At 36.2% G+C, this 280,493-nt stretch overlaps 34 protein-coding genes, 1 long non-coding RNA gene, 3 other non-coding genes and 2 pseudogenes across 54 annotated transcripts; 20 read left to right on the forward strand and 20 right to left on the reverse strand.

Annotated features, from left to right (window-relative positions):
- The first annotated feature begins 12,165 nt into the window (after positions 1 to 12,165).
- Positions 12,166 to 13,092, forward strand: LOC121237494 (MYB-like transcription factor ETC1). The gene is made up of 3 exons (XM_041134241.1): positions 12,166 to 12,497; positions 12,781 to 12,871; positions 12,964 to 13,092. Exons 1-3 carry the CDS (start codon positions 12,431 to 12,433, stop codon positions 13,049 to 13,051), a joined length of 246 nt encoding a protein of 81 aa, XP_040990175.1. The 5' UTR covers positions 12,166 to 12,430; the 3' UTR covers positions 13,052 to 13,092.
- A 10,199-nt stretch (positions 13,093 to 23,291) lies between these two features.
- On the forward strand, positions 23,292 to 25,691 carry LOC121237483 (thiamine thiazole synthase, chloroplastic). The gene is made up of 3 exons (XM_041134220.1): positions 23,292 to 23,980; positions 24,207 to 24,695; positions 25,371 to 25,691. The coding sequence occupies exons 1-3, from the start codon at positions 23,555 to 23,557 to the stop codon at positions 25,530 to 25,532; spliced, it is 1,077 nt and encodes a 358-aa protein (XP_040990154.1). The 5' UTR covers positions 23,292 to 23,554; the 3' UTR covers positions 25,533 to 25,691.
- Positions 25,692 to 31,110: 5,419 nt separating this feature from the next.
- Positions 31,111 to 36,439, forward strand: LOC121237485 (DDRGK domain-containing protein 1). 3 transcript variants are annotated; one of them, XM_041134227.1, is made up of 9 exons: positions 31,111 to 31,307; positions 32,072 to 32,202; positions 32,351 to 32,456; positions 33,719 to 33,825; positions 34,522 to 34,623; positions 34,711 to 34,872; positions 34,951 to 35,007; positions 35,286 to 35,322; positions 36,156 to 36,439. In XM_041134227.1, exons 2-9 carry the CDS (start codon positions 32,086 to 32,088, stop codon positions 36,359 to 36,361), a joined length of 894 nt encoding a protein of 297 aa, XP_040990161.1. In that variant the 5' UTR covers positions 31,111 to 31,307; positions 32,072 to 32,085; the 3' UTR covers positions 36,362 to 36,439. The 3 variants fall into 3 exon arrangements, with proteins under 3 accessions (XP_040990161.1, XP_040990160.1, XP_040990162.1); XM_041134226.1 differs by having other exon boundaries at positions 31,111 to 31,293; XM_041134228.1 differs by having other exon boundaries at positions 31,111 to 31,275; positions 32,069 to 32,202.
- Positions 36,440 to 37,249: 810 nt separating this feature from the next.
- LOC121237477 lies at positions 37,250 to 47,179 on the reverse strand (annotated as a pseudogene).
- Positions 47,180 to 53,801: 6,622 nt separating this feature from the next.
- LOC121237489 (early nodulin-like protein 1) lies at positions 53,802 to 55,072 on the forward strand. The gene is made up of 2 exons (XM_041134235.1): positions 53,802 to 54,111; positions 54,418 to 55,072. The coding sequence occupies exons 1-2, from the start codon at positions 53,886 to 53,888 to the stop codon at positions 54,834 to 54,836; spliced, it is 645 nt and encodes a 214-aa protein (XP_040990169.1). The 5' UTR covers positions 53,802 to 53,885; the 3' UTR covers positions 54,837 to 55,072.
- An 835-nt stretch (positions 55,073 to 55,907) lies between these two features.
- Positions 55,908 to 55,978, forward strand: TRNAG-CCC. Its single transcript has one exon. It is a non-coding gene; the product is annotated as a tRNA-Gly (tRNA).
- A 1,310-nt stretch (positions 55,979 to 57,288) lies between these two features.
- On the reverse strand, positions 57,289 to 58,443 carry LOC121237490 (vascular-related unknown protein 4-like). Its single transcript, XM_041134236.1, has 2 exons — positions 57,928 to 58,443; positions 57,289 to 57,599 (listed from the first exon to the last, which is right to left on the reverse strand). Exons 1-2 carry the CDS (start codon positions 58,297 to 58,299, stop codon positions 57,444 to 57,446), a joined length of 528 nt encoding a protein of 175 aa, XP_040990170.1. The 5' UTR covers positions 58,300 to 58,443; the 3' UTR covers positions 57,289 to 57,443.
- Positions 58,444 to 67,021: 8,578 nt separating this feature from the next.
- Positions 67,022 to 73,163, forward strand: LOC121237473 (homeobox-leucine zipper protein MERISTEM L1-like). The gene is made up of 10 exons (XM_041134208.1): positions 67,022 to 67,434; positions 67,584 to 67,674; positions 68,177 to 68,713; positions 68,862 to 68,966; positions 70,368 to 70,568; positions 70,666 to 70,837; positions 70,984 to 71,261; positions 71,866 to 71,961; positions 72,107 to 72,470; positions 72,896 to 73,163. The coding sequence occupies exons 1-9, from the start codon at positions 67,289 to 67,291 to the stop codon at positions 72,446 to 72,448; spliced, it is 1,968 nt and encodes a 655-aa protein (XP_040990142.1). The 5' UTR covers positions 67,022 to 67,288; the 3' UTR covers positions 72,449 to 72,470; positions 72,896 to 73,163.
- A 2,179-nt stretch (positions 73,164 to 75,342) lies between these two features.
- On the forward strand, positions 75,343 to 79,164 carry LOC121237482 (glucose-6-phosphate/phosphate translocator 1, chloroplastic). Its single transcript, XM_041134219.1, has 5 exons — positions 75,343 to 76,139; positions 76,685 to 76,910; positions 77,568 to 77,790; positions 78,481 to 78,694; positions 78,830 to 79,164. The coding sequence occupies exons 1-5, from the start codon at positions 75,645 to 75,647 to the stop codon at positions 78,839 to 78,841; spliced, it is 1,170 nt and encodes a 389-aa protein (XP_040990153.1). The 5' UTR covers positions 75,343 to 75,644; the 3' UTR covers positions 78,842 to 79,164.
- A 163-nt stretch (positions 79,165 to 79,327) lies between these two features.
- On the reverse strand, positions 79,328 to 91,050 carry LOC121237478 (tryptophan synthase beta chain 1). 2 transcript variants are annotated; one of them, XM_041134213.1, is made up of 7 exons: positions 90,867 to 91,050; positions 89,115 to 89,118; positions 82,842 to 83,203; positions 81,513 to 81,869; positions 80,883 to 81,325; positions 80,695 to 80,789; positions 79,328 to 79,780 (listed from the first exon to the last, which is right to left on the reverse strand). In XM_041134213.1, exons 3-7 carry the CDS (start codon positions 83,154 to 83,156, stop codon positions 79,605 to 79,607), a joined length of 1,386 nt encoding a protein of 461 aa, XP_040990147.1. In that variant the 5' UTR covers positions 83,157 to 83,203; positions 89,115 to 89,118; positions 90,867 to 91,050; the 3' UTR covers positions 79,328 to 79,604. The 2 variants fall into 2 exon arrangements, with proteins under 2 accessions (XP_040990147.1, XP_040990148.1); XM_041134214.1 differs by lacking the exon at positions 89,115 to 89,118 and having other exon boundaries at positions 82,842 to 83,211.
- Positions 91,051 to 92,385: 1,335 nt separating this feature from the next.
- Positions 92,386 to 97,327, forward strand: LOC121237471 (microtubule-associated protein TORTIFOLIA1). The gene is given in 9 exon segments (XM_041134206.1): positions 92,386 to 92,893; positions 92,896 to 93,260; positions 93,734 to 93,925; positions 94,481 to 94,580; positions 94,677 to 94,738; positions 94,740 to 95,025; positions 95,028 to 95,395; positions 95,473 to 96,360; positions 96,873 to 97,327. Coding segments are annotated over 9 exon segments (2,787 nt in total). The 5' UTR covers positions 92,386 to 92,565; the 3' UTR covers positions 97,071 to 97,327.
- A 193-nt stretch (positions 97,328 to 97,520) lies between these two features.
- LOC121237468 (DNA polymerase I A, chloroplastic/mitochondrial-like) lies at positions 97,521 to 109,999 on the reverse strand. Of its 2 annotated transcripts, none has more exons than XM_041134205.1 (13): positions 109,927 to 109,999; positions 109,658 to 109,896; positions 108,200 to 109,013; positions 107,836 to 108,027; positions 106,914 to 107,593; positions 106,266 to 106,725; positions 100,493 to 100,588; positions 100,091 to 100,183; positions 99,817 to 100,011; positions 99,204 to 99,296; positions 98,895 to 99,107; positions 98,334 to 98,423; positions 97,521 to 98,044 (listed from the first exon to the last, which is right to left on the reverse strand). In XM_041134205.1, the coding sequence occupies exons 2-13, from the start codon at positions 109,801 to 109,803 to the stop codon at positions 97,883 to 97,885; spliced, it is 3,234 nt and encodes a 1,077-aa protein (XP_040990139.1). In that variant the 5' UTR covers positions 109,804 to 109,896; positions 109,927 to 109,999; the 3' UTR covers positions 97,521 to 97,882. The 2 variants fall into 2 exon arrangements, with proteins under 2 accessions (XP_040990139.1, XP_040990138.1); XM_041134204.1 differs by having other exon boundaries at positions 109,595 to 109,896.
- Positions 110,000 to 111,832: 1,833 nt separating this feature from the next.
- LOC121237480 (probable serine/threonine-protein kinase PBL23) lies at positions 111,833 to 115,177 on the reverse strand. Its single transcript, XM_041134217.1, has 5 exons — positions 114,815 to 115,177; positions 113,834 to 114,015; positions 113,534 to 113,723; positions 112,635 to 113,026; positions 111,833 to 112,368 (listed from the first exon to the last, which is right to left on the reverse strand). Exons 1-5 carry the CDS (start codon positions 114,924 to 114,926, stop codon positions 112,006 to 112,008), a joined length of 1,239 nt encoding a protein of 412 aa, XP_040990151.1. The 5' UTR covers positions 114,927 to 115,177; the 3' UTR covers positions 111,833 to 112,005.
- Positions 115,178 to 116,117: 940 nt separating this feature from the next.
- On the reverse strand, positions 116,118 to 119,141 carry LOC121236702. The gene has a single exon (XM_041133132.1). The coding sequence runs from the start codon at positions 118,620 to 118,622 to the stop codon at positions 116,118 to 116,120; it is 2,505 nt and encodes an 834-aa protein (XP_040989066.1). The 5' UTR covers positions 118,623 to 119,141.
- A 1,761-nt stretch (positions 119,142 to 120,902) lies between these two features.
- On the reverse strand, positions 120,903 to 120,981 carry LOC121238017. Its single transcript, XR_005935062.1, has one exon. It is a non-coding gene; the product is annotated as a small nucleolar RNA R21 (small nucleolar RNA).
- A 483-nt stretch (positions 120,982 to 121,464) lies between these two features.
- On the reverse strand, positions 121,465 to 121,544 carry LOC121238018. Its single transcript, XR_005935063.1, has one exon. It is a non-coding gene; the product is annotated as a small nucleolar RNA R21 (small nucleolar RNA).
- A 7,113-nt stretch (positions 121,545 to 128,657) lies between these two features.
- LOC121237491 lies at positions 128,658 to 131,527 on the forward strand. The gene is made up of 2 exons (XM_041134237.1): positions 128,658 to 128,915; positions 131,005 to 131,527. Exons 1-2 carry the CDS (start codon positions 128,756 to 128,758, stop codon positions 131,286 to 131,288), a joined length of 444 nt encoding a protein of 147 aa, XP_040990171.1. The 5' UTR covers positions 128,658 to 128,755; the 3' UTR covers positions 131,289 to 131,527.
- A 1,811-nt stretch (positions 131,528 to 133,338) lies between these two features.
- LOC121237475 (probable folate-biopterin transporter 4) lies at positions 133,339 to 137,148 on the forward strand. Its single transcript, XM_041134211.1, has 7 exons — positions 133,339 to 133,553; positions 133,989 to 134,116; positions 134,479 to 134,700; positions 135,117 to 135,575; positions 135,941 to 136,138; positions 136,223 to 136,360; positions 136,631 to 137,148. The coding sequence occupies exons 1-7, from the start codon at positions 133,473 to 133,475 to the stop codon at positions 136,890 to 136,892; spliced, it is 1,488 nt and encodes a 495-aa protein (XP_040990145.1). The 5' UTR covers positions 133,339 to 133,472; the 3' UTR covers positions 136,893 to 137,148.
- A 2,463-nt stretch (positions 137,149 to 139,611) lies between these two features.
- LOC121237487 (vacuolar protein sorting-associated protein 22 homolog 1) lies at positions 139,612 to 142,798 on the forward strand. 3 transcript variants are annotated; one of them, XM_041134232.1, is made up of 7 exons: positions 139,612 to 139,832; positions 139,957 to 140,067; positions 140,309 to 140,444; positions 140,889 to 141,043; positions 141,558 to 141,665; positions 142,374 to 142,463; positions 142,553 to 142,798. In XM_041134232.1, exons 1-7 carry the CDS (start codon positions 139,782 to 139,784, stop codon positions 142,649 to 142,651), a joined length of 750 nt encoding a protein of 249 aa, XP_040990166.1. In that variant the 5' UTR covers positions 139,612 to 139,781; the 3' UTR covers positions 142,652 to 142,798. The 3 variants fall into 3 exon arrangements, with proteins under 3 accessions (XP_040990166.1, XP_040990167.1, XP_040990168.1); XM_041134233.1 differs by having other exon boundaries at positions 142,557 to 142,798; XM_041134234.1 differs by lacking the exon at positions 139,957 to 140,067.
- Positions 142,799 to 146,889: 4,091 nt separating this feature from the next.
- Positions 146,890 to 152,467, forward strand: LOC121237474. The gene is made up of 7 exons (XM_041134210.1): positions 146,890 to 147,472; positions 148,305 to 148,445; positions 148,547 to 148,912; positions 150,002 to 150,247; positions 150,988 to 151,080; positions 151,439 to 151,639; positions 151,982 to 152,467. Exons 1-7 carry the CDS (start codon positions 147,146 to 147,148, stop codon positions 152,195 to 152,197), a joined length of 1,590 nt encoding a protein of 529 aa, XP_040990144.1. The 5' UTR covers positions 146,890 to 147,145; the 3' UTR covers positions 152,198 to 152,467.
- A 1,649-nt stretch (positions 152,468 to 154,116) lies between these two features.
- On the reverse strand, positions 154,117 to 156,665 carry LOC121237492 (protein FATTY ACID EXPORT 6). Its single transcript, XM_041134239.1, has 3 exons — positions 156,343 to 156,665; positions 154,954 to 155,041; positions 154,117 to 154,368 (listed from the first exon to the last, which is right to left on the reverse strand). Exons 1-3 carry the CDS (start codon positions 156,539 to 156,541, stop codon positions 154,296 to 154,298), a joined length of 360 nt encoding a protein of 119 aa, XP_040990173.1. The 5' UTR covers positions 156,542 to 156,665; the 3' UTR covers positions 154,117 to 154,295.
- A 193-nt stretch (positions 156,666 to 156,858) lies between these two features.
- Positions 156,859 to 158,675, forward strand: LOC121237476. The gene has a single exon (XM_041134212.1). The coding sequence runs from the start codon at positions 156,898 to 156,900 to the stop codon at positions 158,356 to 158,358; it is 1,461 nt and encodes a 486-aa protein (XP_040990146.1). The 5' UTR covers positions 156,859 to 156,897; the 3' UTR covers positions 158,359 to 158,675.
- Positions 158,676 to 159,074: 399 nt separating this feature from the next.
- On the forward strand, positions 159,075 to 169,157 carry LOC121237481 (polyadenylate-binding protein RBP45C-like). The gene is given in 8 exon segments (XM_041134218.1): positions 159,075 to 159,411; positions 159,414 to 159,523; positions 160,144 to 160,618; positions 162,324 to 162,379; positions 162,456 to 162,586; positions 162,707 to 162,803; positions 162,899 to 163,063; positions 168,831 to 169,157. Coding segments are annotated over 8 exon segments (1,230 nt in total). The 5' UTR covers positions 159,075 to 159,218; the 3' UTR covers positions 168,834 to 169,157.
- Positions 169,158 to 170,458: 1,301 nt separating this feature from the next.
- LOC121237472 (DEAD-box ATP-dependent RNA helicase 32) lies at positions 170,459 to 176,120 on the reverse strand. Its single transcript, XM_041134207.1, is given in 9 exon segments — positions 170,459 to 170,975; positions 171,502 to 171,659; positions 171,998 to 172,419; positions 172,629 to 172,784; positions 172,911 to 173,102; positions 174,139 to 174,462; positions 174,608 to 174,883; positions 175,617 to 175,843; positions 175,846 to 176,120. Coding segments are annotated over 9 exon segments (2,220 nt in total). The 5' UTR covers positions 175,985 to 176,120; the 3' UTR covers positions 170,459 to 170,649.
- Positions 176,121 to 177,190: 1,070 nt separating this feature from the next.
- On the reverse strand, positions 177,191 to 181,309 carry LOC121237484 (1-acyl-sn-glycerol-3-phosphate acyltransferase-like). Of its 4 annotated transcripts, none has more exons than XM_041134222.1 (6): positions 181,104 to 181,300; positions 180,253 to 180,591; positions 178,790 to 178,939; positions 178,197 to 178,295; positions 178,027 to 178,119; positions 177,191 to 177,670 (listed from the first exon to the last, which is right to left on the reverse strand). In XM_041134222.1, the coding sequence occupies exons 2-6, from the start codon at positions 180,571 to 180,573 to the stop codon at positions 177,437 to 177,439; spliced, it is 897 nt and encodes a 298-aa protein (XP_040990156.1). In that variant the 5' UTR covers positions 180,574 to 180,591; positions 181,104 to 181,300; the 3' UTR covers positions 177,191 to 177,436. The 4 variants fall into 4 exon arrangements, with proteins under 4 accessions (XP_040990156.1, XP_040990155.1, XP_040990157.1 ...); XM_041134221.1 differs by having other exon boundaries at positions 180,683 to 181,298; XM_041134223.1 differs by having other exon boundaries at positions 181,162 to 181,276.
- Positions 181,310 to 181,973: 664 nt separating this feature from the next.
- Positions 181,974 to 186,185, reverse strand: LOC121236438. Of its 2 annotated transcripts, none has more exons than XM_041132866.1 (5): positions 185,763 to 186,185; positions 184,158 to 184,884; positions 183,658 to 184,060; positions 182,993 to 183,055; positions 181,974 to 182,249 (listed from the first exon to the last, which is right to left on the reverse strand). In XM_041132866.1, the coding sequence occupies exons 1-5, from the start codon at positions 186,097 to 186,099 to the stop codon at positions 182,187 to 182,189; spliced, it is 1,593 nt and encodes a 530-aa protein (XP_040988800.1). In that variant the 5' UTR covers positions 186,100 to 186,185; the 3' UTR covers positions 181,974 to 182,186. The 2 variants fall into 2 exon arrangements, with proteins under 2 accessions (XP_040988800.1, XP_040988801.1); XM_041132867.1 differs by having other exon boundaries at positions 184,158 to 184,864; positions 185,763 to 186,126.
- Positions 186,186 to 190,547: 4,362 nt separating this feature from the next.
- Positions 190,548 to 191,421, reverse strand: LOC121236903. Its single transcript, XM_041133412.1, has one exon. The coding sequence runs from the start codon at positions 191,248 to 191,250 to the stop codon at positions 190,858 to 190,860; it is 393 nt and encodes a 130-aa protein (XP_040989346.1). The 5' UTR covers positions 191,251 to 191,421; the 3' UTR covers positions 190,548 to 190,857.
- A 12,068-nt stretch (positions 191,422 to 203,489) lies between these two features.
- Positions 203,490 to 207,452, forward strand: LOC121236904. The gene is made up of 3 exons (XM_041133413.1): positions 203,490 to 204,146; positions 204,809 to 204,937; positions 205,504 to 207,452. Exons 1-3 carry the CDS (start codon positions 203,712 to 203,714, stop codon positions 207,067 to 207,069), a joined length of 2,130 nt encoding a protein of 709 aa, XP_040989347.1. The 5' UTR covers positions 203,490 to 203,711; the 3' UTR covers positions 207,070 to 207,452.
- LOC121236905 (OVARIAN TUMOR DOMAIN-containing deubiquitinating enzyme 2-like) lies at positions 207,441 to 210,205 on the reverse strand. 2 transcript variants are annotated; one of them, XM_041133414.1, is made up of 9 exons: positions 209,963 to 210,205; positions 209,362 to 209,443; positions 209,217 to 209,262; positions 208,624 to 208,732; positions 208,300 to 208,391; positions 208,138 to 208,200; positions 207,891 to 208,006; positions 207,676 to 207,751; positions 207,441 to 207,565 (listed from the first exon to the last, which is right to left on the reverse strand). In XM_041133414.1, the coding sequence occupies exons 2-9, from the start codon at positions 209,424 to 209,426 to the stop codon at positions 207,509 to 207,511; spliced, it is 624 nt and encodes a 207-aa protein (XP_040989348.1). In that variant the 5' UTR covers positions 209,427 to 209,443; positions 209,963 to 210,205; the 3' UTR covers positions 207,441 to 207,508. The 2 variants fall into 2 exon arrangements, with proteins under 2 accessions (XP_040989348.1, XP_040989349.1); XM_041133415.1 differs by lacking the exon at positions 209,963 to 210,205 and adding an exon at positions 209,845 to 209,871.
- On the forward strand, positions 209,685 to 210,132 carry LOC121236906. Its single transcript, XR_005934837.1, has 2 exons — positions 209,685 to 209,848; positions 209,907 to 210,132. It is a non-coding gene; the product is annotated as an uncharacterized LOC121236906 (long non-coding RNA).
- A 1,357-nt stretch (positions 210,206 to 211,562) lies between the features above and the next one.
- Positions 211,563 to 214,553, reverse strand: LOC121236907 (reactive Intermediate Deaminase A, chloroplastic-like). Its single transcript, XM_041133417.1, has 6 exons — positions 214,232 to 214,553; positions 213,294 to 213,409; positions 213,131 to 213,175; positions 212,488 to 212,561; positions 212,345 to 212,394; positions 211,563 to 211,943 (listed from the first exon to the last, which is right to left on the reverse strand). The coding sequence occupies exons 1-6, from the start codon at positions 214,419 to 214,421 to the stop codon at positions 211,849 to 211,851; spliced, it is 570 nt and encodes a 189-aa protein (XP_040989351.1). The 5' UTR covers positions 214,422 to 214,553; the 3' UTR covers positions 211,563 to 211,848.
- Positions 214,554 to 217,032: 2,479 nt separating this feature from the next.
- Positions 217,033 to 219,170, reverse strand: LOC121237185 (NEP1-interacting protein-like 1). The gene is made up of 5 exons (XM_041133804.1): positions 218,645 to 219,170; positions 218,032 to 218,183; positions 217,786 to 217,869; positions 217,522 to 217,686; positions 217,033 to 217,310 (listed from the first exon to the last, which is right to left on the reverse strand). Exons 1-5 carry the CDS (start codon positions 218,808 to 218,810, stop codon positions 217,167 to 217,169), a joined length of 711 nt encoding a protein of 236 aa, XP_040989738.1. The 5' UTR covers positions 218,811 to 219,170; the 3' UTR covers positions 217,033 to 217,166.
- A 2,997-nt stretch (positions 219,171 to 222,167) lies between these two features.
- Positions 222,168 to 227,626, forward strand: LOC121237184 (calcium-dependent protein kinase 2-like). Its single transcript, XM_041133803.1, has 8 exons — positions 222,168 to 223,371; positions 224,505 to 224,648; positions 224,746 to 224,898; positions 225,752 to 225,867; positions 226,078 to 226,245; positions 226,325 to 226,452; positions 226,944 to 227,043; positions 227,126 to 227,626. Exons 1-8 carry the CDS (start codon positions 222,630 to 222,632, stop codon positions 227,198 to 227,200), a joined length of 1,626 nt encoding a protein of 541 aa, XP_040989737.1. The 5' UTR covers positions 222,168 to 222,629; the 3' UTR covers positions 227,201 to 227,626.
- Positions 227,627 to 227,776: 150 nt separating this feature from the next.
- LOC121237822 (AUGMIN subunit 4) lies at positions 227,777 to 232,537 on the reverse strand. The gene is made up of 13 exons (XM_041134711.1): positions 232,241 to 232,537; positions 232,010 to 232,057; positions 231,776 to 231,892; positions 230,776 to 231,117; positions 230,434 to 230,533; positions 230,000 to 230,045; positions 229,632 to 229,725; positions 229,442 to 229,513; positions 229,264 to 229,322; positions 228,823 to 228,891; positions 228,695 to 228,746; positions 228,121 to 228,198; positions 227,777 to 228,052 (listed from the first exon to the last, which is right to left on the reverse strand). The coding sequence occupies exons 1-13, from the start codon at positions 232,379 to 232,381 to the stop codon at positions 227,975 to 227,977; spliced, it is 1,296 nt and encodes a 431-aa protein (XP_040990645.1). The 5' UTR covers positions 232,382 to 232,537; the 3' UTR covers positions 227,777 to 227,974.
- A 102-nt stretch (positions 232,538 to 232,639) lies between these two features.
- On the forward strand, positions 232,640 to 238,503 carry LOC121237823 (annotated as a pseudogene).
- Positions 238,504 to 242,904: 4,401 nt separating this feature from the next.
- LOC121236405 (transcription initiation factor TFIID subunit 11-like) lies at positions 242,905 to 244,222 on the forward strand. Of its 2 annotated transcripts, XM_041132831.1 has the most exons (3): positions 242,905 to 242,985; positions 243,113 to 243,171; positions 243,353 to 244,222. In XM_041132831.1, exon 3 carries the CDS (start codon positions 243,363 to 243,365, stop codon positions 243,942 to 243,944), a length of 582 nt encoding a protein of 193 aa, XP_040988765.1. In that variant the 5' UTR covers positions 242,905 to 242,985; positions 243,113 to 243,171; positions 243,353 to 243,362; the 3' UTR covers positions 243,945 to 244,222. The 2 variants fall into 2 exon arrangements, with proteins under 2 accessions (XP_040988765.1, XP_040988764.1); XM_041132830.1 differs by lacking the exon at positions 242,905 to 242,985 and having other exon boundaries at positions 242,992 to 243,171.
- A 1,160-nt stretch (positions 244,223 to 245,382) lies between these two features.
- On the forward strand, positions 245,383 to 245,860 carry LOC121236703 (50S ribosomal protein L7/L12-like). Its single transcript, XM_041133133.1, has 2 exons — positions 245,383 to 245,706; positions 245,852 to 245,860. The coding sequence occupies exons 1-2, from the start codon at positions 245,383 to 245,385 to the stop codon at positions 245,858 to 245,860; spliced, it is 333 nt and encodes a 110-aa protein (XP_040989067.1).
- A 1,374-nt stretch (positions 245,861 to 247,234) lies between these two features.
- Positions 247,235 to 250,943, reverse strand: LOC121237973. 5 transcript variants are annotated; one of them, XM_041134907.1, is made up of 4 exons: positions 250,770 to 250,943; positions 248,632 to 248,872; positions 248,463 to 248,547; positions 247,235 to 247,580 (listed from the first exon to the last, which is right to left on the reverse strand). In XM_041134907.1, exons 2-4 carry the CDS (start codon positions 248,766 to 248,768, stop codon positions 247,404 to 247,406), a joined length of 399 nt encoding a protein of 132 aa, XP_040990841.1. In that variant the 5' UTR covers positions 248,769 to 248,872; positions 250,770 to 250,943; the 3' UTR covers positions 247,235 to 247,403. The 5 variants fall into 5 exon arrangements, 3 of the variants coding, with proteins under 3 accessions (XP_040990841.1, XP_040990843.1, XP_040990842.1); XR_005935022.1 differs by lacking the exon at positions 250,770 to 250,943 and having other exon boundaries at positions 248,667 to 249,223; XR_005935021.1 differs by lacking the exon at positions 250,770 to 250,943 and having other exon boundaries at positions 248,626 to 249,223.
- A 6,578-nt stretch (positions 250,944 to 257,521) lies between these two features.
- LOC121237956 (3-ketoacyl-CoA synthase 2-like) lies at positions 257,522 to 259,745 on the reverse strand. The gene is made up of 2 exons (XM_041134892.1): positions 258,917 to 259,745; positions 257,522 to 258,423 (listed from the first exon to the last, which is right to left on the reverse strand). Exons 1-2 carry the CDS (start codon positions 259,643 to 259,645, stop codon positions 257,629 to 257,631), a joined length of 1,524 nt encoding a protein of 507 aa, XP_040990826.1. The 5' UTR covers positions 259,646 to 259,745; the 3' UTR covers positions 257,522 to 257,628.
- Positions 259,746 to 271,023: 11,278 nt separating this feature from the next.
- On the reverse strand, positions 271,024 to 273,260 carry LOC121236420 (3-ketoacyl-CoA synthase 2-like). The gene is made up of 2 exons (XM_041132844.1): positions 272,293 to 273,260; positions 271,024 to 272,044 (listed from the first exon to the last, which is right to left on the reverse strand). Exons 1-2 carry the CDS (start codon positions 273,016 to 273,018, stop codon positions 271,280 to 271,282), a joined length of 1,491 nt encoding a protein of 496 aa, XP_040988778.1. The 5' UTR covers positions 273,019 to 273,260; the 3' UTR covers positions 271,024 to 271,279.
- Positions 273,261 to 280,493: the final 7,233 nt, after the last annotated feature.

Genomic DNA, 280,493 nt, shown 5'->3' on the forward strand with positions numbered 1-280,493 from the left:
GGCTTGGTTTGTATGTGGTGACTTTAATGAGATAATTTCATAGGATGAAAAATAAAGGGCAGACCTCGTGAGGCTCATATGGAAAAATTCATAAATGCAATGGAAATTGGTGAATTGTATGATATGGGATGGAAAGGCTCAAAATATACTTGGAATAATAAGTATAATGATGACACCTTTACAAAAGAAAGATTGGACAGGAGAGTTGCTAATATGGGTTGGTTTAGCTATTTCTAGAAGGTGAAAGTGGAAGGGTTAGTGGCAAGGAGTTCAGATCATAGACATTTACTGTTTTCATGCTATCAGGATTATCATAGAAGGGGCTTTCATAACAGATATTTTAAATATGAAGTTAGCTGGTGGCCTAAGGAAGAATGCAAGAAAGTTGTCGATGATGAATGAAATAAATGCGCTTTATCTATCAAAACCTTTGAGGGATGTGCAAGAGAGTCTAAAACATTGTAGATCTGCCTTAATTACCTGGAGCAAACAACATTGTACTAATACAGAGAAGGAAATAAATGAGAAATCTGAGCTATTAAAACAGTTGCAAGATGATGAAGGGGCAACACAATATTGAGGTCATATAGAATTTGCAAAGGGAGTTGGGGCTATTATCATAGAAGGAAGATCTTAAAGCCAAAAGGTATCGATATCAACATGGAGATAGAAACACTTGTTTCTTCCATTCTTGTGCCACACAATGAAAGAAGATGAAACTTATTAAAAAATCAGGGATTCTGAGAGTCGAACAATGATTGAAGAGGTAGACATAGCAAGAGCTTTCAAGAATCACTTTCTAGCTATCTAAACTTCTTCAAAGCCAAGTGTAGTAGAGATAGAAACATGTCTTCAATCCATTGACAAAAGGGTGACAAATGAAACATAAATCTGGAGTTGTATTTTCTTCTACTGATGTTTATGGAGCCTCGATACAAATGGGGCCTTACAAATCTCGAGGAATAGATGGCTTTGGAGCTAGATTTTACCAAGAGCATTGGAACACTGTCAAGTCTAAGGTATGCATGGTTGTCCTTGATTAGGTTACGTTTAGATAGTGAGAATACTTGAGAAGTGTTAAGAATGTTTGTGAATAGTTATGAATAGAGATTGGAGTGGGTTTGTGGGTCTCATTGAGAGTATTTTGTGTTGTTTGGATGTATGAAATATGTTGAGTTGTTGACTTTTGGATAGATAGTTGAAAAATGTGTGGGTCCCATCAATGATTGATTTTTTTTTAATGATGATGAAATGATGATTTTATTTATATATAATAGTGATAAATATTTTAGTGATTTTATTTATTTTTTATATATAATAATGATAAATATTATAGTGATTTTATTTTTTATTTATATATAATAGTGATAAATATTATAGTGATTTTTTTTTCTTTCCTCACTCACTCACTCACACACACACACACACACACACACACTCTCTCTCTCTCTCTCTCCTCTGGCCCGATTCTCCCCCACGCCCGAATCTCCTTCAGCCCAGCTTGGGGCCGCCATGAGCCGCCCAGCCTCACCTTCACCACTGGCGACTTGTTAGACCTCCACATCAAGTTGTCTCTAGAGATGCTGCACATGCCCTAGTCATGGTGGGGACATGCACCTTGGCTAGCCCACAAGCATGCCTTGGCTCGTGGGGTGACACTCACGGGGCGCCCAGCATGCATGCATGTTTTGGTCCGCGCAATGGCACACACGGAGCGCCCAGCATGCAGGCCAGCGAGGTTAGTGAGCACCTGCCCATGCACGCAGGCATGCGTTGTGCGCTCAACACTACGCCGCATGCCCATGCACGCCGCGTGCTCATGCGCGTTCCAGTGCACAGGCCCATGCGCAAGCTGATGGGCCGCATGGCCTTGCGCGCGCCCATGTGCCGCAAGGCCATGAGCAGCACAGCCAGCCCACCCAACGTGCGCGCGCGCACGCACAACTCCTGCCGCACGCTAGTGAGGTTAGTGGCATGCCCCACAGGCATGCCATCCAGCGCACGGCTCCAGCCCGTGCCTTGCAAGCTAGGCCAGTGGCATGCCCACCAGGCATGCCATCCAGCACATGGCTCCAGCCTATGCCTTGCAGCCTCAATGCCCAAGCCACTAGCTAGGGCCATGCAGAATCAACGCCTAGGCCACCAGCCTAGGCCATGCAACGCACACACATGGCTCACCATCAACAAGCCATGCCGCACCACCTAGCCATGGACCAGCCCGGAGACCACTATGCACCAACCTAGCCCACCATGGGTCCATGCATGCCACGACCAAGCTTGGTCTATGCCACTATCATGTTTATTTATTTAATTTTATTTATATATTTTCAATGGACCTATTTGGGGTTTCCAAATTGTATTGCTTATAAATAGGACTCCATTCATTTGCCTTAGAATATTTTGGCAAATTTTCTAGAAGGAAGACTATTGTTTGAGAGATCATAAATGGTGCATTTGCACTTGAACTTTTTAGGTGAAATTCGTGAATCCCAAAGAGAGGATTACACATTGCAATTCATTGAATATGTCTAATTCATTTATCTTATTTTCTTGCAACTTGGTGCAATCTGTGAATCCAAGTTGTGTTTATTAATATAAGAAGTTTATTCAATTCTTATGCAATTCGTGAATCAAGTGTTGAATTATTTCTTTTGTTCATTCAAGTTCTTAAGTTTAATGCTTTTGTTCTTGAGTATTCTTCATTGTGTTCTTGGTGTTCATCATATTTTTACTCTTCCAAATCCAATAAACCCTAGAAGTCGACCAACCATAGTGTTTGCCAACATTCCATAATTGTTTTGCCTCATCATCTTTGCCTTGGCCGAGCACCCATCCAATTTGAATTCAAAATCAAATTTCGGCACTTCCTTGTCTTACTTGAATTTGACCTAGCCGTTCACTACACTTGCCATAATTAGTGTTCCTACATTTTAGGAACCCTAGTTGACCAAATCCCTTACCCTAGCCGGCCATACACTTCCAATATTGAGTTCCAAGATTTTAGGAAACTTTCCTAAAATCACTTAACACCAAACTCGTCCAACCCTAGCCACCCCCTTCCAAACCCTAAACCTAAACCCTAGCCGTCCATCACTATCTTCCCAAACCCTAAACCTAAACCCTAAGTGGCGCCAACCCTAATTGTCCTCCATTGCCGTGCGCCCCTCTCCACCATTGTAGCCATACATCAATTCAAACCTAAACACCTAACCTCATCATGCCTAAGTGGTCATCTTGACCACCATTGTTCGAGAATCAAGCAAGAGAGGAACGAGCTTTCGGTCATCTCAAGGAGATCCTAGGCGTGGAGATCATAGTGTTTAGGGACTTGACCGAGGTCCCTAACATGACTCGACCGAGGTCCCTAACACGACTCCCCCTCACGCCGGCGACCAAGCCAGCCACCACCGATCTCTCTCATGTGCAGCTCTCTCTTTCTCCCCTGCGGTAACCCAACCGAAATGGGTTTCACCCATTTCTGTCCACTTGCGCCGTTGTAAGCTACCACCCAGGCCACCGCACCTCCACCACCTCTTGCAGACCCAGCCACCATGAACCTCCATCTCCCTCTCCGTCGCACACTGGCATTCGCACGCGACTTTGTTCAAACTACTTCAAACGTGTTTGGAGACTTTGTTCAACACAGTGGCAAGAGATTTTGTTCAAACTACTTCAAACGTGTTTGGCATGTGAAGTCTCCTCATCCGTACGAAAATATTTGGAAAGTGTTGAGAAGTGTTCGTTACCCAAACACAACCTTAATCACACCCATATAACTCTTATTCCAAACCTTAATACTCATTTGTCTGTAAATGATTATAGATCTATTTCGCTTTGTAATGTCTTATATAAACTTATAGCAAAAGTTTTACCGTATAGGCTTAAATGTATACTGTCTGATATTATTTATAGCAGTCAAAGTGCATTTGTACCAGGGAGATCCATTACAAATAATGTAATGGTGGCTTATGAGGTCCTACATTCAATAAAATCAATGAAAAAAGGAAGTACTAGTAGCTTGGCCTTAAAACTTGACATGTCTAAGGCTCATGACAAAATTGAGTGGTAGTTTCTAGAAGCCAAGATGAGAAAGTTGGTGAAAAGTGGGTCAAATTGGTGATGTAGTGTCTGGAATTAGTATCTTATTATGTATTGGTTAATGAAAAACATGGACAGAAGTTTACTCTAACAAAAGGATTGAGGCAAAGGGACCCATTGTCTCCTTACCTCTTCTTCTTATGTGTTGAAGGAGTGAGTTCCCTATTGAGTAAAGCTAAACAAAGTAGAGATATGAGAGGAGCAACAACACTTAAGGGAGGTACTAAGATCACTCATTTGCTATTTGTATATGATTGTGTGACTGTGTGATTTTTAGTAGAGCAAAGCTGGAAGATTGGAAGAAAATTCAAGAAGTACTTCAGTAGTTTGAAAAAGCTTCTGGACAAGTGCTAAATTGATATAAGACATCTATTCTATTTAACTCTAATTCAAATGAACTTATTCAAATACAAATTATTCAAGATGCTGGAGCTATTATGTGTGGTGATTATGGTAAATATCTAGGTCTGCCAACTATGGTTGGAAGGTCTAAATATAATACATTCAAGGGGTCAAGGAGAATATACGGAAGAAGACTAACAGCTGGAAGAACATTTTTATATCCAGGAAAGAGAATCTGATTAAGGCAGTTCTCCAGTCTATTCTTACCTACACAATGCATATATTTTTTTCTCTCAAAGAGAATGTGCAAGGAGATTAATACTTTATTATTAAAGTTTTGGTGGAACAATAAGAGAGAAGGGAAATGGCCCTAGAAGAGTTGAGAAAAAATGGATGAAACAAAGAATATGGGAGGAATGTGGTTTGGATATGTTGAGTATTTCAATAGGGTTATGTTAGCTAAACAAGGTTGGAGATTGTTGTAAGAACCAAATTCTTTGGTAGCTACAATTTTTAAGAAAAAATACTATAGAAATTCTCAAATTTTAAAGGCAAAACTTGGGCATTTTACATCTTTTATTCGGAGAAGTGTGTTGTCAACTCAGAAACTATTAAAATAAAGAATGATTTGGAGAGTTGGTAATGGAAATGACATATCCATTCAAGGTCACAAGTGGTTTCCATAGTCAACTTCTTTCAAAGTTAAGTCCATTGTAAAGATGTTGGATGGAAATTTGAAAGTAAGGGACTTGGTGATTGAGGAATTTAACTACTGGAATGAAAAGCTTATATATGAGATTTTTTAAAGAGATGAAGCAATTCAAATATGTAGTATTCCATTGAGCGTAAAAGGGTCAGGGGATAGGCAATTTGGAGTTACACGAAGGAAGGAAATTTACTATTAGAACTGCATATCATTTGGAGAGAAGTAAGGAAAGAAATATGGAGAATCTTCTAGTAGACAAACATAGAAATATATTTGGGAGAAGATCTGGAAGCTGACCCTACCTGGCACAGTAAAATAGTTTCTTTGTAAGTCTTTAAACTTTATTCTTCCTATGATGCAAAAGTTGTATCAGAAGAAGATTTTGGGAGATGTTAAATATCCAATATGTTGCAGGGAAGAGGAAACAATTCTGCATGTCCTATGGTCTTGTCCTACAACAAGTGATGTGTGGGTAGAGAATCAAAGTCCAGTTCATAAGTGGTGTAGTAGTGAACTGAAGTTTATTCATCTATGGGAAAGGATGCATATAAGCTTCCATCAGGAAAAATTAGAAGAACTAGCAGTCATTTTTAAAGGAATTTAGACTAGAAGAAATAAAGCCATATTTGATAACAAATTTGACAGCTCAGGTAAAATAATACAAGGTGTCTTATCTAATTTTGAAAAATCTTGAGAAACACAGAGGCTAAAAGGTGGGCAACATAATAGGCGAGGCTCAAGCAAAATAGAAACTATTGATTTCCACCTGCTGAAGACTTTACTAAAATCAATTTTGATGCAGCATTGGATGTTGCACATCAGAAAATGGGAATAGGTATAATTGCAAGAAATTACAAGAGAGAGAGATCCTGATTTCTTTGTGTGCTGCTAAGAAATTTATAGGCCAACCTGTTCTTGTTGAATATTTTGCTTTCTAGAGGGCACTGGAGCTTTGTAGAGAGCTTGATGTAAAAGATGTAAATTTTTAGGGTGATGCTCAAACGGTGGTCAAGGCTTAGGGGTGTAACTGGTTTGCTATGGGTCTAGTTTTGAGATTATTTTAGAATCGAACCGCTAGACACTAGTTTTGAGAATTGAAGAACTGATACCTGACCGATTCACTCCCACTTCCGATTTTACCGCTTCGGTGTGGTTTTCACGATTTTTTCGATGAACTAGTAAGGTTGGGCGCTTAGGAGGTCAAGCTTGGAACAACAAACCTATAAATTTTAAAAAAAAAATGTCTACATATAAAAAAAATATGCAAAAAAAAAATAAGAATTACAGTAAATCTATTATAGTATACATACATTGTTTATAAGAATCATATTATCAGATATGTTAGTGATAATATGATAGTTATATAAAATTAAAATTTATATATTATATCAAATGTAATAATAAGATTTATAAGATTAACTTTTATTTTATGTTGTATCAAATGTTAAATTAATTTTATGTTATTAGATTATTAAACATGAATTTTAAGATTTTAAAATGTAATATTATATTAATTAGAAATTTAGTATATAATATATATAATATAAATAAATCATATAAGAACTTATTTATATATAATAAAGATAATATATATATGAATCAGTCCGATCCAATTTTAAAAAAATCAAAACTGGAACTGGAGAGGTTTGGAATCGATTTTGAAAAAATGAAACTGGTACCGAACCAAACTAGTTTTACACCAGTCCGGTTCGATTCGGTTCGTGCTGGTTTATCAGTTTTTATTCTCAACCCTATGCACGAGATAGTGATGACAAATGGTCATGGATAGGTATGGTCATAGATAGGTCAGCTGATGGATGACATAAGACATGTTTTCTCTCAAAGATTAAATTGGGATGCTCAATCGTCTACAAAGAAAGAAACAATGTGGCTCATAATTTGTCCAAGAGGGCTTTATAGTTAGAATGAGAGCAATGTTAAATTGAGGATAGACTAATTGAATTTTTTTCACTTGTAATGAAAGATGTGGCTTGTAATGATTAATTCTTTTATTGTTAATGAATGAAAAGGAGGGGTCCGAATTTTAAAAATAAATAAATGAATATACAGTAAAAAAAAAGTATAGTAAAAAATGCATTGGAAAAAAAATGCACAGAAAAATTAGAAAAAAGGGAAAAAAAAAAGCACAAAAAAAGCATAAAAAAATGCACAAAAAAAAGACAGAAAAAGAATGCATAGATATAATGATTAATTTTTTTATTGTTAATGAATGAAAGGAGTTGTTCTGGTTTTTAAAAATAAGTAAATGAATGCACAGTTAAAAAATGTACAGTAAAAAAGCACAGGAAAAAAGATGGACACAAAAAACGCACCCAAAAGAAACGCACAAAAAGAAACGCACAGAAAAAACGCACTAAAAAGAAACGCACAAAAAAACGCACCAACAAGAAACGCACAGACAAAACGCATAAGAAAACGCATATAAAAAACGCACCAAAAAGAAACGCACAAAAAGGCACCAAGAAGAAACGCACAGGACAAAGGCACAAAAAAGAAACGCACAGAAAAAACGCACCAAAAAGAAACGCACAAAAAAACGACAAAAAAGAAACGCAAAGAAAAAACGCACAAAAAAGAAACGCACAGAAAAAACGCATAAAAAAAGGCACAAAAAATAAACGCACAAAAAAGCACAAAAAATAAATGCACAAAAAAAACGTACATAAAAAACGCACGAAAAAAACGCACAGTAAAAAAGCATAAAAAAAACGTATAGTAAAAAAAGTATATATAGTAAAATACATATGGACAGTTAAAAATACGCACGAACAGAAAAATGTACGCGACATTTTTTTTTTTTTTTGAGAACCAAAGAACTTCATTCATTATGAAGAAAATGTAAATGCAATACAAAGCACAAAACTAACAATCAGATTTAACAAACAAATACATCAATCCCGTAGGATAAGTTCAGCATCAACATCCAAACTGGCTTTAATAAAATCTGCAGGGTAGTGCCACCATTGAATAGTGCTCTCCACCACTCGTGCATGCCTAGCCAATTTGTGTGCTATCTCATTTCCCTGCCGTCCAACATGTAAAACATCATAAGATTAGAATTGAGATAACAGCAATTTTATCTCCCTAATAATAGGACTGTAGCTAAACTCTTCAATAGAGTTTGACTGAATGGCCTCAACTACAATAAGTGAATCTCCCTCCAAGATCAAGTGAGATATACCCAAGTGGGAAACAAATTGAAGGGCCCGTAAAGCTGCCATAGCTTCAACATCCTCTACCAATAGGATACCTTCTTCCATTCTAGACATGGCCATAATCAGCCCTCCGTTGTCATCCCTTAATACAGCACCCACGCCAGATCTGACTTCCTGGTAGAAGATTGCTCCGTCAAAGTTTAACTTCAGCTGCCCAAAAGGAGGAGGTTGCCAACACAACCGAGTTTCAAGCTGTACCACTAGCATGCATTGCCGAACCAATAGAAAACAATCAACAAAGGAAAAGCACCCCTTCACAACATCAGTGACTGTTTCTAAAGAATTCTGGAAAATCTTTAGATTCCTAAACTTCCAAACACCCCAGGAAACAATAGCAAAGCAAGAAATAGCATCGGGATCATGTAAGTCCAGAATAGCCTCAACCAAGTTGTCAATCCGAAAAAAGGAATTCAACATATGAAGATATTTGCCAAAATATTTCCCCCACACACTTGCACTACTGGGACATTTACAAAGAGAGTGATACACATCCTCACGAGCAACATGGCATAACTCACACAGATCAGAATCAACTATTCTACGATAGTGCAACTGATTTTTTGTGGGTAAGCCATTAGTACATGCTTTCCACAAAAAATGCTTGACTTTATTTGAGAGATTTAAATGCCAAATGTTTTTCCAAAACCCTTTATGCAGGCCTACAAGGGAGCTACTTACAGCAGCAGCATTACTTCTCAGCTGAAGCACTGAATGGTAGGCAGACTTCACACTAAACTGCCCATTACGCTTGCAACCCCACACCATTTTATCAACAGGCCAATGAAAAAATAAAGAAATGTTAAGGGACATTAAAGTTTGTACGGACATTAACAATTTTGATAAATTTCACTCATTTTTTAATCAATTCAACGTTCTTAATTTTCTTAATCGGAGTGTAAATTATCAGAATTAGATAACTAAATTAAGGTACTGCAAATTAACAATTTTGTAATTTGCAACATAAATGAAAAAAAATCGACAATTAAGGGATGTAAACTAAAAAATTAAAATAAATGAAAATAGGATGACAGACTTACAAAATAAATAAATAAAATATTGTAGAAAATCGTTAGTTACAAATAGAAACCAACAAGTCGGCATGCATGCCTGTCATCACAATTATAAATGTTACTCAGTCTTAACATAACATGGTTGGAACGATAAATATTATTAATATATCTACTACATCAATCATTTAAACATATAATATCAATTTAATTGGCTGTCACATCATATGTACGTGTTCCATGAACATTACATTTATGATGTTGTTAAGGGTATAATGTTTTGTACATATCCAAAATCCTGATAAGCATATATATGCAAACTGTGACAAAGGGACTTCTTGTACATATCTTGGACTTTCTTTGTGTCTTTAACAAAAAAAGTGATGAGATGCCTAATTTCTTGTCTTATATATCGTCGTATGCTCAATTATTATTATATATATATATAATATATGAATTTTGTTACGTATAAGTAAGTTTACGTATCAATCTGTATATTAATATTATTATCTTCATATTCTAAATTCAAATTAACATTGTTTTCAATAAAATTTATTTTTTGACTAATTATATTGAATAGATACGTATATTAATATGTAGAATCGCTTATAATTAAATTTTCTGATAATATATTTAGTAAAAAGAACAATGACAAAAGCTTAGCCATCCAAGGGTAGTTAGCAGCTGATCTTGCTCCAATTGTTCTTCATATAGAATTATATATTGATTAAGTTTGCGTTGGGATAGTAAGATATTTTTAGATAATTTATAAATAATATTAAAAAAATAATGATAGAACGATAAATAGTAATAAAATATAAATAAAAAATAAAAATAAAATATTCTGAAAATATCTTAATAACCAAATTAGGCTCTAAAATAAAATACCACTAATTCTAATTTTTCTTGGGATCAGATCATATATATATATATGTATTAGTTTATGAAACGACGTGCCAAATGTTCAACTACCTATTTTGATTTTAATAGTTTGCTTTAAACGCATGCTTCATCTTGGCCCCATTTTTTGCAGGGACAAAAAAGATTGTGCCATAAAGTTGAGTATTTTAGGATCGTAATATATTCTATTTGAATAATGTTATTATGTGGTTTTATTTTATCTCTTATTTTTATTGTTTATATATCTTTTTTTAAATTTTTTTTTTATTTATTGATTAAGAAAATGACTATTAATATTTTTATTTTTTTAAATATTTAAATATGTTAAAAAATTTTAAAAATAAAAAATAAAAAATAAAATTTATAGTAATAGACACGCCCAACTATTGAGGGAGACACCAACATTACCCATTATATATTGACCATCCAACATGAGACATAATGATGGCCCCAAGAAGTCAAGGTCACTGCACTACATGTCATCTTTGACCCCTATTGTGTCCTGCCTGCATGTTTTTTCCAAGGCATTAATTTGTCCCGGATTATCGATTTCTCTCATACCTAATTGTTTTGTGTGGGCATAATTATTTTGTGATGATTGGGGAACACATAAATACAGACAGTTACTTTGACATATATTTTTTTTACGTATTTTGCTGATTTAATTAGTTAAAATAGTTAATTTATATTAAATAATAATAATACAGCTAATCATATTAATATAATGCATAAAAATAATTATATATAAAATTTTTGATAAAAGAATATGGAATGACAGTTCATGTAATGATCAGTACACTGCAAGCATGAATGATCAACTTTTGAAAAATCTCTTTTAAGTACATTAAACTATCATATAAACAACAAAAGAGATGATTACGTAATCTGTTTGTGATGTAAATTCAAATCAAATTGAAATGCCCAATAGAAAATAAAAATAAAAAATAAAAGTTGAAATACCGAATAAAAAAATAATAATACACGTATAATTATTTTTACAATCATGTTTTCAAACGGATGCCCAAAACCGTCTCTCCTAAAAAGCACACAAAATTGAATTTAGATATTGGATCATGTGTGCATGTATATGATCATGTGTCCTTAAATTTACAATTGTGCCTAAGGGTTTAAGATTATTAGTTCGGACCAGAAAAACCAATCCGACTGGACCAAATCAATAGTCTTATTGGTCGATTTTGAAGTGTGGTTTTTTTTAATTGGACTGAGACTGACTGAATGTGTATATATTTTTTTAAATATTATATAGTAATTATATAAATTAATTATGTAATTTTCATCCAATAGACCACCATTGATTATATATATAATTAAATTATTTAATATTCATTTACCATATATAAAATCTTAAAGAGAATCAGAGATCACTTAATATTAATTTTTCTAATTTAATTAATTTTTTGTATTCATTTTTTTGTCAAAAAAAAGAAAAATAGGAAAAATATATTTATGGACCAAATAGACAAACCAAACCGATAGCAATTGATTACAGTCGGGCAAAAATAATGGATCAAAATTTCCAATCCATGACCTCTTCCGAACCGAACTAAACTTCCTTCATGCTTTTAGTGTTTGGTTCTAATCACGGTTTTCCTCCATCATAAGTGAGGGCTATCAATTAAAAAAAAAAAAAAAAAGACTAGACCGATTGCATCCTTGGTCTTTCCACACATAGATGATAGAACTTTCAAAATTCAAACACAATCACGGTACCCTTGACATTCCCCTAGGGACATTGGAATATTGTTTCTTTTCTTGCATGCTATTTATATAATATATGTGTTGTGTGAATTTTTAATAATTTACTATTAATTTTCCCCAAACGCACCATCCCTTCCAACTAACTTTCTACTCCCTATTCTGATATTATCTTCTTTCTCACCATCCGTTCTTCACCGCATCTCTCTCTCTCTCTCTCTCTTTCTCTGATCTCGTGGGAATGTTCTTTCTTTTTCAGTATTTAAGCGCCTCCATTTATACATGACCTACATCCCCTTTCATAGCTTGATGATCTTCTTAATACAATTACTTGATCAGGTGTCCAGCTTATAATTATATATATATAAGTTCTCTCATCATCTGCATATTTTTCTCTCTGCTCGATCGATCAGTACGTATAAAATATGGCTGATTTGGATCATTCTAGTTCCAGTACTACTGATGATCAAACTACTTTGAACTCTGAAGGTAATCCCCAGTACTTCCAATCATGTCAATAATTTCCACTTTTTTTAGGTAATAAAATTCAAGGTAGCATACGCAGTACTGCGCATGTACCGTACGTAACCCTTCAACCTTGTTTTTTTTCCAGTGATATGTGTGATCTTAAGTTTATCATCCATTGATGATGATCAGTTGATTCCTTAATTTTCAATCTTATCTCTGATGGAAGTTTAATTTATTTTGGGAACCAAATATGCTTCTTCCTGTACGTACGTGTTTGCTCTGTTAAAACTTTGTATATTTGATGCAGATAATAACGTTAATAATCGCGAGGCAAAGCTTCGATTCTCTGAAGATGAGGAGACACTTATTGTAATAATGTTTAATCTTGTTGGTGAGAGGTACATGGCCATCTCTCTCTCTTCTCTCTCTCTCATTGTTTATCAATCTTTTGTTGACCTAGCTAGCTAATGCGTGAGATTTAAAAAAGCAGATGGTCTCTAATTGCTGGGAGAATCCCCGGAAGAACAGCGGAGGAAATTGAGAAATACTGGAATTCAAGATACTCCACAAGCGAATGATCGATCAAGTACTACTTATGCTTATAAATTACAAAGAAAAATAAAAGAAAAGAAAAGTGTGATCATGGAAATTTGGATGGCATTTGGAAGTTTGGTGTTTAGGTATGCATGCATGGTACTTCTCATGATTGAACTAAGTATGGATGTAATATATATATATATATATATATATATATATATATATAAATATATATAAATATTGGTCTCCGATCGAATTAACGTGGGTGTTTATAAACGCATGGGAGTTTATGCCCTAATATATGCAAATAACATGAGTTAACTAAACTTGGAAGTTGGCAATTAATGCGAGTGAAAAAATGTTTTCCTATTTCCCGTCCCAAATCTTTTGAGGCAAAAGTAAAACCCTCGTGTGGAAAATTGATACAGCAAAATGATGGATGATAAAACTTCTTGGAGGATATTTGGGCCGTGGGGCCTAAGATGGAACAAAAAACATTAACCAAGTGAGCTAAAGGGGCTTTTGAGGCCCATCATAAATAATGAAAGATGCAAAGGCCCAAAAGGGAGTTCAAATCATGTCGACTCTTGAGCTCTATCCGACTCGTAGAATTACCCATTTTCGACCCACCGGCCTCGTCGAGATGAATATATTTAACCTGTTTTCTGGGAGTATAATGGTAAAGACACAGATGATTTTTATAATTACGGGAATGTTGGTGATTGTATGAACATAGAAATGATCAATTTCAATCTAGACCTATGACTATATATGCATTTAATGTTCTAACAAAATTCACCTTGTCCTTTAATTTTTAGATTTTTAATATAGGTGCATTTAATATAGATTTCTTTATTCCAATCTTTTAAATCCACAGACCATTCGGAAAATTAAATTGATACTATACGAACAAGATTTTTAGATATTATCAATAAAGGTAATATAATATATTTTCTAAGAATTGATTGGATTACTTATGCAAAACCTCTTATTACTTTAGCAAATATAATCCTATCCCAAATTTTTCCTATTTCTATACGAGTTTTCTTCTCTTTTTTGTATATTTCTCTTTCGTCCTTATCTTTTTTCTTACTTTCTTTTGTCTTTTCCTTTGTATGATCCGAAATTCATAATTTATTCTTTTCCAAAATCAAATTTATAAAATTTATTTTCATTAGATCTAGGATATCAAAAGAAAAGAGAGGAGATTAATTGTCTACTCTATCCAAAACAAGGGCAGAATGTACATTTGCTTGAAACAGTTCCAAAATAATTATTTTATGCCTTTGAGCTCGTATAGAGCCTTTTATTATATATTGATGAAAATCTGGTTGTTGTGAATAATGTATCAAAGCTATATCTTCAGCTTGATTAGAATTATCAGTCTCTTTTTCACTAGTATGATCGGTATTATTTGGACTATTAGTAAAAATTACAACACGTTTGGCTTTTCGCGAACGAATTTGATAATTCTTTGCCCCACTTTCTTCAGTTGCTACTTCCCATTGTTCCAATTTGTCGATTAATTTATATAACCATCAAATAAATTTTTTATTTATTTCTTTTATTCCAATATATTTTTTGCTAATTGTTTTATCCTTAGTATTAGTTAAAATTGCAATTTAATCAATGGATGCCATTCAGAATTAAATTCTTATACAGATAGCAATAAATAATGTGAGATCCAGATCATCTGTATATCTATATTTAATTTACTCATTGTTTTAAGATACAGTTAGGGTATTTGTTATTTCCTTTTTCAATGTAAGACACCTTGATTTTTTTTTAAGGAAAATTGTCATTATTCATTTATCAAATAAACTTATATCCATGGCCGGATACATTCTAGCATGTCTCCATATCAAACATAACATCATAAATCAAAATAATGTATTTAGAGCTCTATCAGTACATTATTTCCTTTTGTGACTAGTTTGGTCTTCACTATTACTGATACTCTCTACAGACAAATGTCTAAAAAAAAAAAAAATACTTTCTGCTTAAACAGAGACTCAACTTTACCTTTTATAGAAAGAGATGACTCAACCTCTATATATAAACATTTGAGAGATGAAATCTTTTTTTTTAATTAACAACAAGGAAACAAAAAATTAAAGAAAGCAGTAAAATAGATGTGAAAAGGAAGGATTACAGTTTGGACCAACTCCAGTAGATTTCAGAATCTGTGACGGCCGGTGAAGGCAACACACTTGTCTCTTTTCAATCATAAAAGTCATTTCTGAAAGGTTTGGTGGCGACGAGTCCTGGATTTGGCGTGTGTGTCGAGAAGAGTTGTTGAAAAGGGTGGCGAATAAGGACTACGCGCAGATGTGGGCGGCGTGTGAGAACCACAGGCGGTGATTTTTGCAAAATCACCACTTTCCTCCAAATGATTTTCGACCTATAAATTTGCTTGTGCTGCACGTGTCTCTCAAGAGTTACCGAAAAACTCTAGATCTATCTTTTTTGGCCTTGAAGAGAGCAAAATCAAACAAGCAAATAAAATCTTGATAGACAAAATGGGTGAATGGGAGAAGGAGGGAAGGAGAGAGAGGATGAGGAGTTGGAAGTCGAGGCCTCCTCTCCATTCGGTGAAAATCAGATCTGGAGTTTTTAATTTTTTACAAGATAGAGGGGTGGGGGAGGGGGCACTTCTCTAGGGTTTTCTCCAAATATACTTGACAGATGTATCGTAAGACACCCTGATTTTAATAAAACTTCAGGATTAGTTCATTCAATAATATCCTAGTTCTCACTAGGATAAGGTGATAATTTGGGGATAACAAACTGCAAAGCAAAGTTACCAACAAATATCAGATGAATGTGTTTGTCCCAAATTCTATTCCATACATTATGTCCCTTTCAATTATTTTTGTGCTTTTTTTTTTTTTTTTTTTTTCCATAGCATAACAACAAAGATATTTATATTTTGATAATCACCCAGAGCGTGAAAAAAAGGAAAAACCCCACCATTGATTAGTCCTGGCCTGCTGTCCTTGTCACGAATGGCAGTACTCATAGCTAACATGCATACACGGATCTACCAATTTATAACCCCACCATTTATTTCTACAACAAGCTGGCGTAATTTCTCCAAAATATTTTTGCTTTTATAATATAAGTAACATTAAATATAATGAAAGAATCAATATAATGATATATATATATATATAAATTAAAAAAAGAAATAATAGTTGTAGTCTTGAGTACGCAAGCGCCGTACAATCACTTTAAAAAAAATAAATAAATACGACACTCATAAAAAAAATAATAGTTTTTTAATAATAGATCCTACTCTTTTTTAAAGTGATTACACGGTACTTGTATACTCCACGACTGCATGTAGCATTATTTAAAAAAAAAAAAACTAAAACAAGTCGAGCAATCTAATGATACCGAAGAAGAAAGCAGAAATGAAATGCAAGAAAAATATTTAGTAAAATGCCTCAAACAGACTCAAAGTCATTTTTCGATTTCAATTATTCCTCCCCCTGGATCAAATTTTACAATCTCATTTTTCTTGATTTTTACATTTGCAATCTTTTTCCCCTCAATCAACTTTTACATTAACATAACATTTGGAGCTTACATTCATGACCGGATATATTCTAGAATGTCTCCATATCAAACACAATATCATAAATCAAAATAATGTATTTAAAACTCTACCATTACACTATTTTCTTTTGTGATTGGTTTGATTTTCACTATTACTGATACTCTCTACAGACAAATATCCAAGAGACAAAACTTTCTGCTTAAACAGAAACTCAACCTCACCATTCATAGAAAGAAATGACTCAACCTCTACAGATAAACATTTGAGAGATGAACTCTTTTTTTATTTTATTTTAATTAACAATAAGGAGTAAGATAGATGCGAAAAAGAATGGATTACAGTTTGGACCAACTCTGGTAGAGAATCTGTGACGGTTGGTGAAGGCAACACACTTGTCTATTTTCAATCACAAAGATCATATCTGAAAGGTTATAGAACAATAGGTACTGCAATAGAATTTCAATGAATAGATTTTCCCGCACTTTCATTGATAGAAGATTTACAATTTATACAGAATAATAGACAAGCTATTTTTAGGAACTAAGTAACGGTAATGCTGAAATCAAGTTGCTGTTATAATATACAACTAAGGAAATAAAATCATCTTTAATACAAAACTTATGACAGAATATTGAGCATGATTTTAGGCTAGTCATGTGTTGTTTCTGTTTTGAATGGAGTCCACGCATGTTTCCCTTATACGCCCCCGCAAGATTGTGCTTCCATCGGCAAGACCAATCTTGTTATGTAACTATTGCGTGCGCTGTTTTGACAAGGGCTTTGTTAACAGATCAGCCAATTGATCTTGAGTATGAACATGTTGAACTTGGAGACTTCCTTTTTGCACTAAGTCACGCACAAAGTGAAGATCGATTTGAATATGTTTCATGCGCGAGTGATTGACTGGGTTAAAGCTAAGATGGGTGGCTCCAAGATTATCACATAGCAGTAGAGGAGGTCTATTGACTGAAAATGCTAGTTCTTTGAAGAGAGTGGACAACCACATTGTCTCGGAAGCCGCATTAGCTAGCGCCCGGTATTCAGCTTCTGTTGTGGATCGTGCAACAGCTCTTTGTTTCTTTGAGCTCCAAGAAATAGGATTAGGGCCCAAAAAGGTAATATATGCAGAGGTGGATGTGCGATCATCCACATTTCCAGTCCAATCGGCATCGGAATATGTCTTCAAAACAGGAGATGCAGCTTTGTGAATCTGAATACCATAGAAGATGGTTTGTTTTAAGTAGCGAAGAAGTCTCTTTGTTGCTGTCCAGTGATTTGTAGTCGGCTTGTGCATAAATTGAGAAAGTTTATTGACTGCAAATGAGATGTCTGGACGTGTGAGAGAGAGATATTGAAGGCTGCCAATAATGCGACGAAACTCTGAGCTGTCCACAGCAGCAGTACCATCAACCAATTTAAGTGATTGAGTGGTAGAGAGAGGTGTTGAGACATCCTTTGCACCACTCATACTGGTATTAGCTAAAAGCTCACGAACATATTTATGTTGTGAGAGAAATAACCCAGCCCGAGTAGGAATTACTTCAATCCCCCAAAAAAATGAAGGGAACCCATATCCTTGAGAGAAAACATGTCACCCAGCTGTTTGATGATGCTGTCTACAAGGATTCTATTATTTCCGGTAATAACAAGATCATCAACATAAACCAGGAAATAACAGAGATTTGAGCCATGATTGTAAATAAAAAAAGAGGAATCAGATTTGGAACTATGAAATCCCAGCTGAAGAATAGCACTTTTTAGTGCTGTGTACCAGGCCCGTGGGGCCTGTTTAAGCCCGTAAATAACATTTTTCAACCTGCAAACATGGTGAGGTTTGCACAAATCTTTGAACCTTGGGGGTTGTGCCATAAAAACTGTTTCAGTTAAGTCACCATTTAGAAAGGCATTATTAACATCCATTTGTCTCAAATCCCATCCATTCATGACTGCAATAGATAGCACAGCCCTAATAGTTGCTGGTTTAACAACAGGGCTAAAGGTTTCTTTGTAATCAACACCAGGACGTTGATTGTAACCCTTGGCAACTAGACGAGCCTTAAATCTGTCCACTGACCCATCGGCTTTCCTTTTGACACGGAAAACCCACTTACAGCCCACTGGTTTACAGTTCAAAGGGGGTAAAATAAGATTCCAAGTCCCATGTTTCATTAAAGCCGTGAGTTCATTGGACATGGCCTCACGCCAGTGAGGTTGAGACACGGCTTGGCTCACACTCGTTGGTTCTATGATCTGGGGAAGAGGATATTTGGACACTGTATGGATCTGTTTGGGTTTGAAAATTTGATTTATGGATCTTGTGGTCATGGTATGAGTGCGTTGGGAAGGATTATTGGGTTGATGAGGGTTTGTGACAATCGGGTTGGGGGAAAAAAAATTTGGACCGAGAATGGGTTCGACGCATGCATCAGCAGAGTGTGGCGGCAGATTTAGTGGAGATGCAGTCCTATTTTCTTCTAAGTGAAGATTCGGATGAGTGGTAGTGGAAGCAAGATTTTGCAATGAATTGTGAAATGAAGGACTAGAGGATCCGAAATTACCTGAGGAGGACGCAACAATGGCAGGGGGACCTTCCAGAGGTGACGAGGATGGTGGTGCGCCGGGCTCCATTGATGGAATGCCTTCAAGCTGCTGGGTACCGAAAAGGGGAATTAGGGATTGGAGGAGTTCTGGGTATTGTTGGGCGGGCACGGATGACACGGGTGGATGAAGTGAGGAGAGGTGCTGGGTTTCATCGAATAGCACGTGCCGTGAGAAAAAAAAAATTTTTGTTTGAGGTTCAAAGCACTTATATGCGTTTTGGGTTGGTGAATAGCCAAGAAAAAGACAGGCTTTTGATTTGGGCTGCATTTTATTTGAATTATAGGCTCGGGTGAGGGGATAGCAAATATAGCCAAATTTTTTTAATTTTAAATAATTTGGTGTTTGACCAAAAAGAACCTCAAAGGGGGATTTTTCTTGAAGGAGAGGCGTGGGTTGTCGATTTATGAGGTAAGAAGCTGTTTGAAAGGCATAGGGCCAATACGAAAGATCAAGATTTGCATCATGAAGAAGAGTAAGGCCCGTTTCAACAAGATGTCGGTGACGACGTTCAGAAACACCATTTTGTTGTGGGGTATGGGGAGCCGTGGTGTAGTGAGTTATACCATGAAGCGAGAGGTATGATTTTAAAGCAATAAACTCACCACCATTGTCGGAGTATAATGATTTGATTGATTTTTGAAAGCGATTTTCAACAAATTTTTTGAAGTGCGGAAAAATAGTAGAGACACCGGATTTAGTGGCCATTGGATAAAACCATATATATTTTGTATAATGATCAACAAATATAAGGTAATATCTGGAGCCATCAATTCCAGTATAACTAGCGGGACCCCACACATCGGTGTAGATAAGTTCAAGTGGCTCATGACTTTGGAGACTAGTGACACGAAATGGTTGTTGATGGGCTTTATTAATAGAACAGGAAGAACATAATGACGACAAATTTTTATTGGATGAAGTAGGAAGAGAAAAATTCTTAACAAGATGGTGGACAATTTTAAGAGAAGGATGCCCAAGACGCTTGTGCCATCCATCAATAGAAGTCCGTTCATGCACATTAGCAACTTTTTTTGACGACACCATTGAGTCCGGGAAGGTGTAGATGCCATTGTTACATGCTCCTTTTAGTAGAATCGCCCCCGTGATCTTGTCCTTCACAAGAAAATAGAAAGGGTGAAATTTAACAAAGACATTATTTTGTTTAGTGAAATGATGAACGGAAATTAAATTTTTGCAAAGGTTAGGAACACAAAGGGTATCACGCAATGTCTGTGATGAGGAGATTGTAAGGTCAAAGAACCAATGTGTGAGACTGCCAAACCTGAACCATCACCAAGAAGGACTTCATCAGTACCATCATACTCAGAATGAAGAGATAAATTGGAGAGATCACCCGGGATATTATGAGAAGCAGCCGAATCAAGCAACCAATTTTTATCCTTTCCATTTGAGGTTGTGGCACAATTGATAGAGACATTCTGTGAATGAAATTGTGGACAGGATTTGGCAATGTGACCCAACTGATCACAAAGTTGGCATTTGGGCTGGTAGCGCCGATTTGAGTGATTGGGCCTGCCAGAATTTGTGTTGGAGCGACGTCCATCACGCTAGGCGCCATGTCCTGGGCTGGATCCGCGAGGCCCACGAGAAAAATCATTTCTCTTGGAGGACCACGATGGGTTTCCCCCTTGTGTGGACTGCTTCGTCTTCGTGAAATTGGCGGAAGCGACCAGGTGCTGCGTTGCAGCTTCCGAGCGTCTCAGATACGCTTCATGGCCAACCAGCAGATCGTGTAGTGCTTCAAAGGCGAGAGATGATTCTCGGGCTCAGATCGGTGCTGCGATTTCCCGAAAATCTGGACCTAAGCCATTTAATACATAAAGAGTTAGGTCATCATCCGAAATTGGATGATCAATAATGGCTATTTCATCAGCCAAGGCCTTCACCGCATGGAGATATTCCGTGATTGACCGATTTTCACGCTGGATTAAGGTGAGTTCCTCCTTTAACTGCATAGCACGAGTGCGTGAGCGACTAGCATATAAATTATTGAGCTTTTTCCAAGCTTCATGGGAGGTTTTTGCCGTAGCAATGAGTGGGGTGATCGACGAGGCTGTAAAGGCTAGAAGGGCACTTAGGATAAATTTATCCTGTCGGATCCAATGGATCTTGCGCAGCTCATTAGCAGCGGTGCCAGCCGAAGTAGGGCACCGAAGGGTGCCTTCGGCATAATCTAGTAAATCATAACCAATAAGGAGTGCTTCAAATTGAGCACGTCATTGAGAAAAGGTGGAGGGAGTCAACTTTTCATTGATTTGGGCAGTGATGTTAAGAGCAATGAGAGGTTTTTCTGCTGCGGAAGGAGGTTGGGTATTGAGGTTGAAGTTTGGGTTTTGATCAGAGGAGGAAGACATGGTGGTAACTCGGATCGGTGACTCGTTTGATGTTGGCTGCTCTGATACCATATAGAACAATAGGTACTGCAATAGAATTTCAATGAATAGATTTTCCCGCACTTTCATTGATAGAAGATTTACAATTTATACAGAATAATAGACAAGCTATTTTTAGGAACTAAGTAACGGTAATGCTGAAATCAAGTTGCTGTTATAATATACAACTAAGGAAATAAAATCATCTTTAATACAAAACTTATGACAGAATATTGAGCATGATTTTAGGCTAGTCATGTGCTGTTTCTATTTTGAATGGAGTCCACGCATGCTTCCCTTATAAAGGTCTGGTGGTGGCGAGTCCAGTGATCTAACGTATGTGTCGAGTCCAGTGATCTGACGCATGTGTCGAGAAGAGCTGTTGAAAGGAGTGGCACCTGAGGACCAAGCGCAGATGTGGATAGCGTGTGAGAACCACGCACGGTGATTTTCGTAAAACTACAACTTTCCTTCAAATGATTTCCGACCTATGAATTTGCTTGTGCCACACGTATTTCTCGAGAGTTGTCAAAAAATTATACATCTGTCTTTTTTGGCCTTGAAGAAAGTAAAATAAAACTAAATAAAATAAACTTTTATAGATAAAATAGATAAATGATAGAAGGAAGGAGAGAGAGGAAGTCGAGACCTCCTCTCCCTTCAACAAAAATCAGATTTGGACAAGTAAATGACCCAAACACTTGTCCATAACATGATATTAGAGTTGGCAATTACAAACAAAGGAGCAAGTGGCCTGACCAATGACATGCAATTTCTTGATGACATGCTTTGAAATGCAAGTAATTTCCAAATGGGAATTTATATGAGTTTGACATTGATTAGTCCTAGCCCGCTGTCCAAGTCACAAATGGCAATACTCATAGCTAACATGCATACACGGATCCACCAATTTATAACCCCACCATTTATTTCTACAACAAGCTGGCGTAATTTCTCCAAAATATTTATGCTTTTGTAATATAAGTAACATTAAATATAATGAAAGAATCAATATATTGATATATATATATTAAAAAGAGAAATGATAAATTACAATTTTGAGAACGTAAACGCTAATCACTTTTAAAAAAATAAATAAATATGAGATTTATATAAAAAAAAAATTTTAATAATAGATCTTATTTTTTTTTAAAATGACTATATCACACTTACATACTTCATAACTATACCTAGTATTTATGAAACCACGTCTACACAAAATGATGTCCAAATTAAATACTGGTAATTGAAATGATCGGAAAAAATAAAATTAGTGTCGTACGCTGAGGCCGCAAACTTCATGTAAAGAAAAACAAAACGAGTGAAAAAATGATAGTTTGTCTATTCTATTTGTCTCATTATTTTGATATCATTTTAATTTTTTTTCTTATTAGTTAAGAAAATGGCTATTAATATTTTGATATTTTTTTATATTTTAAAAAAATATTTTAAAATAATAAAAAAATATAAATAAAAAAGTTGAAAAAAAAAATTAAATTAACGATAAGATGGAACGATAACTCTCAGCGGCAGCACCGCTCAAATGAGTATGGGAGTCAATCACTGTCCATTCTCAGCCATCTATTAAACTGTGAAGGTTTTCACGAAATTGGTAAGTAATTATTTTCGAAAAATCTAATTAGACAATACTATATACAAAATGAGAAAAAAGTCTGTAATTTTTACCATTTTTGAAAGCGCAGATCAGCACTGAACAGTGAACACACACTCTCTCTCTCAGTCAGCCATCATGGCTGCCACTTGTCTTGCTAAGCTAAACCATTCTAGACCGTTCATATCATATCTCCTTTTCACGTGTCACCTCCTTCACTTTTCTGATATTTGTCTAACTAATCAGTCCTATTCCTCCGCCACCATAAATACTCTCCTACCCAAATCCATTCCTCCTCATCGCTTTGTACGTCTTCTTTTCTATACCTAGTCCAAGACTCCCAACAAAGCTAAACGCCTTGTCTCTGAGGGCTGATCAAATGGCAACCATGGCCTCCACCCTCACCTCCAAACCCCAGAGACTCCCTCTCTTTGAAAGCTACTCCTCCTCCTCGTTCTATGGTACCCCTCTTGCCCCACCTTCCAGCTTCCGCGTCCAGCCCGTCAAGTCCGGCACTCACCCCCCCATTTCCATGTCTGCCTCTGCGTCGCCGCCTTACGATCTGAAGGCTTTCAAGTTCGACCCCATTAGGGAGTCAATCGTCTCACGTGAGATGACCCGGCGGTACATGATGGACATGATCACCTACGCCGACACTGATGTGGTCGTAGTGGGTGCGGGCTCGGCTGGGCTGTCGTGTGCCTACGAGCTCAGCAAGAACCCGTCCGTACAGGTCGCCATCATCGAGCAGTCCGTTAGCCCCGGCGGCGGTGCGTGGCTGGGGGGCCAGCTCTTCTCGGCCATGGTAAGTAATATGAAATCATATTATATAGGATAGACGTTGGCTGGAATGGCTGATTTTTTTTTTCCTTACATTTATTTATTTATTTATTTTGAAAAAATTAAGAGAAATTCCAAAAACTATATAAGCAAATTCACATGAATATTGCACAAATCGAAGCTACATCCCCAAAATACGTTGCGAAAGATTTTCAACTCTCGTAGTAAACTAACTAAATCTAAATACATAGGTCGTGCGCAAACCAGCGCATCTCTTCCTAGACGAGCTCGGCATCGAATACGACGAGCAAGACAACTACGTGGTGATCAAACACGCAGCTCTCTTCACCTCCACCATCATGAGCAAGCTCTTGGCCCGCCCCAACGTGAAGCTCTTCAACGCGGTGGCGGCCGAGGACTTGATCGTGAAGGGAGGGAGAGTTGGTGGAGTGGTGACCAACTGGGCCCTGGTGTCGATGAACCATGACACCCAATCGTGCATGGATCCCAACGTCATGGAGTCCAAGGTGGTGGTGAGCTCCTGCGGCCACGACGGGCCGTTCGGGGCCACCGGGGTCAAAAGGCTCAGGAGTATTGGAATGATCGATAGTGTGCCCGGGATGAAGGCGCTTGACATGAATACCGCAGAGGATGCTATTGTGAGGCTCACTAGGGAGATTGTGCCTGGAATGATTGTTACTGGGATGGAAGTTGCTGAGATCGATGGATCCCCAAGAATGGTAATTTTTTTATGTTTTTGTTTTTCTTTCATTGGTGTTCAGTATGTCATATATATATGCTTTAGATTTCATGTGTCTTTCCAATCTACCATTTATCATCACTGATCACCTTAGGATCATCTTTCTTTGTTCACGGACACCAGAATTTTCATTATGGAATACGTGCTAAGATATGAAAATAATGACACTGGTACTCTGTATGACAACCTCAATCATAGAGGTAGTGGTGGTCCCAATTAAAGAGAAAGATCACTGATGTTTTCTTCGTAGGATTATCTTTCCCTTTGCTTTTTTTTTTTCCCCCTTTCTTTTTAGTTAGTGTTCAAGCCACTTCTATGCGAAACTCTAGAAAATTGAATGCTAGCATTATAATTCTTGGAACAGATAACAATATGGTCATTTTTTTTTGGGGCTCATCTCTCTCTAGTAATGCTATGAACTTTTCTTGTCATATATGTTGGTCTGTTTTGTCCTTTTGTCAGTGTAAATGACTGAGTTACTCTTAAAGATAAGAACAAAGAATTTTGAAAGGGAATGGTCCCTCAAAGCTTTTTCCTCAAAAAATGACAAAAGAAAAAGCAAAAAGACACTCGTTACCAGTTAAAGTGATGAACTAATGATTACAAAAGAGTCCTGATAAACTAATTTGTAATTTCGTTTGTTTTGGAAATACAGGGGCCCACCTTTGGAGCCATGATGATATCGGGGCAGAAGGCAGCACATCTGGCCTTGAAGTCGCTGGGACTTCCCAATGCTCTTGATGGGTCATACGTTGGAAGCATCCACCCGGAGCTGATTCTGGCTGCTGCAGAATCTGCAGAAATTGCCGACGCTTAGATCGAGTTCAGCTTTGTCAATGGAAAGGAAGGATTGCCGGAAATAATATGTAGTTGATAGGAATGAGTGGTGGTACTTTGTGGTTGATGGTTGGTTGTATGTGATTATGCGTTGAGTTTCGTTAATAATGAAATGAAGAAACGAGGTGTGTTTGTCTGATCTTCTCTCTTTTTGGGAACTTGGAAGTGAACATGCTTGCTATCATTTACCATTTAGTTTTTGTCACATCTTTCTTGATTTCTCTACCCTCAATTATATTCTCTCTCCGTGTGCAAGCAAGCATCTTCTAAAAAATTGCAAACATTGTTTCTATAGCACATGGCCATCAAAGGAACATGATAACTCTACAAAGCCGGCTATCTGATGTCGAGAGAAATTTTGGTCATCATCTATGGTTTTATCAATGGCTGAAATCACCTATATGAGGGTGACGATCGAACCACGATTGGGTTGGTTCATCGTGAAAACTTCTTGTCAAAACTGCTGATCTATACCTTTTAACTTACCAAATTGGCCACAGGTTGCCTTCTTCTATTTCCGTCGAGCAATCCATGAGTTTAGTCTTCCGGCAACGAGCTATCCACTTTAGTCATCATAAATAATTCAAATTTTTTAATAATATTTTATTCAACTTTCATCTAATTCCGGAGTCTTAATGAACTGTGGCATGCATTGCAATTTGCAGTTGACAGGTTTTTTCCTATGTAGTGGCATCTGCAGATACAAAACGATCCCAACCCAAGGAAGTGCACGTTTGTACATGCCAAGAGGGACCATGAAACAAAATTTGGGTGTCTAATGGCTCAACTCAATTAACTAAGCCTAAATTGAAACTAATTGGGATCAATTACTTGGACCAATATCACATACAACTTGTATATCTTTATCCTGTTTTCCTTTCTTACTTGAGAAAAACCAGCTTTCAGTTGTCCTGTGACTCTGTGGTCCACATGAGCATTTAACCTTAACCAAAGCAATCATCATCCTGTGACTCTGTGGTCCACATGAGCATTTAACCTTAACCAAAGCAATCATCATTGTTAAGGGGAATGCTAAACCTTTGTTGAAGATAGAAAATAAACCTTATCTTCGATTTCAAATCAGGAAAGTGTTGGAAGAGATATTAGTAGCAATAAAAAGAGATCAGGAAGAAATCACCAAGGCTAGCAGAAGTCATGAATACAATTGCCATACATGTGACGCGTATGTACGTGTTGCAACAGGTTCTTAGTAGTCCTGTGACTCTGTTTTCTCCATCTAGCCAAACATATTTAAAAAGTTAGTGGAGGAGATCATTACCCTATTTAAAAAAGTTAAAAGTCACTTCTTATCAGCACATTTCTTTTGATATTGATTGATTTTTCTCTGCGAGGTGCATTTCTCTTGTTGAGGAATATAATGTTTTTTTTTGGTTTTAGGGTGACTCTCTGGTGTCATGGGTGATAGAGGAAAATACAAATATAATCCCCCAAGAGAAAATGAAAGTTATTACTGACTATATTAAGTAGGGGTGAAAACCGATCATATTAGTGCGGTAAAATTGAAACCACACCGACATGTTTTTCAGGGGGTGATACCGACCGAAACCGGCCGATGAAGGGGGTAAAACTGGCCGGCGTAGTTTCGACTGGTTACCCTCGGTTCATCGGTGTCCCCGTCGGTTTCACTCCTATAAAAAAGATTTCATAAATCTTAGATCTCACAACAGATATAAGCAAATCTCACAACAAATAATCAAATATCACAACAAAAAATAGAAAAATGAATCAGAGAGGGAGGTAGCCCTTCATCGACCTTTTGTGCGTGTGTCGTCCTATTAGAGCTAAGAGGGAGATGAGAGAGCTGAGAGCTTGAAAGGGAGATTGCAACAGAGAGAGAGAGAGATGAGAGATCTAAGAGGGAGAGAGAGAGAGAGAGAGAGAGAGAGAGAGAGAGATGAGAGGGAAACATCGCAGTGAAAATGATAGAGGGAAAGGGGGGTTGAGGGTTAGGGTTAAAGCCCTAATCCAAAACGGTGTTGTTTGGTGTATTAAACCAAACGACGTCGTTTCATTTTTTTTTTAAAAATCCTGTATTTAAAGTGATGCTGTTTCATTTACTAAAGTGAAATGACGTCATTTTATACACGTATAATATAAATATATATATATATATAATTGATTGGTTTGCTGATTTGAATCAGGTTCAAATTGGAACCGAATCGGCCGATGTCGATTGAAGCCTATTTCTACTGTCGGCCGACCGGTTCTCTACTGGTTTCAATCGGTTCTGTACTTTGGCAGCCAATCTACATCGGTCCTGGTCGGTTTTAACGGTTTTTATACACCCCTAATATTAAGCGTCGGGAGAGGGTTAGCATCTCACATCTTGCTAGTAAGTCCAAGGGCTGGGCTCCGACTCCGACGGAGTCGGAGTGCTCGTTTTCGACCTCCGACAAGAGTCGGAGCCAAATTGGAGTTCCGACTCCGACTCCGAATTGGAGTCAGAGTCCGACTCCGATCAGAGGTCGGAGCTCCGACATAAGATCGGAGCTCGACGTGAGCTCGACGTGGCGCTCGAGCGGAACTCTTTCAGAGAGGTTCGCTCGACTTCTGCTCGACATGTCGCTCGAGCGAACCTCTCTGGAAGAGGTTAGCTCGACTTCCGCTCGACATGTCGCTCGAGCAGAACTCTTCCAGAGAGGTTCGCTCGATTTCTGCTCGACATGTCGATCGAGCCAATGTTCAATACAACATGTGCTCGACTTGCGCTCGACACCTCGCTCGAGCGCAAGTGTACAGTAAAAAAAATTTCGGAGTCGGAATCGGAGCTTCTTGCTAGTAAGTCCAACATACGTTCAAAATGGAAAATTAGCATGATAGTGTTTGTGGACTTTGATTCCCTCAAGAGAACGTGGCTTCCGAACTCTTAAAACTCAAGTCGTATGGTGATGTTTCCATCACACATCATAACCTAATATGATGCTCAATGGCATTTCACTAACAATTTTCTTTTTCTATTTACCCGTTTCTATTTGGTTGTAATATAACTTGGATTTGAATTTCTTACCCGAACTCTAAGGTCTAGAGTGAAAGAAAGATAGATAGATAAAGTAAGTCTCATAACATCTATTGAGCACTAAATGTTATTTGAAAAACTCATTCGGATAACTCAATCAGATATGGCCTTTGAAGATTTTACAATATATGGAAAGAGAAATTCTTAGGACCGGTCCGGCTGATGTTACTCAAATAACAGCCTACTAATACTTAAGTGACACCTAATTTTTCCCCCACAGTTATCTTAAACAGCGCTATAGAAAATCCTTAACTCCCTTCTCCCCCACCTCGCGATCTCAGCCCCACCCAGCCCCTTCACATTCCTTTCCACACCCCTAACCTTCCTCTTTCCTTTCCAGTTCAACCATCAACCACTTTACTATCTACTTGTTCTTCATTGTATGGCAAACACTGTTACAAGTGAGAGCGAAAAAAACAGAGTCAACAAGGACTAGTTGAAAATCAAGAAAAAACTAACACTTGTAGACAGCACCAACAGCAAAAAAAAAAAAAAAAAAAAAAAAAAAAAAAAAAAAAAAAAAAAAAAAAAAAAAAAAAAAAAAAAAAAGTAATCTAAGAAAACCGACAAAAGATTTGCCAACAACTACATGAAAGTATCTGGAAAGATGAGAAAAGCCAAAGAGTGAAAACAAAAAAGACAAAGTCATACAGATAAGGGAGTAAGGATCATATTCAAAGCCCAAGAAAAACCCATGGTAGAGCATAACTGTCATTGCCGTGAGTCCCTTCAGAATACCAAGGATGTAATAGAAAGAACTTGTCAAAGTGCAGGCCTTTTCTTTTTTAGGCTCTAGTAATTGGTAATAAAAGATCCAAATACAAAAGGCAATGGACAGTCGATTGGCTTCGGACTGAGATGGTGGAACTGAGTTTGCGATTGGCTTCGGACTGAGATGGTGGAACTGAGTTTGCGATTGGGCAGCAGTGCAAAGAGAAGAAATAGGGGGCAGCGAGGAAGACGAAAGAGATGACAGGCTTGTGCGAAATCAAATATGTCCCTTGCAAAGATGATATTCTATGTAGTTGAGTGTATTAAAATTATTGTGTATTTTCTTACGTGGCAAGAGGGTAGAGGTGGGCTGCTTTTGGGCAATTAATAGCCCAACCGTTTAGAAGCGCCTCTCATATGGAAATAGTGGGAGCTAATTGGGCATGCACGTTGCAGACTTCCAAGTGTTTGAAGATTTTTTGGTTTGAGCATTTCTTCTTCTTATATATATATATATATAGATGTGATTAAGCCCTGGCCTTCGGTTGGTTCAATATATTTTATTAGTAAAGGGCAAGAAGATTTAGAAAAGTGATTCAAAATGTTTGGGCATGAAGCTTTTGTGGTTGAAGATTTGTGCATCCATGGTAAATGAGGAGGCTCTTGCAAATCTGAAGGGGTTGGCTCAAGTGGTGAAGGTATTGATTTTAAGGTATCACTCCCTTCAAGATTTAAGGTTTAGCACATCATGGGTATAAACAATCCTTTAGAGTCATACATTCTGATAAAAAGTCAGCGATTTAACCAGTTTTATATAAGAAAACTTTCGAGGATGTGGTATACGAGATCAGAATTTATTCTGTAGGAGTGAGTCTAAAAGACCTTACTTTCGAGAGGTTTTTCGACATAAAAAAAAAAAAAAATGAGGCTCTTACTTCATGCTTTCCTGGCCATTGTGGGAGCTTGACAGCCTTGACTACTTTAAACTAAGATGATTAAGGGTGCGTTTAGTTACCAAATTCATTTCAACTCATCATTACAACTTTTTCAAATTCCAATATAAAATATAATAAATAATTCAACTTTTTCAAATTTTAAAATAATAATAATATTAAAAAATAATATTCTAACAATATTTTATCATCATAACTCAACTCAACTCAACTCACTTCAACATCCACACACATTCTAAGTCATCTCATATTCTAACGAATTTTCTTTACTTGATGCAACTTAATAATTTGAAGAGTATTTTTAAGTTGCTGTACTTTTATGGATCCAAATCTGTTGCAGGTTGAATATAAGTTTACACGCCTGACTTATAAATGTTTGTTTTGGTAAACTTGCCATTGTTTGATTCCTGACTTAGATCCATTTTTCTTATCATTACGTAGGAGCATATAAATTTGTGTTTAAGACTTGAATTGACTATTGAGAACTAGAAGTATTATTAAGTTTATTATGTATGTATGTTTTTAAGATTTGTATTATTTTTATAAATAATTCTATGTATAATCGTAAAGTGTGTAAACATCGCGTAATTGTTTGAAAAAGAGTGAAATTCACTGTTAAAAATTAATTTTTTTCAAATGAGTCTCATATTTTATTTATTTTTTCAAAACGATTATACGACGATTGTATAATTTATAATTATAAATATATTTTCTTTATTTTTATTTTATAATAGTTATTATATATAGAATTTATTTATATAACGTCGATCTCGAAACAGTATATCAAAACGTAGCAATATCGAAATATTCCGTTTAAGTAACTCAACGGGAACGGAATTCAATACGTTGGCTACAAGTAGTTTAGGAGACGAATCTCTCCTACAAAGTGTAACGCATGAACTAAACAAACAACGTCGTTTCTACCCTGTTTTTCTCCTTCACAAGAATGGCTTACTGCAACAAGTTGTGCCTCTGAAATCGTCTAAAAAGCGTCCAGACCCGTCTTCACACTCTCCCTTTCCTTCTCGAAGAATTTCAAGGTACGCCAGCCAAGGTGCTCTTCGTTTAAATTTTCATGGGAATTCAGTGTTAAAATTTGGAACCCTACTTATCTGTTTGGTTCCCGAGAAAGCTCCGGTAAAGAAAATGAAATAGCAAAAAAAAAAAAAAAAAAAAAAATCAATTGATGTTTATGTTCCTTGTTGTCTTTATTCTCTGATTATTGGAAGGTACGCTCAAGCAGGCTGAAATGGTTGGAGTGATTGCGTTACCTTCAATTGAGCGAAGGCCCAAATTTTTTGAGACTTTAGAACGCTAATTTTGTTTCTTTTTCGTGCGTTTTTCTCAGAAAGCAAGCGGAACGCGAATTCTATCTAGCTCGAAACCATTTGCAAGTTCAATTTAGTTCATTCTGTAGCTTTAAAATCAGTCATCCAAATTTCTGTTGAAACCATTGAAATTGTGTTCCTTTTCTACGTCCATTGCGTCATCGCTTCCTTTGCAGAGTTGCTCATTCATGAAATGATTTATTCCAGTATTGGATCATGAAGTATGATATTTTTTATATAATAGGCTGTGTGAAATCACCACTTGTCCTAAAAGCTTAAGCCAATAGGAAGAGGTAGATTTTATTATTTTATATCTTAACAGGCTGTTGGGGACTATGAAATTAGTGTTGTTTGATGATGCTTATCTGATGGAATGTTGACTTGTTTTTCTCAGTTTGGGACATGGCATTTCTCTTTACTGGATAAAAGACCTTGTTAGATTTTTATGTGTTCGTCTATCAATAGGTTCACCATAATTTTCTAATGGCAGCTCGAGATTAAAAGATGGAAGAACTTTTTGTTGCCATTCTCTCTATGCTTCTTCTTGCTGCATTAATTCCTCTCTACCTATGGAAACGACGTCGGGATTCTCCATCGCGGGTTGAAAATGAAGAACATGAGGTCTGCATCCTCTTCTTCCTGTTGCCTTAACCTTCTTCTAGTGTGTGGGGTTCAATTTCTAAAAGGGACTAGTTATCTACAAAACTCTGATGTTCTCCTCTTCCACTCTTGGTTTTTATTTGATCTTTTAACCTACTATGAAGTTTAGGTTCCACGGAGGGAAACAGTTGTGCGTGCTACTGGTGCCCGTCGAATGCGTCGAAGACTGGCTGCTGGAGCCAGCACATCATCTGCACCAGCAGCAAGTGTTGAAGGTTTGTGAAGTGCTGTTTTTAGGCTTTTTATGTTATCTTTATTTCTGCAATTGATAAAAAGTTTATGCTTTTGGTTTTGTCTCTTTTTTTTGTTGTCAGTAAAACAAGGATTATATTGATATAAATAGACATAGCCCAAGTCCACTGGACATATACCAGAGCTTTGGTTTTGGCTCTGTTATGCAAAGTTTTCAAGTGTTTACTCTTGTGTAATTGGATAAATGGGTCAGATTGAATTTTGAGTTTAGTAAATACTCTACAGTAAAATGGGCAGTCAGGATATAGCATGTTTTGGTGATGGGCTGTAGGGAGGGATTGTGGGCATTACAGGGAAGGATAAAAAAAAGAAGTAAATGCAAATTCGTGAAGGTAAAGGTTGCAGAATATGGGGATTTGGGAATGACAGTTTAGATGATTGAATAAATCTACTTATCATCCCCTCACACCACACACCACACTTCTTTTAATTTTTTTTCCTTTTTCCCATAACAAATATGTGGTGTATGGATGATAAGTAGAACAACTCAATTAGTTTAACAAAAATAATAAAATCAAATAAAAATTAAATTATGTAAAGTGTGTGGTGTGGGGTGATGAGTAGCATCCCTCTTAGATGATTTTATATAGTCCACTGCAGAGAATGATTGGTCGTAAGATATCTCTTAAAATGTCTAACATGGGTTATATGTTCATGTGGAGGCTAGAAACTTGAGGTGAAGGAACTGCAGATCGATAAGTAATTGAGAAGATATATGGGCCTATCATGTAATGGAGATTGTGGCTGTAGATAGATTGAATTTTTCAAATCAACAAACTGTATGATAACTTCATAGAGTGTGGATCTGGAATGATTGCATTGGGTTGAGTTTCTGTGATCGTATACGCCCTGTGTACTTGGGCTTATGCCTATTTCTTTGAATAAAATTATTACTTATAAAAAAAAAAAATATATCTGTGATATGTACGACCTGAGAACATTTCAGGATGGTGTGGTCTCTTGGAAATAGTTTGCTAGTGTGCTGGTTAAAGCATCAACTTTCTCAGTTTATTAAGTTTACAGAGTTATATGTTAATCAGTTTTCTGTCTGTTTTGTCATATCTTTACATATATGCATCTATAAACTGTAAAGAGAATACATATATTGGACCTTTATGATCCTAGATGTGCTTCTAGGACCTGGTTTTGCTTTCTTTGACTACCTTTTGTAAGTTGGAAAACTGGTGTTGCATCAAGTGAAGTAAGTATTCATATGTAAACGCAGAAACTGTCGACGAAAGTGATGATGAAGCTGTTGTGGGTGAGAATTATGAGGCTAAAGCATCAAAGAAAAAAGAAAAGAAGCGGCAAGAGCGGGAAGCACAACGTCAGGTATGGTTAATCATCTTTGTTTTTTAAATAATGTGTTTACGGAACCCTAAGGGTTGGCTCAAGTGGTAAGGGCCTTGGTCTTGGTAGTATGCTCCCTCCAAATCTAAAGTTTGAATTCTCTTGCTGCAAACAATTTCTAGGGGATATCGGATTGGGGGAATTTTCCCTTGAATTATCCGAGGTGCTCTGGTGTGAAACTCCTTGCCGAGAGCCTGTGTGACCCCGGGATTAGTCAGGACTTTGTTCTTGGACGCCTAGTGCCAATAAAAAAAACAATGTGGTTATGGACTGATAAAAAAAAAAAACTAATGTAGTTACGGGTAAGGCACTGCTGCTAGCCATGACCACTTAACGTCAGATCAAATGAAAATCCAACGTTGGCATTACATTTAGAACAAGAATATCTATCGGTTCCCCTGATTTAGATCTAATGGAAAATGGAAAAAGGGGACATGTTATGGTTACTAAATAATTCTCAATTTACCTAACCAGTGAGAATCAGAAATGAAGGAAACTCTGGAAAAACATAGAATGCCCGTCTTGTAGAATTTTAATATCTTCAAGATCTATTTGAAGATTTTTGGTCCTTGGTTTATGAGAACTTTTGTGTTAAAAAAAAGTAACTTTTGTGTTTCAAATTTTGTTCTTGGATCTTTAGTATTTTGTTGTTCCATGTTCCATATGGTTGTTTTGAAGGTTGATCATGCTGCAAGAGATTCAAGGCAAACAAAACAAGACAGGTATGCTGAAATGCGGAGGAGGAAGGATGAGGAGCATGAAGCAAAGGAGCGTATGCTGGTTGGTGATCATTTCCTTTTTGTTGGATTTTAGTCTGTGCACACATGTGGGATTCCTTTGTTGAGGAATTTTTCCATGGTTCATTAGGAAGAAGAAGCAGAGGCTCGTAGGGCCAGGGAGGAGGAAGCTGCTGCATTAGAGTTTGAAAAGTGGAAAGGAGACTTTTCAGTTGATGCCGAAGGAACTACAGAGAACGAAGTGCAAGATGGAAATCAGGGCTTACTTTCCAATTTTGTGGAATACATAAAGGTGATTTTCAGTCCTGTGCCTAACAAACTTTTTTAATAATAGATTTTGCTTTCCAACTCGTTTAATGTGATCTTGCAGAACCACAAATGTGTTCCCTTAGAAGATCTTGCTTCAGAATTCAAGCTACGCACTCAGGTATTCCGTGTTCACCCTTTAACTTCCGTTCAACTTTTATTCTTCCAAATGCTATAATAAATAAGGTTTATACTTTATGGTAAGGATGAATTTATATTGGTTCAGTGTTTTGACAATTAGTACCCATTTTTTATTCTTTTAGAATGTATCTGGTATTTATTATCTGTCTGTGAACACAAGAGATTGGAATTATGAATTGTGGTTTGTATTGTCATATTGCTTTGTTTTATGTTTAATATAGGTCCTAATTTTTGCTTTATAACTTTGGTTGGGTGCAGGAATGTATCAATCGTATCAACTCCCTGGAAAGCATGGGTGTGTATATTTCCATTTCCTTTTAGTTTTGTTGCCTATCTTGTTTCAAACAGTCAAATGGAGCATTGTTGCAACGTTTCATAATTGAAGATATTTAAACTATTCTCTCATTTCAACATCTAAAAGAGTATGTCATGAAAAAACATATATCTAGACCCGTTTCAGAAATCTTCCGAGTCATCATTAAATTTTCTTTACTTCTAGTGATGCTGACTTGTACAATCATATTTTTTAACTGGAGCAATATTCAATATTCTCTTGTGTTTTACTTGTTCTCATTTGTTTGCTCCATATATTATTTATTTGTCGCTGACATAGTTGTAGTAATTTTCCTGTTCATAATATTGTGTTTCCATCCAGTATGTGTTATTGTCTTTACTGCTCTAAAGCATCTTCTCCTCGATTTTTTTGGAATTTGATGTTCAGATACGACTTCTAGTTCCACAATCCAGCTTTAATTTCACAAAAGATAACTCTTTTTTACACTCTTTCTGTATATATGCTATGTGAACATGTTGTTCCCATGAATGGATTGTTTGTGCACTTAGTTTTCCCTTTTTTTGGCACTCTGTTTTCTCCATCTAGTCAAACATATCACAACCCATTATCCTTAGATGATGAGAGCTTACCCATAAAAAAAAAAAAAAAAAAAAAAAAAAAAAAAAAAAAAAAAAAAAAAAAAAAAAACGAAGAATGCCAATTATCGCCTGCTAGTTATTAAAAAAGTTAAAAGCCACTTCTTATCAGCACGTCTCTTTTGATATTGATTGATTTTTATCTAGGAAGTGCAGTTCTCTTGTTGAGGAATATAATGTCGATTTTTTTTTTTTTAGGGCGACTCTCTGGTGTCATGGATGATAGAGGAAAATACATATACATCTCCCAAGAGGAAATGAAAGCTGTTGCTGACTATATTAAGCGTCATGGGAGGGTTAGCATCTCACATCTTGCTAGTAAGTCCAACCAGTTCATTGATTTGGAGCCAAAAGCCCAGTTTGTTGAGGAAATCTGCAGTGTCGAGGAGATTACTGCCTCTTGACTCTAGTGAATCTATGTCATTGGAATACACTAGTAAGAAACTGAATGCATAATGAAAAAGTAAAGAGTTTTTATTCCATTCTGTACATGAGTTCCACATCATAAGCTACCGACCTTCCGTTTTTTTTTCCCTCCCTGTGCAAAGAAATGCAACATATGTTCAAAATGGGAAATTAGCATGATAGTGTTTGTGGACTTTGATTCCCTCAAGAGAACGTGGCTCCCGAACTCTTAAAACTCAAGTCGTATGGTGATGTTTCCTTCACACATCATAACCGAATATGATGCTCAATGGCATTTCACACACAATTTTCTTTTTCTGTTTACCCGTTTCTATATGGTTGTAATATAACTTTGATTTGAATTTCCTACCCAAACTCTAAGGCCTAGAGTGGGAGAAAGATAGATAAAGTAAGTCTCATAACATCTATTGAGCACTAAATGTTGTCTGAAAAACTCATTCGGATAACTATAAATGATGTGAAATTCATTTTATGTATCCATTTCTCTTCATTTTACGCCTTAAAGTTCAAGTAGAACTCTCTAGTTTCATTTCGACAAGTTAATATTCCTGTACATAGTTACAATTCTCTTTCTAACTTTGCATCCTGACCTTCGGATTTATTGGACCGATGAAACGTTAGCCGTCTGATTGAAGCGGCTTGAATCAAGTGGTCTATGAGAACGCAATTCTTTTGTCAAAATCTCAACTTGACATATGATAAGAGATCCACTGGGCAGTGTATTGGTTCAATCCGGCCACGACTGGATATATCATGAACTCCTCAACAGAAATGCCCAAATAAATTCCAACTATCATTTAGAAGGATATATCCTACACCATAACGTACCCAAAGAAGGGGAAAAAAAGAAGAAAGAACAGAAGGGAGGAATCAATTTGATTTCATTTATATCGTGTATAAGCTTTCTTGTATGTTTGCAACTTGTTACAATCAATAGGTGCTTACAAAGTAAATAAAATTCGTATAAGAACTTTCAAAACATTGTTTCAGATTTACAAATCAATAGGTACACTCTTACTTTCTGTGGAAGATTTGCCGCTTCAGCAATCGTGCATATCTGTGAAGGAAACATCACCAGGATGAAAGAAACATCCTATTACTTCTTCATAGGCCAAAAAATCAATCGCTTTCTCTATAGCTATGTCTTCTTGGCCTGTAGTATCAATGAATGAACAGTGAGGTCAGGGGATAACAACCAGAAAGTTTAAAGTTACTTGTTCATGCAAAGAGGATTTTACCATCCACAGATTCATTTAACTTCACAGTTTGCAGAAAAGTGAAACCAAGTAGTAGAAACATGTAATGCAAATATCATACAACTGGTTGATCCGGCAAATACAGCAAAGTGGTTTCACTCCAGCATAATATTAGTAGTGAATAATGTTCAATAAAGTCATCAGCAGATAAAAAAAAAAGTTAGTTTACCATGAAGCTTATTTTTTTATCAGTACCATAAAACTTAAATGGTGCATGTTTCCTATTTCTTCCTACTTCAGCAAGAATTTTTAATGAAACCTCAAGATTTACAATAAAATTCCAAGAAAAGAATGTTACCTTTCTTAAATATTTCTTGTGGAGTTTCATTGCCCCAGTGCAAGCTCTTTTAGCATCTAGATTTCCAGTAATGTCATTCAATATCTAGAACAAGAGAAGACAAAAATGACTTAGAAAGTGCCGGCATGTGTCTACTAGACCTTGATAATTAGATGAATATAAGAGAAGGAAAAAAAATTGTAACTACTTCCGAGACTAAAGGTCATTAGGTAAATTTTACTGCTTGACACAATTGCAAATTTGCAACTAATAATAATAAAAACTTCAAGCTACTAATGCTCTTTTGTTTTTTGGCCTGGAGGGAGGGGGGCGGTTCAGAACTATTGAACCTAAGACCTATGCCAATCCTGCCCACCTCCTTACCACCAGGATTAACAAAATATTTTTAAACTTGTGTTCTCCACTTATTGGTAGAATTCCCATATAAAAATAACCAGAGCATATTGTCGACATTTGGAACATTGCAATTTATCAACTCATCAAGCAAACCTTGACAACATCGTCGAGGCCCCGAGCTTCTTGCAGTAGCTTTGAGCTCTTATCTTTTAAGACACTAGCAACAAGGAAAACAGAGATGGGGAGGGGGGCTTCTGAATTCTTCGATCCATTTTTCATATTTTCCCGTTCATACTTCCCACAGTGACGTATTGACTTCAGTTTTCCTTTAGATCCCTCGGCTTTTTCACTAGCTGACTCAGATTCTTCATACAAAGAGAACAAGCCGGGATCGTATTCCAGAGCCCACATCATCTGTTAAAAATTCAAACAACCAGACAATAACTATTAAAAAAGTACCAGACATATCTAATGCGTAATTACAGCAAGAGCTACAATAGACAAATGCATGGACAAAGATAAAGGAAAATGAACAAAATTGCAGAAAGAAAATTTGAAATAAGAAAAGGACACAAAAATCCTCTTATGCATTCTTGAGGCCAGTGGGAATATGCGATATGGAACACCCTGAGGTGACGGTATTCCTTTGATCAATTCCTTCTGCACCATCTGGCTTCCAACCTTTAAGGAATTACAGATCAGACAAACAATGGACTTGGCACTTCTTGAAGCCATAAAAAATATTAATTGTCATCCTGGGATTTGGAATACAATACTTTTTTTTTTGGGGTGTGGTGGGGGGGGGATGGTGTGTGTGCTTGCCCATAGGAGGGCCTAGGATATAAAATATTAGAAACAAAAATGAACTAAAACAGAACAATCGTGTTCTACCATCACATTATTGGACTTGTTCAAGTGAACTTAATGGATAAAACTTGAATCAGAAATATCAGAATAGGACTGAACAATTTACATAAGTTCCACAAAAATGGTGTGCCTCTGCATGAGTCACAGCTTAAAACTTAAATTTGAGGATGTAAAGCTTGATATTGAAGCAAAGAGCATTTGGATGCTCTGGATTGACAAGCAAATTGATGCTGCAGATAAATCACATCATAATAAATCCTCTATCAGGGAAAACTTCTGGATGCAATGTCTTGGCATTCATAAGCAAGGAACGGTCACATAAGATGAAAGATAAGTCTTTGATGGAATGTGCATGTGATATTTCTCTTAACAAAAAAGGAAAAAGATACAGTGGAAGTTGAATCTACCTCCCAAAGGTACAGAGAGTCGCAAAAAGAGAATTCTCTCCGGAACAAAACCATGAGCATCCGAAAAGCAAATAGATAATCACCTCCACCTAGTGTTTCTGTGCTCCCAGATCAAAAGAAAGGTTTTGCTGTTATTTTCTTTTCTTGAGAACTAAATCAAGGTATGTGAAAATCAAATGAAGATCATTGAGGGGAAATGGTTTCAACTATTGACTATAATCAGATATAGTAACTCTGTGAATAGTGATTTTGAGGCTGATGTTTGGCAGCAAATACCTGCTCAATGGTCTAGAATTCTTCAACCAAGCTTTTAGTATCAATATTTACTGATTGATAACATGGGTGAGTTACAGAAAAATTAACTGTTATATGCTCGGTAACATTGACGGGCAAAGCTTTGCAAACTGAAATATGACAGATTATGGGCTAGATATTTCTTTTAGATAAGTATTATAAGCTAAAAGATACACAGTATTAAGCAAATACCTAAATGCTGATGGAGTTTTGGATCTATAACTTGAGTAATTGCAGCCAAATTACTAAGTTGTGCCTCCACCCCAACAGAGCTATCAGTGCATCTGAAATTTCCCCGCTATAGATTTTCAAATATGAACACATATCGTAAGAAACTGGAATTAAATTTTTTGGAGCATAAAGATTAGTAAATAGACGGCAGATCTGAAAGAAGAATATTTAACCGATCATATAGAATGGAACATGTATGGTCACTTGTGAACTGAACACAAAATATATTCATGTAATATCCACAGGTAAAATTAGAGTGATCTTTCTTGCATATAGGCATTGGCAAGCCTCTATTGAATATGTGCAGTGTTAAGTTCCTGGGATAACTATGACTAAGCAAATAATGGAGCAAAGGCAAACATTAAGTCAATATTATAATTTTTTACAATATAAAAATTTATTATTAGGAAACGCAAAAGGCATAGCCCAATTACATAGGTTGTATACGTGTATCGCAAAAATTATTAGGAGATCAAATAATACTATAGAAACTAGTAACTAAAGAAGTACACTAATCAAAATGAAATATCATTGCCTATGAAATATTATAATCAAATGAAATATTATTATAATGAAAATTTATTAGGAGATCAAATAATACTATAGAAACTATTAACTAAGGAAGTACACTAATCAAAATGAAATATCATTGCCTATGAAATATTATAGGGGATAAAAAAAGTACCAATCTGCGCATCAAGCGTTCAAAGCACCAAAACGCATCTGCTTCATCTTCAAGAAGAATTATCATGGGCGAGCAAAGATCACTCATTCCTGTTCATCATTGTCATAAAGTATAGATGAAGCGACACTTTGTTGCAAACAGTAGATCCAACAGTGTAACAACACTAAAATAGATTATTATTCTTTTCTTACTAATTAGTGAAATCACCAAAACTCGTTGTTTCTTGAACCTTAGAAACACTAGTATAAAGGAATATATACACACAATGAATAATGGATATTGGGCAAGTATTAGGAGCCATAGTGTAACACTCCTGAATTAGGTTCATTACACAGGTTTAGAAACAATGACAAAAAGATTTATGGAAAATCTGAGGGAAAATTATTGTTTGGACATCCTTCTACCTGCTGATATTGAAAGAGGGAACTAAGGAGCTTCCTGGACCCAGCTACTGATAATTTCATGTCATGGAATGCCATGAGAGCATGGAGAAACATATAATTAAGACCCACAGTCCAATGGGCCTTAGCAGATCATCAGCACAAATAATTGATATTTCAACAATTTTTGCCCCTTTGTTTTCTCATTGAAATGTTATAAACAAACAAATAACCTATATGAGAACATTGCAAAAAATATGGTCAAAAAGTTAGCTTAGGTTTGAATCTCTGGGCGCCGTACAAGAAACCTAGGACCAAATCCTACCCACACTATGAGATGAGAACTTTAAGGGATGGGAAAGGGCTGTGTATCCAATATGCCCATCTGCTCACCAGTTCTTTGATAAGATAATATTTTATCAATAACTAAAGAGGGTGACACCCCTGGACATAGGAAGTATACAAGATCCATCTAACTAGCAAAGGGGAAAAGGGCCCATTTGCCCACCAATGAACCCACAAAGAGGGAAAAAATCAGAGTCAATTAGGCTAGATTTTGTTTTTGTTTTTGTTTTTTTTTTCATATGTAAGAACAATTAAGCTAGATATCTATACACTTTACACTAAAGAAAGGCCAGAGAAATGTCTCCATCCTTCATGTTGAATGCTTACCTCATAATTAAGTATTCATATATGATCTTTTTCTCTCTTTCTGGAGCAAGCTCATATTTGCTTAACACATGATCTACATGCTATAATCCCTTATTTTAAAGTTAAACAGCTGAGCGGGAAATCTGATGAAAGTGGGACCATGTAGATATAGTGGATAGAGCAGGTTTCCAACATACTAACGATAATTACATTATAGCAAGCCATTAGAAGGACATTAAACGCCCATTTGAATGACTCACCTTGACAGTAGCCGACATCTGTATCTATCCAGGCATAAACAGCGAGGATATCCCAAAGTTTTGACAAGTTTTCTTGCTTCTCATAAAACACCAATGTCCGGTCCGTCCGAATCACATCGAGACCTGAAACAGATATTCAACCAACAAGAAAAGGAAATTTACTAAATAAGCCTCTTCTTACAACAAAGTTATATAACTAAATAAATGCAAGTTTCAAATACACATTTGGCAATTGCTTCACACCAGCAGATAAATGAATGCTCCAACCTCAAGCAAGCAAGAATTGATGCAGTCAAGCAGAACAGACTGACTTGGACTAGGTGATTTGTGTGCTATCTTGAACAGCATTTTAATTTCACTCCCAAGTTATGGAACCAACCATACAAGAAAACCAAGATCAAATGCTCGATGATATAACCAAATTTGCATATCCTTACAAAATTGCTGAAACATACTAATTAGTAGATAACCACCACTCCATCAGAATCATGTGCACGTCACTTTTGAAAGAAAAAAAATGCATTTTAAGGAATGCTAACTGTATCGACAGTTCAAACTTTTTGTGTGCACTCACAATAGTGCTATTGTATTATTTGTGTACATTAGTATTTATGATGACAAACTTCAAAACATGGATAACAAGAGAGACTAGATTTTCTGAAACTTTAACTTTTCAGCATGCAACATATATCTTCAGACAAGCAAAATCAGCAACTGCAACACTCATCACAGGAAAAAGTAAGCAAGGCAAAGTAATCATAGCAGAAGTAATAGAATCAACTCAAAAAGATTTGGGAGAAAACTACAATTTTGACAATCTGGCAGGCAAGAGAGAGAGAGAGAGTTGAACACTACAAGATTCCAGGCTACTGGAATTTATGTTGAAACAACTTTGTATAGATGGTTTTTCTCTGAGATTGTGGCAAGGATTTTCAGATGACAATCTCAAGCCTCCAATGCACTCATCTAATTCTTGCCCATCTTCAATTGCAACGTGTAACAGAAGTGTGATATAATTAGTACTTTATACGCTAAACATCATGAAAATACTAGGGAAACCAGAGCTTTACATGAAAGTAGAAGTTGCCCTAATACTCATAAAAACATTGCCATAACAGAGAAAAAAAATGAGCTTTCTAGATAAGAGATACCACCAACCTATTTGATGTAGAGTAAGCATCCACTGGATCACTTTCTTATCCTTCAGTGGTTCCAAACTATTGACTGCATTTTCCCCTGAAATATCTGTGGTTTTAACACCAGCCCCACCATTCCCTTGAGTATGTAAAGCCAGTCCTTTGTCTGGGTTTGTTTCTAAAAGTACCAAAGGATCTTGAATGGGCTGACCATCTTCAGTGATTACCGGAGCTGTGATAAATCTACCACTTCCAACAACAGGAAAAATTTGGCGGCACTCTTCTTTCCACCTAACATATTGCATCCTGAAGAAGCAGGCAAGATTTATACTTTTTTTTTCTAAATATCAGCAGATAGTGCAGCAAAATTTGAACTCTAAAGGATAAAACTTATAGTGGATCCAAAAAGAACACATAATAATAAGAAGATGACTGCTATCGTGTTTTAATTAATGTTGTTATTTTTCTGCTGGCACAATAAGGCTAATAATAATCACACTGTACTTTTCACTTTAATCCGATTTTTTGGGGAGAATATAGGTTATCTTAAGCATAAATTGGTGTTAATCTGTTCCCATATATAGGAAAAAAGAACATATTGGCCATTTAGCTCATTAAAAGATGAGGATAATTAACTTGAGCAAAAGCAGTCATTTGAACTCTTGAAGTAACAACAAGAACCAAAATCTGTGCTAGCCATGGATTCCCGATGTGTTACCCATTATAAACCTGACTAGTGAATTTTTGTACTTCATGAGAGAGGAAAAACGTACTACCTTCGATGTTGCCGTCTCTGCTCTCGTTCATCAAATGTACTCTTAGGGTCGTAACAACCAAGTAAAAACTCCCATACTTCTCCTCTAATGGATGGATGGATTCCCTAATTTGGCAAATAAATAAAATAATATTTGCTAAGTATCATCCCTCCAGGTTGAATTCAGTACTCATAACATCTATCTCAAGTGGGATTAATTCATATATGACATATAATTAATATATCTTAAATAATATTGACATCACATGCGTATGGATCAGATGTTGGAATTTCTAGTGACAGTGGAATCAAAGAATAAATGTAGCCTAAAAACTATCTTTGAGATAATTAAGTTGAAAGATAGGAGAAATGCCAATAATATTTTGTTTAAAAACTATCCTTGAGATAATTAAGTTGAAAGATAGGAGAAATACCAATAATATTTTGTTACAATTTATCAGGTTATCTGAAACTTTTATGAAACATGGAAATTTATTCCTTTCCTTGTTATTGTCAACTTGTGCTCATATCTTCGTAAGACGTCTATCCTTATGAATTACGTATGCACCTTGTTCTAGTGAATGACTAGTAGTACAGCACAGCCGAATGCAAAACTTTATATTTATGACTTGACGAAGATTCCAATTAAAGTCTTTAAGAAGGACCAGGAGGTCAAAAAGGAAGCATAATTATCACAATGTGAACATCAAGTAATATATTAATTTAACTTCATGGTCTCGTTAGTTAAATGGCACATTGAACTAGTCTGCCAGATTATTGGATTCTTTATTTTTATTTTTTTATCAATAAACAAGAATTTTATTGACGATATTGACTCTGGATTCTTTATAGTCATGAGCGTGCAGTATTATTATCAAATATTCTAGGAGGAGCAACATAATTATTTGTTTACAAATAGTGCAATCTCATTCAAAAGCACATAGGAGTGCAATCCTAGTTCACAGGAAGCAACATTAGTTTTGAGGTGTTCATATTATTTTTCGGAAAGATCTTTGAATCAAATGCAATGTCCTTCATGAAGGGACTGCATTATGAGGAAGTGGCTACTCTGTAAGGGTCCGTAAGTTGTGTTGACAAAGTCAGTGAGTTAATTATCCAAGTCAACACTCAAATTCAATTTATAAGAACAAAGATTTGCAGGGCTTTCTCTAACTAAAGATATCAATATATCAAGAAACAAGAAGAGAGATTCAGATCAGATCTTGTTATCAACTCATACACCTTTGGCTAAACAACTCTTTTCTTGGAAAAGAAGTATATGGCAGATCAAGGCACCTTCAAGAGTGACTTTCTCTGTATGGACAGTAGCTCTAGGAACATCCTAGTGAATGATAGTGATGGATTGATGTTGTCTGTGTAAGAAAAGTGAGGAAACTATAAACCATTTGTTACTCCGCTGTGCAGTGGCTAGGGCTTTATCTCGATACTCACCACTCTTTGAGATGTATGGGCAATGCCCCAACAGGTGGTGAGCTAACAGCGGTGTAGGGACGAATATCAGACAAAACAATACCTGCTTTTCCTCCTTTGTAGAATTTCTAAATCTTTGTTGCCCTTCCCTTTCTAGCTAAAATCTAGATATTTTTATTTATCAAAAGATGTGTGTGTGTGTGTGTCAAGAGCGCTGCCCATGCTAGAACACAGTGCAAACTGATTTTCATACCATCAAATTGAACTTAATCGTGCATTTTGGCAGGTTGTGAACCATGAAGAGGCACTTACCCCACGATGGATTCGACTTAGAGTCTTGCCTATATCCAGATACCCTTCTGGAGAAAATGCAGCATGCCATTTCCTTACACTTAGTGTTTTACCTGCCTGCACAAGCAGATTAAAAGTAGACGGTTCAGCAATACAAATCGCATGCAACACAAAGGACGCATTATGAGTTGGGAATTTTATTCAACATGTATTCTCACTACTCAGGATGAGTTCATAAATATAGCTTTTTGATACATACAGCGCGTATTCATGGTATCAGGAAACATCACTAAATTTTTGGTAAGGAAGCAAAGAAATAGGAGAGATATATCATCAGATCTCCAATGCAGAGCATGAAGTACCAAGAATGGTAGACTTGTAACTGCATGTGACCACTTCTTTTATATTTATTTTCTAATGTTCGACTGTTCAGTTCTTACAAAGACCCTGTCATTTACACCAGCGATGAGCAAAAGAGAGAAAACTATAAAATATTCTCTAAATTGGAAGCAAGCAAGTTGTCCACATAACAGCACCGATTTTTTTACAAATTATAACGATACAGTATTTGCCCTCACAAGAGAATTTCTAATAAATTTGGATTCGCATACAATCTAATCTTTTTAATAAAAGCTTAATGAGATCAAGGTCGCCATCTGAACAATCCTTAACTACACTATCATAAAGATCTTCACCAGAGAGGAATTCACAATCTTCTTTCTTTTTCACTAATCTTCAATATAAACGAACAAATCTCTACCATGTATCTTCCCCTTATTTACTTGATGCCACGTATATGAATCATCAACAGGATAACTCGTTCAAATTACAACATAATGCACCCACTCCAAATTATGATCCGAATCAACGCTTAATCATAGTCTTCATGGAAAAACCAATACCATTTGCTTCGAAATGCATCACAGAATGTCTCGATTATTCAAAGAAAATATATCCAAATCAAGATAACGGGTATACAAAAATTCAAAAGAGTATCTAAAAACAAAAAAATATAAATCATAAAGAACCAATGGACCTTGATCTTGAAGCGTGTTTTGGGAACATCGGTGCACTCGGGGCGGACCTGGTAGAAAGAATCAGCAGGAGCTCCAGGGTCCCTCCACATTTCCAGAAAACCAAAAAGACAGAAACTCAAAGCACTTTCTCTGCTTTCGAAACCAAGAAATGCAACCACCACCAACACTTAAAATCAAGAAAACCCAGAAACGTTATTGCCGGACTCCTGAGTGGATGGTTCAAAGGGGAAGCGATCAGAAGCTGAAAATTAAAACAAAAAAGAACAAGAAACGGAAAATGTCCCTTTTTTGCTTTATAGTGTTGTAGTTTTTCCTTTAAATTTGGAATTGTGGGAGTCAGTTTGGTGGTGGTTTCGGACATGGACATTGCCATGGTGTATATTACTCTGTCAAAGGAGGGTTCGTGAGGTGTTTCCCCACCTCACAGACATCATGACTGACCGTTGACTGCGCTAATTATCGATCCTTCTCTCTCTCCCTAAAATGAAAAGATCACTTTTTTTTTTATCTATCCTATTATTTATTTTAGTAATAAATTCATCCAATGATTTGAAATTACTGAATATAAGTTTCACATTTTCGTGGGTTATATAAAAATTTTTATTTTACTTAAATTTAGCTGGATGGAACGAGTGGGTTGTAGGAGTGCGAAATGCACGTGGGACCGATGATCATTGGACTTGATTTTTAGCCGGCAATTTTGTTTATTAATTAGGAACAACAAAATGAAAGGAATCCCCAAGAATTTAGAAACAGATGGCTGGCTATATATGACTGTGTGCGCTTTTTTGGGTCAATCTCAGAGGTTGCCGGCTGTGTGTCAGTTGGGTTTTTGACGGTTACAAGTGGGCCTAGAAATGAGAGTCAGATTGCCTAGAATGAGAGCGACGTGTAAGTGCATCAGAAGTGAAAATAATTTTAAATTCATCTCAACTTATTATTATAATTTTTTTAAAATTTAAAATAATAATAATATTCAAAAATAATAATATTCTAATAATATTTTATCATCTCAACTCAACTCACTTCAACATCCAAACACAATCTTAACCAGAGATTTTATAAAACAAAATATTAGTATAATTAACGTAGATTTATATCATAAAATTGTAAAATTATTTATATTATAGAATAGATAAAATATATTATATAAAATCATGGATTTATGGATTTACTTTTATATATAATCTCTATTTATAATTGTAACATGAGTATATTATAAAAAAAAAAATTCTATTCATAAGCCTTATACACCATATTTTTTATTATTTTTTTTAATTTTTTTCTCTTACTAAATGTGTGGTATATGGATGATGAGCAAAATAATTCATTTGTTTTAAAAAGAATAAATTAAAAAAATAAAAGAAATTATGGTATGTGGTGTGTGAGGCTTATAAATAGCAAAACTCATCATAAAAATATACATTTCACACAACTAACTTAAACGATATACTAAGCTAATTCAACTATCTATCTTGACTATTTCCCCTTGATTTCCTTGAGTTTTTTTTTGGTTTTGCAGTAAAGATCACCAAGAGCCTTTTAATTACAACACCCTCAAGATTCCATTTGATTTGAATGGCATTCTCTCAAGATGTTCCTGCAGCTTCATCACGCATGAGTGCCACTTGCAGCTTGCAGTGTTGAAAGTGCCCAACGCCTAGCTACCAATTGTAGATTTGCAATGTAAGCTTAATAACGATTCTAAAATGTAGAATTAAACACTTAAAAGGAATCGAAAACTGAAATGTCCAATAAATCATACTTCAGGTCGTTATGCTTACTCACACTCTCTTATTGTTTCTCTCTCGTTTTGGCACTTCCAAAACTCTACTCATTCTATTTAGATGGTGTAAAATTGAAGGGGGTTGAGTGATTGAGTTTGGAGACCAAACCGGAGTATTTATGGCCAAGCTTCCATCCAACTTTCGGTGGCTACGTGCCAAGTGTTCCACAGCTTCAGTTGATCATGGGAAACATTCCAACTGCTCTATAAATGTGGTGGAGACTTGGAGAGATGTTGTGGACCACTTCAAGAGCTCCCAAGGAAAAAAGGGAGCTTGATACCCATTCGTGAACTTGTTCCCACGAATGGGTCTCCGTGAGAAACGGCTCCAGAGAGCTAACATTCTCCTACTTAGTTTACACTTATAATCTAATGTATCATCTTAAACCCATTGATAATCTGTATTAAGTAATAAATACAAGAATCATGGCGATACGTCCTCTAATGATGAGTATTACCTTCCATATTGTTGATGTCGTGTTTCGCAGCCCGAACAGTTCTGCAAAACCCAAGCTCCCAGGTACCTGCAACTAAGAAGAAAGTGAGGCTCCCGTGGCCTCCAAGATCGCTCCGATGCCTAAGTCAGTGGGTTGCTCTTTAGAAAAGGAAAACACAATTTAAAATAAAGAGTTACGTAGGTTGAATCGAGATCCTCCTGTAAGAAGGTTATCCCTATTTATACCTGAGTCGGGTCTATCAGTCGAGGGAGATCGTGGCGTGTCAAATGCCAGGCCTGCCACCACCCATTCTCTGTCGCCTTAGTGGAGGCTAGTCTGCGGCCTAACAAGAGATTGTGCCGTGTTCGTTGTCCTACATCTGCGCGGCCGCCACTTCTCTATCATGCCAGGAGATGTCAGATTGCGGGCGAGCAGTCCTTGGCTCGTGGGACGCTCCACTGTGCAGCAGATTTCCTGACATCGATCTAGATTGGCTAGTGCTTGGAATTCGAGACTCCATGGTCGGGTGCATGATGATGTTGTGCCCACCCAGCCCGGTAACTTGATTTCCTAATTTGCAGACCCCGATCTTTCCGGACCTTGAATTGACAGGCCCGGATAGACCGGGCCTGCGCTTACTTGACTTCCCGATCCTCTGGCCCTGAGTCCTTGGCTTCCCTGCTCGGGCCTGGGCTTCATGGTTCAGCCTTCCTAGGCTTGGGCTCTTCAGAAATGGGCATTGGCTTTCTTAGACATGGGCCTTCCGAGAGCGGGCCTTCTCTCACACATGTATTACTATGTATTTATTTCTTAAATATTATAATTTATGTGGTAACAATTTCTTAATGAATAAACCTTATGTTTATTCTTGGTCCTACATAGATGAATTTTCTCAAAATTAAATTAAGGTGCATATAAATATGAGAAAAACATCACAAAAATTAAGAATTTCATTAAAATAACATTGTCCATACAATGAAAAATTACATAATGAAACCAAGTTCCATATTCACTACATGATGCTTGAATTTTAATGATGGCATGCCCTTAGTCAAAGGATCAACGATCATTAACTTAGTGTTGACGTGCTCAATGACCATTTTCTTTTCTTTAACACATTTCCTTATGGCTAAATACTTAATGTCAATGTATTTACTTTGACTCCCACTTTTGTTGTTCTTAGCTATAAAAACAACAGCTGAATTGTTGCAATACATTTTCAATGGTCTAGAGATAGAATCCATAATTCTAAGTCCAGAAATGAAACTTTTAAGCTATACATCATGTGAAGTAGCTTCAAAATAGGAGACGAACTCAGCTTCCATAGTGAAAGTGGCAGTCAAGGTTTGCTTGACACTCATCCAAGATACAGCTCCACTGGCCATCATAAAAAAGTATTCTGATGTTGATTTACATGAATCAAGATAGCCAGCAAACTCAAAATCTGAGTAGCCAATTACTTCTAGATTGTCCATCCGTCTATAAATAAACATGTAGTCTTGGGTTCCTTGAAAGTACTTCATTACTTTCTTTGTAGCTCTCCAGTGGTCTAAACCTAGATCACTCTAATATCATCCCAACATTCCCACAGCAAATGCATTATCATGTCTTGTGCAGACCTGAACATATATTAGGCTTCCGACAGTAGAAGCATATGGAATGTTCTTCATTTGTTCCCTTTCAAAGTTGTTCTTTGGGCATTGATTGAAATTAAACCTATCACCCTTCACAATGAGAGCTATACTTGGTGAACAATCATTCACCCGAAATCTCTCTAAAACTTTATTAATATAGTTTTCTGAGACAGACTCAAGATGCCTCAGAATCTGTCTCTATGGATCTTAATGCCAATGACATAAGATGCCTCACTCATTTCCTTCATATCGAAATTTTTAGAGATGAATTGTTATACCTCATGCAGCAAATCCTTATCATTGGTTGCTAGTAAAATATCATTAACATATAAAATAAGAAACAAATTTTACTTCTACTGACATTCTGGTATATACATTGATCCATAATGTTTTCCACAAAACCGAATGAAGAAATTAAATTATGGAATTTCAAATATCATTGGCGGATACTTGTTTTAAGCCGTATATGGATTTTTTAAGCTTGCAAACAAATTGCTCACCATCACTAGAGGGGAATCCTTCAAGTTGTTTCATATAAATCCCATCTTCTAGATATCCATTAAGAGATGTCGTTTTCACATCCATTTATTACAACTCCAAGTCAAAATGGGTTACTAAAGCCAAAATAACGAGCAATGAATCTTTCTTAGATACATGAGAGAAAGTCTCCATGTAATCGATTCACTCAAAAACTATGTTCCTAGTTTGATCGCTACCACTGATCAAGTCATTTTCACGAAACTTTGCATTTCTTGATTCCACAATCCTAGTGATGTGAGATGGACAATAAAATCTGTAACATTTAGACCTTTCAACATATCCAATGAAATACCCACTAATGATCATTGGGTCTAGCTTCTTCTCTTGTGGATTATAAATTCTCACTTCAAACGGACATCCCTAAAAGCGCATATGCCGCAAACTCGGTTTTCAACATTTCCATAATTCAAATGACGTTTTAGGAACAATAGCCTTGGTTGGAACTCGGTTTAATATATACATTGTCGCCTTAAATGTTTCAGGCCACAAGGATTTAGGAAAATTGGAGCTGCTAAGTATACTTAGCACCATGTCCAATAATGTTCTGTTTCTTCTTTCTGCTACACCATTCTGGTCCAGTGAACTAAGCATGGTGTATTGGGTAACAATTCCATGCTCTTGAAGAAAATTTAAGAATGACCCAAGTGCTTATTCATCCTCTGTGTATCTACTATAATATTATCCACCTCTATTTGATCTTACGATCTTAATTTGCTAGCCGCATTATTTCTCTACTTCAGTCTTAAAGATTTTAAAGGCATTTAATGCTTCATTCTTATTATGAATCATGTAGAGATACATATATTGTAAGTAATTATCTATAAAAGAGATGAAGTATCTCTAACCATGTGAGTTCATGCCTAGACTATATATATCAATATATATGATCTTTAATATGTCCGAACTCCTATTAACACATTTTTTTGACTTGTTGGTCTGCTTTCTTTTTATGGAGTCCACACAAGTCTCAAAATCAATAAAATTCAGAGTATTAAGTACCCTGTATTCATTTACTAATCTTTTAATTCTTTCTATGAAAATATGACCTAATCTCCGGTGTCATAATTTGAGGAATCCTCATTAATAGTACATCTTTTAGTACCATTGTAAACATGCATTGAATCATAAGTGACATTGTTTTGTAAATTAATGCAGTAAAGACCATCAGACAAAGAATCCAAGAGTGATTATCATTCTCATAAGGTTTCTGCAAAGCACCATCAACAAAATAGAGTTTGTTTTTGGCAATAAGAGACATGGACATGGATCTGTTCCATGTGAGAACGTTTATCGCCAGTGAGGGGTTGGGAGATGAGCATCACACCAGGATGATCTCCACTCTAAAGATAATATGGATTCAAATAATCCACAGAAGAATGAACAACAGAAGGGTTAGGGTTTCATTTGATACCATAATAAGAGAAAAACCGATAGGGAAATCGAGAGAGGGGTTTGGAGAAAATTCTAGAATATCTTCATTGATTTGAATATGTATTTACACAAAGTGTTTATATAATAGGGTAAAAACTAACTAAAGCACATGCTAGCTTACAGTGCACGTGAGCGTAGATGATTTAAATAAAAACTTATACAATATATGATAATAGAGGCAGCCATTTTCAACTCTCAGCTTATCCTATATATCCTTCCTCCTTTTTGCCTTGCTATGAATAATAACTAAAGTCACCATCTTAAAGATCATTTATAGACGTGTACGACAAAAGATTAACCCATACGCATGAAGCCTACGTACGTACCATAAGGATCTAGGTCAACAGAACTATTCCCAATCCAACTGAAAATATTGCCAGATCGACATATTCCCAATTAATGCGGCATATATGCTTCTCACTTCTGTCTTCCTTAAATTTGTCTCTCATTATTCACCCTTCTTAGTTTGCCATACGTGGATGGATAAGGGTTAAACGCACGAAAAGGGCAGCTCATGAGCCATAAGGTCCTAGATTTATGTGGAAAGGCAATACAGATAGACATGCCACTAAGGCCGGCAAGGTGCATATATTCCACAGACGTTGCTTTTAGCACTTTTATATAAATTAACTCAGTGCATGATATATATATATATATATATATATATATATATTTCAATTAAGAAATTGGTTGGAACGTTAAAACGTGATCGGATGACATATAATCCATTACATGCCGGCCTTGGAGAGAAAAGAAAATGTGTAGTACTGCATATTGGATCATGTGGCATAAATTTGATTAACCCAAGCGTCAGTAGTAGAGAATAAGCTAGCTGATCATGATAGAAACTATATATATTTTTAGCAAAATCATAAGCTGTATATATATATATATAGCTGTTAATAAATTAATTGGGTACTCATGTCCTCTTCGATCTTTACAAATAAATAAATAAATAAATAGGCTGTAGCTCTTGAGCGAATTCCATGAAAGTGGTGCGAAGACAGCTGGGCTTTGCGTGGATGTTCTTCAGATATATGCAGTATTAAGCTTAACCGAGAGCACAAGACATGAATATTCCTGATAATGTTTACGCAAAGTATAAATCCATAGATTAAAAAGTGCCCCAGAACCATCTATCTATCACCATGCATGAACTGCACATATGCTTTGCACCAGAAGTTAAGATATCTAAAGAATAAGTAAAAGTTGCAAAAGCTTCTCTGACACAAATTGTAAAGTTCGACGCAACTTGGCCTACAAAAACCTCGATCCCCAAACCATTCCTGTCACCCCTTTAGCTCCACCTAAGTTTGAGATTTCAGTTTTTTGGCAAAAACAAAGTCATTTTGAGATTTGAATGCTTTTCTCTTTGACAATGGCTGACAACATTTTCCCTTCAAATAACAAAAAGAGAGCATTGCATGTTGCGGGCCTCGTTTGTCTCATGCTGTTGATGCAGATGGGAGATGCGACTCAGTTCAAAGTTGGAGGCTCCAAGGGCTGGACTGTTCCAACTGATCCTAATGAAGTCCACTATAATCAATGGGCAGAAAAAAACCGGTTTCAAATTGGAGACTCCCTACGTAAGTTGTTGTTCAATTCTAAGCTTCCTTCATTTTGAGAGTATTAAGCTCAATCCACAAGTAAAGTTAGATCAGCTTTAATCTTTGTTTAACTTCCTTCCGGCCGGGAACTTTTTTGCTAGCTGTCGAATCGATTATTCAGCATAATGAATAATCTTTATTCTTTAAAAGCTGCATAAATCGGTATAAGAACTGCATGCATGCATGATATCAAGATTAATTGCGGATAAAGAACAAATTTAGCATTTTATCAATTCTTTTAAATAACTTGCATTAAATTTAACAACTGTATTAATACACTTGCAGTGTTCGTGTATCCACCTGACCAAGACTCAGTGCTTCACGTAAAAGAGGAAGACTACATCAATTGCAACACTGAAGCTCCCATCGAAAAATTCTCCGATGGCAATACTGTCGTCAAGCTAAGCCAATCTGGGCCTTTCTACTTCGTAAGCGGCAACAAAGATCACTGTCTCAAAAATGAAAAATTCGTGGTGATTGTGCTGGCAGATAGAAGCAACCAAACAAGGACAGGTTCTCCAGCTCCAGCACCCGCCGGTGAAGAGTCTCCGTCGCCACCCGCCGGGACAGTGGAAATAAACCCCTCTCCAGCTCCTGTCAGTGAACCTCCTCCTCCAAGTGGAGCTTCTTCAATCTCAATTAGCTCTATCAGTTCCCTTGGAGCATTCACTGCTTCATCTCTTCTTCTATTATTCTCTGCATGAATATGTTTGCATAATTGAGTTGACTTTTTTTCCTCTTTTTTTTTTTTTTTTGTAATCTCCATTGATTTTCGTACAGACCTTGAGCTCAGTGATTTCAACTGGGTTTTCAAAGGTTGAATGGCTTGTTGTATAGTTGAGAAATAAGCTGACAGTGAAATGCTAGTTGGTGTGTTTGATAAAAGAACATTTGTACGTACATAAGGAAATAAATGGATTTGTACACTGTGAATGCTCAATTTGGAGTTTTGCATTTGTACATACATTTGATCAAGCTGCTGTGGGCTGTGTACTCTTACTCTTCAGTTAATTGACGGGATCCCCATGTTATCATCTCTGTTTTTAACTATTTGAAAAACAGAATGGGGAGTGAAGCCTCATAGACACAGTCAGATTCAAAGATGTTATGCAGTGAAACTTCATTATTTCGATCTGAATCATGATATCAAATACAACAAAGGAATATAATAAGAGATAAAAAGAGTCCACAAATTTATCTCCACAATGATAATTCTCAATGGTGGAGACCGCAAAACTTGAGCCAATTAGGCAGCAATGGAACAACTTCACTTCCAGAAAACCAGGCTAATAACAGCACAAAAACTACAATCTGTAAAAGAGGAAATCAAATTCAAACAAGAAGTATTACAGCTTGAAAGAGATTTTATAAAAGTAAATCCACAAACTGACATAGTTTGATATGATTTGTTAAATTGTAAAACTACTTTTATAATAAATTAAATTTAGCATATAATATAAAATCTTGTCAGTTTCTTTTGTCGAATCTTTTTATAGTTAAATCATTTTTCTTAACTAAATGTTCTGCTCCAAGGAAATCAGCAATAATTTAACAAGGAAGTTACTCAAGATTGTTGCTTGGAATACTCGAAAGTACAAAGGGTTTTTTAATATTTGTTAAAAGTTCGAGAACTTACCACCATCGATCAGTTTTGATGCTGAAAAAGCGAACAATTATAGGAGCGATCTCTGGCACGCTCTGCTCTTTACCTAGCCTGTAAAGATTTGTAAAAAACACCTTTAAAATCTAAAACCTAAGAGCGAAATCCTCAACAAGCGCATCTAGTGTAGTGGTATCATAGTACCCTCCCACGGTACTGACCGGGGTTCGATTCCCCGGATGCGCATTATTTTGTTTTCGTTCCTAATTTAAGTTATATTTTTTTTTTCTAACTTAGGTTAGGTTAGGTTTGAATGGTGAATTGAGTTGAGTTGAGTTGAAAATTAAAAATTAAATAAAATATTATTATTATTTTAAGATTTTAAAAAAATTAAATTATTTATTATATTTTATTTAGAAATTTTAAAAAATTATAATAATTATATAAGATGAATTGAGATTAACTCATTTGATTACACAGTTCAGATGAGATGAATGTTTTGTTGAAAGTTGAATAAAATATTTTTATAATAAAAATTTTTAATATTATTTTTATTTTAAGATTTGAAAAAGTTAAATTATTTAGTATATTTTATATAAAAATTTTAAAAAATTTAATAATTATATAAGATGAATTGAGCTTAACTCATATGATTACATAGTTCAGATGAGATAAATATTTTGTTGAAAGTTAAATAAAATATTTTTATAATAAAAATTTTTAATATTATTTTTATTTTAAAATTTAAAAAAGTTAAATTATTTAATATATTTTATATAAAAATTTAAAAAAATTATAATAATTATATAAAATAAAATAAGATGAGAGAGATTAATTTTATATAACCAAATCAGTATAAACTCAAATCTCAAATCTAAACAATTATTTTGTTTTCGTACCTAATTTGAGTTAATGCTGACCTGTACTGAACAGCCTAAACATTCGAAAATGCTTGGAAGTCCCCTTAACCTGTTTACTGTTTAGAGATAACAAAAAGTGCCGTTTTGTCTTTTTTAGACTGCCAAACATCGTATCCATCCTCCTAATTAATTTCGGAATTAAATCTTTTAAGTACAGTCTACTGATCATCTCTACCTTAAACAATTTTATATACGCCCGAAAAAAAAAGAGCTGTTTTGTCTCTTATAACATGAGTACTTGACCGAATCCTCGTGCCGGCCCAAAGCAGCTTGAAGAATATCTCTTTCTTTAATTTTTTTTTTTTCTTTTAAAATTAGATGTGGAGACGATAATATTTAGACTAGCAAGCTCTTGTGGTGATGCGTTGTTCGTATTGTAGGAAATGAGTTTGTTTTATTTCTGTATCATTTAATTATAATATATGAGTTTGTTTTATATAAAAAAACAGTTCTTAATTTCTGTTTTTGCATAGACAATCATCACAAGAAAAAACTTATCTCAATTATATATTTTTGATAAAAAATAATTATTTTCTATCAAAATGAGTAAATTATTATGATAAATAATCTTTTTCATAAAAAATCATTTGTCACCAATAATTATTTTTTTTACAGTGTAATTAATGGATCTCAAAATAAGTAATAATGTCACTCAATTTGATTACATACAACGTACAACATCTAGCTGATCAGCATGATATATGTATATATGCTTTTGTTCGTGCACAGATCAGATCACAGAGAGAGATGCATTGATATATATTGTACAGATCATCATGAGGAAACTGGAATCATCCAAAATAGTTCATTATCCTTGACAGAGGAGCTAAGCAAAGGCCCGGCCTCTTCTTCAATATTTCTGCGCAGTCGCAACAATCTCTTTCAACAAAACCCACTACTTCAGTTGATCTCTCATCTATCTTTACTGAAATGCGGACAGCTTTCTCCTGTTGAAAACAAATTACAAATTAAAGGACCAGCTAGCTAATTGTTAGGTAATGTACATGAAATCATTCATCACGGCCACGGGCCACCAAATTAAGAAGAAGAAGAAGAAGAAGAAGAAGAAGTTTTATTTTTTCCCGGAGAATTAATATGCGAGTATGAAATTAAAAGATTTATTCATGATCATATATATATATAGTACATATATACCTATTGAAATCCTGATAAATAATAATAATAATCATCGTTTATTAATTCTTATTCCCACTAAGATTAATAAAGAATTAATCTGACTATGAAAAAGAGAATATGAGATCAAACAAATCAGACCTCGGCCGGAGTGGTACTGTTCAAATTTGGAGAACTAGCAGTATCTTCTAAAGCATCGTGATCATCTACCAAAGCTCCTTTTGTTTTCCTCTTCTTGAAGCTCGATCTGTTGCTACTTTTAACCATAGACAAGCTTCCACCTTGTTCACTTCTATCAGACCTTTTTCCGGCCAAAGAATTATTAGCAGCATCAGAAACCAGAGAAGAGTTTTCAAAACCAGACGAGCAATAACTGTATTGTTCTCTGCTGTTTTTGACTGAGAAATCGTCCAAGTACATAGTCCAACCACTCTCCTCTGGAGATTCAGAGGCACTTCTTTGATCAGAACAAATGGAAGTACACTTGTTCATAGAGTTCGTTGAATTTTCCATCCAAAAAGCAATAGAAGATGGAAGAAAGGATGAATCATGAGGTTGTTTTGGAAGCCGGTTTGAGAGAGCCCTCTAATTAGGACGCATATATAGAGATAAATAAAATAACAAAGTATTGAGAATGTTGAAGCATATGATCCATTTAATTAGAATATTCTTGTGGGTCATATATAGGAAGTTGGGGAAGTTAAACTTAGATGCTAGAGAGAGAGAGAGAGAGAGAGAGAGAGAGGTTTGACATTTGCAGTACTTAAAAGTGATCGCTTTGGACCAGTTCTATGGTGATTTATTTGTTTGTCTCCTGAGATAATTTGTTACTCCTCCATTACATATTCCACTCGAGATCCGATGGTTTCAGTACAATGATTTAGCCGCCTAGGTTGCACAAAATGTATGATCTTCTTTTCCAACAAGGTTCCATTCTCCCTATTCAAAGATCATGACCTCTACTATATCTTCTTAATTGCGGCCTTCGAACCAAGGCTATATGTCATATATATATAGTTTTTGGCAATCTAATGAAACCCGTAAAGAGATATTATAAAAGTAAACTCACAATCTAACATAATTAATTCATATGATACGTTAAATTTAATTTATAATAAAATTAATTTTATAATTTAACGTATCACATAAAAGTATCAAGACAGTTTAAAAATTTATTTTTATAAAATCCTTTTGTAAGTAAAATTACCGGTTATCACCTTTCCATATCCCTTTTTTCTCTCTCTCAAAAGTCAAAAATATAAATCTTTCTCTTGTTGATTTGTCAGCCATGCCCCAAAGTACCCACCATTAATATATAATGGACAGTTCTACAAAGAGAGAGAGAGAGATAGGCGCAGTACCATTAAATATTGTTGACGATAAATGACAATAAAATATATTTTTTGAGTCAATTTATCGATTGGACCAGACAACTACTATTACTTTGTGGAATGAGACTATCTCTCAAACATTTAAGAAAAGTTTATAACTAGCTAGCCGCCCCACATTTCGTTCAAAAGGACGTGCATGTGGAAATTAGAAACTAATTAGCCACCCCTCCATTTTCTAGGAATCGGTCCTTTTCAGAACAAACTAATTGCATTTGGCCATCAAATATATAGGACGAATGGAATTCCATCTAATGTATTGATCAGACTATTGACTTCGATATATATATAGTCCGAACCAAAAGTTGGTTATGTCGATCATGATGGCCTGCTTATAAGCTAGCTTTAATTTGAAACCTACGTTTTTAATCAGTAGTACCTATATTTCGTATTTACTTTTAAATCACGTCAGTTTATAAGTTTATTTTTTTAATATTTATTTGTAGCTAAAACATTTCTCTTCTATTAATTCTCCTATATATTTCACACATGCATGTATCTCACTAGCTCAATTATATAAATATGTATATATACACATGTAAGTTCAAGAAACTATCCTTTAAATCTGGCCCGGACAATCACTCATTTTACAAATTTTATGCTACATTATTAATTAAGAAAAAAGTATACATGCAAATTAAGTATACCATCTTTGAGGCACTAATTTCTATATTCATTATTGACTTTGCAGCAGCTAGCAAGCGGAATGACATCAATTCTTAACCTGAAGATTTAGGCAGATTTGATTCTCATTAAAAAATAAATGTAAATCATGTCAAACAAGGCAGGCCTAATAATGCATGAGGTCAAGCATTTAATTCGCTCACGTATATCTAAGATATATGGATGTTAACCTAAAAAGTGGCCGGGTGCACGCCTTATCATATGCATGCTCCCTGGCCTGCATGCTCTATTTAAGTCATGATCAGAAATTCATAGTTTTTTTTTTTTTTTTGTGCGTTATAAGTTTCGTTATTAAAAATAAATAGAAGATAAACTGATAAAGCGGGGTTATATATATTATATATATATGGGACAATATCTCAGACTCTCAGTGTAGTTTCTAATTATTGGTTAATGATCGATATACGGAGAAGTGAATTGAGTTGACCACTTATATTAATATTAAGAAAAATCCCACGTTGGATTATATATAAATCTTTGAACTAAATAATAATAAAATATTATTATTTTTAATTTTTTTTCTTAAAATTATTATTATTATTTTATATATTTTATATATTTTACAATTAGCACCATGTGCTCAAAAATATAAATTCTATATATTTAAATATTACAAATTTCATATATCAAAATGCTCAATTTTATCAATAAATATTATTAACATGTACTAAAAAACACTTTGTTTGATCATTAACTTAATACAAATTTTATATATCAAAATCATTTTAATACAAATTCCATAAAGTTGATTTTAATAGATATATAGGAGAGAGAAAAAACATTAAAAATAATATTTGGAAAGTGAATAGTGCTTCTTCAACTATTCATAGTTTTGTAAAAATTTAAAGATGCATAAATCAATATAGATAAATTTAAAGATATATTATGCAACTCTGAAAATGAAAATAAAGATGAATAAGTCATTGATAGTGCTCTTTAATAGAGCCGGCTGCAAGCTAACGTATAGTACTATTAATACGTACGCATGATTTTTGTCATGGTTAGGGAAGACTCGAGAGGTATGGCTAGCTCTTTCAAGGTTCAATGTCATTATCTGCAGGGCTAAGAGCATTCTGCAAGAAATGGGACATTAATGGCATATAATTCATACACGTAAGCCTTAATTAGTGCTTGTCAATACATGGCATGATTAAGTGCGAAAGTTGCACGCAGACAATCATGAGTCTCCGAACTTCTAATTTTTGAATTGTTCATGATGATGATGATCAGAAGAAAACTGATGTTAATTTGAATAAGACCAATCTTTTAGACTAGCTTTGGCGCCCTTTAATTTAATTTCTTAGATTATAGCTTAATTTAAGATTGTTTACTTCCAATAATACGTACCAAAAAATTTTAATCTTAGGATCTTAATTACTCACTTTGTAAGGGGGTTTTTCCCCTCTCGGCCCACAAGGGGTCACTAGGAAGTAGGCCCGAGAGCCCAACCAAGACCAACGAGTCTCTCCTAAAAGGAGTCAGTGAGCCTCTGCAGAATACTCTGCTCATGAGTGAAACTCATCTCCGAAACAACTCATGCATGGGGAAAGTGGACTGTAGGGTTAGATGGGACTCGCCACCCTGACACCTTTCTGAGGGCACCCTACCCTCTTAAACCTGCACAGACAAGTGGACGGAAGATAGGGAGAACCCTTGATCTCCTGACAGCAAGCATGGATGAGCCTAACAGAGAATGTCCGCAGGGTAAAGCAAGTCAAGAAGTCATGCCGCATTAATGACGCTGCCCCAGAAGCCACACCGCATTAATGACGTCGCCCTAGAAGTCACGCTGCATTAATAGAATTTTTGACAAAGGAACAGTAGAAATGACATAAGTTCCTCAGAGTCAGGAACGGGTGATTCCTACTAGAAACTTAGTATAAAAGCCGATCCTCAGGTACGAAGAACTCTCTCTAATTCCTCTAAGTTTATGCACAAACTACTAAAGAGATATATTGACTTTAGCATCAGAGACTCACCGGCCATCATCAAGACCCCCTATTCTCCGTATTTGCTCAAGGGTGCAGGTGAAAATCCGAAAACCCGAGTTTTTGGAACCAGACCCAAAAGTGTGCAAAATACTACATTAACACATTTGCTTCACTAAGGTTTACAAATACATTGAAGAGAAATTAAAGAAAAGAAGAAGAAGAAGAAACTCTCACCTGGCTGCGCAGCTTCCTATATATGTTTTCATCATAATCAATACACGGAAATTCTTATCATGTAGGAAGAATTAACAGATCATAAAAACTTGAGGAGTATCTTTTTACATTAATAGGAAAAATGGCAAGATATATAATTTATCATAATAGTTTAGTATATTTTTTTGAGAATTAAATATGTCAATTACAATACATAGGTTTAGGTTCCACGTACTGCTAGCTCCGGCCTGACATGACATGAAAGATCGATACTGGAATAAGTCATGAATAACTTGGTCGAGAGTGATTTGAAAGTTTTGCATGCAAACCTTTAGGTAAAAGAGTGTGCTTTGAAGTTGTGCTCGTTTACATTGATAATCTGAGTCGATCAAATTAGGCGGTCAAATTTGGAGAGAGAAAAATAACATGATGCGGCCAGGCTCTTTAGGATTTAATACTACTAATATATATATATATATATATATATATAGATATAAATCTTGGAACGGGATCATATATTTTCATTTCTAGTGAAATATGCCAATTATATGTTGTCTTTTTTTTTTAAATATATTTGTGAATTTGATTCACAAACCATTATAGAAAACATGCATTAAATGGAATAAAACAACCCAAAAAAAAAAAAACAAAAATAATTAATGAAATCAATTCCACTGCATTCGAGTTTGGCCACATATAACTTATCCGCATTCAGGCCTACATATTAATTAATAAATAGATGCAGCTAATTTCCACCAGAGATTGAAAAAAAAGGCAATGGATGCAACAACTAAGAAATAAATATTCGATGACTTGCAGCTTGGTGTACGTATATACGTATACGTTGATGAATTGGGCCTCGGCTAGTACTTCAATGGTGCTTATAATAATTCATCATGCATGTGTTGGTATCTTCCTGATCGATCTCGTTATATATCATGTCACTGCATGTTTGGCTGCATGCTTATGGTACCTTCATATTGATTATTGCGCTAGCTATGCTTTTTGCTTAAAAGCCTTAATTTGTCATCGGCGGAGACCAGCAGTAATGGCTTTGGATATGAGATATGAAGATAAAAAATATTCAGTACCATGATCAATACGGTTTTTTTTTTTTTTTAATCTTTGTACTAAACTGAGTTTTGATCATCTTAAAGAATGTTTGAATTAAAAGAGGAACTTCAAACTTATTCTTGAAAAGATAAATCCAAGTAGCGCTAGTGCAATCATCAACAATTGTTAAAAAAAATTGTAACCTTCAATAGTAGGGATTGAAAAGAGACCCCAAACATTACAATGAACAAGGTCAAAAGGTGAGTCAGAGAGATTGTTATTATTTGGGAAATGCAACTTTCTTTGTTTGGCTAGTGGACAAACAATGCAAGGGTCATCAGACAACCAAATTAGGCACAATTTTATTCAAGAAATACATTTTTGAAATAGATGGATGTCCTAATCGATTATGCCAAAGGTGAAACAATGAACATTTAGACAAAGCAAAACAGGCATTTGATAACAAAGTAGCATTGTTATTACAATGTTTATTGTGAAAAAAAATAATGGCAAATGAGGGTTGAGAAAAGTCCCTAGTTGTTGCAAGATATAGAGTCCTCCTTGTTGTCTACCCACTCCAATCAACCTTGAGGTGGTCAGGTCCTGAATTAAGCAAATGTCAAAAGAAAAAAGACAACAAGTGAGAGATTTGGTGAGTTTACTAACAGAAATCAATTTAAAAGTAAAGGTAGGTACACAAAGAACATATTTAAGAACAAGATGTTCAAAAAGATGAATAGTGACAATATGTATAGCAAGAACACATTGACCATTTGGTAATCTGATAGAAGTGTTTAGAACAAGAATGACATTTGTAAAAGAATCAATTGAGGAGACCATATGGTCTGCAACCCTCGTATCAAGTATCCAACTAGAATTAAAAGGATTAAATGAAGTATGTCTATTAGAGTTAAAAACAAAATGTTTAGATGAAAAAATACCAGAAAAAGAATGAGCTACAACATTCATCACATGGCTAGAATCATTCATCACATACCAGAAAATGTTTAGAAGAAGCTACAACATTCATCACATGGCTAGAATCATCATACTTATGCTGAGGTCTGAGGATTGAGAGTGAGCATAGACAACAATTGCTAATATTATGCCTCAGTCAAGGAGAATGGAGATGCTGCTAAAGAATTATCACTAAGGATAACTTGGTTGGCCATGTACTACTGCCGCGGCTTTTGCTTGTACCCCGGAGGAAAACCATGGAGTTTGTAACTTTTCTCAACAATATGATCAGTTATTCCACAATACTTGCAAATTGGTCTATCTTTCTTAGAAAAGGTTTTACAGATCTCGAAGTATCAGAGTTAGCAACAAAAGTATGAGCATCAGCAAGATGAGGAGTAACAAAAATTTATCTCTGTTGCTCTTCCTGAAAAACAAGAGAAAAAATCTAGTTAATCAGTGGCAAGGGCTCCATCAACAAAATTTGAGTCCTAGTCAAAGCAAAAGATTCATTAAGTCCCATAAGGAACTGTAAAATACGCTCATGTTGAATATAAGAATTCAACATATTCACAGCACCACAAGAACACATAGGAATTGGTTTGTAATTAACCAATTCATCCCAAAGAGCCTCTAATCGAGTGAAATAAGCACTAACAGAAAGTTGTCCGAGACAAGGTCGAATTCGATTTCTGGATTTGAAAAATCTGAGATCCATTCTTTTGCGAGAATCGCTCCTTTAAATCGGTCCAAATCTTAAAAACAGTGGTAACATACAATACACTAGCAGCGATTTCAGAAGAAATTGAGTCAAGTAACCAAGAAATGACCATATTATTACAACGTAACCATGAAGAATTGGTGGAGTCTGGTTTAAGAATCGTACCATCCACAAACCCGAACTTATTTTTTGCAGAAAGGGCCATAGTCATCAAACGAGACTAGGTGTGATAGTTGTCTCCAAGCAAGAGTTCCGTGACCAAAACAATGCCAGGGTTATCGCTGGGTTGGAGGAAGAAGGGACTCGCAACATGATCTTGAGAAGAAGAAGAATTTAGAACAGCTGTTGCCATGAGGGAGAAGAGAAAAAGCAAACCCTAAAAAAAGTATGATACCATATCAAGAATAGGAAACTAGAAGGTTCTTGTATTGATGAATACCTAAACTACCCAAATGTCCAAGTGAGTAAAAATAAAACTAATACAATTATTTATACTAAGAGCTAAATAAACCAGCCAAAGTAAATACAAATGAAATGCAAAGTATAAAATAAAATACAAATACATGAAATGTAAAAAACTATTTTACATCTTAATAATTTCTTTTAGATTTCTCTGACAAATCATCTGGATTCTGGATGTCATGGAAACGAACGAAATTACATTATGTAACCGAACGCAAGAGAATGAATGAAAGCTGGGGGCAGAAGGAAAGAGGTAATAACCTTATACGTACGTCACATTTGAACAATATATATATATATATATATGATGGCCAATCTGAATCCATAATCATCCAAACTAAGCGTTTATTAGATAATTCTACCTTCTGTCCATCGTGCTACCTTGATGCTGTCCTTAGAGTACTAATTGCTTTTTGCAGGTAGCTGTATTTGTTGCAGTTTAATGTCCAGTACCGTGCTGCGTCCTCTTTTGCTCTTCTTCCCTAGCTCGGTACTGTAGCTCATGATAATTTTGCTGCATGTCATTTGATGCTGTCTATTGTACATTAATGTTCTGCTTGTTATCTTGATGGTTTAATTGATGCTGGTGCTCGATCAATGTGCTACATGCACCATCTTGTTGCAAGGCTTTATAAGTAAGGCGGTATATATTTTGTCTGGAAATGTTCTTTGTTGCCACATTCATCTGAACTTTCCCTTTTTGATGGTACTACTACTGCGCATGCTGACTGCTACTGGAGTTCCCTTTGAAGCTATTCTCAGTATATATCTGGCTTCTTTGGTCTAATGTTGGACGTTATATCAAAGAAATTTCTTCGACCGGTTTCCCTTTGATGATGCTGATTGCGTGGTCTGCTCTTGTTGTGACAGTTCATTAATGCCAACTCTTGATAGACTTTTGGAGCCTCTCTGCAGATGGAATACTCGGGGTATTTTTGGAGAATTTGCTGTGTATTGACTTAGGTTTGTACTCAGAAAAGTTCACTCAATATTTCTTTGTGTTTAGCAAAAACACTTTGGGTATTTTTGAGATCCCATTTTTGGTTAATGAGATTTGAATTACCCCCCAAAAAGAGAGAATTCTACAGCTATCTATTTGGCTCTTCTGAGGCAGTACTTATAGTTTTAGTCAAGGTTTAATTACCATATATTAAGATGATAATTAATTGATTCTTAACTACTCCAAAACTTTTCTTTTTTCTTTAAATGGCATTCCTTCGTCAAAATAATTATTCTATCAATAAAATTGGGGAATAAGTCATCTTTTAAAATAATATAATCAATTGGTTAACAATATTTTTTCGGCACAAAAAGCTTTATTTTGGAGGATCGACATTCATATATATATCAAATGAGAGATGCTACAGTAGTGCTACTCATCATCTCACACCACATACTATATATTTTAATATTATGTTTTTTATCAAATTCATGTATACTTAGATTTTGAATTGGGAATGTTCGAAATTAATATATTTGGTCTCGTGAAAGAGACCAAAAGGGGAAAAAAAAAACCAGACGCCTACGAAAATTCCTTGCTTTGAAATTAAAGGTATTATAATTATATATATATATATATAATATATATATACACACACATATGAAGCCCGCACTCTCACCAAGTAAAAGTGAGCGAGCGATAAAATCTTGGTCCTTGTACGACCCCCTAAAACCTACCAATCACGGAGAAGCAAACAGCCGCGTAGGGTCTCAGGTGCCTTTCACCTGGCAGTGCACTCAGCCCAACAAGTGCAAAACCCTGAGTACTCTTATAATTAAGTACTTCCATCAAATATTGCCAAACCCTCCTTGGTATGCACGAGAGAGAGAGAGAGAGATACGTTACAATATTGATCATTATCATCTGTATGAACAGAATCTAACCTGACTTTTTTTCTTGATTTTCTCTTTTTTTTGGAATTTTTTTGTGTTTATTCTTCATGTATTTTTTTTGGGTGTACTCTTGTCGATCATGTAATTGATCCTTTTTTTTTTTCTTTTCATTTCAAGTAGTTTATGTCGATGTTTTCAAGATAAGATTACAAATGATAATGCAGATTATACGTATTTCTACATGTTACAGCTAACTGAAAATGGATGGGTCTGGACTGTCTGGTAGTGATGATACCCGGAAGACCGATGACAATGACTCCATGAATGTTACGGAGCATGAGAACACTGATTCTGAGACGGATAGTGATAGTACCGACAGCAGTGCTCATGATCTTGAAGATTTGAAGTAGGTCTTTTACAATTTATGGAGATGGAGATCAACATCTTGCACGTGTTTAATTGATATATATTGTTGTGTGTGTTTTTTTAATGTTGCGGGCATCGTCTTATTGTAAATTATTTGATTCTAAAGGCTTTAGGGTTTTTGGTATACAGTGATGTGGAAGAGTCTCCACTAATTTCAAGAGAGAAGATCATGGAGGTTGAAGGCGGCCAATTAGGGTTTGAGCCTTATGAGATTTCAAAGGTAAATTGGGCTTATATATAATTATAACTAGCCTAAGCAGTCTTTAAAGAGAACCCTAAAACCAAAACCTCGATTTTATAAACATGGATCTACTGTAGAAGTCCCTTGAAACTAGTATATATTGGCATATTCCCAATGGGGAAAAACCCTAACCTGGAATTCTAATTAAGAACTGAAGATGATTAATCAGAAAAGAAGAAAATCAATATATGGTACCTTTTTCAGAATCGTTTTTATCTCTTGTTATAGGTCTGATTTCTTTCTCTGGCTCCCAGCTTTTGATCACTTTCCATGAAACTGTGGGCATGTATCATATATGGCGATCTTGTGTCTACAATTTGATATTCTCATGTTGCATATTGTTAACCTTTTTTCATTTTTTCCTGGTTTTTGGATTTGGTGCAGATTGTGGAATGTTAATTTCTGGATGTCTATCGATCACAAGTTCTTAATTAACATATTCATACTCTTTTTCTTTTATTTAAAGCTGCCCCAATTACAGGAAAATGGCAGCAGTTCACAAAACAATGAAGGTGCTGGCCGCTCCCCTCGACAATCACCTGATCATCAACATTACCACTCAGACTGTGGTTCAAACTCAAATGCTCACATTCAACGAGCAAGTGACCTTCTTATGGCAGTCTCAGTGTCTGCCGAGGAAAACAAGATGAAAATCACTGAGGTTGCTGTTTCAGCCATGGAAGAGTTAGCAAAAAAAGCCCTCGCTGGAGCACCTTTATGGCAGCTCCAAGAAGATGGAAAAACTGAGGTTCTGAGTGACTTAGAATACATGAGGGAATTCGGGCATATTGATGCCACATTGATGGATATAATGAAAATGGTTGAGGTCGGAGAACCCCAACGTCTGCCAATTAGTCTGGACACTAGTACCAATTCCGGGTCTTCGTTTGAAAGTGAATACAGGCCGATTTTGCCTCAGGAATTACTAGGACCAGAACCTCTGCACACTGAAGCTTCACGTAAAACTGGTCTTATTAGAGTAAATCCACTCAGCATTGTTGAATTGCTTATGGATTTGGTAGGTTTTAATTTGTTTTCTCCAGTACTTAAGTTTCATAGGTTTCATGATCAATATATCAAGCTCGTGTATAGCAGTACTATATATATGATCACCAGTGCCCCTGCATGCATATATATAATTCTTTCCCTTGTTTGATAATTATCAGAAACAGTGGTCATCGGTGTTTGCCAATATCGTTTCCAAAGCAGTGATACTTGGAGTCTTATTCTCAAAAGGAATGGAAGGGAACTATGATGGAACGCTACAAGTGGTAACATAAATCTTTTCCCCATTTCAAATGCTTGCATGCATACATAATACATGTATATATATATATATATATATATATATGTATGTATGTATATATATATATATATATATATATATGCAGATCACTACGAGTACTAAATTATGGAGACAGAATCCGTACTTATATACATGACTGCATTTTATAAAATTAAGTCTGTAAAAAAGATTATTATATATATATAGTAGTACTATTGAATTGAGATCTAATATTAGATATATTTGATAAGAGAAATGATATTTACAGTTATAAGGTATCCAAATTTCATACATTTCTTTTAAAAAAAATTGAATAAACCTAAAATCCACACAAAAAAATCATTTTTTAACGTTGGACTCCACTTTTTTTTTTTTCAGAATAAATGCACTAATCAGTTTGCACACCCTAATATTTATCTAGCATTACTCGTTTGATAATTTATAGGTTCTCATACTATGAAAAAAAATGAAAACTGATCAATAAATTTAATGTTGATCGATCTTCTTATATATTACGTACACTCATGCATACTCGATTGTTATGAACTCACTAGGTAGAACTCATTCTTGAAAACTAACTTACAAGAGAATGGTGTCTAGGAGCTTATAAACCACCAATCAATCTCATACTTAGTTGATGTAGGATTGTAACAGCCACCACACTCCACAACTGACGTTTACGGCGGTCTCAGCGTTCACACGGGCTAGCTGTGCGTTAGGTCTTTCCTAGCCTCGGGCGAACATTGTCATGCCGGCATCACCTCTCGTGCCGCACGATTGCAACCATGCCAACATGGACTGTATACGTGAGGTGGTTCTGATACCATTTGTTATGAACCTACTATATTAAACTCACTTTTGAAAACCGACTTACAAGAGAATGATACCTAGAAGCTTATAAACCGTCAACTAATCTCATACTTAGTTGATGTGTTATCGTAACATCGATGTTCTAATAAAGTTCATGACATATCTTGTGCACGCGCACACAGTACATATACATACTCTAACGAAGAAATATCAGCTATATATATATCAACCACTTTATATATAGGCAAGGCGAAGGCGAAACAGAATCTTTACATATATATATGTATGTATGTTCATGTATGTATCAACCGGCTGTTGATGGGAGAGGACATCAATTTTGTATCAGCCATTATCATTATAATTGTTTTCTTATCTTGAAAAGATCGACATCAACCATGCACTTGGAATGTAAAGATTTTTATATACCTTCATTTTTTCTTTCACTCTTGTTAAACTCATTTGCCCACATAATTATGGTTCTTTGTCAATATTAATTTAGCGAAAGCTTTCATTTACCATAATTAGTTTTTAAGAAGATTCAACAGTACTGATAAAAATATTTTTTTTTTCCACACAGATGACAGCGGAATTTCATCTTCCATCTCCACTTGTTCCAGTTCGAAAGAGTTATTTTGCAAGGTACTGTAAACAGCTATATCCTGGAACCTGGGGAGTCGTTGATGTCTCTGTGGAAAACCTATTCCCTACTCCCTCAATAAGATTTAAAAGAAGACCATCAGGCTGCTTAATTACAGAAACGCGAAATGGATTCTCTAAGGTGGGATCACTTTCGTTATATATCTAGCTAGCTAGTTTGGTTCAGTAGCATTCAATGATCTTTTGCTGAGATTTTGATCATGATCTATAAATATTAGGTTATATGGGTTGAACATGTGCAAGTGGACAATGTAGCGGTGCCCAACATTTTTCAGCCACTAGTCACATCTGGTTTTGCATTTGGTGCAACACGTTGGGTTAACACTATTGCTCGACAATATGAACGGTTTGCAGCCCTAATGGCTAGAAGCACCCCAGCTGATTCTGGCGGTAAAAAGCATATATATACACTTTGTTCCTTGCACATGCATCTGTCCATGATTTTAAATCTCCTAATTAATATACTTTACTAATTTATAAGGAGGTTTAAACAATTTAATGATCAAGCTGGCTATTAATTAATTCTTATTGGACAGTACTAATACCACAAGCTGGGAGAACAAGTCTGGTGAAGCTGTCTGAGAGAATGATGAGAAACTTTTGTGCTGATATTAGTGCTTCCACAACAAACATTTGGACGCCATTACGTGTACTTCCTGGTGCTGATCAAGATGTGAGGATCATGACCAAATTCAACGTAGATGATCCTGGAAAGCCTCCTGGTGCTTCGGTTGCTTTTGCTACTTCCATCTGGCTTCCTGGCTCGCCGAAGTTTTTGTTCAATTTCCTTCGTCATGAGAGTACTCGAAGCAAGGTATGCTCAGATTATTAACTAGCCTGTTAATGCCTAGCTACCTCTGGTTTATCATGTTCTCCCCTGCTTGAAATATTATATATGTTTTGGTTCTATGCATGCATGGGTGGAGGAATTTGTCAGTTAATATAATATTAATGGTAGAAACTCCTATGAATTACTTTCTTTAATCATGTGTATGCTTTGAGTACTCAAGAATTCATGGAGACAAAACGCTACCCAATCCCATGCTAATACTAAGTACTAGTAATGATATCTAGAATCCAATCACAAATTATACTAATTAGTATTATCCAATTTAATTATATACCAATGGTTAACTAGGCAGGCCATTAAAATAGCTTACAAGACTTGACTATTTTGTTAATTTAGCTACATGATCTATGCAGCATAAGCCATCATTTTTTATCACTATTGTGGTCTATTTACGTATATTATTATAAATTGCTCCCGAAACAATATTTATTTGTTTATATTTCTTTTCAATTAACATTGTTGCTGATTAATTACTCTGAGTAGTACTCATACACGAACTATAACTATCCTTTCTAACACTAACAATCAATATCATGTTTGTAATGCAAATGATCATATATATATATAGTGGGATATCCTTTCATATGGACACACAATCCGGGAGTTTGCATACGTCGTTAATGGAGAGAATCCAGGAAACCGCACTTCTATAATGCAAGTGATTGTAAGTTTCGCAGAATGAATTAGTCCCCCTTTTTCCTTAAATACCTAGCTACTAGATAATTAATATTCCAATGCACGTACGTACGTTTCAACCAAATTGAATATCCTTGCAGTTTTTCTGAATGTTTCTTAATTATTTGTACTAGTCGTCGCCTGTCCTGTATCTGCAAGAGAGCTACACAGACTCAACAGGCTCCTATGTAGTTTATGCACCACTCGATGCTTGCGCCATTTCTATGGTCTTAAGTGGTGGAAACCCAGATCATGTGGTTATCTTGCCCTCAGGGTTTGCTATACTCCCTGATAAGGCCACATTGGAAGGACAGGACAGTAGTGGGAGTCTTCTGAGTGTTGCTTTCCACATCATTGACCGTGCATCGATGGATGGTTATGTCCCTCCTGAATCAGCACATATCATGTTCAAAATCATCATGGAAACTATCGTCTCTATTAGGGCTGCTCTGACTTCAAATCTACCAAAAAATTGAGCTGCAGCTACAAATAATACTGGTAAGTTCTTAGTCAAAACTTTTCCATTTTCTGATCACTGTACACTCACGACTTGTAATATATATATATAATATCTGAATATTCTTTACTTGAGTTGTAGGGTTTTTTGTTGCCTAGCTAGATGTAATGCTAGGGTTTTGATGTCAAGGTTTGATCTGGTACTTTTTAAGTTTCTTCTTTCAAGGTTTGGATTTGATGCCAATATATATGGCTTCATTTTGTTCGAATATATATGACAAGATTCATCATCACATGGTACTTCTCACTTAATCATGTCCTCCTGATCTCTCCGCCTATTAACCCTACCTGCAAGATAATACGCTGAAACTGCACTACATACATGAGCAAGCTGTAGTTCAATCCCATCAATCTAGCTTACACCAGTTTGGCATTGTGTTTTAACGTCTGATCTGTTGTAGCTGCAGTTACGTACGAAGAACATGCTCGAAGTGGAGCAAACGACAGGAAATATATATGCGCATGCATCTTTTACCATTCCCTTAAGGAAAAGTAGAGGCCGGCCGGGAATATTATAATAATAATAATAATTAATAGCAGCTGATCGCTGCAATATTTAGATACTGAATTTATAGGCTGTTTCATCGATCTTTATAATTTCGTGTTGTATCTGTGTCATGCTGTATAATGCAGTGCTGTTTATGAAAGTACTGCACAAAGCTCGTACTCATGTAATATTTGTTCTAACTTTTATCGGTTTTATGATCTCTAGACTTTTGTGTCATGCTGTATGAAAAAACTCAAAAACGTACATGGCGTGGGTTGTCTCTTGGGCTACTCATTATAATTGTGGTATTTTTTAAGAATTATAGATCAGGCAAGTTAATTATTGCCTATAATAAAAGATTAAGGCTACGTTTGGATAGTGAGAATATCTGAGAAGTGTTGAGAATATTTGTGAATAGTAGTGAAAAAGTAATGAAAAAGTAATAATAGAATAATGAATAGTAAGTAAAAAGTAATGAATAGTAAAAAAATAGGTGAAAACTAATAATAAAGTAAAGAATAGTAGTGAGAGTACTTGAGGTACTCTTGGTATCCAAACGTAGCCTAAAGCATGCATATTGAGTTTTTTGCATATGCATGGAGGTTGACATATCATGTACTCGTTAGCATTCATATTTTGAGGCTATATATATATATATATATATCTGATCATTATTTCAACTTGTTGATATTATATATTTATATAGTAGCTTTTGAATATGTTATTTGCATATTTGTGAATTAACATATATATATATATATATAGTTCGATCGTATTGATCATAAACATCCGTTGATCTATAATATACATACAGCAGAATACAGGATGACTTGTCAATCTCGAATAATTGTCACTTTGTCCTTCTAAACATGACCCAATATTAGAGTCATGCATGTCGTTTGGCAAAACAAGAATTTTCATTTTTTTTTCATCATTTCTCAACTTTTCTTGTGACTAATTCATTCCTAAAACATTACACATATACAACAATTTTTTTTCATTTCAAGTTTTCAAATTTTCATTTAATCATTAGCTCTTTATTACTCAGATATAAAAATTAATATACATTTTACAAGTTTCAAAATAAATTAATAAAATATAAAAATCAATGCACGTAACTTTTTTAAACTTTAAAATAAAAAATATCTTAACAAATTATATTCAATCAACTTTTCAACTTTGTTTATTGTTCTTCACCAACTCAATACAATACTTAATTATTTAAAAAAAATATTTTTATTCAAATTTTTTCGCTCTTTCTTTATCAAAATCTAATATGAAACAATATCTCAAATATTCTTACCGCCCTCTTTATAGTATTTATTTTTATATTTTATTTATAAGCTAGAGAATTGCCCTCTTTATAGTATTTATTTTTGTCACCTCGATGGCCCGATGAGTCATTTAATTTTTATCTGTATTTTTGTCAACTCTGTCATAATTAGTATCACTAGTCAGAGATAGTAAAATTATTCACATCAGTTCATAGGATGTGCTGCGATTAAAAAAAATAAAAATAAAATAATAATATGAAGTGTACTGCAGTTATAGGTTGATACCTAAAATGATTCTTAGAGATATAAGATTCGAAAAATTATTGAATATAAATAATGTGAAATTCTTATTTTATAATAATTGAAATAATACTACAATTATTTATATATGTTAAAATTTAATTGCGTGTCATTCGTGTGTGCGGAAAAAGTATCCGCGTTACACTTGGGATTCGTTTATTTTTAAAGATAAGATGAAATGAGTTGAGATTAAAATTAAAAAATTAAATAAAATATTATTAGAATATATTTTTTAATATTATTTTTATTTTAAAATTTAAAAAAATTAAATTTTTTATTTTATTTTATATAAAATTTTAAAAAAATTATAATAATAAAATAAAATGAGATGAGATGAAATGATATGTTATCGAAAACAAACGACCCCTTAAGTGGCGAGACGGCATTTGTGTCTGCGACAGTTACCGACACTCTTTCAAATCTACGCACATAGCCCCAGCGTAGCCCTGCCTTGCAAACACCGACACACTGTCTCTTTCAACTTTAGAAAAAAGAGAGTTTGAGCTTTGATCCAGCACGTCGATGCCGAAAAGATCCGCCAGTCACATGAATATTGCCAACAGCCTTTGTCTCTGGACTGAGATTTCGGAGAAGAAATTCATTATTGGCTGGTTAATTTGGATATTATTATTTTAAAATTTTAAAAAAATATTATTTATTATATTTTATATAAAAATTTAAAAAATTATAATGATAAAATTGATATGAGATGGTCATATATTGATCAAAAAACTCACGCAACCAGAAACCATGAATAAATATAAATAATAATACAAAGCAAAACCCAGAAGTCTCTTTTACTCTTGCGTAATTGTAGATCATCCAAAGTTACACTCTCACAGTTTGTCGTGGTGATTTTAGATCATCACCCAATACTGTTTTCTATTTTTGTTTTTTTGTGATCGCTGGAAAGTTTTCGGTCAAAACCAAAGATTTTGACAATCAATTCTTCAAATGTCATAAAGGTTTTGGCTTTCCCTTCTAAAAGTCTCATAGCTCATGATCTCCTTGAAGGTTTATATTTTTCTGATCGTTTATTAAGAGATACCCAGAAAACCATTGGGATTTTCTTTCGAGAGTTCCATCGTTAACGCCATGATTTGCTCTGTGAGACAATCTGTTACGAAGACGATCAATGGTTCCGATTTTTTTCTCCGGGAGAGGTCTCCGGCACAGCCGCTTCAGCGATCCTCGCTGTTTTTTCCGGCGCTGCAGAAACCGCAGCGATTCGCTGTATCAGTTTCGAAGCCTTTGCATGTATCCTCGGTTGAGAATCTGAGTTTGAAAGGTCCGAGAGACTCGGTCATATGCGAGGCTTACGAGGCGGCGGACAGCTCGAGGCCGGTCGAGCAGGAGGCGAAATCGGAGGCGGCGAAGAAGGTGAAGATCGGAGTGTATTTCGCGACATGGTGGGCTTTGAATGTGGTGTTTAATATCTACAACAAGAAGGTTCTGAATGTGTACCCGTACCCATGGCTGACCTCGACACTCTCGCTTGCGTGTGGTTCTCTAATGATGCTGATCTCCTGGGCCACGAGGATCGCCGAGGCGCCGAAGACTGATTTTGAGTTCTGGAAGACTTTGTTTCCGGTTAGTGAGAATTTGAGTTTTCTTTGGTTGGTGGGAAACCGGAGTAAACGGAAAGTTAAAAAAATGAAGTTTTTAGGTTGTATGCCTTTTCATGTGGTTTTGCGTTTGATCTGACACTTGCTTTTGTATTTGACAATATGCTTGAATATGAAAATTATAAAAATAAAAAATAAAATAAATAAAATAAAAAACTTTGTTTGGTTGCTGAGAAAGTTAGGGAAAAAAGAAAGAAAGTGATTTTTCAGTTTTTTGAGTTTTTGTTTTTAAATTCAAATATACAAGGAAAATGAACTTATCAAGTGAAGTAGGCCAACTGGCTGAAATTGGTGCAGGTCGATTGGGGGGGCCTTTTTTCTGTAATTTTTTTATGATGAAACCTCTGAACTCAATAAATTGTGACTCAATTTCTTTAGCCACATTCTACTGCCAATAAGAGGTTTTGTTGCTTCTGGAGTTCCTATATGCCTTGTATTTTATTTTGATGCTAGAATTCTTTTGTTTTCTGGAAAGGATTTCGATCTTAGTGTTTTCTCATGTTTCAATAGGTTGCAGTGGCGCATACAATTGGGCATGTTGCGGCAACTGTGAGTATGTCAAAGGTTGCTGTTTCATTCACCCATATCATCAAGAGCGGTGAGCCTGCTTTCAGTGTATTGGTTTCGAGGTTCCTATTGGGCGAGAGCTTCCCGGTGCCAGTTTACCTGTCACTTATTCCCATCATCGGTGGTTGTGCTCTTGCTGCCGTGACTGAGCTCAACTTCAACATGATTGGTAAAGAAAATAAGAAACTTTTTTTGCGACTCTTGCGCTATTACTCAATTGCTTGATTGATAATCTTAGCATGTTGATATTTCATTTGTATTTGTTCTTTGCCTAATGTACTCGTAGGTTGTGTCTGGCTTTTAGAATAGGCATGGAAAGATACATTCAATTCTGGATTTTTAGTTATCTGACTACAGATAACAGAAACTTCTGTTTAATAAAGCTTAGTCAGGGAATATTGTACGGTCTAAATTAACAACATATCAATCATATCTATTTCCCCTTCTGCCTTAACATTGTTCGCAAACGATTTGAAGGTAAGGTTTCTTGTGTGCTTTTAATATTCATCTTTTTGCTTTTTATCCTGTTTGCTTCACTTATATGAAAAAAAAAAAAAAGAAAGATATTTAGGTGCCAAAACTTGTCTTTTTGTTTTACTTTCCAACCTTTGAGTTTCCAGTTAGTTGTTGCTATTATTTGTTATGTTCTGGAATATTCTCTGTCCATTAATGGAGGTTATATGGTTGGACTGGACATGTTGATTTTCTTCAAGGGGTTCTCTACTTTCATTGCTTCAGGTTTCATGGGGCCCATGAATCAAACATGATGTTTGTTTGGACTTAACTTATTGATTTTCTTTAACGTTCTCTACTTTCATTGCTTCAGGTTTTATGGGGGCTATGATATCAAACTTGGCGTTTGTCTTCCGGAACATATTTTCGAAGAAGGGCATGAAGGGGAAGTCTGTCAGTGGAATGAACTATTATGCTTGTCTGTCTCTGTTGTCCCTTTTAATTCTCACACCATTTGCTATTGCTGTGGAGGGACCGCAGATGTGGGCAGCTGGTTGGCAAACAACCATGTCTCAGATCGGACCCCAGTTCGTATGGTAATTTTGTGAAAACTACCAATTCTAATGTCCTTGTTTTGTTTGGTTGCATAGTTGCACTCTACTGCATCTGAATGCGCGCACTCCATGGTACATAGAGTGAATGGTGAATCATTTATCGAAACTAAAATACATAAGACTATATTTTGAGAATATGGATATGCTTTGATTTCTTTTTCTACATATTGTATGAACTATCAATTTCACAGTTTGAGTCTGACTCTTTTTTCTTAATATATTTTGCACTGTCAAATTTGCTTAATGTCAAATATCTTCTAGCAAACTGAGGAAAGAAAAAAGGGAAAAATTCTTAAATATAGTTAAATACATAATGTTTTGATAGTTTTGATGATCCATCCAACCATTGTTTGACCTAGTTCGATTTGAGATACTATTTCGTGCTGTTCATCATGCACCTTCATTGCAGATGGTTCTACATAATAGCATATGGGATAATCTTGGATCATACTTGGAATTATGATTAAGGTGTTTGATCTTACTTATGGTGCGGTGCCTTAGACCCTCTTGTTTTTTTAATTTCTTGCAAAGTAGCATCTTATAATGTTTGTCACATAACGTATTCATTGTATTTCTTTGTTTTGATTGGGTTCTTTGTGGGAAAGTATGATATTAGTTTCCTTTTCCCTTGCTATTTACTAATTGTGTGGTTAAAAACATTGTACACAATAGGTGGCTGGCAGCCCAGAGTGTTTTCTATCATCTCTACAACCAGGTGTCATACATGTCCCTCGACCAGATCTCTCCCTTGACATTTAGTATTGGAAACACCATGAAACGAATATCTGTCATAGTCTCTTCAATCATCATCTTCCACACGCCGGTTCAGCCCATCAATGCACTTGGAGCTGCCATTGCAATCCTTGGAACCTTCTTGTATTCCCAGGTGTTTCCTTGTTCTCTCTCTCTTCTCTCTATTAAGTCGATGATGATTGTCCATAATTTATTAATAATAGCTTTATTGAATAAAAAATATTTATTTATGATTGATTAAATATGGTTAAATGTTGTAACTTTGCAGGCAAAGCAGTAAGAATCCCCGGGTTCTAAAATCAGACTCATTATGTAACATAAAATAAACGATGGAAGAGAATGGCTTCAAAATCTGCTCCTGCAGATGAGAGCTGCTTTCAGAATCTCCATGGCTGCTATTGGATTTTGTTTTTGTTTTTGTTTTCTTATTCAGATGAAAATAGAGTTGGTCTTGTTGTAGTTAATGATAATTATAGTTCGAGACGTATTGTTTGCACGGGGTAACGGGGTTTCTTAGGAAAGTTTTTGAATAAAACAAGGAAAATGCCCCAATCCTTGTCTGTTTTGAGAAACGATAATATGGCAATTTGCACTTGGATTTGTGTTGGCTCTACTCAAATTCCTTTCCATGTCGGTCACATCCCATATGAGGTCAAAATTTTTTTTCCTTCATTTTTATTTTAAATTTGAAAATTAAGAAAATTTAATAAAAATCCAGAAAAACAAAAGGAGACGATCTAATTTTTGCATGGAGTAGAATGTTATATATATAATACAATTCTTATTCAAAAATGGAGTCATTTTGTAAACAGAGTCACGTGACATTTGACAAACAAGGCTATTTGAAAATAGCTCAACTAGTAATTAAAAGGGAAAAAAAAACAAATAAAGAAGGTTTTATTTAGTTTATTCGTAGCTGCAAACAAATATATTGATATTCTTTGACAGCTGCATGAACGTACTTGTACCCTCAGACACTGCAATTAACCACAGCCTTAAGTACCAATCGGGAGAGTAAGCACAGGTGTAGGTGAACACTCCCATTAAATCTGCAAATGCTTGATAGCCGTATGAACGTCCTTATCCCCTCTGCCACTGCAATTCAACACGACTTTAGTTCCATTTGGGAGAGTAGGGCAAAGTTGCTCCAAGTAAGCCACTGCATGAGATGTCTCCAGAGCAGGGATGATCCCCTCCAGTCGCGATAATCTCTTGAAAGCTCCATATACGAAAACAAAACCAACAACAAAACGAGTCAAGGTAATAAACGGTGGATCTTATAAAAGAGCAACGTTAACCTTGGGACAACAGCAAAGCGTCTCAACATTATAAGATTTTGTCAAAAAGGAATGGAGAATGCTCATATATAACCCATAAAAATCATTTGCAGACATCAATTATTGGTTGGAAACAGCCAAACAGGCAACAACGTATTCACTTTCTGTGAAGAATATTTTCAATTGGCAGGGGGGAAATTTTATATAACAATATACCCCTAAGAGAAGGTCCATAATCCAACTTCTAAACCATCTTAGCAATCTTCTTCTGAGAATACGACATTGAAGTCGAGTTAGAGGCAAACAAACTTTTAGCAAACTGTAATTGATCAGTTCATTACGGCAAGTCAAGCGTGACAACACTGCAAACTATAAACTAGATGAACGGCCTAAGATATAAGATTGCACAATTAAGATTGCCATTTCCAAAAACTGAGAAAAATTTGACTTATGTTCATCTTTCGGCAAACAATAATCTGAGTTATAAAACAGGGCTAGAAAAGGACATCCAGAAACATGAGATTTTCAATGATTTCAAGCTTGCCTCGACTTTGTGTTAATATACATACATATACACTATATATAAATCCTCAAAACTTATGGTTGAATGGCATACAAATGATACTACCAATGGATTCTACTTCAATAACAGTATTTGTTAAGGCTTATGGCTCAAACTTCAAATTTTTACCCTACTGCATCCCCATGGGCCACAACAATGAAGGTCTATAAAATCATATCACTAGTGAACAATTGACGTCAAGAATCCCCAACCCCCCCTCCCACAAAAAAAAAAAAAAAAAAAAAGCACACGAAAAAAAGGGAATATACAGAAAATGAAAAGTAGAAGCCATACCTTCCAATGCCTCCTCATCAGTGACGTTATAATATTCAGCACGTCCTGAATCTTTCAAATAGCTGTGCTCTGGTCCAACCCCAGGATAATCCAAGCTATTAAACATGGATCAAAGGTGTTAAATTAGAAAGAATACAATATTAAGCTACACCAAAAGTGATATTGAAAGGATCATCCAATTGTATTACCCTGCACTTATGGAATGAGGTTCAATAATTTGCCCATCTTCATCCTGTAATAAATAGCTCATAGCTCCATGCAAAACCCCGACTTCCCCTTTTGTCAAGGTAGCGGCATGCTTACCACTGTCCAATCCAAAGCCTGCAGCTTCCACACCAATCATCCTAACATCTCTGTCATCAACAAACTCATGGAAGAGTCCCATGGCATTTGAACCTCCACCAACGCATGCTACCAGAACATCTGGTTTCCCTCCCCATTTTTCTAGTGCTTGCTTTCTGGTTTCTTTACCGATTACCGCATGGAACTCTCGAACCATCATGGGATATGGATGTGGCCCAGCAACAGAGCCCAAAATATAATGGGTTGTCTCAACATTAGTTACCCAGTCCCTAATAGCTTCTGATGTAGCATCTTTCAAGGTGGCAGTCCCCGCATGGACTGCTCTAACCTGTTTTAGGAAATTGGTTCACGATATTAGCAATTCAGCATTGGCAAGAGAAATTTCATATAATAACTAAACCTAGTGCAGAAAAAATAATTAATCAAACCAGTTATATGACTGACTAGAGAGGTTGATGCATAACTTAGGCTATATCACTGAAAGAAATGAAGGATAAAAACTATAATAAGCATACCTCAGCCCCAAGAAGCCGCATTCTGAAGACATTAAGAGCTTGCCGCTCCATATCTTGTGCACCCATATAAATGACACACTGCAAACCAAACCGAGCACAAACAGTTGCTGTTGCAACTCCGTGCTGACCAGCTCCAGTTTCAGCAATTATTCGATTTTTCCCCAATCGCTTGGCAAGCAAAGCTTGGCCAACAGCATTGTTGATTTTGTGAGCCCCAGTGTGGTTCAGATCCTCTCTCTTAAGGTAAATGTGTGGGCCTTCACCATTAGGACGCTTATAATGTTCAGTTAGCCGCTCTGCAAAGTAAAGAGGACTCTCCCTTCCAACATAATCTTTCAAGATCGCATTCAGTTCTTTCTGCAATGTCAAATATTTTTCCCTCATAATAATTGGGCCCTAGCCTATTATCAATAAAATCTTGTTTACATATAAAAACTAATATTTTTCCCCCATAATTCAGAAACTTCGGCATATATATTAAATTCAGAGAGAGAAACGCACGGAGTTCTTCTCCCCCAATATACTTGGTAACAATAATATTAACATTTTCATTGAAGTTGGAAACTTCATAGCTTCATTGGGCTCTGACAAAGCGGAGTTGTTTTAAAATGACAAATGAAATTCCTTTTGTAACAAGCTATCAAGCCCTCAAAATTACTACAAGCAGTCAGTATTGGCGTCTCGCCACTCTCATTCCAATCAATTACTTTGATATCATGTCACAACGACATTATTAGAGCCTGTGCACCTGCCTCAGAGGATAGCACCTCACCAGAACCTTCCCGAATAAAATCCCAACGGAATGCAAGCATCAATTCTGACCAATACGATTACTTTAGCATATTCTAGAGAATGTTGTGATATCCTATAAATACTGAATAGTACTCAGCTGTGTGTAAGAAATATGGTTGAAAAGTCTGTATTTCGTTATGTGTACATTCCGTTTTGATGAATTCTAGTTGATGAATTTTATCGAATATGTTGTGTGCACTGGCTTTTATTCTCTGTTTTAGTTCATTCAACAGACATGTAAATCATAGAAATAAATAAACCAATTACTTCAGCATGACGCTCTGTCAAAATAAAGGCTCTATTTCTAAGCCTTCTATCAGTTTGGTAGCGGAGACAATGAAGGAGAACGAAAAAAGAAACCCCAATATCTACAAATCACAATGCTGCCAAAATTCAAAATTTCCACCCAATTAGAAAAATATTCCCAGAATTTTGAAAGAACCTATCCCCGAGAAACAAATAAACCAAAATAAATTTCAAATTCGTTCGGAAAAAAAAAAATAAAGAACAAGAGGATTGTTGGGATAGAAAATAAACCTGAAAGTCGTGGTCGGAAGCAAGAGAGTGGAAAGCGGACTCGAGCTCGGAGAGAGCGTGCATGAGGGTTTCGGGGACGTACTTGCCGCCAAACTTGCCGAAGCGGCCAAAGGAATCGGGTCTCTGAAGGAGAGTAGAATTGGAGGATCCATTATCCATCCGTAGGGCCCGGTCGGCGATGGTGCAAGAGACAGCGGTAGGTTTGGAAGAGTAGGAGGAAAATGGGTGGAACCGGAAGGGAAACTTGGCGCAAACGTAGGGTTTGCGAAGCGCGGAGCCGCAAAAGGTGGTTCCGGTAGTAGGGACTGTCGCCATTTTAAGAAGGGAAGGGAGTTGTTCAGTCTCGACTGTATGCAAGCTGCAGACTCAATTGGGAAAAACAAAAATAAGGCCATTTTATTATATATAAATTTTAGATTTATTTACATTTTTAATAAAAATTATTTCCATATAATCAGTACAATCTCCTATTTTTCTGTTGATCTCTTTCTAATAAATCCTATTCTAATTAAAATTTGACTCGACCAAATTCTTAAAATTAGTTAGAAATTGAAATTGGGATTGGACTAATTAATATTAACATTCATAATAAAATATGTCAAATAAATAATAATCTTATTGTTATTTAATGATTAGTATTGAAAGCAAGAGATTTTGAAGATAAAAATAAAATAAATAAAATAAAATTCCCTTTACCGTTCACTCTGTAGTTATGTAATAATACAAATGGATTTTGCTGCTTGCAGACCTAAATGTGTTAATATACTATTTATTTATTTAAAAGGACTGCTACATCCACAAAAGAATTATACAAAAATAATCTCACAAACTGACGTGATTTCATATGATCCGTTAGATCTACTTTATAATAAAAGTAACTTTACAATCTGACAAATCACATCAAGCCACATCAGTTTGTGAGATTGTTTTTATATAGTCACTTTGTGGCTACAATTAGGGGTGTGCAAAATTCCGAGAATTCCGACTCTGTCCGACCTCCGCTCCGACGCCGACTCCGACAGAGTCGGAGTTGTTGGAATTCGGAGTTGAAATTCGGAGTAGCTCCGAATAGTTATTCGGAGTTGGAGTCGGAGTCGGAGTCGGAGCTACAAGGAGCTCCGACTCCGACTCCGAATTTTTTTTTAAACCCAGCTGTAAAACGACGTCGTTTTACAGCTGGGTTTAAAAAAAAATTATTGAACGACACCGTTCCACTTAATATGGAATGGCGTCGTTTCATATGTCTTCCTTCTTCATACGTCTCCCCCTTCTTCTTCCTTCTTCAGTTCTTCTTCCTTCTCCCTTCTCTCTCGCGTCTCCCGTCCCAGTGACTGAACCAGTGAACTGTGAAGCCGTCCTCACGTCTTGTGTCTTTCTTGCTAGCGTGCCGCCGTTCGTCGTTGCTCCTCCGTGCCGCCGTTCCTCATTGCTCCTCTGTTCAGTTTCCACCTATGGTGAGCCTTAAATTTAATTCAAGCACGTCTCTTATGAATTGGAGCCAGCAGTTGTGATTCTTGTGAATTGGTTGTATTGAATATTCAATATAGTCCCAACACGGCGCTCAAAACCCTGAATTTTACATTGTATTGCAGACTTGCGCTCGAGCGAGGTGTCGAGCGCAAGTCGAGCGCACGTTGTATTGAACATTAACTCGAGCGATATATCGAGCGGAAGTCGAGCGAACCTCTCTGGAAGAGTTCTGCTCAAGCGCCATGTCGAGCGCACATCGAGCGAACCTTTCTGGATGGGTTCTGCTCGAGCACCACGTCGAGCGCACGTCGAGCGAACCTCTCTGGATGGTTTCTGCTCGAGCGCACGTCGAGCGAACCTCTCTGGATGGGTTCCGCTGAGTCAAGCGCACGTCAACCGAACCTCGATGTAATAATACATCGATACAATAATATTATGATACAATAATTAATAATACATGTCCTATTGTATAATACAATAGCCTAGTTTATTTTTAAACTAATTTTTTGCTTCTAATTTAATTTTTTCAGCTTCATTGATTGTGATATGGATCCTAGACATAATGGAGATGATCGTCCACAAGGGGATGTGGCGGATGCCAATGCTACAACTCCTACACCGGTAGATACTTCCACCCCTAGAGCCACATCTAGGGCAGCTACATCTAGAGCAGCTACATCTAGGGCAGCTACATCTAGAGCAGCTACATCTAGGGCAGCTACATCTAGAGCAGCTACATCTTGTGCGAGTAGTCGACTCCCACTCCCAGTTGATATAGAGGATGAGGATATGTTCAACGAAGAGGAGGAGATGCCCATTGAGCAAGATCAACCACCACGACCTTCTAAAAAGAGGTCGTAGACATGGGAGCATTTCACCAAAATTCCTGGTGAAATTGCGAACCCAGTAGCAAGATGTCATTACTATGGATCACTTTGTGGATGCCATTCGAAGAAGCAAGGTACTAGTGTGTTAATAGCACATCTAAATGGTTGCCAACGATATAAGATAGCGAAGGGATTGCAAGCCACTGATCAGACCAACCTCAGTTACCAAACTTCTACAGCCACTGATGGTACACAGACTAAGAAATTGGTCATCCCTCAATACAGTGAGAAAATGTTGAGGGACATGCTTGCAGAGATGATAATTACTGATCAGATGCCATTTACCACAGTTGAGAAAATAGGCTTTCGAAAGTTTCTAAATTTTATTGAGCCACGATTTCCTATTCCATCACGGTATACAGTGATGCGAGATTGTATGAAGAGGCATGCGAAGGACAAGGAGGAGATGAGGAAGATGTTTATTACCACTGGCCAAAGAGTGTCTTTTACGACTGACACATGGACTTCCATACAGAACGTCTGCTACATGTGTATCACAGCACACTACATTGACAGTGAGTGGATTTTGCATAAAAAAATTATTGGTTTTAAAGAAATTGTGGATCATAAAGGTGTATCCATTGGGGCGAAGATGGATGATTGTTTAAAGGACTGGGGAATTCGAAAAGTGCTGTGTATTACAGTTGACAATGCCAGTACGAATGAAATAGCAATTAATTGGTTTAAGCGGAACACGACGGTGAGAGATGATGTCATTCGGGCCCACGAGTTTATTCACGTTCGATGTTGTGCTCATATCATTAACCTCATAGTTGTTGAGGGATTAAAAGAGGTTCATGATTCCATAACCCGAGTTCGCAACATTGTACGATATGTGAGGGGTTCCCCTCAAAGGCTTGCCAAGTTTAAGGCAATAGCAGAAGATCTGAAGATTGAATGTTCTAGTATGCTGTACTTGGACGTTCCGACTCGATGAAATTCTACATACATGATGTTGGATGTGGCACAGAAGTATCAAAAAGCATTCGAGCGGATGGAGGTCGAGGATGGGGGCCTGAGGTATGCTTTGTTGGAGCCAGCAGGACAGGGGCTCGGTGCGCCGGACGCACATGATTGGACCAGTGTGAGTTATTTTGTTGAATTTTTAAGAACTTTTTATGAGATAACCATGCGGCTATCTGGATCCAAATATACGACTGCGAACTCATTTTTCAGCGAGCTCTCGAAGCTTCACTTCCAGTTGGAAAATAGTTGTACTGACTCTGCTGGATTGTTATCTGCTATGGCTACGAGGATGAAGATCAAATATGATAAATATTGAGAGAATATTGAGAAGATAAATAGATTGCTATTTGTGGCTGTGATCCTTGACCCCCGAGTTAAGTTGGCCGTTCTAGAATTTTGGGTAAATTCCGTCCTCGGGGCAGTGAAGGCTGCAGAGTTTATTAGATTGCTAAAAAGTGATGTTGATGACTTATATCATCACTACAGTACTAGTGCTCAGCCTTCATCCGCAGTTGGTAGCTCCTCACATTCGAGGCCGACAGGATTGACAATTTCCTCAGGTGATACTGACCCATCTGTAGGGGTTAGAGGCAATCGTATTATACGGCAGTATCATCAACTCATGTCAACAAGGAATATTATGCATTGTATATCTGAGGTTGAACGATATTTTATAGAAGCTGTCGAGACACCTAGTGATGTATTTCAGTTATTAACTTAGTGGAAAGTTAATTCCACCAAGTATCCAGTCCTTTCCTGTGTGGCCCGAGATGTGCTAGTCATTCCTGTCACTACGGTTGCCTCAGAGTCGGCATTTAGCACTGGAGGTCGCGTGTTGGATGCTTATCGGAGTTCATTGTCACCGTCAACCGTGGAGGCCCTCGTTTGCACACAGAATTGAATAAGTGAAACGCCCATTGGACTAGATACCGTTGGCGTTGATGCCGAGAGCTATAGGCTTGAATCGGGTAAGTTTATATGCTTTTAAATGATGATTTAATTATTTTTAATGTTTCTAACTTATACTTTTTATGATTTTATAGATCTAATTGTGAACCCTAATATAATTACCGATGATTGAGAGTCTGGAACTGACGCTACTTGAGAGTTGGGATGGAGTTGAGAAAACCTCCTTTCTTGGTAAGAATCAAATTATTATTTTACCGTATTCAATTTTTTATTATCAATTTTTTTTTCATCTATTGATTGCTACTTTCTATCTTCATTTCAGGCATGACCAATGGAACAAAAAGTATTTGAGTGAAATCCGTGTTTAATTTTTATGTAGTTATATTTCAAGACTGAGTCATATTGTTATTACGTTATAAATGAGACTGTTATAACTTATGGCTACATCATACATGTTATTTACTTTTTAAACTATTTATATAGTTATATTTATGTAGTTATATCCCGAGCAAAGACGTGAGATAAGTACTCTTTATTCTATAATTTCTATTAGTACTTATCCATCCTCTCTCAAACGTTTAGAATTTATTATCCAACTGAAATTAATCGAATTATAGAAATTCGTACCATCATTCTTTTCTATAAAATTTTAAATTTGTATAATTTTCAACTCATGAGTCATGAGCACTTTTAATGCTAAAGTTTAGGCGGACATAAAACAAATTAAAGATATAATCAAAATTCAGTAACAAAATCAGAACGAATATTTAAATTATTGAAAACTCTTGAATAAACCAAATATTTGTAGATGGTTCACTTTTAAAAAAAATATATATGTTGCTCACTATCTGAAACGAAATTGAACAACAAAATTTAAATAATAAAAAAAAAGAACAAAATTTCCGAAATTGAGTTCGGAAATTTTGTTCGGAGTCGGAGCTCCGACCTCCGATCGGAATCGGACTCCGACTACGTTCGGAGTTGGAGTCGGAGGGGAAATTCAGCTCCGACTTTTGCCGGAGTCGGAGGTCGGAAATGACAACTCCGACTCCATCGGAGTCGGAGCCCACCCCTAGCTAGAATATTTCCCTTTATTTAATCCTGATCACAATCCAAGTTCACGACCTAAGTATAAAGCAAACATTGAAATGAAGCTTAAGTAGTTAGAAAAAGGTATATTGGTTAAGTACTTTATAATAAAAGTAAATTTACAATCTGACAAATCACATCAAGGCACATCAGTTTGTGAGATTATTTTTGTATAATCACTTTGTGGCTAGAGTATTTCCCTTTATTTAATCCTGATCACAATCCATGTTCACGACCCAAGTATAAAGCAAACATTGAAATGAAGCTCAAGTAGTTAGAAAAAGGTATATTGGTTAGCAAATTTAAGTGCTTTAACTACAAGCACATGAATAAAATAACCACATTACCATCCAGTTCTCAATATCCTTGTGAAACTTGTCAAAAACAAAAATCCTTGTGAAAGCTATTGCACCCTTCTTTTTAAAGACAGAGAACATAAGGTAAATAATTCATGTGGAACACCAGGTGACGGACATGACCAAAAGACCCAGACTCAAAAAACTTCCACTCCAAGACAAGAACCAAATCCACCTCTCTTCATCCACAAGCCTCCTTCACACAAACCAAACTAACAAAACATGTATATATACATCATCATACCCACAAAAATCCTTAAAGATTGAAATGGATCCACATAATTCTGTAGAAATAGGTGCTAGGGGCACCGGTGGATCCCTCACAATGAAAGAAATTGAGCACTTCAGCAGGCTTGGATTAAGCTGCCAAGATAGTTCACAGGAGACTCAGATCCAAATAAAGGACATGGCTTCCACTGGTAGTCATGATCATTCCAGTCGCACTTTGGATCTGACATAGCAACCCAAGAGAAGAAAAAGAAACGCAGCAGACTCCTACCGAGTATATCTTCTATGGTGGAAGTTTCAGACAACAATCGGCCAATTGGAATTCTGTTTTCAGTTACAGGAACCTTAAAGCAGATATAAAGAAGTTGCAAGCTTAGATAATACTCTCTGATAGCTTCGAGAAACCCAGCTTCTTGAGACGATTTGTAATAGGGCTAGCCCATGCCCTAGCCTGGTTCCCACACCTTATGTCCACAATCTCGACTATGTTAGATCCTTTCTTGTTATTTTTCTCCCCGCTGGGAATTCTATCAAGAGTAATACTATCAAAGGCAAGCATCGGTATTCGATGGATATTTGTGGTGTAGCTTTTATTTTTCCTGGTAATCTCAGGGCTTCTATGATCATTGTAGTAGCTGCTGCTTGCCACATCAGATGATTTTCTTGGCTGTAGTCTTTTGGGAGTTGTACCACCGTAGGGAACTAAAACAGGTACTGATTGTGGTTTGGTTCTGGAAGATACAGGCATCTGAGGGGCAAATTTAATGGAGTCCAATTCCCTTGTCATCAGGGAACTTATAGTTCCCGTCGTACCAACCCTAATGGATCCTCCCCCACCCTTTATAGTTTCTAGTTTCTGAACCATGTTTGTTACAGTCTCAAACAAAGGTCTAGGCAGATATCTTCTAGCAGGGTAGTTCTATAACCTCCAATGCTTGCCAAGAATGAATGGCTATCAAAACAGATTAATAGCCTGTTATTTAATTGCAGCCAAAAACACATATAGATGTCAATGGTATGATAAAAAGCTTTTTTAAATTTCTTTGTACGGGAGCAGTTTCCCAATATAATTTAGAGTGCATTTGGATGTTGAGTTGAGTTGAGTTGAGTTGAGTAGAATATTATTTATTATTATTATTATTGTTTTGGGATTTGAAAAAGATGAATTATTTATTATATTTTGTGTTGAGATTTGAAAAAATTATAATGATGAGTTGAGATGAGTTGTGTTTCCAAACGAAGCCTTAGACTCAGGGTAACAATAGATAGAAGGATACGCAGATCTCAATTCAACCAAAACTCTGCAAACCTTACGATCTCTCTCTCACACACACACAGAGGCAGACAAAACATGGCAAGCATACCCAAAGAATACTGATAGATTCAGCAAGCAAATACATGTCCATAACATAGATTATAGAGTAGAACAGAAAAGCTATATAAAATTTAAAAGGAGCTTAGCAACAAAGTGATGGAAATTGCTTGAATTGAGATCAGAAAAGCCATTCTCCAAGTGATGGATGCACTTGAATTGAGCCCAGAAGAAGGGACCCAAAAAAGTACTTCCTGGATGTGATAGCTAAAAACGAGAACGGTGTGAAGCTAACTCGTCTGAAGAGCTAAACCCGTAGTGAGTTTTCCTCATAGCAAATCCAATCAACATGTTGGTTAGTGGGAAAGGAGGAAAGCTTCCGCCTCCTTTAATTATAAAAATTAAATGGCAGTGAACTCACCGCAGCCATGTATATCAAACCAAGAATTAATTAGGAAAAAAAAACATTTCCACCACAGATCTTGAAAGATAATAAATTTACAAGTACGAGTATACAGTCGATCGACGATGGGAACTCAAGATATCACAAAACCTACATCATACAATAGATCCATGGAATTATTCAAATCCAGTCTAAATACTCCAAAAAATAAACTTCTTGTACCACAGACTTGAGGCATCAACAAGAAGTAAAAAAACCCAGCAACGGCGATTTAAATATAGATCAAACGGCATAAATTTCTATAGTTTTGATATGACATAAAAGCACCTCCAACTATGAGACCCACCAGCAGAAATGGTATATGAAACACTTTGCGCATCACAGAGCTTGAGATTTGAAGCTTACCCACAAAGCAAAGGGGTCAGAAAACTTGAACTCCGAATGCTCGAAGATGACAATTGAAACTGACCGACTCAACGATGAGACAAACCCACGATCCCTTAGAATCTCCGACTTTAGATCTTAAAAAAATTTCGCTCTATTTGCACATGTATGATATGTATGTCACCTTTTTAAGAAGATACCTACAGATAACTAGGATAATGATAGCAGTACGACTGTTTTACCATCAGTTTATTACTTGCAAATAAAAAATATATTTTAAAATTATTTCTTTTATAGTACTGTTTTGTCATTCTTTTTATTTTTTTATTATTATATATCAGTTAAGGTAAACAAATTGTATATCATTTCGCAAAATATCATTATTCCTGGCAATCATTATTGTATTTTTGGTTTTATTTTTTTAATAATAATACGCTTGCTACTTGCTACTCATGATACCTATTTATGACTCTTTTTATTTTTTTTATTTAATGGTTAAGAAATTAATTATTAGTAAGTTGTATATTTGTTTATTTTTTTAATAATTAAAGATGTTAAAAAATACTTTAAAAATTAATAAAAAATAAAAATTTCAAATATACTATAAAATAGTAAAAGAATGCTAGAAGTATAGTAAGTCTATCATTATCTATTTTTGTCACGTAATTTAGTCTTCCATAGAATGTTAAGAATATATTAAATCATTTGTAAATAGTAATAAAATATTTTATAAATAATAGTAAAATAATAGTGAATATTTTGTAAATAGTGATAAATTATTTGTAAACAGTAATAAACTATTTAAAAATAATAATAAACTAATATGAGAATAATTTAATTTTCAAACATACCCTTAGCCAAAAGGAAAACAAAAAAAAAAAAAATGTCACAATCATAATTTGTATCATTATTCAACATGATTTTTCGTCATCCTTTAGGTTAACCAAGCCGTGTAATTAGAAAGTCACGGAATATATCTGATCTTAACATGTCATGTGATTATAAAAAATTATTATGTAAATATTTTAAACAGTGAATATTGTATGATAAATTGGAAATATCACGTCGTGGGTAATTTAAGCTTTAAGAAAAATTAAAAAAAAAAAATAATTTTTTTTAAAGGCAACTTACACTACTCAATTCCATCATTTTGTCCCCTCAAAATTACCACTAATTTAAATTAGTTTTTTGTGTGTTTTTATTTTTATTTTTTTAAAATATTAAAGAAAAAATACACAAATATATTAGTGGTAACATTTTTAATCATTTAAAAAAAAAAATACACTAGTGACAAATCTGAGGGTGCAAATAATGGAGCTAACTAACATTATTCCATTTTCAATGTCTATAATATTTGCAAGAAAACTGTGGACCCGAAGGGCCCAAACTCATTTTATCTTTTGGATTTCGATTTGGTAACAATTGGAGCCCATTATGGAATGGTCCAAGCCTTGCAGCCTCGGCCCATTATCCAGTGCCCTCTGCCTCCCAGTCTCTCTCTCTCCGTTCCATATTTCAAATTCAAATACTTAAAAAAAAAAAAAAAAAAAAGTCACCTTTGCTTTCCTTCACTGATCACCAACACAAACTCCCAGATCTCAACAGCATGCTCCGAAGCCAAATATAGCTCCCATTTCACTCCAAACCTGAAAATAATTGCAAACCAAATCCATTTCGTTGATGCCCCACAAGGCATATCAAAGCGACGAGAGAGAGAAAAATGAGTTCCCAAGAACCCAAATCGTCCTCAAAACCCATGAAATCCTCAATTTCCCAGTCCTCCAGATCCTCATCCGTTTCCTCCCACCTGGCAATGGTGGAGCTCAAGCAGAAGATTTTGACCTCACTCTCCAAGCTCTCCGACCGCGACACCCATCAAATTGCCATGGAGGACCTCCAGTCCACCATACTCTCCCTCTCACCCGACGCCCTCCCCATGCTCCTCAACTCCCTCTACGATACCATTTCCTCCGACCCCAAGCCCGCCGCCCGCAAGGAATCCCTCCGCCTCCTCGCCCTCACCTGTGCCACTCACCCCGTCCCGGCCTCCCCCACCTCACCAAGATCATCGCACACGTCGTCAAGCGCCTCAAGGACAACGACTCCGGCGTCCGGGACGCCTGCCGCGACGCCATTGGCTCCCTCTCCGCCCTCTACCTCAATAACTCTGCTGGTAATGGCAATGACAGCGTCGTGGGGCTATTCGTGAGGCCTTTGTTCGAGGCTATGGCGGAGCAGAACAAAGGGGTACAATCCGGTGCCGCCATGTGTATGGCCAAGATGGTGGAGTGCGCTTCCGAGCCACCGCCCATTCCCGCGTTCCAGAAGCTGTGCCCGAGGATCTGCCGCTTGCTTAACAATCCCAACTTCTTGGCCAAGGCCTCGCTCTTGCCCGTCGTAGCCAGCTTGTCTCAGGTTTTGCCTTGCTTACATGCCGCATTTTCTCTTTTTAGCGTCGTTAGTTTCGCTTTATGGTAATTAGTATATAGTTAGTGGCAATCTTTAAGAAGGATAAACAAAATTTAATCTTGAACTGACTCTTGGTGCATTACCTGATTCCGCTTGAAATGTATGTTGGTCGGGCAAATGTGGTTTAAATTTAAGCATCGTATGCGTCATTTGCTTAAGTTTACAACTAATTAAAAAAATTGGATACTTTGTAGACAAACTGACCTGATTTGTAATGTACAGCCTGGAGAAGATTGTATTACTGGTCATGCATGTGTCAGTGTTAGCCTAGACAAAATAAACAATTGTTCCATATCAATTTGCTATATGTGGTTGCTGAAATCGAAGAATATGGACAAAAAGAAAATAGATTGAGAAGTTTATGTATGTCAAAAAAGGACTAAGCTTAGGAATTCTCAGGTGGTGTGAGTTTGTTACAGGTGGGAGCAACTGCACCTCAAAGCTTGGAGCATTTGCTGCAAAGTATTCACGAATGCCTTGGGAGCACAGATTGGGCAACGCGTAAGGCAGCAGCTGATGCGTTGAGTGCTTTGGCATTGCATTCAAGTGATTTGGTTTTGGATAAAGCGGCTTCCACCCTGATAGTGCTTGAGTCGTGCCATTTTGACAAGGTAGTTTTTCCATTCATATTTATGGAAGAGTTTAGAACATAAACTATTTTATCAAAGGAGTGAATAGCTATGATCTGTGTTTGTCTGGACATTCAAGTTTCAACTCATGATTCCAACTTTCTATAATTCAAGCTCTATTTATATGTTTTGTTCCTCTCCTTTATTCCTAATTTATTGGAAGATGAAACCCCTAGGCTCAAGTGATAAAGGCCTTGGTCTTGGTGGTATGCTCTCTCTAGGTCTAAGGTTTGAATCCTCTCTAGAGGCCATTGGATTGGGGGAACTTCCCATTGAATTACTCGAAGTGCACTTGCAGGAAACTCCTTACTGAAGGCCTATACACCCCTGGGATATTAGTTGGACTTTGTTCTTGGACGCCCAGTGCCAATAAAAAAAAAAATATTGGATGATGAGTATCTTCTTAAAGGTTTGAACTTGGCATCCTTCCATATGAAAGGAACTGCTGAAGTTGTAGAAGTGAAAAACTACACAAGTATGAATGTAAAAATACTTATTATTGGTTGGTAAAGATAATCATGATTAATTGCTTTTCAGATAAAGCCTGTTAGAGAGAGCATGGCAGAGGCATTGCAATTATGGAAAAAGATTTCTGGCAAAGGAGACGGTTCTCCAGATGACAAGACACCCTCTAGCGGTAGGCATGTCACCAATATTTTGTTCTTCAAAGTGACTTTTAATTTATGTACTCACTTCTCTCACAGAATTGTTTTCCTTGTGCATGATATTTCAGACAATGAAACTCCTGAACTATCTAATTTTTCTGAAAAAAATGATCTAAAAAAGTCCAAATCCTAGAGAGAGGGGATCAGAGCAACCGGCTAAGAATTCATCTAATGGTTCTTCCTCTTCTCCAGATTCTGTTTCTAACGACAAAGGTGGTAGCATTCCAGAAAAAGCAGCTGTAATATTGAGGAAGAAAGCACCTGCACTTACTGACAAAGAGTTGAACCTAGAATTCTTCCAGAAACTGGAAACAAGGGGTTCTGATGATTTGCCAGTGGAAGTAGTTGTTCCTCGCAGATATCTCAGTTCTACAAACTCAAACAACAGCGAAGAATCAGAGCCAAATGATACCAAATCAAGGGAAGGTCAAATCACACTGGAAATACCCAGTCTGGTGATTTCAATGGATCTTTCAATAATAAATATCGCAATATCCATACAGGAACTGCTTCTGTATGTTCTAAACAGCACGATCATGATGACATTGCACGGGATAAGTGGCCCGAAGAGAGTGCAAATGGAAAAGACTCAAAAATGAGAGCTTTTGATGGTGATGATAGGATTGATGTAAATCAGAGGGAGTCATCTGGCAATCGTGTGGGTTTCCCCAAAACTGATGGTCAATCTGAAGGATCCTTCAGCAATAACAAAGGAAATTGGCTGGCAATCCAGAGGCAGCTATTACAGCTGGAGAGACAACAAGCTTATCTGATGAACATGCTGCAGGTATAATCCATTTAAGCATCAATTAAATGGTTCTTGCATATGCTTTTCTGTTTGAGTGATAACTTTGTATCATGTAGGATTTCATGGGAGGCTCTCATGATAGCATGGTAACTTTAGAGAATAGAGTAAGGGGTCTTGAAAGAGTTGTTGAAGACATGGCACGGGACTTGTCTATATCCTCAGGTAGAAGAGGTGGTAATTTTGCAATGGGATTTGAGGGATCTTCTAATAGGTCTCTAGGAAAGTACAATGGTTTCCCTGAATACTCTAGTGCCAAATTTGGAAGGGGTGGTGATGGGCATATTCCCTTTGGAGAAAGAATTTCCCAATTTGACAGAATTGCTTTGGGCATGAGAGGAAGGGGCCCTCCTTGGAGATCTGACATGTCTGAGGCTTGGGATTTTCCTGCATCTGGTACTTCCAGAAATGGGCAGATTGGCTCAAGGAGAGCTCTTGGTGGCAGTAGTATGGATGGCAGGTCACCAAAATCGGAACATGAGAATGATCAGGGTGGCAGCGGGAGAGCTTGGGATAAAGGAGCTGGCCCTGTTAGGCTTGGTGAGGGGCCTTCCGCAAGAAGTGTCTGGCAGGCTTCAAAGGATGAAGCTACCTTGGAAGCAATTCGGGTGGCTGGGGAGGACAGTGGAACTTCTCAGACGGCAAGAGTAGCTATCCCTGAATTGACTGCAGAAGCTTTGGGAGATGATAACATTGCCCATGACCGGGACCCAGTGTGGACTTCTTGGAGTAATGCAATGGATGCACTTCAAGTGGGTGATATAGATTCTGCCTATACTGAAGTTTTGTCTACAGGGGATGATCACTTACTTGTAAAGCTAATGGACAGATCAGGGCCTGCGCTTGACCAACTCTCAAATGAAGTAGCAAGTGAGATCTTGCATGCTATTGGCCAATTTGTACAAGAGCAGAACCTTTTTGACTTTTGTTTGTCTTGGATTCAGCAGGTATGGCTTTTTTATAATCTTCAAATCTTCTTCAAGCTGCTTAATACGGGTAATCTGTCTAAGTTATTTGTATTCCCTGACTTGCTAGGTTAGAGTTTTTTTTTTCTCAAAAACAAATAGCAATGTATCATGTAATTGATGTTAACATTTTGGTCCTTTAGGTTCTAGATTAAGAAAAAAGGTCTGAAAAGATAATTGTTAACATCCAATCAAGCAAGTTTTTCATTTATGCCCTCATAATACCTCTTTGCAAAATTGAACCCACAAGAAAAACGCTGCACTCTATACACATCCAAAATTATTTACAAATTCAGCTTCTTAATATTTGATGTGCTCTTGTTAACTGTCTTTCTTAGCTTTGAACTGCCTTAGTATATACTAGAATGCCTTACTATCTACAATAATGCTTTCCATGTGTGGCTAGAAATGCCTACTTAAGTTATAAAAAAAAAAAATATGCCCACCGAAGTTGTTCTATTCTGCCATTTGATCTCATTGTGCATTGTGTTCAGTTGGTGGAAATAGTATTGGAAAATGGACCCCGTGTTTTTAGCATTCCCATGGAAGTGAAGAAGGAGCTTTTGTTGAATTTTCATGAGGCTTCTACTACAATGGATCCACCTGAGGACTGGGAAGGTGCCATGCCTGAACAACTCTTGTTGCAGTTGGCATCAACCTGGGGAATTGATCTGCAGCAGCATGAGAAGTAGTCCCCTGCTTACAGCCTTTTTGGTACGATTGAGTGATTGAGTTTATACACGTCATTTATGTATGTTGAATGGAATTTTGAGTGAACAGAAGATTCTGAACAAGTATGCAATCGAGCATTAGGCAATAAGGCAAGCAATTGAAGCTGGAATTATAGTTTTTTCTTTGATTAATCTTACTAAAACCACGATGGCTGGGTGGTTTAATGCTTCTCGGGGTCTCCCATCACTGTATAAATCTTATTTGTTGAGTTGATGCATCGGATGGGTACAACTGCAAGTGGTGTTTTGAGAGCCAGCCAGAGAGAACCGTGCTTTGTAGTTTGGTCTTGCCATTTATTGTCGAAATTGACACTACGCTTTCTTTTGAGAAGTACACATTACAATTCTGACAATTGACTCTCGAAGTTCGTATCGTAGTTCCAATAAGCTAAAGTATGCAATAAACAAGAGTTGAATCGAAGTGCACATTAGATTTTCATTTCTTTAGCAGAAACCCTGAATTTGCTACAAAGCACGATTCTCTCTGTCCCTACCCCATTCACAAGAATCGCAAGACCACCAAAGTTACAGATACTTTTTACATTGTCAACCCCTCGTCAGACTGGAAATACTGCAACATCAAATATAGCAGAAAATTTTACATTTGCGGCTGCCGAATATGATGAAGCGCGATTTCCAATGAAGAAAAAAACTAGGCAGTCAGTAGCAAATATATCATTGGCAAAGAAAATGCTCAAGGTTGCTAGCACAGAACTGCATCTTCACCAGACAAGAACCTCGTACCATAATTCTGCCTCATTTGTTGCAATAGGCTACTTGGCAGAATACCAGTTTTGAGCACACTTCGCATCAACAGATAAGTCAACCTTAAGGATATTCTTGCCGTTGAAGGGTTTGGACATACACTCAACAACTATGGCCTTTGCGACCTCAGCTGTCTCTGTTGGTCCTTCCAAAATTACTTCGTCATGAACCTGCTTTCCAGTGTGATATCCGTAAGTTTTCAACAAAACACAAATGTACTGAGATCAAATGGAATATCAAAAATGGCAAAAGAACTTGAAATATATATGTCGAAAATAAGTTTGTACAGCCTCAGTATTTCGTCTAGGGTACCATTAGGAGAGCACCAGAAGTTGTACAGAGATCGCATGGAGTATAACTTGGTGGGCCAAACTTAGTATAATTATAAAAACTTCCTTTTGAAGGCGCTATACAATCTAAATGTAAATGAAGAGATCAAATTTAAGGCATGATATTAACCTGTAAAAGCAGCTTCCACCCAAGCTCCTTCAATCGTGCATTTTTTGATATTTCTAGCATGGCACACATGGCAACATCAGCAGCACTACCCTGTTGCAATAACCGAAATCAGAAACACTAAGGAGTGGACAATCACGCTTTTTTCTTTCTTGAGGAAAAAAGAAAGGGGGGGGGGGGGGGGGGAATATCTGCTTATCTATTAGCAAATAACATGTTTTAAATATATCACTATATCCCAAAACTGAATTTATTAACAGTTTGACAAGAGGTTTGCATTTCCACCTAGAACCAGGGAATTTATGTTGCTTCTAACTGGTTAAATAATGTAAATTTGATAGCAAAGACGGAAGGATTGGAAAATGAGTTCAAAAAGTAATCAAAGGCACACACTTATGTTAGCAGTGGTTTTTTCCAGATCAAGAGTTTGTGCTGATATTATTGTGGTTTCATATCAAGATGATATTAGAGGTGGTATGGAGGAAGGAGAGATGAGCTTATTAAATCACCAATGTAGAGAGAGATACGAGGCAAGAAAATATGAGTGAGAAAGAAGGGAAGAACCTGCACTGGAGTATTGATAGCAGCTCGCTCAATGTGACCTTTCTGATAGGAGGTAGCATGGGCCATTGAAGGGAACCGGCGGGCACGTCCCAGTAGTGTGCATACAAACTGTTGATCACGGGCTTCTTGTTTACGCTTTTCTTGCCAGGTTAGCACTTCTTGTCTATCACTGTACCACAGATCAACAGTTTTCTTTGCTTCCTTAACAGAAACCTGAGAAAAAAGATGAAAATCATTGCCTATGCAACCAAATCTGAAATCAGTAAGAATGCAAGTCCCTCGTAATCGTAGGTTCATACTAAAGGGTACCTTCCAATCTCGGGCAAGCCCCACCGGAGTCTTTCCATATGCAATGGAAAAGTTAAGCATTTTCGCTTTCCTTCTTTCAGAAGCAAAGGCATCCTGAAACCATTTTAAAGAAAAATAAATGTTATTGGGATTGGATATTTGGTCGTGACTAGTTCTAACCCTGTGCAATAAAGGACCCACAACTCCCAAAACAGTGACTTGAATTAATATTCGTTCATCCCTAAACACCTTGAGCAACATTCAAATTATCATGTGCTCAACCATATGTTATAGGAACGCCCCTCCAAAAGAAGTCACACTGCTCAACCAGATGTTGCAATAAACTTCTAATAACAGTTGGGACAGTGTATGTCAATGAATTACAGACCTTGTTGCAGTGGTACCTGCAATTTTAAGAATAAAAACCATGCCAGAGTTACAAGTGAAAGGAAGATAAACAAATCTCCCTCCCCACTATGGGAGAGAGGAAGACATGCAAACAACTCTACTCTATCAGTATCCCTTCTGACAGCAAACTGGTTTGCTGCTTCGTATTACTTTAATATCTACCACTACGTGCTCTAGACAAAGTGGTGACAATCGCCAGATCAAGAATGATACATTTCCAGTTTACCTTTAATAGCGGAACTGGGGGTTTATCTTCACCAGGTTGGGGATGCCACTCGAGAAGCACTTGCTTTTTGTCAATAGCTTCACGAATATATGGGTACATATTCATTGCAGTCCTTGAATGGAAATCTCCACCAGCTCTAAAGGCATCCAGCATGCTCTTACAACTAGCAAGATGTGCAAGAATCCTAAGTTCCAGCTGTAATATGAGTACACAATCCAATCAACAGATGGAATACAACGCAACTAGTCTAGGTAGTGGTAATATAAACCCTTACTTGCCCGTAATCTGCAACAATAAGTGAATTCCCAGGTGCAGCTATGAATGCCTGCCGGATCTTATACCTGTCCTTCTCTAGGGCAGGCTGATTCTGATTTACAGAAAGCAAGAACATTATATTTTTTAATATCTAATAAATTTCAGTATAAACTTACTAGATTTCTTCCTCTTTCATCTTGACTACACGAAAAAATTAGATGTCAACGATTACCGACCAAAAACCAGTAACTTGCAATCCAACCCCATGCCAAGGTTTGTGACGTATTACAAACTTGGTGCATCAAAAGAATAATTCGAGAAGAAAACATCATGTGGTTGAAAATTGTAATAGTTTGCAGTAGAGATCTAGCTCTGTTATTTGTATATTAATTGTAAGATTAGTGAAGAAATATAAAAGAACCTGCAAATTTGGTCTCCTAGCTGATAAGCGCCCAGTTTCTGTATTGATATTCAATGAACAATGAATGCGCCCATTCTTGCCTGATATATTACTTCCCTGCGGAAGAAAGAAACTAACAGCTTAAAAACTGAAGCAAGAGGAAATAAATGTTAATTTTAAAACAGCTGCCATGTTCATGGGTAAATTTTAGGGCCTTATCCCTGTCCCATCCCACAAGTAAACTGTTATGAGGAGGGGAATTTCTCACACACCAATTTCACATTTTCACATGCAAGTAACGTAATTCATCATATAAACCTAGGAACAAACTGCACAAAAACAAAGGGGAAAGATGAAGAACCGAACAGCATCCACGCCTCAATGGCAAACTCATACTTGTAAAGGTTTATGTGAAAGACATCCCCGCAACTAGCTGACAACACTTAATAAAAAGGCATACACAAACTCATATTTGTGAACATTTTAGTTGTTGAATCTAATGACTATACAACGGGGTAATTCTCATCTCATTACCTTATAACAATATTTAACATTACATTGATCATGATCAAACAATCTACAACTCCCACATTTCAGTAGAGATTTGGACCAAGAAATTGTTGACTACTTCCTTAATGTGGTAGGATATTAGAATACTAGTTGACATAAAAAATAATAAATGCAATTCTTGATTCGGTTCTCATTGCCAATAAGTGTCTAGATAGTAGATTGAGGGAGGGAATTCCAGGCATTCTATGCAAGCTTGACATGGAAAATGTGTATGATTATGTGAATTGGGAATTCCTCTTTTATATGCTTGAGAGATGTGGCTTTCGCGAAAGGTGGATTTTGTGGATTTGGCATTGTGTTACTACTGATCCTTTTTCAGTGCTAGTTAATGGCACCCCTGCTGAATTTTTTAATAGTTATCGTGGCTTGAGGCAAGAGGTTCCATTGTCTCCCTTTCTCTTTGTTATTGTTATAGAGGCACTTGGTTTGATGGTGGAGGCCGCCGTTGGGGAGGTTTTTTATCCGGATTCTCTATGGGAAATGATACTAATGGCTCTATCATAATTTCTCATCTCCTTTTTTGCAAATGATACTCTTCTTTTTTGTGAGGCAGATCGTGGCCAAATTCAAGCTTTAACGGCACTTTTGTTATGCTTTGAAGCTGTGTCGGGTCTTAAGGTGAACCTTGGCAAGTCTGAGATCGTTCTAGTGAGTGTGGTGCGTAGTATTAATAGTTTGGCGAGTTTTTTGGGTTGTAAAGTGGCTTCCTTGCCTACAAAATATTTTGGTTTTCCGTTGGGGGTGACTTTTAAGGCTAAGCCATTTGGGAGGAGACTGTTGAGAAAGTTGAGAAAAGGCTGGTTGGGTGGAAACGGATATATTTATCGAAGATTCGAAAGGGGGTAGATTCACTTTATTTTTATTTTTATAAGAAATATTTAATTAAGAGTACTCTATCCAACCTCCACATTGATCTTTTATCCTTATTCCCTTTGCATGCAGGGTGGCTAATAGGATTGAGAAGTTAATTCGGGCTTTCTTGTGGGGTGGTGTGGAGTGGGGGAGGAAACTAAGTTCCATCTTGTTAATTGGAATAAAGTTTGTTCTCCAATTTCTAATGGACACTTGGGGGTTCGCAACTTGAGAACATTCAATAAGGCCCTATTGGGGAAATGACTATGGAGGTACCACTTGGATGGAGATTCACTTTGAAGGAAGTTATTGATCATAGATACGGAAGTGATTAGGGAGTTGGTGTTCTAAGTAAGTGAGGGGGTATATGGTGTGGGCTTATGAAAATTTATTAGAAGGGGTTGGAAGAGTTTTGCCAATCATATTTGTTTTGAAGCTAGTGAGGGCTCTAGAATCAGATTTTGGCATGATGTTTGGTGTGTAGATCGCACTCTTTATAGGGCTTTCCCAACTCTCTATCGCATTGTTGTTAATCGGGATGTTTCTGTGTCGGATTTGTTGGCATTTTCCCATAGTTCTCACTAGTGGGATGTTCAATTTAATAAGGAGGTTCATGATCGGGAAATGGATAATGTTTCTGAATTTTTCAGTCTTATATATTCTACAAGAGGCCTAACGGTACATGGGGGATAGGATGTAGTGGAGGCTTAACGAAAGCAAACGGTTTACAGTGAGATCTTATTACAAGCTGTTGGCACTGTGAGATCTCTTCATGGTACTCCCAACTTTATTGTGGCTTCTAAACTTAAAGCCCTCAAGTTGGATCTAAAGAAGTGGAATATTGAGATTTTTAGACATACCGATAAACAAAAGAGTATTTTGTGGAGTGAGCTAAGCTCTTTAGAAGAGGGGGAGGTAAACGAGGAATCTTTGTTGAGAAAAATTGAGGTGGTGTCCGAAATAGAAAGGGTTTTGTTGTTAGAAGAAATCTCTTGGCGACAAAAATCTAGGATGACGTGGTTGAAGGAGGGCGACAAATGTACTAAGTTCTTTCATAAAATGGCAAATTCTCATAGGCGTAACAATGTGATTGAGGTGATTCATTCTGGTACCACAGTGCATCAATCTTCAGCAGATACTTAGGCACATATAGAGAATTACTATGAAGAGCTTCTTAAAGAGACGGAGGTGTGGCGCCCTAAATTGGATGGATTACATTTTAAATAGTTGGATGGTAGTGCAGCGAGTTTGTTAGAAAGACCGTTTGAGGAGTCAGAAGTGCTACAGGTAGTAAGAGGGATGTGCAAAGATAAAGCTCTGGGTCCGGATGGTTTCTCTATGGCTTTCTTCCAAGAAAGTTGGGACATAGTGAAAGAGGACGTGATGAGGGTCTTCCATGAATTTCATTCTTGCCAAAAGTTTGAAAAGTCCCTTAATGCTACTTTTATTGCTCTCATTCCGAAGCTAGCAGGTGCTATTGACTTGAAAGATTTCAGTCCTATCAATCTGGTAGGCGGGATTTATAAAATTATTTCAAAGGTGTTAGCTAATCGTATGAGCGTGGTGATGGATAAAATCATTTCCAAGTCCCAAAATGCCTTTGTACGTGGCCGACAAATTTTAGACTCAATTTTGGTAGCGAATGAGTATCTGAATAGCCGGTTGATGGTAGGTATTCCAGGAGTAATTTGCAAGTTGGATATGGAAAATGCCTGTGACCATGTGTGCTGGGATTTTCTTATATATATGTTGAGGAGGTGTGGTTTTGGAGATAGGTGGTGCGGTTGGGTGAAACATTGTGTATCATCAGCTCGGTTTTCTGTTTTAGTTAACGGGCAAACCTGTGGCTTCTTCACGAGTTTGAGGGGCTTGAGACAAGGGGACCTGTTATCTCATTTTCTCTTTGTTGTAGTGACGGAGGCTTTGAGTTGTATGGTGGAGGCGGCGGTAAGGGGAGGTTTTATTGCTGGTTTTTCGGTGGGTAACTCTACCTCCGGTGCTTTTTCCATTTCTCATTTATTGTATGCAAATGACACTTTAATCCTCTGTGATGCTGATAGTGGGCAGTTGCAAGCTTTAAGGGTTGTTCTTTTGTGTTTTGAAGTTGTCTCGGGCCTTAAGCTGAATAGTCGGAATTGGTCCCCGTGGGGGTGGTGGACAATATTAATCATCTAGCAAGTTTGTTTGGGTGCAAAGCAGCCTCTCTTCCTATGAAATACCTGGGCCTTCCTTTGGGGGCCTCTTTCAAGGCAAAATACATATGGGACGGAGTTGTAGAGAAGGTAGAAAAAAGATTAGCAGGTTGGAAACGGCTCTACTTATCAAAAGGAGGGAGACTTACCCTCATCAAAAGTACCCTCTCCAATCTTCCTACTTATTTTCTATCCTTGTACCCTTTACCGGTGGGAGTGGCCAATCGGATGGAGAAATTGTTTAGGGCTTTCTTGTGGGGTGGTATGGGGGAAGAACATAAATTTCATCTTGTGAGTTGGCAAAATGTGTATTGCCCGAAGGAGTTGGGAGGTTTGGGGGTGCGTAGCATCATTTTTTAACAAAGCCCTCTTGGGGAAATGGTTGTGGAGATTTCAACTGGAAGATGATTCATTGTGGAGATTGGTTATTGTTCGGAAGTATGGTTGTGATTGGGGGGGTTAGTGTTCTACGGAGGGTAGAGGTTCCTTTGGTGTAAGCCTTTGGAAATTTATCAGAAAGGGGTGGGAGGAGTTCGGAAAACACACTAGTTTTGAGGTGGGAGTGGGACTAGAATCAATTTTTGGTTTGATGTATGGTGTGGCAAGAGTGCTCTATTTACTGTGTTTCCAACTGTTTTCAAATTGGCTGAAAATCAGCAAGCCGCTGTCTCAGATGTATTGTGTCGTGACAATGGGAGTGTTTTGTGGAATTTGATCTTATTCATAAATGCGCAAGACTGGAAAGTGGATGAAATAGTAGGTTTATACAGCCTTTTATATTCCAAGAAGTTAGGAGGAAATGGGAGGGATAGAATGATGTGGAAACATTCAGGGCGCAAAAAATTTTCTGTTAAGTCCTTCTATAAAGAGTTGGCAGCTCATCAGCCCATTCGGTTCCCTTGGAAAGGTATTTGGAGAGCTCCCGTACCCCCGAAAGTCTCTTTTTTTACTTGGACTGTTGCTTTGGGAAAGATCTTGACGGCTGACAATTTGAGGAAACGTGGTATGATCATGATGGAATGGTGTTACATGTGTAAAAGTAATGGCAAATCAATTGAGCACCTTTTCCTGCATTGTGAGGTGGCGAGGGAGCTATAGGCAGGTATTTTCAGTCGAGCCAGGCTGTCTTGGGTCATGCGTGTGACGGAACTTTTAGCATGTTGGAATAGGCATCATCATTGCCCTCAACTCGCAGCGACTTGGAAGATGGTTCCTTTGTGTCTATTGTCGTGTATATGGATGGAACGGAACGAGAGATGCTTCAATAACAAGGAGAGAAATGTGGGGGAATTATGAAATTTTTTTGTGTTTTCTTTAGATCAATGGATGGCTGCTATTGTACTAAAGGGTGGGAATGTTCACGAGTTCTTATTTTCTTTGCAGCTTTCTAGAATGTGATTATGTGTCTCTTTTGTATACTTCTTGTGTACATGGGCGTTGTCTAGTTTCATTCAATCAATAAATTTCTTACTTATCAAACAAAAAAAAAAATGTTCCTTTCCCGTAGAAGAGTATTTGAATGTCTCGTGTGCCTTCCAAAGTAGCTTTCTTCGTATGGACCGCCTCTCTTGGGAATATTTTGACCACGGACAATTTGAAGAAATGGGGTCTCATTGTTTATGGATTGGTATTATTCGCGCAAGAAGAATGGGGAATCAGATCATTTATTACAACATTGTGAGGTGATGAGAGTGTTGTAGGATGAGATCTTTAGAAGAATTGGTGTGGCTTGGGTTATGCCTTTGAGGATGGTGGATTTAATAGCTTGCTGGAAGGATATTCCAAGCTGTCTCCAAGTGGTTGCAGTTTGGAGGATGATTCCTTTGTGCATTATGTGGTGTATTTTTATGGAAATGAATGATTGGCGCTTTGAAGATAGGGAGCACACAATGGAGGAACTTCAGAACTTTTTTGTGCACACCTTATTGCTCTGTTTTCAGCCATTGTGCTTAATGGAACTAGTGTTCATGACTTTCTGTTTTTAATTTCTGGTTCCTAGAATGTATTTAGGTGTTATTTTGTATACTTCTTGTGTATATGGGCTTCGCCTACTTCATTCGTATCAAGAAGATTTTCATTTTACTTATAAAAAAATTAATAGATGCTAGTGAGATCAGGTAGACTTCGTACAGGGCTAAATATGATGACCAATTCCAGAAAGACATCATAGCAGCAATCACCTGCAAGGGGAGTATGAAATTGGATATCAAGTAGTCAATGGAGCAAACTTCACATAAAGCAGCAATGGCATAGCAAGCTTCCCTCCCCTCCCACTCTTCTTTAAAAGCTAGAAAAGCTGTTCCATAAGCAGATTTGTCGATACCACTAGTTGAATTTTCTTTTTCTGAAACTTCATTTTCAGAGACATTTTCAATGTTTTCATCCAGTTGCAAGTCACAAGCATCATTCATCAAACCATGTTCTGCAGAAACCTTTCCAGCCAGAGTCTTCAAAGCATCACCACTAACTGAGGGCCAACCAGTTGCTGTGAACATATCAGCTGGTAGTGGAAAACCAAGGATGCTACGCAGCCTAATATTCCGAAATTTTGTGGGACTCTTCTTGCCATCTTCAATCACTTTATCAACATTAGGTACTTTGAAGATCCTCTCATTTGGAAGAACCTCATCAGAATCCTTTCTGTAACAGAAACTAATGAGGTCAAAGAGCACAGAACTTTTTCTATAAGTAATCAAAGAGTTACTTATAAAAAAAAAAAAAAAAAAAGTAATCAAAGAGTTTATCATTAAAGAAAATAAAAGACATAGTCCAAGTACACAGGAAGTGTATAAGGGGGGTAAATGTACAGAAGATTTTATGAAGTGTACCTGTTTGCAATGCCACCAAAAAAGAGCTGGCGTAGTTGTGCATCACTTCCCACATTCATGTATTTGGCATCGGAGCAATATCTGGATGCCCAGTTGCGAAATCTTTTAGCAGCAACCTCTTGTTCTGCTTTGGCTATCTTTTCCATCTCAGCAAGATATGCTCGATCAACCAGTATTCCTTCAGTTTCCATTTTAACTAATAGATCACCAAATGGTCGCCAATATTCCTCGTAGAAGTCATACATGGATTTTCCAGTAACTGGTTTTCCGTCAAGTTTCCATGGCATAGATGATAGTTGACTTTTCAAGCTCTCATAAAGCTTTAGTGTGCTCTTTGCATCTAAGACAGAATAACATATCCACGGTTGCCGCTCTTCTCTTTGCAGCTCTTCAACAGGAGAAATGGAAATCATTTTGCCTTCCGATCCATCTTTTTTAACCTTTCTCTTTCCAAAGATGGTTTTCATTGAAACTTTACCAAATAACTCTTCTTCGTCACAAAATGGAGACCCAGACATAACCCTTTTGTTGCCAGTAAGTGCTTCAAGAGAATACCCACCCTCAGTTCGTCGTGACGAATCCCACAGCCGTGCCATATGCATTGTGTCGGCATGAAAACCAGAAAGCTTAATCCCGTAGTTCTCAATAACATGGTTATCAAAGCTATAGTTGTGCCAAACCTACAGAAAGGACAAGTGAGTTGTCATTTTCAAGTATGCTTTGAAAATATAGGTATGCACTATTTTTTTTTTTTTTTTTTTATAAGTAAGTATGCACTATTTTCCTCATAGCAATTTCTCAATACCTGCACCGTAGTTATTACTTAAGCTAGCAATTATACTGATCAAAAGGAGGCCAAATCCACAGGACCGTAGAGAGTTCCAAAAGAAAAAAAAAAAAAAATCAAGAGTTAAAACATAACCTTTTTTATGGATGGGTCTTCAAAGAAAGGGGAAAACTCGACCAAAAGATCACTGCCACCACTGTCAAGAACATCAACCCAAACACAAGACTTCCCATTTCCAAAATCCACTTCTGGTCCAGAATATATACTGAAGCATATGATTTCCCCATGATCAACAGGTGTTTCTTGCTTCACATCTATCTTTGCAACCTGTAAATAAGTAATTAACGCAAAGTGCAGTTTAGCACAAGATGTGAGATTCTGAAATAGCTTGGCAATGACATATTTATTTATAAATAGACATGTTATTATGTGCTTCTCCATTGCATTAAAAAAAGATAGTAATTAGTGTGACGTAAAAAAGTCAACCTTAGTAAAATACCTCAGTATCGCATGCATGGACAAGATGTCTGTACTTATTTGTAAGCACCCTAACAACCTCCTTTGCTACGGTGACATTATTGACAACAAGAACACCATCATAGATGCTACCGAGCCTCTTGTGAAGATCTGACTGGTGATTTATCTGTTCACTGGTGGCAGTTTTGATTAAACCATTAGTAAAGCCAGAACTTGTTTGTTTTATTTCCTCCGAGTTCCTTGATGCATCAGCACTGGGCAGGGCAACCTTTCTTCTATTGTCTACTGAACATAGACCTTGCCTTGACTGGTCTAGTTTTAGACCATTCATATCTTTCACGGCTATATTGCTGTCTCCACTGCACTTTAGTTCAGGAGAAGCTGGGTCAGAAGCAAAGTCAGGTGCAACAATCTGCCTTCCACCAGTTGTAGAAAATATGTTTTCTTGACTACTTGTTTCATTGGGTAGATAACTACCATATTTAAAAAATTTCAGCTGAAGTTCCCTTCTAACTCTCAGCCTTTTTGCCTCTTTTGCCCATTGGCATCCAGGCACAGTACTTTCAGACACGGTATCAAAAGCACCGGGTTTGTCAGGACTACTTCCCCCAACATCTTGAGCTGGCGGTACAATAAAACCACTTTGAACCTGCTCCCCTTCTTTATCTACCCTTCGGATAGCATCAATTCTTTTCCGTGTGAGACTTCCATTGGAATTTTCATGATCTCTATAGTCAAGGACCATCTTAGGTACTGAATTAGAACGTGGCAAGAGCCTCCAGCAACACGATTCCGTGTGATAATTCCTGTCATTCCGGAATGTGCATCTTCCTCGTCTGCAATCATTAAATAAACAGGAATCCTCTAAAAGAGCAGAACTAACATGAACATCTCGAGCAGTGACAAGATCATAGCATAGAATGCATGGCCAAAATAACCAAAATTCATATGCTAAATGAATTAAATCAACTTGCATATCCTAAACTTCAATTTAAGACCGCTGATCTGCCAAGTTTTTTTATTTTTTTTTTTTTTTTTGCATATCCCAAAACCAACATTAAGCCATGGCTTTAAGCGATTTCCCAACGTAGCCTCATATGTAATTCCAATAATATAAAACAAGAATTAAAATTTGGAAAGAAAACACACTGCTATTTGTTAATTCAATTTTCGAATTATAACCCAGGGAAAAAAAAATTAATGGAATAAATATAGATAAATAAGCGGGAAAAAAAAACCAACATTCAGTAGGTCTACAAAACAATTCCGGTGTTTTAACTAAATTGCAAGAACCTCTCACAAAACACACAACTGAGAAACAGCAGACACAAGAAAATGGTTGTTAGAAACTAAAATCCAGCCAAAAAAACAGATAACATTATATAAATAGTTCATTTTGAATGTATTGAAACTCTACGTGCTCAGGGCTCTAGAGGAAGCCCAGAGGAACCGAGAAGTGGAAGAAGGTCGGGAACAAGACCGTGAAAACATGGGATAAGTTGGGCAAGACGGTCTTATAGGACCGGTTTGGGTGCACAGCCCCATAGCCATCGACCTTCCAACTCTGTCCAGCTTGTTTCCGCAGTTGCTTATACAAGGTGCAGTCTTGGTGGTAAGCGCGTGCATATAATGAGGCTCGGGGGCGTCCTATTTTGGGTATGGAACTGGTGGGTCTGAGAGGGGAGCAGAGCAGAGTGACGCCATGAGAGAGAGAGAGAGAGAGAGAGAGAGAGAGAGAGAGAGGAGGGTGGGCTAAACCCTGGCGCTGTGAGAAACCCCAAAAGTTAACGGACAATTTGATGGATGGCAAATGCTTTTGTCTCTACTCTCTACTAATATTTTTATTTTATTTTTTATTTATTAAAGAGTAATGTTAAAGAAAAATTATTGTAACAGTGCAGATTTTGTATTTACTGTATAGTTACTTTTAGTTGATTATTTCTAACACTCATTTAGGGAGTTATATGGTTTAGATGATACCATATCATGTGTACAAAACAGATGCTCTCAATAATGACTTTTATTTATATTTATTTTTTATTATATTTATTTGGTTACGGGCTTTTTTAGAAATTAAAAAAAATTATAAATTGTTAAATTATTTTTAATATTTTTATTCTAAATCAAACATATCTTATAAAAATCATATCAGTTTAAGGTTTTACTTCTGTGAAAAGAATAAAAAATAAACAAACTTCAAATTTCTCGTCAAAATACAAATCATGAATAAATACAAACAACTATATTTTTAATCCAAGCGATCTCTTTTGCCACCAATTGGATAGGGGGATTGAATTGATTATAGAAATATAAGTTTAATTAGTCGATTTATTAGTAAATAAGAAAAATATTATCTAGATGGGTGAATCGATTAAACTTAAAACAACAATGATTAATTTTTAGTGCTATAAAGCAAGCTCATATTATCTTTGTTACCTTTTCTTGAATGGGAGTTCGAGTTTTTTGAGTCTTTAATAGCAAGCGAATCGATCTTTGGAGGGGAGAGTGTAACCAAGACTGTTTTCAACACAAGCAATTGAAGCTGAAAGTTTCAACAGTTTGATGTTGTATCTTCCCTAAGAGTAGACGAGTATGGCGAAGAGGAAAAAAGGGTCCTATCTAATTTGCAAGGTAGATAACATATATTTAAAGATAAACAACCCAAAATCTTTCATTTTTTGGGATAAAGAATAAACAAATTATGAATAAACCTAAGAGATTTTATATTTTAAATTCAAGCGATCTTTTCGTAGGCATTTGCCTCTGATTAGATCGGGAGATTGAATTGATTATAAAAACATAAATTTAATTAGTTGATTTATTAGTGAACAAGGAAAAATATTATCAAAACAAGCGAATCGATTAAATTTAAAACAATAATGATTAATTGCTAGTGCTATAAAGCAAGTTTGTATTTTATCTTTGATACCTTCTCTTAATAATGAGAAACAATTTGAAAGAGGTGAGTCGGCCACCAGAACTACGGGTCTTAGAATAAAAAACATGTTTATTATGCATTTGAATCAAAATTCTAAAACGAACTCAAAGGTGGATTGATTCCAGGTTGGACGGAAAAAAGCAGGCGGGGCATCTCCTTCAATCATGCCAGCCGAGTGGTAAGGAGAACGTAGTATAAGGCTCCGTTTGGGTAGTATTATTATTCATTTTATTATTTTTTTTATTATTATTTACTATTATTTAATTTTTTTTATTATTTTTTTATTACTATTCACAAAATATTTGAAATCACCTCACCATCCATATTATTTTATACAGAGATTTTATTCATAATGAAAAAACGAAGGTACATCACTAAAGGTATCACACAAACAACATTAAATTTGATACTATCACGTATTGTGTGAATTTTTTATTTTATTTTATATTAGATCATCAATTTAAACAGATAATTAGAGAAGATATCTGGACACAAAATTGAAATGAAAGGAGAAAAAAATGACTTTCTGTTGGTACATTGTTTGATATCTTCTAAAAAAAATAATAACAGTGTCTGATATGGGATACAAATTAGTGTAGATCCGATTGCAAGGGACATGATCTACGTTGACTGTTGTTTTAATTGGTTATATTGCGATGATCGTAATTTGATTATGAATTTTCACTATGAACTTGACATACATCCAAGACTTGTGTATTGTATACAGCAGTTGCATAGGTTTTAATATAGATGATAGAATCTGGAATTCATGAGGTAGTTTTCATGATTTAGTCAAAAATGATAATCGAGTTAATGGCATTGGATGTAGTTCTGTTAAAGTTTTTACAATGCAGCTCAGATGCAACATGATAAAAGCTTCATCAGACAATTCAAAAGCTAACTGATCCATTGGCACCTTTCTCCTGTCTCTTCTTCCCCACCTCCTCAATATTATCATCATCATCTACATCAGTCTCGATATCTGATTCTCCACCGCTATTTCTATCAGGACAAGCTTCATTGCCATCATCTTTCTGATCATCATCATCGGCCTGATCTTCATTTTCGTTCACTGCTAGAAATTCGAGAGCTGTAACAACATCACAGATCAAAGGCCTAGTATCGGCTTCCTCTTGGAGACACATGGCTGCAACTGCCAGAGCTTGGTAGAGAGCCTTTACAGGGTACTGTCCTTCAAGCAACGGATCAGCCATTAATGTAAAGTTCCTTCTGTCTCTAAATAGTGGTTGTGCCTGCAAGTTAAGAAATTGATCAATTTTCAGGCTTCAAGCTTTGAGTTCCTGAGCAATCAAAATCTTACCTTGGAATATTAGTATTGAGGAAGATTGATGCTTTGATAGTCAAAATATGTTTTTTTAACTCTCTTTGATATCAAGAGCAATGTGAGAAATCATAAACCGTTGAAGAATAATAATCACAATGAAAACTTTGAAGTCCAAATACTCAAGAAAGCTGTGATTTTTTTTTGGTTGGGAAAATTAGAACCTAATAAGCGTACCCAAGTAACTAGATTTTGCTCTTCTGTTGCTCTTGTATTGTCAATGACCCTCCTTCCCGTGATTATCTCCAAAAACACCACTCCAAAGCTGTACACATCAGACTTTGTTGTCAATTGACCTGTGAGTGCATACTCAGGTGCACAGTAGCCGTAGGTTCCCATCACCCTGGTGGAGACATGGGACTTATCCCCAGTTGGACCTAGCTTTGCAAGGCCAAAATCTGAAAGCTTTGGATTGAAGTTCTCGTCCAATAGTATGTTTGATGCTTTGAAATCACGATATATAACTGGTGGATCAGCTGTTTCATGCAAGTATTCAAGCCCTCTTGCTGCACCTTCGGCAATTTTCATCCTGGTATTCCAGTCCAGAGGTTTTTTATGTGGAGCTATATCTGCATATAAAAAAAAAATAGTTGTTTTGAAATCAATACCGCAGGGAAAGCTCAAATGGACATCTTTGCGCTTCTAGCTGGTGTGTACATGGTTTGTCTGAAAAGGTGCACACAATAAAATTTGATAGCACGAGATTTGAAACATAGAGAAATTCTATTTGCAGTCTCCAAGCGTGCAGGCACATTATTAAATGAGAGAAAACATCATTTTAGAAGGGACAGTTTTGTAATTTTAAAAAATTTTAAAACTAAAATAGCCTAAGCTTGCATTGCAGTCCTCAAATGGAGACTGTACCTAGCATTGCTCTGAAACATAAATGCCAAGTTTTAAAACTTTGAAAATGAAAATAAACTCTCACTCTCTGATTTAGTTTGTTTGACTTTGCAACATTTTTAGTGATCATCACATCCTCTTTAAGTTGTAGTATCATTAGAATCTCATCACAAGCCCTTGACTAGATGCAATGCTGTCTATAAATGATGCAAATTAAGTAATTTGGAGCATACCAAGAAGATGATCCTCCAAGGAACCATTGGGCATGTACTCATAAACTAAAATCCTCTGATCCCCATCAGCACAATATCCAACCAAATTGACAAGGTTAGGATGGTGAAGAAGACTCAACATCAAAACCTCCACAAGAAATTCTCTGTTCCCTTGGAATCCATTCCTGTCGAGTTGCTTAACCGCAACTACCTGTGCGAGATGAAAAACACAACGTAACTAAACATTCATAGATTCTTCCTAAAGGTTACTAAGGTTCTATGGTACATTACGAACTATATATATAGAGGCTACCATCGTACTTGATTTGTGCTTGCGATGTGCCCTTTGTACACCCTCCCAAATCCTCCTTCACCTAGCAGATTCTCAGAATGGAAGTTTTGAGTAGAAACGCACAATTCACGGAAAGTAAAAGCCCTGGCGGAGATGGTTCCCTTTCCCACCTTTTGTATCTCTTCCGTTATGTACCGTCGCCTGCTACTATCTGTAAGATAAAATATGTTCAGATTGACACTGGCCATCTGGTTTGGGAAAAGCAAATTTCGTTATAAGAAAAAAAAAAAAAAGTTACTTTTTCGTAATTCTCTTTCGGAACCAAGAAACATAAAATGAAAGAATATCAGATTTTCTTATTATTAAATGGAGATCGTTTAGATTCAATAACGGTATGTGGGAATGTTAAAACAAATATTCTGCATTTGTATTCTTAATTTAAATTAATAAGCTTATGGAGATTTCAAGGAAGTAGATGACGCCCATATGTCGTAAATTGAAACTGCCAACAAGAAACCAATTCGAACAAGAACATCTCCTAAAACTACTGTGTCAAAGGCATAATACGAGACATGGATGGACAAAAGGTCGAATCAAGACAAAGGAACCGAAAAATGAAGATTTGGAAACCAAAAACTCAGCCTGTTGTACCGATCAAAAGCTATTGCCGAGATGATTGAGAGGCAAATAACGGAAACCAAAAGGAAAACCAAGGAAATGACTTTGATCACGTTTCATAAAGTTGAGGGATGTTGTGAATTAGGATTTTGTAATATTACAAACGAAATAGATAAGAGAAGAAGAGAATAATCAAGTCACACAATGCATCACGATTTTCGTGGTTTATGAATTGAATAAACAATGGAATGAAAGCCAAAGCATGCACAGACGGATCGACTGTCAATGAGAAGTATCCGTGCGGATGAAAACCAAGAAAATTCATGAAGCTATCTTTTGTTGTAGTGAATTAGAATAGTTTTGAAAGTAAAAAAAAAAAAAAAAAAAAGTACCTGATTTGCAGGAGAGCTTACTGAAGGAGGAAGTTTTTGTATCACGCTTTTCGTTAATGCCCGATTCTCCGTCGATATCCTCTTGTGACATGCAACATGGAAAGCACCCCATGATCTTCCTCCACCCTCTGCACTTTCAAAATCCGAGCACACCAACATTCAACGCATCGGATCATCAAATACTTGCGTTTATCTTCCACGCCAGCAGACGTTCGTTCGATTGAAGTAATCAATCCCCGCGGGCGGCACAAAAAATTTGAAATGGAGAGCTGAATCTGCTTAGCTATCAATTATCTTGGCCCCGGAAAAGCCAGAGCCTTTCTTCTGGTCTTTCAGGAAACCAAGGAGATTTCCCCCACCTTATTTGTTTTGGTTTATTTTCCTCAAAACCCCTTGAGTCCAGACAGGCAAATGACCGAGTCAAATTTTCTATATTCAGAAGAAACAGCAGCTACCAATCTTTGCTCAACTGCCTCTTGATGTTCTTTTCAAAAATCCGTTGACGCAAAATGTATATTTTATTCTCTTTCTTTCCCGTATATATGCGAAAATTCGTGTCCCAAATTAGCAGTCTATCTTGATTGTTCCTATGCTACTGATAATGATAATGAAGGCAAAAAACATCAAAAGCTGATCTACGCGCCGCACAATATGACATCCATCTTTATTATAAGAAGAGAAGTCTTTTTAACTATAAAAAAATTTCATAAAATTAAATTTACAAATTGACGTGATTTGATATATTACGACGTATTATAATTATATAGAAAACATATACGACCTACTTGATAATATATGGAAATCAATTTATTTATTTATTTTTGTTAATGTTTTGTTCTCAAAATTTTGCTACGAGTTTATACAATAGATGTTGTTCTAAAGCTGATGATAAACCATAAGCATATTTGACAAATGGCCGAGTTATCAAGATTATGCGACCATTCTCCTCAAAGAAATTTATACTTTCAAGGAAGAAATGAATGTGGAGAGAGCGAATGCAAAGCAATATTACTTTGAAATTCTTACACGGTAACAATACGCTTTGTGAAAAGAACAATTAAGTTTATGCTACTTCAGATCTTCTCCTACCTGTGTATCTGTGATAGTTAATGCTGTCTTTTGCTGAACAGATTTCAGCACTGGCGTCAAGTACACTGTATGAACATCACTAACTATGCAAGAAACTGCACAATATATGTAGTCAGTTTCCAATAACCCAAAAGCTCTAAACGCTTAAGCACTAAATCATCGTCGGATGCAGAAACTAGAAATATAAATGAAGCAAAGCAATTTTATTGTGCTGCTATGGGGCGGGCCAGCCTTCTTTGGCAGCTATATTTTCAAACCTGCTGCTAAACCTTGCCGCTTCTAGCTCAGCCACCACTTTCTCCAGCCTACTAACCCGAGCTTCAAGTTCCAGTCCTGGTATTTCAGGTGTATGGCTACTACCTTTTCTTTCATTACTATCGATGCCGAGCCCATCGTAAACCAGAATTGCTGCCTTGCTATTAATTGTAGCTTCCGTGGCTCTTTCTAACCTATCTATTGCACCTTCGCCTTCAATGTTTTCCACCGATCTTATCATTGGCTCCTTTTTAAGTGCTCCAACAATCGCTGAAGCTGAAAAACTCTGTGATTCGCCTAAAACATGCTTACCACCACCAATTGGCCCTTTATCTAGACTGTCATGGGTGCCATGAAATCTCTTCCCCTCACTTTCTGATGTATCTTCCTTGATAGGGTTCTCTACTTTAAACTTTTTATTTTTGGGAGGAAAGCCAGGTGGCACATCAGCATCATTACCTTCTTTCTTTCCTACAAAAGCCTGCGTTACTTGCTTTGGTAGTGTTTTATCTTTCACCACGGTTGGTTTATCTACATTAACAGAGTTCCCTGCTTTAACCTTGTTAAATTTGGGTGGAAAACCCAGGGGTACATCAGCACCATCACCTCCCTTCTTCCATATTGAAGCCCGTGGTATCTGTTCTGATATATTCCTATCTTGCTGAACTGTTGGTTTATCTGGAAATCCCACTTCAATCACACTTGCATCTGCCAGAATTTTACCGGGTTCACCCATTGAACCTTCGCCCTGCATAATCTTTGTTAGTGGTATCATCAGGAAGTCCCTTTTCGCAGCTCCATCATTTGTCACTGATTGTGATATGCTTTTACAATAGGAGACTGAGAAAGACTTAACATCAGCAGCCAGTTTGTTCTCATCATTAATAGGGGCCCTCGAGGTTCCAATCTGTTTAGCTTCCTTGACAGATTCCTTTTCATCCACCTTCTGACATTTCATAGAAAGTCCAGGAGGAACACAAACATGGTTACCTTCCATCTTTCCTGCAAAAATTCGGGGTAATCTTCTTGTATTTCTAGGCCGCCTGACAAAGTACTTGATTGGGTCTTCTTGAGCAAACATTGACTGCTTCCACCACTTCAAGTAACGAGTGGTCACATCCGACTCAAAGAGCCTGGCTGGTATGTATATTTTTTCATCAATAATTGGCCTGCAGTAGTTGTTCCAAGCAATTTCTTGACTGGTATTAAATCGAGGAACACGACCTGGAATATCTTGATCCATGCCAAATTGCATGGCCACTCGATGTGGAAGGTATTGCTCTATACAATGTAGTCCCACCAGTTCGCTTACCCTCAAGCATCGAGCAAATGACTCTAGTTCTATATCCAAATTAGGACCAAGTGATGCCCACTCTTCTTCATCCCTATAAAGCTTTGAAGATGACCAGTTCCCGAAGACTGGAGCATAAGGTCTCCATTGAAAACTATCTCCGGAAGAGTCAATCACTAGTCTCACTTTCTCAATTTTCACCCCTTTCACCATGTGCCATCGAGCCACTCTTGGCTCACCATGTTTAATCAAATTTGGTTTAGGCCGTAATGTTGGAAATCTCTCCCAAATCCAAAGCTGCGCCAACAGAAATGGAGCCCAGAGGTCCAGCACCAAGATACCACCTTTATTCTCGTTTGTCGTAGATCTGGCCGCATCGATATTGTATTTCAATAAACGCAAATCCCGGTAAATGCTAGCGAGGACCACCGGCGCTAGCGCAATCCTAATACCCCTCGCTAGACGAATTGCAATGGGGAAACAATGTTTTCCAATGTTATCGTACAAATATGTGGGAACGACATACCTTGAAAGCCACAGAGAGAGGAATGCTTCGTGCTCGAGCTCGTGGCCAGTCCCCATGAAATAGTTCATCCATGGACAATGCCTCACTTTCCTTGCCACTGAAATTTGTTTATGGACTTCAGTCAAATTGCCTTTGATTTTCCTCATATCGTCGGTTTCAAGGCGCTCTGAAAAAGAGTCGCCCAAAACAGAATAACCTCCCAAAATCATCATATCCTCCAAGGTGATTGTTGCTGCTCCCCCAGGAAAAACAAAGCAATTGATCTCAGGACACCAGCTCTTAGCAACCGCAACAATCAAACCGTTGTGGCTTTGAACTTTGTATGTGGAACTCAATATTGCCTCATAAATACCAGCTTTCTTCCATGTGGATTGTTGCTTGGAATGCAAGCTATCCACCCATTCGTTCCAGTTCTTTTGCGGGCATCGCCAACCTTTATAATTGACTTTCAGTGGCAAGTTCTCAACCTCAGGAATGGTGGGTTTGGGTGGAATGAAAAGTGAAGGAAACTCAAAATCTGGTTCTTGTACAGGCTTTACAGAGGGTTTAAGATAGTGGCCTCTTCTGAATGTTGGGTTTCCATCACCCGTGGGGGAAATCATTAGCTCATCTCTTTCGTCGATGATGGCGTCTAATGATTCAGCCATGGCTAGAGTATCAAAAGCTCTAAAAAGGGTCGCTTTGGAAAATAACAAAAATGATCATGTTTTCCCTTCGTTGGTTCGTTTATTCTGTATAAGAAAAAGCAAGGAGTGTAAGGGGGACAGTGGTTCAATGGTGGTGGCTCCTTAGCCTCCTTCCTATATCATTCTCTACAAAACATCAGTGCTCTCTGTTTTGTTTTTGGGAAACTGAAAGAAACAAGAGGGTTCTGCTTTCAAAGGGATTCAAAACTCGAAAGGCCTCTCCGGTCACCATATTCAACGTTACCTGTGTATCATCTTCCTGGACATCATAGAGGGTATACCATTTTCATACGGTATCGGATTTTTGTCCAGTCAAAGCTTCCCTCGCCGTGTGGTCATCGAGAAAATGAAGGGGGAAATGATTGTTGCATTGTTGTAATGACTGAATAGGCTATGGAAAGTCTATCATCCGTTTGGCTCGCAGGAAAATAAGAGAAAACACTAAGGAAAAGATGGAGAAATGGGATTTCATGAGTGAAAAAGATGGGTTTCTTTACAGGTCTACAAGCATGCATGGAACCCATAATATCATGATGAGTAATTTTTCGTACACTCGTAAAGTAAGGCTTCTTTTGAAATCTTAACTCATCTAACTCGTTACTATAACTTTTTTAAATTTTAATATAAAATATAATAAATAATTCAATTTTTTTAAATATCAAAATAATAATAATATTAAAAAATAATATTCTAATAATATTTTATCATCTCAATTCAACTCAACATCAAAACATATCCTAAATGTAATAACTTTAAAAAAAGTAAAGTTTACTATTAAATAATTAATTATTTTTATATGAATTTTATATTTTATTTTTTTTTTTAAAAGCTAAATTTCATATTTTATTATTTTTTTTAAAATAATTACATAACAGTTACACAATTTACGATTATAAATACATTTCCTCTTCCGTAATAATTAATATGGCAATATGTCCTATGTTACTCGTTTAGGTATCCTATTTAATGCAGAGAAATGCCGGTTAGCCTATCACTTGACCTTCCACCCAATTATATAAAATTTATTTATTTTCTCATATTTTTAAATTTCTATATTTTTTAAATAAAAAAATTGATTTATTTAACTAAATTCTTTTATAAAAGTTAAGAAATAATTAAAAATGATTGCATTCTATACCAAGGGTTGTCAACTGTTATGCCCCATAGAATGATCCTTTAATATAACTGATGAACTCTTTTTTTGTATTTTATTTAATCAAATTTTAAGATTACTTCTTTTATCTAAATTTATTGCTTGTTTCATTAGAAAAAGGTACAGAGAGATAAACAAACGATAACGAAAGAGAGAGAAATTAATAATCTATATGCCTTTGATGAATAGTATTAACGTACATGTGGATTGGTACGGTATCTAAAATACACTAAATAATTTTTTTATGGGCATGACTTGTGAGCAGGCAAGGAAGGGATACTGCCATTATTCTCCAGCCTGCCTCCAGCCTCCAGCCTCTCCTCTGATCATGCCTCCGGCAAATACCAACAGAAATGATTTCAATTTGCTATGCAGCATTGCAGCCTGATGAGCAGCAGCTCACCTTCAACAATCTACGAAATGCAGCATGAACATTCTTGTTCAGATTGGGGCACTTCTCTTGGGTGCGGTCTTGAACAGTTGCCAAAGCCTTGCACATTGCCGCGTGACAACGCTGATCCGGGAGACACAGGACAAAATGGCAAGTGGATGCGCACATCCAGATTCTCAAGCCGATCCTAGCCTTTCTAATATATCAAAAACAAAACTAAGACGCAGCTAGACAGCATTGATATCACCAAGGAAGTATTTTGAAGACTAAGGATGAATTTAACTTCCCCAACCAATCTGAATCAATTCAGATCCCATTATCCCGAAACTAACCTCTTCGAAAACAGCCAGACCCATAATACCAAGCAAGAATTCTGCTGCCGGAGTGATTTTGCGAGGTACACAGATACAGAATAATAGTATCCCGAAATACCAAACAACTACCCCAGAATTCGTTTGTCCATCAATTGACATATGTCTACTATTTTCTACTAAACACAGTTCTCGTGGGAATGCAAAGTCAGTTTTCAAGATTTTCTCCGAGTAAATAAATGAATAAGTTTCACAAATAATTTACAAAACAAGTTCACAAGCAAAGCCACATTTTTTTACAAAAACATATAAGCAAAACAGAAACAAACCCAAATAGAGCACCACTTTTACTATGCCACTCTAAAATACCAGAGGCTAATAGCCATCATCCCTCAGAATCCAATGCTCATCAAATGGAAATTCAGTCCACTACTTTTAATTTTCATATAATTCTTCACAGGGATTCAAAGCAAAATTTCTTATCAGAGCCCAAAATAGAAAAACAAAATATAAACAAGCCGTGTGCACAAAACACCTTATAAGGTAGATGGTTACTTAAACCAGCCAAAATGAACCGCACCACACGAGCTCTGGGAGCTACAATGCAAGATGTTATTAACCAGATAATGCAAAACCCAGCTTGTAATTTCATTTGGCAAATACATAGCCATCACATACATAACTATCTCGATAAGAAACGTTTGGAGATTGGAATGCCCATCTATTGAGATCTGTCCACTAAATTCTATTATGGGCAGTCCTCATAGGAATGCAAAGTCACTTTTAAAGATTTGCCATATGCAAATAAATTAATGAGCTTCACGAACAGATGACAGGACAAGCTCAAAAGCAAAAGTCTTCTTTTTTCTTTTTAGCAGACATGAACAAAACAGTCAGGGACCTAAGTAGACCACTACTTTCACTTAGAACCTCTACAATTCCAATACACATCCCTCAGAATCCATTGCTCATCAAATAGAAATTCAGTCCACTACTTTTAATTTTTCATATGATTCTTCACAGGGATTCAAAGTGAAGTTCTTAATCGGAGCTCAAAAATAGAAAACAAAATATAAACAATCGGAGAACACAAAACACCTTATGAGGAACATGCGTACTTAAAACCAGCCTAAAAGAATCAAAACCCAGAAGCTCTGGAAATTGAAATTCTGTAAACTATTAACCAAAAAATACAGAACCCGACTTGTAATTCCAGTTGGCAAATAGAGAAGAACGGAAGTAGGAAACCCTAACCTCATGTTTGGCTATAGAGAAGATAAAAGGAACAAAAAATACTCAAAAGGCATTCCGAAGGTTTACGATTACAATGTATAGACGAAACGAATGCCCTACTCAAAATACAAACTTGTAAAGTTCTGACTTTTAAGATCTGCGAAGTAATACGACTAGGGTTTGCTTGTTATATAGAAAGGGGTGACAACACAGATTTCATGTTTTAGACCCTAAGATCTAACTTAATTACTTTTGTCCCAATCTCGTGTAAGTGTTCGAAAAATATGAGTTTCAGTTAATTTTACGTATTTTTTACGAACGTGAATGATCAAAATAATTATTTTATATTAAAAATAATAACATAATCAATCATATTAATAAAATGATAAAAAAATATATATATCTTTCTCTATTTTCTGTTCCCAATTTTTTTTTCTAATTAAATGCATATTTTTCTCGATTGTTATTAGAGCAGCATGGCATCAGTCCTTCCATTAGTCCAGATCATGTGGATGGAGCTGCTCATGACAGTATCAAAGATCCTGATATGCAGTCACATTCTCCATCGAGTGAACCTGCCTCTTGTAACAATCCTTCAGTCAAATTACTAAATAACCCTTCTCATAGATGAGTTGTAATGTATCTTTATGTAAATTTAGAGGTAGTTATTTGTGATGTACAGAATAGAGGTAGTACGAATATTCCTTAGTCTGTTAGTAATGTCTGTCCATTTTTAGTATAAAGCAATGGTACTGTATAAACAAAATGCAGGAAATGAATCAGAAGTTTTCGAGCATTCCTTTCAATTCTATGTTCTCAATCTTGCTTTCTTATTCTTTTTGCTATTCTTACATAGTATCAAGAGCCTCAGGTTGAGATTTTTTTTTTCATGGCTACTGAAAAACCCAAATCCCCCACCAAATCCCCCTTTCTCGACTTCAATAATATTATCAATCTATACAGATTGGATCATGGTGATAACCCTTCCATTCCCTTGGTTCCTGACCTCCTCACCAATGAGAACTATACAACCTGGTCAAGAGCTATGTGTCTAGCTCTTCGTGCCAAAAACAAGCTTGATTTCATCAATGGAACCTTGTCAAAACCCAATCCAACTCTGACCCTCTCTATGATGCGTGGGAAAGGTGCAATGACTTAGGGCAGGTTTGGATGGTGAGATGAGAATTTTGTGTTTTGTTTGAGAGTTTAAAATATTATGTTTTAATATTATTATTGTATTGGGATTTGAAAAAGGTGAATTGGGATTTGAAAAAGTTGAATTGTTTATTATATTTTGTATGAGGATTTGAAAAATGTGTAATGATGAGATGAGATGAGATGAGAATTTTGTATCTCATCCCATCCCCCAAACCTGCCCTTAGTTGTGTCCTGGCTCCACAATTCTATTAACCCATCACTTAAATCCAACATTGCTTTGGTGGATAATGCTGCACAAATCTGGGATGAACTCAAAGACAGATTTACTCAACAAAATGGCCATAGAATCTTTCAACTTAAAAAGGCATTATCAGGTTTGTAACAAGATACTGACTCTGTTAGTATTTACTTTGGTAAGCTTAAAACTCTGTGGGATGAACTTGGTATTTATGATCCAATGCCTGACTGCACTTGTGGAAAGCTGGCTGTATTGTTTGACAGATATCAAAGAGATTGTGTAATACAATTTCTCATGGGTTTAAATGACTCATTTCAAGTTACCCGTAACCAGATCATGCTTCTGGACCCTTTGCCTCCCTTAAATAAAATTTTCTCAATGATTCAGCAACAAGAGATGCAACACCTCATGCTGTGTGGTCTTCCTTCAACAGACTCAATGGCCCTATCTATCAAAAACACCTCATATAAATCCTTTTCTAAACCTTTTTCCCAACCCAAACGAGACAGACTCTTTTGCACTCACTGCAAAATTCAAGGCCATGCATTAGAGACTTGTTTTAAGGCAGGCAATGCTCCAACCCCCATCTGTAATCACTGTCATATGACAGGTCATATAGCATAAAAGTGCTATAAGTTACATGGCTATCCACCCGGGCACAAACTTCATGGTAAAGCTAAACCACAGGGGTTTCCTTCTGCAAACATGACCTCACTTGAGCCAGCTGACCCCTCAGATGACAAATTAACCTTCACCAAAGACCAATATCACAAACTGTTATCTCTGTTGCAACCAAAAGAAGTATCCATTGCCAACCACTCAGTCAATAATGTTCAGGGAGATTGTACACATCATTCCACCATGAATGGTATTGTTTCTTGTCTCAATTCTTTCACTTCAACACACACCTCCACACAATCACCTTGGATCATTGACACTGGTGCTACAAATCACATGATCTGCAACACCACCTTTTTTTCATCTATCACCTCTCAAGTTTCCTTTCTAGTTAAACTCCCAAATGGCCACATTGCACCTGCCACTCACATTGGCACTATCCACATTACCAACACATTAACATTACACAATGTGTTATGTATTCCTTCTTTTCATTTCAATTTAATTTCTGTAAAACAGCTAACCAATTCACTCTCTTGCTGTTTTATCTTTCTTTCACAACTCTGTTTTATCCAGGACCTTTTGTCATGGACCACGATTGGCATGGGTGAGATGAAGAATGGTCTTTACCATTTGCTTGCTGCACAAGTGTCCCCAACAGCTCTCTTAGACCATTTTTCCATTTCCTTACATAAAAATATTTCTGTTTCAACTACTTTCAAGACTGTTGATCTTGTTTCAGATCTTTGGCATTGTCGTATGGGACATACACCTTTTTCCACATTACATGTAATACAAGATCCTTTAATAAAAAATCATGTTCCTCTCATTTCCAATCTCAATCCTTGTCTTATATGTCCAATTGCAAAGCATCATAGACTTCCTTTTTCTGTTAGTTCTTACAAAAGCAGAACCGTTTTTGAACTTATCCACTGTGACATATGGAGACCTAATCCAATAACAGCATATGATGGTACAAAATACTTCTTGACCATTGTAGATGATTATTCTAGGAGCACTTGGATTTACTTACTCAAAGCTAAGTCAAACACTAGACCATGTATTGAAGCCTTTTGCAATCTGGTTGAAACCCAATTCCAAACCAAAGTTCAAACCTTCGAAGTGATAACGGCCTTGAGTTTCAAATGACAGATTTTTTCAACAAAAGAGGAATTATTCACCATAGAACTTGTGTGGAAACCCCACAACAAAATGAGTTGCAGAAAGGAAGCACCAACATTTGTTGAATATAGCTAGAGCACTTAAAATCCAATCTAACCTTCCCAACTTATATTGGAATGACTGCATACTAACTGCAGCCTACATAATCAATAGGATTCCCACCCCCTTGCTGTCTAATAAAACACCTTTTGAGATACTTTTCAACAAATCTCCTACATATTCTCACATGAGAATCTTAGGATGTCTCTGTTTTGCCTCTACCATATCTCAACATAGACATAAATTTGACCTTCGAGGTAGACATTGTGTCTTTCTTGGTTACCCCTTTGGGGTAAAAGGATATAAACTTCTTGACCTAAACACCCAATCAGTGTTTATTTCTCGAGATGTTACCTTCCATGAACATGTGTTTCCTTTCCATCAACCCAAATTCACTTCACTCTCTTCATTGCCAACTCCTTCTGCTTCAACTCAGCCTCTATCTTCTTCTAGCTTAACTCCTTCACCTTCATTTAGCTCCATCTTGCCAATCACTTCAGAATCACAAACACCATCACCCATATCATATGTTCTTCCTGTAAATTCCCCTCCCACTTCCCCATTCCACCAATATCAAATTCTCAATCCCCTCCCCCTCTTAGAAGATCCACTAGAACCAGAAAAGCCCCTCAATACCTCCAGGATTTCCACTGCCAGCAAGCAACTTCAATCTCATCCCCTCAATCCGTGAGCATGGCATCAGTTCCCACAGGTATACCTTTTCCTCTAACTTCTTCCATTTCTTATCACAACTTATCTCCTGCCTTCTCTATTTTTTTCTGCTACTATCTCCTCTAATAATGATCCACGCACTTACACACAAGCTTCCAAGGATCCTGACTGGTGTAAGGCAATGGATACAGAAATTGAAGCATTAGAGCTTAACCATACATGGACCCTCACAGACTTACCCCTTGGCAAAACTGCCATTGCCTGCAAATATGTATACAAAACTAAGTATCATTCTAATGGTACCATTGAGAGGAGGAAAGCAAGGTTAGTTGTTAAGGGCTTTACTCAACAAGAAGGGGTGGATTACCATGAAACTTTTTCCCCAGTAGTAAAGATTGTAACTGTTAGAACTATCTTGTCTTTGGCTGCAATCAAAGGGTGGCATCTCCACCAATTCGATGTCAACAATGCTTTCCTTAATGGAGAGCTAAATGAAGAAATATACATGCAAAGGCCACCTGGATACACCAAAGGACAACCTGGCCAGGTCTGCAAGCTACACAAAAGTCTCTATGGGCTTAAACAGGCCTCACGAAAATGGTATGATAAATTCTCCACTTCCTTGGTTCAATTTGGTTTCACTCAATCCAAGGCTGATTACAGCCTTTTTACCCTCATTACTGCTTTCGGTTTTACTGCATTACTTGTCTATGTCGATGACATAGTGGTTGCTAGCAATTCTCTTGATTCAATTTCAATACTCAAGACCTTCTTGAACACACACTTCAGAATTAAAGACCTTGGCACATTAAGATATTTCCTTGGCATTGATGTTGCTAGATCCCCCAAAGGAATTCACCTCTGTCAAAGGAAATATACCCTAGATATTCTTGCTGATTCAGGCCTCTTAGCTTGCAAACCCTTAAAGCTTCCCATGGATCAAAACCACAAGTTAAGCAAATCTTCTGGAACACCTCTACCTGATCCTACTCCATACAAACAACTTATTGGAAGGTTACTTTATCTAACCTTAACAAGACCTGATCTCAGTTACCCCATTCAAGTCTTAAGCCAGTTTATGGATCACCCCTCATCCTCCCACCTTGCAGCAGCTCACAAGGTCTTAAGATACCTAAAAAATGCACCTGGCCAAGGCATTCTACTTTCCTCTACATCTTCCATTCATCTTAAAGGTTATTGTGATTCAGATTGGGCTTCTTGCCCAGACACCCGAAAATCCATCACTGGATTTTGCATTTTTTTGGGTCATTCTCTCATTTCTTGGAGATCCAAGAAACAAACAGTTGTCTCCAGGTCATCTGCTGAAGCAGAATACCATGCAATGACATCCATTTCTACTGAATTCACTTGGCTAAGACAGTTGTTCAAGGACCTTTCCATCTCTCACCCACAAGCTGCTGAACTTTTTTGTGACAACCAAGTTGCTTTACATATAGCAGCCAATCCAATTTTTCATGAGAGGACAAAACACATTGAAGTGGATTGTCATCTTGTTCGAGACCAAATTTAAGAAGGAAGCATCAAGACTACCCATGTTCACACAACTTCACAGCTTGCAGATATTTTCACTAAATCTTTACCTTCTCATGTTCTCTACTCACACCTCTCCAAGATGGGAATAGAAAACATCTATTCTCCATCTTGTTGGGGGGGGGTATTAGAGCAGCATGGCATCAGTCCTACCATTAGTCCAGATCATGTGGATGCAGCTGCTCATGACAGCATCAAAGATCCTGATATGCAGTCACATTCTCCATCGAGTGAACCTGCCTCTTGTAACAATCCTTCAGTCAAATTATTAAATAGCCCTTCTCATAGATGAGCTGTAATGTATCTTTATGTAAATTTAGAGGTAGTTATTTGTGGTGTACAGAATAGAGGTAGTACGAATATTCCTTAGTCTGTTAGTAATGTCTGTCCATTTTTAGTATAAAGCAATGGTACTGTGTAAACAAAATGCAGGAAATGAATCAGAAGTTTTCGAGCATTCCTTTCAATTCTCTGTTCTCAATCTTGCTTTCTTATTTTTTTTTGCTATTCTTACAATTGTTGTGACTATTTTTATGCTTCGTATACTTTTTGATCAAAGGATTTTGTAAACTGCCATTATAAATTATAATTTTATAATTTTATGCCTTCATCTATTCCGACTATAATATAATTCATAAGAAAGGAGAATTAATGTGTAGGAAATTTTATTTAAACTAGTGCCTAAAATTACCTTTCTCCCTAGAAAAAGATGTATTAAAAATGGAAAATAACACAATATGCGTACTTCTAGGTGTTTATGGTTGCCTCTATTGTGGTAGTAACTGAACATACACCTTAACAAAAGCCTCAGTATCCAAGCTTCATGAGAATTAGGGAGAAATAATAAAATTAGGAAAATAATTTGTACAATTTTACAGTATACAAGATCTATGCATTCATTTAAAAAAAAAATTTGATAAATCTATAATCCACGTGAAAAAATTAATTTTTAATATGTGCTCTACTATTTTTAAAAAAATATATATTTTCAAGTCATGTGTAGAGCATATTTAATAAAGTACATGATATAATTTGATTTGAAACATAAATTTTAAAATTTAATTTTTACAAATCAAATATTACTATTTAAGTGATATGAATGATGTGTGCTTTATATTCTGACTTGATAATAGGATAATTATTTTTAAATAGAATATGTAAAGATTATATATTTTAAAACTGTATCTAGCAGTACTCTTTATGTTAAAAGTTTTAAAAGTTATAAAATTTTCGAAAACACAATATGTTAATTTTAGTATTGTTGGATACAAATGAGAAATAATAAAAAAAATAGAGAAAGATGGATGAAAAAATCAAAGGACTTGTTTGGATTGGGGATTTCGGAGCCGACACTCACTGGTATCTTTTTCCCACTGCCGACACAGACGATACAAACGAGCCAAACAAGCCGAGTCGGACTGCACCCTCCAGTAGCCACAGAGGATGTGGATCCATTAAACAGGCCGAACACAGCGAAACAGTAAGGCCTGCATATAAATATATCGAAGAAGCCGTGCCCGTAGAGGTCTGGAAAGCCAAGACAACGCCATGGAAGTTCAGAAGAAGAAGGTGGTGATGAGTCTTTTTCTTTTTACCTTCTTCTTATACGAGTCTGGCGTGAGAGCTTGGACTGGTGAAATCCATGGACGAGTTGTCTGTGACGTCTGTAGTGATTCCTCCATTGGACCCGAAGATCATGTTCTTGAAGGTTGCCATCTCTTTCTCTTTTAACTTTGATTTTTTATTCCACTGTCTAATTTTTGTACTTGGGTTTTGTTTTGGGTCGTGATCTCTCATAGATTGGTGGTTCTGATATGGGCTATGCTAAAAATTGATCCTTGTCGGCTTTCGCCAATTTGTGGTTGCTGATAAGTTTATGAGCTGGTTGACCATTCTAATTAGGTTCAATTCATTAATATTGTGAGTGGAAATTAGAAAAAAAAATGCACTGATTTTGAAGGATATTATCTAAAAAAATTATACATGTCTAATTTTTTCTGCAGGGTAATGCATATTTGTAATGATTATGCTTTGGGTGATGGGTTGTATATTGAACTGGGTATTGGTATTTCCCTTCCATAGGTTTAAGTACAGATTCAGGGCCTTTGTTTCGATGTTTGTCAGTGATTTCAAATTTGCTCTGATCGACATGTAAAATATGGAGTGATTTTATTTCAAAAATTCCCACCATGAATTTTCTTCGTGATCTATATAATTGAGCACTTAATTCTCCAATTCAATGTTGTTCATATGCGGGAATCTTGTTATCTTCTCATGTCAATATCACACTGTTGGAATTGTTTGATGCGGAAAAGAATGCGTATTTCTCTTGTTGAATGGGAGACGTGCATCATTTTGTTTTATCTAGTATCAAATTGAAGTGAAGTATTGGCATATGTTCTGCTGCTGCTATGACACGTTCTGATGCAGTTTCGTTCTAGTTTACTTCATACGAGTGCTGAAAATGTATACGGAGGACTGATTAGTTCTATGAATCATAACTTAGTATTCTTACCCTCCTTCAATGAATTTTGAAAAAGATGCCTACAAAGAGCTTCAAGTTTCCTTTATGTATTTGTTGATCTCTGCTCTTGAGTATCTATGGCTGTGATAGTCAATGTGCAAGCTATAGACGTTCTTGGTTCTTTTTATGTTTTAATTGATAATTTCAAGTTGTCCTAGGGCCGCTACTCAGCTAATTCATGATTTTGAGTTTCAGAATTTTAAAAATTCAAGGCCATGTTTGGGAAGTGAGATGAGTTAACATCTCATCTCATCTCAAAACTTCTCATAATTTCTTTTTCAAACATCACTCAAACACAAAACACTTTTCAATTTCAAATTTTCAACTTTTTCCTCTAATCATTACCTAATCATTACAATTTTTTCAAACTTTCAAAAAAAACACAAAAAACAATACAACTTTTGCAAATTTTAAAATAAAAATTATATTCAAACAATTTTTTAACTATATAATATTTTTATACAACTTTTTATCTCTCATTTCCCAAAATCCAATAAAACATCGTAACTCAAACCATTTCACTACTATTCACAAAATTTTCATTTCATCTCATTACCCAAGCATGCCTGAAACCATGGTAGTTTGGATGAGAACTTTTATGACTTTTCTTGATGTGGGCATGTGGCAATCAAATTTCTAGCTATTTTATGTTGTAAATTAATCTCTCCAACTTTTTTAATTTAATTGGAATTAATGAGATTGTATAGAAGGGTAAGTTTTTTAGAAAACTTTGGATGGAGTGGAATGATATTTGTAGACATGGCTTCCATGCCTACAGATCTAAAAGAAGGGAAGGACGGAGGGAGGAAGCTGCAAAAAATACTTAACATGTACTCTATGCCTTTGACAGCTTTGCAAATATCTTTCCACGCCTTTTACACAACTTTGAATCACACGACTGATTTCGCACCATTATAAGTAGCCTATAGAATTTTGGAAACATTATTAATGAGGTTTTGTCACAACTTTTAGTAATTTTTTTTGTTTCATGGTGCTTCAACCCTCTTAGTTGGTTTAAACGTTAAGAGATCAAAGTGGAAGATATTTGTTTCTTGTGGAAGTTGATTTTATCAAGTTAAGGACAAAGGCGCAACGAACATTTAGTACTTTCAACTTTTATTTAGAATGCAGTTCAATATTTGTGCATAGATCACTTGCCCAAGAAATTTTGGAGATTACTTATAAAAAGAATTATGCAAAGACCAAATCTTGACCTTTTAGCTTGTGCTAATCTTCATGTGAGTTGAAAATGTTGTTTTATTATCTGATGTAGGTGCTGAGGTAGCTGTTCTTTGCATCACAAAATCCGGAGAAGTCTTAAATTATCAGGCATTCACCAACGCTAAGGGGATTTACACAGTGGCTGAGACAATGCCTGAGAGTGACCGCTGGGATGCGTGCCTGGCACGGCCTATCAGCAGTTTCCATGAACACTGTACCCATCTTGGTGATGGTAGCTCAGGAATCAAGTTCAGTTATAATCATCTGTCGGGTTACTCTCACACAGTCAGAACCTTCGTTTATAGACCTGCCACTGTGCCAACTTACTGCATTTGAAATACTGATGGTCGGTGTCGTGTTCCTACATGCTTGAACTTGAAAGGAAATCGAGATATAGATCGCTGGTGTCTACCATGAATATGTGATTATGTAATGACCATCTTGATCTAATATGCTTTTCTGGAACCAGGTAGATCATGTGAGTGTATTTATGCTTGTTGTCATAATTATAAACCCAAACTTTTGCTTATAATGTTATACTAGAACCAGCCTAAAAATGTCAGGCTTGTGTTGTCTGTCTCATACAAATTCCATAACGTGCATCTTTATCTGTTGGCATTGTTGCTCAGGGAGTCTTGGTTTGGCATGATTCCCATCTGGTACTTTTATGATGCATTAGCAATGAGCTTGAGAAAAATAGTTTTTGCATACATAAAACTAAGGCATCCTTGAACATCGGATTTATTTGACATTAATTAAGGCGATTGGTTCTGAAGATCAAAATCAACCTGCAAGCAATCTACATCTAGTATAAGAGAATGTCTGAGAAATGAGATGAGAATTTTGTAAATAGTAGTGAAATAGTTTATGAATAGTATTGAACTGGTTTAAGTTAAAATGGTTTATTGGTTTTTCGAAAATGAAAGAGAAAAAATTGAACAAAAATATTATAAAGTTAAAATATTGTTAAAATATAAATTTTTAATATAATATTTGTTTTGAATTTTGTAATTTTTTTTATTTTGTTTGGAAATTTAAAAATTTAATAATGATTAGATGAAAAAAAATTAAAAATTTGAAATTAAAAAGTATTTGTGTTTTGAGTATTATTTCAAAAGGAAATTATGAAAAGTTTTAAGATAGATGGTTTGTGTTTCCAATGAAGGGCTAGAAGTTATAATTATTTAGGGATAAGAAATAAGATTTTTATTATTTATAGAGTAATAAACTATAAAATAAAATGTTAAATATATTTACAATTTTATTTACAAAACGATACATGTTGATAGTGGTGTAAGTCAGTCTGGTCCGATCCAGAGGGGGTGATGGACTGAAATTTTTGGTCTATCATTTTTCCTGGATCGGACCGGACTGAGCATCCATAGGGATCGGCCCAGTCTGGTCAATCCGTTTGGTCCGGCCCATTTATCTTTTTATTTTATTTTTCAAATAAATTAATAAAAAAATTTATTTAAACTACTAAATTAAAATTAAGTGAATTATTAATATGTATTATGTAACTAACTTTTTAAAAATATTTTAAATGATCAATGATAATAAATTAGTTAAAAATTACATCATTAACTTATATAATTACTATATAAAAATAACATATTAAATTATTAAAAATATTTTAAAAACATATATAGGAGTTCGGTCTGGTCCGGTCCAAAATTTATAGACTCCGGGACCGGATCAAATTTTCTCAGTCCATAATTTGTGGGATCGAAACCGATCGATCTAGAAGTAGGTCCGATCCGATTGATTTTTTGGGTTCAAACCGACCGGCTTACAGCCCTACAAGTTAATGTGTGAATTACTGAAAATGGTAAAATTTTTAAAATTCGAAATTTGAAATTTAATTCAAAAACAAATGTCGAGAAAATGTCACTCGGTACTTATAAATATTGTACGTATATCACTACTCAGTAATAAATGATTTAATTGAACCGGTAGGGATACTTTAAACTATGCCGCCCCAACTTGACTGCTGGGCATACCTCCCAGCGTAAAAAGTTTTTTTTTTCTTTTTTTTTCATATTTTTTTAACATATTTAAATATATTTAAAAATAAAAAAATACACCAATACATTTAAAATTACTTTTTTAATTATTAAATAAAAAAAATAAAAAAATAAAAAGAATTAACCAACAGTCAAATAGAGATGTCAAAAAAGTGGGCATAGTATTGTTTTCCTACTTTAATTTTGGTAAAAAATTTTGAAAAAAAATAGTGTTGAAAATAAGGAAACGTGGAAATAATACTAACAGAATCCAAAAGTCAATGATATCCAACGGCTGCGACTATTCCAAGTCCCGATGCTGATGTGGCGATATCTAGTTGGAGCAATGGACGTGTTCAGAAATAACGCTACAAGGACAAACCGTTGAAGAGGTTGAACACCCTCCATCCAAGAATGGAGAACTCGGAGAATGAAATGAAATAGCCAAAAATAAAAATAGTAATATAATACAGAAACAACAGAGAGAGATAGAAGTGGTTTTTTGGAATTCGACAACATGATAGATTGGGGGAAACAGTTGAAGGCAGCGTTTGGGGCTTCGTTTCTTTGGCTCGTTTGCTTGATTTATTTCACCCAGGTTCCCATTCTTCATCTCTCTCCCTCTCTGTTAGCTAAAAGCTGCTGTCTTTTCCAGAAATCCGAATAGATTGGTTTTTTTTTTTTCTTTTCTTACGGTTTCTGGGATTCGGAGATCTGTGTGGCTCAGGTGATTGTCGTTGATTCTTTCTGGGACCAAAATAAGAACTTCTAAGATGTTCACCCAATGATGCAGAACTAGCATAAATTTTTGAGTGATCAAATCGCTTTGTATGCGCTGATATATAGATTCTTGGGTCAATTTTGTAGCTTAATTATGTCTGTTTGGCATGCAAGATTGTGCCTGAGCCGGAGAGTAATTTTCCCAGAGTCATGCGTCCCTTCAGTTTTTCTTTTTTCTTTGTTCTTTTCCCCCTTGCCATCTTATGTGCGATTTCCACCAACCTAACTTTTTACTATGAATTTTTGAATATAGGGATTCAGATCCTTTGTATGGACAGCAGTTTCCTACCAGCTGAAAGATAGGCTTAAGTTATCGCCCTCGGCATCCCAGTTTGTGTCTTCGATAGCATTTTTTCCGTGGAGCATCAAACCATTATATGGGTATGTATATTTATTTTACTCAGTATAGGCACTTGAAGCGGCATATATGCACGTGCACATACACCTATACGTGTGTATGTGTCTTTCTATGTGCATGATAGTGGATATATCCAGGTTTGTGTTCATAATAAAGTTCTTACAGCATCCTTGCATTCAATGGACGTGAAGTGATTCCGCCTTGGCTCTTAGAGCAATTTAAGGCATAAAGAAATCCTTCTCGTTGAGTCAAAAATCAAAACTGGAATGGTTTAGTTAAATTTGAATGATTACAATAGGTGTGTGTGTGATGTTGTCTTCTAAACTTGTAATATATTTGTACACGTCAAGAATATATCAAGTCTGTTGGTTTATCTCATATGCAGGATTCTGTCTGACTGTATCCCTATAAAAGGGAGAAGAAGGATTCCATACTTGGTGATAGCAACTGTGCTATCTCTCGTGCCATGGATTTTTTTAGGCCTAAATGCAACCCTGAGGAATTCCAAATGGCACCTCATGATCTTCTTAATGGTGCAGAATCTGGGCTCAGCCATGGCGGATGTCATAGTTGATGCAATGATTGCTGAGGCAGTAAGGCTTGAGCGGTATGTGAACAGTTCGGGTTTCATTTCCGTTTCTTTCTATGTAAAATAAGTGCATATTACTTATAAAAAAAAACATTTAAGTGCAAATTGACTTGACCACTAGCTTGCCTGTCAATGGCATAAGATTCATTTGGCATACAACCTTAACTTCTTTAGTGTATGATTCTTATATTGGGGACTTGGTATAATAGTGAAAGGAAAAATTCCCAATTAATTTTGCATGGTGGAATATGATCTGAACCTACCCAAAATGATAGTAATATCTTGTGCTTGTGTTTAGTATTGGCCAGGAGATCTTTTCTTTACATAAACTACCTTCTATGCTGCAATTATGTCTAGTAGATTATTCTATTTAATATGAGTATTGATAGTCTAATATAAGTTAAGACTAAGATCTCACAACTACACTTGATCAGGACTTCATTTGCTGGAGATCTCCAGTCAATATCTTGGTTGGCAATGGCTTTGGGAGGAATATGTGGAAGTCTGCTAGGAGGACTTGCATTAACCAACTTGCAGATAGATACAGTTTTTCTTCTTTTTTCTATACTTCCAGCCATACAGTTACTATCTTGCGGTTTTGTAAAGGAGAATTCTGTAGGCAGCAAAGTGTCGCCTGAATTTACTAATCCAAGAAAGTCCCACACGGTCAATGGAAACAGTAGTATACTAGATGATAATTTAGTGGCAAAGAAGTCCAATATCAGAACTTCAAGAAGAAAGAAGAGCACAACGAAAAACAAAAGGGGAGCAATCGTTCCTCGTAAATCCCAGATTCCTGAAAAAGCTGACTTCTTGGCAGTACAGTGGTTCCACTCCATGAAAGCAGCCACTTACAGTTTGTGTCATGCCTTTAAGCAGCCAATCATTTTGAGGTAAATAAAAGAAAAACTCCTACTCAATGAATTAATATCATAGTGGTTACGTGTCACACGATACATACCGATGACTTGCTGTCCAGAACTTTGCCATTTTTAAGGAAACCAATTGAGATTGTCATTATCACTCAAATACATAATGTGTCGTGGTCCACGATTGGTGGTGAAAGCTTCTTATAGGATGAAGTGTTTCCCTAGGTGGAAGTGCAGTTTAAATGTGCCTTCCCCATTGTTACTTGCCCTTGTTGTCAATCTAATTGATACCCTGGACTTGTTATATATGCCATTTTCATTACAAGGATTTTTTAATTCTTTCTAATCATGGTTACTTTTGATTTCAACTTTGCTCTTGGGAAGACCAGACCAATGACTTGGTTTTTCTTAGCACATGTTACCGTTCCAAATCTCTCGACAGTGATGTTCTATTACCAGACAGAGTTCTTGAACTTGGAAGCATCTTTCTTGGGGACAGCACGAGTTGTTGGATGGCTAGGCCTCATGCTTGGAACCTTAATTTATAACAAATACTTAAAGAAAATGAAGTTACGAAGAATCCTTGCGTAAGTACTACAAAGTCCAACTGTTTCTATGCCTGGCAGATCCCTTCTTTTTCTGTAATAATGCTTGGGTCATTTTCTATGCAGGTTGGCTCATATTAGTTTGTCTTTCTTGAGTCTCCTAGATATTGTGTTAGTATCTCGAGTAAATGTTGCCTTCGGAATATCAGATAGGATTATGGTGCTTTGTGGATCAGCTCTCGCTGATGCAGTCAATCAACTCAAGTATGGCTCAGTTTTCACTTACTGCAGTCTTCTTCACCTGATCTTTTCTTTATGAGACTGTAAATATCTGTAGATGTAGAATTTTTGCATAAACTTCATATTAATGTGCATGTGTTTTTCTATCACACTCGTGTTATGAATTCATCCATTCATCTGTCTGCCTATATCATTGCATGCGTGCATTCTCAATCCTGACCGCGTGTCTGAAATTGAGGAGTTTATGAAACTTCCATCATCCTTGCTAATTCAAGTATTTTTCATGAACTGCAGGTTTATGCCATTCCTTATCTTATCTGGACAACTTTGCCCTCCTGGAATTGAAGGGACTTTATTTGCCCTTTTTATGTCTATAAACAACTTAGGATCGACCCTGGGATCATTTGTGAGTGCTGGATTGGCTTCGATTTTGAATCTCTCTTCGGGGTCTTTTGACAACCTTATTTTAGGCATTGCCGTTCAAGTTCTCTGCACTTTCATTCCAATCGCATTCCTTTTTTTGGTACCAAAGGAAGCTACAGGAATATCAACATAGATAGTGATAGATTCTTCAGCACAAAAGAACTTCCATCCACTGAATTTCACTGGATTTTTTTTCCTCCACTGCAGTGATGGAATAGTGGTTTAGATTTTACTGATTTTCACACCAAAAAATTTTGAGTTTCAGTAGCTTCTTTTGAATTGCGGTTTTCCAGTTAGAGCATGGCTGCTGTAATACTGATATGTATAACTCTGTACAACAGTTTTGGTGTAGAAAGAATTACAAAATACTGAATATCAGTTTCCTGAGATATTTATGACTCGAAAAGATGTTTTCTTTTCCTTATATGTCAACTCTGAGATGTGTTAATCCGCATTACAATGTCCTGGTTTCAAGGCTTGTGATGGGGAAAAAGGATGGTTTGCTAGCATGCTGTGGAGCTTTAATGGCTCGCACACTAACCAGCACGTAAAAGTAGAAGATCGAGTGCAAAACTATGACATCTAAAAGTTATTATCCCTATAATTGCCATCAGATTTTAATGGCAGAAATGGGAGATCCTCAAGTGAAACAGATACTATATGTTTTAGTCTTTTTCACTTATCAGTCTAATCACTTTTGAAAACATTACCAAAATGCTATTTTTTTTTTTTATACAAATAGTATCCATTTCAAATTTAAAGTGAGGAGGCTCCTTCTCCTTAATAGCAATATACTAAAGCTAACAAGCTTATGGTGTGTTTAGTAGAGCGGGGCTGGTTTGAGTAATGCCTAAAAAAGTGGACTTACTTGCGTGTTGGAATAGGCCTCATAGTTGTTCTCATGTGTCAGCTACGTGGAAGATTTTTTTTGTGCATTATGTGGTGTATTTGGATGAAAATGAATGAGCGGTATTTTAACAATAAGGAGCATATTGTAGAGAAAATCTAGAATTTTTTTGTGTTTTGCTTTTTTCAATCGTTTCCAACTATTGTACTTAATGGAGGGACTGTTCATGAGTTTTTGTTAGGTGTTTCTTTTATATACTTCTTGTATACATGGGCGCGCCTATTTCATTTTATAAATAAAATCTTATTACTTATAAAATGAAAAAAAAAAAAGCTTGAGAAAAGGTTATAACTTATATACCAACGGAGATTACCACGTCTACAATACCCGTGAGATGTGACAGCAATTTTTGGCAACGCACGTAAATGTAATATTTTACAAGAAGTCACAAAATAGACAATTTAGAGCACTGCCGATGGATGCTCTATAATACTTTTTTCTTTAAAATATGAAGAAATTTGTTCAAAAATAACCTACAATGGATATTGTATTTTATCTTTATTTTCTATTTTGCTACAATGATCCCGCTACATTTAGAGGGAACTGTTCACCCATGTAAAATATTTTAAATTCATTTCTCTCTCCTCGTATGATTTTTTCTATTTCTTCAAAATCTTTTATCTTCATTTCAGACTCCCACTCTATCTCTTTCCCATACTTTCTTATTTGTTTGGCGTCAAAGACTCTAAGTTTCTCTCAAATAACATCTCTAGGCACCAAGTTTTGCTCAAATAATGATTTTTAGCTTCTGGATTCCTTTCGAATAACAATTCCATATCTTCAAGTGAACTATTTTCCGAACGCTGACAAAATATTTTCTTTTTATTTTTTAAATTAATTTATATTTTGATTTAACTTATAAATTTGGATTAATTTAAAATAGAACATAATTATATGATATTGTATTATGAGAAGATATTGCAAATATCAAAATATATAAAGATATCATTGGCGGTTAGAGAAAATATTTAAAATGAATAAAAAATATTAAAAAATATAATATTAAAATAATATAAAGAAAAAATAGATAAACTGATGCATAATATATTGTAAAAGTCAGTACGTAAAATAGAAAAATGAGTTTTGATTATGTATTTTAAAAAATAAGATGAAGAATCCATTGAAAGTGCTCAATGCTTATTTAAAGGCCAATTGCGTCGGGATCTCGACGCCACAAATGTAAAGTCCGTCAGTGTATTGTATTTTTAACTTTCTAAACAGCACTTAAGGTCTCATTTGTTTTCAGAAAACATCTCATATCATATTTTCTCATCATTACAATTTTTTCAACTTCCAATACAAAAGAAAATAAACAATTCAACTTTTTCAAGTTCCAAAACAAAAATAATATTAAAAAATATATTCTAATAATATTTTATTCAACTTTTTAATTTTAATCTTAACTTATCTTATCTCATCTCATTTCATTGCGAAAACAAACAAGCCTTAAATATGACCGTCGCCAAAGGCATGGCGCATAGAGAAAGTCTACTATGCCGCCCCACTTTGACCGCTCTATTTGACTACTGGTCAAATTTTTTTTTTTTACTTGGTGATTAAGGAAGTGATTTTAAATATATTGGTGTATTTTTTTTATTTTTTAAAAATATTTAAATATATGAAAAAAATGTGAAAAAATAAAAAAATAAAAAAATAAAAAAAATAAAAACCACTGGATGGTACGCCCAGCGGTAAGAGTCTGGCGCATAACACCCGAGCCTCCAAAATGAGATCTTGGGTCCGACTTCTACTACCTCCCCAATAAATAAAAAAAGAGTAGTAATATTTACACAAAATATGTTATAATACATGCTATAAAATAAGAATATTTTTGTAAAATAATGTTAGTTTTATAAATTATTTTATAAAAACACATCACATTTACAATATTATTGCGTAAAGTCTCGTGTGTTTATTATTTTTCATAAAAAAAATATCACCAACCGTCGCAATTACAATAATTCGCCGCAAGAACTGAAGAGCTCAGAAAGAGTGGGAGGAGAAACCACGTGAAATTTCAACAGTCGGACCTCAATCCATCAACTAATCTATCTCCGCGCGCCAGCTCTCTCCTGGTACTGAAATTGTTCTCCTCAGTCTCAAATCCGAAGAACAATGAGAAGACGACCTGGAATTGGAGGCTTACAGAACGCCGCTACAGCTAGGGTTTGTTCTTTAATTTTTTACCTAAAATTTAAAATTATTATCTAAATTATTATAATTCTTAATTTTTTCTTTTGGTTTTTTAGTATCTAAGTGTGAATAAGAATGAAACTCGAAAAATCTGTAGGATCAATATCGGTTGCTGGGCGAAAATGTAGCCAAGATTAGAACTGATTTAATGAAGGAGCAGCTGGCCACGTTTCGCTCCCAGCTTGAAGAATTCGCTCGCAAACACAAGGTCAACTCTGTGTTTTGATTCGCTAAACTTATCGAATATCATGTGACATAAAATATCCGTGTCTTTCAAGCATTCTTGAAGTCTTTGCAATTTGAATTCCGTTCATTTGAGTGACGTGGAAGATTCTGAATCCACCTGTTGGGGTTTCAAAGTTGTTGAAAATCAGCGTGTTTTAATTGCAATATGTGTTGATTTTTATTATTAAGGACTTAAAGTTTGAGTTCTGCTCTTGGTGGTGCAGAATGATATACGGAAGAACCCGGCGTTCAGATCGCAGTTCCATGAAATGTGTGCGAAAGTAGGAGTGGATCCTTTGGCCTCCAACAAGGGTTTCTGGGCTGAGCTCTTGGGGATCGGTGACTTCTACTATGAACTCGGTTGGTATTGAGAGCAAAGGAGAGGAGCACTCTATCTTTGATTCTTTTCTTATGCTATACTAAGAAAATAGATTATGAAAATGCCTTGAGAAAGAAAGGGAGGAGAGATGCAAATGTAACCATTTTTGGCTATGCTGGGAAATAGATGATGAGCTTGCATTTTCCTAATGGGATGATAAAACAAAAATTCTTCTTGTGAAAGAAAGCTTGCATTTTCCACCGTGCTATTTGTGGACTCTTTTACACATGGGAACTCATAACATGTTTCTAGCAGATCTCGGATTAGTTAAGGCTTGCTGTTTCCCCCCCAAAAACCACCCCCCCCAAAAAAAAAAAAAACTGTCTATTGTCGATTCCCTGGTTGTTCCCTATGACTAAAAATCTTACAATTTGATATCTTATTTAAAAAAGAATAATACTAAACTTGGCTACTTGGCTAGACAGGAGTACAAATTGTTGATATTTGCTTGGCAACAAGACCCCACAATGGAGGCTTGATAAACCTGCAGGAACTCTGTAATGTGCTTCGTCAGAGACGGAAAAGTGACCGTGGAGCTGTTTCTGAGGATGACTGCCTCCGTGCTATAAGCAAGCTGAAGGTATTATGGTTTCAACATACCCTTTTCCTTTATCACATGTATTTGGGTAGGGTCTTTATGCTTCTTCAAAGTTAGATGAAACTGATGTCTACAACTTTGGGTGAATTCGCTTAGGTATTAGGGTTTCAACATACCCTGTACCTTCATCACATGTACTTTTTGGGTAGAGGCTATATGCTTCTTTGAATTTCAATAAAACAAATGGCTGTATTACTCTCTTGGTATGGCTGCTAGAACTTATGATGAATTTGCTTAAATGCTTACATTTATGCCACATTTTTATCTGTTGGTTGAACTGTGGGTATGCCTCTTACCCTGGTGGTTCCAGAGGCAAATTATTTTTTCCCCCTCTTTGAATGCCAGTAACTTTGAGCTTATGGTGGTACCAAAATTGTCTCATTCTAAAGTGATTAGAAATTTTAGGAGTTCTGTACTTTACATGCATTCCTTTGTAATTTGGCATGCTTTTGATTTTTTTATATTATAATATTAATATCTAGATGATGAATTTCAGGCATTGGGTAGTGGTTTCGAGGTGATATCTGTTGGAAAGAAAAAGCTTGTTCGATCTGTTCCAACTGAGCTGAACAAAGACCACAATGAGATTTTAGAGCTGGCTCAGGTTACCTGGCATTTTCTGTTTCTTCTTCCTTAAACCTTTTCCTTTTAAAATTTTATAAGCAGAATTTCATTGCTGCTATTAGATTCTCAAACTGGTTTCAGGTATAGTTGCTTGATGAATTTGATCACCTTTTAAGTTCTGGGCTCTTGGGGATTAATTGGAAATTTGGTTTTTGTTGTTTGCTGCTGGATAGATAACTCAATGAGCTACATGGGACTCTGGGAGGGCAGTTTTGTGATGAATTCCTGTTGTAAATTTGATGTTTTAGTAGAGCTGTTCTTACTGTGATAGGTGTTTTTTTTAATCTATTGGGTAGGGGTTCTCATCTCTGGGGCAGTTTTAAATGTTCCGAGAAGTAGGACAAGCTTATATATGCAAAATAAAATGTGGGATGTAGCTGGTCAAGGTTTAAGGTATTCTGTTGGGAACCTGCAATGTAATTGTTGCAAAATGAATCTAGTCTCTGACATGTTACACAAAGCTTATTTTGATTTCTTTCTAATTTCAACTATTTGAGGATGGAACTGTAACGCTAAGCTTTCAATAAGTGGGTGTTGTTTCATAGTGTGGATCTCTTATAGAGATCCTGCTTGTTTTATGGCATTTTCTTTCTTTGCTTTTCCTTTATTTTTTCCTCCATGTCCTCCATTCTATGTCAGTTTGAACATATGATTCTCTAAAATTGAATTGCTTTTCATGTTCTCTTAGGCTCAAGGCTTTGTGACCGTTGATGAAGTCGAGAGACGGCTCTCTTGGACCTCTGGTCGTGCTATTGATGCCCTTGATACTTTACTAGATGTATGTTTTTGCTACCTATTCTTTTTCATCCCTGTACAGCATAGGTATAGTCGGATTAATGGGCTTAAGAAAACCTGTTGATTTTGTAGGCAGGTCTTGCAATGATTGATGATGGCCACAGAGATGGTAAACGCCGGTACTGGTTCCCCTGTGTATCATCCATCTCAACTTCAGTAGCTGATACTTGAATGCTTGATTTTCAAATTAACACTGCCTGATGGCCGCAATGCAGCCGGCCAGAGATAAAGGAGGGAAGCTATATGTTATTATTTACTCTGCAATACTCATTGGACGTACTGAAAGTTAGCCTCTTCCCGTGAAACGCAGTTAGATTGATGTATGCAAGCTGATTATGGAATTCAAAACAGTTGGTCATTTAGGCTAACCTGATAATGCCTACCCAGATGAAATCGCCGGCTAAACATAGTGCAAACCGAGCGCGCGCGCACGAACCCATGAAAAATTGGGTCATTTAAAGCATGGCGTGATGGGTGAACCTGAAGGTCACTGCACAAGCAAGGGCGTCTAGTGATTGGCAAATTGACGCCTAGTGATTGTCCATGGCCACTTTATTTATTTATTTATTTATTATAACATCAGAAATTTCCATTCATTATAAAAAAGTTAACAAACAACCAAAAGCAATTACATGGCTACATCTAGTAAAATTATAGAAAGAAGAAAATCTGGACATTGGTGCTACCAGTGTACAGTATCATCTATCATTATAGCATGTCTTGCAAGCAAATGAGCAGCATCATTTCCTTGTCGTCTAAATGAGTAACTTCAAAATCCACAAATCGCTGAAGGAGAAGCTGAATTTCTGCAATCAAAGATCCCGGACTGGATAAATTAGAGCCCCTCGTACCGATGGCTGCAACAACCACCAAGGAATCCCCTTCCAAATCAGAAATACCCAAGTTTAAAACCATATGTAAACCTCTTAATGCTGCCAAAGCTTCAATTTCATCTACTTCAAATACACCAACTTCCTTACGACAAAAAGCCAATAATACCTCTCCACTATCATAACGTACAATAACTCCAACACCTACAGACCCAATAGAGTTGAACACAACACCAGATTTGCAAAACCTGTAGCTACATTCAGCAAAGCCAACACCTTAGGACAGCGATCAACCCAAACTAATTGTAAAGCTTGACACCTATAGAGTGCATATTTAATATCCTCAGGAGCCACTTTACATTGATCACACAAATCTGAATGGAGAATTCCTCTTTTCATTAAATTCATCAAATTATCATGACAAGCCCTCCAAGCAAAGTTCTTTACCTTATTAGGTAATTTCAAATTCTAAAATTTCTTCCAAAAAGAAGACCACCCCAAGGGATCTGGACTATCAACACTAACACTAATAAATGATAACCAGGTCTAACATAATAGTTACCATTCTTAGTAACTCCCAAAATCAAATGGTCTCATTAACCTGTGGAAATAAAGGAATATGCAGAATTTGGTCAGCTTCATATGGCGGAAAAAATTCATGCACTACAGCTTGATTCCATGATCTTGATTGCCTGTTTAACAATAAACTAATTGTAGCAGTAGGAGATAACAGTTGATGACACGGTAGAAGCTGTTTCAACGGAGAAGATGGCATCCAATTATCTTGTCAAATGCATATTTGATCACCCTGCCCAATGCGCCATTTACACTCCTTTTTTAAAACATATTTAGCTTCAAATATACTTCGCTACACATAAGAAGGATAACTGCCAAGAGTTGATCTCAAAAAATCAGAATTGGGAAGGTACTTAGCCTTAAAAACTCTAGTTAACAAAGAATGAAGATCATTTAATAGCCTCCAACCCTGTTTGGCAAGCAAAGACAGATTAAACAATTCCAAGTTCTTGAAACGCACACCATGAAATTTCGACACATAATTTTTGCCAACTCGCCCAATGCACCTTATGGTCTTCATTACTTCATTGACCCTACCAAAATCTCGAAAACATGCGCTCAAGATCCTTACAAAAAGATTTAGGCAGTTTAAAATAACATATAGTATAGGTTGGCAATACTTGGACAATTACTTTTATCAAAATTTATCTACTAGCTTGGAATAACAACTTTTCCTTCCAACCTTGCAATTTCCTCCAAACTTATTCCTTTAACTCTTTAAAAGTACTATGCCTGGACTTACCAACAAAAGGAATCTTTTGTTGGGAGTCCCAGATAATGATCATGATGTTGCAAAGAATCAACATTCCAAATAGCCTTGATATCACTAATCACCTCCTCCACAACATTCTTACTTAATAGCAACTCAGTCTTTTCCAAATTGATTTTTTACCCCGAAGCAAGCTCATAAGTCTCAAGTAAATGCATAAGGCATTCATTTGCTGCACGTGTAGCTTGGCAAAAAATTAAACTATCATCAATAAAAAACAAATGAGTGATAGAAGAAACTCCATTACATTTATACCTTATATCAAGTTACAACGTTCAACATGTTGAATAAGAGTAGATAACCCCTCCGCACATAAGATAAACAAATAAGGTGAAAGTGAATTACCTTGTCGCAAACCTCTAGATGCAATAAAAGAAGAAGATGGAACCCCATTGAAAAGAACCTTATATGAAACTGATTTTAAACATGATAAAACCAAATCCACCCATTTTGGATCAAAATCCAACTTCAACATAACTTTATGAATGAAACTAAACACCATTTTACTCTATCATAGACTTTACTCATATTTAGTTTCATCGATATTATATCCCGACTACCTTTCCTCTTCTTTGGAATGATATTAATAGTCTCAAAAGCAACGAACATATTCATAATATTGAGCTGTCTTTAAATAAAAACACGTTGACTTTTAGAAATCACACGTGACAAATTAGATAAAGCCTATTTGCAATGACTTTAACAGTAATTTTATAAACAACATTGATAGAAATCACACGTGGCAAATAGATTTAAGCCTATTATGTTGACCTTGGAATGCCTCTATATGCCATATGGGTTCAAACGATTGGAGTCAAGTCGCGTTGAGGCACAACCATAGTTGCCGATACTCCAGGGGTAGACTCCGGATGCGAGGCCAGCCAAAATGTAACAACCAAGCCTGCTAAAATGTGGTCGAGCCAGCCACATATAATTCGGCTGCACCCGTTATTGAATGTACCAGACAGATTAGCATCATGGTGAACGGTGAACCCACTAGCTAGCCCACCCATGCACAATGACGCCGTGTTGAATCGGGTTGATCTAAACGTTGCGTCATCCAAAATGGGGCGGGTAGGAGCTGTGACCATGGTTGCTGGCGGATTCACTATTTATTATTGTTCATATAAATCTTTTTGAATATTTAAGAAATATTCTAAAATTTATTTTATATATTTCTTTGTTTTATATATTAACTTAGAAGATAAATTAAGCGAATGTTGAGAGTTGAGATCCCAAACTCTCTTATTATATTTTATTTACCCATAATTTTTCCCCTTCTGGCATTTAACAATGCTAGTGCCAAGCTTAAGGTCCATTTAAGTTTACATGTTACGTGTATTTGGCATATTCTGAGCCGTTGGATTGTTTTTTGGTAATGAAGTTGGGTGCTGAAGTGCATAAAGCATGTTTTGATTGCATGGAATATTCTAGCCGTTGAGCAAAGGTGGAGATGCTGGAGGAGCAAGCAATGATGTGGCAGCTTAAAAGCATATTCGAATCCAAAAGCATCTTCATTCTGCAACCTTCAAGAACGTTAATGGAGAACTAAATTTAGAGTGGGTAAACTCATTCATCTATAATTCGTTGATTTATTTTTCTTTGCTTAATTATTCTCTCCCCGTACAAACACAAAAAAATTATACATACTAATGTGGCACAACGTGCCACGTCTCCCCCCTCCCTCTCTCCTCCTTTATTTTTTTTTTTTTCTCTTTTTTCTCCCGTGCACGGTAAGCTCATGGCTCTATAGTGAGCTTCCATGCCTCAACTAGCGGTTTCTGCCGGTCCTGAGGTAGTCCCTGACCACCATGGCGGGCACGGGGAGGGCGAAGACAGAGAGGGAAATGAGAGGAGGGGAAGAGAGAGGCACGGGAGAGGAGAGAAAAAAGAAAGAAAAAAAAAAGAGTGTGTGCCACATCAGTATGTGTGATTCCTTTATGAGATTTTTTTGTATTTATAATATTTTCTTAAAAAAATAAAAAAAGAACTATAACATTGCCTTGATTTATAAATTTATTTTTATAAAAATTTTATTGCATTTACTTTTCAGACAAACATTTGTAGTGTCGAAAGCAACGTATGGAAATATCGATAAAAAATACGTATGGACCAACAAGTGTTTGATGAAGGCAAGTGTTTGTATCAGACGCTATAAACACAAAAAGAAAGACGAATCATATAAAGACGAATCATCAAGTATCATATAGAGCATCTCAACTAGTTTGCACCGATTTCTCAAAAAAAAAAACAAAAAAAAAAACAAAAAGTTTGCACCGAAGTGGCTAAGATCAAAACAAAACACGTCGCTGTTTAAGAGGAAAAGTGCAAAAAGCTAATTACCAAGCCGAGCGTCCAAAAAGTTTGAAGTCCTGCTGCTGTTGCTCTCTGTAAATAAATTACTGATCCGAAGATTTTGATGGAGAGATAACGGAGATAGACATACGTATACATTTCCCAAGTTTTCCCTCCTCCTCTCCCAATCGGACCATGCCTCCTACATCATCATCATCACCTTTGCTTTCCAGCTCCTTCTTCCTCTTCTTCACAGTTTCTTTCTTCTTTCCACTCCCACATGCAGCGAAGTTACCATTTCGCCCTCGGGACGTCCTCCCTCTTCTGCCTAGACAGATCTCGTGGCCTATCCTCAACTCCCTCCACAGCGCAGTGGACCTTCTTCCCTCTTTCGTGGGCGCTGCTTCGTCCCCTAACGACACTCTGGAGTGGAAGGGCGCTTGCTTCTTCAAGAACAGGGCTTGGATGGAGTTCCACAACAAGACCGGCTCTGAATTTGGCGGTGGGACTCTTCATATCAAGGTCTGCATATTGAGCTCTCTAATTTGTTTCTCTCTCTCTCTGCTTTTAGTTGGTTTTCTTTAATTACAGCTGGATTTTGTTTTGGTTATGTTTCTGGGTTAGTTGAGAATAACGAATATTACACTATTGCACCATATAATTGTTTCTGAGCTCTTTTATGTTCATGTCTTTCGACGGCTTGCGGTTCAAACATACCTAGTTTGAGGAGTTGTTTGGTTCTTACGTATTTGTCTATTGTCTGCACTTTTTTTTTTTTTTTTTTTGCAATTTTCGGATACTGTCAGGTTGTTTTTCTTATTGCGTGTTACTACCCAAATATCTACGTGTACATATCCTTTTTTCCAATGATTGGTTGAAGATTATCAGGATGGAATTTCTAATTGGATTGCATTGCTATCTTTATTCTTTTTAGCAATGTTGTTTATCTCTCGGGGCATCGATTTTACTGGTATCGAGTTAATGAATTTTGCTTACAAATTTGAATCTGTCATGGTTTCCTTTGATCGCTTGGTTGTGGATTTGGCTACTTTTCTCACGGTTTTGCTCTCTTCCTTTCTTGGATGCATTTGGGGTTTTTCTGCTTGGCATTGGGTTGGAGGAACTGAAATTCATAAATTAATTAATGGTTGGGACTTCTTGCAAAATCTCATCTCCGTGTTGTGCCTTCAGTTCCAACCATGTCATCGACCTCATGTTTTAGAGGATTAGTTTCAGTGCTGCTCATTCAGCTAGTGCCATTTCTATGTTGTGGGGTGCTGTTTCCAAACTCTATAGTTTGTCTTCTAGGCTATGAAAGAAAAAATTCTTAAGAGTTGTATTTGTGCCTGTCCAGGTAAGCAATGCTCATAGTTGGACATGTATGGATCTTTATGTCTTTGCAACTCCATACCGAGTGACATGGGATTACTATTTCCTATCCCGGGAGCACACATTTGTGTTTAAAGAATGGGAGGGGAAAGCTGAGTTTGAATATGTAAGTTACCACGTTCAGTTACTGAAAATGCACTGCATCATCTATTTTGTTTTGAAGCATGAATTGAGTTCGAACTGGTTTTTACTTTCTACCTAAATCAGGTGAAAAACAGGGGAGTTTCTATATTCCTCATGCAAGCAGGGATGCTGGGAACTTTTCAAGCATTATGGGATGTCTTCCCCTTATTTACAAATACTGGATGGGGTGAGAACTCTAATATAGGATTTCTCAAGAAGCACATGGGGGCTTCTTTCGAACAACGTCCTCAGCCTTGGGTGACAAACATCAGTGTTGATGATATTCACTCTGGTGATTTTCTTGCAATATCCAAAATTCGTGGCCGATGGGGTGGCTTTGAGACTCTGGAGAAGTGGGTCAGTGGAGCATATGCTGGTCACACTGCTGTTTGCTTAAAGGATTCTGAAGGAAAGTTGTGGGTTGGTGAATCAGGCCATGAAAATGAAAAGGTAACAACTATGAAAAGTTAATAAATAAAATTAGGCCTAGTCTTTCTGGTAGCGTGTAAATTTTATAAATGATATCTGCTTAATATCAGTATCTTTTTGTCATATTTCCTCTTTTAAATATCTTTTAGGAAATTATGATATATCCTTTTCAGTGGATTAAATAGGAAAGCATCCATGAGTCTGTGACTGGGCTATCCTGTCATGATAGTAATTTCTTGGAAAATCCCAGCCAACCCAGTCTTTATGATGATATGATATGTCATATGAGACTGGTAGGAGCTGTATTGAGTTTACTTTCTCCAGACTGGCTGGGTGGGATGAGTTATACAATTCTGATATCTTGGCATTTAGTGGATGAAGATTGTGGTCTTCCTGCTTTTGTGGGGGAAGGTGACTCTATCATTTTCATTTAGAGGAAGGTCTAAGCTTTGGATATTTGCCTTTTTGTTGACTATTTGGATGTGCCATCACCCAGAGGTTGGCTTCCTTGCTAGGAGTGTTGCAAAAATTGCTAGACTGCTTTCATGGGGCCTATAATCCTTAGTAGTGGCACCATTCCTATCTTAAATCATGCTTTAGCCATGCTTCTTAGTTCCACTCAAGTTTCTTCCTTAGCATTTTTGGTCATATTTGAAGAGCACCTTGCCCATTGATTGTACATGTTCTCACTTAATTTTCTTATTTTCAGTTTTTGTTGAAATATAGTGATTATAAAACAAAGTAAAATATTATCCTCTCATTTTTTTCATTAGGTTTTTCCTTATAAATAAATAAATCAGGTGAACCCACTATTGATGGTCTTGTTAATAAACTCATTGGGCATGTGAAATGTTATTGTATAAGCTTCCCATCAGTGAAGTCAAGCTACATGCGTTGGAGCATTACCAACTTGCTTACCCCTCCTGTCAAACAACTGCAGATTGAATTTAAATTCACTATTAGGGCTGCCTTTTTATATAAGTAAGAAATCTTCATTAGAAAGCCAAAAAGTATTAGGGCTACTTTATTATGTAACTAGGATTTGGAATAAATATACAAGTGTTTTAGCTCTCTCTCTCTCTCTCTCTCTCTCTCTCTCTCTCTCTATAGGGAGAAGATGTAATTGCTGTGTTACCATGGGATGAGTGGTGGGATTTTGAGCTGAAGAAAGATGATTCCAATCCCCATATTGCTTTGCTTCCACTGCATCCTGACATGAGGGCAAAATTTAATGAAACTGCTGCGTGGGAGTATGCTCAGAGCATGGAGGGCAAACCGTATGGTTATCATAATATGATATTTAGTTGGATAGACACTAAAGATGCAAACTATCCACCTCCCTTGGATGCTCATCTGGTATGTATGTTTTGATGTTTGGTTTTCAATTTAAGTTTGTAGCATGGTGGAGGCTAAAATCTTGACTTTGTGCTTCCACTTCTGCATGTAATTCTAGACTCTGATTTTGGTAGTTTGGTGGTGGGTCATCAACAAAACTACGGTTCTGCTGACACACTTTTTATTGGTTTATACTGTTGAAGTTACTTTGAAGTCCTAAAAGTATGAGATTTTTTTGAAAGTTGCCTCAATCATGAGGATATCATGTCAACAAAGAGTCAAAACTGGTCGTGATTTTGTGTTTGTCAAAAACTCAACATGTGCTTAGAGAGCAAGCATGAAAGACCACGTGAATTTTCTTCTCTTGGATTCTGTCAGAAAGATATATGTATTTTGGGTTTGTTTAGAACTCAACAAGTGCTTAGGATTGTGATTGGTAGATGTAATCCAAAGCATCGTATGTCACCTCTGCTAACGAGAAACCTCAGAAATAATACCTATCTTTGGTAGTCTTAATAACTTTTATTACCGATAAAAAAAAAAGTCTTGATAACTTTTATTGGCCAGATTGGAATGATATAAGTCACACACACACACTCTCTCTCTCTCTCTCTCTCTCTCTCTCTCTCTCTCTCTCTCTCTCTCTCTCTCTCTCTCTCTCTCCTGTGTGTGTGCGTACCGCTCGCATGCACTTGCTAAAATATGTGAATTTTACTTGCACTTAGATTAGCGGTTCTGACTGTCAAAGCATGATTCTACAGGTTGCTTCTGTAATGACAGTTTGGAATCAAATACAGCCTGAATATGCTGCTAACATGTGGAATGAAGCCTTGAACAAACGACTTGGAAGTCAGGTATTATAACAGCCTTTCATCTACTTTTGATGCTCTGATTGTGAGCTTAGCATGTTGAGGTATAGGGTGAAGCCATCACTGTAGACAACGTGGATAATTTGTTACTTGGAAATTTCTATCATACCCTGTACCCCCTTGGTTTAAACACAGATATCATGGCTTAATCTAAACTCTTCTAGCTGTCAGATCTGATTTCAAGATGATGGGCATACAATTCTTTGATGTAGAAGATTGTTAGATAAATTGCTCTAGATTTTTTTTCCTGGTTTGTTTAGAACTCAATAATTGAGCGAGATATTTTTCAAAATTCATTCTCATTTTTATTTTTGACTATCTGATGCAACTCATGTTCAAGCAGGGTCTTAGTCTTCCTGATATTCTTGTAGAAGTCGAAAATCATGGGTCATCTTTTGATGAATTGCTGACTATTCCTGAACAAGACAACTGGCTTTACACTGATGGGAAGTCAACCTCATGTGTTGCTTTCATTCTTGAAATGTACAAGGAGGCTGGGCTGTTTGATCCAATTGCTAGCTATATTCAAGTCACCGAGTTTACAGTGAGTCTTTCAATAATAAATGTCTGTCTATCTAGTATTTGAATGACAATAAATCTATAGTTGTAACTTGTACTTGTTTTAGCGTGAGGATACTTTACATCTACAAGAGATTACACCCCCTTTAGAGCCTTTCTGGTTTGCATTGAATGACTTTATAATATTTGAGAAGACAATTAGATATTAATAATAATTGGATGTCCATTCAAGCCGCCATCTTTTTAGGTGATATGCAATTAAACTCTCTTCCTAAGTAGTCCACATGTTTTGTTTGGAGAAAGGGAAAAAAAGAAAGTAGTCTACATCTTCAATGTGTACTAATTTATTTTACTGCCACACGTGCAGATAAAAGATGCTTATACCCTCAACTTTTTTGAGAATGATTCAAGCCGCTTACCAGAGTGGTGCAATGATGGGGACAATGTGAAGCTCCCTTTTTGTCAGATTCGGGGGAAGTATCGAATGGAATTACCTGGATACAATTCCATGGAACCATACCCGCATATGAATGAAAGATGTCCATCTCTGCCTCCGAAATACTCGAGACCACAGAATTGTTAGAAGTCTGATCTTTTTGACTCTGGAAATTTTATACACGTGGATGAAATGATGCCAGGTTCCTTCACTGGTAGGTCTACTCTGAAGTTTATTGCTTGATGCGATGGTAATGAGAAGGCTTGGGGTTTGTTCTTTTAATATCACTTGTAAATATGGTGATTGGACTGTACAAAAAGAGGAGAATGCAATTTCTTTTTTTCCAAATGGAAATGTCAATCATTGGATTGTTGTAGTTCATGCGTGAAAGCAAGAAAATGAATAGTTATGTGCGTAGTATCAGTCTTTCTTTCTACTTGTCATCTGGAATCTTCCATGTTATGTTTTCCCCTAAAATTTATTTCACAAAGTCTAGAAAGCAACTCGGTCGTGAACGGGAGCTTCCATTTTGAACCCACAATGCTGTTGATCTTATAGAATTCAAGTTCAACTTTGGTTTATATTGTGGAATAATTTAATCGTGTTGGAACTGCTGGTTTGATGCTGTGATTCTTTGACATTCTACCCTCGATTTTTCTCGTCTGTGGTCAAGCTTGATTGTATGTGTTGGCAAAGTTTATGCAATCTTTTGCATTATAATTTCTCATCATGTAAGGCAAGCATTATTCTACTTCGAATACCGAAGATTTTGTAGAGCTAACATAGCTTCCTTGGCATTACGTTGGATTGGCAGTCCTCGAGTTCTTTCTGGCATGGGATCCCTACTGAAACAACAGTCTGTGCACAGCTTCCTTTTGAACTGTGTTAGCAGATAATGAGTAGTGACAAGGGTTCTGATCCTTGCAAACTCATATCCCGTACACAGACGAGGACGACCTCCTCCTAATACAGCTGAAGAGTACGGTGGAAGCGATGCTTGGTTTTCAAGTCTACTTTGATCGAACTTTGACAGTTCTGGGAATATGCTGCTGTCCTTGCTCCGTAGGATATGGTCATGGTTGATTAGATTGGTTTCAGAGGATTATGCAAAATATGCGACTGACTTGGGATTATATTACTAGTGGATTTAGAATCATAAAAAATCTCTGAATGCGATAGCTTGTGGAGGATTGAGTAAAATGGAACAACGACATCATTTAATGCAAAAAATTCCAGAACCGTACCTTAAAACTGTAAACTTTTTGCAGAAAATAAATAACTCCCCATCCCTTTCGAAAGAATCAGTCAATTAAGATCCCTGAATAAAACAAAATCAAGACAGACAACAAATTGACAAATTTTTATATGTGCAAAGAGATCATATGATTGCCCCAGCCCTGCGTACATCCTTGCTTGTTTGCGAACTTTGCTAAAAAAAAGGACCTAGGAAAAATATCCCATGGAGAATAAGGACAAAAGTCCCATTAAACTGGGTTTGGATATGATTTCAATTCATCCAGTCTAATCATTACAATTTTATTAAATTATAACATAAAATTCAATAAACAATTCAATTTTTTTAAATTTAAAAACAATAATAATATTAAAAAATAATATTTTAACAATATTTTATTTAACTTTTAACTTCCATCTTAACTCATTTCATCTCAACTCACTATCAAAATCTATTAATGTTAACAATTTCCCATGACATTTGGAATGAGCTTATTCACATATCACAGCAAAGGAATTGGCATTGTTTCTTGTGAAAATTCCCCCTAACGAATAACAAAATTTTTCTCATCAGTCACTATTCACTACCCTACATCCCACACTTTATGAAAAATACTCTCATAACCTATAAAAAACATCCTCACAACCTTATGAAAAAATTATAAGTGTGGAGTGTGAGAGTGAATAGTAGTTCAAGCATAGTAAATCCCGATGAATAATTACAAGTGATATTGGGCTTCTTTGGCGTTGTCCAATGAATCTATAATTATAAAGAAGGAAAAGTGAAAACGGCCTCAGGAAAGAGGAGAAAAAAGAACAAAGGAGCATTGAGCTTGATCAGAAACCAGGCTCCCTATAATTTCAAAAACAAAATCCATCTTTTGTTCCATACACAGCCTGTTTGGACAGTAGCTATCAATACGTTAAAGACAAAAATCTAAGAACATCAAATAGAAGCATTTAGATACATGTGCTCCCAGTACAGTTCTGGATGGTGAAATCCTAAACACGGTCAATCAGCCTTGGCTGGAATATGGTTGCCACCGGTTGCAATTTTGTACACATAAAATGCAGTCATAAGTGCACTACAAGAAAAGCCAAATGCCGTTAGCTTCAGAAGATTAAAATGTATCTTGTACTCAAAAGAATATCCTGATAATTATATAGCTATCAGGAACTCCAGTAAGAACCAGGTTTAATTATCTATAACATTACATTTAGGTTTGACAATACTTAAAGACACAACAATGAAATGATCAGAAACTTGCTTCATGGTTCACACAAAATTCAGTAAGAACTTGAATGTTTGTGGAGTTTCACACCTCCTCCTCAAATGCACAACCCCAAATACAAGCATGGTGGTAACGAGTCCATACAAAAAACCATTCACACGATCTGCACCACATCATGAAACTTTTTTTTCTAAGTCATAACTTCTATGCCAATATAATATACTGGATATGAGAAATGGGACTGTAGCTACCATTGCATATATACAACTGAGAAAAAGGGTGGGGGGGAAAGAAAACCAGATGATGTGCCTAGTAATTCATGAATTATGATATGAAGTGCTAGCATGACACTCTTCATATAGATGCTATGTGAAGTTTGTACTAATAGCAATATACTCAACACAGAGAGCACAAGTACTGAATAAATCTTCAAAATACCTGATACCGGCAACAACACCAGCAGGCATAATCTTAGAGGTTTGCATATAGCGCTGTCCCATGACCCAAGTGAGTGCGGCTGCACAAACTGTTTAGAGGGCACATATATAAGGTCAAAATTTCAAATGGTTTAAAATGAAGTTGGATTGTACACATCTCATTGAACTTGGATTGTGCCTTTTGCACCATTTAATGACATTCTTATCACGTATAAAAGAAATGAAGATTACAGCAAGCACAGAATTTTTTGTGATATAGGTGGATAAAGAGGCTGAACACCAATGCAATGTTCCGCATCCATGAGCATGAGAATGTCCACAAACAAGCACAGAAAAAATAGAAAAACGGAAGCAAAAAACAAAGGAAAGAATGGAAGTGAGTTTTTCTTTTCAGGTTTGTCTTGTTGGAATTACCCTTTCAAATCAAATTCAAAGTGGAAAAATGCAATGAAAAGAAGAAAATAATCGCCTCAAAACCCCCCCCCCCCGGGCGGGCGCGCGGGGGTGCCCACCCACCTAAGCCAAGTTCTGAGTCTTGCATCCAGCGATCCCAACTTTTTTTTTTCATTCAACAGATAGAGCTGTCTAGTAACTCCAGTCTACTTTTCTCTCACCAGGAGCAACATACTCTCCCAAACAACTACTACTACTCAATCTATCCTTCACCAGTGCCAAACAACTTCAGTCAAAATCAAAGAGCCCTCCAGCTGGCTGCACTAAAAGGAACGTCAAGAGGAGAAGAAGCCACAGAGCTAAACAAAAAGGTTGTTCTCTATTTTAATTTTATTTTTACAGATTCTTCTCTCATGCAATGCTTTAAAAAATATCTGCACGATTATTCACATCTAAAACTTGGTGGAAATGCATTCATTCTTAATCTATCTATAGCTTGAATCCCCATCCATCCATTTCACATACTCATCTGACCATTCAATAGAAAAGCACCATAACATGAAACTTAAAGCACTTCCATACTCATCTAAAAGGCTCTAATAATATGGATTGTCTTTTTCTCGGTCAGTAACCACCACAAATAACGAAAAACATCAAATTTAGCTGAGTAGTAGCCATAAAACTCGACTTTTCATCTCTGAACCTAGTTCCATCGCAATATCAAATAATTAAATACAAGTCTCCCAGCTATATAAGAGCACACCGGCATATAAAAGGAAACAAGATCAGAAATCCAAACAAACAAAAAGAATCAGATTTGGGGAAAAGAAGCATAAAAAATTGCAAAAATTGCAGATGTCACAAATTCAATCAAAGAAGAAACCAGATCAGAGTCTTCAATCTATATCTCTCTAAAACAACCGGTCTCTATCACACCCCGGAAATATGGCAGTAACAATAACTACTTCAAAAAACCAAGAAAATGAGCAAACCATACCAGTCTCAAGAATCAAAGCCGGATATGAGTTCTTCCTCTTCTTGAAAGCTTCGAGACTCAGATACCCTGCAAGAATGAGCACCAATCCAATGCCCACACCCCCAGCCAAAGAAGCCGTGCTCCCCTTCTTAATATACCCAAAAACTCCTCCTCCAAGCAGAACCAGCCCGTACGGGATCGTGAAGCAGAAGTCGTGCATTGTTATTCCAACAGTGTTTCTCAGGAAAAATTCTCAGATTACCAGAAGTTTCACAGATCAAAAGCCAAAAGGATATTGATATCTGGGCGTCTGTTTTGATGTGGACTTCCCGGCGCGTGGAGTCCAGGTGGCCTAAAAAATTAAAAATTATAAAATTATGTCAGCAACTATCTGAGCTTCCTAAATTAGTGCTTGACCTGTCTCATAATATCGAGAGTATCCTTTGACTTATCGGTCAGTCTGCCACATGTATACGACGTCGTGTTGTTTCACCTGCTTTAACCCTAAATCTAGGGTTTTGGTTTTTCTTTCAGTGATGCTATAAATCAATATAAGATCAAAACTTTCCTAAACCAATGGTGCTGATTGCTGAAATGATAGTCCATTTTCAACCCTGGATCCGATTAAGCATCGGGTATAACCCGCTGTATCCCATCCTTAACCCTTTTCACAACCCAAAACCCAAACTCTCTCAAACCCTAAAAATGGTTGCGACTGAAGCCAATTCCAAGAGACCCTTCTGCCCATCGTGCTCCAAACCCGCCCGTCTCTGCCTCTGCAGTCGGATCCATACTCCGGGTTTAGATAATTCGGTAACGTTAACCATACTTCAGCATAGTTTAGAGAGAAAGCACCCACTGAATTCTGCTAAAATTGCTAGACTAGGTCTTAAGAATCTCACTGTCGCTACTGTTTTTGATGTCAATCAAGAGGCCCAATTTGTTGTTCGGTTGCTGCAACAGAAATCTGAAATGGTTTCGGTTCAAAACGGGTTAGATTTTGATCAAGCTGTGGAAAATGGGGAAACGGAGGTGCTGGTTTTCGATGGAGATGGAGGAACTAAAGAATTTGGTAGTACTGGTCTGGCTGATACAGGTGGAGAACGTAGTTTGAGGAAAGATCTTAGTGGCGTACAAGGTACTCAAAGCCATTTGAAAGGTTTTAATTTTGTACCAAATTCAGTGTCATTGGTGAGTAATGGAGAGCCAGAAGATAGACCAACTGTTGAAGATTGCATTTGTGAAAAAGGAATATTTGCTCTAGAGAGTCCACATGAAAATATAGAACTAGTTAAACAACCTAATGCTCATATGGTCTCACCTGCCTCAACATTGAGCGAAGCAATTGTGGATAACAATACCATCGTTACCAATGAAAGTGAATTTTTCCATCTCGAGGTTGATCCAATGGAAGCAGTCCAAAGAGGTAATGAAGCGCCAGTTATTACTGCAACCATTGGAAAATATGGTGTCATTAGCTCTCTTTGCCATAATTGGATGCCACAAACGCATATGCAGAAGCCAAAATTTAGTAAGATTCTAGCTTCTTCAGCTGCTCGTAATGCTCTGGGAAGGGGGTTTTCTGTGAAAAAATTGCAGAAGCGTCAGCGTAATGCGAGCATGGAATCGGAAGAGTGTGAGGAGTTTGAACTTGAGGTTCCTCCCGGATCAGTGCTTCTATTTCCAACTGAGTGTGCAATTGGTATTGATGGCCTTGATGCTCTTGGTCTTGACGTGAAGAATTTAATTGTCTTGGATGGTACATGGGCTAAGGCAAAAAGAATGTACAATGAAAACCCCTGGTTGGAATTTTTGCCACATTTGAAGTTGGATTTGAACAAGATGAGCTTGTATAGTGAAGTGAGGTCTCAGCCAAAGGTTGGGTGTTTGTCCACCCTTGAGAGCATTGTATATACACTGAAAGCTGTAGGGGACACACATGAGGGCCTAGATAATCTCTTGGATGTCTTTGAATCCATGGTTGAAGACCAGAGACGATGTAAAGATGAGAGGTTAAGCAAAGTCTCTTCAGTGTGAGCCTTCATCTTTGTATTAGGTTCGTTTACACAGTTCTAACGTCTTGAACACTGGTTGACCCTAGATTGTTCTAATTCTTGAAAGTTTGGATTTTTTTTGGATGAATTTCTTATAGAACTAACTTGTTTCAGAAGATCATGGTTCATGAACTTCAAAGGGGCTGCTCTTGTGTCTTTTTGATGTGCTTCTCTTGTAGAAACAGCAAATATGGTTTATCTTCTATTGTATAATGTTTGGAATGATGAATTTGCGGCAGCTCTGTTTCTTCTCTTGTACAACACAATGAATTAATAAACGTGATTTATCTATTTATTGAAGAGGCAATGTGCAAAAACTGTGTCGAAATTGCATGATGGAGAGTGGATTTTCAGGATCTCGAGCTCACCATGACCAAAACTTGCTTCCCCGGAAGGAAGACGGACCACTCGGGCTGTGGGTTCTTTAAATTCTTGTCTATTTTCAAGAATCAGTGTGATCCACGCTCAGGCTGTTCCAAACTTCCAGGAATGGGTAGGGTTTTGGGTCTACGTAGATCCACTATATTTATAAACCAAAGCCCAACTCAATTTTTGTAAGCAGACCAGTAGGCCCAGTTCTGAATAGGCCCAAAAAGAAGCCCGTCACAATAATTAACCACAAGTGTTTAACCCGACGTGTCCTATCACAACTGACCCAATAGTTTCAATCCACGTGTCATCCCGCCCCACTCTCTCTCTCTCATCTGTCTTTAGCTCCCCCATTCCCTCGCCTAGGGTTTAAATCTCTCAGCCCCTACCTCCTCATCCTTATCCCGATTTCCTAATTCCGAGTCCCTTGTGCGTTTTTTTTTTTTGTTGTGTTCTTTTCTTTGGACCTTCACCATGATGCAACAGCCAGCTCAGATGCCATCGGATCAGCAGAGCCAGCAGTATCAGCAGCAGTGGATGATGATGCAGCCGCCGCAGCAGCAGCAGCCAGTCCCTCCTCCGGCAGGGTGGGTCCCACAGGCTGTTCCGCCGCCTCAGATGGCCCAGGCCCAGGCCCAGGCTCAGGCTCAGGCTCAGGCTCAGCAGTACCTGGCCCGCAGAACGCCGGTTCCGAAGAGATCCGATCCCTCTGGATCGGGGACTTGTTGCCTTGGATGGAGGAAAATTATCTCCTCACATGTTTTTCTCACTCTGGAGAGGTGAAACATATATATGGACCGACATATCTGTGTGCATACATATATTTTCTTCTGGTTTGGGGTTTCCGTTGTGTAGTTCGAAAAAAATTGCGATATTTTCCGAAAAATAATCTCTCTCTCTCTCTCCCCCTCTGTGGTGTTGGTGTCTGTTTTGTTTTGTTAGGGTTGCAGGCTAGAATTTGTGTGTTGAATACTGTAAAAGTAGGGTTTTGAACATTAACGCTGTCATTTGTTGGGCACTTATCAAAAAAACATTTGTTGGGTAACTTGATTGTATTGGTGGTGCTGGATTCTTAGGAACTTCAATTTTATTCGGCCTAAGAACTAAAGGGAAATAAAACATAAATTGAAATTAGTTATCGTTCTGCATATTTCTTCAGCTGTTCTATATATTGTGGGAGAATGTCTACTTGTTAATATTTTTTTATGGGTGGGTACCTCTACTTATTTAAGCAAAGCATAACTTGCAACACTGGCACCAGAAGTTTGTTCATTTTATAATATATTTTGTTTCCATAATATAATTCATATTCCCCCTTAATCACCATTATCTGACCATCTCTTATGTCTGATCTTTCTTCTTCTTCTTTTTTTTTTTTTTTAATTGTGGATTATTCTAGGTTGTATCAGCTAAGGTTATTCGCAATAAGCAAACAGGAGTATCTGAGAGTTATGGTTTCATTGAATTTGTTAGTCGTGCTGCAGCTGACAGGGTTTTGCAGACGTACAATGGCACACTTATGCCAAATACAGAGCAGAATTTCCGGCTCAACTGGGCTACTCTTGGTGCTGGCGAGAGGCGGCAAGATGATGGTCCTGATTATACAATTTTTGTGGGAGATTTGGCAGCTGATGTTACTGATTACTTGCTTCAAGAAACCTTCAAAGCTGTATATCAATCAGTGAAAGGAGCGAAAGTTGTCACTGATAGGACCACTGGACGTTCTAAGGGCTATGGGTTTGTCCGGTTTGGTGATGAAAGCGAGCAGTTGCGTTCAATGACTGAAATGAACGGCCAGTATTGTTCTACAAGGCCCATGCGCGTTGGCCCAGCTGCTACAAAAAAAACTGTCGTTGGACAGCAATATCAGAAAGGTATGTGTTGTTGGTAGCGCTGGTTATGCTTTGATGCAATTGCTGCACCTTTTTTGATCAGCAATTGCTGTACCTTAAAACTTCAAACTTTAAATGTTTCTGATTGATTTTTCTTATTGCTTGGTCTACTCGTTTGCTCTGTCTCTTGCCTTTTTTTTATTGCTTTTTATTTTTTATTTTTGGGGGGAGGGGGGGGGGGTTTCGAATGGTGAGTTAAATGTTTGTAGATTCTTTCGAGGTGAATTGTCAAAAGTGTTGCTTAATTTGACGTTTCTCAGCTATTAATTTGAAGATTGGTGGGACTTACAGTCATTTCGTTCCAGTACTTACCTTTGTAAACTTGGGCACTTTTAAATTCTCTTAAAACATGTAAAACTTATATAAAACTCATGTTGTCTTAAAGCAGGACACCAGAGGCTCTCATTTTTTAGGGGCCTGGAACTGATTTCAGCTTAAATGATACCACTTTAATCCGTGGCTCATTTTAGGTCAGTTATCTTGTTTATGTCGTAAGTTCATACTTTTTTGTGGCATTTGTTATGCTACATTCAGAATTATTTTTCCAGTTCCTTTTATATTTAGAGTTTCCAGTTCCTTATATTTTAAGAGTTACCAATCAAGTTTAATTCATTCCTTTTCCAAGTCTTGTATATTTCCTTTACCATTATTCTTTAGCTACATGAATCATGGAGAACCTTTCTTCTTTTCTCCCATGAATTACTTCCCTGAATCCTTTACATAAGGTTGGATGCCAGTTGTTTCGAGATTTTTTGGCCCGTGCGCGTGATTGCAAAGTTCCTTGAAAGATTTTATTCATAAGTACCGTTTCTTCTTTTTGTTCTGAAGTACATGTTGCAGAGGGTAACTAATTGCCTTGTTGGTTTCGTCATGCTATCTATTAACCCTGCCTTGAATGGCTTAGTAACTCAAAATTTAAGCATTATATGCTATACACTCCATTCTATAAAATGTGTATTACTCTTTGCATTGTACTTCTGCTATTCGTTGCACTTGTACCATTTCCTCTCTTGTTATTTTTCTATCACTTGTTTAGGCGTTTCTAGGTTTGAGAACCTTGCACTTCAGCTGCTTCCACTTCCATGGTTTGTGATGGGATCTTAATTCTTAAATATATCACAAATTTAATTTTTAAAGAGTTGGCTAGGAGATTCTTGGTTCTAAATAATCTTTTTCTTTTAATAGTTATTCTTGTTTATAAATAATTGTATACAAAGTGGTTGTATTGTGAGTTTTCTGTCTGAATTCTTCAGGAACCTCTAGGGGGAAAACTCACCTGTGGCAGTTTGCATGATTATTAAAAGCTATATGTTTATATGTTTTTAATCTTTGTGTTTATAACCAGCATATGCAATCCCTCTCGATTGTCTTTCAATCTAAAATATCCATGACTTCATTTCATGGATAAAATGAAAAGCAATGCCAATTTGATTGTAGTTACTATCAGTAATCACATTTGGTTCCGGAAACTTGAATGTTTTTATCATGTTAAATGGATTCAAACGGCACACTTCAGCATGGAGTTTTTTCGTCAACTTCAAACTCTTTGACTGAGGGCATTTTGCACCCATATTGCTTGCATGGAGATTTGAAGAAATTTAAATGAATTTAAATGCTATATATATGCCCTGGAAACTTTATTATATGTTTTGATTTGTTGGCTATCACACGTATTTGTCATTTGCAGCTACTTACCAGAATACTCAAGGAAACCAGGGGGAGAATGATCCAAATAATACAACAGTGCGTAGTTTGTTTTAATGTTGATATTATTTGCTTCCTGCTATATGCTAGTGACACTTGATACACTTGGCCACAGATATTTGTTGGGGGTTTGGATTCAAGTGTCACAGAGGACTTGTTGAGGCAAGTGTTTGGTCGGTTCGGTGAGCTAGTTCATGTCAAAATACCAGTGGGCAAGCGGTGTGGATTTGTTCAGTTTGCTAGCAGGTAAGAAGTCAATGCAAGAATACATATTAGTGCCCCTGCAAGTTTGGTTTGTCTTTTTTATTTATGTTGTGTCTTTTCCACCTGGTCTTTGTAATATCTTCAGTGTTTGTTGAACTTCAGAACTACTGCAGAGCAGGCATTATCATTAATGAATGGAACTCAACTAGGAGGACAAAGTATTCGACTATCATGGGGGCGTAGTCCTTCAAACAAGCAGGTTTTTGTTGCAACCATAGTTTTGGATGACTACGTTACTGTTTATATGAAAATTATCTGGGTGATTTATGGGATCCATCTATTGCATTTCTTCAGACTCAGCCAGATCAGACACAGTGGAATGGTGCATACTATGGATACCCACAAGGATACGATGCATATAACTATGCACCTCCTACTCAAGACCCCAACATGTACTATGGAGGCTATCCTGGATATGGAAATTTCCAGCAGCCTGGTGCTTACCAACAGCCACAGCAGGTGCGCTCCAATACCTCTTTTCTATTTTTTGTTTTCCCTCGTTGTGAAACTAAAGATACATAACCTGTGGCTAATTTTTGCTAATGGTGATGGGACAGTCTAGTTATTAATGTGTAGATATGTAACACCTTGGGTTGTTACAAGATAGTTTCATGTGAAATTAGGTTTCTCACAAGGTTTCCCATCACTTAACCTCTCATTTCTTTATGATGGACATATTTTTAAATGAGAAAGAGGCTTTCTGTACCTGTGCTGTTGTTGGAAGTGGGTTCCATTAAGTGTCGTGTAAAATTTTCTTGTCTGTATTATTGCTGGTTGAGAGACTGGGAAGTTTAGTTTGTTGACTAACTCCCGTAAATTGAGACAACTTTTCTCTCCATACAATTTTCTTGTTCTCATGCTTATTTGTAACCTCGCCTCCGGCGCTTCTCGCTGAAGTTGACTCCCTCGTTCGACAATGCTTTTTGTCGAGAACCTTTCCCATTTTTTTTTTTTCCTTTTCTAGTCATTTTTTGCTTTCACTAAATGGAGGGTTAAAGGCGTTTTATGGTGGAAGCAAAATCTTTCGTATTCTCAATGGCAGGTGGCAGTAGTGTTCGCATCACTGAAAGAAGCAAAAGAATGTCTACGTCTATTGTCTTAAGTAGGGCGTCGGCTACATGGGTGGTACAGATGGTGGTGGAAAGGCTAGTCTCTCTTCGGTTTGAAAGCTTCTTTAGGCAAACGAGGATGGGGAATGGAGTCCTCACCATTCAATGACACGTTAACTCTAGGGGTTGTTTTTTACACTTGGCAGAGCTCGGGAATGCTAAGAGGAGAGAGGCTTGGTGATTGTCCCTGAAGGTTTGAAGGGCAGTGGCTGGGAAGAATTTGCTTACCACTTTAGAAAAGTTGTCGGCTTCCGAAAGGGAAGGGAGATAGCTATGGACATGGAGGCAGAGAGGTTTCTACCCTCCAAAGGCGCCACCTACGCCTCAGTTTTGAGGTTGCCGACAGGGAATGACTCTGTCGTGGTGGCTGACAGTGCTCAAGTGAAGGGTAAACGACTTGGCAATGTAGGAAATCACAACAGCAGGCCTACCTCTGACATGGGTGGTAAGGGAGCCTCTGTCACTGGTACAACGATGGGGGATTTAGAACAGGCGATGCTGGCTATCAGAGGCCATTTGTCAGGTATATCTGACGAGATCATTGCATTGATGAGGAAAGTGGACTTGGGCTTACAAGTGGTTATGAGCCAAGACAGTGGGCCTATGCAGAATGAGGAACCCATGAAGAAGGGAGAGCCTGCGGTGAATTTGGTAAGGGCTGTGGGGTCTTTAGATAGGGGCTGTGGAGTTGGACTGGGCTTGAGCAAAAAGGGACTTGTTAATGAATGTGGAAGGGCCACACGAGCTGGACCTCGATGATTGGAGAGTCTCTTAGGCCCACCAACTCTGTGTGGCGGACTAAGGATTCATCTCGGGCTCGAGAGCCCAAAACCTACCGACCACCATGCCAGTACTACTGGCAACGTTATCGACCCCTGACGACCCTACTGGCCCAAATAGAGCGCGCCTAAAGGACATGGTGGTGATGGCTCTCATAGGTCATCGACACAGAGTGGGCCGTCATCCTTAGGCGACCCCAGTCCTATTTGTCTCCAGAGCTTCTGTGGACTGATCCGCAGTCAAATTGGGTCCTGAAGAAGGTTGGTGAAATCTGACACTGCATAGAGATCTCCTGTGAAGGATTTGAGGATTAATTTAAAGCACTACTTATGGTCATTGAAGCAGAACAGTCCCTCATAGCTAGATCCGCCTCTGAAAAAGAAAGGGAGCTTAAGAGGCTATCTTGTTCCATAAATTATGATGCAAGGGAAGGAAGTGCTAAAAGGGGAGGCATAATGAGATGGAGAACTTAGGCATCCCATGAAGTCCGAGATCCTTTCATGGAATGTTCGGGGCTTGAATAACTCGAACAAATGCCTTAGAGTGAAAAACTTAATACGAGATTGGAAGGTAGACATTATTTGTTTGCAGGAGACTAAGTTGAAGTATGTGGACAAGAAGGTAATAAGTAGTTTATGGAATTGTCCTTATGCAAGATGGACTAGCCTTGCTTCAAAGGGCGCTTCAGGGGGCATCATAGTGATGTGAGACAAGAGAGTAGTTGATTTGGTGGAGCAGTTCATTGGAGAGTTTGTAGTAACTTGTTCTTTCACAAGTTTGGATGATGGTTTTGGGTGGGGATATGCAGGAGCTTACAGGCCTAACAATGACCACAATAGAAAGCTTCTTTGGGATGAGATCACTGGTTTATGTAGCTAGTGGGATGGCCTGTGGTGCATTGGAGGTGATTTCAACATCACTCGATTTTCAAGTAAAAGGTCGGGGTTTCCTAGCTTGGGTCAGCTATGGCTAACTTCTCAGCTTTAATTTTCAAGCTGGATTTGATTGACCTACCTCTAGCTGGGGGTGACTAAACTTGGTCTAATTGGAGGACATGGTCTAGGCTGGATAGATTCGTTGTCTCTCCCTCCTGGGAGGCACACTTCCCCAACCTATGCCAAAAACGCCTCCACAGGCTCTGCTCAAATTACTTTCACCTCTTATTGGATTGCAGGGATCTCCATGAGGGGCAGAGATACTTTAAATTCAAGAATATATGTTTGAAGGTAGATGGGTCTATGGATAAGATTATATCGTGGTGGTCCTCATACCGTGGTGGTACTCCCAGTTTTGTTTTAGCCGGGAAATTTAAAGCCTTGAAAAATGACCTAGGAAAATGGAATAGAAGTTTTTGGGAACATAAATGACCAAAGGAATAATCTATTTCAAAAACTGCAGCATTTCGAGGTAAACAATGTGACTGGGGCCCTCTCGGATGATGAGAAGGTAAGGAAAATGGTTGTAGCTGAGCTGAAAAAATGCACTCATGGAGGAGATATCCTGGAGGCCAAAGTCCTTTTGTTGAAGGAAGGGGATAAGAGCACAGGTTTTTCATCGAGTAGCTAATTCCCATCAAAGAACCAACGCCATCGAGGTTCTTCATTCACAAGGAGGGTTCTTTTAGACAAAGTTGCTATAAAGGATCACATTGTCCACTATTATGACCACTAAAGGAGCAGCACCATTGGAAGCCCAAGGTTGATGGGCTGATTTTCGATTCTACTGATCCACCAAGTGCAGCTTGGTTGGAGAGACCGTTTGAAGATGAGGTGCTTAAAAGTGTTAAAGGGGTGGAAAAAGACAAGGCCCCTAGTTCAGATGGTTTCCCAATAGCTTTCTTCCAGGCTAGTTGGGACATTGTCAAGGAGGACATCATGAAGGTCTTTCTCGAATTTCACTCATTAATGGAATTTGAAAAAAGCCTCAATGCTTCATTTATCACCCTTATTCTGAAAAGGGCAAGGTCAATGAGGTACAAGATTTTCATCCTATAAGTTTGGTGAGCGGGGTTTGTAAAATCATCTCCAAAGTGCTAGCCCAGTGGTTGAGCACAGTCGTGGGGAAGATCATCTCGATGTCCCAAAACGCCTTTGTAAAAGGAAGGTAAATGCTAGACTTGGTCCTCATTGTGAATGAATGCTTGGAGAGTAGAGTCAGAGCTGGTATTCCAAGTATCTTATGCAAATTGGATATGAAGAAAGCTTTTGATCATGTAAATTGGGATTTCTTGCTGTATATACTTGGCAGGTATGGCTTTGGGGAAAGGTGGTGCCAGTGGATGAAGCATTTTATCAGAACGGTCAGATTCTCTATTTTGGTTAATGGCACCCCCGAAGGCTTCTTTAATAGCTCTCGGGGCTTGAGGCTAGGTGACCCTTTATCCCCCTTCTAATTCATTTTAGTAATGGATGTTCTTAGTAGAATGTTGAAGGGGATGGCGGATAGGGGTTTCATCTCGGGGTTCTCTGTAGGTGGCTCCTCACATGACAGTCTATCACTCTCTCATCTACTTTTTGCTGACAACACGCTATTTTTTATGAGCCAAATCCCGATCAGATTTGCTCCTTGAGAGCCCTCTTGCTCTGCTTTGAAGTTGTCTCTAGTCTCAAGGTGAATCTATCAAAATCTAAAATAGTTCCAATTGGCTCGGTTAATAACTTAAGCGACTTGGCTGCCTTTTTGGGCTGCAAGGTGTCATCCTTGCCAGGACTCTCTCTGGGAGCCCCTCATGAATCCAAGGCAATGTGGGATTGAATTGTTGAGAAGATCGTGCGCAAACTAGAAGGATAGAAGAGAAGAGAATTTACTTGTTCAAAGGTGGCAGAACCACATTAATTAAGAGCACACTATCCAATCTCCCCCACATATTTTCTATCTTTATTTCCTTTGCCTGCAGGTGTGGCATATGGATTGGAGAAGATTTTTCGTTATTTCCTATGGAGCAGTTTTGAGGATGTGAAAAAATTGCACTTGATCAAGTGGGATAAGGTATGCACACCTTTGTCCAATGGCGGATTGGGAGTTCATAATTTGAGAACTTTCAATAAGGCTCTCCTAGGAAAACAGTTATGGCGGTATCATAGGGAAAGAGATGCCCTTTGGAGGGAAATTATTGATGTTAAATATGGAAGCATTTGGGGAGATTGGTGCTCTAATGAAGTAAGAGGGGCTTACGGCGTGGCCGCGTGTGGAAATTTATTCGTAATGGTTGGGAAGACTTACTTCTAATTGTAGGCTTGTGTTGGGTAGGGGCACACAAGTTAGATTTTGGCACGACACTTGGTGTGGCGATGTTGCATTGAAGAACACTTTTCCCTCCCTTTTCAAGATTGCAGATTGCGCTCGATAAGGATGCCTCGATTACTAATAATATGGCCATCTCCTCTGACTCCAGTCAATGGTTAGTGAGATTTATTAGAGCGGCACAGGACTGGGAAATGGAAGATATTGCTGATTTTTACAGCGCATTATACGCGCTGAACTTCCATGCAGATGGAGAGGATCGATTGCTTTGGATATCTACAAGGAACAAGAACTTCTCAGTCCAATCCTACTATAAGGTATTATCGGAGTAATGCTTCCCTTAAAGTGGCTTTCTTTGGTTGGCTAGCATCTCACGGGAAAATATTGAGTATTGACAAGCTGAGAACGCGTGGCCTCTACTTAACAGATTGGTGCTTCATGTGCAAACATGACAGTGATTCAGCGGATCACATTCTTCTTCATTGCAAAGTAGTTAAGGCTTTATGGGATGAAATATTCACAAGGCTTGGTATGGCATGGGTAACGCCTAGAAGGGTGATAGGGTTATTGGCATGCTGGAGAGGATTCCGGGGAAACAGGCAGCTCACGGCTATTTGGAAGATGGTGCCTCTATGCCTAATGTGGTGCACATGAAATGAGAGGAATGGTCGTCGTTTTGAGGACAAGGAGTGCATGCCGGAAGGGTTTAGGGATTTTTTTATCATACTTTGTTACTTTGGGCTTCATCTATTGTATTGAATGGAATGTCTTTTAATGACTTTTATGCTGCTTTTTGCAGCTCTTAGCTTGTAATTGGCTTTTGTATACTCCATGTGTACTTGGGTCTTGGCTAATTGCGTGGATTAATAAAATCTGGCCACCAGACTGGGCATTAACAGGATACTTAAGGCTTCCTATGGCCTTTTGACTTTCATTAGATCTAATTCATTGCTAAACAATTATGGTTGTGAGAAGTGTGGCTGGTGGCTTGTTTTGAAGCTAGAATTTTTCTGCTATTTTGCTTGTCCTCTAATTCACATGGTTTATTTGGAGCATGTCGATCATAATATTGTATATGTTTTTGCCACGTGCAGTGATATTAGCTATGTCAAGCCTGAAGGCCGGCCTCACTGTGTTTCCAATGCGGTTTTGGTCATCGGATGTAGGAAGGTGTGGGGTTTCCATATCAATTTGTTTCAGTTATAAGTTTCTTTTTTCCCTTTCTTTTGGTCTTCCTTGTGTTTATTGTGACATCGGGTATGTTGAAGGCACTACTATGGTGATGCTGATGTGCGTCTTTGATCGACTTTAATTGTCTTGTACAATATGGATTTGAAAAATATCCGTCGTGTATGGACTATTATTTGTCTACATATTGATAGCTCTTGTTTGCTTTTTAATATAAGTGTGATTGTGTTTTATGATTGTATGTTGAATGTTCAGCTACATATATTTTGTTTTTATTTTTTCTTTTAAATAAATACAAGTATGTAGTGTGTTATAAGCTAGTCAGTAGGATTCCCCCAACCCCTGCAATTGTACCTTCATTTGCCAGCATTGTTTTTCCAATGTGATTGGCTGGTTTCTAATACCACAAATAACCTAGACGTGTGAGATTCTACGCAGTACCTCGAATAACTGAAACATTATTGATTACTTCTGCATTATTATATGAAAATTGAGCTGTCGTATAAAATTGTTGATCGAGTCAGAACTTAACCTACGTTGATATTTGATGCATGGAAGTAGATAATCGTCAGCAAGGCTATATAGTGGATGAAATAGGCACCAACTTGAGATGAACATTAAAAAGAGTTTATTGGGTTGCTCGTGTGTTGGTTGGTCTGGGAACTTGCTTCTTGTATCTGATGCTAATTATATGGTGGTTGGGGAAAAGAAACCTGTGTACAATATTTCATCCACAGACTCACTTGAAATGGAAAACCATGTCCAAGGATAATTCTGTGTTGCTTTCACCACTGGGCGAAATTCGTATATTCATCAGGTCTAATTCTTGGTGCATCGAGGAGACAAACATCCACGACTGATTTCAAAAGATATCTCATCTATAAATCCTCTATGCTCACTCCAACATGTACTAAGAAAAGTTTGTAAGTTTATACAAGAAAACTCTTACAACTCGGATCGTAGAAAGAATGGAGAATTGAAGGGGAGAAATTATCGAAATGCTTGGATTGTGAAAATCATTATGTTATCCAAACGGGTGTCGGTACTGTTTTTTTTTTTTTTTGACGGGCACCAGGTGTTGGGACTTTGTTTTCAGACACCCATACTAATAAAATAAAATAAAATAAAAATCCGATCCGATCAACTGTGCGCCCGCTAGTGCATGTAATCCTCTATCCGAGTAATAATCCATCAAAAGCTGCCACTCACTGGGCAACACCGCCTTTTCTATCAACATCTGACCATTGAAATTATGAACTTAAAGACTTCACCTCCAACCCGATGAAGAGAGAACCACACTGCGGCGCGTGGACAATACCTGATCTTCGTATAAAAGTCCCCAAAAGCGAGTATGTCCACATGATTCAACAAGAACACTGAAAAAACCTAGTTAGGCTCCATATCAGATGGCCAAAGTAATAGCAAGGCTAATGACCAACTCTTTGATCTATGTTGTTCCCAGCTCAACCATGTCTGACATCCTATCCAAGTATAAATGATACTAAACCGGATTCAGCTATCCCAGCACATTGAGTCATCCGTGCCAGAGCATGCACCAATACTGCTCCTAGCCTCCTACTTAACCATTTCCAAAGAAAAATGACTTGTATACAAGCGATTCAACCAACTAAAGAAGAATATCCTTGCCCATAATTAAAAAGATAGAAAGGGCCAATACATTCTATTTCCACCAAAACCTCTTACAGCTTAAATTTGTAAGAGATCCTATGAGTGCATGGAGTTTAGTAATTTAAGAGCCAGTGCTTCTTGCTCCTCCAGGGACATGGAATCCTTCTTTTCTTTTATCTCACCATCATCGCTATCACTATCATAGTATATCTTCGACTTTTTATGGGGTCTGATTCCAGTTGCTTCCTCTTCTGACCCAGAAAGTTCTTCCTCATCAGCCTCGTCTTCCGAATGTCCTCTTTTCAACTTCATCTTCTCCTTAATCCGTTTTTCTCTAAGGCGCTGGCGCTCTAGTAGCTTGTCTTCTTTGTCCACCTGCTTCAACTCTTCCCTCATCTTGTTATAATATTCATTCTTTTTTCCTGCAAAACAATGGAATATTAAGGCATTAAAAAACAGGAGGAAATGCACAAAATACAGTTGGCACATGGGATATAAATTTATTTTGTTCCACTTCACCCTTGATTGCCAAGGACAAGTTTGTACAACCACTATTTTCAAACAAGGAATTGACTAAATAAATCGTAGTGGACTAGTGGGGTTTGCGTTATTTCAATTTTAGGACATTGGAAATGGATCAGCTGGAGCCATTTGTTCTATTAGACAGCAGCTAACTGTCGAATCAAATTAAAGAATATTCCTACTATTTGTTGTGCAGCTAATTCTGCTTCAAAAGCCAAGCAATACAAATTTGTTAGTTGACACACAATCTATGGAGAGATGAGCAACAAGAAATGGCATCTCTTTGTTCAGCCAGAAAACGGATTTAATTTAGAAAAGAATTATTAGAAGGAACAGATATGAGAGTTGATTGCATGGGTTTTGGTAAAGTCTTTCTTGACCATAATATTCCTACCATTGCAGCAACTCCAGAATTACACCATATACCTTGGTCAATCAGGAATGCATGATTGCCGCTTTGTGCTTCAGCCACCCTGGCAAGCGGGGGTAGTGCATTGCCTTCTTCATCAAATACGACCCTAGTACCCGTTGGTCTATGTACATTAATCTTCAATTTCTTTTTCTTTGAAATCCGTGTTGTAGGCCTACAAAGGAAGAAACAAACAAAATCCTTGCATAAGATCAATGCAAACCATGTGAAGGATAATGAATTGAAAAGAAATTTCAACAGTTAGCCAGCATTGATAACACGATTAAAAATGAACATTGTTACACAAAGTAAAAAATAACACAAGAGATCTATATAGAATAATGTGATGGCACATTTGTATAAAAAATACCCTTCTATTTGGATCAATTCTGTGAGGAACACCAGCTATCTAGTTTCAGAACTAGAGTTAGGTGCCCCTTGTGTGATTCATATTTGCACATTCATCTTCAGGGTTAATATCTCTATATGGAAAACTCTATGAAAGTGATGTACCTAACATCTCCAATTTCACTTATTTTCCCTTCTTCTTTGTTGGGCGTGTCCTTCGTCAGGAGAAAGTCCTTGTTTACTTCCTCAACATCTATATGGCCAACATCTAGCTTCTCTTTTGGAATCTCCAGAACATTCTCTTTGTCAGAGTTTTCTATTTCAACAACAGCAGAGTTCTCTGACACTTTTGTTGACTTTATTTTCTGCTTCAAGAAACGGATTTTTGGAGTCATTGGTAGACCCAATGACGCTGAAAATTCATCAATAGGCAGTTTCATCGCATCAAAAATTTCTTTATCTTTCTGAATATGAATAGACCGCAAATATGTCACAAAGGTCCTTTGTGCCGAATACTGCAAATCTGGGTACTTGACTAGTAATGCAGACAACAAGCCAGAAACAGGTTGTACTCTTTTTTTGTTTGCCTGAAAAATGACCAATTAACAGCAAGATTAGTATTCCCAAAATGGTTTCAAACCACTCTCTGTTTTTTTTAAATGTTAAAATCATTCATTGCACAAAAAATCTTCCATAAGTAGAAAACCAATCAGCTATGTTGATCCCAAAAATATAAATGGAAGAAACAAAAGGTTATTATCACATACAAATGACTTCAAAAATAAAAATAGGCCACCTTAATAAACTGTATGGGTACTTTGGCTGCTTGTAATTTCTCAAGCATTTTCATTTCTGAGGGCAACAGAAATAAAACAGACCTCCCTCCAGAATGATAACGAGCAGTGCGACCAACTCTGTGTATGTAAGTTGCAACATCTTCTGGACAATCAGCCTACATAAATAAGACAGAGACATAAGACTCCGGTAAAATATTTTTTTCCTTGTATTCCCATGCAACCACACACACACACACATGACACACTCCCCGCAGAAGCTTCTTTGAAAGACCAATTAATACCTGGACAACCCAGTCAACTGCCTTATTAAAATCAAGGCCTCTTGAGGCCACATCAGTTGAAAAAAGCACTGAGCGCTTCTCACAAAACTGGGAGTATATCCCCATCCTTCTTTCCTGCTTCATCCTCCCATGAAGACACTTCAAGGGTATTCCAGGGCGCAGTTTCTTGAAAGCTTCAAAGACGAATTTTACCTAAAAGTAATAGCAATTCATCCTTAGCACAAATATCAAAATGAGGATAAAGTCCACCAAAAGATGGATGAACCATTAATTAATACCTTTTTATAGGAAGAATTAATTAATGGCTATAATTGATTGTAGGTACAAATACCTAGAATTAATCAACTTAACCAGTAGAATTGTTTGTTTTTGAAGTGTTTTATGGCGGCAGATTGTACAACTGCAGTGAAAATATCAATATGAGATATTATTTAAATACTGTGTGTGTATGCGCGAAGTCCACATTTTGTTTGAGTTGAATGAACCAAGCCAATAATTGATCCAACAACACATGGACTAGGAAGTGATCAAATATAAACCAAATTAAAGTTGAACTCCAACTTAAACATGTGCAAAAAAATTACCCCTTACCTGCATGGATGGATATTCACAAAAGTAAGTGTAACTGCACGCCTCTGACAAGTAATAGATATATGTTAAATGTCAGCACCCCACAGATCTTTGAATATCAACTCTTCTCACTACCAAAAAGGAGTATAACTCTTTTGGTTCTTATGTTGTACGTGAAAACATACTAATAATCATCAGGCTCATAATGAAGCATGCATTGACCTTTAGTTGTATTCCAATCTCAGCCATAGCAGGTTTTCCGATATATGAATGTATACACCAAGATGAATATAATCAAGATAATGTAATATTCCACATAGTGAGTGAATTGATGTGGAAATCCATAACAAATTCTCTCATTTATCAGACAGAGCTATTGAGAATCTACTAATATTCAATTGCATATCAAATCAACCTGCCTCTGCCCCTGCCCATGCTTGGGTAGCAACTATGAAAAACCACAGAAAGAGCGTATCTGGTCAACAGTAGTTGACCACCAAGGGCGAGGGGGGGATTTAGGTTGGCCTGAAAGAACTCCATCAACACAAACTTGAGGGGGGATTTAGGTTTCTTCAGAAAAATACAACCCAAACTTCCATGCTTTTAAGTTGGCTTCACAACAAGTTTTTAATGGAGCAATAGATGATGTTAAGTTTACCTGTTTACAGCTTGAAAGAAACACTAGGATCTTTGAATTAAGATGTGCCTTTATGAAACTCCACAACATGTCTAGCTTTTCATCAAGCGGAACAACCATTGCCGTTTGCTGCAGGCGGTTGGGAGTGGCAGTCACAGACTCCTCATGCACGCTCAAATACTCTGGGTCCTTCAAACTCAGTCTTGCAAGATCCTGAACCGACTTCGTTTGAGTTGCTGAGAATAGCAATGTTTGTCTACTCTTAGGTAGCTGCGAGACAATAGCATTTAAAGCCTTCTTGAATCCTACGTCAAGAATTCGATCTGCCTCATCAAGGACCAAAACCTGTTCCTGGCCAGCAAACTCCACCCAAGTCAGAAGGTAAATAACAAATAAAGACTTGCACCAAGAGGAAATCTAAAACAAGGACCAAGTCAAGGTTCATGAAAAAAATGGGGAAAATGAGGAATAAAAAATTTGTTATGATGACCTGAAGCTGGGAACATTCAAAGTTTGGAGTCTCATCCATGTGCTGAAGAAGACGACCAGGAGTGCAAACCAATACGTTCAGCTCATTTACGCGCTCCTTCTCTGCGTTAACATCCTTGCGTCCACCAATTAGGAGGCCGGCACTAAAATTATGGTGCTTCCCTACAGATTTCAACACGTCAAAAAGTTGACCTGCTAATTCCCGTGTAGGAGATATAATGATGCTGCCTACCCCATCCTCAGGACCCCATCTCTCTTTATATAACTTCTCCAAAACCTGAAATAAGAAAAATAAATGCAATTGACCATGAGAAATTGAATTAATTAAAAAAGAAAACAGAACATGAAAAAAAGAATACATACTTTTCATACAAGTATGAAAAAAAAAAAAAAAGTAAATACTAAAGATGCCATCCTCCACCCATCCCTCACCCCTCCGCCCGCACCTGCCCCTTTTCTTTATAAAAAGATCCAACTATATCCAACCAAACCTTCTGATGTTTCTTTGGGGTGTTATTTATATCCCCAGTGCTCCAGGTATCCAAATCTCCATTTTTCAATTTTAACCGTTTCTTTTCCGGAACTTCTCAGCAACTAAACACACCCCTTATTATGTGAGCATTCAATAAGTATTTTTTTTTTAGGCAAATAGTGAGCATTCAATAAATATAACTGAGAGTATGGAAGCTATTATGTCAATTTTTGGTATATTACATAATACTCCAATTAAAAGATAAAACTCCAACTTGGTTATGCAAGATTAATTATAGGACCATTTCGTTTTCTCCAGCTCTAAGATTTTATATCCCAATGTTCAACACTTCACCCTCCTATCCATCCAGCATTTTCTCAGCAACCAAACACTATCTTCCCCCAACGAAATTACACTCTTTTCTCCACATCATCACCACACCTAACCCACCCTAAACTCACAGTAGTCCTCAAATTCAAAATTCCAATATTTTTCAATCACACTTCCTCGCAAGCCAAACGGAACTAGCCTAACTCACCGGAATAACAAAAGCCAGAGTCTTTCCTGACCCGGTTTTGGCCGCGCCAAGAATATCCCTCTCGCAGAGCGCATGCGGCAGGGAAGCCCTCTGGATATCGGTCATCTCGACGTACCCAGCCTTGCGCAAACCATCTCTAGTATTCTTCGAAATCGGTAGCTGGTCGAACCTCGTGGCACCGGCGTAACGAGAAAAAGAAGCGTCGTCGATTCGACCGACGGGCGAGTTCGGGGCAGTGGAGGCAGCGACATGGGGTTGGAACCCGAGTCGGGTTTCCCGGATTGGATCCATGAGGTCAGAAGCTGGATTTCTTCGACTTCTGATAGGCGGTTCTGCTTGCGGAGGTTTTTGGATTTGGGCTTTTTCATTACTACGCAGGGTTTTGGTATTTTGGGAGAGAGAAGTTTTAGGTTTTTGTGGAGGCAAATGAAATCTGAGAAAGGGTTTAGGGTTTTAGAGTTATTGAAATTAGGTAAAATGAAATTGGCATTACACGTATACCCTTGGCTGTTTGGACGTGGTGGCGAGAATCCAAACACATCCTTTATGATATGATATGATTTAATGCTACTTTTAGTTTGGACTGGACCTGTCTAGGTTGTCACTTGGGCTCGCCCCGAATCTGGGCCTTTCCATTATTTGGACCTTCAAATCTCCCTCATTTCTCTTCCATTCATACATACTACACTAGTACAGCCCTCATCCTTCGTATTTACGTAAAAGAAACATAAAAAATCAGTGTTTTTTATATTAAATTCAGCCTCTCGTCTTTTATAAATAATAAACATAATTGATTATCTCAATTTTAGCAATGATAGATATGATCATAAAGTGTAGAAATATCATGTAATCGGCTTACCATTAAAAAAATAATTTTTTTACATAGGTTTTAAATTTATTCACTTTTTTTCAAAAGATAAATACTCTAATCACAAATAGATTCTACAAACTGGTGTGACTTCATGTAGTTTGTCAGATTGTAAAATTATTTTTATTATAAAGTAGATATAATGAATCACATAAGATCACGTCAATTTATATGATTACTTTTGTGTAATCACCTTATAACTGTAGTACTCCTTATTTATCTTGCCCCGGCTCCAACCAGCAAGATAATTGGTCAACAACCTTAGGCTTAGCCCCCACAAGTAAAGCGGCAGACAAACTGGAACATGCGAATCAATTTGTAATCTCCCACCCAATATTGATGGAATTTAATATTTCAACCTCATTAAAAGCATATACTTTTCAGCTTCAGGGAACATCAGAACATTTCAGACACTTTGCGTATGGAAATGTGAGAGATCTTTGTCAAAGACCACATCGTTTTGATTATAATTGTTCTTTGGCTTTTTGTGAATATTCTGAAATGTAAGCAGCAGTTCCTTCTTTTATTCTTCAGAATATGCCTGTGACCTTAAATCTGCATCATATATTTATATCCAAGGAATAATTGCGTGACGAAAAAGATAACTTCAAAGTCTTAAATGTATATACAGAGAATATAATGCTAAAATAAGAGAATTAACCCTTGACCAAACCTATCTAAATTTATCCTCCCAAGCAAACAAACATGAGCATAAAAATGGTTTTTATAGGAATGGAATTTATACACATGAGCAAAAAAAGGAAAACCTAGTCAATAACTAATCTTGGTCAAGCATGCAAGAGAATGAGCAGTATAAAACACTTAAATCATGCTAATCTCGAAATCAACTCTCAATTATGCTTATAATTGTATCAACTAAATTTGGGGCATCCTTCTAAAGATGATGATGCACCTCAACTATGAATTGGAGCCATTCGTGAGACCTTCTAACTCAAGAGGGTCTCTGAGACTCGGGGAGATGTTTGGCATATAAATCATGAATCATCTTAATGTAGTCTTCGATCTTGTCAGCTGTCCAATCAGTAGTACTTATTGGAGGAAGATACTTGACATTTAGAGGTGCTGGTCGAATATGTAAGCTGCCCTTCCTCCATGCTAGATGGGTGCCTGTCAGGACCATGGGAACTATTGGGAGGCGTGACTGCAATGCCAAATGAACAAAACCCTGCAAGGACAAAGTGATAAGCCAGAAATTTGCTTTAATATAATAGAGGCATTAAAAAAGAAAGTGCAAGAAAAGTCAACTGATCATTCAGTTTTCATCTGAGTATATATGTCAGAAAATCGAGGATTCCCTGCTTTTATTTTCATGTATGGTTCCATCTGCATACAACATTTAATCCAAGTAAAACAGATTTCACAAGAAAAGGCCTCAGGACCGTTGCTAGCCACACTGGCTTCAAGTACCTCTATGTTAATATCCGCCACTTAGGGCCATAGACAATGTCACCATAAATTCCACTATTTGATAATATATAGTAAACATAAGGAAAATAGGTCCCAAAATGGAAAAATTATTGCCTTTTTAAATTTGAGTAGTCGCCCATTTTTGGACCTGGTGCCCTCAGGAAAAATGATCAAAGATAGGTTGTTTTTCACTACTGCACGGGCTGCCTGGACATGAGAAGGATCACAAATTAGATATACAGGGAAAAAATGCAGGACAGACAATATGGGGAGAGAATTGACACCTCTTTCATGGATTCAATGGCTGCAGTTGGATTGGAACGATCTATGCGGAGGTGGTTTGCCAAAACATAAAGTTGTCCAAATAGCGGATACCATATGATCTGCATAAAGTAAGTACTAGGTTACTAGAGTTCCACAAATCATTCCTGAGAGTAATCAAAACCGGTCTGGGCACAATGGCTATATGAATAACCCTCTACTGATGCATGTAGCAGTGCTCAACAAGTATATATCTTCTATTAAGGGCATCTAGCAACTAAAATCACCTGTGCATAAATAGAGGGCACAAATCCATTTCTCACAGCAGACTGCCGGTAGGGATGGATTCATATGATACCAAAAAAAAAACCAATTCCAGTCTGCATTGGGGTGGGAGGAACCATAATCAAGAAAAAATCGATCCTTGATTAGATGAGGGTGAGAAACAATTATTTTTTGAGTGGGGTGTAAATTTTTACTAAGAGGATTCTTGTTCACAACTTTGCATGATGTCAAGGCACAAGTAACCTTAATGGTGGTACATTGAAATTAAAAAAAAAAAATATCTCAAAATACAAGAGATCTGTCATGTTTATTCTTAAAGAATTGAACATACCTCCTTCTTGGCAATGCCAACAGTGCCTGTGGGAGTCAACCACATTATTAGGAAAATATCCAGAGGAGATGCATGATTACTGATATATATGGCCCTCTTATTAGAAAATTCAGCACCCTCTATCTTTATAGGATTCCCAAGGATCCACATCTGCGATCAATGTTCTGAAGCATTAGTTATCTACTGCAAACCCCTCAAATTCTCCAACTAAATAAACTGCAGGAAGCCAATATAGGAGAATATTGAACAGCAAGAGACCTATTGACGTGCACTGCTATATGCTTGGGGATCAATATTTAAATGCACTTCATGAAACCTAGGATGTCACGAGAAATTTTTTTTGACAATATGGTAGATTGCATTGTCATATCTGCAAGAATGTGGTCACATAACCCACTGTCCAACTTCAGTACTTCTATATCGTATTGTTCTGAGTACGGTTATATTTCATAGAACTTACCTTTCTTTGATGCTATGTACGAGAAGTTTGCATTTGAAAATGTTTTGAGTATTTATTACTCAAGAACGCAGGCTATGTGAAGTGCTCCTGAGACAAGCTCTCTGAGTCCAAGTGTAAGATAGTAGCTCAATTTATTTTTGAGTAATTTATTTTGATGGGAGATCTTTCTAGACACTCTTTTCATTTTGCTGTAAATCAATATCCTTTGATCCAACTGACCATTTTCTGTTTTTCACATACAGCTGCAGATGATAGTGCCAAATCAATAACATAAAGTGGTCCATTCCTTGATCACTAGAGTAAAAAAGCCGAGACTTGTCAGCATTCAAGAAAATAACTCTTCCTCCTCGGCAACCTATCCACTTTTTATTATGAAATCTATGGATAACTTTTCTCAAAAGTTTCTCTGACAATAAGTCATTGATCACCCAACTGGAATTGTGCTCTTATCCGGTCCAACCCATAGGTTGTTTTCATACAGCAGAACCGTGGAATCTACTAGCTATGATGTATTAGATATCAATAAATAACATGGGAACTGAAAAACGATTACAAACACTACATTAATACTCATACATGAGTCAAATCAAGTTCAAACGGAAATGAGGTCTCCTAATCAGTGGAAGAAAGCAGGACACCAAGGGAAGCAAAGAGAATCAGCAACCATATCGTGACCATAAAATCAATGCCAACAAAGCTCTCCTAGGCTGCTGATATTTAAGAAAAAACAAATACAAAAATCCAAGATTATAGCTCACTTTTTGTTCAATTCCAGAAGAAGAAGAAGAAGAAAGAAAGTAGAAACAGCTCATATCAGCCTAATTTAACTCTGTCGCCCAATTTGGATCTGATGGAAACCTCGATCGCCTATTCTCCTTCTCTCCTCCTAAAATGCCACTCAACCATAAAGAAACACAGAAGAATTTGAACAGCATAGCTATCCACTTCAGAATTTCAGTACAAGCAAGAGTAACACGAAGCATAAAATCAAGAGGCACCTTACCATTAATCTACCAGTTACATGTCCATATATGTTCCCCTGCCTAATCCTCTCATAAGGCCACGGTATGAGCACGAGCATGATCGACGCCCACACGAATGTCGTAACCATCATCGTCAAGAAACACATGACAATTCTAATCCAAGATATTAACACTGAACCCCATCCCTCTTCATCCAAATATATATCTGCACTTCGCTTCGATCTCAGTTCTTCTTTCACCGATCTTTTCGGCGTTTCCTTAAGACTAAGGGTAGAGCTTGCATTGAAGCAGCTCTCCAATCTTCTAGTCCTCAGGAAAGAACTAGTTCCACTATTCTCCATAAGTCAAACAGAGAATACCTGAATAGGGCAAAGAACAGAACAGAGAGTTAAATGTCAAGTAAAATGAAAACATACGGTTGGCTGCTGAGAAGGCAAAGAAAAACCTAACCTTGTATCTTCCTTTCGTTTCGGATAAAACCAAACCAAGCTTTGAAAAAATAATTGATTGAATGAAGCTTAAGGATTGGTTTTAGAGTTATATGGAGAAGAAGTAAAAGACTTCAAAGTTATTATCCTTCTCTTTTATTCTACTTTCTAACGAAGCTAGTAAAAAATATATCGCTTCTTCCGTAAAGAAGGTTCAGGAAACGAAGCTACCAGGGATTCAAATTATACAACTGAGTCAACAATAAAATTGACCATAAAAAATCATTATCGCGACAATATTCCGATTTCGAAACTTCCAAATGAGATAAGGTTTCTGCAAAGGCCTAGCTAAGTTGAGTCTAGTTGAAGCTTGAGACAAGTTTTTCTTTTGTTTTCTCGGCAGCCAAACAGACCCAAGTAAGAGTTTTGACAGCAAGACCAACCAAACGGTACAATCCCACAGAAAGTGAGAGAGAGTTCAAGGAAATGGAAAAGACGTACAAGCCAATCCGATTGGATGGAAAATATTGTAAGAGATATATGTTTGTGGGGGAATGCTAGTCTGCAAAAAAGATAGGCAAGCAAAAGGCAAAGATAGACAAGATGTGGTGGCGCTTATACGAGAGTCCGGACTGAGAGAAAAGGGGAGAGACGACCAACAGAAAAGTGTGGCTACTGTTTTGGTTCATTTTTAACGTGTGAATAACACTCATACGTCAATTCTCACTCTGCCGTCCTAACCCAGGTGTCGACCTCGGGCTTGTCTTTCAAATCTGTTTCGAGAGTTTTCTTAATTAGCAATTAGCATGGCTGATTTGACTCTCGACATCATCTCAGTTGAAACGAACTGAATTGATTCAACAGAATGTACGGCAATTAACCCGATACGAGATGATGTCCCGCTGGGGTTTAGCAGTATATTTTAATGTATTTTTTTAAGTTATTTTTTTATATAATTTTTTTTAATAATTTTAAAAAAATAAAAATATATTATAATATTATTAAAAAATATTTTCTTAATTATGAAGTAAAATAAAAAATTATAAAAAAAATATTTTTTATAATTTTGTGGTAAATGAAGTATTTTTTAATAATTTTTTTTTTTTACTTTCTGATTAAGGAAATATTTTTTTAATAATATTCTAAATTTATTTTATTTTTTTAAAATATTAAAAAAATCTATATAAAAAATTACTTTAAATAAACACATAAAATAATACTACACTCCCAGCGGAAAGCTCCAGCGGGGGCTGCAACATGATCCTTTAGTTATTGCAAACTCGCAGGGTAACAAATGCGACATAGAAACAACGTACCCATAAAATACTTGTATCAGAATCTTGTATAGAGTTGTGAATTTGCTCTCTTTATTAAAGACTACCCCAAGAACCACTACGAAGAACTTGAAAGACAGTAAAAAAAAAAAACCTTTAAAGGAAAAGACAATTGGTCAATGTCCATCGTACATTCAACAAATAATTACAACAAATGGATAAAAATCGTGTGGGTATCTCGAGCATCAAGCTTCAGTCATTTCTCTTCTTTGCACTAGTTTTCTTTTTCGACTTCCTAAACCCTGCTCCACTCTCCTGTAACCCAAAAGTGCATTCAACGCATAAGTGACATAAGGTGAAAAAAAAAAAAACATGTATATTCATTGATGTAGAAAGGTTTTTTTAGATGAAAAATAATTTGTACAAATTTTAAATGGACAAATCTCAAATAAATATTAATAAAAAAATAAATCTATTAAAAAAAATTATTATTTATCAGTAAGACCTGCCTTTTTATAAAAAATTTATATAAAATTTGCCTATTTAAGAGCATTGGCATTGGCTTCATCAAAAGTCTAGCCAAATGTAAAATTTGATGAATTTCATCAAAATAGGGCTGCATTGGATTAGTCAAATAGATAAATGTGAAACTTTGAGTTACAGTAAATCTATAGGTTTCTTCAAATTTGAAGATCTACTATTCATTCATCAAATCTATTTTTTATTCACTTTTAATCTCTAAAGGTCTTTTTTATTCACATTTAATCTCCAACCGTCTTGTAATAATAATGTAAGAATCAAATTAAATTATTAATCAATATATGATTAGTGTAATTGTAAAATATGAAAAAAAATAAAAATATTTTTATTAAAAAAATAATATTATATTATTATTTTGATGAATTCAATGGCTAATTCAATGTGGAATTATGACTAGAGAAGTTTTAGATTTATAGAAATCATGTACTTTTCATCAAATTTTAGAGATAACTTTGATGAAACCAATGCCAATGCTCTAAAAGATGAAACTTGCATTACTCTTTTTAGATGTACTGTACCTTCCGGTAATGACTATAAGCGCTTCGACCTGTCAACTCCTGCCCACCCCTGGTGACATAAACCTGCAGAGGAATGACCAGAGTATATATATTACGTCAGCGGGCAAATCATAGAAGGCCACAAGAGATCTGTACGTGTAATATCCGACAACAGAAAATCAGATCAAAAGTAGGTCGCCTACTAAATACCTAACTCCAAAGAACATATACTAAATGCTTAAATAAAAGCAGAACGAAACCTCATTGACAATGGTAATAATGATTTCATATCTTTATTTCCTGGGGCTGTGTGAACCATAGTAACAGAATTTAGGAGGTCCAAGAATATTTGATACTACCCCAACTTATATGGATTGCGAATATTACAAGATAAGGATTTGTCCACTATTTCTAGCACGTGTAAAAGGACAACAAAGTATCCAGAAATTGAGGAAATTGAAGTGGTAATAAGAGTTTCACAAAAGCCTCGAATGGCTCCGTTCTTTATGAGGTGTCACTTTCAGATTTAAATTAGAATGAAATACAGAGTCATCCCTCCGGACTTTTCTATGGATCATGCGCACAAACATCAAATGACCGAGCAACTAATGAACTCCGCTGACTAATTGCTATAAACCTAATTTAAATCATTCAATCCAAAAGCAATATATCGTAATTTTACATACCCTCCTTCCTTCTGGGGTTGTAAACCAGTGACCTGCAGACTGGCCATTTGCATGAACTGGTCTTTTACCAGCATCATTTGGAGTGCTGATAGAGCTTTTGCGGTCCACCCAACTTCCAGGAGTGTTCAATCCTTCACCGTTATTTGATTTTTTTGATCGTTTTGAGTTATTTCTTCCCTTTGTAGACCTGTTCTCAACATTGATTTTCCGTGTTGCTTTTTGTTTAGAAATTTTTCCCTTGCCAAATGTCGAAATGACTTTGGGGTCCATCCAGCCTTCAGAAGCAAGCAATTCGTCTTTATTTGATACATCGGATTTAGTTCTTCCACTTCTGGAGCTTTTCTCAAAACTGGTTTTCCGGGTTGCTAGCTGTTTAGAAGTTTCTTCATGGTTGAATTGTCTCCTGTAAGTGACAACAAGTGCATACTATGATATAAACACATGGTAAAGTTAATAAAATGCAGAAACAATACACATAGAAGAAACAGAAAGCAGCATACATGTAATCAATAACTGATGCATTAGGTTGTTGATGTCCTCTGTTCTTAATAATACCAAGTGGGGAAAAGTTTGGTAAGCGATTGCGGACTAATTTCTGAATTTTTGGATCGTCATGGAAAAAATATCGATGAACAGGAGGAAGGGGGTCTTCCGAATTCCACACTTGTTCATCATTTTGGCTGCTTCTTGTATGTTCTTGACGAGCCTCTTTGTTACTTGTGCATACATTGCTCCTCAGTTTCCAGTTCAAATTCTTGTCCTTCAAAGACTGGAAGTATTCTTCAAAAACCTCATCCAAAGCAGGTGTTGGAATGCAAACATTCTTCTTTGGGCAGAAATCTTTCCATAAATCCTCATTTTGACTCATACTACCTGACACGTTTAGCTTTTGTTCACTTAAAATTGCAGGAGAATGGGGTTTAGATTGTTGTTCTGTTGAGCATGGACCAGTTTTATGAACTTCTCTGCTTAAATTGTCATGACCGGATGGATCATCAGAATCAGAATCAAGTAACTGGAACCTTCTAAGAGGACTGATCGTTAACTTCGGAAACATCGAGGCATTGCGGCTTGTTTCCAAGCTCATTGAAGCTGGGTTATCAGAAACCTGTTTCCTTTTCCTTGCCTTCATCTGGCTTGATGATTCAGTGGTCAAAACACCACAACCATGCAATGGGATCTTTGAACTGCTACACACGGATTGGTGCTGCGATGGTGGATATGCATCTGCCACATTGTAAGCATTAAACTAGGAGATGAACTAAAGAAAATTCAAATTCAAGGTATCATTTTTTACTTCAATAAATAAAGGTAATCCAAAAAGAGAGGAAACTTAAAATCAACATTATGGTATATCAGTAACTATGTAGCAATTCTACCCATAACGAGCATGATGCTTCATTTAACAAAATGATCGCAAAAAAAAAATGATCATCTTGATGACAACACCCCTAAGAGCAAAAAAGAAAATGATAGAATTAGTAAAAAGAAGTAACTGAGCAACAATTAGAAGTTTTAGGTATATTTTGGGGGAGGGAAGGAGGCCAATACTGCACCCAAAATCAACTTCCAATAAAGTTGCACAACCGAGGAGCGCCTGTCATTGATGAAACTTTCTATGTAAACAACCGGTTAGAATTCTCAAAATGTTTCATTTAGTTCTGACCCGATCTAACCTCAGATAATTACCTTTCCAGCATAGGGTACTACATATTCTTAAGCAACAAATGATATCTGATTTTCTATAAATCCGACCATAACGTCTGTCATATTCCTTAGCAATCTCTTGACCCAACATGAGCCAATATTGCAAGCACCAAGTTGATACAATTTCAGTCACATGGCTCATCTACAATGCATAATTATTGCCCGCAAACTATCAAATCAGATTAACCTAACCCAACTCTCTTAACCATAAGAATTGCCAAATAACTACATTTTAACCAAACGGGTCCCTAGAAAAACATATCACTGGATTGTAAAACAACACAACCAGTCAAATCAGATAAATTTAAAAACCAGAACAATAGACAAACAAATTTACTTTGCCACAGAATCAGTATCAAGTGTAGTTGGAAAAAAATGGGAACCAGAATATTTATTACCTCTAAGAAAACCTTCGTCTTGTGATGAAAATTCTTCGATCTCATCGTCAACCGCACCACAAGATTGCTGCGACTCCTGGAGCAACCGAAACGACGGCGTTTTGGTGGTGGGGGGCCCTCGCCTGAGCCGCTTGAGAATACGGGGCGGTTCCGGAACTGTTTCAGGATCCGAGTCCATGACTTCTGGCAGGAAGGCTTCGTCCCCGTTTGCAGGTCCATTTGTTACGGGGTCGGAAGCTGGTATTTGGACCGGAAACTCCTCAAACGATACTTGGAGCTCCGAATCGATACCCAGATCGAGTCCCAGAGAGAAAGAGGGGGGTTCGTAGCCAGCCATGGAAGAGAGGGAAGAGGAATCAGAATTAGAGGGAAAACAGAGAGCGGGAATTGAGCATGTGATACAAAAAGAGGGGGAATCAGTCGAGTCCGCAAGGCAAGTGTCGTGACTTTTATAAAATAATGTTATTTACAAGATAAATTTTATAAATTAAATTTTATGTTTAAATAATATGCTATATACGCTATTGATAAAGATAATAATAGACTTACTATTTGTTATCACTTTTTTATTATTTTATAATGTATTTGAAATTTTTATTTTTTTATTACTTTTTTTATGTATTTTTTAATATCCTTAATCATTAAAGAAATTAAAAAAATATACGTTATTAATAGTTATTTTTTTAATTATTAAATAAAAGAAAATAATAAAAATAAATAAAAAAATAAAAAAAATAATAAAAAGATGATAGAAAGTAATAAACATATCATTATAATTTTTTTTATCATTTTTACATTATTTTAATTCTAATGGACAATATCATCACATCACAATGAACAAGAGTGTAGTATCACATCACATCATTTTTTGTAAGAGGATACAGAAAATTTTCATAATATCAATATTCTCACTTTTCCTAACCAATGACTACTTTAGTAAAATTTCACCTGTAATTCAACACAATTTTCAGTTGCTACTATTATATGTTCATGTTTTTCCTAACCAATGATCAAGTTAAAATGGTAGTAAAATTCTCTTTCAACTAGTTCAAATCAACAAAATACAGCACACAACTTTCCAATGCGACTTCAAGCCGTAGCTTTATAGTTTGTTTATCAGATTATGTAAAAACCGTTTCAAGTGGCTCCCCATTACGGGAAATGCGTAGAAGCCAATTTTTTTGCTCAAAATCTTTTTTTTTCATTTCATTTGTATTATATTTGTTGGCTTTGGGAATATTGTAGGGGGCTCCTAACCCATCAAACTCTGTATCCTGTAATCTTTTAATTTATCTATGATATGCTTACTTGTTTAAATATGTGTGTGTGTTTAGTGTTTGAATAAAGAGGTTTGTATATATATTTATTTAAAAACCTATTTATGCAAGTTCAAAGCTTGCAAGTCCCATGTAAATTTGTTGTGAAAAAAATGTGAGATTTACTATGAAAAAAATTCAATTTTATTAAAGGTATGATTTTTTTCAAAAGATTTGCACAAAATTTATATATATAGTGCACTTATATCATACTCAAAATCAAAGTTTTTAATTTCGTTTCATTCTATCCGAAATTGCCTGAATTTTTCGTATCAAAACAGTAATCGACACAGTATAATGGATTATTCTGTTTCGGATCAAATTATGGCCGTTCCAGTCCATTCCGGTCCATTCCAACCAGATTTTTGATATTTCGGCCGGAACAATTATTCGGTTCGAAATATTTAGAAATGCGGTTTGGGCCATCTGACGACAAGCAATGCTCTACTTTTTTCTAAACTTAACTTCAAAGTTTGAGGCAATGGCCTCTACTTCTCTTCTTCTCGACAACCGTTCTTTTTTTCTTTTTTTTTAAAAAACAGCTTTACAGATTTTCTTTAATTTTTCTTTTTAAGAATATTTATAAACTTGTCATCTAGTGCTCTTTCCTTTTTCTTTTTCTTTTTTTTCTTTTTTTTGAGAAATTTTGTAGACTTGTCATCTAGTGCTCTTAATATATTTTCATAAAACAACAATGCATACTAATTTTCTAGATCATATTAATCAAATTACGATGCAAATTTGTAATGTAAGCAATATTTATCTATCTATTATGGTTAGGCTTCAACTTAGTCAAAAATAAGCAGCTTCCTTAGATTGAGACTTGATTGTGAATGATTGACACTACTACCCCAATAGTAAGTAGTGCTAAGTGGCCTATATTCCCTATGTGATCGAATTGGTAAAGCTTGTTAAGGCTTGTATTAATGTTATTTTAGAATATCATTTCTCTCTCTCTCTCTCTCTCTATATATATATATATATATATATATTTATATATAACAATAATCTCAAAACGATACATCGAAACAGATCAGTACTGAAATATTCTATCACAATATCTCAACCGGAATGACCACTGAAACGGAATTCAAAACTTTGCTAAAAACAGAACCAAAACCCATGTCTTTTAATCATTTTTTTAAATCTCATATTAATTAATTATAAAATTATTTTTTATTTTTTGAAACGATAAAATAATGAATAATATTCCTCAAAAACGAAGTTCAAAATATATGAGTGTCAAAAACAAATTCAATTGTTGACACTTTCAACATAATATCCTAATCTCAACCAGCTGATCTCGTCACTAAAAATTAGTATTTTTCTTCATATTATCTTTTAATTAATAAATTTTTAAAACCCAACTTATAAGATAATATTAGACCGGATTTTCATTCTAATGTAAGACCAGATAGGTCAGCTACGATTGCTATAGTGAGTCAATGGCCAATACTATCTTACTAAAATAGCACCTCCACTCGTTTTAATTATGTGACAAGGTGAGACATTCGAAAATCAAATCCGCCTACATATTAATCTTAAAACTTCCAAAAAAACCAATAAAAAAAAACCTCCAAAAAAATTTAATCTTGGAGATTGTCAAATTAGAAAAACAAGAAGATATGTACGCGTGTGTGTGTATATATATATATATATATTTGTGCATCCTAACGTTTATACTTAGCGACCATTATTAAACTTAGATCTAAGTTGGTCATACTTGTACTGTTGTACAATTAATTATACAATTCAATTTCACTGACCAACCCCCACCCCCCCCCCCCCCCCCCCCCCAAAAAAAAAAAAAAAATCATCACAGGTGAAAAATCGCGATCGAGATGTGTTTTTTGTTTTTTGGTTTGTGACGATATTTTTATTTTTATGTTTTTTTTTTTTTCCCTTATGAAAACCAATACTAACGATTGAGTAAAATTTGATTTTGGGGATTGAAAACTAAAACAAAAAATAATGTAATAAGATTAATTCTTAATCTAAATGTGTCGACTTTGATCGGATTTCCAACTTAATTTCCTTTCAAAGTGAATGATAAGTATGAAATTAAACTCCAAACTGAAGTCACAGGGGAGGTTGAATTTTAGACCCATTTGGTTGGGGTTGTCTCTCAACTGATCAGTGAGTAAGTATTGATATATAATAGATATGAGATGAAGTGTCTCGTTTGTTTTGCAAATAAAATGAGAACGATGAGTTGAAATAACAGTTAAAAATTGAATAAAATATTACTAGAATATATATTTTTAATATTATTTTAATTTTGAGATTTAAAAAAATTAAATTATTTATTTTATTTTATGTGAAAATTTTAAAAAAATTATAATAATTAGATGAGATAAAATAAGAATAATTGTGAAAATAAACGAACCGAGTACTACAAAGTCAGATTTCAAGTTCAGAATTTATATTTTGAGATTATGTGAAATTATATTCTTAAGATAGAGATCACGTCTTTATATATATATATATATATATATACACACGTACATATTAAATCAACTAGACTTTTGTCATATCGGTTTAATTCTTGCAACATGTCTTGTCGGCAGTCTCTCTCTCTGATATAGTTCCTCTTTTTTTTTTTGTTTTGTTTTTGAAGTTAAGAACATCGTCGATGAAAGTAATAAATACAACAATCATGCACATATATATATATATATACATGGTGTCATTTATAATACTATATATGTTAAGAAAAATGCAACGGTACTATGAATTCATTTTCGAGAATGCATCATTCCATGTCGGTAGATGTGTCCATCGAACAAATTCACATCATGATCACATGTCTAAGTGTTCACATTACCTAGTGTTCTTTGAGATTTGATCGAATTTAGTATTTACCGAATGTCTTTTAATAATATATGGTGCAATTAATTTCTAATCTTACATGTTATTGGTTGACTACAGTGAGATATCAATAATATTATCTTGGAAATCACTGCTTCCAGCAAAATGTTTTCATTTTTTTCCTTTATTTTTTTTAAATGATTGTTATAGAACTTATGATCAATAATAAATAAATAAATAATGATCATATAATATCTCGTAATTTATTGTAACGAAGAAGTGGACTAATTAGCACTCTGGTTGACGAAGTTATACGTTGGATGATCAGTCTCGAGTTTTTTTTTTTTTTTAAATATTAAACTAAATAACTCAAAAAATATTTGAGGAGTTAAAGCTTGTAAGATGAAAGAAGTGAAACATATAAATCTTAAATCAAAGTGAATTATCAAAAGACAACATTTCTTAATTAGGACCTCACCTTTGTCGCTTGCCTAGCTTTCTCATCATGGCTTGTTAATGGCATATTCAAAGGGAAGGGATATAAATTATAATTATAAAAAATTTATAAAAATAAATTTATAAATTTACGTAATTTAATTATATTTTACGATAAAAATATAATTTATCAGATTAATTATCTCGTGAGAGAGATTCATCGCTGGAGCGAAAAAGAAGGGAAAACAAATAACTTTACCTCAGCCTCAAAAAAGGGGGTGTGGTATTTACACGATTGAACAAAATCCATGGAAGTGCCCCTTCGATCTGACCCTATTCCCCCATATCTACTGTTTACAAAACAAGAACGGCACTACATGACACTGACCTAGCTAACGCAATATCCTAGCTAATTCAGAGGAATAGATCAGACCAAGAAAGAGTAGTCTTCAAACATATCATTTTTCATCATCACGCACGTACGTACGTACGTACTCATGGCTTTATATATATCTACCTTTAATTTACATTAATTCTCAGTTAACTTCGGGAATACTCTGCAGGGCAGGCCTCCACGACCGCTGATGCGTCTCATATCGATCGCTAACGTTCATCAGCTGCGCCAAAACCTGATGCACCGACAATTCTTTTAAGTCCACTCTACCCAGCAACTCCTCCAGCTGCTTCCTTGTGATCTTGATCTTCACCTCGGTAGTAGGAGTAGTGCTTGCTGCTGTTGTTGCAGACGAAGAAGAAGTGAAGACTCTGCCATGTCCGAAAAGTCCCTCCTCTTCCATCTCCATGGCCTTGCCGCCCATTTTGTCGCCGCACTTATTTATAGCACAAAGCCCTTGATCCTTTGCCGGCGATCCCCAGTCCTCACCGCCCCATTGCATAGAAGACTCGTGATGCCGCAAACAATTCCCCATCTTTCTTAATCTCCTTTTCTCCCTTATAAATAATTTGTTTTCCGAATTTCCTTTGTGGTGGAGAGAGCAAGGTTTTGGATATGGAGGTGTGGGGGTTATACATAAATAAATAGATCTAGAGAGAGAGAGAGAGAAGGAGGGGGAAGGACCGAAAGGGGGTGGTGATCATATAAAGTGTGGGGATAAAGTTAATGGGAAAAGGATATAAATGGGGGTGAAAGAGTCAGACCAAACTTCTTGCCACATGGGATGACATGTTTTCCTACGTGGCAGATGAGGGGGGACAGTGGGTTGAGTTTGACCTCATCGCGATTCATTTTCGGATTGGTTCCAACAGAAAATTAAAGCTTTATGTCGATGACTTCCACGTTGGGAGCGACTCAGCGAGCTAGCTAGCTAGCTAGAGCCGTCGGTGCATGGTTATGATCGATATGTTTATATCTGCATTGGCGGCTTAGTTTCGGCTGTACTTTAAGCGGCCCATTGAATTTCAATAGGGTTTATTAATTTGTTCGTGGCCATGGTTTGCTTGAGCTAGCTTATATCTTTGGTGAATTTAATTTTGTTTGCTTTGTTTTTTAATGTTTTCCTTTTTTCTAGTATATAGTCTAAAATTGCGAGCCAAGCATTTAATTTGGACCAAATTATAAATCTAAGAAATGGACTTTTGATAACCGTACAAATCGATAGTATTAGTTAGTACAATGACTTTATGAATGCAAATGAACCCCCACATGCATCCATATTTCCCAATAGATAAATGTTAATGTAAGACTTAGTGAACTACAATGTAATATTTTCATATAACAGCTACCATAACGTGTCGGGTTTAGATGTCAAATTTGAGTAATGTTAGATATAGTAGTGGATATGCAAATATCACATACTCTCTTTTAAAAAAAAAACAATTTTGCTACGGGCAACCGGCATTCATAAACAGGATGCAACCGGTTGTACGCAGCAAATCTTATGTGAAAGGAAAAAAAAATAACAAAAAGTAAAAAGGCAAATGCAAAGAAAATGACAGAGCAAAGTAAAGTTTCAGATTTTTCTTCTTCCTTCGATGTAGTAGACCACACTTTGAAGCAAACAACATTTTTTATTTTTCTTCTTCTTCGGTCGAGTAGCAGACCACTGCGGCAACAAAGGTTTACAAATTTTTCTTCTTCCTTCGGTGTGGCAGACCACACTTTAAAGCAAACAACATTTTTTATTTTTCTTCTTCTTTGGTCGAGTAGCAGACCACTGCAACAACAAAGGTTCACATAAGCTCAAACATCAATCAGTCCTCACAAAATGGATGTGTGGCGCCCCCAATCCCCCTTATATAAATACGCAGGGATCGAAACGCCAGGATGGTGACAACACGGTCACACATCCCAACGAAGTGCCAATGTGTGTACATGCAACAGTGTACAAATAAAATAACGCAGCGGATAGTCAACTAAGTACCAAAATTTATTTACAATCAAACATCAGTAAAGATTTAAATAGCAGTTATACAGTCATCCATAAAATAATTTACAATAATTTTAGATATACAAACGAGTGATCCCAGATCACTCCTCAGGCGGAGCCGTCTCCTCAGGCTCGCCCTCCTCCTCCTCATCAGCATCAAAATCTGCGTTACCACAAAATGGTCTCGCAGGTAAGTATAACCCAAACAACAACGTAATATAAAATGCATTAAATGCAACTAACATGCATGCACATGAAAATATGCATTTTTCACAAAACATCATTTTTCCCGAAAATGATAATTTCCCAACACACACCAAAATTCCATTTTGGTCCAAATTATCCGTAAAACATTTTTCCAGAAAATGATTTACCCAAAAATCAACTCGCACTATTTTCTCAGAAAATAGTGCATTAATTCCAAATGCACCATGCATTATTTCCATATGCACCATGGCCTCCCCTATGGACCATCTGCACGTCCTGGCTTCGCAGCGGTGCTCAGTTCCGCGCCCAGCGCGTACATGGCCAAGCACCCACACTATGCAACGAGCGATGCCCAGTTCCGCGCCCAGCGCGTACGTGGCCAGACATCCTCTAGTCCCCGCCAGCAGAAGGACCACGGAGTCGGCACGAGACCATCTCGTCCGATCCCATTGTCGCCCGACGACAATCCAGGGGACGTTACTCAGTATATTCCGCTCCCGAGTAACCAGAGGAGCTCCACCGAGTTAATGCCCCATCTCGGCTTGGGGTCGTGATACACACGCACCAAAAATATTATCACATAAAATCATAGCTTTTCAAAGCACATGAACATGAATGCAATACACGAAAACCCAGTTTTCTTTTACAAACATGATCATGCATGAAATAATGAAATGCACATGTACCAACACAATATCTAACATCCATCAATGAACAATACCAACAAATCCAACCAACCCATCAACAACCAATATCCAATTCAACCAAATCAACCAAACAACTCCAATCACAAATCCATCCGACTCCCGAACTCCTCGGACTCAGTCCGGCATGCCAAAAACACAGTGAAATGGGTTAGTGTAAAAATACATTTAAATTACGAAAGTTCTTTGGAGAAATACTTACAGTGCAATATAACAATTTTTCGAGGATCACGAAGTTGAAAAATGCGACGTTTGAGCAACACCACAGTGTAAAATACACTGTGGCCGTGGGTCACAAATACCAACTTTTCAACGAGGACAAACGAAGACCCAAGATTGATAGGGTAGGGCCTAGGGAGGTCGGTGAAGCTAGTGGTGGTGGTGGTTTGCCGTGGGTGGCGGCGCAAGGGGTGGTTTTAGGCCAAAAATGTGCAAATCGGAGATGGACTTGGTGGGGCTTCACCGGTGATGGATCGGAGCTGGGGTTGGGTCCAATGGGTTGCCAAGAGGCCGGGGATGAAGTGGTAGGAAGATGGTGGCCAATGGCGGTGCGACGGCGGCGCAATGGCAGAAAGTGTGCCGCGGCTTCGTAGGTTTCGTGGGCTTCATGGGGGCTAACGGCGGCACGAACGGCGGTGATATTGGTGGGGTGAGGTTGCCGGCGGCTGGGGAGTCTAATGGGCTGGGCGGTGTCGACCACCGCCGACGGACGGCGGCGCAGCTGGTGGGGAAGAAACGGACACGTGGAGAGAGAGAAGGAGAGAGAAATCGTGCGCACGGGGAGAAAAAAATAAGGAAGAAGAAAAAGAAAAGAAAAGAAGAAAAGAAAAAGAAAAGGAAAAGAAAAATAGAGGGAAAAGAAATGAGGTCCAATCCTCGTAACTTGGGTCACAAAAATGATCCAACGGAAACGATTTCAAAATCTCAAGTTAAATAAAATAATTTAAACGTAATGGTAAAGTCAAATTGAAATAATTAAATCCCACGGTAATTAATTTAAATATTAAAAGCAATTTAAATGCATAACAATAAATAAATATTAAGAAAGTACATAAAAATAATTTTCACCAAATTAAAATCATAGAAATAAACTCACTAAAAATCCAACCAATTTACAATAAGAGAATAAATTTTAATTACATAAAAATAATTCCTTCAGTAAAAATACACTAAAATACGGGGTGTTACAGAATGAACAGCAACTTGGTGATTTCTTGAAACCCAACTGTGTCTTTCCCATTGAAAATGGACTTTAGTTTCTCATCACAAAAAGTTTCCCTCTTATTGGCAGGGTTCTGGAGGGTGGGAAAGGACTCGGTGGACGTCATCGTTGTTGTGAACGAATAGGCCCATGTTCAAACGAATGGTTGTCATCATCGTTGCTGTGGACGGCTTCTTCAGTTTTACAATTGAGGTCGAAGTTGTCTTCGCAGGTGCCATAAGCATCTTTGTTCTTTCTACTTTCTCGACAACCAAACAAGAATGAGAACATCGTTTTGAAGTGGGCAAGAAACTGGCCACTTAGTTCCATAAATAGCTGGAATAGAAGGGAACAACGTTTTGAAGTTCTTCTATTCATTATTCTTCGATTTAAGATGAATTTTTTTTTTTCCTAAAGCAACGGCCACGTGGGACGAGATGCTCCTGCGGTTTTCCTAGCCGGTTGTAAATAGATTTTTTCAATAAAAAATGGAGCTTACTATTAAAAAGTGGGTCAGACTTGCTCGCTTATTTGAATAGAGTGCACAAGAATTTCATACTTTAAAACTACATAAATCATTTCCCTTCAAATTTATCATTTATACGGTTTTTATTAGAATCCTATAAAGCTAAGCTTCTATGGATGTAGACAACTTGAATTGATTGTCTAATCATATTATTATAGTTTTATAGAAATGATCCATTTTAATTATCTTTCCAAACTATAAATACTTTCTCTTTAAAAAAAAAAATTACCTACACCAAATCTGTGCATGGTTTAATTTTATTTTTCTAATTAAAAACAAACAAAAGATAGTATTTAGTAGTTTGCCCTAGATAAATCAATTTTAAGCCTTGAACGTGAAGATAAAATTAGTCAAGCCATTCAATTGAGACCAAAGCCGGCCGGCTGCGAGCTAGAGAAAGAAGCTGGCTTCGCAGGTGTGAAAAGAACTCGGGAAAGAATCTTGGAGCCCAAAGTAGGTGTGAACACAAATTAGCGCAAGGAATCTTTGGTCTTAAGGTGGCACTGCTCCTTCACGTGTGCCCGCCCGCTTGGACAGCGATCGATGTTTTTTTTTTTTTTTTTGACATATTGGACAACGATCGATGGTTGTTATTGTTTGCGCTCTTTTTTCTTCGTAACGTTCCAAATAGAAGCCAATTATAATAATCATCAATCAAATCATTGTTACGTAGATAGCTAGTTATTTTTTTTTTTTTTAATAGGCCCAAATAACGTATAGAGATCAGCACACACATGCTAGTCAAAGTTTTTACGTATAGAGATTAGCTGCTTTTGACAACTTGGGTCGAAATTGAGATCGTCTATGTTTAAGAATCGAAAAGTTTCCGTCTGGTCTTCATCTAAGATTTTTTCATTTCGGATTATATTGGATGGGATCGAATGAAAAATAAAATTAAAAATTATATTTTATATATATTATTTATATAATAATTATATAATTTACCAATTCACCAACCAACCAACAATCACAAGCCCTTCCTGATCTTGTAATGTTGCCATTGTCCCACGGCCCAAAAGTACCCCACCAAAACAAAAAGACACCTTTCAGGACCTGCCACTGCCACTCACGTGAGTATTGCCCGATCCCATTCACATGTACAACGTAAGCATACGCCACCTTCCACCGGCTTTCACGGCTCCTAAACACATTAACCACTAAAATGGACATGGCAGGCAAGCTCATTGGTTCCCCCGCCCCACGTGGCCCATGAGCAGTAGTACTACTGCTCGCAAGCTGGCGTTTTCATGGCCACACATGAGACAGTGTGTCAAAAGGCCATGCATGCACGTTCAAATTTGGTGGGTCTTCGACGTCGTACGTAGTTGATGACGTGGTACGCATGGTGTACCTGATGAGAGGAAAGGAAACAAATTGATAAAACATTAATTGAAAAAGCTCGATCGTCAGGCACCTAACATGTTGAAATTTCTACACCGTTAAACCAATAAAAGCTCTAATTTATAGCATATATATATGGGAGTTTATAATAAGAATCGATCATTCAAATAAGGTAGACCTTATAAGTAGTGCTATATAATATAATATATATATATATGTACGAGACGGTACAAAAACATTAATATATTTATCAATTAGGCGTTGAAACTCGTTGAATCAAGGGACGTGGTCGATAGACTCGATAAGATGGCTATTAATCATTAGACATATTCAGTTTACATGGTTAAGCAATATATATATATATTAACGAACGTCGGTCAATTTCAATTAGTTGTTGTTGATCATTACGATGATGCAGCTAATTAGCTTCCAATTGGCTAGCTGCTAGCTAGATCTATCTAGTTGTTAAACTGATCGACCGAAACTTGTTCTTGCCTTTCATTTATTTTGGAAATTTCAAAGCAAGACGGCCGGCAGGAAATCGGAGCTAGCTAGGTGTATATATATATATATATATATATATATATATATATATATTGCTTTAATTTGTTTTTCTGTCTTCTTCTTTTAAGCTTTTTATTTTTATAATTCTTTTAATTGTTGTTTATTATAATTTCAATGTTTTCTGTTCATCTCCCATTTGGTCAATTAATGCACTCAAATCAACAACGTTCAACTGTCTTTCAGCCATCTGTCTAAACTCTAGTAGAGTTTATAATGCATTTTTTAAGTTTCGAGTTGAATAAATGGATGGAATTCTTATATAAGGGTGATCGAAGGAGATTGGAACATCATGATCAATCATGTAGAGACACATGATGATGGCTTACCAAATTGATAGTCGGCAAGAATCAAAGAGAGGAGTTAAGTTATAATGGGTCAACAACTAGCTAGATTCTCTTAACTGAAAAATAAATTGAAAGATTATTAATCTTTAATGAATGACGCTGTAGCTAGCTAGCTAGGGTATACTGATCTGCCGGCAGTAAAAAATTATCTAATATTTTGTTCAATATTGATCTTACGTTATATATCTATGTCTGTTTCTTTTTAATGTATACCAACATGAAAATAATGTAAGTCGATCGTCGCAATTGTAAAAACGTTAGAGTTTTATGTGGTGTGTGGAAAATCTCCTACATATACGTACGCGTCCGTACTGTGGAGTGAGCTAGCTAGATAGGGATATGATTAATCTAAGTACTAGATTGGCCTCATTAACCTACAAATTTTTCGTCAGGAAAATATAAAGCGAACTATGCATGTGCAGGCCGCCCGCTTAATTAGCTCCAAATATTGCTCCAGAAACACTAAGAACAAGAGTAGTCAGGGCCTGACCTTATGCCAGAGACCACAACAAAACAAGTAAACAGAGGAGATCAAAACAAGGAAAGAAGCAAACACGACGAATTAACAGTACCTAGCTGGGTCGATGCGCGTATATATAGTACGTACTCAATCAAGCCATGTTTAATTTGCAATTTGCATGCAGCGGAGCCAGATTCATTTTTAGCTGGGCCGTCAGGGTGCATGAGCAAGTTAATCAATTCAGTACGTTAGAGCATTAACATTGGATTATACAAATATAAATATAATATTTATATAATATGACATGTTTTGCATTTGATTATTCCAATCAAAGCTTATTCTTACATTGGATTATTCATCTATTAGTTAAAATAATAATAAAATATTATAAATTTAATAATATATTTTGTTTTCCTTTTTTTTTTTTTTTTCTAAATTAAAAGCTTTATGGCTGAAGGGATTTAAAATTAATGGCTGAAGGAATTGTTCTTCAGAAACTGAAACACACTTTAGCCATTAAATGAACAACCAAAAAATTCTTAAAACAATAAGCTGCTTCCTCTCAAGGCCTTTGCTATCAACCGACAGAAGCCACAAAGCTGAAAGTATTTCTGCTTCAGACACAAATTCAACTTCTTCTTTTTTCTTATTTGCCAGCTAGAACAACTTCTAACTTCCAAGCCAAAAAAAAAAAAAAAATGAAATTTTTTCATAAACCAAAAAGAAAAACAATGATTTATGAACATAGATTAGAAAATACACCGGAAACTTAAGATATTTTGGTGCTTGAACACATATGTATAGGAAGAAACAGAAACATGAACTACAAGCAGCAAAAACACAAAAAATGACCATTAGCAAAAAAACATTTTCATGCATGCTGATTGGAGCAATGAGTATGTTTGGGAACTAAATTATGCTAAAACTACTTTAATATTATTTATAAATAATTGCTATTCATAAATAATTTGAGATATTTTTAACATTTAAACGAACCAATATACAATGACATGAATACGTCAAAACACCCTCTCTCTCTCTCTCTCTCTCTCGTGAATTATTAGTTCAGCTTTCCGGCCCGGATCCTAGCTCACATGTATTTTGGCTTTTCACGAGGAGGTGGTCTTTAATTGATTTTAGCTTGCAGCAAGATCAAAAAGTCGAGGGGTTTAATTCGTTTTAGATTATTTTTGGGAATTATTTTTGGGTACCCAAATTAAATTCAAGCCTCCAAAAGTGGTTTTAACGTACAATATTATATAATGCATGCCGGTGGCCAGACATGAGGCTTAGGCTAGTGGTCTGTCTAGATTCAAGAGCTGGAGTAAAACCATAGATATCAGACTCATGTTTTATTGCCCTGTCATAATTGGATCCTTTGCAAATTATTTAATTTGTCCTTCACCAATTTTCATATCGATCATGCATGTCGCCAAGCTGTTAGGTAAGATGTTCATAATTTGCTGAACATATCTATATATTGATCTATTATGCACTACAAGAAATTAGGGAAATGCATGCAAAAAGGAAAATGATCAAAAGCTAGCTAGCTATTCCCTTTTAATTAAAATAGTCACTATATCCCACGTACAGTTAGGGCTGTATGCCCTAACAAAATTGCATGAGAGAGAGAGAGAGAGAGAGAGAGAGAGAGGACCCCCAGACAAGCATGCTCTTCCCTTATGATTGTCATGCGGGGTCAACATTAATAATTTTAACTCAATCTAATGGTCGAGAAAAGCAGTCATGTAGATTAATCTAGATCCTCCTCATGAGGACTTAGGAAGATCTAATTTCTTACTTTATGGGTCGGATTCTTACCCGATTAACTGGTTCAATCTATGCCGTGAAGGCGCAAATCCAGATCAAGAACATTCTCGAAATACTAAGAGAAAAAGAATTCCATTGTTGTATTCAACTTATCAGTTTACGCATGAGAATTGCTATTTATACTAGTACACTAAAGGAAAGTAGAGGTAACTAACTTGAACCGAAGACTTTTAGTAACTAGCTAGTTACATCAACTAACTATTTACTATTTACAGTAAAGCAGTAAACTAAAACAGTAATTATTTATCTACAATATCTGTGATATGCCGAAAATCCATATTTTTCTTTTTGGATATATTAACGTTAAAAAAAAAAAAAAAGGTTTTGAATCTTGATCAATTCCAGTATGAGTGCTTAATTGATGTACAAAAGATCAGCAATACTAATTGTTTTTACTTACGATGATTATTTATGGACAAGCAGTCCCCACGTAGTAATCATCAACAGCTAGCTAGCTAAGCATGCATGGACACTATCACTTTCAAACATGCAAGGCCTGATATCAGTATGCATTCTGCCTTTGACTAAAATAATTACAATATTGAACCTCTGGTCGGATTCCGCACAATGCATGCACATATTATGCATTTAAAATATATATCGACGTCGTTGCATGCTAATTAACTCTAGCTAGCTGATTATCACAAGTTTCAATAATCATATATATATATATATATATACACACACAATAGAGAATGGTCTCGAATGCGTTAGTTTTGGAGTGCACTTGATATATTGATTTAAAAATAAAAAATAAAAAAATCAGTAGCTTATTTATCTGAAAAAAAATATAAGGTAAATAAAAAAAATATTAAAAAAAATCTAAACTCAACAAAGTAATAAACAAATCAAATATTGTACGTACATCGCATAAATATTGACAATATATGCATGATATATAGTTCTATATTTTATTATTATTATTATTCTTCATAACTTGAGCATTATTAATTAAGTATATAGGATTGTTAATGTTTATGCATATCAATATTAAAAATTGATCTCACAGGCTTGTTGGGCATATTATAATAATAATAATAATAATAATAATAATAATAATATTTACATGACTACGTACTGATCCCTAAAACCTCAATTAATGCATGGGGCCGGATATCAAAACAAAACAAGCTGGCTGTCATTGTTAATATATTATTATTGGCTGCAGGCATTTTTAGTAGGCGGAACAGCGTTAATTTTAACAGGAAAATTTCAAAAACCGTTAAGACAAAATTTATAGTTTGATAGCCACTTTATATATATAAAGATATACGAACGTATTTTTACAGAAAAACCTAAATTTAATACATTTTTAAAATTTAATCTCTTGTTAAATTAAATTAACACAGTTAACAAAAAGCAGGCCAAAAAACAAAAAAACAAAACACAAAGAAAACCAAACCAAAACAACAACGATTACAACAAAGAGGATTGATGGGTAGGCTGAGATCATATCATGTGCAGGTTGTCCCTACTCTTTGGATCCTTATCAAACACGGCCTTCTACCTGATAACTGATATGTGGGGTTGCCAAAATCTTCGTTACTATTATCCAGTTTTCAATACATACATGCATATGTGTATTATACATATATATCATCACTACTTTTTCAATTTGTGCCATAAAGCACAAAACTTGATGATTTTCTCCACAGATTACCAAATAAAACAGCTAGCTAGCTAGCCAGCCACACAACAAAGCTGTAGCATCTCCTCAAAATTAGTACCGGATCAAACACCACATAAGCGTCATCCATTCGTATGTATACATTTTTTTTCTTTTAAATAAAACCACTAAATTTTATTGAAAATAAACCCTCATTTAAAGTGGAAGAATACCGTATAACAAACAAATCAAACCACTACCCCGATCCAAAACACCGAAACAACAAAACAATAAAAACATGACAAACTAAAAGTCCTCTAAAGATTACCGACCAATATAAGGCAAATCCAACCTCTCTAAACACAAAAGACCCTTCAACTCTTTAGGAAGCAAGTCATACTCTTCTTACATTCTACCATCTCCTTCCTCACCACTCCGGACTAAAAAATCCGCGACCATATTGCATACCCTAGCTGCAAAGAACCGATCAAAAAGCATAATTAAATAAAAACCCTTGAGCATGCAGCAAAGCCTGCACTAGACCTGCAAAAATACATGAAAGTACATACACAAACACAACAACAACTAAGGCACCAGAATACTGCATCAAAACAGTGTCTGTAAACTCTCAATTATATCCCACAATGATTTGGTTTTTCTTCTGGTTGACATCTGGATCAGAACTTGGCCGGGAACATGCATGTCGAGTACCTTCTCTTTAACGAGCAGTACTACCTCTATAATATATAGCTTCCATAAATAAAATTCTGGATTATTCATTTTTTTTTATAGTTACAGTTGTGAATGTGCGAGTACCATGCAATCATTTAAAAAAAAATAAAAATACGAAATTCACATAAAAAAATAATTTTTTAATAATAAATATTATTCTTTTTTAAAATGACTGTATAATACTTACGTACTATACAATTATACGTAACAAAATGATATAAAACGTACCGTACGTAGCAACCAACGTAAGTTTGATACCCCGGCCTATATAAAGGACTGAATTTTGAATACCATTTTGTCTGGTTTGGGGTACGACCGCATTCATTCGGCGTTGGTCTGCTATATATCAAAGAGGAGATGATGGAAGAAACGATTATTCCTCCAACAGTCCAATGGTATTCGGTTTCGAAACTCCTCTTAATCATTAGTTTCCCGACGCCGCTTAATTTAAGCTTGCTTGGTTTATAAAAAAAAAGTGTTAAAAGTGGCCTTTATTAAAGCCAGCTGCCTCCTCAACGCGGCGTTTTAATGCTGCCCCTACGATTATGAACGAAGGATTTGTCGTACCTCTTCCCTTATTGAAAAGTAAAGATTGGTATTAATGCAGCTTGTAATATTAATTGGAAATAACGTATGTGCATTTCTTCATAGCCTATAGCTAACATATATAGCTCTCTCTCCCTCTCTCTCTCTCATTATTCTATTCCAAATCTCTTACGGCTGGAAATGACTCACATTTTACACAATTAAGTACATATTAATTCTCTCTTTTTAGGATAGCTAGTGGCGAAGGCTTGCTTTTCTGATACATGTCCATTTATTTTTTTATAAAAAAGTATCGTAGCCAATTTTAAAATAAATTTAAACGAAGTTTTATATAATTTATTAAATTTATTTTGTAATAAAATTAATTTTACAATATCATGTACCACATTAGTTTGTTATTTGTATGAAATATCTCTATAACTAAAACATTTATCTTTTTTAAATATTGTTAGGCTTTTTTAAATATAGTTCTATTTTTATAAGGTTTTTATGATATAATTATTAAAATTTAAATAAGTTTATACCGGTCACTCATTTGATTAAATTTAAATATTTGATAAGTAGAACGTAATAAATAAATTTATAATTATTATGTGATAAAAAAAAAATTACAGAGACGATGAAGATTTTTTCTTATAATATAGGAAGAATAAAGTTTTATTTTTTCATGAGAGTACATACAAAGCTACAAACACTGCCCGTAAAGATTGGAAATGGCAAGGCCGCAAGAAGATTCACATTCACATGCATGTATGTATGTCTCCGTGCTGGTCATTTTCTTTCCCTTCTCCAGCAGAATCACTGTCTCTGAAGTCTGAACCAACGCCCCTCACCAGTCACCCTCTCTCTCTCTCTCTCACAGTCTTTCATACGCGCGCGCGCGCACACACTCTCTCTCTCTCTCTCTGGCTGTGTGTAAATGGACGCATCTAGCTGGCGAATATGAAGATGACCGGAAAGCCGGAGCGACCGGCCACGTTCCCTGCGAACCTCTCGTCCAAAGCCCTAAAATCACCCCCAGACTCGGATCTCCAACACAAGCCAGTCACTCGCAAGCCTTCCCGGCGCCTAACCCGGAACTCGACCTTCCTGAAGAGAACTGGAGCTCCTTCCGGGCGGAGGAGCCGGCCCAACACCCCGCTGCTTAGGTTGAAGGTCTACGGCAGCGATGGAAACGGAAATGACCGCGTCGACGATGACCAGAAGTCTCTTCGAGAATGTCGTCGGAAAATTCGCCGGAGAGAACGCCAGGACGGCGTCGTTTTGTCCGCGAGGAAGCTCGCTGCAGGACTCTGGCGGTTGCATCTTCCCCTGGTGGCTGCCGGCGCCGGTGAATCCTGCCGTCTCTTTCGGGGCAAAGCTCAGCTAGGGCTTCAGGCGAGTTTACTTTTTTGTTATTAGTTTCTTTTTTGTTTGAAATATCAAGATCTGCGATATTTAGGTTTATTTGGAGAAGTTGCGACTTGACAATGTATCTATAGGCTTTGTTTGATATGATCGAGATTTCATCTTTATGGTGAACTTTCTTGTTGCTTAGTTTTGAAGTTTGAGTTTCACTTTGACAATATGTTTGATTTTTGAATGCAAGAATTGATTTGAATGATCTTTTTGCGCGCTTTTTCATTACCATTTTGGGGTGTATACAGTAGTTGGCTGAAATTATAGGACCTAAAGTGTCTCCTTGGGACATCGATCATTGTTAGATACGTAGGCAAGCTCGGTAGCATTTTCTCTTAAATGAATTTTGTTGTCTTGGAAATATTTTAAATTTGTAAGGCAAACTTCCTCTGTTCAGAAAGATAGTAGTTGAAATGCATCTTCTTTTTTGTTTCCCTCAATCAGTTACAATTTTTCTCAAGTAGTTGAAATTTATGGGAATGTTTAATTCGTGATGTAAACGATTCTGTTTGTAGACACCTTGTTGGCTATGTTGTTCTTGTGGACTATCAACAGTTGGCCGAGTTTTGCTGTGGTAGATTTTTTGTGTCATCAATTCTAGATACTTCCCAATTTTCTCAACATGTTGTTTGTCCATGCAGCGTGGTGTTGGCCATGTAGGAATTCCCTTTCCTTGCCATCCTAGCAGCGAAGATTATGGTTCCGAAGCAGAGGATCTCTTACAAAGCCGTAGTTCCATTGCCAGCACAAAGAACGGATTCTTGCGTAAGGTGTGGTGCTCCTTTAAGTTCTTTGGTGGAACCATGATGTCTTAATAGGGCCTGTTGGACTCAGTAGCTTCTGAGCAAGGATCATTATTAGCCATTGCAATAGATTCATGAGTGAGGATCATAGAGTAGATGAAGAGAAACTTGGCCCATTTTATCTTCTTATGCGTGTGGCACTCATCCAGCACTGCATGCGTCTTACAAACTGGCAGGACCTAGCTAGAGAATACCCTATAGGCTATTTTAGTTTTGGTCTGAAGTTTGACTTTCCATGAGTCAGAATTTTCTAGTATGAAAAGGAGAGAGCACAAAAGAGAACGCACAACTTTGCTTTTGGCCTCACACTTAATAAAGCATTGTCTCTGAAGGAATGTTTGCTTACAATTAAGAAAATATCACGCCCTCTTTGCAAGTCGCATAAGAACTGGCCCCCCCACAACACCCCCCCCCCCCCCCCCCCCCCCCCCCCCCCCCCCCCCCCCCCCCCCCCCCCCCCCCCCCCTTCTCCCAACCCCCAAATCTAAATCTTCTAAGATAGTTCTAATACTCGACGGTTTTCCTCTTTTCAGCTTGAATCTTCGTTTCAGATTTCAAACTCTGCAATGGAGGGGGCAACAAAGTGGGATCCTGTCTGCTTGAAGGCATCAGATGAAGTTTTGCAGATTTACAGTCACACAAAGCTCCTTGACCAACAACTAAGTGCTGTTTCGGTAGTTTCTGTACTTGAAGCCAAATTGGAGCAGGCTCGAGCCCGCATTCAGGAGCTTGAGACTGAGCACAGATACTCAAAAAAGAAACTGGAGCACTTGTTAAGGAAAATCAGTGAGGAAAGGGCCTCATGGCGGAGCAGGGAGCATGAGAAAATCCGTGCTTTTATTGATGATTTAAAAGCTGAATTGAACCGGGAAAGAAAAAATCGCCAGAGGATTGAAATTGTAAATTCCAAATTGGTTAATGAGCTGGCTGATACCAAATTATCAGCAAAGCGATTTATGCAGGACTATGAAAAAGAAAGAAAGGCCAGAGAATTACTTGAGGAAGTATGCGATGAGCTTGCGAAGGAGATTGGAGAAGACAAGGCTGAAGTTGAAGTGCTAAAGAGGGAGTCCGTGAAACTCCTGGAGGAAGTGGAGGAGGAAAGGCAAATGCTGCAGATGGCTGAGGTCTGGCGTGAAGAACGTGTTCAGATGAAGCTGGTCGATGCGAAGGTGGCCCTTGAAGAGAAGTACTCTCAGATGAGCAAGCTTGTAGCCGATCTAGAGAAATTTACGAGGCCAAGAAATTCAAGTTTGGATGTGAAGGAGATGAGAGAAGTGGATTTACTCCGAGAGGCTACTGCCTCCGTGAATATTCAACTTATAAAGGAATTCTCTTATGAACCTCCCAATTCAGATGATATTTTTTCTGTTTTCGAAGATGGTAATTTTGCTGAATCCAATGAAAGGGAGATTGAAACATGTATCGCTTATAGTCCTGCCAGCCCTGCCTCCAAAATTCATACGGTGAGTCCTGTGGTTAATGTAATCAGCAAGGACAGCACTCAGAGACATTCGCATACATTTGTTGATGAGAATGGTGACATGGAAGAAGATGAAAGTGGGTGGGAAACAGTGAGCCATCTTGAGGATCAGGGCTCAAGCTATTCACTAGAAGGGACTGCCTCATATGTCATCAAGAATCGCCGAGAAAGTAATGTCTCCAGGAGCAGAATGGAATGGGACGAAAATGTTGGTCAAGAACCACAAATTACTGAAATCAGTGAAGTCCTCTCAGTGCCAACGAGGCAGTTGAAGAATGTTTCCTCCATAACACGACTTTGGAAATCATGTCCTGGTAATGATGAGAATTTCAAGATTATCTCTGTAGAGGGGATGAAAGGTAGACTTTCAAATGAGTTGACATCCAATGGAAGTATCATGTCTCCAGATAGGGTGTCAGGTAAAAGTGGGATTAGTCCCCCGGATTTGGTGGGGCAGTGGAGTTCTCCCGAGTGTGGGTATCCCTATGTAACTAGAGGGATGAAAGGGTGCAATCCTCACGGCTCACAGAAGAGTAGTTTAATGGCACAGCTTTTGGAGGCAAGGATGGAAAGCCAGAAGGTCCAATTGCGCCATGTTCTTAAACAGAAGATTTAAGAAGATTTTTAGACAGGACGACAGGGTTTGTTCATTCTGCTTAGCCAAAGTGAAACAAGTTAGCTTCATTGCCACCTTGAAAAGTACCCATTTGAAAACAACTCTAATTTTTCAGGTTCTCCAATATTGGCATGCAATTATCATGCACTACAGAAAAATTGCGTTTCATACTTTCTTCCAACCCCTGAGGAATAGCGATTTTCAAACCAGATTATCTTGTCTCACGAGTAGCTGCAGTTTCTCACTTGTTTAGGTTATATGAGTCTTCTCTCATTGCAAGTGATCCGGAGAGCAAACTATTCTATTTGTACCAAATGGTTTTAAAGTCTTGACACTCTCAAGGAACCCAAATACATGGTAGATATTGAAATGAAATGATAGCATTCTCCCTCTGTATTTTTGCACAACTCTTAGCAAAATTGCAAAGGCACGGTCAGTGTTATCTATATTCTTGAAAGTTGACGTGGCCTGTTGCTTGTGCATGTTCCGCAGCCTCCTACATGTTCACGGAAAATCAATATTGTCAGCAAATTTATCATAGGGAATTTCGGAATTCAAATCCAAATAAAAAAGAAGCGTAAATTTGTATCGATGAGAAATGATGACCTTCTGGCCAACTACTCCCATTTGGCATACTTCACAACGCAAAGTGAAGTTTGCAGTATCAGTGTATCTCTTTTTCCTGGAAATAGCAGAGGATGGAATTACAGCATGATCACACACTATTCGCTAAACATAGTCGATAAAAAAAGAAAGTGCTACTTTCCGGTCTGGGAAATTTGTCTTGTACCATGAAGCCAAGATGAAACCTCAAATATTACCTTTGTTGTTCCTTAGCAAAATTAAGAGCAAGCCCCTCAACTGGACCAATGGTACCGTCATGTACGTCGAAAATAGTCTGATCAAACTCCTCTGGGGCTCCCTCAAAGGGCGACATCTATTCATTAAAAATAAATAAATAAATACAAAATAGATGGGTAGTTGCTGGATGATTTTATTATTATTCCTCTATCAGCAAAAATAAATACAAAATAGAGAATAATATATTAACAATTAGAACCACATTACAGCTAAGGCATCATAATGGAGCCCATCATATATCAGCATAACCCTTTCGGAATATTTATTTTCCTGTAAAATAGCACCCCAAAAAAGAGAATCAAAATATTTAGTAAGTAATGGCGAGTTGACTAGATTCAGATCCAGAGAGAATGGATTCCTAATGCTAACCTGACCATACAAATCACATCGTGTGGTCTGGATATCATATGCCGCAATTTCACGCCCGTAATAATCAGCTAATATTGAAAGCTCAATGGCACCTTCACAGATAAATATAACTTACAGAGTAAGAACAATAAAGCAAGATATGACCTAACAACATCCTAGAGCTTGACTGTGACTGAATGAATATGCAGGAGAACCCAACAAAAGCAGAGAAAAACTCCATTCGACACAAACTGGTACACAACACTTCAGACCCCTTTTTTTCATTTCGATTACATCTTACAGACAATGATGCCTTCCCTGATTAAGAATGGAAAGTCAACAAACCTCCCCAGTTCCCTGAATCAAGAATCCAAGCACAATACTCTTCGTTTGGCTTTCCAAGCAATGCTTCAGAATATTTTGCTGGATCACTTGCCACTGCTGCAGCTATAACCTTCATAATTATTGATAAAAATGTAAAGATAAACAAGCATAAAAAGCAATAATTATGCTACTAATGCACGCAAAAAAGTGTAAGCAGGTCTGCACAAATGTAAAACCTTAGCAATTCTATATTCCTTGAATAATATCCAGAATGCCACGTGTCTGATTTTGATCGAATTTGGTCTTTTAATTTGGAATGGAGCGAAAGATATAAAATGCTTACATAGAAAACTTTTTGTCAGAATATATCGACACTTGTATATAATCAAAGCAACACAGAGGAACATGAACAAAATAAATAAGTATCAGATTTACACTAAATAGAAAGGTTTATAAAGCCATATAGAATATGAAGTTTGATCAGTTGAATTCTGCAAGGTCAAAATTTAAAATTTAAATCTGAATAAGATTTTCAAATGAATGGAGGTTGAAAAGTTGGAAAATAACTTATACTAAGATGTTAGCACAAAAGACGACAAGCTATGGATTGTAACCTGTCTCAATTCAGGTGCTTTGTTTTTGGTATGACCCATGACATAACTGCAACTCAAGAAACAAGAAAAAAGATCAGACATAACAAACACACTCCCTTCCTTGCAATTGATAATAGCGAGTATGTGTGTTGCGATCTGAGCTTACCCAACGGCATTAAAGAGGCAACTATTGTCCGAGGGAATGACCCTTCTCACCACAATACCTTCCATGTTAAGATCAATATATCCTAAAAACAATCATAATCACATATAATGTTAGCCAGAAATGTATACAGAACGCACAATATAGAACCCAAAGCAAGCAATTGCAATACAAAATAGAGGAAACCCATTTGCGTGGAGGGAAGAAGAATCAAAAAGAAAAAATAGAACTGATGAAATTGAAGAAAACTATTGTGCAGTGTAAAGCAATGGCATAGTTAGTCTTTAGAAGCAACAATAGGCTCCAATGTTAAATTCCTAAGCTAATCCAGACTCAACTTCACAGACGAAGAAGTGGAATACCGACGAGATTCAACTGCACGTTCCCGGCCATCGTTCATAAACACATGAGAGACGGGAAAAAGGAAACACTTTACGGGAAACAAAAGGCAAACAAAAATTATGACAAAAAAAGTATGTAAATTACCCAGGTAAAAAAAGGTTAAAGAAATAGAAATATAACTCCGGGTGTACGTCCCACCACCCCAGATTTACATGCAAGAAAAGAACGAATTTTGGAAATACTGTGATTGGGGAAATCTTACTCTTGTTTATTTTGTGTCACACACCAAGAAGAAGAAAGCAAGAAAGAAGAAGAAGATCGTGAAAAGATTTAGAGAGAGAGAGAAAGAAACAGAGAGAATTGAGAAATCAACCGTATCATTCATGTTATTTTCCCGCTATACAACTCGTATCCCTTTTATACAACAACAACAACAACCACCAAAAAAAGAAAAAGAAAAAATCAGTTCCAGCAGGAAGAGTGGCATTTTCCTTTATACAATCTTGGGCTTCTAATCAATCAGTTACAGTCATGGGCTTTACATATTTCACTCTACAATCACGGCTTCACTCATTCAACTAAGGCCCAGCTAAGGTGCGTAAAAATATCCGAGACTGTGACATTTTGCCCCATTTTGGGGGGATCAGGCAAGGAATAGTTGGAGGAATAGACGGGATTGTCTGGATGTCGCAACTGATTAAATGCTGGCGCCGAATGTCTCACTGTTTTTGGATGCCATATCGTTCCTAAATGGTAATATATGACATGATTCGAAAATATAATATGAACATGATACAAAATCAACGAATTAGAATTTAATGTTAACATATTCGAATCAAAACATGTTGATCCATTAAAACATAATTTATAAACAGGTAATAACGGATCAACTCGCTTAATCTGAAATTAACTCATTTCGACCCGTTTAGATTTTATTTCAAAATTATAATTTTATTATTATTGAGTTGTAATATTAATATTTTTTAGTATGCTTATGTTTTTATTGGAATTATAATTCTAGACCTATGCTCATACTTATTATTATAGGGTTTATAATATTGGTTTCATTATAGGTTAAAATGTGAAAAATATTGATATTTTTTTTATTAATAGGTAGTCTTATTTTTTATTAATAAATATATATTTTAAATTTTATGTGAAATTATGTTAATCAAGTCAAGTGGCTTATACGTGTTAGTTCAACCCATTTATATGAAATTAGTTTAAAAGAATCGTGTCGTGCTGGCCAATTTTTAATTAATTATTAAATGAGTCAAAATGAGTGATACGACACGATCCGTTATCTAGATAGATTGAGTTGTAATTTAAATGTTTGACATATTTAACTTAACGGTTCAGATTTGAGTTGACCTATATAGTAAAATATTTATGACTTGACACAACACGGTCCGAAAACATGATATAACACCCTAGGTCCTTCCACTTTAGTGGGGTCCTGTCAGGGGCATGCGGCCCGTTCACTCTCGGAAATACCTGGCTGTACCATGAAGGTTAAGCAAAGCCTTCGAACTCTGTATTATTTTTTTCAATGTTGATTTTAAGGTTCTGGTTATGTTATTTGAAAAGAAAATGATATTTTATCCACTTTGAAAAACATTGTTAAGCTGAAGGTGATCTGAGGGTGGTGAATGGGCGATGAAAATTGGGTAACTTGGACAACCAAAGCACCGAAAGAAAACAGATTAGAAAGTTGTTCTCTAATGGCCAAAACACATGGCGGCCTACTCACTCTCATTCAATGGCAAAACCACTTTTCGATTTGGCCATTTGAGATGGCTATCGCATGCTTTCATGGCACTAACGGTGCATGCATTGCACTAAAAACTCTGAAGTAAACTTGGTTTTAAAGCAATGCATATGCGTTGCCTTCCATTCACTGCCAAAACAGGTGAACCAAATACTTTATCGGTGTCATCTAACAAGGACACTGCACTAGATATCCTTGTGCTGCTAGTTGATGCTCTCTCATCAGTTTTTACAAGTTCAATTATTATGATAGCATTCTTAAAGTAACTACAACCTCCACTGGGAGACAAAACAAAGTCCAATTCCAAATCTTGGAGATACCCCTCCCACCTTATTAACCAGAGCTGTCTAAAGAAGCATATGCCATTACGTCAAAGGAGTTCATATGGTAGCAATGCACTCAATTTCGATCTTGGCATCCAATGGTAATGCCGCCACTTGATATGTTGAACGAGCCGGGGCAGGGGAAGGAAAGTCTGTCAAGCAAAACATTTAATCAGGCGTCAATGGTCATCAGGAAATTTAACAATGTCTACTTCAATTTGTTTGATGTGATCAACTGTGAGCAAAAGTCTCAACTACTAAGCTATATGGTAACCTAGATACCCACACTGGGGATTTTGTTTTTTTTTTTTATTGGCACCAGGTGTCTAGGAACAGTGTCCCGACTAATCCCGAGGGTGCACAGGCCGTCGGCAAGAAGTTTTCTACAAGTGTACTACCCACACTGGGGATTTTAAGATCTACATGTAAAAAATTTTTATCAGGTTGAATACAATATACATGGTGCAAACACAGTTGACCACACATCTGTTTGCTTGCCAAGTCCAAGTTTTTCAATTAACATAAAAACATCAATTTTAGTTCTAGAACTCACATTTAGCATAAATCTCATTCACTTTCTTGAAGTCTTTCAAGTCAGCTAACCTGCAGCAAAAAATAAAAAAGGAATTCATTTCTTTGGCAACACTCATTTTTTGAGATCAAGGCAACAGGGCAGAGTAATAGAGGAATTCTTACATGATAGTTGTCTTAACTACTGAGGCATAGCTCGCACCACCAGCTTTCAGTATTTCCCCCATATTTCTGAGAACCTGCAAATTCTTATTTCTATGAATATGTTTGAAACAGTCTGCTTTGAAAATTGGAAACAAGAACCATCAACTGCGAATCTTTTACTGAGCCAAGTGTCATTAAGAGGACCTATCAACATATATGAAAAAAATGTGCCACGGTCGTTGAGCTTGAATAAGGGAGACAAGATACCCATTAGGCAAATATAAATATCTTTTTTTGGGCAAGAGGCCAAGGATTAACAATTTCCACTGAACATGGCCATACACATATACAGATATCTGACAGATGAAAAAACCTGAGAAGTGAAGTAATATACAAAAGCAGCAGGCAAAGTATCCATCCGCATGTCTCTTAGGTCTATGAGAGGAATGATTAAGAATGTAGGACAGCAATTGTAGCTGTCATATTTTCTATCTCACTTTGGCTTTTCCTGATCAGATCTAATTATCAGCTCAAGCAATGTGAGCTATATCAAAGACCGATTTCCTGAAGAGAAAAACATCGCTTGAAAGAACATACCAATCAAAAATATAAAATACTAGATATATCTCAGTAATATTAATCTCGAGTACACAGTTTACTTAACCTGCTCTGTTTGACCTTCCACAGAATCCGAGATGAACTTGCCAGTCTGTATGTATGTTGAAATCACATATCATCAGCATAGATTCCCAAGGCGCACAAAACTTAAAGCCACATGCAAAATGGTGAAATGTAGCAAGCAAGATTCTCTCGGTGATAGAACAAACCTCTGGAACAAGTCCGAGAACACCAGAAACAAATAGAAAGTTGTTGGCTTTGATGGCCTGAGAATATGGTCCCAAGGCAGCCGGAGCCTTTTCTGTTTGAACAGCTTCCTTTACACCTGCAATCACGAAATCATATGCACAGATGTTCAGGGATTGCAGAATACAATAAAATAAAAGTTAATAAAATAACATTCAGAACAACTATTAACTTTTCTAATCCTAGTCATGTAGATATCATTTGAGCTGGTGAATTACAGAAAAAATATCACCACTATCCCTTCTCTTTCAAATGAGGTAGCTTAGACACTGGCCCAACCCCACAACTCTATGTTATATCGAAAGATGCCATAATGCCGAATTTTGTTGAGAAAAACTGATTTAAATTCCTATGGGTAGTGGGTACCATACAGACTCCAGAGGTAGTTCTGGGGCGTTTCCCGTTTGAGGGTTATACATTTTCCATTGATTAAGTAAACTCATATCTACTTCGATAAACTTGTATGAAATAGGCCGTAAATTCCCCAAAAATGCGTCCATTTCGAACATATTTTCTATTCCCAATGTCTAACGTTCATATTGTAACCAATCGGCAATCAGTGAGAACAAATAACATTACTGCAAGCGAAACCCTGGGCTCGATCGGGAAAAAACCCCCTAAAGTTCTAGCATTAGAAAATTAAAAAAACAACTACAATTCTAAACTCGATCAGAGAAAAATAAATTCCTAAAGTTCTGAACTACGGAACGGAACTTTGGCACGGTTTGATACTCAAAAACCAAAAAATTGATCACTCAAACCTAGCCTATATCAGCAACTTAAACTGATTTAGAGTAAAATCAGGACAATATTCCACATTCCTAAAGTTTTTCTTTTTCTTTTCCTTCTCTTTCCTGAGAAGGCGTTCTAACAAATGCGGAAAGAAAAGAAGTGAACTCACGAGAATCAGTGGAAATGCCTAAGCAAGCGAAGGGGGGCATAGATCGCTTGGAAGAGGAACAGGAGGAGCGCCACAAGCTGGTGCCAGCGACTGAGGCAAATCCTACGCCGGCGGCAAACGGAGCCCGTTTTCGAAGAGCTCCCACGTCGATCATCGGCGCGTGCATCGACCTCGCCGCACACCACGCCATTCTCTCTATCTGTCTCACACACACCGTCTCCTACTGCTGTGCGTCCCGTAGAATGAATTTGGACACTCCGTGGACGCAGGTAGATTTTTTTTGGATGATGTTAGTCGTCGCGCTCCCAGCGGACCGCTGGCATTTTTATTTTATTTTATTATTATTATTATTTTTCGAACAATATTACGTACAACCACTAAATAAAAATTATATTATAATCTTAGTTAATTTTATCTTTAATTTTTTTTATTAAAATTATAATAATATTCATATTAAAATAATATTTTTTTTTTATTTAATGAAGGATTTGTACATACAGTCTCCAAATAGAGACTGTAAATAAAATTTCTCTTTTTTTTACTTCGTAATTAAAGAAATGTTTTTTTAATGATATTGTAATTTTTTTAAAATAAATATATTAAGTGCTAAAAAAATATATACAATAAAATAAAATAAAATAAAACACACTAAAATAAATAGCGGGAACCAGCTATGATTGTAGTACCGTCTTAAAAATTAAGGAAAATGATATTCTCACCACTGGTTCTTGTATCTCAGTGTTACTACTGAAATTTTTTTTTTTTTACTTAGTGATTAAAGAAGTATTTTTTTAATAATATTGTATTTTTTAATTTTTTAAAAATATTTAAAAATGTAAAAAAATTCATGTAAAAAAGACAACAAAAAAAGAAAAAGACTAATTATGTCTAATGGTAGGTTCCAGTGGGAGCTTTGAGAGGTAGATGTAGCAGCGTCCAATTTTTTTTTTTTTTTTTTTAAACTCATTCTTTTATGTATTAGTTAAAGGAAAAAGTTAGGGATTCTGTTGAAGCTCCCATTCCATTTTTTTAAAAGTTTTTTTTTATTTAGTTATTAAAAATGTGTTGTTTAATAATATTGTAATTTTTTTAAAATATTTAAAAGTTTTAAAAAAATAATATAAAAAAAAATTAAAATGAATTAACGGGAGTTCCCAGCAAAGACCCAACAGTGGGTGGTACCATCCTTAAAATGTCGTTTTAAGATTTTAGATTTCTCAATAACTTTAGAATATCACTCCCATTTAAATTGAAAGTAATCAAGGAGCTCTTTTGGATAGTGAAATGAGATAAAATAATTTTAGATGAGTTAAATAAAATATTGTTAGATTATTATTATTTAATATTATTGTTATTTTGAGATTTGAAAAAATTTAATTATTTATTATATTTTGTGTGAAAATTTAGAAAAATTGTAATGATAAGATGAGATGAAATGAAACTATCTTTGAATCCAAACAGGGCCTAATCTGTAAATTAATCTTTTATGAAAAATATTTTAACTATAAAGAGACTTCATAAAAATAAATTATACGGATTGATACGGTACATTAGATTATAAAATTATTTTTACTATAAAATAATGTTAATAAATAAGATGAAGTTACGTCAATTTATAAATTTACTTTAATAAAAAATTTTGTGGTCGGACTTTGAAGAACTTCTTTTATATGTATATATATATATTATTGTGAACTAATATTTTGGGTAAATACAAAATTATTTAAACCATAAAAATATCAACTAATATAAAATAGGGGTGGTAAATTGTGTTTTCGGGTCGTGTTCATATAGTATTCTTGTCATGTCAATTCATAAACATTCGACTATATAGGTTAACCCGAATCCAACTCCTTAAATTAAATGTGTCAAATTTTCAAATTATAACGTAATCCATTTAGATAACGGGTCGTGTCGTGTCATCTATTTTGACTCGTTTAATAACTAATTAGAAATATTAACATGACACGACTCATTTAAACCATTTTCTTTCATGTAAATGGGTTGAACTAAAACGCATAACTCATTTGACCTGATTAACATAATTTTACATAAAATTAAAATATATATTTATTAATAACCACAATATCTTAAAAAATATATGTCAATATTTTTCAAATTTTAACATATAATAAAATCAATATTACAAACCATGCAATAACAAATATGAACAATTACAATTCCAATAATAAAAACATAAACATACTGAAAAATATCAATATTACAACTTAACAATAATAAAATTTTAATTTTGAAAAAAATTTTAAATGGGTCAAAATAGGTTGATTTTGTGTTAAGCAGGTTGACGCGATAATAACCCGTTTATAAATCGTGTCTTAACGGGTCAATTCGCTTTGACCCGAACTCGTTAAAGTCAAACTCGAACCCGTTAATTTTGTATCGTGTTTGTATTGAATTTACATATCGTGTCACGTATTGCTATTCCTATTCAATAAAACTTAAAATAAAAACTAATATCTTTCTAACCAAACTAAAAAAATAAGGAGTTAATCACTTCTCCCTTTTACTTAATGGAGTGATTAGTCTCCTAGGAGAGCGCACAGAGGAATGGTTGTAGTTGGCTATCCCTTATTTTTAAGATTTTTCTAACTAGAGTTGTGGTTCGAATAGGGTGATTCGCCCTCTTGATTCAAGTTTAGTTATTTTCCATTCCTATTTGCCTTTTTATCTTTGGTTTTTATTTATTTTTTATTTCTGTTTTGCATTTGGAAAAGTTAGTGAGCAGCTGATTGGGCGGCCTGACAAGCTTTTGTGCTTGGTCTTGACCAATTCTCATATCCTGTAGCTGTGCTTTATATATCCAATAAACACTAGAATTTTGCAGGCATTCCTCCCACCGACAAATCGTTGCATTTGTATTCACAATTGCTTGATTTCTCACTTTTCTGATTTGGTGGTGAGGTGAAGCTCTAATTTACAATGCATCTATGTCATCACACACACATTCCCTACACATTGGACAAGTGCCTTGTCGGCTTAGCCACTTGTCTACGCAGCCCACATGAAAGAGGTGTCCACAATTGGGAAGTTCCCTCACTGAGTTTTCATCCTTGAAATCCTGCAAATATCATCGACATCCTTTCCTTAATAATTCAGAAGCCCCATAACTTGCATATATTGTTTTAGCTCCAAAATATGGGCAAATGGGTATTGAGAAAGATCCTAAATTTTCCAAGAGTAGGGAGAAAAAAGTGCCATACTCGCACAGATTGTCAACAATGTTTTTAAAGTCTCTTTCATACCCTTACTTATAAGATAATTATGCTCACCTGCAAGCAAATTGAGCAGCAGAAATCATGACATGATTTGATCATCTTGCTAGAATGGAATATATGAATTGGAAGCTTTTGAATGGAGCTGTTGGATAACCCCTTGACTCCACCGATGTCATAGATATCATAAGCTTCTTGATAACTTGTTTCAAGGTTTCCGACCTGCTCAGTAGTTTTCCATTACATGAACAAATCATTGAACACCAGTCCTGCATAAATGAGTAAGCTTGTTGGAAGGATAAATAGAGATCATTTACTTACTTGCCACTGATAGGCCTTTAGCACTGCTGGACAAACCCATTCCACGAATACCTTCCCATTCATCAAACTACCTAAGAGGGCGGTCTGTCATAGTAGAATTGTCAGAACACCAACAACCATTAAAAGGACATATACTATATGGTAGCCATAACAAGGATATGGACCACAATTGACAATACTATGTTGAGCATTTTTTCAAAATATGCTAATGCCATACTACAAATTGGTTAGTACATTAAAAATCACCTTTGACAATGACTCACAATCAGCAGCTGATTCCAGCAAATGAATGCCTGCAATGGCCCCTGTCACTGCTCCTATCCCTGCCCCATTTAGGAACCCAGTTTCTGTGGTTTGGCCCTTGATGGCCCCAACAAATACTCCCACTATAGCACCTCCTACAAAACCGCAAAGCATTTGTGTTGCAATCAGTAACTAAGATAATGAGATTGAATTTTACATGTTGATTATTTCCTATGAATTAGTCTTAAGTAGGTACTTTTCTGACTAAACAATTGAGCTGCAAGAAGATAATTTTGAAGGATTCTTTCTGCCATTTGCATGTTGGTAATGCTCCATGAATCTTGGAAGTGATGGAAATCGAATAGCTTTTACGGTGGCGTGCATGATGAAGCTTAAACAGTGAGCCATAGTTCAGTTGGTGTAAAGGTGTTTCAAACTATGTAGAACTGGATTTTGGAATGCCTTATGGCATGTACGGCTCTGAGTTCTGACCATTAGAGCCTGAAGACAGGCAGAACCTCTTATTGTCCTATTTTCAATGGCTACATGGTTCCTTAGCCTAATCCATGAGACCAGCATCCTAGTATAATAAAGTAGCAAAAGAGAAAGGACGTACCCAATGCAAGAATGCAGGTGAATATAACAGAAGCTACTCTCTTCATCGCTCTAGTAAAAAACCCAGTTCCAAAAACATCAATTGCAGTCTCTTTAGACCACAATGCCGCCTTTGTTATGCCAGAAAACCTCCCCTTCATTGCTGGAAAGATGCTCGAGAATGCCATGTGCTTGAATTAGTTGAAAACGGCCAAGAGCTTGCCTTTGTGAATGTGTGAAGCTCCATTTGATAGCTACCATTTATAAAGGTAAGGAAAAAGAATCGGCATTTAAGAGGGCAAGAGGCTGATCACTAATCAGGCCCACCCACTTGCAGATACCTTACTTAATACTTATATACAGAGATTGGATTGGATAAGAGCGATACGCGACTGCAAAAAAAGAGGGTCAGAAAGTTGAGCAAACCTGTAGAAAATGACACCTTTTTTTTGTTTTTTTTTCACTTGTGCAGTGCAGGAGAATTGCTAATTTTATATTACGATTGGGGTTTCCTTTGTCTTATACGGGACGAAATTGAAATCCAAAGTAAGTTCATTCTATCATCCAAAAGATGTACAAGTTTGTAAGAACTTTCATTTTATGAAACAAAGATGATATTGCTATTAAAATTAAGTCCACGAATCAAAGAAATTGCAAGATTCACAGTAGAAGCTCAAACAACGGCAGGTCTAATTTGGGTGAAAAGTCATGGAACTAAGCTTTCATTAGCCACCTATTCTTGCTTGTTAGGAAAGAAGAAACTAGAAAGGAGGCCATACATCGAGAAACTCAATATCACGTACATCCATCTTGATAGAGTTTAGAATAGTTTAAAATTTATCAGTTAATAGATGAGTTATAATGGAATAAGAAAATTCTTAAAAGATAAGATTAATTCTATATCTCTAATCACAGTCAAATATAAAATCTTAGACTTCTTGATAATCAGAAATCTATAAATAACACTGAGGGATTAAAGATTTTTTTCCTACAACATCAGAATGCCTCTAATCATTATGAGACACTTAGGTGACTAAATTATTAAGGTGATACTTCTCTTATAATTAGATCTAACTATTGATATTATAGGAAATAAACATCTAATTATTAATATTTATGTTAAAATATTTAACAATTGCAAGATTCACAGTAGAAGCTCAAACACCGGCAGGTCTAATTTGGGAGAAAAGTCATGAAACCAAGCTTTCATTAGCCACCTATTCTTGCTTGTGGAAAGAAGAAACTAGAAAGAAGGCCAGACATCGAGAAAACTGGAGAAACAAAAAACCAGGTGCTGCAGCTGGAGTGGTCAGTTCTGTGGGCTCAGAATTTTAATTAAAAAATTTGAAAGATATGGGCATGCAAGTGGTGCTTTAATTGCACTAATTAATGCAATGGGGGCTCGGCAGATGTTCGTGTCTTTATATTTTCTTTTATTTTGCCTAGAAGGGCACGTGCACGTCTTCCCCTTTCATTAATATTTACCAAAAATAAATTATACAAGGAGTAAGGCTGTTGTCAAAATTATCATCTGTGTAGTGTATTCTTTTGTTTATTAATCCCATTTCTGGGTGTTTATTAACTCCTTTTTGTCATATTATGTATTTTAAGCAAACTAAGATAATGCTAAATGTGCTTTCCTTCCTCCCAAATAAGATATATAGAGTTGGATAAGCTTCTTTATCAATACAGTTCATGGAAACACCTTAAAAAAAAAAAAAATCAATGGACAATGTTGTTTGGGAAATACTTTAGAGATTAGACAAAAGTAAATATATAAACTGATGTGGTTTGATGTAGTACGGTAGATTATAAAATTATTTTTATTGTAAAATAGATCTAATAGATTTTGTAAAATTACGTTAATTTATAGTTTTGTTTTTATGTAATATTTTTTTTGTGTATGTAACAATTTTTTATACAATCTCTATGTGTTTCTCGTTGGGCCTTAAACTGAGGATTGAATCTGTCTGTTAAATTCGGCCCATTTGCACTGCCTTATAAGTCCACTAGGCACCGATCGAAAGAAATGAGATCGTAACTCTCCAATGCTAGGTATAATTTTAAGTCGGGTAAAATTTGTACATTTAAAATAAAATAAAATTAGATATTATTAAAAAGAAAAATGATACTTATTATTCTCATATCTCATATTAATATATAATTTATTATTTTTGGCCTTCTATTTAAGAAAAATTCTAAACATAAGTCCCACACTCATACACACTACTTAAAAATATATAGATTTTATCATTTTACTCTCATATTTCATGTTTTTAAAAAATATGAGGATAAAAAAATAAAAATCACATGTTTTTAAATGGTCGGTAGAGAAATTTATGAAATATGAGGAGGGTAAAAATATAAAATCACATGTTTTTAAGTGGTGTACAGAATGTAAAATTTATGTGTAGGACAACTCTCTATTTAAATATACATGTTTACACATCAATATGTGTGTTTCAATAGAATAACAAAAATAACAAACCATATGTTGTATAGTGTATAGATGATGAATAGAAATTTTCTATTAAAAAATAATTATTTTTTTATATAAATTTCAGATTTATCCATTTCATTTTTAAATGAGTGTATGAATTTTACACACTCTAAAATTTTCTATCGTCTATAATGTTAACCACTGCAAATTACCATGAAAGTTGAAATAGAAGCAAATCTCTCTCTCTCTCTCTCTCTCAAATAAATCAAGACGAAATGAAGAAGTTGCTTGGTAGCCAGATGTTATATATTTCTTGCAAGCTAAACCATAAATGCTTCTAAAAGCCACATTTTCTTTTGAATCTTTTGCATCACATTGCCACAAAAAGAACGAAAAACAAGGACAGAAATATCGTTTGTCCCCAGATGTTGGCATCTCAGTGGCTAGCTAGCTAGCTGTTGCTTTTCAGAAACAGGTATTAGTTTTTTTCTAAGGCATTTAATCAAACGTGTCTTTCGCATAATCAAACCGCGTAGGTACCATCAGTTTACAACCACCACTGCAGAAAACTTAATTTATCAAAGGCCGTGTGAAATAATTTTCAATCTTTTGAATTTAGTATCATATTTCTTCTTGAATAAGTATTACTAATTGATAATAAGTGAGTTTCTAAAATTTTTAAATGTTTTATATAATTATAAATAAACTTAATATCTGGACCTTAGAGTATTTTAAACATTAAACATTAGAGGATCTTCTTTTGCCTAAAACAAATATTAATATTGACCAAAAGACTCTCAAAATTTATCTATAATTTTTATTTTTATAATATGACGTCAAATAATTAATAAATAAGTAAAAATGCAATAAATACTTTTTTTAATTATTTAATAATATGTTCAAGACAATAAAATATAAAATAATGTTAGTATACTCTCTCATTTTATGCTCTTATTTTGACCGTATATCTATTTATTTATTTTTATTTATTGATTAAGAAAATAATTATTAATGTATTGATATTTTTTTTATTTTTTAAAAATACTTAAAAGATGTTAAAAAATATGAAAAATCTATAGAATATTCTCCCTCTCTCCATCTGTACAACAGTTCAACTATCTGAGTAGTTTCAACCTCCACGAGTTACAACGTAATTGCAAAGTTGACCAAGTTCCAGTTTGTCCTTCCTTGGTTATACGTTGCTCCCCACTTCAAAGCGGAAACTCTGATCCAGTTTTATTATCCTCCCAAGTCACAGCCCAGAATTTGGTTCTTTTTCAGTCTCTTCGTGTCCTCTTTTCGATCGCCGTCAGGGTTTTCACCTCACCAACTTTTTCCTTGAAAATATCAATCTATAGATCAGCTCAATTCCTGATCTAAAAATTTTTATCCACTTTTGTTCTGAATACTCGTATATTCTGCGGTCTTTCTGATTCTTCATCTGGGTCTTATTCCTTTTCCATCCTTTCCCTGAAAGTTCAACCGAGTTTCTGATCTGAACCTTAAAGTTTATCCCTTTTCCTTAGAATTCAGCTTCATTGACTTACAAATTTGGCTATTATAATAAATGGGTATTTGCTTAAGCAAAGGCAAAGCTTCAGAACCAAGATATAATGGTTATACGTCAGGAGGTGGTTCTGGTGTGCAGCACCACCAGAAAACCCATGAGCCCGTAGTTCACCAATCCAAAACCCCACCCCAACAATCGCACCAATTGCCTGAAAAGCGGGCCCAGCAGGCAGCGCCGCATGTGTTGAAGCCGTCTGTGCCGGCTCCAAGCCCAAAACCCGTCCCCAGGCCAGATGCAATTCTAGACAAAACATATGACGATGTTAAGCAGTACTACACCATTGGCAAAGAATTGGGAAGAGGTCAATTTGGGGTTACTTATCTTTGTGTTGAGAATTCAACGGGCAGGAAATATGCTTGCAAGTCTATATCCAAAAGGAAGCTTGTTCGTAAGAATGACAGGGAGGACATAAAAAGAGAGATTCAGATTATGCAGGATTTGACCGGGCAACCCAATATTGTTGAGTTTAAGGGTGCTTATGAGGATAAGCAATCAGTGCATGTTGTTATGGAGCTATGTGCCGGCGGTGAGCTTTTTGACAGAATCATTGCCAAGGGGCATTATAGTGAGAGGGCTGCTGCTTCAATATGCAGGGCAATTGTTAATGTTGTGCATATCTGTCACTTTATGGGTGTAATGCATAGGGACCTTAAACCTGAGAATTTCTTGCTATCTAGCAAGGATGAGAATGCACTTTTGAAGGCCACGGATTTTGGGTTGTCCGTTTTCATCGAAGAAGGTAAATCTCTAATTAAAGAATTCTTCGATCATGTGTTCAGGGGGTAATGATTTGAATGAGTATATTTTTCGTGGGGTTGTTAAAATGGGATTTCCTCAATAAGGCATTGAATTCTTTCTTGCCTAAAGAACAAATTATTTTCTTGCTCGGAATTTTTTTTTTGTAAGTATGATAATTTTATTAATGAGCAAATACACCGGGGCTATACATCAGAAAAATTTGAGTAGAAAGAGAAACTGATCGAAATTGGAAAACTTCATGATTACTGACATCCACTGATAAAGGGATCCGAAGGAAAAAAACCATTTATCTCTTCCATATTCTTCTCGCAGTTCTGAAACTATGAGCGTTCCTGTCCCTCCAAATGCCATGCAAAAGATAAATTGGGTCCATCTTCCAACCAAATCGATCGTGTCGGAAGAAACAGTTCCATCACCTGCCTCAGGATTGCCCAACTCAACGTGAACAGGCTGAAAACAGCTTGCCATAGAGTTTTAGGTACTGTACGGTGTGTAACAAGTGATCCAATGTCTTTTCCTTAAAGTTGTCATGTTGAGGATTTTCCCCAACTCCGCCTCCCAAGCAAAGGCTCCCGTTCTCATTGGTTCTTAACTCCTCCAAATGATCTTTCATGGGAAATGAGACTGTTCGTGTGGAGACAACGTTCAGTATAACAGTTCGTCCCTTTGGATAAGGCCAATAACATCCTGTCTTCTCTCCCTTGTCTCATTGAGGCACCAAATACGAGGGGGAAAATAATGAGTCAAGGGGTCCATCTCCCAATTACTCGCTTGTCTAATATATTCAAGTGGCCAATGATTGGACCCATTCTTAATGATGTCTCGATTTCTATTTGTGAATTGTGATCGCACTGCTTCTCTGGTGACTGGTGCCCTTAAGTTGAGAGGTCTTCCAAGGTTTATAAACTAGGTTTCATGAGACTGCCTATCCCAAAAATGGTATCGTGGAAGTAAAAAAATAAGCATTTTCCTTGATAGATAAAATCGTACCTCCTATTGCTGTTTTTCATATTTTTTCTTGGTAATTGAAAATATATATTTGATTGAAAAACCAAGTATAATTTATATGTTTCTACTAAATTTAGATGCTTTTTATGGCTCAACTCTTTCCAGGGAAGGTGTACCGGGATATAGTTGGGAGTGCTTATTATGTTGCACCTGAAGTATTACGACGAAGATATGGGAAGGAAATAGATATTTGGAGTGCAGGAGTTATCTTGTATATATTACTCAGTGGCGTACCTCCATTTTGGGCTGGTAAAAAAAATAGATGTACTTCTTTGCTCAATGCTATTATTGTCCATGTATGCTTTTCCAGGTGGATTTTGTGACTGGTAATTAAGCTATATTGCAGAGACGGAGAAGGGGATTTTCGATGCTATTTTGCAAGGGGAAATTGACTTTGAAAGCAAGCCATGGCCAACTATTTCAGGCAGTGCCAAGGACCTGGTCCGCAAGATGCTAACACAGGACCCAAAGAAAAGGATTACTTCAACTCAGGTTCTAGGTATGCAGCTCTTTTCGGTTAAATCATTCTTCCTTTGAATCCAAGCCCTCTTGTGCATAATTTTCCTGGAGGTAACTTGACTCATTTATGTAATATTTTCATTTTACTTTGGTAAGTTCCTTCATATGAACATAATAGGAAGATATAGTCAGTAGAAATTCTATCTTCAAGGTTGGCTAATTTATGAGTACTGAAGTCAGCAAGCTAGTCCTTATCTGTATAATTTATCTGTAAGTGCTATATGGAGTTAGAGAATTTAGATGAGCATCAGTGAACCTTTTCAAGAGGGGCTAAGGGCTAGTCTGATATTCATGAAAGTTCATTTTTTTTCACAGATAATATGAAAATGACAAAAAAATGTGTTTGGAGCAATTTGAAAAGTTTTGTTTGTTTGTTTGTTTTGTTGTCTTTTTTTCTTTTTTATTTGTTTTCACAAAACTGAGTTTTTCAGTGATGGAAAGTACCCAAATGATGGGTCTAAAACATTTCAAGTTCATTTTCCTATTTTTCAATTATAGACCAAAGAAGACCTGCTACCAATGATTGAAAACTGAAATGATGTACGGTGACAAGACGTTTGCACAAATCAAATATGGCACCAACCAGTGTCCCCTTAAGCCATTAAACAAATTTTACTTTCCAAACTTGGTTTTATTTTGAGCGCTCAAATTCAGAACATCCTTGTTGCGGCAGCAACAAAACTTTGTAACAATTCTCTATAGTAACACCATGGACATGGTTCATATGATACAGTTTCTTGTCTTGCTGTCTTACATTTAATGATAAAAGTAGAAAATAAAAGTAGTATTGTTTTCTCTTATATCTCATGCCTAAATTTGTTCGGTTTATCTAGAGCACCCGTGGATTAGAGAAGATGGAGAAGCATCAGACAAGCCAATCGACAGTGCCGTCCTTTCCAGGATGAAGCAATTCACAGCAATGAACAAACTAAAGAAACTTGCCCTGAAGGTACGTAAATCCTGAAATCTCCATACACAGACGTTAAGCTTCCATGTGATGTGCGATCATGTATATAGATGAAATTGGAACTGTATGGGAAATGGATATTCATTTTGGAATGCTCCAGTATTCTGTAGCCCAGTTGTAAGTCCCATGCAGATATGGATCTGACTCTGCTTCCCCATCTTATAAACTAAGTAACCATGCCAATAATTATAGGTCATTGCTGAGAATCTTTCTGAAGAAGAAATCCAAGGGCTGAAGGCAATGTTTACAAACATTGATACCGATAAAAGTGGCACAATCACGTATGAAGAACTGAAGGCAGGATTGGCTCGTCTCGGCTCAAAGCTTTCAGAGGCTGAAGTACAGCAGCTCATGGAAGCTGTAGGATATTGAACCCCAGAAACTTTGCTTTTATTCTTTTTGCTTCATACTGTACTGATATTTTTGGTTTTGCAATTAGGCTGATGTGGATGGGAATGGGTCAATTGACTACATTGAATTTATCACTGCTACAATGCATAGACACAAGCTAGAAAGAGATGAACATCTTTTCAAGGCTTTTCAATATTTTGATAAGGATAATAGTGGGTAAGTCTTTTCTTTCAATCTCTAAAATCAATACACTGATACTTTGACAGCTTATTCTGCATAAGTAGAGAATTGTATCGTATCGTATCATGCTTGCTTTTAAACAGTCTTACCGCAGAGCAGCTGTAGCTTTTCTTCTTTTCTACTGGATGGTGAAAAAAATTATTTAATATGGTGTCTGAGTACGTTTCCTGGGTTACTACCTGCAGGAGGTCCTTCATATTTTATCAGCTTTGAGTTCGAGATGTGGATATTTGCAACCACAAATTGACATGCCTATAACTTTGATATAAATGTTAAGATATTGCATTGGATCAGATTTGGTTTGGGCATATTGACTGAACACCATCAAACTTGATAGTTTGACTATCTTTGCATTCAACTTTCGTTGGGGAAACACTGTTACAAGTTTAATTTGCCAGATTATAAAATGGGGTTTTCAGTAGCAAATGATTCTCTATATTGAGGTTGCTTGGGGAATTCTTTTACAGGTTTATTACCAGAGATGAACTAGAGGTTGCCATGAAAGAATATGCAATGGGTGATGATACCACGATCAAGGAAATAATATCAGAAGTTGATACAGATAATGTAAGTTTGTTTTGGAATTTTTTGCATGCAAATCACTCTCCTGCAATATGAAGTATTAGCACTCAATTTATTGGACTTACAGGATGGTAGGATCAACTACGATGAGTTCTGTACTATGATGAGAAGTGGAACCCAACAGCAAGGGAAGCTCTTCTAGATCAACAGGTGTTATTCCTGCTGAACCCAAGAGCCCCTACTGAAGGTAACATCTGTAGATTGAGGACTCGGAGCCATCTCAGATGGTGGCATCTGCTTTCATAATAATTCCTATCAAGGATAAATATCTAATCCCAAATCATGCCAATTCAATTTGTTTTGAGTGTTGCAAGGGTTGTGCATAAATAATCACAACCATCTTGATGACATTTTCCGATGTTCTGTCAATTGTGTGGGCATGTTGATGATATTTGGGGGATAGACTCGGAAGAGGATGATGTTTTTTTCCCTTTATTAGGACAGGAGGGTATGCGCATAACTACCTTATAGACAGGTTTCGATTGAAGCGGATGCTAGGTGTTCCGGACATGAAGCATGGATTGTCAGCATTTCTTGGCATTCAGTTCAAACCTGAATCTGACCATTTGTCACTGTTTGCTGAGAGATGACAAATCATACTTTTATAGATTTGATAACTGCAATAAATTAAAAAAAAAAAAAAATCCTCATCCAATCCCCGTGTTGCTATGCATAGCAGTAGCTTAGTGCGAGTTGCTTTGCAAAGGTGTTTCACCCATCCAGCCAGCCTACAAAGTTTGATTACACGGGATATTGTATTCACAGACTGGGTGAGCTATTGAGAAACTAAGCACCAACCCAAATCAATAAAGACTTGTTTTGACACTGGCATTGAGACAATATGATGCCCCGACACAGAAGTGGCAACAGATGCAAAACAAAAGGGGCCATTAAAACCAAAGGGAAGACCAAAAGTTCATGTAATTTGTTGCTCTGGTAAGCGTTTCAGGTCCATTTCAACTTGGTGGATTGTCCATTGCATATTTTCCAATTTCTGCAAGGAAAGGATGGTATTAGAGTTTCCCGAATATTAGACCAACTTGAGCGTTGTATTGGCATTACCTTAACGATATCATGGTACTGCCTTGCAATTGTATCGAAGTGAGGATCAACACCTTGATACTCGCGGAGACGTGTAACCTGGTTAAGAAGTTGAATTGATACACGCGATTAAAACTCTGGCATGCCCCCATATGATGGTGGCTCAATAAATCTGTATTAGCAATATCGGCAATCTTAATTGGTTAAACCGATTTCATATAGAAGTAGCTTGGAGATGTTACTATTCATTATCCAAAATCCCTAGCAGATAAAAAGGGAGGCAATAGAAAAGCAGAAATGTGTGAGAAAATAAGTTTAAACTAATGGAAAAAAAAAAAAAATCTCAACTAATTGGCAAAGGCAGCTAGAGTGAAATCACAGGGGGGGGAACGTATAATTTTACCATCATCACCCTTATCCACACAAAGAAGTATATGCAGCATTCAGAAAACTGGTACAATCTAGCTATCAATCCTTAAAGATGTTAAATTTTCATAAATAACAATGGACAATATGATATGAATCCAACTAATAACCAGAAGTCAAATAAAATGAAAATCTACTACAAGAAAATATCTCAGACAGAGGAACATACCGCTTTATTATATGCAATAGAAGCTTCTTCTGTAGCCTCGAGAAGATACTTCCTAGAACAAGTACCAATTATTAGTATTTTACCTTGAACCAAAAATTACTGATCCAATCAAGAGTCATTTTTAGAACCTTATTTTATTAAGGGCTGGTATTGACTCCTGAGTATAAGTTTCCAGCAGGAGAACATGCTCCAGAACCCTGAGAAATGAGGCATATCACAGATAAATCAACAGATTTTTACAAGAAGACTCAAACTGGCAAGAAATTTTTGTCAATCTGGGGTAATTGTTGTGCATATAAAGAGTAATATAATGAGAAAATACATGAATAAATAACAACAATCAGTGGTGACTAGCCATGCATGTGTTGAGTAAGAGGAGAAGAAGCATGCATGTCATTTTCCAGAAAACATAATCAACAGGAATTTCGCACATACCAGTTAACACTTAACATCAAAAGAGTCAAGTTGAGAAGGTTGGTAGAAGGTAATGGAAGCACATCACATTAGTTTCTTAGCAACATTATTGGCACAAACAGAAATATCAAATTGAAGGAAATAGTGTGACAAACCTTAATTTTGCACTCATAGTTTCACACCTTTTACACAGCCACGTCTTTTGCAAATCATCCTGCAAATTATTTAGAGCCACCAAGTTCAAGGTCCCCTCAACAAGGATAAGAACAAACTTAAGTAATAGTGGGAGATACAGATAAAACCTGAACATTGAAGATAGCAACAAATTCTTACATATTTGTGTTGACGCTGCAACTTCAAATCTTTAACAAGCTTAATAAGAACCCCAAGTATTTGCTCTAAGACCTAGAATCTCATCACAAATAGACCTAGAATCTCATCACAAATAATGTCTTCCGAATAAAAAAAAGGGTGAAGGGAAAAAGATTTAGTCAATTGTAAACTAAATTACTCATTCACATACATTATAGTAGTCAGCAAATTTTCTGTCTGCAGAATAGAGTTCCTCTCGCAAAGCTGCTTCTTCCCTTTCAATCTCCTCAATTATCAACTTTACCCTGATAATTTGGAAAGTGACATGCACAGAAAACTACAGGCTCAATCAATATCAAGAATGTTGGTTCCAGCTATCTGGGCATGAATGTTTTTACAATACAAAATGCATGATCCAGGAACAACATAAGAGAACAAAGTTAAAAATAAAAAAAATAAAATTCTTGTGCAGAGATCTATTATCAATCTTCAAAATGATACTGAAAATGGTTAACAGTAGTAACCCTTTATGTGGAAGAGAAGTGATGTAAAGAATTTGAGTAGGAGAAAAACTCAAACCTTTCTGGAAGGCGAGCACTTGAAGTTTCCTGCCCAGATGACAAGTCTGCATCAACAAAAGTTGGGGTAACAAATTGCCCACAAACACCATTGATACTAATATGTATTATTGTTAGAGAGTTCTTCACCCCTTCCCCCTCCCCCCAACCCTAAAAGGAAGGAAAGAAAGAGAAAAGAAATAGAAATATCAGTTCCAATTGTGCATCACAGAAGTTAATCCAGCCATTCTGTACATATCACTAAATGGAAAATCCCGGATCAATGGTTTGCCACACACATAAAACCGATTGTTCATTAAGGATATAGCAAAAGGATCTTATCCCAAAGAGATATATCATAAATATGCATGTTTTGAGGGCATGAAAAGGGTCTATTTTGAGTTCATATGCAGAGAGAGAGAGAGAGAGAGAGAGAGAAGCAATAAAAAAACCTACCAACATCATCCATTACAAAGGCATCAGCTAACGCATCACATTTAGCTTTCAAACGAGCCTCAATCTCATGAGAAAGAGACATCTGGTATTCTGCCATATCCTTCAATTGTGAAGTCAGAGTAAGTTTTTTTTTTTATCAGTAAAATTGCGACAATAAGTGAAGTCAGAGTAAGTTACTGAAGGTTTGATTAACAATGAAAGGCTTCTAACATTAGAGAAATAAAAGGTTAGAAAAGAGAAGGAATAATCAATGGACACAACACAATAACATGCAGAGACGTTCGATGCTGAAAAAGGGAGAAGAAAAGATCATGACAGTTTGTATGAATATCAGTATCATACCACAGGTAATGGCATTTGCTGGAGTTGTGTTTGCCATAAATAAGCAGGTGTTATTCCAAGAAAGCGATTAGGAACACCACCAACTCCAGGTTCCACCATATCACCAGCAATAACAGAGTTATTAGCTGCACTAGTGGCACTATTTGCAGTAGTATAATTCATTGAGTTAGAGCTTGAGCTGATTGTGACACTGGTACTTGTACTATCAACTGAACTTCGTGACATTATGCTCATTTTCTCAATGTCATCCTCATGAATTTCACCATCTTTGGAGATAAGAGGAAGCCTCAACTTTTGAGCTGCTTCTGCAAGGATCATTCGATGCTCTAAAGTCTTATATACCTGAAATCCATAAGAAAGAATAATCCCATTCTTGTCAATTATAGAATACTAATGGTGCATCGGGATGTTCTACATAACCTGAATTTTCCAGCAGTCATTGTATAAGCCTAATGTATTTTTTATACTCTTCTTTTTTTTTAGCGTGGAACCTCACCAAGTTAGGACCATCCAGCCCATCTTTGGGGAGTAAATCCCAGATACACAATCCCACCCACTAGGTACACAAAGAAAGCATGAACTGAAAGTCTGAAACGATTAGATGCAGTCTTAAAACTATTATCTGGTGCTAGTTCCAGTTTTCTTAAGTAATCCTCGATTGTGGTTTTTACCTTATTTTCATCCTCCTCTCTTGTTTACTTTCCTTCAAATGCAAAATGCAATGCAAGAAAAAAAGAGCCATTCAGTTCCTATTGGACACACCCTTACTGTCACTACAAATAAAAAATGAATTTTCCATTCCCAATAAGTATAGTCCATTCAAATTTGCACAATCTGTAATGTTATACGTCCAACATTACGCCCATCTCGTTTCCAATGCCCCAGCATGGAATCGGGGCTGGTACTACTATCTAACCAACCAACTTAAAGATCTGACTTTAAAGTGATCACTCAGCACAGCATTGTTCACTCAAAACGGAGGAAATTTAAAAAATCATACTTGAGGGGAGTTGTTCAAGCCAAGCTGCGGGTATAAACCCTGGATATCGCGCAGGTTCGCCACTGAAACTGCCTGTTGATATTCCTCCACCATTGCTATGGCCTCGCAATAAATTGCCTACATTCAAAATTACTGTCAAACACATATAACTGAAAAAGAACAGAACTCAATTCAATAACAAATTTTTTTCTTAAAAAAAAAGGAAGAGGAAAGTGAAATTGCGTGAGACCTAACCATGGCTTCCAAGTATCGCAGTCTTTCCCTCGACATTTCCTCTCTCGCCTACAAATTATTCGAAATTAATATAATCATAGGAAGTCTTTCTACTCTCAGTAATTCTATGAATTACAAAAAAGGAAAAAGCAAAGCCCAGTTTGGCTGCACGAAAATGAAATGCAGTTTCTTTACGAGATTTTCACACATTTTGCTCAGCAACCAAAAGCGAGAGAGAGAGAGAGAGAGTACGAGTTGGAGGTCGTAGTAGGCGGGTCTGGGGACGAGGGATCCATCGGGAGCCAAGCAGTGGCGCTCCAGCTGATCGATCACCTGCGCCACGTCGGGCGGGAGGTTTTGCGCTCCTTGGAGTAGTGGTAATCCCTTCACCATTGAAAGCACGGTCGGTTGCAGATCCGAAATGGTGTCGTATTTCTCAGAGCTTGAATCAAATGGTTGGTAGTTTGGTACTATTGCCAGAATGATTCGAATTTCTGAAAGAAGTCCGGGGGCCGGCCTTTGAATTATCTTCAGCGGACTTTAAAGTTATTAGTTTACTAAAACACCCCTGGATTCAAGCCACTGATAATGAAGCTCCAACGGAGGATAAAACTGTAACTTACAAAGTTGATTCGCCGCGTCTTTAAAATCGAAAATTCTTGTATTTTCAATGCCGGCTTCTTCTCCGACCAAAACATTCGTAATTTCGGACTCTCTCTTAACTTGTTTTGAGGATTTTCCCGTATTTCGGTGTTTCCACTTTCCATGGAAAAAGGAGAAGACGTCAAGGCCGTCACAAAATCGTTTGAGAAGCTGAAGTTTCATTCCGATTCCAATTCCAATTCCAAATCTCTGAAACAAATCACCGCCTCTACCACCTTCAAATCCTCTAGTATGTTCCTCTCTCTCTCTCTCTCTCTCTCTCTCTCTCCTCTGCGTGTGTTTGTGTGTTCGCATAAATGCATATGTGCTTAATTACCTATCCAGTGGCTGGATCTTATTTCATACTTGAAATCGTGGCTTAGGTACCATTTCTTTATATTATTTTAGACTCTTTTGGGTTGGAATTATATTGCCTGCTTCGGGCGTTCCTCTTTTCCGTTCATTGCATATAATTTCTGTTATAAGTGTGATTTGGTACTCCACAAGCACGGCAGATTGAAGGTTCATTTAGTAAAAAAGTAAAAAATTGAAGGAAATTCCAATTTAAGGCGAACTTCATAGCGAACAATATTTGAAAATTTCATCTCTTACAGTGTTTGTGTTTTTTTTTGCCATCACATCCTCTGGTTTCTGAAAGGCCAAATAGGCTCAAATATAACGGTTCCTATTACTTTTACAATGTGCTAAAATGGGAAATTTCAGCTAGTATTTGATTCAACTTACTTATTTAGTTCGTTCGTGAAAGGATTACTAAAGACGACAAAGCCTCCAAGCTTGGTTTACTTGTGCCTTGGACTCGTTGGGAAGCATTTGGAGGATATCATCGAAGACTTGGGTGAGATTGTCGTCAACTTTCCAGCAGATATTAAGGTTGCGTGTTGAAGCATTCTCAATTTTGTATCTCTATCTTGTTTTTTTCTTTGCACTTTCTCTGGAAGAAAAAAATGTTGCGTTCAGCATATATTTGCTACATATGCATGAAGACATAAGACTAGTAGTTGTAGTGAAAGGCATATCACTAACATCTCATACTAGTGCACCTAGTACTCAGAATGTGGGCAAAACTTCCATCACACCTAGTGCACCTTCGTCCATCACACCCAAGAGGGAGCCAATGAAATCATTTAGCCATTATTACAATAGAACCCTCAGGCAAAAAGTAAAATCAAACACTAAACTATGTGCTTATTAAATTTCAAAGTTTGTAAATTGTATACTCTATATGACAAGGAAAACTTCAGTATCTGTGAAGGAAAGAAGTTGGTTCTGGAAGAAGCTAGGTTTTCAAGATACCCTGTTTTTTATTGTTTGGAAATAATGGCCAGATCCTTGAAGGACTCTCATTGTTGCATATATACAACCTTGGCATCTAACTCTAATGCTTGAAGAAACTTCATGCTGATTTATGAACTTTTTCTGATCTCATTGAACAACAGATGGCAGTGGCAGCAATTGCAAGGAGAAGAAGGCTCCTCAATGATGATGTCATCATCTCTTTGGCTGACAGTTCCTGGGAAATTCTTGACATTTCTGATTCAGACGTCTCTGATCTTGGCTTAGGGAAAGTGATGGAAGAATGCAAATCTCTACAAGCTGTGGATATTAGGTATGCAAATATTAGTTCTTCTCAATATAAACTCATATCTTTGGCATCATATGGACCACATGATATATGGCATGAAGGATGTATTTGCAGGTAAATGATTATGAAGGAAAATGGGCTTTATGCATGGCCTTGAATTGGTTATGGTAGAATAGGAATGCTTGAATTGGATTTTTTTAACTTTGGACAATCAGAGACATGACAAATAATGGATATGTGGGCAAATGGACTACCTGCAGAGCTTATTTTATGGATATGAGTTAGTTGCACTCTCCTCATTAAAGTATGTTTATTAGTATCGTGATTTGCAGAATAGTAAAGATAAGCTAGACAACAGAAAAATCATTTGCAGTGGCTGATCAATAGGACCTGTAGGCCTTGAAAAGGCTAGGTGTCATGAATTTCTTTCTTATATACTCCGTCTTGTTACACTTCTCAAGATTAGACTAACTAATTATTCGATTATTTTTCTTCTTTCTCATATGCATTTGGATTTAATTTCGCATTCTAAAGTTGTTATGGGCTCAGTGCTTTTTATGCTATCAAGTTTCTATTAGTTGAAGATTTCAGTTATGTTGATTCAGAGTTTCATTTGTTTTCCTCTGCAGTCGGTGTGATAAAATCACTACCACTGGTTATTCTGAGCTTGTGCAGAATTGCCATTCATTAGAGGCATTAAGATGCGGGTACACTCTTGTCATTAAGCTTTTTAAGCCTTTTGAATTTTGCGTTTGGCTTATTCTATATACATTTGAGTTTGATTGCAGACAATTTTTATTATTATTTTTGTTTGAGATACTTAAATTATCATTTCCTCTGCCATTTTGCCTTGCTATCAAGTTATCAACTGTAAAAATTATGTAATGGTTTGTATATTAAGCATTGCTAGAGGAAATGGCCAGAAAAACTCTTGCCCTTCTTATAGTTGGCCTTAGTACATGCTCCATGGTACTTTCATGCTTGAATCTGGTATTGAGATTTATCTAGAAAATAAAGCATACAGACAGCGGGTGCTCTGTTAAGTACTTCATCTATGTACATGAAACTTAAACAAATAGAACATAGGCAAATTTAATTTTGTTGTTTAATTCTCTGTATGCAAGTGAACTCACACATTATGGATTTGGTTGAAGCCTTATACAATATGAAATTAATGTTACAAGACAATTGTACTCAATTTCATGATCATAAAGCCTGGACTTTTGCCTTTTATTTCATCCAGCATACTTGAATTGGCCCTGGATATTGAATTTTGACTAGGGGTACGAACCTCATTACAGGCTATGAACTAAAGTTAATGTTGCAGAGGTTCCCCAAGGAGTGACTACAATGCACGCAGATGCTTGGGTATATTTAAACCAAAGCTGAATGATGTGGATGGCGAGTCATGGGAGGAGCTTGATACCACTGAAATTGCAAATGGTGCGGAGTCCCTAGTCTGGCTTGTGTGGGTATGACTAACCATTTCCCGATGATTTATCTTTCTCCCCTAGTTTCCAGTATTTTATTTTTGTTTGTTTCCCTTCCCAAACTCTTAAAATTTGTCCCCCCTCTGTCTCTCCAGCAAAAGATTGATAAAGATTCTTTGGAGATTGTGTACTGAATGTCCACGCATTATGGTAAATCCCAAGCCATCACACTTTGGTTTAAAGGAAGCCGCAGTTCCTGGGGAAGCATTACCTAATATTACATTGGATGATCCTGTTGTCAAGGATATTGATCCCTCAACATGGGCAGTGTGGCGCCCCCAATCTCCCTTATATAAATACACAGGGATCGAGACGCCAGGATGGTGACAACACGGTCACACATCCCAACGAAGTGCCAGTGTGTGTACATGCAACAGTGTACAAATAAAATAACGTAGCGGATAGTCAACTAAGTACCAGAATTTATTTACAATCAAACATCAGTAAAGATTTAAATAGCAGTTATACAGTCATCCATAAAATATATTACAATAGTTTCAAATAAACAAATGAGTGATCCCAGATCACTCCTCAGGCGGAGCCGTCTCTTCAGGCTCGCCCTCCTCCTCATCATCTGCATCAAAATTTGCGTTACCACAAAATGGTATCGCAGGTAAGTATGACCCCAAATAACAACGTAATATAGAATGCATTAAATGCAACTAACATGCATGCACATGATGAAATATGAATTTTTCCACAAGATATCATTTTTCTCGAAAATGATAATTTTTCAACACACGCCAAAATCCCATTTTGGCCCAAAATATCCGTAAAACATTTTCCCAGAAAATGATTTACTCAAAAACTAACTCGCACTATTTTCTCAGAAAATAGTGCACTAATTCCAAATGTACTATGCATTATTTCCATATGCACCATGGCCTCCCCTATGGATCATTCGCACGTCCTGGCTTCGTAGCGGTGTTCAGTTCCGCGCCCAGCGCGTACATGGCCAAGCACCCACACTACGCAACGAGCGATGCCCAGTTCCGCGCCCAGCGCGTACGTGGCCAGACATCCTCTAGTCTCCGCCAGCAGAAGGACCACGGAGTCGGCACGAGACCATCTCGTCCGATCCCATTGTCGCCCGGCGACAATCCAGAGGACGTTACTCAGTATATTCCGCTCCCGAGTAACCAGAGGAGCTCCACCGAGTTAATACCCCATCTCGGCTTGGGGTCGTGATACACACGCATTCAAAATCCATTCTCACATGAAAACCCAGTTTTCATAAACACATGAACATGAATGCAATACACGAAAATCTAATTTTCTTTACAAACATGATCATGCATGAAATAATGATATGAACATGCACCAACACTGATCCAACATCCATCAAGAACCAATCCCAACAAATCCAATCAAAACAACTCATCAACAACCAAACCAACCAAACAACTCCAATCACAAATCCATCCGACCCCCGAACTCCTCGGACTCAGTCCGGCATGTCAAAAATACAGTGAAATGGGTTAGTGCAAAAATACATTCAAATTACGAAAGTTCTTTGGAGAAATACTTACAATGCTATATAATAATTTCCGAAGGATCACGAAGTTGAAAAATGCGACGTTTGAGCAACACCACAGTGTAAAATACACTGTGGCCGTGGGTCACAATACCAACTTTCAAATGGAGGCAAACGAAGATCCAAGATTGATAGGGTAGGGCCTAGGGAGGTCGGTGAAGCTAGTGGTGGTGGTGGTTGGCCGTGGGTGGCGGCGAAATGGGCGATAGAAGACCAAAATGCCCAAATCAGAAATGTAGATGGTGGAGCTTCACCGGTGGCGGATCGGAGCTGGGGTTGGGTCCAATGGGTTGCCAAGAGGTCGAGGATGATGTGGTGTGAAGATGGTGGCCAATGGTGGTGTGACGGCGGCGCAGCGGCGGAAAGAGTGCCGCGGCTTCCAGCCATGCGTAGAGGCTCACGGCGGCTCGAGGGAAGCTGGAATTGATGGGGGTTGGTCGCCGGCGGCAGGGGGAGCAAAGGAGCCGGGCGGTGTCGACCACCGCCGGCGCACGGCGGCGGGCTGGGGGAGAGGAAGAACGGACAGAGAGAGAGAGAGAGGAAACTGGGTGCGCGCACGGGAAGGAAATCAAAGAGGAGAAAAAGAAAAGAAAAAAAAGTAAAGAAGAAAAGAAAAAGAAAAGGAAAAGAAAAATAGAGGGAAAAGAAATGAGGTCCAATCCTCATAACTTGGGTCACAAAAATGATCCAACGAAAACGATTTCAAAACCTCAAGTTAAATAAAATAATTTAAACGTAATGGTAAAGTCAAATTGAAATAATTGTATCCCACAGTAATTAAATAAATATTAAAAAAGCACATAAAAATAATTTTTATCAAATTAAAATCATAGAAATAAACTCATTAAAAATCCAACCAATTTTAAAATAAGAGAATAAATTTTTAAATAAATAAAAATAATCATTTAGTAAAAATACACTAAAATACAGGGTGTTACAGACAGTGTGTGGGTTTACACGAAAGGCTGTATCTTCGTCTCTTTCAAGCCTCGCCGAAATGTCTATTGCTGAAAAATTTAGACTTGCATTTGTCGAAAGAGATACTCGGTTAGCTCCAAAACGAGCAAAGAATGCAAGGCAACAACAGCGGCGTGCTGAGAGGGAGTGGATGATGATGAGTACGAGAGCCAAGGCACTAGCTCTGGCCTCACAAGTGAGCAAAACTCTACACAGTCGGAACTAATGTCCCACTATTCATAAAATATTTGTGTGCTATATTACTCTCTGCCAGTTTTAGTCTCCTGGATATGAAAAGGGAGAAGATGAACCTTTTCGATTATCAATCTGGATTTTAGGAGGAGATTCGCTACAGAAACGAGATAAGATATATTGCAAGACGAGGAGGCCACTGGACAGGGTTCTATTATCAACCGTGAAGTGTATAAAAACAGCATAATTGTTTTGAAAAAGAGTGAGGTCTACTATTAAAAGAGTAATTCTATATACAACCGTGAAGTATGTAAAGATCGTGTAATAAAAGAGTGAAATTTATTATTAAAAGATTAATTTTTTTACATAAGTTTTATATTTTATTTATTTTTTTAAAAGTGATTATACAATAATTATATAATTTATGATTATAAATATATTTTTTCTATTTTATATATCAGTACACATGATTTTGTTTCGTAGTACTACAATCAAATGCTGATTCAAAAGCTAAAAAAAAAAATACTGTGGAAAAAAGTAGTTCTTGAAGCCCACTAAACGAATGGAAATAATGCTTAGCATCAGCCGTGCAAAGGGTATCTGTGCTTTATAAAGCCAGCCACATTATATCAAGAACCTACTGTAGAGTGCAGACTTTATGGCGGCCGCTTTAGAGCAGTGCACACTGAAGGATCCACGAGCCTCAGTGACATGAATCAATCCTATCCCATCAATTGTCATTGAAAGGAAATAGATTATCTTTCCTAGAAAATTGATAAAGATGTAATTTTTTTTATAATTACTTAAATCATAAAAGAGTCATGTTTCTACTCTCTATCAATACTCATCCCTGATCAAGTCGGGAATTATTAGCAGTTTCCCGGAAAGTAAGGCCAGTTGTTCACAGTCTTGTTTCCTCTCACGTTATTTGTGATGCTAATAAAGAAGCATATGAAACATATCAATTTGAGGTGGGCTTATTTTCAATGATTTTTTTTTACTGTATTTATATCTTATTGAAAAATATGGGATCGTGCTACACCCAATTCTCTCGTAAAGGATATTTGGTCCTTTTTTATTTTTTTATTCATTTTTGTTATATCCTTAAATATTTTTTTAAAAAAATTACATCTTTAAAAAATACTTTTTTAATTGCTAAATAAAAAAATTCTAAAAATATGAGCAGCATTGTGCAAGCTTCTTTCGCTTTGCGAGTATCTTTGGTTCTGTTTCCAATCAAATCCGAGTCAAAAAGCTAAAAGATTACAACAGTTATCCTGAGTTCAGACCTCACAGCTAGCGAATGGAAGTGAAGCCCAGCCTGTGTTTTGCTTACGCATACGCGTGCAGGAGTGTCGGTCAAACAGTACGTGCGTAGGCCAATCCCCTGACCCCATTGCATGCTTTTACAGCCGCCTCTCTAATCAAAGTGCTGCGCATTTCAAGGATTCGATTTCAGCTTCAGTAGAATGAATCTTCGAATTATTCATAATGTATTGATTAAGAACGTAATGCTTATTTTGTTCTGTTTTTATTTTTTAAAAGTAGAGTAAATCCAAGCACGTTGAATTGGCGAAAGATTGGTTTGTCTTTGTCAAGGCGTGCCAGTGTTAATTTCTTTGTTTTTTTAATCTTAGAATTCAAAAAATCTTCACAACATCATGATACTCTACACTTCATATTATTTTTTTCTTTTATTAAATATTTATTATATGAATAATTAATAAAAAATTTAAAATAATTTAAAAAGAATAAATTTAAAAAAGAATTTTAAAAATATATTAAAAATTAAAAAAATTAAAAATAATATGAAATGTGGAATGTGGTAAAAATTGTGTAGTAAAATTAGTTAGAATTTGACAACTTTAATGTCCGAATACGATGAATGACGGCTTCTAATTAATTGTTGCATGTGCGTCACATTGATGGACTTGCTGGACTACGACAACTTCCAACAACTCCAATTCCCTTTCAATCAGTAACTTTGTCTTAACCCCAATCATTTAGCAACTCAACAAGGCAATTTTGTCGTTGCCAAAGCAAAGCGTACCTAGAGCCCACAAAACTTTGTCCTCCCATGTTCAAGAGTTTCAAAGATTCTGATCTTTTCTCTCCTTTTTTTATTTATGAATGCTTTTGCATGCAAATATGCACGAAGTATCCTTTTCATTATAAAAAAGATTGGCATCAACTTATGTTTGGAATCATTCAAAATACATCATAATAAAATATTAAAAACATACTAACAAAATCTATTTTTCTCTTTCTCTTCCCACCACCTGTATCGCCCAAGCCTCCCCCCTTGCCCAAGGCCTCCCACCTCACGCCCATCCTTGGGCGTCAATTGTCGAGGTAGCAGTGACTGCGAGATGCCATCGACTGTCGAGATGGCAGTCGACATTGCAGATTTGATCGTAAGGAAGAGAGGATCCTTGAGGGAGAGGGCATGTAATGGAGAGAGAAATAGTCAGTGTAGACTGGAGAAGGAGGGTATGGTTGAGGAGTGGATGTCCGGCATGCTCGTGAACGGCGATACATGACTATAGGTGGCGGAATGTGAGCTGCGACGTGAGTGTATGAGGTTGGACTACGGGCTAGCATGTTGAGGATCTACGGACCTCGGGCTGAGGGAGGAGGACGGGCTCGATGGTGGTGCTCGATGGGTGCGGTTGGAGGTTGAATTGGCAACGGTGGCAAATCTGGGCTGTGACAAGGATATGAGTGAGAAGAGAGAAAGAAAGAAGAGAGAAAAATGGGTGAGAAGAAAGAAACGGGTTTTAAAAAAAAAAAAAAAACTAATTCGTAACACGCAAGTTATAGTACGGATAAACCTAATTGGGTGCACTGCATTCTTCCTTTCTTTTCATTTTTTATTATTATCCTCTTCTTTCAGGTTTTGCCGCTTTTATCATGTCCTCTCCTGGTAGTAACTTAGAATCTATGTGCTGTGAATACTAGGAGGGTAGGCGCGGCATCATTCAAACTGGGTACGATTTACTCAATTCATGATTTTCTTTCATGTCATGGCAATATGTCACCCGTCACCTGATTTATTAGTCTAACAGCATTATAACACGATAATAATAAATTTAAATTCAATCTTAACGGATTTGAATCAAATCCATTTTAATCCATTAAGATATAATTACTTAACCAATTGATACGTTATCAATCTATTTTGATTCATTAAAAAAATTATAATTATAATTAAATATTTCTATCTAAAAGTAAAATTGTTAAAATCTTAATTTTGATATTTTTATTATTTAAATTATAATTTTAGACTTGCAGTTAGTTTTATATTTTTTTATAAATATTGTAATTTTAACATTTATATAAAATTATGATAAATTTAATCATGTCAAACGGATTAATTTTAGATTTATTCAATCTATTTACATAAACAGGTTGAAACGGGACAGGACGGATCGGGTCGTGTTAACCTATTTCGTAGTACTCATTTACGTGTCGTGTCGTGTCAACCTGCTATGTTAATGGGTCGTGTTAGGATTTAAAATTTTGATACGATAATCTTAACGGGTCATATTCAGATTGACCTATATAGTATAATATATATGTTTTGTCACGACACAAATTCGATCCGTTAACACGATTTGACACCTCTACCTAGATTGTCACATTGAGACAATCTTAAAGATAACACGTTTTACAATAAAAACTCGAGCAAAATGCTAATTGTATTTTCTAAAATTGCAGATTGGGATTAGGTGAAAAAAGACATTAAATCTAAGAAGCAAGTGCCAAGCGATCAAAACGTGTTAATATATAACTTGAGGTTTTTGAATATATTATTTTACCAAAAGAACCACGTTTGCACGATTATAAATGGGATACGGCTGATCAAAACTCCCACATATTTCCATTCTCAAATTTACAAAAGCATCATCTACTTTAAAGTCATCCTAACTTTTCACGTTACGAAAAAATCTAACTGTAAGCGATTCTACGTATTAATACGTGCACATATTTAATATGATTAGATAGAAATTAAATTTTATTGAAAATAATGTTAATTTAAATTTAGAATATAAAAAAAATAATATTAATACACAAATTAATATGTAAATTTACTTATACATGACAAAACTCTTACTTTAAAGTCAACCTAGCTTTTCATGTTACCTCTCTCCCCTTTTTTCTAGGAATTGTTTGTTTGCTTTTTTTCTTTTATCTTTTGGTTTCTTCTGATTTGATGAGAAAGATAAAGGTCTCATTTCTACATCATCCCGGGATGGGAGGATCCCTATAGATCTCCCTAATCAGATTTACAAGGAAAGCCAGTTCAACTGGATCTTTGTTTATAAGTTATTACTGCCCTTTCAACATTTTCAAAAGTTAGGCTTATACAAGGGAACCAAAAGAAATACATGAAGACCCATCACAATATTGTAGATATCTACGTACAAAAAGTCAGCTATTTGTCTTATTACAACCCGCCCCACACCCCCCCCCCCCCCCCCCCCCCCCCCCCCCCCCCCCCCCCCGACGCCACCAAGCCCTGACTCGTTTGGCTCTCCATAAAACCCACCATTATTAAGGCCACCTCAAACATTTCGAGGTAAGAATCTCCATGGAAGGAACATCTCAGAAAAAAGAGGAGATAGAATATAGAAGAAACTGAGAAAGAAGAAAACAGAACAACTAAACTTTCTTCCTTGAGCTAACTTTTCTTACACATGTTGCAGATATCCCTTCAGAATCTGGGCAAAAGTTGCGACTTTGAAAGGTCTCAATCAAGGGCAAGGTCGATTCTTGTTTTCCTCCACTACCTTCTCCCCAACATGAATTGGCTTACATTAGAGTAATCTTTGAATATCTGTCTCTTTCAATTTGTAGTTCTTCTTAGTGGAAATGGAGGAGACCCATATGTAAAATGAAGCAACTTAGAGAAGATGTTATTTTGTTTTCATTTTTGGTTTTTGTAGGCAATCATCAATGGAGAACAGACATGGATTATTCAGGCAGAACAGTGGTTACTGGAGGTCCTTGAGAGACGGAGACTTTGAGGAAGGAGATGTCTGGGCTACTCTCAGAGATACAACAGATTCTACTTCCATGGTTGACAAATCAAATGAAACTTCTGTTTCAATACATAGACCAGTTCCATCTGCTGCAAGAATGATACCAAGAGCTACAGGCAGCAGTAGCAGTAGCAATAATTCCTCTCATGAAGCCAAACTTGTTCAGCAATCAGCACCAGTTAACGTTCCCGACTGGTCACAGATTTCCAGGAGAAAGTCAAAGAAGGCCGCCAAGAATGATTCATGGCATGATGATGAAGATGATGATGATAATGATATCAATGAAGCTTCGAAAGACGCCCAGGACAGCGATGAAGATGATAACGATAATGAGGACGTTTGCAAGTTACCTCCACATGAATTAATAGCTAGGAGGCTTGCAAGAAGTCATATTTCCTCTTTCTCTGTTTTTGAAGGTGTTGGGAGAACCCTCAAAGGGAGGGATCTCAGCAAAGTGAGGAACGCTGTGTTAACAAAAACCGGTTTCCTTGAATGATTGTGAAGAGGGTGGTTTCCATGATCTCGATTCCTTGTTCTATATACCATTATCAACAGTTTGTGATTTAGGTACACTCTCGGACTTGTAATTGTTGCTTACTCTGTAGAGTGTAGAGATTCATGTTTTCATGGGTCTTGCTTAGGGTATGAGAAATTTAGTTCCTGCTTGTAAAAAAACAATTGATTGATCCCTATCCCATCTTGCTTTAGCTTTGATATATAAGCTTGTTTGTATTATAATGATTATTGAGAGACCTGGAAATGTACAAAGAAAAACAGGTACAAAACTAAGCCAATAAGTTCCTATCATGGAAGTTAGCTTTCAAATTTCAAAGAGAAACTTGATTGTCGCTTAACTTGATTGTCGCTTCAGCGTCCCCCACCATGACAAGTACTGATCAAAGAGGACCAAAACGCATTGATTATAGCAGGTAATTTCTTGATAATATCTCGTTCTAATTCTGTACATTCATTTTTTTTTCTTGTTTGTTTGCTTGTGAGATTGAAATTGGTTGAAGGTGGCGAAGAGACAGATTATTAGGACAAAAGTAATCAAGTGTCACTAATTAGGGTAAGTTCTCGAAAAATTACATTCAGTGCCAAAAATCTTTCACTCACCTTTGAGTTTGGACATAGAATGATCGAATTCCAAGTTTGTCATGACTCATGTCAGAGTCAAATGTCATTTCCTGTCCCATTTGTCGTTCTAACTTCTCTCCTCGATCAACATCACGACCTCTAAAACATTAAAACAAAGAAGATGATTGATCCAACCAACCTTTATAAATGAGTAATAAAATTAACATTTTTTTTTGAAGAAATATCTTTAATTTAAAATATAAATAAATCTTCGTATCAGTCTCTATTTTGGATCAGTCGAAACACACCTTACGTGTTCCTAAATAAAATAACCAAAAAATCCCGCAACAAAACCAATTTTCCTCTCGTTTCACGTTTCTTCTTGCTCCTTCCACCCCGTGTCGGCCGAGTCCCCCCATCCCCACCACTCGCCCATCCTCTCCCCCAACCCCCACCACCCGCCCGCGTTGACATCCTCTCTCCCACGTGGTGTCGGTATCCTCTCTCCCACCTCCACCCCTACCCGGCGTCGCCATCCTCTCCCCTACCCGTACCTCCCGTAGGCCAAATGAGAGGCATGACTGAGCATGGAGGGCTAAGGGAGTTGCGGTGGAGCTGCTGGTAGTTGAGGGAGGCTCGAGGTGGCAGCTGGAGCCGTGGGTGGCGGCGTACGGCTCGGTGGCACTGCAGAACCCGTATGGGTGAAACCCATTTCAGGAAAGAGAGGGAGAGGGCTGTCGTGCTTGACGGGGCTAAGGGGAGGTGGTGCTCAACGATGGGGCTGGAGGCTGATGATGGCGGCGGTAGCAGCGGCAAACCGTTAGGAGAACCCATTTTGGGTTTCGCGTGTGGGAGCTATGTGTGGGGGCTTCCAGATGGGCCTCAACAAGTACAATCCCGCACTATTCGGGCTCGGCCCATCATCGGCATCCACCGGATCCGGTACAGCATCTGCTGATGAGGCCAAATTTGCTGAGAAGATGGCGTTCGACATCAAGCTCGAGAAGTTTGACGCGACGTCCAAGATTAAGATAATAAAGGAGGTGAGGACGTTCATGGATTTGGGTCTGAAGAAGGCCAAGGAGTTGGTGGAGAAAGCGCCCATGGTGTTGAAGAAGGGACTCACCAAAGAGGAGGCCAATTCCATTGTTGCCAAGTTCAAGGACTTGGGTGCTACTGTGGTATTGGAATTACAATTATTATTATTTTTAACTTTTCGGATTTAGTCTTTTGATGTAGAATAATGGCGTCTTAGATTAATGGGAAATGAGAATTTTGTTAGTGGGAAGTCAGTTTCTGTTATTGGGTGCTTTTATATGATCCCAGTTTTACTGAGAATGATTCTCTCCAAATTTGTGCTTGTCGTGCTATATTGAAAGTGAAAAATCTCAATTCTTCGTTTGCCCGAGCATATCACAAATACGATTTGGTTTGGTATGTTACATGTCTTGTCTTGTACAAACCAAAACCCTCAGAATCTTATGTTGATGTATTGGTTACCTATTGGCCCGTATTTTCATTCACGATCATTGTCAAATTTCATTCACCATGGTTTGTTTATTCTTCCACCAGATAAAACTCCATTCAAGGCAGTTTTTTTAGGCTTTATCCTCTTATTTCTTTGAGGGTAGGATGGGTTTAAAGTAAGATGAGAAGGTTGTTTGCTCTTGGTGTTGATTAAGAACAATTCACGTTGGTGTTTACGGTTAAAACATAGGGGCTTATTGGCTTATGATTGAGAAGACCATTTGTTGTGCTATTTGCACTTGTAGATTTTTGAGTCTTAATTAACTAGGAAAATAGAAAGGAATATAAAGGCTATGAACAGTTTACAAATGTTAATAGGCTAGGAGATTATGGTGTTTAGGCATTTAGTTCTTTGAGACGTGAAATCGTTTGCTGCTTTTGTGTTTGTAAGGTTTACTGCTAGCTTGCTCAGAGCTTGCTGAGATAGGATTTTGGTGCTACATCAACATTTTTTAGGAAGAAATAGAACTAAGGTTACATTCTTTTTGCCTGTCTTGATAGTCAAACATGTACAATTACCCAAAACATTATTCATTTTCTTGTGCCATTCTTTTGTCACAAATAAGGGGCAATATGAAGGCAAAACCATAGAAAAGGTGATAGAGACATGTTCTTGCTTGCCCAAAAGCAAGATTCTCCGTTGTACATAATATGTGGTAAAGCTCTTGTGGACTAAATAAATATATTGCACTGTCTGAAAAAGATTAGGAAGGCTATGGAGTTTGATACTGCATAGGGTGGGAGGAAGATTCTTCACAATAAGGGAAGTCGTATATTGTATATTGTATTGTATATAAAGCATTTTACTTTAGTTTCTACCTTTTGAATGAGATTTATTATTCGTCAAAAAAAAATGAAAGTTCCCTCCTCCCTCACTCTCATGTGGTGGAAGAAACAGGGAAGCAGTGCATGCCTAAGAATGACATTCCAATATTCTCAACATTGGAATAATATTAAAAAAAAATATTCTAACAATATTTTATATAACTTTTAACTTTAAACTAAAACCATCTCATCTCACCTTACCTCACCTTACTGTCCAAATCCCACTGTAAACGCAGGCGATAGCAAGGGATTGGTGAAAAGGAAGCGCAAATGCGAATGCATGCACAAACACAGTAGTTGATAAACACGGGGCTTCTATTTGGTAAGCCACAACTGCCAAGCATTCGAACACATCCCTTGAAAATGATTATTTTCTTCATTTACTCTTCCATTGGTTAAAATGACAGTCGCAAGGACATCTGAAATACATATTTAACTTGGCAATTGAAGTCACTATATGTAATTCTTTTGGTGGTCTTTTACTTCTCTCACTTCAGTCCCAAAATTTCGAAAAATCTATGAACTTTTAACAAAATGATCCCAAAAATAGCAAACACAACTCACATATCAATCTCCCATTTCCCACATTTACAACCCTAGCCATATTTACAGTTATAGACATATTGGCTGAAGATGGAGCTGCACCAATACAATGATGGACCCAATGCACGTTTGGTACTCTTGCTACATGAAATTCCATCATCTGCAAAATTTGCAAAGATACAACAACTAGGATTAACAGCCATCAAGGGCACTAAACTATAATGTGTAGAAATATTGCAACTTAGATACAGGCAATCAAAACAAAGTTTTCTTATTGGTCAACAAGAACCTCTCTATGATAGTATGACAACATCCACCAAGTCGTAAATCATGGATCTCAGGGTTATATACAGGGTTCGTGTGAATTTTAGTACTCAGAATAAGTTATTAGTGACTGTTTTTGGAAAAGCGTTGGGGGAGGGGGGGGGGGGGGGTTGGGATTGTAACATTCTCTGAAAAAAAATTCAGGAAGGGAACACGATAGAGTGGTGTAATAGAGGCATTAGGGATCCAATGCAGCATCCTAACCATAGTATCCCAAGACTACACACTTTGGACAGCCAATTTAAAGGGCAAACACAGAAAATTGTAAGCAGTCTGATAAAAATAGAAATATTATTAATATTAAGTCTGCTGGATACCAGCTAATTGTAATTGACAACAAATTGAAAAGAAAGATTGCAGCCTCAGATCTAAAAGAAATAAGCATTAATTTATCATTGATTGATGTGATTTGATGAATTATTAAATTTTTGCACAAATAGCAGCAACGATCATTTTGTGATAATGTTTTTGTTCTGTTAAAAGAATTGTGCTTAAGAGGAAGTTGTTTAAATCTCACTTCTATCAGCGGCAAGACCAATTTATTAGAAAGAAGTGAAGGCTGAAAAGAGATATGCTCAAGAAAAAAACTTGAATAATTCTAAACGCTCATTAAAAGCACTAAATGTTATGAAGTTTGACAGCTTCAAGTTTTTATTTCTGCAAGCATGATAGTTTCAAGAAGTCACGACCGAAAGGAAAGACACAATAGTGGAAATACCTCTACGTACAAAGCAATTGCAGCCCTGTCAGAACCCCTCGGTTCCTTCAAATTGGTAATAGCCTCTACTATAAGCTTATCCAACCTATAATCAAGCAAATGAGGTTCCAAGTTCCAACAGAAGAAATCAGTGATGTCAAGAAAAATAGGATAACATGGTTACCATTACAAGATTCTTATGGACTGTGACACCTGAAGAGCCACCTTTTCTTTGGAGGCCCTTTTTATTCTTTTTTCTTTTGTTTGGCTCTTTCCTTTATAGCTGATATAAATACGCAATATGGGTTTAACAGCAGTCTGCCACATTGGAGGGAGCAAATATCTTATGGAGATTATTTAGCAGCCAAGATTCACGTCTTCACCTAGAGCAACTTTTCCAAAAGTGGTACTATGTTTGCTGCTTAGACCATGTATAAAAGTCTAGCAATATTAGTACATAGTTTGTAAACTAGAGTTACTAAATGAAGTGACATGAGAAAATAAAAGTGCTATGGAAACTCTAGATCAGATAAGTTAAGAATGAAAACTACCATGTCTTAAAATGGTCATGCAATGAAAGCATTATTGAGTGAAAAAAGTTAAACAAAGTTGTTCTTGAAGGATTTTAAAGAGGAAGCACAAACTTTTTATTGAATCAAGTAAATAGATGTAGCCTAAAGGAGCAAGAAATTGATATAAGAAAGTCATGACAGCTAGCCCCATTGAATGCAGTAGCAGAAACCCAAAAAAATAAGGTGTGGAAAAGAAACTTCTAAACTCAACCAAAGAGCGCTCCCGATCTTTACAGCTTTGACCATTCCTTTCAAACCAAAATGCTCCATCTGAGAAATAAAGGAATCATTCTCCATGCAGCCTCAAGTTGGGGTTTGCCATGAAGGCCTCTCCAGCAAACAAAAAGATCTACCACCCTCCTAAATGTCACCCATGCAATATTGGTCCAACTAAAAATCTCATCCCATAAGATTCTTGCCACCGCACGGTTAAGTAAGAAATAAGCTACAGCTTCACCACTTTTTTTTTACACGTATGGCACCAATACATTACAATAGACCCACGCTTCCTCAAATTTTCTATAGTCAAGATTTTCACAAGAAGAAAAACAAAAAAAGTTACTTGCAAAAAAAAAAAATTGCATTCTTTTTAAGGGAATATGGCAAAAACAAAAACAAGAAAAGTTACTTGCAAAAAGAATTGCCGCGGCAGTTTCCAAAGTGAAACTTCCCACAAGGTTGATACTTGCTGATGGACTAATAATCTGAGTCTCCGCTTGGCAGCCTAGACTACGGAGGAAATTGAGGATACAGTAACTCAGATATGGATGTCTTCTTCTTTTGTTTTGAAAGAGTGAAATACCTAACTCCATTAGCAAAAACATTATCATTTTACCTATGTTTGAAGATGATCATATTGTTTCAGGTGCAACAGATAATTTTAAAACAAACTCAAATTGTTTTATCTCTATTAGCTCTCATCACCGACCGGTGAAAGTCTACAATTTTCCTAAAGAGTAAACAAAGCTAAAAAATAAAAAGAAAAAACACTTCAAGAAAGAACACGCTGACCCTGTGCGTTGTTAAGATTATTTCTACTTGGTTAAAAAAAATGATGTGGGTAAAAAAAACTCAACTTTAAAAACTACAGAGAACTTCTAGCACGATTAACTCAATTCCACTTCCCGACAACATAATTCAAACTCTAATGTAGGTAAGATGAATTGATTTTGAATTCTTAAGTTACATGAGCTCAATTCTATAGATAAGCACATAAACTTATATGTCGTAGTCCCTTAAATCTGGATCTTTACCCAAGTTAAAGATGGGAGACATAATACTTGTCTTTAACGAGCAGTGTTTGAAAACTTGTGAAAGAGTATTGAAATTTACAATATTTGGCTTAAGGATATCTCATAGAAAACTAAGTTAAAGGAATTATCCATCTGTGCTATAATTTGGAGGTTTTTGAGGCTGTTTCAGCTCAAGTTTATCCATGAACAGCCCAAAACTAAAATCACAGTGGCTTAAAAAACATCAGCATTCGAAATCTTTAGTTTTAGGAACTATATCTGTAGCTAAGAGTAATGAAAATAGAAAAAAAGAGACCAATTTACTGGAGACAGAGTTCAATGTATGATATAAGAGTACCAAAAGTTGGTTATGAAATTTTGTGTTTCTGAGGCTTTTGAGCTCAGATACTAACTACTTAACTAAGATTCAAACAAATAAAACTATAAAGATCTTAACTTTACGATCTACAACTTTAAACGTTGCTTTTGAGAACCGAGAACAAAGTAAATTTATATGAACCAACCAACACTTGGGAAATCGCAACAGGTGGAGATGAGCCGTCGCTGGGTGTCGCTGGATCAAGTGATGGCCGTCGCGGGGTGGCGCTGGGCAGGCGACGCAGGTACTAGGCGACATGGGTTCTGTAGACGCGGGATGTGCTTCTTCGTGGGAATTCGAAATGGGCGTTCTGTTGTTTGAGTAAGGCTTCGTTTGGTTCTTTAATTATTCTCAACTCATCTCAACTCATCATTGCAATTTTTTCAAATTCCAATACAAAATATAATAAACAATTCAACTTTTTCAAATCTTAAAATAATAATAATATTAAAAAATAATATTCTAACAATATTTTATCAACTCAACTCAACTCACTTCAACATCTAAACACACTCTAAAACAAACGTTTAGAGGACAAGATTTCAAAAAAAAAAAAAAAAAAAGAAGAAGACACCAGCTCAGGTGTGCTACGGATCAGCCGTGAACAGTGGGCTGATCCGTAGAAGAACTCTTAAAATATTATAAAAAAAAATTGTATCGTATATTTTATTAATAGAATTTTGTTATTCATCATTCTCACATATCATACATCACACTTTATTTTTTTATTTTTATTTTATTTTTCTTAAAGTTATTGAATTGATCTTCTACTTATCATCTATATATCACACATTTGATAAGAAAAAAAGTGTGACGTGTGAGATGATGAATAGAATTTTTCCTATTAATAAAATTAGAAATTGCCTCAATTTTTCTCACCACTTGCACTACCTCATTTCCTTTTCTTCCAAAACCCATGCAACCATGGACGGAACTGTTATAGCAAAAATTTTAAAAATTAATCTTATATATTGTATAATTACAATTTTAAGTTTAAATATTCTTAAAATACAGAACTGCTACATATAGGCGTAATTTTTGCCTGCATGTGCACATTGCTGACGTGGCCATCAACGTTTATATTAAAAAAAAAAAAACCCACAAAGCCAAAAAACGAAATTCATTTCCGTCTGCCTGCACTTTTTCATTTCAGAACAAAAATCTCTCTTGCCCTTTCGTCTACCCACTCCTCAACATCGAACTAGGTAAGATCCTTTGACAAAGCTTTTTTTTTTTTTTTTTTTTTTTTTTCTCATCTGTGCTAGTGTTTAACAATGTTTGACTTGGGAAATTTATCAAACAAAAGGTTGGGACTGCAGAAATCTGTGATGAGAAGAAGGTGGGGAAATCTGTGAAATTTGTGTTAGTTGTGAAATCTAAGACTTTGTGAGTTATGGGATTTGTGAAAGGAATGATTGTTTTCTTTTTCTTTTTTTCTATTTTTCTGGTTCAGTAAACCAGTATCCATAAACTAAGTTTAGAGCCATAAAGATAGAACAATGTCTGTGTATTTTGTTGTCCCTTTAGTAGGAGGGATCTTCTGGAAAATTGATGTTTTCACTTCAAGAAATTGATACGAGAGAAGGGTATATATACACACAATTTTGAAATTGGAGAAGAAGTGTAACGCCCCGTCCCCGAGAGTCCAAAGAGTCGCTAAAAATCATTTTCCATTCACATAGTACATAATCAAATTTTTTTCTATCTCACAAACTACTCATTAATTCACATCAAATACTCCAGTATAATTAATCCAAGATAGTACAAAGTCTTAATAAAAACATCAACCTCCTAACAATTCATATCATCAGAACGCAACAAACTTACTGAATAACGAAATCCTCAATACTCATGTAAACTTCCTATGCTTAAACCACTATTCTTAACTCCTCTTACCTATGCTTCATATTCTTGATCCTCAACTGAAATATTCAAATCATCTGAAAATATTGGAGATAAAAGGGGGTGAGTTATCAACAACTCAGTAAGCAGAGAACATATACTAGCGTGCAAACATGAGCCTTTTCAGAAAGTTCAGTATGCAGAAACAAAACATTATATTTTTATATACAGATCTCAGAAACGTGTTATTAGAAAATTAGAGCGGCTTTTCAATCTTTTCATACCCCAAAAGAGTCAATTGTTCATATTTAAATATCCATTTCATATTCAAGAACACTTTGACATAATATAATCTGAGCATCTTCATCATATCAAAACATAGCATCTTACAGAGCAGAGACCATGTTTCACTCCCGTGGTAGGGTTGTGCTATCCCCGGTGGCCAAACTGGGCAGAGACAGAGGTAAAATCTTTTCCTTATTCTTCTCGGAGTCCCGAGTATGCACACAGGAAAGACCACAATAAAACCACTTTGTTTCCAAAGTGGGTGCACTCAGAGAGAGAAAGAAGTTAGTACCAACCCAAACAGAGCAGAGCAGAGACAGAGTCAGATACAAAATCAGTACACCATGCCAAAGATTTTCAGATGCCATATCAAAATAAAACAGAGTACCAAAACATAATCAGATCATTCTCACATACTGAAAATAAAAGTCGGAGCATCTTTTTAAATAAATGCACAATTTTTCAGATTCTCAATATCGCTCTTTTTCAGATTTCAGAGGCAACATGATAAAATTTAGCTCATGTCTGCACAATGCATGTCAGAAAATATTTTTCATTTTCCACACAGATTTCATGAGTATGCAAATAAACGATCGAGGTTGGTTTTATTTTCCCAAGTTCACATTTCATCACAAAATATGCAAAATTTTTCAGAAAGTCAACCTCAGTCTAAATAACTCGTATAAACCCTAGCATAGGAACCCCGCTTATTTGAAATTCTTAACTTTTTCAGAATTTTCCTCAAAAATGTCGAGTCAACTATAAATCGTTATCTATAAAAATAATCATGTAATTTTCGTAAGTTTTCAATCATTCACGGATTTCGATATTTAAGCCTAACCTTCTAAAATAATCTATTTTAATTCCTCAAAACTTAAAATCCTCATAATCTCAAAATATATCATCACTTTCTAAAATCATCAATATCTACCGTAACCAAGGTTAAACTCAAAACACCAATATTTAAATCCGAAACAGCCAATAAATCTCACATCATAAACTAATCACATAAACAACTCCATAATCCAATCCAACCGACCCCCTTACTCCTCGGACTCAGTCCGGTATAACCAACCAGTTCACAGTAAAATGAGTTAGTGCAAAAATACATTTAAATCACGAAAGTTCTTTGAGAAAATACTTACAAAGCTATAATATAATTTCTGAAAGATCACGGAGGTGCTACAAGTGGCGACACAGCAACAGAATAGTGCAAAATGCACTGTGGTTGTGGGTCTCAAAAATCCACTTTTGAACGGGAATAAACCAAGACCCGAAATTGATTGGGTAGGGCCTAGAGATGTCGGTGAAGCTAGTGGTGGTGGTGATTTGCCATGGGCGGCGGGGTAGGAGGTGGTTTTAGGCCAAAAATGCCCAAAACGAAATTGTGGATGGTGGAGCTTCACCGGTGACGGATCACAGCTGGGGATGGGTGGGCTAGGTTGCTAGGAGGTTAAGGATGAAGTGATGAAGAGATGGTGGCCAGAGGTGACGCGACGACGGCGTTGGAACTCAAAGGATGCCGCGGCTTTGAGGAGCTCGTGGAGTCTAACGGCGGCGCAAAGGAGGCTGAAAATGGAGGGAGGTGGTCGCTGGAGGGAGAGGAAGAAGATGGGTTGGGCGTTGCCGGTCACGGCGGTGGGCTGAGAAAAGAGAGAAACGAACGGGGAGGGAGAAGAGAGAGGGGACGCGCGCGGGATGGAGGAGAGAGAAGAGAAAGAAGAAAAGAAAAAGAAAAATGAAGAAAAAGAGAAGGAAAAAGGAAAAAGGAAAAAGGAAAAAAAAGAATGGAGGGAAAGAAATGAGGTCCAAATCTCACATCTTGGGTCACAAAAATGATCTATCGAAAAAGATTTTAAAACAACAAGTCAATTAAAATAATTTAAACGTAATGATAAAATGAAAATAAAATAATTAAATCTAACAATCAATTAATTTAAAATAAAGAATAATTTAAATGCATCACTATAATAAATATTAAGGAAACATAACAAATTAATTTACATAATTTAAATATCATAAAAAATTAAACCATTTAAAAATCTAACAATTTTAAAACAAGAGAATAAATTTTTGAATTAATACAAATAATCATTCAATAAAAATATACTAAAATACGAAGTGTTACAATAAAGTCTCAAATGAAAACATTGCATAATTTGCATTTTGTGTTTTCAGAAGGGGATTTTTTAGTTGAACGAAAGTCATGTGCGCACCGTTTTCATCACTTAATTCAAACGGGGCGTTTTAGTCCACGTAGGAGACCGTCCGCGGGGAGGCCACCCCCACGCCTGCATTTAGACTTTTTTTTTTAAGATTATTCCCTCAACGCTCAAACACACATGATATGATGTACTTTCAACTTTAACCATTTGAGCAAGAGAGGGTAGCACTGACAGAACCTGAGAAACTAGCATTGACACGACATACTAAAAAGTCTACTTGACTACCTCTATGCCATGTACCCAGCCAAATGCCATTTCTTTTACCAGACCGAAAGGATTGGAGAGAGAGCATAAACAATTATTTTTTCATATTTGAGATTGAGAGGAAACAAAGCAAGAAAAAAATCCACAGAATTCGAAAGCAGTCTACCCCAACATCATAGACACAGAAAGTATAAACGGTATAATATTTTATTTCAATCTCTTTTTATTTTTCTTTGGTGTGCACTATGCAATTTGTTTAGTTTCATATTGATGATATTATATAAGTTTTCTTATATTTTTAAGCTTACATAGCTACATGGTTTTTTATTTTTTTTCTCGTCTAGTCATTTTAAGATGACATTTCAATTGGAAGAGAAAATTCTAAGATGACATTTCAATTTATTAGAAAGAAAAATTCTAAGATGACATTTCAGTTTCTTTTCTTTTTGTAAAGTTCTTTAGACAACTAAGGAAATCTTGAAGAAAATGATCTTATAAGATAATTTAAAGACATATTTTTTGTATATAATTTTGTGATGTATGATTTTTTTTTAATAATCATGTGTAAAAAATACATATTACTTATGCTGGCACATACCACACACTTTGTCAATCGCCCACCAAACACCAAATCCTAATTCTGCCCCTATATGCAACAGTCCTTGTATCGTTCCCACATATCTCTATTCCCTCCTCACCCTTCCTAATATCTTCCCGCGCACATTGGCAACCCACCTCTTTTCTTGCCCGCGTTCTCAATCCATCCAATTTTATATAATAAATAATGTTATATGCCAAATTATCATTCCGCTTTCATTCTATTATATAAGATGTTGTATATTTATCATATTTATCATTTAATAGTAATAAATATGTCATATTTTACATAATTAAATGATAATATGATATATAAAATTTTACTTATATAATTTCTCCCAGCCCCTCGATCATCACTTGCAAAATTACAAGGTTCGAATTGCCCTTTTAACCGGCCTTTCCGACTCTCATGGCCTGGGCCTATCCTTTAGAGGAAGTGCTTGCGAATAAACGAAGGCGTACGCGTATTATATATACATGCAGTGAACAATTTGACGCACCACTTGAGAGTCAGATAGGTCGGCTATAGAAGGACAAATGCTAGCCCGATCGTGTTAATGTAGTACTTGTCGATGTCTGTGTTAATTATAAACCACGTGTATATATCATACCATGAGTAATTAATTAAGCACATTATTCACGCAAACCTCTTTTATGTCTTCTTTCGATAATCATGGCAGCTCTCAGCTTTGGGAGGGGGAAAAATACTCTTGGTTGGACATTTAGATAGTCTCAATTATTTTTAAATTTTTTCATAATTTCATTTTGAAATATCACTTAAATATAAAATATTTTTCAATTTCGAATCTTTAATTTTTTTATTTAATTGTTATTTAATCATTATCTAAATACAAAATTCAATACAACTTTTCTAAACTTCTAAACAAAACACACAAAAAATATTACAATTTTTTCAAATTTCAAAATAAAAATAAAATCTTATATTCAAATAATTTTCTAATTTTATAATATTTTTATTCAATTTTTTTTTTCTCATTTCTTAAAATTTAGTAAAATATCTTAACTCATATTATTTTATTACTATTTATATATGGAGATATTCACTGTATCCAAACTTACCCTCGGAAGGCCAACAAAAATTGAAGGGGAACTCGTGGTTTTATTTATTTATTATTATTTATAATTTGCATGAGCAGAAGTAGTGGACCATGGTTGGGCTGCATGCATGGAAGTCAGCCCCATCCCTTAATACACTGTTTCAAAAGCAAGCTTTGGGCTTTCGGGTATGTGGGATATCAAACAATACTAAGAAGTAATTAGAGCCCCATGGGCCATGACAAAATAAAAAACGCTAATTAGTAATTATAAGAGTAGTGGCCATAATACGAGAAAATATATTTATAATCGTGAATTATATAATCGCTATGTAATTGTTTTTAAAAAAATAAATAAAATATGAGAATCACATGAAAAAAATTAATTTTTTAATAGTAGACTCTATTATTTTTCAAAGCGATTACGCAGCGTTTATACACTTTACAGTTATTCGTAATTTTTTAATAGTAGACCCTACTATTTTTCAAAGCGATTATGCAGCGTTTACGCACTTTACAATTGTACGTAGAATTACTCTTATAATATACACATAATTTACGTGAGTCCCTAAGACTGAACATTTATTTGGGAAGTTTTAGCCATTCTGAAATTTTGAACATAAATTATTTTCATTCTATTACAAAATGTCGTGACTTTATAAATATTACTTAACATATATAACATCGTATGATAACATAGAAATTAATATGATATTTTTTCATCTTGGTTTCATCGATAAGAGAGAAGCACACATTTTTTTATTTTTGTTGAATGTGATGAAAGGTAAAGATTGTACTAACTTATAGAGGTGCAAGGTACGTCTTCAGGCACATGAACAGGGAACTCATCAATCTCATCCATCCAAGGGTTGTTGATCTTCTCCTTTGTGGGATCAATAGTTCGCAATGCACGCCACACAGCGCTGTTGCACTTAAATCCTGATCCAAATGCAATCTGCCATGCACGATCGCCTTTCTTGATCCTCCCCTTAGCCTCACAATAAGCAAGTTCGTACCACAAAGAACTACTAGAAGTGTTCCCAAATCTATACAGAGTCATCCTCGAGGGCTCCATATTCCATTGACTGAGCTTCAGGCTCCTCTCTAGCTCATCGAGCACAGCTTTCCCTCCTGCATGTATGCAAAAGTGCTCAAAAGCCAACTTGAAATCTGGAACATATCGTTTTATCTTCACCTTAAAAATATTTCTTCCAACTACATTTGCCAAAAACCGGAGTTTTTCCGACAATGGAAGGACCAAGTGCCCCAAATCTGTAATGTTGGCTTTAAGAGCATCACCGGCGACAGACACTAGGTCTTTGGAGAGGACAATGCCAACTGTTTTGGTGTCGTCTTCTGTTTGGAAAATACAGTTGTAAGAATTATGGTTGGAACCCTTGTGTGTACGCAAAGTATGAAGGAGTTGGTACTTTGAGCGGCAACGATCGGATGAGCGACTTGATAAGAGGATAGCAGCAGCACCCATGCGGAAAAGACAGTTTGTGATGAGCATTGAGCGGTTATTGCCACCATACCAATTCAGAGTCATGCTTTCCATGCTCACCACAAGCGCATACGACTCGTGCCGCACCTGCGCATGTTACATGATACGTACAGAGAAAATCTATTTATAAACCTTATATTACATACATTATATATAGCCATTTAAGGGGTTAAAAAACATCTAATTAATTGAATTTTATCAACAAATTAAGCCTATTGCCATGAACTTTCAATCAATGAAATAACCAAATAATTAAATTAGATTTCCAGAAAATGATATGGACTATTTCGTATATCTTGTGAAAAGTGTGCATATATAATACAAATAATTTAATTTAACTTATCTCTTTAAACTACTTTTAGGATGAGTAGTGATTTTACCCCATGGGTATCTTATTTCATAAAAATAATTAACAATTAAGCATGAGAAAAAACAGAGATTTTGTCAAAATTATTAAGAACCCTTTTACAAATGTGCTTAATTTTCATCATTTTTCAAGAAATCATGTCATGATCAATGAAATTTTTAGGATCACTTTATCAGGGTTTTGTCATCATGGATATATATATATATTACAAACCTGTAACAAGCGTTTGGCAAGATCCACAGAAAGTAGTCCAGCACTGCAACCCATCCCACCAAGATTATAACTCGAAATGCCCCCTCGAAGCTTGTACCGATTAATAACCATGGCTGCCAATGACGGAGTTGGATTGAAGACGCTGCAATTCACTACAAGAATCCCTATATCCTTACAATTCACCCCAGTTTTCACCAACAACTCGTCGATCGCTCCAAACATCACCATCTCTGCCTCATTTCTTGCCGCCTCCACATTCCTGTTCATTGGCACTTCCAACAGTGATTTCGATGCATATGTCTTCTTCCCATACCCTGACCTCTCCAGAATCTTCTTTTGAAATGCCAAACTTTCTTCCGAGAAACTCCCAGTAAGCTCAGAACTTTTCATAAAAGTTTCATTGCTGCACATCAGTGTTGGCTCTGGCTTGTAACAAGCAAAATCGAACAAGTAAACTTGTGTTGGACGCCTCATCAAGTAAATGGTTGCAAGGATACCTGTAATTAGGATGCTGCATGGAACTACTAACACCAAACTGAGCTCAAGGTTGTTGACGAAATGGACGTAATATCGGCCAGAAAGATGAGTCAAAGATATGGTGAGAGGCACAAGGATGAGATATACAGCGACGTTAGAGATCAAATAGTGACAACCAAGCTTCAAGTACCTATGTTCTATTGAATTTGATTCGTTTTCTAGTAGGTCTTGCAGCTTCCTCGGGTACGCCATTTTTGAACGAGAACTCAAACTTTTTGAACTTTCGTAGACAAAGATGAAGAAGGGACGCTACTGATGACTTAAGTACTGGGGGAGGAATCGACGTTCCTTGTATTAATATTAGTAGCAGCTTTTTGAATTCTTACCTTCCCCGATTGCACGGGAATTGTGAAATCATTCGTTTTCTCAAAAGTTTAAATTAATGAGAGACGTAAATTAATTATTTATATTATATTTTAATAATATCCTTTTACGTGTAGGCTAAATTTTATTCTATAAGTTATTTAACATGTAAAATATTTAATCAAATGAAATAGAGTATAAAATCAAAATTCAAACTCAATCTCTATATTTTGATATCATGTAAAATCATCACTTATTTCAAAAACTTAAACAGATAAAAAGATATAGATTTAATTATTTGTATTATATTTTTAATACCTATACCATATATCTACATTCATGACATAATTTAATTTAAAAGATAAATTTTAAAATTTAATTAATTTTATAAATTAAATTATATCATGTGAATAATATGTAATATAGAGACCTTAGAAATAGTAATACTCATGTTCTAACTATTTTTCTTCTTTGTTTATTACTATTATTATTTTACTAAAAATTAGTGGAGTTTGATTTAGATTACCCTCGGAAGGTCAAAAGTTTGCCTTAAAAATTGAGATGAAAATATGAATGGATTTTGCTATCTTTTAGTCACTATATTCATCCATACATCTCATATCTGATAATTTATTTTAATAAAATATTATGAGATATAGAATAGTTAATAGTAACTGATTAAGATAATTATTCGGTCCCATTAAGAAGACTTAAGACTTGCTAACAATAGGAAGCCCAATAAATTCCCAATCCATGATGGTACCCATGAGGCCTTAAGGAAACACATCCCAATATTAGTCGTACAATAATTTTATAATATTTTAAATCTTTTTTATAGTTTGAACTCGTATTCCAATATATTAAATGTTGGTATTTACATGGCTCATAGACAATATTTAATATAATCATGTGATCCATTTGAGGAAAGAAAAACGTCTAGTACCCTTTTAGTTAAAATAATTTGTGCAGAGCTGTATTTTATTTTCACCCATTCCTTGTCAGCATAGATATTTATAGTTTCTATTTAACATAAAAAATTTATTTAGAAGTCCGTGTAGAAAACACTCTTCGTTTTATTGGTAAGATAAAACTTGATTTGTTATATGAGAAATTTAAAATTAAAATTCCTTATAAATTTAGGAAATATTTGAGAAATGAGATGAAATGATAAATTTGTTAATAATAGTGAAATAATTTGTGAATAATAATAAAAATATTTAAGTTATGATGATGTTTTATGAGATTTTAGAAAATGAGAGAGAAATATTTGAATAAAAATATTATAAAGTTAAAATATTGTTAGAATATAATTTTTTTAATATATTTTTTGTTTTGATATTTGAAAAAATTGGATTATTTTTTATATTTTATTCAGAAGTTTAGAAAAATTGTGACTATTAGATGAAAAAGTTAAGGATTTGAAATTAAAAAATATTTGTATTTGAATGATATTTGAGAAAGAAATGAGATGAGATGAAATCACATCTTCCAAACAAGCCCTAAGTCTTGACATGTCAATAAAATGAAAAATTCTACTTATCATTCCTTATCCAGTATACAAATATGTGATTTATCATTTTTATCTTTCTATTTAAACACATACAATTGATGTATAAATATGCATGTTTAAATAGAATGACAAATCATATGTTAGTTGGTGTATGGTATGAGATGATAAAATAAGGTTCCATTTAGATACAAGAAGTGTTTCATCTCATTTTATTATAATAATTTTTTTAAATTTCTATACAAAATATAATAAACAATTCAACTTTTTAAATTAAAAATAAAAATAATATTTTATTGACTAACAACTCTGATCCAATCTAAATTTACTGTACAAACGACGCTTAAAAATGTGATTTACGTTGCGTTTGGATGTTAAACTGAGTTGAGTTGAGTTGAGATGATAAAATATTATTAGAATATTATTTTTTACTGTTATTATTATTATAAAATTTGAAAAAGTTGAATTATTTATTATATTTTATATTGAGATTTAAAAAAATTATAATAATGAATTAAAATGAGTTGAGAGGAATTTAGTTACCAAATAAGTTAGGCGCTTCTAGACAGAATAACTCATTTAACGCCTACTAGCTCCTCCTGCATATCATCAATGTCACCATCTCCTACGTACAGAGTATCTATTTACTCCGTCCCTGAACTGCCAGCCAAACCATGTGATGAATGCAGACAACTTTCGCATCTCACACACCTTTTGATGAATGCAGACAACTTTCGCATCTCCATAACAACTTTAAAGACACTTTCATACTAGTTCCACCCAAACGGCCTGTACGTGTAACGACTCAATTTAATTTACTTCCTCACGTACTCAGATGAACTAGCTAGCATTGAATTGCAAGGAGACGCGATGGAAATTTCATGTAGCAAAACCAATGTTGCCCAGAATGCAGTCGGCATACGTACCATTTCCGGGCACAAAAATAAATGCATGCAGATCGAGAACCATAAATTAGTTCTGAACTAAAATACCGTCACTACAATCGGAAACTATTAGTTCTAGCTATCTCATGATCTGTCGATCGTAATCGTCCATTACTGATTACCCATCAAGTAGTCCTTTTGAAAATGGCAATACGTTTGCAGTACTCGTTCTGAGTTCTGATCTGAGATCTCTGTCGACCGCCATAAATCCCCTTCTTTCAAAATGGCAATACGTTGCACTCCTTCCGAAATTCTTTCATTGTATGCTGTAATATTATTAAAGCCACAGCCAGTATCTGCTCAGATGGTGTTGTTGAGAACTAATAAATGCAGGTACATACGTTCGGTTTATATATATTCGGGTGGTTGTACGTACGTGTTGAGTAATATCAACCAATTAGCCGGCACGTACTAATTACTTTAGTTGTTATGTTGTCTTTGCTGAATATGATCTCGAGAAGGTCGATAGGTGAAAAATTCATACACATTCTTGTAATTAAACATAAAGGCCGGGTGATCGATCGATTAGGCTTGATTAAATCAAACATATTGGTCTTGCATGCCTGTGGATGGCACGTACGTACGTATATTTATGCCCGATGTTTTATCTAAAAGTACGTACGCACGTACGTAGTAGCATGGCGTACTGCATGAGGATTATATAAAAGTTGTTGTTCCATACAATCCAAATTAGCTATATATATATATATATATGTTTAGATCATTCATTCATTCATTAATGTTTATATTAGCCTAAAACAAGGAATACAATTTCTCATAGATCATTATATATCCCTCAGAAAACTTCCCATGCATGCAATTGATCACAGGTACTTACAAAATACTACATGTGTAAGTTGGCATGATAAGAGCCGGAGTACTAAAGATCATATCTTCACTACAGCACAATTTGTCTTGTGTGACATAGGAAACCGTCACGAAAAAAAATCAAAACGTCACTAAAGATATTTGATGACAGTTTGAAACCGTCACCATGACTGTCACCTAATGTGTATCACAGAAAACAATTGGTGACGGTTTACTGTTGAACCGTCACTATATTTTTAGTGACGGTTGGAGGTGTTCCATTTGGTGTAATGTTCAAACGTTCCTTTTTTTGTGACGGTTGAGATCTGTCATAAAAAGTTACGTTCAGACACCAATTGAACGTTCAAACATCAACCCGACCAATTAGCTTTCGAATGACAAAAGTTGGCGTTTGTTGATTATAGTCCAATGTATCATATTTATATTTGAACGTTTATGCGTCCGAACGTCAACTGCAATAAACGATCGAATTTCTGTTCAAACGTTAACGGACCAATGTTCAAACGTAATGGGTATAACGTTCAGAGGTTTGTTCGAATGTTAATTGTTTAAACATTCGAACATTTTGTTTGTTTGAGGGTGAGTACGTTCAAATGTTGAGTCCTACGTTCGAACATTATTATATAATTTTGTATAATTACGTTCGAACGTACATATCATAAATACTAATTTCATAAAATTAAAAAGCATATCAATTGTATCATATACACACCATCAATTAACAACTAACAATGTCTCATAAAGTTTTAAAATTAGATATTAAAATTAGTTATATACACTGATAAAATTGATAAAATTCATTTTTTTTCTTTCCTCGCCCACTGCGATTCTGTTGCAACGACATAACATACTACATTTGCACCATTATCTCCCGTTGTACTTGCTCTTAGACTTCACTGCGTATTCTTTCCTCCTGGTCTCTCTATTGGTCTTGCAAACGTGTCTCTAAATGAGACTGTCGCTCTAAAGGAGACTCTAACTCTTGCTGTCTCGATCTCATATACTCATTCTCACGCCGTGCAACTTCGAAATTTTTGGTAGGATTATTAATTTGTGAAGTCGATGAGGTTGGGGAGGACGAACATCTATGCTTGAAAGATCGTCCCAAACCTCTTGTTATACTAGACTGCGGCCTGAGTACTTACGTGAATATGTTTATGTCACTAGGAGAGGATTCCCCAGAAGCTAACTGCATCTCCATTATTTTTTCTTGCAATTTGAAAGAAAACATATAATAAGTAACATATTAAAAGAAATACAAATAAAAAATAATTTATTCACATGTTGCATAATTTATTTAACAAAATTAACACTGCTTACATAATTATTTGCAGCGGCAAGATCCATTCACTCATTATGCTCATTAATATGAGTAGCAACATAGACATGAATAAGGAAAAAGTTTTCAGAATCATTACGTTTCTAACAAAGCAACATTAACAATTTTAAAAAGATAATGTTAGTATTTAAATAAAAGAATATAAGAAAAATAAATGAATTCTATCATTTTCAAATTATCATTTTTTCAGCAAAACAGTGGAATGACCTTGAACCGGCATGATGGTAGACAGTCAGAGCGGATCTATTATGTGCATTTGTAGAACTTAAGTGCTACAAAATTAATTAAGAATGTTATTGTAATATATATACATATTAATATATAGAACGAATATAAATGTAAATAATTAAAGGATATAAATGTTGAATACCTGATAATCTGGAGATGCAAAAAGATCACAACACTTTCTTCAATAATCTAACTTCATCTACTGGAAAAGGGGACTGCACAACCTCTTCCAAAGTCTCAAACTTCTTGAAGTGGTCATGACATCATCTTTTGTGACATCGGAATAGTGTAGCCATCGATTCATTCATAGTTCTCAAATCTTCGCTATGGCCAAAATCGAGGTCGAATTCATCCTAATAAGTGAATTAGGTCAAAAAATATGATATACTAATTTAGGTGAAAAAAATGTACTCTCAAAGTAAACTCATGAGCACACGACTTCAAATGTACTCCTTAATTTCATTCAGAACATCTCGTCATGAGTGCACATAAAATGGAGCATAAGTTCAAACTACTGTACCAATATAGGAGGAAAGCGTTGTTGTACTATTATCCACTCCTCCAGTGGAATTATCAGGAATGGTGATCTTGAGTTTTCTGTGCCTTCTATTTTTCTTAAGATAGATGCCACGTGTATAGTCACGACTGCGACGAGCGGATGCATCAACAATATGATAATAGTATAATTATCGTTATATAGTTATTGAGACAAAAATATTAATTATATAATTAATTATCAACGAAATTTTCTTATTCGTAGGTGTCGACTGGCTGTTGTTTTCTTGCCTGTTAACTTGATTTTTAGAAGCATATTCCTTGGGTGGGGAGTTCTCGATGGGTTTGGGATTCAGACTTGGCGGATGAGGTACATTTCTTCATTGTCGTTTTGGCGGCATTCTTGAAAATGATTAATTATATCAAAAAAATCAATTAGAAGAAATTATGAAAGATATAATACTTTATAGTCACCTATATGAATAAAATATGTAGTACTTTTATTCTCTATCTTCATATGTATTTTTCATGCTTATTTCAGAATCTCCCTTAATAACATATTCGTCATCGTCATCAACCTCTTCTTCGTCCTCCTTATCCACCTCCTCCTCGAATTCTGATTCCTCTTCTTTTCTGACTCTTCTTCTTCTTCTTCATCTTCTTCACTTACTTGAATTGAATGATCATTTAATATGGATGGGTCGAGATGGACGGATGGGACGTCATCTTTACACAAGGGGAGCAACACGAGTGCACTGAGGTCTACAAACAAGTTAATACCCTCACATCTTCGTGGTGGCCTCTACAATCGGAGTGTCATCTTCATCTCTACTATTCTCCTAATCTGCACTCGTTCCTGCTTCATATACATTTCGAGGGAAAAATTTTTATACGACTCACCAAATTATCTCTCCACTATCTTCATCAGTGATTTTCATTGGATCAATGAAGTAATAGACTTGGATAGCTTGAAAAGCCAATACAAATGGATCATGATAGAACCAAGGTGAGTCTAGTCTTAAAAATCATTTGCAAGTTCCAGATGGGCCAATTACAAGATCATGAGTTAAGAAGATCAAGGAAGCAATGCAAGCATTGGTGCAATACATTTGAGACGAGTCTAGCAAGAGTCGAATATTCAAGATAGGCTTGAGAGAAGGAGATCCAATGATCATCCATGTGATACAAGTTATAGAAGAGTGTAATATAAATTAGGACTATTATTAGGATTATGTGATTGAAGGCCTTGGACTTATTTATTTAATTAAAGGGGTTTATTTTATTAGTTATATGAATTAGTCTAGAATAATTGGGTTTGAGAATGCTTGACCCATATATATCTTATTTCTTATGAATTGAGATTTTTGAGAAGGCCTTGTATTTTGGCCAATGGCTTATTTGGAAAGTTACTTTTTAGGAATTAGGGTTTAAAGAAGTACTGTAGACGAGTTACTATAGCTGCGGTACTGTAGCCACAGCACTGTCTCCGCGGCATTATCCATCCAGGGGTAGTTTTGGAACAAAGGGCTTTATTTTGGTTAGGATTTTAATTATGTTTTAGTTTAAATACTCTTTGTAGCCTCATGTTAAGAAGTTTATGAAATTTGATAAATTTTTTCATTGAGAGTTGAGTTTTACTCCTATTGTTCTTGATTGAACTTTTGAACTTATCAAATATAAATCATAACTTTTGTGACGTTCCTCCTTGTAATCTAGGTTCTTGAGACAGGTTCTTCAACAGGTCTAGGTTTTAATATAATCTAAGTTCTTGAAACGAGTTCTCAACGGGTCTAGGTTATCCATCAATTGACCTGATTTTGACTTTCTTAGATGAGTTTTCAAATTAATTGTGGGTTCAAGAGATTCCATTCCCACGAGTTCATATCATTTGGTATTTAGAGAAAGGTTTCCAATCAGGTCTAATTCTATCTTTTAATTCTTGCATCCTTAAATTTAATTCTAGGGCTTCATTGTTCTAGGGTTGAAAAAAAAATAAAAAGTAGGCTATTGAAATTCTTATAGTTTTTGGTTTGGCTGAAATTTGCATCACTTAGAATTTCAAAATTCTAGGATTTCTTGCTTCTCTAAGTTTGTCAATTGCTTGAAATGTCGTTTAATTGTCTTTCTTCTACTTGATTGTCAATTTGCGTGTGCTTGAATTCAATTGTTTGCTTTTCACAATTAAATATTACTGTTTGTGATTGAATTAGAGAAAAGAAAAGAAACAAAAAGAAAAGAAAAGAAAGGAAAAGAAAAGAAAAAAAAAAAAAAAAGAAGAAGAAAAGAAAAGGTAGCATATTCAAATGTTGCTACATAGTTACAACAAAGAAAAAGAAATACATTTGTTGATTGAGTTTTATCATCACAAGGGCTGAATGCATATTTCTAGTTGGTATCTTGGTTTATAGTTACTCTTTCACTCGTATAAATTCCTTGAGTCTCGTGTCATTTTATTCATTCCTTATTTCTTGTTATTGTTTCTTGAACCTATTGCTGGTTGAAATAATACAATGTTGTATTTTCTTGATTTAGTTCAACTAGTTCTTAAAGAACTTGAGCGGGAAAACTATTGAGGTAAAATGCAAGAGAGTGTGAGACTATTATCAAGAAAAAATCAATTAAGAGTGAAATACGAGTGGAGTGCCATTATTCGAGTATAAACATGTAAGGGAGTGTGTGAGGTTTTCCACTAACATTCTTTTTGTGCAGCACATTACGATGTCTCATAGGAGTGACTCATCACCAAAGGAGATAGCAGATAACTCATCATTTGTGTGACAAGCTATGCAACAACAGTTTGAGCGGTTGAACTTGGTGTTGGGTGAAGTGAGGGATATGATGGATCAACAAGATGCAGTGATTAGAAATATACAAAATATGAGAGATAGAAGGAGGCATGAGCCTAGTATTGAACATAACTGTAAGAATGAAGAGTATGGTGAGTCTCTTGTTGACAGCATGCTCTCAATACACAAATTAGGATGGATGATACATAGCAGCAGAAAGAGAATATTTTTCATACTAGATGCCACATCAACAACAAGATATGTAGTATGATTATTGATGAGATGAGTTGTATTAACTTGACTAGTACTACTTTAGTTGAGAAATTAAGTTTACCTACCTTGAAATACCTTAGACCATACAAGTTGCAATGGTTGAGTCTGTCGCCGAGATAGCCCATCACACAGGTATCCTCAACGAGAAGGTTGAGCTTGACTAAAGAGATATGGAGTACGAATTTCGTGAACAACGCGTTCGTCTAAGTATTGTTTACGAAATTCTATCATATTTTATATTTTACTTTTAATATATGTAAGGAACAATATTATTTAATATATCTATTATTTTTTAATTTCAATTCTCAATCTTTTTTAATGTTAGATTCTTCAACTTTAATACTAAATCACTACATTTCAAATATATATAAACATAATATATATTTATATATGTATATATAAATATATAATTATATTTTAAAAATTGTGTGTATATAAATATATATTACAATTTTTTAGACTTGTTCACAAATTATGCACTATAAAAATCACACAATTTTTAAATTAGAGTCATATTTAATTTAAATTTACGATTAACGTTCTAACGTTACTAACTAACGTGCGAACGTTGGCACCAAAACATTTCACGTTCGCACGTAAGTAGCCACAATGTTCAAACGTATATGTGACACTCAAATGTAAATTTGCTCTCTGTTCGAATGTTAAAAAAATTAAAAAATAAAAAATAAATAAAACTCTTATGTCTTTAGTAACAGTTTCCAGAAACCGTCACAGAAAATGCTTTTAGTGACGGTTTGGGGGACTGTCACAATTTCCTAACCATCATTAAAAACCAATTATGTTGTAGTGCTTAATTAGAAGAAGTATGCTATAATTAATCTGATCAGCTCGAATGTTGCCCTCATTAACGACTTCGTTCGTTTAGAATACGGATCATGATACTGAAGTCACAGATCATACATCTAACTTTCAAGCTCATGTAAAGTAGTTGCTAGCTATATATATATATAGCTAAAAGCATGCAGGCAAGTTAATTTTTAACCTTTATTGATCAGTTATATATCACTATGTCTTAGTTATTTCTTCTTCGTCGTATATATGTTTTAACTTGCATGCAAGTAATTAATTACCTTGGTTTTGGTAGTTTTATTTTTATCTGATCGATCTCGATCCCTTTCTAATTGGCCGGATTTATTAATTCATGCTTGGACGAAGGAAAAGCCTTAATTTTAGCTTTACTTAGCTTCTATATATATATATATATATTATATATATATATATATGTGTGTGTAATATTCATATATTCTCCGTCTCGAGGAAATTAATGCCACGACGCGCGGGGCATTATTTTTATTGTCGTTCGTTTCTGATCGAAATTATCAGAGCACAATTATTATTGTTGTTATTATTTTATACGTATTTTTTTTTTTAGCAAGTATGTAGTGTAAAGATGATGAGTAGAAGAATTCAATTAATTTAAAAGTAATAAAACAAAAAAATTAAAATATGTATAATGTATAGTATAGGATGATATGTGTAGCAAAGCCCATACATATGTGTGTGTGTGTGATCCTTAATTAAGCTAACACGAATCTTCAACATGCAACACGAATTAGGGAAGGCATTAATTAATTATGCATGCACGAACGTAATAATAGCACTAAAAGGCCTCGTTTAGTTGCATAGATAATGAGATGTGATGAAATGAGATAAAAAATATGTGAATAATAGTGAGATAATTTATAAATAGTAGTAAAATAATTTGAGTTAAGATGTTATGTGAGATTTTGGAAAATGAGAGAGAAAAAGTTGAATAAAATATTATAAAGTTAAAATATTTTTATAATATTTTTATTTTTAGATATGCAAAAGTTGAATTATTTTTTGTATTTTATTTAGAAGTTTGAGAAAGTTGTAATGATTAGATCATGATTATATGAAAAAGTTAATAATTTTAAAATTTGAAATTAAAAAGTGTTTGTGTTTAAATAATGTTTGAAATTTTGAGTGTTGAAATGAAATGGATTGAGACTATCTGTGAAATCAAACGGGGCCTAATTAGATTGCTATCATGGAGTACGTAAATGCCACGTATTCATTTTAAAAAAAATGAGTAAATAGGAGATCATATGAAAAAATAATTTTTAATAGTAGACTTCACTTTTTTTTAAAAGAAGTGTTCGGTCCTTATACAACTTATGATTGTATCTAGTATTACTCATTATTTTAAGGTTGTAAAAATAACATTTAATTTTCTTAGGTTAGAAAGAATAATAATATTATTTATTATTATTATTATTATATGAAAATAAAAAATATTAATTATAGATCAATCATGAACATGTTCGTAGTAAAAAAGGCTTAGGCTACATTTGGATCTTTAGATGAATTGAGTTGTGAATAGTAATACTATTTTGTATGTCTTATTGAGATGAGTTTAATTTTTTAGATTGAGATGTGTGTAACATTTTAAGTTAAAATGTACGAAATAGCTAGGTTGAGATGAGTTTAACTTTTTTTATGAAAAGTTGAAAAAATAAGTCCTGTCAATGATTCGTTTGAATTCGGTTCAATAACCAAACACAACCTTAAGATTATAAAGCAGCGCACTTAATTATAAAATATGGATTCACGTACGTATATGATTTCAATCATCATCTTAATTTGGTGTAGTCCTTAATTTGGACCTCATCTTTATTTGAAGCACCGGGTGTATAATAAATAAAAAATGAGTAGTGATATATATACTTATAAATTTTACTTATATTTTAACTTACAAGACTCATCTTGTTATTTTTTTTTAATTCAAATTTTGAAATTTAAATTTTATAATTTTCAGTTTGACACGTGAATAAATAAATTTTTTATAAATTTTTCTTTAAGTTTTTCATAAAAAAAAATAATAATAAAGAGCAGTACTAATATTCTGATATGATTGATCTATTAAATATTGTACATGGTACTCCCAAGCACTAACACTTGCCTGCATTTATTTAAATAGTTCGATAGATAAAGACACGCTTTCAGCAGGAGATCGAGGTCCCGAAGCAGCTAGGACAGACAATTCACACATAGTACGACATATGCATCTTATATTAATATTGTTCTAATTATTCCCAGGAAGTGGTCTCATTCAGAATTAATGGATGCCGGCCAGCTCCCTTAAGGCACATGAACAGGAAATTCATCAATCTCTTCCATCCAAGGATTGTTCTTTTCCTTTGTCGGATCAATGGTGCGCAAAGCTCGCCACACGGCACTGTTACACTTGAATCCTGATCCAAAAGCTATTTGCCAAGCTCGATCCCCTTTCTTGATCCTCCCTTTAGCCTCACAATAAGCCAGTTCATACCACAAAGAGCTGCTAGAGGTGTTCCCAAATCTATAAAGAGTCATCCTTGAGGGCTCCATATGCCACTGAGTCAATCCAAGGTTCTTCTCTAACTCATCTAGCACGGCCCTCCCACCAGCATGTATGCAAAAATGCTCTAAAGCCAACCTAAAGTCAGGAACAAAATTCTTTATCCTCATTTTGAACACCTTTCTCGCTACAAAATTTGTCAAAAATAGGATTTGTTCAGACATAGGAAGGACCAAAGGCCCCAAAGTTACGATGTTGGCTTTAAGGGCTTCACCAGCCACCGTCAAAAGGTCTTTGGAGAGTGCGATGCCAAGTCTTTTCTCCATGTCTTCTTTTTGAAAGACACAGTTGTAACTTTTATCATCTGCACCTTTGTGTGTTCGTAAAGTGTGAACGAGCTGGTACTTTGAACGATGACGATCAGATAATGAGTTTGATAAGAGGATCGCAGCTGCACCCAGACGGAAGAGGCAATTTGTAATGAGCATTGAACGGTTATTACCACCATACCAGTTGAGAGTCATGCTTTCCATGCTCACTACAAGCGCATAAGAGTTGGGCTGTACCTGTAACACAGATAGAAAAAAAACACGATCATGCATGCAGCAAATTAAGGGGTGCACTCAATATTATACCAGCAATTCTAGGCCGAAGTGTAACTCCTCATGTATACAAGCAAAAAAATAAAATAAAATTCACTGAAAAAATATTCTCGTCTTTTCATCGGTGAGTTTGATCACTTTCTTCTTAAGTTGATCATTTTCATTGTACTAGCTAGGCATGAATACTGAAGATATAAAAAAGGTATCCCAACCTGTAACAAGCGTTTAGCCAGGTCTATGGAAATGAGGCCAGCACTGCAGCCCATTCCACCAAGGTTGTAGCTCAGAATGTTCCCTCTGAGCTTGTACCGGTTCACAACCATGGATGACAACGACGGCGTTGGATTGAAGACGCTGCAATTCACAACAAGAATCCCTATATCCTTACAATTCACCCCAGTTTTCGCCAACAATTCGTCGATCGCTCCAAACATCACCATCTCTGCCTCATTTCTTGCTGCCTCCACACTCATGTTCATTGGGACTTCCAACAGTGATTTCGATACATGTGTCTTCTCGCCGTACCCTGACCTCTCCAGAATTTTTTTTTGAAACGCTAAACTTTCGTCCGAGAAACTCCCAGTAAGCTCAGACCTTTTCATGAAAGTTTCTTCGCTGCACATTAGCGATGGGTCGGGCTTGTAACATGCAAAATTCATCAAGTAAACTGGTCTAGGACGACGTGCAAAGTAAAGGGATGCAAGGAAAACCGTAAGCGCGGTGCATATTGTAACTGAGATGAGATTGAGCTTATAAAGGTGGCTGAACAAATGGATGAAGTCTTCGCCGGAAAGATGAGCCGAAGCTATAATGATCAGCGGCACAAGACAAAGATACATGGCGTTGGAGATCAAGTAGTGGTAACTAAGCTTCACATATTTAAGTTTAACTGAATTCGATTCAGTCCCTAGACCGATTTGTTTCTTCTCAAATTCCATTGTTGCCTTTCTTTTCACTTAGATTTTCTTTTCCCTTGGTGTACTAGTGTTCATAAATTTTGAAAAATTATAGACTCTATTCTCGGGAAAAAAAAAAAAAAAACGAAAATCCAACGCAAGCTGTTACGAGCTATATATATATATATATATATATATAGAAGGTTTGATCTAGTTGAAAAATGACATCGAAAACAAAAAAAACAACAAAAGAAGTAGGGAGGAAACTTAACAGCGAAAGAGTACTGGTGGATTGAAAAACTAATTAAGATCGATAAAAGTATAGTAGCGTTGGGTGCAGTTTGGAATATGATCTCAAGAGGGTTTTATAATGTTTTGAAGAGTGGATATTACGCCACCATTAATTGACGCAGGTAGGAGAGTCGTTAGTATCATGATGAGAATCTCCATCTATATTATTAAGTCCATCATGTGCTCTCTCCTTTTTCTGGCATTCCATTGATTGATCATCAGAATCGTATGCATGCGTTGTCGGCAAGCTAATCGCTAATTTATGCAAGCATTCATGGCCGGGGTCGGCAAGCGATCAGCCGTGCATGCATGCATGAAAAATGGGAAAGTGCATTTGGACGTTGAGCTGAGTTGATAAAATATTATTTTTTAATATTATTATTATTTTGAGATTTAAAAAATTAAATTATTTATTATATTTTATATTAAAATTTAAAAAAATTATAATGATGAATTGAGATGAGTTTAGAAACCAAACAAGCCTAAACTCCTTTTGAGTTTTGATACGCAAAGAAGCATTAATTAATTCACTGTTGGATGGAGCTCCCATATATTAGAATGGTATATAATTGAAAGATGAGTTCAATATTTAACTTAACATGCATGCAGTGTCCAATATTCAATACTGCTCGCAGTCTCTACATGCAGTTAATTAATTTTGAATATACATCAAATAAATTAATTGAATAATACTATTATTCATTTTAGATTTTATTATATCTAATAATACATTGATGTGGCGTATTTTAAGTGACTCAATTTCAATAAAAGAAATGCTAGTTTTAATCATAAATAGATCCCACAAAAATAAACAAACAAAATGACATGATGAGTTGGATGACGTGGCCGTACGTTAGATTGTAAGACTATTTTACAATAAAATTATTTTTATTATAAAATAGATTTAACGTATTATATATAAGGCTATGTTAGTTATATATTTACTTTTACGGGATCTGTGATCACTTTTAAAAAATATGATTTAAGATGATCTTGTTTTGAGTACTCAAACAGAGGCTCAACAAAACTATCTTGCTTCAACAAATCAAGCATGCTTGGTCATTATTATATATATATATCCTAGTTCTGCGGTCACGAAACTATCCATTTTTTACATCAATCAGGAAATTTCAGGTACACAATATTACTTGTGCTGAATGTTAAACTGATCTCCAAGTTCATTAATTGCCACATGATCTTAAGCCACATTATACTTTAATGGCGGAAATTAGGAAAATCAAACAAGTCACTGATCGGATAAGAAAAGATCATGATCAATATAACACATGATAACAAACATTATTTATATATATATATATATATATATATGCTTGATCGAATTGAAGTACATGTTGGGCCATTTTGTAGTAAAGAATATATATGCAGAGACATTTCTTTAGAAGTTGGCTTTTGACCTAATTAAACCCATTTTTTGAGCCATGTTCTCTCTCATATATATATATATATATATAGGGGGCGCCGCCGGGGTCATGCATGTCTGTTGACTGATTTATAATTTTATACGATAACTTCTCTAAATCTTTGGCGTGCAGAATATGGAAATCGATTTGAAAATAAAGACCATGTTTGGATCCTTCAACGATTTGCATGTATTAATTGACCATAACATTGAACCAAGTTCTTCTCAACCACCATCTGACAGCAGTTTAATTTCCCACTTCACTTGAATGCAACTAGTCTAGATATTTATATCATATATCAAAGACAAAAGGTACAATATTTATAATATAATCTCATCAGCTCAAATGTTGCCTTCAACTTGGACCTAATTTAGAGTACGGATGCTTAATGTATGATTCAGAAAAATCTGGCCTGCTTAATTTCAAGTAAGTAATACTAGCGCCTAATTGGAGTACTTTGTCCCCTTTTTTCTGTAATTGAAACTCAGCATGCAGTGTCTGTAGAGCTACAGCACCGATCGAGAGAGAGAGACACGACAGAGCTCCAAGCTGCCATGGCCAAATGTTCCTAGCTTCAAGCTCGAACATCCCCTCGGTTCTCTCTCTCTCTCTCTCTCTCTGGGTGTGATCTACTTTTTCGAGTACTAATGCTGCACGTATAATTCTTTTTGCAACATTTGATAGATTATAAGTTATTTTACAAAAATATCCCTCATTTAAAATAAAATTGTGAAAAAAGTTAAGTATGTGTCTCTATTACAATCATGTTGATCTTTTAATCAATTGCCATTAATCGACATCGATTTACATTATAACTTGCAAGTAACCTGTTATAACAAGTTGGTTTTGGTTATATTAATTTTATATTTCTTGCCCCAATTTCTAGTTAGTTGATGTGATCCATCCTTGGACGTTCTAGATCATACATACATATATATATATATATATATATGGTTATAATTATACGAATTAAGGAAAAACCATTTTAACTGGCCGACAATATTCCACCATGATGTTGCGTATATGACTAATCTAGAAAACATTTCTTTCCCCACTTTAGACATAAGGTCTTTAGAATATAGCTAGTATCTTTTGCAAGTGTTTTGGTTTTGACATTTATCTAACTCCAAACCTTTTTCCCGTTTGTAAAACTTGTTTTTTCGTTATGTTATGAAGGTTATCAATAAAATTAGAGTACATAATTTTTTTACTAATAAATAATCAAAAAAATTTATCAAATAATCGACGGTCAGAATTCAGAAATAGCCGAATGGTTGAGAGCTTGGCTAGTTAGCTGTTTCTAGCGGCCTTCATGTAAGTTGTCGAGACAAATGGTTGGGCCTTGGGAAATGGGCCGGAAAGAATCCGTCCATGTTCTACGTGGTAGATATAGTTCATGTTTAAATATATTAACGGTTTCATCTTATTTTATTATTATAATTTTTTTAAATTTTTACACAAAATATAATAAATAATTTAATATTTTCAAATCTAAAAATAATAATATAATTAAAAAATAATATTTTATTTAATTTTTAACTTTTATATAAAATAATCTCATTTTATCTCACTATCCAAACGGATCCATCATCTTTAGGCCTGATATATATATATATATATATATATATATATATATATATATGTACGTTCATTAATTCGGTGAGTTTAACGTTAGAGTTAAAGTTTGCATTTAGAAATTCTATTTTAATATCATGTTTACTTATTTAAGAGATTTATAATACTGATAAAAAAATATAAATTTTATTATTTATTTTATATATTAACAATAGAATAATCCTTAAATAATAGGTATGACTGACTCATCCATATTTTCTTCTACGAATGCAAGCAGCTTCCAAGTGAGCCTAATTAAGTTATTTTAATTTTCGCACGATGGAGGCCACTTTTTCTATATATGGCAACCCAGAATATATGAAAGTAATATTGAATCTTGTCAGAAAAAACATATTGGCCGATATCTTGAAATCCACAGAAATATTAACCATTGAGGACGGCCTTATATATACGATATCTTCTTCGATATTTTTAGGATTCAAAACTTTGCCTTCAATTTTTTAAAAATTGGCATGATTGCGCTTTACTGTTTGATTACCTTATAATGATGATCGTGACGTACGTAATTTCTGAATTTGGGTCCCCGCCTGGCCTACAGCCTTTTAAAGCTTCTTTATTTTCACAATTTTTTTCAATTCATCTCATCTAATAATTATAATTTTTTTAAATTTTCATACGAAATAAAATAAACAATTTAACTTTTTCAAATCTCAAAACAAAAATACAATTAAAAGAATATATTCTAATAATATTTTATTTTAACTTTTAAATTAATCTCAACTAATCTCATCTCATCTGCGAAAACAAACGCCTAAATCAATAATCAAAGCACGTATAGTAGTTACATGACCTTAAACTTACGCATGCATTTCTATAAGAGTAATGTTGGATATAATCATAAGTTGTATTAAGTATTGCACATTCCTTTTAAGAAAAAGTGAGATACACTATTAAAAAAATTAATTTTATCATATAGATCTCATAATTTTTTTTAAAAAAACGTATGACTTTTGCGCACTCTATGACTACTACGATGATGAACAAAAAAATATGGAACGAAGGCTAAGAAGATTCAAAAAGTTTAAAAATATTTAACACGCGAATAATACAAAGGCTATAACAAATTGATAACTAAATAAGGTCCTGTTTGGATAATGAAAATATTTCATCTCATCTCATCATTATAACTTTTCTAAATTTTCACACAAAATATAATAAACAATTTAACATTTTCAAATCCTAAAATAATAAAAATATTCTAATAATATTTTATTTAACATTCAACTTTTATTTAAAATTATCGCATCTTATCTCACTATTCAAACCGTACCTAAGTCAAGAAGTAGAAGCATAAATCAAGTACGTCGTGATTAGATGAACATATTCAAAGAATGAGATGGACCATCGGTGAAAGAGAAGAAAATACTTGGAGCTGTTTGGATAATGAGATGAAATGAGATAATTTTAGATGAAAATTAAAAGTTAAACAAAATATTGTTAGAATATTATTTTTTAATATTATTATTGATTTGGAATTTGAGAAAGTTGAATTGTTTATTATATTTTATGTGAGAATTTGAAAAAAATTATAATGATAAGATGAGATGAGTTGAAAGTATTTCTTAATCCAAACGATTCCTAGTAATTCACAAATTGAGATGAAAGGAACTTTCTTTTCCCTTGGTATAGCTAGGTGTCATCGTACGTTGGGTTTATATATGTTTGGGTGGTTGTATGTGTGTGTTGAGTAATATCAACCAAGCTGGTATGTACTAATTACTTTAGTTGTTATTATTGATGTCATGTTTCGTAGGCTTGAGCAATTTCATGCTGGCAGTATTCGAGCGATCACCTGCACAATAACTAAGGGGGACCTTTGGATCCGTTGATCATCTGATACTAAAATCAGTTTAGTGATGGATATAATAAACAGTAATGAAGACGAGAGTTTGAGGGGATAATGATTGATTACTTTGTCTGTTGCTGGTAGTGCCTTATTTATAGTTACTGATCAGGTCTCCATCATAGTGGGGTGTTGCATAACAGAAGATAACATGCTTGTGCTGTTGATTCGCCGAGTTGCTCCTGAATCGTCACCTTATCGAGCTGTGAAGTACTCAGGGTCATTGTGCATTGCTCGAGCCTTGGGCAGCATTGAATGCGGCATGTCTTCTACTCTGGGCCGCATTAAATGTGGCACACCTTCTGTCCCGAGTCCTTTCCCTCTCATTAATGCTAGGTGTGATCCCCCATAAATCCTCTAGTCAGGTGATGAGTGTTATGCTCCTTCCTTCTCAAGCCTTGCTCGTGCCTTGCGTGTCCTGTCCTGTTAGAATAGCCCAAGTATTCTTCTAAGTTATTATATGTTATTAAGTATTTAAGTATTTTTAAAATATCAGGATTTATTGATTATGGTGTTAAACAAATATTTATTTGACTATATTCTGAATTATGAATTTAATTAAGTAGGATATTAGTATATGTTCTTAGACAGATTTAGTGATAGTTAATATTGCGTATAGGTGATGAGCTACGAAGTGAGATTCAAGAAAAAACACAGCGATATAAGTAATTTGATCACAAATTAAGATTATCACAATTCAACTTATATATATAAGTATTATTCAAGTTAGTTCATTGACAACCATTATTTCTGAACCACATCACATTCAAACATGTCATCTAGCATACGATCATATCTTTCTGCATCATGTTCAAATTTAGAAATTATAATTATGTATGTATTATGTCATACATCTCATGTATATAAGACACGTAAACTATCTTAAGTTCAATTGCAAGATAAGATAAGATCAGTTAATCAGATGGTCATTCAGATGCATGGTACAAATGCAGTTCAGTTTCAGGTTGGATGTGCAAACCACAGACTCAAGCGTGGTCCACCGTAGTATGCCAGAATACTAACAGCGGTTCCCCTCGCGGCCACGGGATGTGGGGCCGGTGCACAACCTCGCACACTGGGTTAAGTGTGTTGGCCAGTCAAATCAGTCAGTTAATTCAGATAAATCAGTCATGCAAAGCATAAACATCAGTATGAACAATTATGAATTGTAAGCTCTCAGCATGAAAACTTTTATGAAAATATTATATTTATTATGTTTACATTGTGATGGATTTCTTACAGAGTCTTCAACTCATTTTAGTTTATTTTCATGTTTTTTACCACCCAGGTAAGGATAACGAACACGAACATGCAAGCTAGGATTAGAAGGAGCAGTTGATTTAGTTTCAGACTTTTTAGAATAAAATTGCTTTTATGACATAAATTTTATTCAGTTTATTCATTTAATAAATATTTAGTTTATTCATTTATTCATAAATTTGGAAGACTTTTTATTTGACATTTTTCTACAAAATAAATTCTACTTTCAGTTATTAAATATGATATCTCTTGCTAGATTTATTTTATGAAAGACACGTGATACTCCTAACCTACGGGAATGGGGTGTTATATTAACACAAAATATCTCAAACAAGATTATATGAAAAAAGAAAATAATCACAAAAAATTAGTATTTTTCTCAACTTTTCAAAAATAGAGATTATATTCAAATGTACATTATAAAAAGAGATTATATGCCCAAATATATACATTCACATTCGAACGCACATTATTGAAGTTCGAATATAAAATAAGATGCGGCATTTTTCCACTCGATTTCCTCAGATCTGTGATGAGCTTTCCATGTTCGAATGTTTGAATTTAACAATCGAACGTGAATCGATGAAATATGAGAGGAAATTGATTTATGTTCGAATGTTAAATTATAATACGTTCGAACACGAGAAGAAAAATACGAAAATTTTTTCGCTCGATTTCCTAACCTGAGCTGAAATGTTCAAACGTTAAAATTTTTCGTTCGAACGTGAATCGATGAAATTTGCAAAGAAAGTTATAAACGTTCGAACATTAAATTTTTGTACGTTCGAACATGAAAATAAAATTGTGAAAAATTTCCCGCTTGATTTCAGGCTCTGTCATAGAAAGTAATGTTTGAATGTGTATATTTAATGTTTGAATGTTATATGTCGAAAATTTAGCTTAAATTTATTTACATTCAAACGTTTCATCTAAAAATTGGGCAAGATATGTTAACGTTCAAACGTTACATCTAATGATTTAGTTTTTGCATGAATACACGCACGGGAGGAAGTAGAGTCATTTCTACTGCTTCTCTCATTTACGAAAATAACTGAGAGAGAGAGAGA

This window comes from Juglans microcarpa x Juglans regia, chromosome 6S (genome assembly GCF_004785595.1).
Source record: "Juglans microcarpa x Juglans regia isolate MS1-56 chromosome 6S, Jm3101_v1.0, whole genome shotgun sequence".
NCBI classification, from domain to species: Eukaryota; Viridiplantae; Streptophyta; class Magnoliopsida; order Fagales; family Juglandaceae; genus Juglans; species Juglans microcarpa x Juglans regia.

Excerpts from the sequence above, each read along its gene's own strand:
- LOC121237494 (XM_041134241.1), top strand. The coding sequence starts at position 12,431 with ATGGCTGATTTGGATCATTCTAGTTCCAGTACTACTGATGATCAAACT. Across the intron at positions 12,498-12,780 it reads TACTTTGAACTCTGAAGGTA|ATAATAACGTTAATAATCGC; the intron begins ATCCCCAGTACT and ends TATTTGATGCAG. Across the intron at positions 12,872-12,963 it reads TTTAATCTTGTTGGTGAGAG|ATGGTCTCTAATTGCTGGGA; the intron begins GTACATGGCCAT and ends TTAAAAAAGCAG.
- LOC121237483 (XM_041134220.1), top strand. The coding sequence starts at position 23,555 with ATGGCAACCATGGCCTCCACCCTCACCTCCAAACCCCAGAGACTCCCT. Across the intron at positions 23,981-24,206 it reads GCCAGCTCTTCTCGGCCATG|GTCGTGCGCAAACCAGCGCA; the intron begins GTAAGTAATATG and ends CTAAATACATAG. Across the intron at positions 24,696-25,370 it reads TCGATGGATCCCCAAGAATG|GGGCCCACCTTTGGAGCCAT; the intron begins GTAATTTTTTTA and ends TTGGAAATACAG.
- LOC121237485 (XM_041134227.1), top strand. The coding sequence starts at position 32,086 with ATGGAAGAACTTTTTGTTGCCATTCTCTCTATGCTTCTTCTTGCTGCA. Across the intron at positions 32,457-33,718 it reads ACCAGCAGCAAGTGTTGAAG|AAACTGTCGACGAAAGTGAT; the intron begins GTTTGTGAAGTG and ends ATGTAAACGCAG. Across the intron at positions 34,873-34,950 it reads ATTTTGTGGAATACATAAAG|AACCACAAATGTGTTCCCTT; the intron begins GTGATTTTCAGT and ends GTGATCTTGCAG.
- LOC121237489 (XM_041134235.1), top strand. The coding sequence starts at position 53,886 with ATGCTTTTCTCTTTGACAATGGCTGACAACATTTTCCCTTCAAATAAC. Across the intron at positions 54,112-54,417 it reads TCAAATTGGAGACTCCCTAC|TGTTCGTGTATCCACCTGAC; the intron begins GTAAGTTGTTGT and ends ATACACTTGCAG.
- LOC121237490 (XM_041134236.1), bottom strand. The coding sequence starts at position 58,299 with ATGGAAAATTCAACGAACTCTATGAACAAGTGTACTTCCATTTGTTCT. Across the intron at positions 57,600-57,927 it reads ACAGTACCACTCCGGCCGAG|GAGAAAGCTGTCCGCATTTC; the intron begins GTCTGATTTGTT and ends TGTTTTCAACAG.
- LOC121237473 (XM_041134208.1), top strand. The coding sequence starts at position 67,289 with ATGGATGGGTCTGGACTGTCTGGTAGTGATGATACCCGGAAGACCGAT. Across the intron at positions 71,262-71,865 it reads ATGAGAGTACTCGAAGCAAG|TGGGATATCCTTTCATATGG; the intron begins GTATGCTCAGAT and ends ATATATATATAG. Across the intron at positions 71,962-72,106 it reads CTTCTATAATGCAAGTGATT|TCGTCGCCTGTCCTGTATCT; the intron begins GTAAGTTTCGCA and ends TATTTGTACTAG.
- LOC121237482 (XM_041134219.1), top strand. The coding sequence starts at position 75,645 with ATGATTTGCTCTGTGAGACAATCTGTTACGAAGACGATCAATGGTTCC. Across the intron at positions 76,140-76,684 it reads TCTGGAAGACTTTGTTTCCG|GTTGCAGTGGCGCATACAAT; the intron begins GTTAGTGAGAAT and ends ATGTTTCAATAG. Across the intron at positions 77,791-78,480 it reads ATCGGACCCCAGTTCGTATG|GTGGCTGGCAGCCCAGAGTG; the intron begins GTAATTTTGTGA and ends TGTACACAATAG.
- LOC121237478 (XM_041134214.1), bottom strand. The coding sequence starts at position 83,156 with ATGGCGACAGTCCCTACTACCGGAACCACCTTTTGCGGCTCCGCGCTT. Across the intron at positions 81,326-81,512 it reads TGCGGCTTCTTGGGGCTGAG|GTTAGAGCAGTCCATGCGGG; the intron begins GTATGCTTATTA and ends TTCCTAAAACAG. Across the intron at positions 80,790-80,882 it reads CCTCATTCCATAAGTGCAGG|CTTGGATTATCCTGGGGTTG; the intron begins GTAATACAATTG and ends CATGTTTAATAG.
- LOC121237468 (XM_041134204.1), bottom strand. The coding sequence starts at position 109,803 with ATGCACGCGCTTACCACCAAGACTGCACCTTGTATAAGCAACTGCGGA. Across the intron at positions 106,726-106,913 it reads TTTGGTGGCATTGCAAACAG|AAAGGATTCTGATGAGGTTC; the intron begins GTACACTTCATA and ends TTTCTGTTACAG. Across the intron at positions 100,184-100,492 it reads CTAGGAGACCAAATTTGCAG|AATCAGCCTGCCCTAGAGAA; the intron begins GTTCTTTTATAT and ends TCTGTAAATCAG.
- LOC121237480 (XM_041134217.1), bottom strand. The coding sequence starts at position 114,926 with ATGGGGTGCTTTCCATGTTGCATGTCACAAGAGGATATCGACGGAGAA. Across the intron at positions 113,724-113,833 it reads ACATCGCAAGCACAAATCAA|GTAGTTGCGGTTAAGCAACT; the intron begins GTACGATGGTAG and ends CATCTCGCACAG. Across the intron at positions 112,369-112,634 it reads AGCAAAATCTAGTTACTTGG|GCACAACCACTATTTAGAGA; the intron begins GTACGCTTATTA and ends CTTAACTTGCAG.
- LOC121236702 (XM_041133132.1), bottom strand. The coding sequence starts at position 118,622 with ATGGCTGAATCATTAGACGCCATCATCGACGAAAGAGATGAGCTAATG.
- LOC121237491 (XM_041134237.1), top strand. The coding sequence starts at position 128,756 with ATGGAAGTTCAGAAGAAGAAGGTGGTGATGAGTCTTTTTCTTTTTACC. Across the intron at positions 128,916-131,004 it reads CGAAGATCATGTTCTTGAAG|GTGCTGAGGTAGCTGTTCTT; the intron begins GTTGCCATCTCT and ends TATCTGATGTAG.
- LOC121237475 (XM_041134211.1), top strand. The coding sequence starts at position 133,473 with ATGATAGATTGGGGGAAACAGTTGAAGGCAGCGTTTGGGGCTTCGTTT. Across the intron at positions 134,701-135,116 it reads GAGGCAGTAAGGCTTGAGCG|GACTTCATTTGCTGGAGATC; the intron begins GTATGTGAACAG and ends ACACTTGATCAG. Across the intron at positions 136,139-136,222 it reads AAGTTACGAAGAATCCTTGC|GTTGGCTCATATTAGTTTGT; the intron begins GTAAGTACTACA and ends TTTTCTATGCAG.
- LOC121237487 (XM_041134232.1), top strand. The coding sequence starts at position 139,782 with ATGAGAAGACGACCTGGAATTGGAGGCTTACAGAACGCCGCTACAGCT. Across the intron at positions 140,068-140,308 it reads AATTCGCTCGCAAACACAAG|AATGATATACGGAAGAACCC; the intron begins GTCAACTCTGTG and ends TTGGTGGTGCAG. Across the intron at positions 141,044-141,557 it reads GTGCTATAAGCAAGCTGAAG|GCATTGGGTAGTGGTTTCGA; the intron begins GTATTATGGTTT and ends GATGAATTTCAG.
- LOC121237474 (XM_041134210.1), top strand. The coding sequence starts at position 147,146 with ATGCCTCCTACATCATCATCATCACCTTTGCTTTCCAGCTCCTTCTTC. Across the intron at positions 147,473-148,304 it reads GTGGGACTCTTCATATCAAG|GTAAGCAATGCTCATAGTTG; the intron begins GTCTGCATATTG and ends GTGCCTGTCCAG. Across the intron at positions 151,081-151,438 it reads ACAAACGACTTGGAAGTCAG|GGTCTTAGTCTTCCTGATAT; the intron begins GTATTATAACAG and ends ATGTTCAAGCAG.
- LOC121237492 (XM_041134239.1), bottom strand. The coding sequence starts at position 156,541 with ATGCACGACTTCTGCTTCACGATCCCGTACGGGCTGGTTCTGCTTGGA. Across the intron at positions 155,042-156,342 it reads GGCTTTGATTCTTGAGACTG|TTTGTGCAGCCGCACTCACT; the intron begins GTATGGTTTGCT and ends CCCTCTAAACAG. Across the intron at positions 154,369-154,953 it reads GGTGTTGTTGCCGGTATCAG|TGCACTTATGACTGCATTTT; the intron begins GTATTTTGAAGA and ends CTTTTCTTGTAG.
- LOC121237476 (XM_041134212.1), top strand. The coding sequence starts at position 156,898 with ATGGTGCTGATTGCTGAAATGATAGTCCATTTTCAACCCTGGATCCGA.
- LOC121237484 (XM_041134222.1), bottom strand. The coding sequence starts at position 180,573 with ATGGAGAATAGTGGAACTAGTTCTTTCCTGAGGACTAGAAGATTGGAG. Across the intron at positions 178,296-178,789 it reads TTGGCATTGCCAAGAAGGAG|ATCATATGGTATCCGCTATT; the intron begins GTATGTTCAATT and ends TACTTTATGCAG. Across the intron at positions 178,120-178,196 it reads CCATTGAATCCATGAAAGAG|GCAGCCCGTGCAGTAGTGAA; the intron begins GTGTCAATTCTC and ends TCTCATGTCCAG.
- LOC121236438 (XM_041132866.1), bottom strand. The coding sequence starts at position 186,099 with ATGGCTGGCTACGAACCCCCCTCTTTCTCTCTGGGACTCGATCTGGGT. Across the intron at positions 184,885-185,762 it reads AGACGAAGGTTTTCTTAGAG|ATGCATATCCACCATCGCAG; the intron begins GTAATAAATATT and ends ACAATGTGGCAG. Across the intron at positions 183,056-183,657 it reads CAACCCCAGAAGGAAGGAGG|GTTTATGTCACCAGGGGTGG; the intron begins GTATGTAAAATT and ends ATTCCTCTGCAG.
- LOC121236903 (XM_041133412.1), bottom strand. The coding sequence starts at position 191,250 with ATGGGGAATTGTTTGCGGCATCACGAGTCTTCTATGCAATGGGGCGGT.
- LOC121236904 (XM_041133413.1), top strand. The coding sequence starts at position 203,712 with ATGAAGATGACCGGAAAGCCGGAGCGACCGGCCACGTTCCCTGCGAAC. Across the intron at positions 204,147-204,808 it reads AAGCTCAGCTAGGGCTTCAG|CGTGGTGTTGGCCATGTAGG; the intron begins GCGAGTTTACTT and ends TTGTCCATGCAG. Across the intron at positions 204,938-205,503 it reads AGAACGGATTCTTGCGTAAG|CTTGAATCTTCGTTTCAGAT; the intron begins GTGTGGTGCTCC and ends TCCTCTTTTCAG.
- LOC121236905 (XM_041133414.1), bottom strand. The coding sequence starts at position 209,426 with ATGGAAGGTATTGTGGTGAGAAGGGTCATTCCCTCGGACAATAGTTGC. Across the intron at positions 208,392-208,623 it reads TGATTCAGGGAACTGGGGAG|GTGCCATTGAGCTTTCAATA; the intron begins GTTTGTTGACTT and ends TTATCTGTGAAG. Across the intron at positions 208,007-208,137 it reads TCCATTATGATGCCTTAGCT|ATGTCGCCCTTTGAGGGAGC; the intron begins GTAATGTGGTTC and ends TTTAATGAATAG.
- LOC121236907 (XM_041133417.1), bottom strand. The coding sequence starts at position 214,421 with ATGGCGTGGTGTGCGGCGAGGTCGATGCACGCGCCGATGATCGACGTG. Across the intron at positions 213,410-214,231 it reads AGGCATTTCCACTGATTCTC|GTGTAAAGGAAGCTGTTCAA; the intron begins GTGAGTTCACTT and ends TCGTGATTGCAG. Across the intron at positions 213,176-213,293 it reads TTCTCGGACTTGTTCCAGAG|ACTGGCAAGTTCATCTCGGA; the intron begins GTTTGTTCTATC and ends ACATACATACAG.
- LOC121237185 (XM_041133804.1), bottom strand. The coding sequence starts at position 218,810 with ATGGCATTCTCGAGCATCTTTCCAGCAATGAAGGGGAGGTTTTCTGGC. Across the intron at positions 218,184-218,644 it reads CACCTGCATTCTTGCATTGG|GAGGTGCTATAGTGGGAGTA; the intron begins GTACGTCCTTTC and ends GCGGTTTTGTAG. Across the intron at positions 217,687-217,785 it reads TAAAGGCCTATCAGTGGCAA|GTCGGAAACCTTGAAACAAG; the intron begins GTAAGTAAATGA and ends ACTACTGAGCAG.
- LOC121237184 (XM_041133803.1), top strand. The coding sequence starts at position 222,630 with ATGGGTATTTGCTTAAGCAAAGGCAAAGCTTCAGAACCAAGATATAAT. Across the intron at positions 224,649-224,745 it reads CGTACCTCCATTTTGGGCTG|AGACGGAGAAGGGGATTTTC; the intron begins GTAAAAAAAATA and ends GCTATATTGCAG. Across the intron at positions 224,899-225,751 it reads TACTTCAACTCAGGTTCTAG|AGCACCCGTGGATTAGAGAA; the intron begins GTATGCAGCTCT and ends CGGTTTATCTAG.
- LOC121237822 (XM_041134711.1), bottom strand. The coding sequence starts at position 232,381 with ATGGTGAAGGGATTACCACTACTCCAAGGAGCGCAAAACCTCCCGCCC. Across the intron at positions 229,726-229,999 it reads AGTGCTCGCCTTCCAGAAAG|GGTAAAGTTGATAATTGAGG; the intron begins GTTTGAGTTTTT and ends CCAAATTATCAG. Across the intron at positions 229,323-229,441 it reads TGCAGCGTCAACACAAATAT|GATGATTTGCAAAAGACGTG; the intron begins GTAAGAATTTGT and ends AATAATTTGCAG.
- LOC121236405 (XM_041132830.1), top strand. The coding sequence starts at position 243,104 with ATGTTGCAGATATCCCTTCAGAATCTGGGCAAAAGTTGCGACTTTGAA. Across the intron at positions 243,172-243,352 it reads AGGTCTCAATCAAGGGCAAG|GCAATCATCAATGGAGAACA; the intron begins GTCGATTCTTGT and ends TGGTTTTTGTAG.
- LOC121236703 (XM_041133133.1), top strand. The coding sequence starts at position 245,383 with ATGTGTGGGGGCTTCCAGATGGGCCTCAACAAGTACAATCCCGCACTA.
- LOC121237973 (XM_041134907.1), bottom strand. The coding sequence starts at position 248,768 with ATGTGGCAGACTGCTGTTAAACCCATATTGCGTATTTATATCAGCTAT. Across the intron at positions 248,548-248,631 it reads TCACAGTCCATAAGAATCTT|GTTGGATAAGCTTATAGTAG; the intron begins GTAATGGTAACC and ends GCTTGATTATAG. Across the intron at positions 247,581-248,462 it reads CAATTGCTTTGTACGTAGAG|ATGATGGAATTTCATGTAGC; the intron begins GTATTTCCACTA and ends CAAATTTTGCAG.
- LOC121237956 (XM_041134892.1), bottom strand. The coding sequence starts at position 259,645 with ATGGCGTACCCGAGGAAGCTGCAAGACCTACTAGAAAACGAATCAAAT. Across the intron at positions 258,424-258,916 it reads TTGCCAAACGCTTGTTACAG|GTGCGGCACGAGTCGTATGC; the intron begins GTTTGTAATATA and ends TAACATGCGCAG.
- LOC121236420 (XM_041132844.1), bottom strand. The coding sequence starts at position 273,018 with ATGGAATTTGAGAAGAAACAAATCGGTCTAGGGACTGAATCGAATTCA. Across the intron at positions 272,045-272,292 it reads TGGCTAAACGCTTGTTACAG|GTACAGCCCAACTCTTATGC; the intron begins GTTGGGATACCT and ends TCTGTGTTACAG.